The 285,130-nt window shown below is 45.9% G+C and overlaps 14 protein-coding genes and 1 non-coding gene across 33 annotated transcripts in view; 7 read left to right on the top strand and 8 right to left on the bottom strand.

Annotated features, from left to right (window-relative positions):
- rfc1 (replication factor C (activator 1) 1) overlaps positions 1-7,484 on the bottom strand; it is an 11,045-nt gene extending 3,561 nt beyond the window's left edge. Inside the window, exons 1-16 of the mRNA XM_036516875.1 lie at positions 7,396-7,484; positions 5,923-6,036; positions 5,491-5,557; positions 5,161-5,277; positions 4,280-4,581; positions 4,071-4,145; positions 3,872-3,949; positions 3,549-3,648; positions 2,881-3,215; positions 2,670-2,777; positions 2,104-2,283; positions 1,786-1,890; positions 1,232-1,670; positions 813-925; positions 468-582; positions 1-54 (exon numbers count right to left, since the gene is read on the bottom strand). The exon at positions 1-54 is cut by the window's left edge and continues 35 nt beyond it. Of these exons, the coding sequence (XP_036372768.1) occupies positions 1-54; positions 468-582; positions 813-925; positions 1,232-1,670; positions 1,786-1,890; positions 2,104-2,283; positions 2,670-2,777; positions 2,881-3,215; positions 3,549-3,648; positions 3,872-3,949; positions 4,071-4,145; positions 4,280-4,581; positions 5,161-5,277; positions 5,491-5,557; positions 5,923-6,036; positions 7,396-7,401 (2,308 nt within the window). The 5' untranslated portion in view covers positions 7,402-7,484. The remainder of the gene's footprint in view (positions 55-467; positions 583-812; positions 926-1,231; positions 1,671-1,785; positions 1,891-2,103; positions 2,284-2,669; positions 2,778-2,880; positions 3,216-3,548; positions 3,649-3,871; positions 3,950-4,070; positions 4,146-4,279; positions 4,582-5,160; positions 5,278-5,490; positions 5,558-5,922; positions 6,037-7,395) is intronic.
- A 1,183-nt stretch (positions 7,485-8,667) lies between these two features.
- On the bottom strand, positions 8,668-12,298 carry rpl9 (ribosomal protein L9). Of its 2 annotated transcripts, XM_036517143.1 has the most exons (7): positions 12,221-12,298; positions 11,975-12,090; positions 11,722-11,817; positions 11,451-11,583; positions 11,090-11,170; positions 9,470-9,587; positions 8,743-8,821 (listed from the first exon to the last, which is right to left on the bottom strand). In XM_036517143.1, the coding sequence occupies exons 1-6, from the start codon at positions 12,264-12,266 to the stop codon at positions 9,481-9,483; spliced, it is 579 nt and encodes a 192-aa protein (XP_036373036.1). In that variant the 5' UTR covers positions 12,267-12,298; the 3' UTR covers positions 8,743-8,821; positions 9,470-9,480. The 2 variants fall into 2 exon arrangements, with proteins under 2 accessions (XP_036373035.1, XP_036373036.1); XM_036517142.1 differs by lacking the exon at positions 9,470-9,587 and having other exon boundaries at positions 8,668-8,821.
- Positions 12,299-13,230: 932 nt separating this feature from the next.
- On the top strand, positions 13,231-19,980 carry lias (lipoic acid synthetase). The gene is made up of 11 exons (XM_036516824.1): positions 13,231-13,365; positions 13,768-13,940; positions 14,739-14,832; positions 15,093-15,173; positions 15,566-15,722; positions 16,014-16,071; positions 16,465-16,593; positions 17,653-17,798; positions 18,010-18,080; positions 18,272-18,383; positions 18,678-19,980. The coding sequence occupies exons 1-11, from the start codon at positions 13,276-13,278 to the stop codon at positions 18,728-18,730; spliced, it is 1,164 nt and encodes a 387-aa protein (XP_036372717.1). The 5' UTR covers positions 13,231-13,275; the 3' UTR covers positions 18,731-19,980.
- A 920-nt stretch (positions 19,981-20,900) lies between these two features.
- Positions 20,901-27,900, bottom strand: ugdh (UDP-glucose 6-dehydrogenase). Its single transcript, XM_036517079.1, has 12 exons — positions 27,540-27,900; positions 26,552-26,719; positions 25,945-26,046; positions 25,575-25,775; positions 24,784-24,981; positions 24,029-24,176; positions 23,777-23,871; positions 23,159-23,289; positions 22,578-22,717; positions 22,071-22,162; positions 21,452-21,562; positions 20,901-21,022 (listed from the first exon to the last, which is right to left on the bottom strand). Exons 2-12 carry the CDS (start codon positions 26,711-26,713, stop codon positions 20,912-20,914), a joined length of 1,491 nt encoding a protein of 496 aa, XP_036372972.1. The 5' UTR covers positions 26,714-26,719; positions 27,540-27,900; the 3' UTR covers positions 20,901-20,911.
- A 6,656-nt stretch (positions 27,901-34,556) lies between these two features.
- Positions 34,557-34,627, top strand: trnag-gcc. Its single transcript has one exon. It is a non-coding gene; the product is annotated as a tRNA-Gly (tRNA).
- A 1,364-nt stretch (positions 34,628-35,991) lies between these two features.
- smim14 (small integral membrane protein 14) lies at positions 35,992-46,038 on the bottom strand. Its single transcript, XM_036516421.1, has 5 exons — positions 45,814-46,038; positions 42,098-42,188; positions 39,466-39,514; positions 38,900-39,048; positions 35,992-38,581 (listed from the first exon to the last, which is right to left on the bottom strand). The coding sequence occupies exons 2-5, from the start codon at positions 42,170-42,172 to the stop codon at positions 38,543-38,545; spliced, it is 312 nt and encodes a 103-aa protein (XP_036372314.1). The 5' UTR covers positions 42,173-42,188; positions 45,814-46,038; the 3' UTR covers positions 35,992-38,542.
- Positions 46,039-48,975: 2,937 nt separating this feature from the next.
- Positions 48,976-58,161, top strand: ube2kb (ubiquitin-conjugating enzyme E2Kb (UBC1 homolog, yeast)). The gene is made up of 7 exons (XM_036517000.1): positions 48,976-49,164; positions 55,132-55,225; positions 55,519-55,577; positions 56,058-56,140; positions 57,477-57,576; positions 57,688-57,816; positions 57,906-58,161. The coding sequence occupies exons 1-7, from the start codon at positions 49,102-49,104 to the stop codon at positions 57,978-57,980; spliced, it is 603 nt and encodes a 200-aa protein (XP_036372893.1). The 5' UTR covers positions 48,976-49,101; the 3' UTR covers positions 57,981-58,161.
- A 4,393-nt stretch (positions 58,162-62,554) lies between these two features.
- pds5a (PDS5 cohesin associated factor A) lies at positions 62,555-86,619 on the bottom strand. Of its 2 annotated transcripts, none has more exons than XM_036516547.1 (33): positions 86,565-86,619; positions 83,987-84,140; positions 77,786-77,989; positions 77,219-77,305; positions 76,695-76,792; positions 76,327-76,453; positions 75,894-75,974; positions 75,663-75,803; positions 75,071-75,186; positions 74,594-74,688; positions 73,910-74,055; positions 73,472-73,623; positions 72,814-72,927; positions 72,587-72,668; positions 72,426-72,474; positions 72,103-72,242; positions 71,852-71,967; positions 71,054-71,159; positions 70,807-70,967; positions 70,388-70,511; positions 69,647-69,805; positions 68,923-68,991; positions 68,189-68,325; positions 67,950-68,073; positions 67,371-67,575; positions 66,951-67,065; positions 66,504-66,636; positions 66,266-66,385; positions 66,119-66,181; positions 65,626-65,771; positions 65,295-65,364; positions 64,686-65,035; positions 62,555-63,631 (listed from the first exon to the last, which is right to left on the bottom strand). In XM_036516547.1, the coding sequence occupies exons 2-33, from the start codon at positions 84,095-84,097 to the stop codon at positions 63,628-63,630; spliced, it is 3,945 nt and encodes a 1,314-aa protein (XP_036372440.1). In that variant the 5' UTR covers positions 84,098-84,140; positions 86,565-86,619; the 3' UTR covers positions 62,555-63,627. The 2 variants fall into 2 exon arrangements, with proteins under 2 accessions (XP_036372440.1, XP_036372439.1); XM_036516546.1 differs by lacking the exon at positions 86,565-86,619 and adding an exon at positions 85,040-85,127.
- Positions 86,208-100,117, top strand: n4bp2 (NEDD4 binding protein 2). Its single transcript, XM_036516545.1, has 16 exons — positions 86,208-86,592; positions 87,766-88,801; positions 88,931-89,055; positions 89,338-89,426; positions 90,000-90,076; positions 90,362-90,520; positions 91,069-93,716; positions 93,824-93,909; positions 94,353-94,398; positions 95,068-95,282; positions 95,673-95,797; positions 96,129-96,252; positions 96,337-96,585; positions 97,223-97,391; positions 98,698-98,821; positions 100,021-100,117. The coding sequence occupies exons 1-16, from the start codon at positions 86,316-86,318 to the stop codon at positions 100,064-100,066; spliced, it is 5,595 nt and encodes a 1,864-aa protein (XP_036372438.1). The 5' UTR covers positions 86,208-86,315; the 3' UTR covers positions 100,067-100,117.
- Positions 100,118-104,262: 4,145 nt separating this feature from the next.
- On the top strand, positions 104,263-109,006 carry rhoh (ras homolog family member H). The gene is made up of 2 exons (XM_036517269.1): positions 104,263-104,476; positions 108,078-109,006. The coding sequence occupies exon 2, from the start codon at positions 108,405-108,407 to the stop codon at positions 108,990-108,992; it is 588 nt and encodes a 195-aa protein (XP_036373162.1). The 5' UTR covers positions 104,263-104,476; positions 108,078-108,404; the 3' UTR covers positions 108,993-109,006.
- Positions 109,007-113,870: 4,864 nt separating this feature from the next.
- chrna9a (cholinergic receptor, nicotinic, alpha 9a) lies at positions 113,871-123,954 on the top strand. The gene is made up of 5 exons (XM_036516616.1): positions 113,871-114,000; positions 119,858-120,003; positions 121,560-121,714; positions 122,079-122,611; positions 123,308-123,954. The coding sequence occupies exons 1-5, from the start codon at positions 113,871-113,873 to the stop codon at positions 123,952-123,954; spliced, it is 1,611 nt and encodes a 536-aa protein (XP_036372509.1).
- A 7,760-nt stretch (positions 123,955-131,714) lies between these two features.
- Positions 131,715-168,662, bottom strand: LOC118769903 (RNA-binding protein 47-like). 5 transcript variants are annotated; one of them, XM_036517294.1, is made up of 6 exons: positions 168,567-168,662; positions 166,692-166,954; positions 135,640-136,838; positions 134,049-134,255; positions 132,519-132,697; positions 131,715-131,991 (listed from the first exon to the last, which is right to left on the bottom strand). In XM_036517294.1, the coding sequence occupies exons 2-6, from the start codon at positions 166,742-166,744 to the stop codon at positions 131,749-131,751; spliced, it is 1,881 nt and encodes a 626-aa protein (XP_036373187.1). In that variant the 5' UTR covers positions 166,745-166,954; positions 168,567-168,662; the 3' UTR covers positions 131,715-131,748. The 5 variants fall into 5 exon arrangements, with proteins under 5 accessions (XP_036373187.1, XP_036373186.1, XP_036373188.1 ...); XM_036517293.1 differs by lacking the exon at positions 168,567-168,662 and adding an exon at positions 167,091-167,436; XM_036517295.1 differs by lacking the exon at positions 168,567-168,662 and having other exon boundaries at positions 134,049-134,252; positions 166,692-167,436.
- An 8,300-nt stretch (positions 168,663-176,962) lies between these two features.
- LOC118769900 (cytosolic phospholipase A2 gamma-like) lies at positions 176,963-185,168 on the bottom strand. Its single transcript, XM_036517289.1, has 15 exons — positions 185,107-185,168; positions 184,573-184,625; positions 183,696-183,733; positions 182,884-182,992; positions 182,449-182,591; positions 181,992-182,190; positions 181,358-181,460; positions 180,661-180,801; positions 180,467-180,541; positions 180,225-180,245; positions 178,775-178,921; positions 178,286-178,369; positions 177,830-177,984; positions 177,533-177,704; positions 176,963-177,351 (listed from the first exon to the last, which is right to left on the bottom strand). Exons 3-15 carry the CDS (start codon positions 183,719-183,721, stop codon positions 177,179-177,181), a joined length of 1,548 nt encoding a protein of 515 aa, XP_036373182.1. The 5' UTR covers positions 183,722-183,733; positions 184,573-184,625; positions 185,107-185,168; the 3' UTR covers positions 176,963-177,178.
- A 7,711-nt stretch (positions 185,169-192,879) lies between these two features.
- Positions 192,880-228,155, top strand: LOC118769489 (putative methyltransferase NSUN7). The gene is made up of 12 exons (XM_036516615.1): positions 192,880-193,213; positions 197,464-197,522; positions 202,921-203,057; positions 203,617-203,769; positions 206,069-206,252; positions 208,487-208,700; positions 210,038-210,181; positions 210,689-210,790; positions 219,780-219,897; positions 221,776-221,899; positions 222,216-222,218; positions 227,334-228,155. The coding sequence occupies exons 1-12, from the start codon at positions 192,880-192,882 to the stop codon at positions 228,153-228,155; spliced, it is 2,394 nt and encodes a 797-aa protein (XP_036372508.1).
- Positions 228,156-232,809: 4,654 nt separating this feature from the next.
- The window catches only part of LOC118769413 (amyloid-beta A4 precursor protein-binding family B member 2-like), a 92,293-nt gene continuing 39,972 nt past the window's right edge, over positions 232,810-285,130 (bottom strand). For 5 of the 13 annotated variants that reach the window (XM_036516469.1, XM_036516471.1, XM_036516468.1 and 2 more), the window contains 15 exons: positions 275,134-275,360; positions 273,719-273,859; positions 271,741-271,815; positions 271,150-271,212; positions 270,451-270,536; positions 269,218-269,278; positions 260,595-260,741; positions 258,360-258,487; positions 244,617-244,622; positions 240,899-241,013; positions 238,676-238,763; positions 237,880-237,963; positions 235,781-235,896; positions 234,473-234,679; positions 232,810-233,867 (listed from right to left, as the gene is read on the bottom strand). In XM_036516469.1, the coding sequence (XP_036372362.1) occupies positions 233,697-233,867; positions 234,473-234,679; positions 235,781-235,896; positions 237,880-237,963; positions 238,676-238,763; positions 240,899-241,013; positions 244,617-244,622; positions 258,360-258,487; positions 260,595-260,741; positions 269,218-269,278; positions 270,451-270,536; positions 271,150-271,212; positions 271,741-271,815; positions 273,719-273,859; positions 275,134-275,360 (1,715 nt within the window). In that variant the 3' untranslated portion in view covers positions 232,810-233,696. Of the gene's footprint in view, positions 233,868-234,472; positions 234,680-235,780; positions 235,897-236,770; positions 237,371-237,879; positions 237,964-238,675; positions 238,764-240,898; positions 241,014-244,616; positions 244,623-253,066; positions 253,328-258,359; positions 258,488-260,594; positions 260,742-269,217; positions 269,279-270,450; positions 270,537-271,149; positions 271,213-271,740; positions 271,816-273,718; positions 273,860-275,133; positions 275,361-279,927; positions 280,269-285,130 lie in introns of those variants that run through there. The other 8 variants (XM_036516480.1, XM_036516472.1, XM_036516473.1 and 5 more) reach the window with 8 other exon arrangements.

Genomic DNA, 285,130 nt, shown 5'->3' with positions numbered 1-285,130 from the left:
CATCCACCTCATCCATAATGAGCACGTGCTTGCTGCTGACAGTCTGTGAAGCGCCTGCAGGGGGCGACAGAGAGCTCAGCAGGGGTACGGATTCCATACTGCTTCTTCAGACATCAAATACAGATTGACTTCATTTTCCAGTACAACTTATGTCATATGTACTTGACAGTGACTGAAGTGCATTTTCAGCCAATCAGTCATTGACAGTAGTGGTTATGACAACAGTAGGCAGTGATCAGGAGAGAGGTTTCATGAACTCCACCACAGGAGAATCTACGGCATACTTTTGATCACTGACACAATGATTAGCTGAAATCAGTCACTGCAATACATCTCAACGAATGATCCTCACCAAGACCAGAAAAGGCTCTGGTGAAGGGGTCTCTCATCATAAGCCCTTTCGATATTCGGGAGAGTCAAAGCTGAGCTCTGTCCCTCTGCAGGGAGGAACAGGGTAAGTATGATACCTGTGTAGAAGTTCTTGATGCTGGTGTTGTTCAGAGACTCTGCGATCACCTCCTTCAAACTGTTCTTACTCCGAGTGCAGCTAGCATTCATTTCCACATAGCTGTAGCCCAACTCCTGCAAACACACACATACACACATCAAACTTAAATTGCTGAATAAATAATTTGGTACAATAATGGGAGCTTCGAACTCCAAGTAGCTGTAACTCAGATCTCAGATCAGAAGGCATTACATGCTTAATTGATGATGACCAATGGCAATAAAGAATGAATAAACAGCAGTGTCGTTATAACATTGCAAACATGCTGTGAAGTCATAAAGTCACATAGTTGCACGGTGCTGACCTCACAGACTAATGCAGCAGTGGTGGTCTTGCCCACACCAGGGGGTCCCGACAACAGCGCCGCCTTGAACCCAGAGCCGTCGTCCTTCCCTCCGAACTTCCCAAACCTCGGAGCTGAGGAGAGCGAGGGAGGGTGGGAGACAGACACAGACAGACAGACAGACACAGACAGACAGACAGACACAGACAGACAGACAGACAGACAGACAGAGGCACTCAGTCACACACAGGCTCGTACTTCACCGATGAGCGCAAACGCTCCCACACTGCACACCCTGCGTAGCAAGGACTCTTCGCATGACACAGGAGCGCCACCATTTACTGAGGTGAAGCATTCACAGACTCGGGAACAATACTGACAGCACTAATACAGGAAAAAGAAACCTATTTAAGGTGCACAGGCACGCGGTAGGGGCATACCGGCAGGCTTTTTGTCGCCGGCGTGGTTCCGGTGCCAGTTCTGCAGCCAGCGGAGGAGCTTGTTGGAGCAGCTCTGGTCCCCCTGCTGGCCGATGAGTCCCTTCAGGGTTCGAGGCCGGTACTTGTCCACCCACAGCAGGCTGGCCTCTTCACCGCCGCTCACCGAGGAAGACTGTGACGGCAGTGAGGAAGAGGAGGAGGAGGCGGCGGCTTCGGTATCCCTCCCCCCGAAGGACAACTCCTTCCTGGCCTCCCTGCCCTCGCTCCTCCCGCCCCTCTGAGACAGCCTCCCAGGGGGCGTGGCCGTAGTGGGAGTCCTCTTCTTCCCCTTTGAAGAGGGTGTGGTTTTCTTGGAAGGGGTTTGCTTTTTGGGAGTGGACTTCTGAGGGGTGCGCCTGTTCTTGGAACGCTGTTGCTCAGGGGTCTTTGAGCTTTTGTTCTGAAAGGAAAAATAAAAGTAGGGAAATATGAAGAAATGTGCACTAACACTGTCCTCGGCCTGGGCTCCAGCAATGTTTCAGCTGTCATTTCCACGAGTGTCATCCGTTCCTAACCTCTGCCTCCGCAGCAATCTCGTACTTGGACTTCTTGCCTGGTTTGGTCCGTATGAGATCCAGCAACCCGTCTTCATCAATGATTTTGGTGCCAAATCCATGAGCCTGAGTAACACAGATTACATCAGGTATCTTAGGACAGACCAATCAGGAATCAGTCTGACCAGTAAGGTTGGACTAGAGGTGTGGAGAGACACAATGTCTTGAATAATTAAGGGCAGGGAGACAATGAGGGTGTGGGAGAGGAAAGAGTGGAGGAAAAGAGGAACAGTGGAAGGAAGGAATACACAGACAGGAAGAGGGGGGCGGCGCGCCCACCTTCTCGGTCTTGGAGGCCCCGCTGTCCCGGCCCAGCACCAGGTAGCTGGTTTTGCGGCTGACGTTGCCCGTCACCTTGCCCCCGTAACGCTCGATAAGGGACTTGGCGTCGTCCCTCTCCATGGACTCCAGGACGCCCGTGATGACGAAGGTCAGGCCCTCCAGGCAGTTCTCTGCACCCTGCATTACACACGCAAGACACGAGGCACTCAAATCGCACTCAGCACTGTGATCTGCATCATCTTAATGTCCGCGTCTCACTGTCAGAACTACACAAGCAGGGTGCCACTCAAATTACCGCTTTGGTTCCCAAGCAATAAAATATTTAGGTTCTCCTTTGCCGGATCTCCTTCTCTGACAATGCTGACAAATATTACAACTGGAAGGAGCGGCCAGATTCAGTCAAGGTAATACAGTATTAAACGGAGTACTGAAGTGCTCAGGTGGACCCGAATCCTCATGGAAAAGCCCTCCCAGAATTTGGGTGTTCCTGTCCTACGTGTGCAGGCAGTTCCTGTGCAGAGAGGTGATGAGATGCCCCACACACGTGCTATAATGTTCATTACCTGAGGGATTTCTTTGGACCCCAGCGCTCGAGGGCCCTCCCTGTTCAGGTAGCTGCGATATGCCTGAGAGTTTCCACGCTTCTTCTCCGAGTCCTCTGGGCTGCTGCTCTGCTCACATACAGACACAACAGACAACACCAGTCAGACTGACTGTGTGCTCCAGATCCAGACAAAGGAGAAAGCACAAAACATCCGCTGTCATATTTGTTACCTCTGCTTTCTTTGGAGAGATTTTCTCAGCCTTGGGTGTGGTCACCGTCTCGCTTTTGGGTGCAGCCAGGGGTTTTCCCGTTTTGGCACCCGGCCTCTCTGTGACAGAGGTGGACGAGGTCTCCTTTTTGGGTGAGATGACCATTTTGGACTTCTGGGAGAGGGGCTGTGCGGGCGTCTCCCTCTTCTTTCCGGCACTCTCTTCCTCGTCCCTCTTCTTCATCATGGCCAGTTTAGAGCTGGTCTTCACAGGTGAGGGCTTCTTCTTCGGGGACGGACCCTGGTCCTCCCGGCTGTGTGAGCTCTTCCCATTGGACCGTGCCTGAGAAACGGGGGCTGGAGTAGGAAACAACAACAAAGACAGCATCTGAGCCACATTCACTACTACCTCACCTTTAATAAAACTCCTCCTTAATACTACAAGTAATAACAACAATAACAAGTGTTTTCCTTTTAGGTAAAAATGCTCAAGAGCAAACAGGAAGATGATTTAAAAGAAATACATACATAAGGAACAGGAGTAAGAAATAAGAGAAACATGGAAAAAAAAGAAGGGGACATAGATGAATTAGAACCAGTAGAGGAGGAACCTGGGGAAACAGAGGCACAACGAAGGAACAGCCAGCCAGAGGAACGTGTTAGCGTAATGTGTGCTGGGGGAGGGCTCACATGTGTGCGAGAGGCCACTCCTCTGGGTCTGGGCCGGGACCGTGCTGCTCTTGGAGGGGGAGGTCGTAGAGCTGTGCCTCTCTCCTGAGTCCCTCCGTGCCTGCAGGAACAAGGCCACAGTCACTGGATGGGGGGAAAAGGAGCTGCCCTAATGGCTCTGACAGAGCTACATACACACTGTCAGTCACATAAACATACACTCACTCACTCTCACGCACATTCATACATTCTCTCTTACACATAAATGCATCTCTGAGGACTAGACTGAATAAGGGACATGGTGAAGAGGTGACAGATATACCCCAATGTTCCAGACCACTGACCTTTTTGGCCTGTGGGGCCTGGTCCAGCATGGCCAGGGTTCGAGCAAACTCTTCATCCTCATGCAACTGCCTCTCCAGCTGGGGAATCGAGAAAAGAGAGAGAGGCACACAGCCAGTGACATTAGGGACAGCTCGATATTGGGCCGATGTGATCATCGGATGGTGCTGCGCCGCAGTTAGCGCGACCGTGTGCGCTCACCTCCATGTCCTCATCCATCTGCAGCTGCATGGCGATGGCCTCGTCACTCAGGGAATCGTCATGGTCCTGCGTAACCTGGCAGAGAGCAGCAAAGCCGCACGTTTAACATTCTCATCTGGAGACTATGCACTGTGGTCTTTACTGAGAAGCGAACAGGCTTTTCCCAGTGTTAAGTGGTGTCCTGCAGGACTCTGAAACCAGACGCTCACCGTTTTCCTCTTGGTGCTGGCCACCAGCTTCTTGTCCGACCTCTGGACGCTGCTGCTGCCAAAGTAGTCCAGCACCGAGGTGGGCGTTTGCTTGGGCTGGGGCGGGGCCGGCGCAGCTTTAGGGGTGGTGGGCGAGACGGGGGACTTGACCACACCCTTTCCTGGGGCAGCCTGAGGCTTTGGGGGGGACTTAACAGCAGAGGACTTCTCCTTGCTCGATCCAGCCCCCTTTGACGCAAACAGCCCATTCTCTTTAGGTTTAGAGGGTTTCTTCAGGGACACAAAGGTGTCGCTGTCGGAATCTAAATACAGCAAGTCAAGACAGCCACCATAAACATCCTTATATCCTTATGCAGCTCATACATCCACAGTCTGTGTGAAATTTACTTAATACTTTCTGATCTACAGAATCGTCACAAGTTCAGTCAAAGCTTCGAATACAGCTGTACAGACATATCAGTCTGGATGTAGGCTGAATTAGAGGTTGACTTCCTGAAACTTAGAAACCACTCAATAACGCAAACCAAAGGTTTCAGAACCTCTGCCAACAGATAAATCAGAAATAGGACAAAACCACACCAGCAGCTGTAGAATGAGAAGTACACAAAGGCAGCTCAAATGGCAAAAAGGAAAGGCAAGTCTGGAAGAATGCGCTGCCATCTCCAAATGAAACAAAACAGAGGCTCAGTCCAGTTTAAAAGGGACATGATGACCTCCACATCCTGCTTATATCCATTATCAAGGCTGCAGTCCATTAAATGTCCAGAGGCTGAACACAGAAGAGCAGCACTGGGTCGTACTGATCTCACTGCTCACTCCAAATCACTGACGAACAGCATCACGCTCTCAGTACATTAGCATGCAGAGATCTTTAGTCCCACCTGTCTCAGAGATGTAATGGACTGGCTCATTCTTTACGGGGGGTGCGGGTTTGTGGGACTTCTCAGGCTCTTTGGGGGCCTTCTTGGGCTTCCTGTCAGTCTCTTCATCCTCTGAATCTGCAGGACAGGCGCACGGGTTTAGATACTCAGTTCTAAACATACCGGAGACCCACAGCGTTATGTGCTCCAATCCCAAAAATGCCTGTTTCAACCTAGAGCGGTCTGAATGATATTATAATGCGTATGCATCACTGTCATCATCATAATAAAGACGTCATCATGGACGAAGAACGAAGAGAACAGGCCCAGAGAACCCCAGAGGTGACCAACCTGAGTCTATGACAGCACGTTTCTTTCGCTTGGCTGATGGCTTCTCCTCAGACTTTGGGCTTTTACCCTGGGAAATAACAAGATACACACACAGATTCACAAATTACTTCCTGCTGACATTAAGACTAAAGCAGAAAGTGTCACAATTTTTCAAGATGATTCACTGTGGCAAATTTTCTGTTTATATCTCTCATATGCCAGCCACTATAAAAAATAACCTTAAACTGCAGAATACATTTAGTTTGTTTTGAGATGTTGCACACAGCCATTATCTTCAGCTGTAGGTATCAAATCTACAATGAGGAGATACAATGAGGCAATGTCTTAATGACATGTTGACAATTCCTGTCCTGTCTCGTCAGCTGCTGTATCTTCTTGAGGTTTTGGGGTGAACAGAGAGAAAAAAAGGCTGCCATCTTATTTCCCACTTGCCTTGGACCTAGTCTTCTTCTTCGCGGTCTTGAAGTCATCCTCGTCATTGAAAGTGCCATTCTGGGGAGGTTTCTGTGCTGCCGGTTTACAAGGTGCAAAAAATTTCCGGATGTCCTGAAGATACAGCAAAGCTTCACACACTGCACACCTTACACACTGATATTAGCTTTAATCGCACATACATGTTTACACATACTGTATATCGAAGATTGCATAAACTGTATATTAGTGCGAACTGCAGAGTCAACAGTATTTTGATCGAAACATTTGGAGTCCTTTGAAAGGTTCTATGATGTTTAGCAACATTAAGGGTCGCAGCTGCATGTTATAACACGAACAACCTTGGTGTATACCACCCATACAATGTAAAGGTTTGTTCATGTTCACACCAAACTTTGTTCTTGTTGACACCAAATTACCGTCCCATTACTACTCTATGTAAATATTACTTTACTTCTGCGTCAATGACATGTGGCTACATTACCTTGATGCCTTTTAAAGCTGTTAGCAGAGGTGGAAAACCCCGGCTTCAGAAAGTAAAAGTCCTACCATGTATTCGCTCTAGCCATTCACTAAACAAGGTGATTTCACTAATTAGCTCCTCTACCTGGCTGAAGAGTTGTGCTAATTAAATTCAGCTGGTGTAGTGCATGGGTGGAACAAATACGTGGCAGGACTTTTACTTTCTGAAGCCGAGGTTTTCCACCTCTGGCTGTTGGCGGCCAAAACACTACTACAATTCCAGTTACTATCTAACTTGTCGAAATTTCCTAACAACATACTGCACACGGTGCAGCTAGCACGTCAGCCCAAAAGCTGTTAATTACCGAGTGCACGGCTAAATACATTTCTAGACATTGCTCTCGCTAACCTGATTAATATGAAATTTAGCAATATTTCTTTTCAGATTCTGGATTTTCTTGCACTCCGCCAGCCAGCTGACAGGTGTAATGCTTCTAAGTTACATGCCTACTTAGCAAGCCAACAGTATGTCAATCCAAAAGTTATTCCATAAACAGCAGTTTATTGCTATCCCTATTCGATCAACCTACAATGCTGCATAATTTAAGAGGCCCTAATAACATCAGCTATTAGCTAAATTCTACGTAGGGAAAACATGCACCAGAAACTACGCGGCATCGCAACTCGCTAGCTAGCCCAAATCAATGTTTACTTCACTAACAGTAGGCCTGCCTAAAGTTATTTTTCTAGGATTATTGCAAAATATACCGAGAGATTTAGTGCAATATTTCCCAGACATATTGCGTACTCGAAAAATGTCAATCTAACCAGCGTGCTAAACCCGTCACTTATTCTACTTGCTATAGCTATAGCTCGTAATAGTTAGCTAGTTAGCAAACATATCTTTGCTCCAACCTTCACGTTTGATGCAGCTAGCTGTCGTGCATTATGAAAGCGGGGGTTTAAAGCTGGACTTTGATAGCCTATGCATTGCGACGATTAGCTACTCACCATCATAAACAAAATAAATCCAGTTTTTAATTACGGCCAGATTTAGATCACAATCCCTCCTTTTGCAAGCTTGCTTGGCGCCAAGTATGAATCTGCCAGGCGCTGTGAAATGACGCAAGTGCTTTCCCTCTCTTCTTGAACTCGTGAACGTGATCGCGAAAGTCAACGTAGGCTGTTGTCAAGGTAAGAAACTTAAGTTTTAACAAGCATCTAATGTATACCTGACCTTCCCGTCCTTCTTCTTAGATGCTGCTGAATGTTAACAGTGTTAAAACAACGTGCATCTAAAAGGGGTCATCCCACATAGCTATATGCATCACATGCAAGATAAGCATGATTTGGATTAAATGTACTGGAGTGCATCCCGGTGGTAAACTCCTATCTTTTTTAAAAAAAAAATAAATAAAGTCTGTTCATTGACAAGATGCACTTGACATGATGTGCTTGATGGTGAAATTGTGAGGGTTAGTTTTCCTCAGGCTGCTGATGCTGCACAACACCTCCACAGAAGTGAGCAGGAGACAGGGTGAAGACAGCTGGGGCCAGACCTTAAGCTGATGCTGGCTGGCTGTCTGCTTTCTGTGTCACTAAAGTGGAAATGAAGACAGTGCTGCAACCAAGAGGAAAAGTGTAGGTCACCTGACTTTTAAATACCTGTATCTGTGTGTGTACAGTTTAGGAAAATGAAGTGTCAATTCAGCACGTTTTTGATGCCAGCTATCACCTCCACTGAGATAATTATCATAAGTGTAGATTGATATATATTTGTTCTAATTCACCATAATTCAGTCCATCACAAGATTTCACCTTAAAATAAAAAAGGCATGGAACAGCTTATCAGCTGTCTTCAAGACAAAAATCTTTAATGCATTAATAGAGGGCAGACCCCCAGCATCTGTTTCTCATTTCTCTAGTCTTATTTCCTATTATAATATAACACTGATGTCAGCTTGCCATTTTAGTGACCAGGAACTGGCACTACATTTTTGGAGCACAGGGTTTATTCCAATATCCACTTGCCTGAATGAAACTATGCTACCCAGCCGCAACTGTAGCTACGTTCAGGTACTTGAAATGTAAGACCAAAGGAATGCAGTTTGTGGTGTTGCCAGTTTACTTTCTCTCACTTGCTTGTCCTGTAGAGTTATGAGCTGACTCCATCGCTTCCATTGCCACATGATTTAACTGTACCTACACAGAACAGGTTTCACTTAAAATCCAAGAGCACCTTTACCATGTACCACCACTAATCAGACACTACTGACCACCATGTTTGTATGGCTGAAAAAGTGACTTTATTGACAGTTGAGACAGATTTAAGCCTCCTGTTGTTCCAACACAGTAGTTTTCTCGCTGACGTAGATCCCGTCCAGGAACTTGCGGATATCCTTCTTCTTCACTGTCGTGGCTTGCTGGATCAGGGCAGCTAGAAAGGAAAAACGCGGTATGAGACCAGAGAACAGGCAGCATGCAACCGCAAGGAGGTCAGGGAGGGGAAAGGGGGTGTTCCCATTTTGTACAATAGGGGGTCTTGTAATGTTCCCTCCAAGTGTTTCAACAAGGGTTTCAATTATGGGATTCACATAAGTGCAGGACATGGGCTAAGTGTCAATTCTGCTTAAAATGATTAACCATGACCATTCTTTCCTTTATACAACAATTAAAATGACATCAAAATATCTGGGACCTAAGAGTAATCTTGTCAATAGTTTACATGCACAGACATTACAATATCTACCGGCTTTAAAGGAAGTTTTAACAGAGCAAATTTAAGACATGCAATCATAGATTCCAAAGAGGACACTGCTTCAAATATGCACAGCCGTTATCCTGCTCAAACTGGCTGAGCTCCATTTCCCTTCTCTTCCTGTAATGTAGAAATCTTGCACAATTAAAACCACCTTGCACTGACTGCATTCAAATATAGTAGATGTCAGTTATGATCCGGTGGACCTCAATACAATTAAATACACATCTGAAAAAAGCCGGACACGAGGAACAGACAGACACCATAATGACAAAAACAAAACAAAGGGATGGAAAGAGCCTCTGTGGCTCGAGGGCACACTCTAACCTCTACAGGGCTTATTGTTCCGGCTCCACTACCGTTCCCTTCTCGGACACGTAAATACCATCCAAGAACTTTCTGATATCCTTATTTTTGACTGTGGTTGCCTGCTGGATCAGAGCGGCTGGAAGAGAGAGGCTGGGGTGGTGAGAAGCGGCATGCAAAGAGGATCCCAGTCACCAATCACAGGGCACAGATTAAAGCAGGGAGGAGGGGGAAGAGAGGGGACAGACACCATCACAACAATCTGGATACAGTCAGCATGATTTAAGAGGTGTAAAGGCATCTGGGCTCATACTAGAGGGTGTAGGGAATTGGCTATATGGATACAACAGGAGTGGTGGTGGTGGTGAGGGGGGGGGGGGGTCTGCACTAAGGCATGTCTGATGCAAAGAGACATACTCCCCGACTGTATACACCTACTGAAAGGGGAACATGAGGATCGTTGCAGGGTATTGCAACCACCAGTAGCGTTTGCATGGCTTGTGGTTAAAACAAGTCACACGTCAAGGATATCAATGCGACAAGTCTCTTGGGATGTTTGTATTCATTAGTTAAACCTGACACATTGTTTCATTAATTTGTATGTTTTCACCTTTGAATTTCAACACCACCCAACAGGTGCTCATGAACATACAAGATGGGGTCTGAGACATGTCCAGAAAACATTCATTTCACTAGTAAGAGCCCAGGGAAATGGCATGTTCAAAACATCAGGCAATGCAGCACATAAGATTCAGAAAGTCCAAGAAATAGAGCACCCCAAAGGTCTTATTCACACAATGAGCTGCCCATCTTTGCAAGAAGCTGCTCATCTTTGCCAGTTCATGTTTAGTTAGATGGCATAGGTGTCCCACAAATAACACAGGACACCCATGTCAGCACTACAGGTATTTCATTCAGGTTGATCTCCAGACTTGGGTTTTGTGTGAATACAACCTCAGAACCAAGCTGAATTCCCTATTTTCCACATCAAAAGGAAAGAGACAGCCCACTGTGCAGTGAGACAGACCATGTCCCTTAAGCAGAAGGAATTGCAGGGAGAAAACAGGCAGGCTTGGGAAGGACTTTCTCCGTGTCTGCTGAACACATTATGCGTTCTCACCTCTGAACAATTAAATGTAGTAAGACTTAATACGGGCTTAAACCAGTGTCGCAGCAATCATGCCCTGAGGCAATAGGTCTGGGCTGTCATGCAATTCACTTTTAACTGACTGAATCTTAACTGAATGCTCACTGTCAAGGAAGCAATGTTAATGCACAGACTGTGTACATTTCTGCTGTGCATTTTCCCCTCTTAAACCATGTCATACAAGTCAGTCAAACCTTCCAAGGGTGAGACACTTAAGTAATCAATTAATGCATTTAACTGTGAGCGCAAAGAGACCACAGGGGCTCAGTGGCTAACTTGGTTAAATAACATTTCCTCAACTGTTCTTCAACTTTCCTCTGACACTTTCCATCACAACATATGCACAACCAAACGTGTCCTTTTATGCTGTTAGCTACTCCAGTGTGCCGGAATAGTGGGCATGTGCGGGAATGCCATTCTGAGGGGGCGGGGCCTGTCTCAGCATCACGATCCGCACACAGCTCCCTCACTGAGAGGACATGCCCGGGACTCACCCGAGTTGGACACCAGCTCGATGTCATTGCCCTCCAGCACCAGCTCGTCCTTCTGGGCAGCGGAGACAGTGCAGGACACACCTGGTGGGGAAGACAGGGTAGACACAATGAGACTCACCATAGAGACCAACTCCTAGACTGCCCCTTTCACCCCTTCATTGAAAGAGCCCTGAATGTGCATGTCTGACATCATTGAATGGGCCAGTGAGTCTGCTAACAGTATAGGGAAGGGGTACACACACAGCCCTTACTCAGCAGCTAGCAACAGTGGCATTCCGTGGCAGAAACGCACTGCTTCAGTTTCTGTGTTCAGCGGAGGGTCAGTGAATGGATTCTGAGAGAAGACGCCCAGCTCACTCACCTTGCCTCATGCGGACCCTGCGGATGTACTTCTCCCCCAGGAAGTTCCTGATCTCCACCAGCGTGCCGTTCTCCTGCATAACCACGTTGATGGGGAAATGGGCATACACCGATCGCATCTTGTAACGGAAGCCCTGAGGGGACATTCAGAGCCGTCAGCCTGGAGCTGTCCAACATCTGTCAGGTTAACTGCACATCCCCAGCCCTTCGAGGGGGGAGGACATCTTTGATAAGGACTGCATGTCCGAGGATGAGCCTCTTCAGCCACTTACCACTGTGACCCCCTTGATCATGTTCTGGACATGGCTGCAGATGGTACGCACTGTGGCCAGCTCCTTGCGGTTACCCCACCATTTGTCAACACGAAGCTAAGGAAACACCAGAAGATGTGAATGCACCACTTTTTCAAAGAAGCAGTTACAATCATTCCACTAAATGCTGCCAACCTAAACACCACTAATTTCACTGCTGACACCCTAGAAATGAAAATCAGAGCAGTCTAGCACATTCCAGTGACGGCCTTACCTTCTTCTGTTTCTTGCCCAACAGGCTGAGCTCCAGGTTGATGTGGTTGAACTCCCTGCGGAGGGTACCCCGTGGTCCTTTGACGATCACCGTTCTCCCTTTCAACGTCACATCGACTGTGACAGAGGAGACCAGGGAGGATTAAAATTTGTGGGACACGAAGTTTAATTAAGACTGCAGAAATTCAGACAAAACTGTGCTAACCACTACGATGTCTAACAGCAAGACTCGTTCTTCAAAACATACCGTTGTCGGGGATATCGACTGTCTGGTTGCTGAGAATGGTCTTCATTCTGAGGGTTAACACACACAGAACACGTTAACCGTTTAGCGATTTAGACGGCAACAAAAAAGTCTCGATGTTAGCAATTATGCTAACCGGTGATCGAAGTTTGAACCCAGCTTCACACGGTGAATACATATTCTAACAATTAAGGTTCTCAAACAAGATTAGCTTTTCAAATGTGTACAATCTAGCAACTAATACGTCCTGTTAGCTACTGCAGCTAGTTGGCTAGCTACTTGCGCTCGCCACGGAGTCAAGTGATGGGCGTCATGCGAACTGTTCACCGAACAACCGATGCTTAGCACCGTTTTGTTCTGACAAAATGAACAAAGCTGTTACTGCACCACTCGTTAAAACATGACTGTGTAAGTCTTGAAATGCTAACACTGACTATGAAAAATTCGACCATCTTGACACATGCAAAGTATGGCGCAGGGAAGGAGGCCGATAAACAGTCTCAGACCACAAGAGCAAAAACAGTTTTATGAAACTTAATCGGTGATTTATTTCATTAATACACGTAGCGTGACGACGATTGAGGTTCACTTGTCCTTATAATATGTGGTTTTAATATGCTGCAAAAGTATTAAAGTAAAGATTATAGTGGATTTTAATTCGTCTAGTCAATGGACTCCGTCTTCTTACCTCGCCGGGAGTTGAGGAAAGGAAGAAGGAAGGACGTCATTACGCAGTTGTAGTTTTCATTCCTGTTACGTCATCTTTTCTGGCCCATAATCCCCAGACATGGCCAAACAATGAAAGATCAAATTCAACGTAACGATGAATAATATATTTTTTTAAATAGACAACACGCTGCACTATTGTATGTCATTTGGTTTGTTTTGAAAATCACCCGAATGAAAAAGAGAGTTAACATGTTTAAAAACTAAATCTGGTTTATTCCACGCCACATTAAGTCAGTGGCGAAGTTGCATTAGCTACCAGCAGACCTGTGCAATCGATACGAGAATGTTTGAGTGTTGTCAATGACGGACGTAGTCAGCTAACCAAAGTCATGGCGTTGGTGAAGAACAGTTGTCTTGTTGCGGGTCGGTTCTCGTGTGGTCGCTTGTGGTTGCAATCCAGGCGACTCGAACTACCTCTTGTATGTGGATCTTTTGACTTTTGATTTTGATGGTTTGCCAACTTTGCAAAGCAGTTATATAGATAGCTTGCTGTATAACGTTAACTAAGGTGGCTCATTGACTTGGGCCTGTTTTTAACGTGTTACCTAATCAACTAACTAGTTTTAGTTAGCTAAGCTTGTTTAGATATGTGACATTATTTGTTTAAGTAGCTATATGTCTTGCATGTGTAGTTGGCAACCTACAGAGTGAATAATATAACTATTGCTAACCACGCGTATCATCATAGACGTCGCAGACTTGGAACAGTCGGTGCTCGTAGCGAAGACGTTACGCAAATTGGCTTTACAGGCGACTGTCGTCCACTTTGCGAGATTATACAATGATTCCGTGGGGTGTTTGTTTCTCTGTGCGTGCTATAGGTTTGTGCTAACGGTGTGACAACCGCGGCCAGATCGTCGCCGACGCTAAAGGAGAGAAAGAAGGAGCTGAGCGAGGACGGACCGGATTTGCAGGACTTCATCTCCGGGGAACTGTCAGAGAAGAGTCGCTGGGAAGAATACCGAGGCAATCTCAAGCGACAGAAGGGAGAGCGGTAAGGCACTACCAGATCAGAAAATAAACACCTTTCATGGCCGTTAATATGATATCTCAGGTGTAAATTTGCATGACCCAACGTACTTGCAATGGAGAATGCATCCTTTGATAAAGTCTGTATGGTATTTCTAACTATGGCATTATATGCTCATTTTTAAGGGTGGGCATTACTCGTTAAGTATTTCTCTGATACGTTACATTTTCTGATTCCGCTGAAACATTGCACGACGCTGTTTAGACGTAAGACTTTGGACTGTGGCTGTTACAATGGGTGAAGAGGTTCAGTGCTGATAAGATCCAGTCAGCAGCTGAGAAATTCAGCCAGAACTCATGAATACCCCTCTTAATTTCACGTTCAGGCAAGACACTCCCTAAAATTACAAATTTATTTACTAAATTAATATATTACCTAAATTGTCTTGAAAGAGTTTTGTATAGTCATAGAAAATTCGGAGAATTTTGTATGTCACAAAGAACTTGAACTTTGCGTCAACTTGAACTGCATTTGAACTCGTAACATAGCGTGTTTGAAAAAGGTTTTCAGGAAGAATAGATTTTTATGCTTTGGCCACTGTGAATGATCAGTTCTAATGTATCTCACTGTTGTTTGATATTTTGTAATTAATATTTCCCTTTCATGTCATATTCTTGTGCTTGTATTGGTGACTGTTTTCTACTTGTGAGGCATAAGGTTTTGTTTTGTGCTGTTCTGGTCTATTCTAGTATGCTATTCCACCTGTTCTCAGAGTCATCACTGTGCCGGGCCTCTGACAGGTGTGTGTGTTGGTCCTTTTAGACTGAGGCTGCCGCCCTGGCTGAAGACAGAGATTCCCATTGGCAAAAACTACAACAGGCTGAAAAACACCCTGCGGGACCTCAACCTGCACACAGTGAGTGTACTGCCGTGGCTCCGGTTTACCTCTGCATGCTCTTAACTGACGGAGCTTTACTGAGCTTTAGTCTCACTTTGGAATCTTGAGGGAGGGGGTTTGATTTTGGTTTGTGGTGTTCAATGTTTGGGTTGACCAGCAGTTGTGACTTCAATGACGAGAGTGAGGAAGCCGAGCTATTTGTATCCAATGTCTGAGCTTGTAGTGTTTCAGATCTGTGTTTTGTTTTCTGTTGTCTGTGTTTATGTGGTTTTTTGTAGGTATGCGAGGAGGCCAGGTGCCCCAATATCGGAGAGTGCTGGGGTGGAGGGGAGTACGCCACTGCCACCGCCACCATCATGGTAAAGCTCTCCGATCTCTGGCTGGGGTCTCCATGCAGCACTCCAGCACAGCGTTCCTTTAACTAGCTGAACACTGTTGTTCGAGGGGTGGTAAACCCGGTTCCACAAAGTGGTGATTGATTTATGTGTCTCGTCTCCGGTTTGAATAAGCGTTGTAATATCTGCTAATATTTTTCTTACCCTGATGGACCTGTAGTTGAACCAAATCAACAAAAATCAGTATGTGATGGCCGTGTCATAACAAGGGAGCTCCTGAGTGATTCCATTGGCTGTGGATTAGCAGTGGACCTGTTGTAGCAGGACTGAGGTTGTGGTGACATTTTGGCCTTGCTTCAGCTAAAGGTTTGGCTCTCCGAGTACACTAACTGTGTTTCCTTCCTCCCCTGCTGCAGCTGATGGGAGACACATGCACGAGGGGGTGTCGGTTCTGCTCGGTGAAGACGGCCCGAAAGCCACCCCCTCTGGACCCTAACGAGCCTGAGAACACGGCCAAGGCCATCGCGGCCTGGGGGCTGGACTACGTGGTGCTGACTTCGGTGGACAGAGACGGTGAGCATGACAGCAGTGACACTGAGCCTCGAACGCAAGGCCCTTCGTCTGAGATTGGATTACAGTCTACTGCACAGTGTGTGTGGGGGGGTGCTAACTCACCCCATTCACACCAGCAGCGTGTAGCAACACGTAGGGGATGCACACGTGCTAGATATCAGTGATGGTGGAGAGACAAGTGTCTGTGTGTATGTGTGTGTGTGAGAGCGTGAGTATGTGTGTGTGGGGATATTGACATGCAGATGCTCTGTTCATAAACCCTGTGGTGGTTGCGTTTTTCTTGTGTTACAGACCTTGCTGATGGAGGAGCAGAGCACTTTGCGAAGACAGTGTCTAACCTGAAGGAGAGGTGAGGAACTCGGGCAGTTCAGCCTCAGGGTTTAGGGACACCAATTCTCCCTGTGACTGAATTTAGCGCATCTCTGTATTCAAGAAACCCTCAGACACTCTTAAATGAGTTTGGCTTGATTATAGTTTTATAGTTATAGATTGATTATGCTCTCATATAATGTGATCCATTAAAGTTTTCCAAAATATACCATTGGCCTTTGAAAAAGAGAACCCTATATTTCAGAGGGTAGATTCAGAGAGCTAGTTCAGACAAATACTAAGAGTTAAGTGCATGACCATTGTTGCTCATCCCTTCCCCCCACCATTATGCCACTTAGATATTTCTAAACCCCATATCCTCTATGAAGCCACAGCACAGGCAGTAGAATGTTTTGGGATTTTTGTTGATCAGGAACCCCAAAATCCTGGTGGAGTGCCTGACCCCGGACTTCAGAGGGGACCTGGTGGCGGTGGAGAAGATCGCCCTATCGGGGCTGGATGTCTATGCCCACAACGTGGAGACAGTGCGGCAGCTGCAGAGGTACGGCCAGCCTCCTGTTCCTCCCCCGTCCTGTCCACCCAGCCCCCTCTCGCCCCCTCACGCTCCTTTGCCTTGCTCTTGAAACCTTTTTATCCGGTTCTTTTCTGCAGCATCGTAACGGTTACAGCTTTAGTGACACTGTGGAAGAGCGAAAGTAGCCCTGGAAGTGAGCAGAACTAAACCTAGCAAGGAAAGTAAGGAACATCGACAGAGTAACTCCTTATTACATTCAGACCAGCGGCAGTGCAGTCTTTTGTACAGTTCCACCATCGGTCCTCCTGAATGGCTTTGGATTGAATCTGATGGATACTGTTAGAGGTCAGAAATAACACTCATGTTAAAGTAACAGAGCCCATTGACCCCTGACAAATAGAATGGAGGTCATTCTGTTTGCAATTTATTTAAAAAAAAAAATTAAAAAGCAAACCCTCCACAAGAGGGCAGTAGCAGAGCAAGAAACTAAGGAAAATGTGGTCAAAGGTGAAAGTGAAACTTATGTGGAAAAAGGTGGAGGAAGGACAAACCGGAGATATGAAATGGAAAGACATCTGTCTGGCCAGTAGGTGGTGTCTCTGCCATGGAGATCTATTTAGAACATTAATGTAAAGTTAAGGTGTGAATGGAACTTGCTCACTCTAGAGCTTTTATTACCATGTACAAGCACTGAAATGAATTTTAGATGAACCAATTTGGCCACAAGCCTCAAAAAACCTCCACTTTTATTACAGTCTTAATGGGTCAGTTGGTGGTCAGCACTTTTCTGCTCATTAAAGATACCTTTTTTGAATTGGTTTTAATGTTTCTACTGAGTAGTTGAATTTTAGGAACAGAGTATGTTTCCCTACAATGATAGCAGTAACATATAACGGACAAAAAACACCAGGGGACACGCTCCTCCCCTCTTTTGTCTGGTGCCTGCAATACTAGATCCATCCAGCAGATGGCGCAAAGAGACAAATTGTTATTATTTTTGACTGCTGTGACGCTGAATGCTTGATCAGTGCAGAGCACGGACTGACTCAGTCCCACTATGTTTGTGGTGGCTATCTCTGACCACAGGCACGTGCGTGACCCGCGGGCCAACTTCGACCAATCACTGAGCGTCCTGCGTCACGCCAAGTCAGTGAACCCGTCCATCCTGACCAAAACCTCCATCATGCTGGGGCTGGGAGAGACTGATGCCCAGGTCCACGAGGCTATGACCGGTAATTACACACAGCTTTCTGAAGCAGTAACGGAGAGTGGGAGTCTTCACTAAGCTACCTTAGGTTCAGAAGTGGCAGTATTCCGCAGTTTGGGTGTCACATGATCTCTTTCCCCTTCGTGAGGTAAACATATGTACTTCCACACTGCCTTACAGTGTCATTTAGAATGTCAGCACATTAAATAAAGGTTAATTGTTGTGTGTCCATTCAGAGCTCAGGAAGTCAGGGGTAGACTGTCTAACCCTGGGACAGTACATGCAGCCCACAAAACGGCACCTGAAGGTAGGCCCTTGCTTCTCTTAGTAAGAACTCAATTTAAAGGAATTTGTTTGGGGTTCTTGGCTGGAATGTTGATGTGCAAGGTACTATGTGACTGCTAAATTGCTTTCGTCATATATCCTGTGTGTGTGTGTGTGTGTGTGTGTGTGTGTGTGTGTGTGTGTGTGTGTGTGTGTGTGTGTGTGTAAACGCAGGTGGAGGAGTATGTGACCCCTGAGAAGTTTGCGCACTGGGAGAAGGTTGGGCAGGAGATGGGCTTTGTTTACACAGCCAGTGGACCGCTTGTCCGCTCCTCCTACAAAGCAGGTGCATCTCCCTCCGAACTCTGTCACTCCCCTAAGCTCTCCCTGTTTCTGTTTCTGTCTTCCCTACACTACCCCTCTCCTCTATACTCTGTCTCTCTTTCCTCCCTCTGTCCAAAGTCTCCTGCGTCTCCATAGCAAGAATCTTAAAACAACCTCAGATGAGTTGAACAGAATTATATATGCCACTTTTCAAACAATGGTTACATTTTAAAAAGTGTTCATAGTCACGTAATGTGAGTATAGTCTTGTCTCCTGTTAGGATGATTACAGAGGGCTCTGTGACTGCATCCCACAGGTGAATTCTTCCTGAAGAATCTGATTGAGAAGAGAAAGGCTGCATCTGAATAAGATGGAGCCAACTGACCCCAGAACAGCCACATCTGCCCTTCCCTGCCCCCAACAGACGGAACCGCCTGACCCCAGTATAGCCACATCTGTCCTTCCCTGCCCCCAACTGAGAGGCACCTCCAAACGCACTAGGACTCCCCAACCTGTCCCCGTCTCACTCATTGGCTGTTCTGATCCTTACTTTTATTTACTCAATAGGACAGTATCTAGACAGACCAGAAATAAGTACTCATACATGTATACAACAGCCAGCATGCTTCTATAACAAGTACACAATAATACTGCTGTAACTGCACAACTTGGTCATAAGCGCACAAAGGCATTGGAGTAATGTGGGGAACCCATTAGAGTGTTTGTTTTCTGTGAACAGTAAAGGATCTTTGGCTGAGAGAGTGGGTGTGGTCTAGGCTCTATATATTTATTTGCGCCCTCCATGTCTTCTCTGTGGGGTTATCTGGGGATGCATGGTAACAGCTTCCACACAACAGTTGTGGCTCACTATATAATACCGCATCAAGTATTACATCCTATTGCGCAATTGCAACCTAAGAAGTTGTATCATTTGACAAGTGACTTGTGTCTCTGTTGGGAGTGACAGGGATAGGCTGGTTTCCATGGCGCACATAGGATAACATATCACCACACTCTCTTAAAGAGGTAAAATATCCTGTTCCACCAGAAGACTGAGCCCCACCTCACTTTAATATTGCTTATGAGGGAGTGATGTCACTGTGAAGGGCTTGTCTGAGCTCTCAGGCTGTGACAGGCTCCTCCTCACAGAACTTTCTCTTTCCGAATGGTAATCCATAGACAGGAAAAGTAACAATGTGATGAGAGAGCAAACCACCATGAAACTCAGGAATGGAGCTGTTGTGTGCTGTGGCTAACTCTATTTAAAACCAATCGAAAGTGTTTTCTCTGTTGTGGACACTTCTGATTGGATCACACCAGTGATTGACTGACAGCAGGTGGAACGATATCACACACACAGCAGCTGCACATTCATGTGAATGTCATTAAAGTTACCGCTTTGTTCTCTGGTCCTTCAGCTTTACTGGAGAAAACAGCTCAGGAAAACTGAACAAATCGAATACATTAACTTGTCAGAGACTAGACTACTAAAACACAAAGGCTACAGATTAACGCAGTAACCCTGCAAATTTGATATGGAACTGCAAATGTGTCAAGATATTCAGACTATATTTAGACAAGTATGTCCTTTTAAATGGCTTGAAATGTTTTGGTGACCATTTGGCACATTTGTAATCTTTTAGAATAACTAGATAAGTAATGTACATGAAATGAACTATTAAAAAAAGGAAATTATACTTTCATAATGCATTAGCTGTTTCTTTTGTTGCATTTAATTCATTTGTGAGTCAAGCCCATAGTGCCTAGCAGCATGTTAAAATGAGTGACGTTGAAATTGTGTTCTGCAGGAGATCCATGCTGGAAACTCATACAGGACGTGGCCGTAAAATGAAATAGTGGTTATACAGCATTGAGTAAGAGGGAGACACGTTCAAATGTATTGGTCCTTTTTATTTTTTCCTTCAGACTATTGGGTTATTGGCATTTTGTTTTAGCAAATTTGAAAATCCTGTACAACAGGAAGAAGATACGTTAAAAAACTATTCTGATAAAAAAAGAATTTGAATTCATGTACAAGTGTGGCTCACAGCTATCACATTCTAACAGGTTAAGAGAGCATTCTCGTGACGAATCATTCTGACATGATTGACAAATTGCACACTAACCGAGACAAATCAATACTGCACGGTCCAAACACTAATGATTCATTAACAGCAGTACTGAAAAATTTACAAAAATACACAGTGAATAAGTGCATGATTCTTGGAGGGTAATAGGAGAAGATACAGATGACACTACAAGGCAAAAGGGAATATTCTTGGACACGTTCACACTTCTCCAAGCAGGCAAGTGGACGAGGCAGCAGCAAAGGATGATGGGAAGGTGACATATGACAGAAGAGAACCTGCGACCAGCAGAGCCAGGGCTGCCTGCTCTTCCTGTTTGAATGTCTTTTATGACAGACTTGCAATTGAAAGGTAGAGGTAAGAAATGTGACTTTGAATCAGTCAGTAATGTTTGTGTGAAGTAATGGGAGCTGGGCTTTAGTGATCGGCCCCTGGGGAGGGAGATGGGGGGTTGGGGGGTGGTTCAGACTTTGGCCTTTTTGGTCGGGGGCTCGGTGAGGCTGATTCGGGGTACTCCAGCTGGGGGGGTGAAGGGGATGCGGGACGTCGTCACTTTCTTGCCGATGGTCTCAATCTGAGGGAGGGTCAAAGACGTGGATTACAATCATATAACACTGTAACAATGAAAATGATGCTCGTCATCACAATGGGTTTTTCCATTGTGTGCCCATATCATACTCCAGAAGCACGCATTAAAAAAAAAAATAAGCGACTGATTGAAATCCACCTCTACATATTACCCCCAGTCCATGTACCCACCAAGGTACGGATACCCCAGTTTGGGAATCAATGACCTAAAGTTCCTGCACATATCTCTCCCTTTCCTGCTGATTTTCCTGGTCCTGTAGGATTTGAGAAACTAACGACACTGGATTTATGAATTCAGCAGTTTTCCTCCACTAATCCAAAGGCCAGACATGCATATAGTATATGTAGTTATCGCTAGCATTATTAAAGGCACCGAATAAGCCATTCTGTGTTATTTCTGGGTTGGCTTACACACCTGGAAGCCTATGCTCTGCAGTCTGGGGTGGAGGTGGTCCAGCACTCGTCTGCCATCGAAGATGAAGGCAGGCTTCAGCATCTGGTAGTAGATCCTTTCATAGTCCAGCTCCTACATGGATCAAACAAATAATAAAGCAACATGCTACTGCCCATATACCACCAAAATGGCAACTTGTATTTTATACTTACACAGTCATTATACAGTATATCATTTGTCAAAGTAATACAGAATTTGTTCAAGATCCTTGCAACATGCAAGGGGTATGTAGAAAGGAATAGTAATACATTACACCTGCTGGCCTATGCTCAAAGAATGAAAACACAATTACTCTGCCATGTTCACATGGATGAATTCACACAATAATGTGTTTTTCACCGTGACAAATTGTTAATTTGAGAACGAACAGCTTTAACTGTGATTCATGAATACTCCATATAATACTACTCTCTGATAATTAACAGCAGTGATGTTATGGTGTTGTTTTACTGTTACTATAGGAGTTGGCATGCTGACAGGCCACAGGCAGAACAGCAGAGTGGCTGGCATTTCAGTGCCAGCTAGTGAGTAAGAGATGGAGAGGGGCGGGGTCGCGAGATGGAGAGGGGCGGGGTTGCACCTTGAACATGTCCCACTCCGTGCAGATGACGAGGGCGTGGGCCCCCTCACACGCCTCGTAAGGGTCCTTGGTGACCGTCACCAGCTCAGACACTGGGCACGGAAAGACAGCGTCAACACAGCATCAATTTACCTGCCCCCAGATAAACTGGGGGGGGTAAACTCAGCTCCTGCAGGTCTGTGTGTATGTGACACTGCAGTTCAGTTCTCCATGGCTTCACTGCTCAAGTTAGTTAACTATACATGCTACTTACATGTCCCAAAGCAAACTAAACTTTATTTCCTGAGCACAAGACACAAAGACAATCTTCAGCTGTGATTTAAGAAACTCCCCTCTTTCCGAATCCCGGTTGGGAGAGTGCTGCAGGGTTCAAACCGTCCCGTCCCAGCACCAAACCCCCGGAACCTGTTCAACAGCCCTTCCCCTGCTCCAATGTCAAGCAGCACTTCCCCAATTCTCAGCAGCACCCTGGTCGTCCCCCATGAGGCTTTCCCATTACACACGCACCTCTCTCTGGGTTGTCTTCTGAGATGCTGGGCTGAGATAGGTCCTGGATGATCTGTTCTTTTAGCACCTTGGGGTCATAGATGTGCAGCTTCGCCCCTTCATCCATCAGATACTTGGAGATGTAGATGCTGGATGACTCACTGGAGATGAAAGGCATCATGGGTATTCAGAAGAGTTGACTACATTTGGTTTGTGAAACAGTTTATGAAGACAGGTTATTCATTTCATTAACTCAGTCTGACTGCACCCAATACGGTCAGATAATACTGGGGCAGCCTGTTTTTTTAACCCAGCACAACCGAGTTAAATATATCCTGTAGTACATCCCCACTGAAGATAATACAAAACTGCCTTTAACAGTTTGTGGCTAAAAGGTGAAGTGCTGGGAGAGTAAGCAGGAGAAAGTTCAACTGGTAGCATAAAATTGCACAGTCACCATAACACCCAGAAAAAGTTTATCATTAACAGCAAAAGTACAGCAAGAGAGAGCTATCTTGTGTGTGTGTTTCTCTCTTGTGCGTGTAGAATGGAGGGGAGAGAGGAGGTTGACTCATGTCTTGGGTGAGAGATGGTGAGCGTACCGGGTGTCTCCTGTGTCCTTCTTGAAGGAGAAGCCCAGCAGGGCGATCTTCTTCCCCGTCACGGTGTTGAACAGGCAGTCGATGATCCGACAGGCAAAGCGCCGCCTCTGATACTCATTCATGTCGATGACCTGAGAGACAGACAGCAACAGACAGGACCTGCGGTCAGACTCTCTGCAGTCCACATCAAAACCCATCAAAGGAATCAATGGCAGTCTATTTAGCCTTGAACAGTTATAACAGAGAGTACGCCGGTACAGTGGAGGTCATATTGACATAATGACAGCAGACATTACAACGTGCATGGGAATGCCCATGACAATTTGCGTTTGATCACAATGTGCTCAAAACAAACACTCCAGAGTACAATTTGGCGCAAGGTGCAAATAAGCTGTTGTCTGGATGATGCTGCAGTTTTGAGACAGGAAGACAGAGGTGTGCACAGCAAAAGACACAAGACAAGAGCTGTGTGTGGTGCAGAAAGAGGACAGAGCTGTGTGTGGTGCAGAAAGAGGACAGAGCTGTGTGTGGTGCAGAAAGAGGACAGAGCTGTGTGTGGTGCAGAAAGAGGACAGAGCTGTGTGTGGTGCAGAAAGAGGACAGAGCTGTGCGCGGTACCTGCTGCCAATAGGAGGCCACCTCTGGGAGGTTGAGAGCCTCACACAGGTACACAAGGTTAAGCACGTCCTTCTGGAAACAGCTGCCGCCAAACCCTGGAGCAGAGACAGAGTGAACACAAGGCCCACAGACCAGATTAAAAATGCCACGAACTCGATGCCCCGAGTCCACCGCAACCCCTGCATCGCCGTAAGGCAGCCATGTTTTTTTTTGGTTGCAGCGCTTTGATCGGCGGCTCGATGCCGCACTCACCGACGCTGGCCTTGAGGAACTTGCTGCCGATGCGCTGGTCCATGCCGATGGCGCGGGCCACCTCCTCCACGTCCGCCCCCGTGGCCTCGCACAGGGCGCTGATGGAGTTAATACTGCTGATGCGCTGAGCCAGGAAGGCATTGGCCGCCTGCAACAGAAACGCACAGGGGTTACCAGAGGCATCACATCGGCAACGGCATGTCTGGCTCCCTGTCAGCAAGGTCGTAACAGCCAATAATTTAGAAGCAAAATGAGTTTTTCCTTATGACTGGCTGCAGATAAATGCTTATGGAGAACTGCCATTGCCAGAGCCCTGTAAGAGGAGACCGATAAAGAATTCAAAGCACATGCGCACGCACGCATAAAGGGTAACTCAAAATGCATAACACGGACAACAGTGTAAACACAATGTTGACCGTGGCCTGCGTTCAACCAACAAAACATCACAAAACATGTAGCAGAGGTGCCATTATGGGAGAGCAGACTTTGTTTAACCAGCCTGAAAATGTTAAGCCCTGTGCTTCCTATCTCCTATCCTCCTGTCTGCCCCTCGGATGCTCAGAGACACTCTGGCCACTGAACGCAGCCATGACGACAGGCCACAGCAGAGTGAAGGGAACACAGGAAGCGCAGTGCAGAGTGCACACCATAGTGAGTGTGAATGACTACCACGCTGAATGACTATGGCAAAGGAACTACAAATCCCAGAGAGGGAGGGCAGCACAAGCATGAGAGGGTGCTCCCGAGGGGCTGACCAGTTTGGAGAGCTCCGAGGACCAGGTGTTGGTGGTGATGATGCGCGCTTTGGGGACCCAGCGCTCGTAGACGGCGCTCAGGGCCTGGATGGCGCGCTGGCCCTCCGGCGTCTCGTCCCCACCAATCAGGACGCGGTCCGGCTCCTTCAGGTCCCGCACGGCCGTCCCCTCCGCGAGGAACTCTGGGTTGGACAGCACCTGGGGGGGCGGAGCAAAGAACCACCAGTGAAGCCGATGTCATGTCCATAGCCTCTGAGAAAAACACCTGCCCCTGCCAAACGGCTCCCTCTTTCTGATTACCACGCATTCACATGACAGGTAGGATTAAACGATATGTGATATACCAGCCTCTGACACACCCCCCCCACACTCGCCCATTCCTGTCCCCCTGCCTAACCGGTTTGGGCCGCGCCTACTGCTGGCATCGCATTGTCGCACCCTAACACTAATTTGCGCGAAGCCACGCCTCACCCCACCTCTACCTGTGAGCAGAGGCTCACCCACGCAATATTAGCAATGAAAACAGAAAACATTAACATACCACCTCAGCTCTTCATAGAGGGATTGGTGGTGAGAGAGGTGACTGACACACACAATGATGTCACTGACACACAATAATACTGTATGCTACCAACAGGTTCAACTTGGGCTTGCTGTTGATGTCACACATACACGCGCACACACACACGCACGTATGCACACACGTAGATCACCTGCACGTTAAGACTGGGCTTGGTGTTGATGTCTCTCTCTCACACACACACATACACACACACACACACGTACATTACCTGCAGGTTGAGACTGGGCTTGGTGTTGGCATCGAAGATTCTGCGGATGCTCTCTGCAGCCCTGACCGGCACGGTGCTCTTCTCTGTGACAATCTTGTAGCCGTCGGACACCTCCACGATTCGCCGCGCGCACGCCTCGATGAACTTCAGGTCTGCAGCTCGGCCTTTCCCCATCCCGTACGTCTTAGTGGGGGTGTTCACCTGCCGAAACAGGAACGAGATTAGGGCCTCCGTCTATTTTATTCTTGCTTTGTAATGTTTTAAATAAACAAGCACAAATCAGTTACAACATCTTTCTACAACATCTGTTGATTATTAATTCGTTCATCCACACATTACTTCATCCATTGACTGGTCGGCCAACACTCACAGAAATGAAGACAAGGTCTGCATCTTTAATTGCAGAGTCAATATCTGTGGAGAAGAAGAGGTTCCTTCCTCTGCAGGAATCCACCACCTCCTTCAGGCCAGGCTGGGGGAGGAAAGAGACACCATCACTTTCCACTGTTAAGACATCTGCTAACCACATTGTGCACAGTAATTCATTCTAACACAGGGGTGCAAATCTAGGCCCCTGGAGGTTTTTTAGGAAGTATGTTTATTTTTGTGTCAACCAACTATGCTGAGTTAATTTACTAATTAGGCAAATTCACCAACACTGGTGTATGAGTATGAGCAGCCTTGTTAAGTAATTCATGCATGTATCAAAAGTGTCAGATAAAGTTAATGACTGGACAAAACTTGGCACAAATTCCCAAAACAGATCAGCTCTCCTCATGCACACCTGTTCAAGAATATAATATTTGAAATGGGCATATCAGGGGCAACAAATACAAACTTGAAAATACATGGGGGATGAGGGGGACACAAATCTAGGAAAGTATGCAAAGGGGAGGAAAGCTCAAAAACACAGGTACACTGAAGGACTGCCTCAACTCTCAGAAAGGTAAAGAGTATTGTTCAAACGGTGACCGTACCTCATATATGGGCAGCGTGTCCGAGTTCCAGGCTTTTATTCTGGACTCGTTGACGTCTACTACTGTGACTCTGATCTCAGGACACATGTGGGCGATGACGCTGCATGTTGGGCCGCCCACGTAGCCAGCACCTATACAACAGATTCTCTTTATCTGGAACATCTGGAGCTGTGAAGGGAAGAAAAAATCATTGCACATACTTAGCTGGCATGAGTTAGCGAATTTGACTGGCTGACAGGGTGTGCGTTGTTATTAAAGGGTTGGTAATTAACATTAACTGAATTAACTACCATGTATAAAGGCAACAATAACTGGTAAAATGAAAAGTCTTTAAAGTCTAATGAAAGGGTCAGGGTTCTTACTTGATTGCAAGGAAAAAACATAATCCGAGATAACGAATCACTTACTTTATTGCATAACACAACGGAGGACAAGTATGCCCTTTTGCCGAGTCCAAATTTAGATTTTTAGAAATTTCGAAACCTACGTGAGCATATGAGCTGCTTATATGATTGCGTATGTTAGCAATTTTAAATCTGCAAAATGTGCGTGCCAGACATTATCTTTCAATAGCTATCAAACTAGCTAGTCCAGAAAAAAAGTTTGACATGCGAACAAACACGCATCAAGAGAAGAAAACCGCTACGTGAGTGTAATTCCATTGATTGGCTGCAGCAATGTCGTTGCATTCAAAGACAGCTGGGCTGGACAAAGACAGCTAGCTAGCAAACTCGACCTAAGTTGTTCAGCAACCTAGCTACGCTATCTGCAGCCAACTAGTATAGAACTAGCTAGCTAGATGGTTAACGCAAACTTGCTTCAATATGCAGTAAAAGCAACTCTTCTAGGTAGCTACGTAGCTACATTTTCACCCTTACAATTGGCTGCACATACCTACCAACTGTCGGTGTATGCGATGTGGTTCCCTAGCTATATACGTGGACTACCTGTACTACAAACTAATAATGAACATAAACTTGAAACTTACCGTCTTAAAAAAGCAAGATGCAGCCGCAAGTCAGATTCGCAATTCCTCCGTGGACAATGGATCGGCAAGCTTAGTGCTGTCTTCTTGTCGGGACTTGCTGCGAGGTCAGTTGTTCACGCCGCTTCTCGATTATGAGCAACCGATGGTGAAACGGGCTTTTAAGTGAAAACCGCTTTCTGTGGGAGTTGCTGTCATGCCGTGATGGAAGGAGTTTCTAGCTGGCGAAATTCTTCCGGGGGGCTGCGACCAAGCTTCATGACGGCTATGGATGACTATGACGTCAGGGTGACGACTACAAACCCTGATGACAGCTACACAAAGATATTCGCTCCACCTTGTAATCGAAGTTTCAACGAATAAAACTGCATGGTCTGAGCAGAAAATGTATGCACAACTGCTGTCATTTTAAAACAAACAAAACGAGTACTCATTCCACTCTTCATCTCTTTGAAACTGTACTCAGGCAGAAAATACAGAGGGTTGCGATTGCAATCCACGGGGGTGCACAAAAAGTCGTAAATACCATGTAGTCATCGGGATATAAAGAGACAATCGGGGATGCACCCCCATGGCGACTGGCCTGACTGTAGTTATGTGAACTAGCCTACGGGTGGAAGTGAGGGGAAGCAACAACCAGAAAACCCACAGAGGCTGTTATTAGGACGCCTGTTGGTCGCTGTGGGAAGCAGCCGCTGAAATCCTGACAGCTTCACTCTGCCTGTGCGCTGGATGCTAAGGTCAATCTATCTACTTTTGGTTAGCGAGCCACGGGTGGAAATATTTCATTATATGTAGTACGTTTTTTTGTTGTTGTTGCCATGATGACTTCTTTTGAAACGGTACGACCTAGTGAATAATCGGTTGCTGTTCTGAACGCAAGAAACAACCAGGCTGACGTTAACGAAATAGTATTTTCTTACTGGAACCGGGGAGACTTGGCTAACTTTCATTAAATCTGTAACTATACTTTTGTCCTATTTTTGAACAAACTGCGAAAATATTCTAATTAAGGCATCTTTGCTGACCTTGAGATCAAGTCCCTGGAGTGCAGATATGTTGGATTGTCTTTGAAAGATTTACGTTTCCTGTTTTTATTGAGGTTATTAAAGCTGTCAGACCTCAGTACGTTATTATGTTATCATTTTGATTTCCATTTGGGGCCAGATATATAGTTGTTTTTACAGGCTATTAAGATCATGTTTTGTTCAATAGATTTTGCATTCCAAGACTTCACCAAACTTTCAAAATTCTAATAAAATTCTTTTTATTACGTCTGGAACTGAATGTACATTTGTTGTTTATTTAGAGGTTAAACGGAACCCATCGCCGTTTCTGCTTGTTCCGCTTGAGACCTGATTGGCTAGCTGGCTGTCTTTCCTGGTTTTTCTGAAGCTCTGGCTGCAAATGAAGAGGAAGGAGAGGCATCCATATGCTGTCTTGGTCAGACAATGATTCACAAAAACACTGATCATGTCCTACTTACCCAGTGCTCAGCTGTATCTGCAAGAAACGGTCTGCAAGGAACCTGAGAAGCAAAATCATTGAAAGGGTTACAGGGAGACACCAAAACAGTGTAATGAACATGCCCATAGTATTCACCATGTATTGTGGCTAAATGTTACACACCGTAGAAAAGGTAGTGTTAATGCAAATCAAACAAGTGAAACAAGTCAACCTCTGCAACAACCCCAAAACCTTAGCAAATGCTTAACTTACAGGAATACACTCCTACTAGACAAAAGGTAAATGTAAAAGTTGCATGGGGAGTACCCATGTACTAGTACTGGATGGACTTTCTCACCAGGATCTGTTCGGAACGCCGCCTCTGAACTCCGGGAGTCACAGCAGCCTTCCTCGCCCACTCCCTACCAGCGGGTTCCCTGGAACATGGAGAGAATAGGGGCTTGAGTTATACAAAACAGAAAGCATCCGACTACCACCAAACAATTTGCAGGAGTTAGGAAATTACAACATGTTTGCCTAGCGTATGGCATGTTTGCCTAGCATATACACAGTTCTGCTTATCTTTGATCAATTGTTTGTATTTGTCATTGTAGTTGGTTTCCACTATACTCCTTTATGTAATTGCAAGCAAAATTACAATAACATTTAGAATATTAGCGTATTTATGACAAAGTGTCGTGACTGGTACTCACTGCTGTGGAGCGGGCTCATCGTACTGGCCCATCTTCTCTGTGTCGAGCCTCTTGCCACCATGATCACAATGATCTCCTGTCTCCGTGCCAAGCTTCTCCAGCAGCTTAATTTGCTCTAGACCACAAACAACCACAATTCAGACATAGGAATTTACAAATGAATGGGTGATAAGAAATACATAATGAGCGTAAAGTACCTTCCAGCTCCTCTCTATGCAGCTGTTCCGCCAGCAGCTGGTCCTCGTACTGGCGCTTCTCCTGATCAAAATTGGCCAGCATATTCTTCAGCTGCACCAGAAAATAATTACCTCATTATTAACTGCTAACTTCACAGTATCAGCACAGTGTGTTCTCCTACATCAGAAAGCCGTACAAACAACTGACCAATTCATTTTAATAATGATCCTGAAAAAAGTATGGCATCTGTAGGATGTGAAGGTATTGTCTATAACTGTGTGAAATGCAACTTTTAAATACTTTTTAGTCTGTTCAAAAATGGCACTGAATTAAAATTAATATCTACCCTTGGACAAAAAGAGGACAGAGTTTCAGATAAGCTCACCGTTTCTTCTTTCTCCATGTTCTTTTCCGCTTCTTTACGCCTCTGCTTGACCTGAGGATTGTGAACAATTGAGTGTTTGCAAAAATGAATGTGTCCATTGGTCGCAGTGCTATTCCCGAACATTTTAAGTGATTTTACAATCCAGACTTACCGATTTATCCAGGGCATGGGCAGATGCCACATTTCTGACATAAACATCTAGAAGGGAACAGACAACAATGTAGGATCAATATATTACAAAGATCTCAAGAGAAAATCAACTGAATGCAATATGACCAGGCCTACCAGTTAAGGCGTGTAATACAACACTACACTGGAAGGCAGTTTAACTGATAGTTGTGTGTAGTCGCCTCTCATACACTGGACATTAGAGAGGTAGTAAAATAAGCTGCATTTGAATTACTTTAAATATTCATCAAAAAAACTGAATTTCACCAACAAGGCAGAGACTATAGAACAGGAAGATTGCAGGGTAGGGGGTGAAGGGTATTCAGGGTATCATGTGACTGTAGCAGCAGGGTAAAAGCCACAGTTTGCAGGGGATCACCTCTCTCAACAGGCCTCTGCTTGCTGGGGCAGCCATGTTTGGTTTGCGTGAACCTCCCCTCAAATTTTTCCAGCCTGTCATGGACATGCGCTAGCCTGGGAATCAAAGAGAAAAAAATGGTTCAGCCAACCCCAATCGTAATATCAGCAAGTTTAGCCCAACAAACAGGATATAAACCATTATTAGAGGCGAGACCACTGAACTCACTGTCACTATCTTAGCTGAAAAAAAGCTACAAATTGACAGCCATTTAACAGTTGATACAGGTGATGGTTACCCATGGTGATACTCATCAATAACTTATATATAACTGGCCTTTGGTGCCTATTGAACTCACTTCTTACGAAGGGCAGCGGTATCTCTCCTGGCCTCAATCATCATCCTCTCAGCCTCACAGGCGGTTGGCTGGAGGAAAGAAATATCATGAGTCTTCATTAAAACATTACATTACAATACTACAAAACTGCCTTTATTGAATAATGACTATGTCCTTCTTACCCAGGTCTGCTGGGTCATTTTCTCCATCTCTGCAATCTGAGGAGAGACAGGTAACAGTTAGTACTGATTCACAGAACTCAGATGAACCCTACAAACACAAACCAGTGGTTTGAAGAGCTCATGTCCACTAGACACACCAAAACTAGTGTAGTGAATGTGTGGTAATCCTGCATATGAAGTACATAACAGTGCATTGTATGAATAAGAGTCGCCTAAAATTATTGATGTTTTTTAAAACATCTGGGGAAAACCAATACAAATCCTTTCTAAATGTTCCACTTACAGTAACATTACGGGATGCCATCGTACTGAAAGAATGTGGGTTTCGTAAGGGAGCGTGCTGTATTACTGCTGGGTGAGCTGACTCACTTTGGTCTTGAGGGCAGCCCCAGCCTTCCTGTTCTTTTCTTCAACTTCTTTGACCCTCTCGCCATAATCCGCAGTTTTGTCCTTTGGCCTGACGTAAACGGCCTCTTCTTGCCACTGTGCCTCCTCGTCAGCCAATTTTCTACAATACAGACAGCACAGGGTCTGCTACACAAGTCACTATTTTCAGATCCTGCGGTTTTCATGTGTTCTACTCCATCTACTCCACGAGAGAAAATGCAGCTCTCCGCCGCAGGTTAAAAGGTTAGAACGGTTTATGAAATTACAACAAGCGTGTGATCAACGCCAATTGCCCTGCTTGACAGTTAAGATTTTGTATTTCATAAAACAATCTTATACTTTCTTCTTAAACAAATTTGAGGTTCTCTGTCTAAATGATGTCAGTGTAACTAAAATATCATTAATGTAAAGCTCCTGTATTTTAATTCTCTGCCCATGTGCCATGTGTGTATACGCCATGTCTTTCCCCACGATAATTTCTGGATTGATGCTTACTGCTGCAAAGTGCTCCGTTTCAGCTGGCACATCGTCTTTGCCACCTGAAGCTCCATTTTCAGGCTCTCGATCTGGTTTGCGCGAGCTTCATGCTCGGCGTGCAGAGAGGCAGAGCCTCTCTGAAGGGTTTCCATTTGCTCTACAGCACAAACAGTGACAGTGGTGAAATTCAAGGAAATCTACATGTTGGTTGATGACAATAAGGACTCTCTGCGTAATGTACCATCCAGTGGCTGCCTCTGTCCATGGTTAGACTGCAGGTGATTCTCATAGCGGTCTCGCTCCCTCTCAATCACACAGAGAGTTGCCTGCATCTGTTTCAGAAAACACACGACTGAATCTCGCTGGTCACAACATACATTACACACATTTGGTATGAAAGTAGACAACAAATATCTTAACATGTATCAATAACTTAGACTGGAAAGGATAGAAAAAAGATAAATATCTTGTGAAGCATATGGAGGTATACAAATAGCTGTACAAACCAACCTTTTACAGTTAGAATTTGCTGGATAGCGCAATGTATTCAACCTTTAATTTTTTTTCTATTTGTGAAATTACAAAACACATTAGTGAATTAAATGAATGCGTCTACTGCTTGAGAAAAGGGACATCTTTACTGAAAAACTCACCATTTTGACTCTTTTCAACGACCTATGAGAGTCCTTAACAGATTCCTTCATGAAATATGAAATGGAAAAAAAAAAGTAAAATATTTGAGGTTGAGTGATTTACTATTTCTTCCAAGGACAAGACCATTCTGAGTATAATTCTAGAATTAAGATACACCTATATAAAAATGTTGGGGCCTTACTGACAGTGTTTTTAAAAGAAGACAGCTTATCCGTTCCATGCTAAATTTATGGTTTCATTTCAATTCAGCTGCATATTCAGTTTTCCCACTACACTCATTGTCATTTTCAGGGCGACTGCCCATTTCAGGTTCATACCTTCAGCTGCTCGTTCTCGCTTACAGCTGACCGCACCAGTGTTTCAGCTGCTGCCCGCTTCTCGTCCCGTTCGACGAGCTATAATGGGGAGGCCCCGGACATATGAGGATTAAAGGTGTTCCCAGGAGCCACCATTAGGAAAGAACTCTAACTTAGCTCGTAAGGAGAGAGTACTGTATTAGAGGATGGTTTGCTCACCTGGGTCTTGAAGGAGAGCTTGGTTTTCTTCTGCTCCTCCTTCGTGGTTTGAATTGCTCTTTTACAGGCCATGAATTCTTCCTTATATCTGGCCTCTCTCTCGCGGCACTGATTCTTACACAGAAACAGCTTCCTGCAGCACAGAGTGCGGAGGAGTTAGCCTTCCACTAATTCGCAAGTCATTATTGTCAGACCTGATTTTGAGTTTTGAAGTTATACAAGATGTACACCACTTCTCTGCCAATAATTTGAAAAGTAAGGACTTAACGCATTCATTGCATTGCTCGTCTGGTAGCTAATCTATCAGTGAAATTTATCAGTTAAGCTTTACACTTCACGTTGTCTTCTTTGTATTTTATGTCCACTGTTCTGTAGATTAAACTGTGGCTACATGGGCAGCAACATTGGCACCCTAAACCAACATCTGTGTCTCACTTCATCTGCAGACAGCACGATATTCACTCTGAGAGTATCTTGCTTCGTACTTACTGCCGCACAGCGTCCTGCTTCTCCCGCCGACTGCTGTTCGCGGCGTTCACTTTCCGCAGGATCCTGTGAGCGTCGACTCCCCCGCTCACCCTCACCGTCTCCACTTCATTCTTTAGGGTGTCCATTGTTTGCTTGGTGTTCTCAAATTTCACCCACAAGCCCTTTACAAGGTCCTTTTTGACATTTTAAACACACACAGCACAGTCTTAGTATTCCAGAACTCATGAACAAAACTAAAGATTGATAAGGGCCGGAGCTGATGTTGGTCCCTGGCCTTTAAAAGTGTACCCCATCTGGGGCTTCTTACCATATTCATAAACTTTCAAAAACTTGCTCTTGTTCTCGTACTCTATAAGCACTATCTTTAAGGCTGTAACTTGTAGTAGTGTTTTCGCAGTAGTGTGTGATAATGGATCCGGTAACGCAATATATGGACCTGCCAAGCATACGAATATTCTATCACGTCGTATACGCAGCATACGACGTCATAGAAGGCCGCAATGAGCGGCAAAACCCAGGCGCCCCTTCTTGAACTTGAACTTGACGAACTTAATCAGCCCGAATAACATAGGCTATGCATTTGGAAATATATAACTGAAGCATAAATTTACCATATTCTCCGGGAGAATACTTCAGTGCATTTGCCACCAACTCCCAAAACAAAAAAAAAAAAAAAACAAAAAACACTGAAAGAGTAAATCACAAACCTGTAATTGATGCCCATATATGGAAGCGCCAGTGGTGTAGTGGAATCATGCAAGATTGCCATTCTTGCGACCCGGGTTCGATTCCCGGCTGGCGCACTACGTTTTGTGGGGTCCATAGCCTATTTCAAAGATTTCATGTAGTTGGGGTAATTGGATGTCAAGTAGGACAGAAAGGCCGTTAATTCTACATAACTATATATTGTGAACCATTCAAAAATAAAGTTTTATGGATTCAACAATGTCATTCACCAAAGCCGTATTCACATATGAACACCGGAAAATGTCCGGAGAATCGGGTCCGGAACTTGGCCGGAATTGCCCTTTCACACATGTAGCACACAACAGGAGATTGTCCGTGACAGACGCGTTCTCACCTACAGGAAATACTCCGGTTTGGTTTAGGTGAGGGGCGGCGCCCGGGTAGAGCGTGCAGGAGGCAGGACATGACGCAAAAAGAACGTTATTGATCATCGTAAGAGACACGTTTTGGCAGTATAACTATAGCTAACTATCTCTTTAACGATCATTGGACTCAAAATAGCATGTATTTGGACATATCTGCAATGTCAACGAAACAATGGAACGCTATATACGGGCACGCAGAAAAGACTACGAGGCAGATGTTTGTATTCTTCCGGTTTCGCGCCAGTCGCATGACAGAAACGTCATCAACACGCCCACTCGCTCAGGGTGGATCCTCCGGCACGTTGCCTGCTCTGTTCACACATGGGCCGGTCCGACCGATTCGGACATTTGCGTTCTCACATACAGCTCCTCCGGCTGAGGGCCGGATACGTTCCGGCGTCCAGTGCATGTGTGAAAGGGGCTATAGAGAAGACTTTGCACGCAAGCCGGTTAAGTTCATGTCTGTAAGATATGACGACATGGTCCTGACGAGAGATGGCTGAAACAGTACAGGCTTTCTACAGCAACGTAGCAGTTTTACTTTCACGTGCTAAAATGAGATCGTCGACTACAACTGAATTGATATTGTTTCTTCTTTGTACTGAATGTCCTGTCCAGTTAATTTCTTTCATCCCTTGTACACAGGCAGTATGAAGTGCTTGCCAACATACAACCTGTGCAGGCTTTACCTTTGTAAGACAAAATAGATATTCCTTTTCAATTCAAATGTATTTTCGTATTCCACATTTGTGTCACCTCATGTAAATCACCCTGTAAAATATATGATCTATCATACTGATGTCATCATATGTTCATGCTCTTTCTGATGTCATGTATTGTTTCTCACCCTTTTAATCTTAGTTAATCTGATGGCTACTCCAAGAAGTTAAACTCAAGCAATCAACATCCACAAGTTGCATATACACAGAAAGTATATTTGCAAAATTCCAAGATAACCACTAACAGACACACAAACTGTAAGAAGACAAGCCAACACAAGTGTATTATTCCTATTTATTTGAAGTTAAGAAAAGTGCATAGTTGCAGCCCTTTATTTCATATCTTTATTACTCAGTACAGTGTTAAGGGACAGCTTAAATGGCACTAAATATAAATTCTACCGTGAAAGAAATCCACAAATTTGGCTGATTCGCACTCCACCCTTCCTTTAAGTGCAGGTATAGCAGAGAGAATAATGACTGCAGAAGGAGATCTTTCCTCAAAGAAAACCTTTGCCTGACAGGACTTCTGTTTTGCACCACAAATTTTAAACCAAATGTACTGGCTGAAACTGGCTGATATCATGGCCGGTGTTGCAGCACACCAACTGTGTTGTTTCAACGGGAATAAAAAAAAAAAAAAAAAAAACACTGTTTCATTCAAAAAAACCCTGTGTTAAATGCAGATTTATCTTCTCCCTTATTTCAATGGACCAAGTACAGACAGCAAAGTAAGAAATTGTCAGTAAACATCAATATTTGGTGGTACACCAACACACCACTACAGCATAAACAGTATAGTTACGTTCGTATTAGATCTGTTTAATCAGTACGGGTAAGAGATTGGGATCAACGTTACGTTACAGAATATTAGCAGTTAAACCTCAGGCTCTCCACAGCATGCCCCCTACATTCAAACTTACTGCACAATACAACCAGCCTACTAGCTCTGATCTCTGGCAAAAAAATGAATATAGAATAACCCAATACCATGTTTAAGAAAGAACTAGTATAGTACATATAAAATAAGGGGTAACTGTTACAAAGAGGAGCTGTGATAATCTATACATATTAATTAAAATGCAGTACATTTACAGAGTGAAAACGTATGAATTGCACAAGTATACAACAACGTTTTTTGTTACTCAGTAACATCACTGGGCATCACGAGCTGTTCTTTTGTCTTTGGGGTGGGGCGCTCTCACGGAACACGAAACTGATTATGCATTTGACACGCCTTCTCTGATCAGCAGTACGGTTGGGGATCTGATTTCATCGTGTTCAGCTTTAAAGAAGAGAAACTGCTCCACCCTCAAGACGGTTCCTTCAGAGTTTGAAATATGTTACGGACCAAGCTACAGCTTCGGCGTGACGTGGTCCTGCAGTCCGGAGATTGTGAAAGAATTCTAAAACGAAAATGATTTAGCCATGATGAGGATGGATGAATAGACATATATATATATCAATAACTCTTGAAACTCTGGCTTGGGAGCGCAGTGGGAACAGCAACGTGAACTGCAGCACAACTGGCACATGACAAGGCACTGAGTAAACACCTTGGATGCCCGGACACAGAGATCCTGTCCAGGAGTTACATCATCATGCCACTTTCCGTATGTCTACCCTCTCAATGTCTCCAGCGTAACCACCATCAATATCATAACCAGTCATTACCACTGTGAAAATCCTTTATCTGTATTTATATTACATGACAAAAAAGATTCAAAACAAGACAGAACTCTGAACAGGTACCTGTATTGTCCCATTCACAAGGAGCAAACCATCACTAGTTTCATGTTAATGTTGCGTTCCTCTTTGAGTACCTTTCAGCAACATATTTGACAGTATACAGACACATACACAGTTGTTTTTATACATAATGTTATTATCTGAAAAAGTGTACAAAACTTTAAGAGCTGCATGTCATAACAGTACACTTTTGGATGTGACTGTCTGCAGTTTGTTTGATTTATTGCACTTTAACGCTCAGCCTTTAACAATTACACCGTCCCTTTAATGCCAGCTACTCCATTAGCTTGTTATTTTAGCCTATGCTTGAGGATGGAGTTATCAAAAGCCCCATTCCATCCTCAAGCAGGGTGCTGTGTACCATAACCACACAAGGAAGAGGGCGTGGACCCTCCCCAAACTTCCCCACACAGAGAAAATACCAACAGTGTACTGCCCCTTGTTAAAAACCGAGCCCTGCAATAGAACCAAGCAAACGGACCTGTAACATAAAGCATTGCCTTTCTCAGTACAGGTGTCAGTAATAAGCAGGCTCAGTGAGCCGTCTCAGAATAGCACACATTCTGGATTGAATTTCCAGAAGGGGATTGTTTAGCCTTATTATTATTATTATTTTACAGGGATTTAAGAGATATTCACACACTCATTTTGCCTTTATTTTTTATCTTTAGGTTTATATCCTAGCCCCTTGTTCTTATATGCTACCCAGCAGCAGTCCATGGACACATTCGTTTTAAGGAGACAGCAGAAATAGAACACCTTCATGGAATGTGGAATGTAAGAGCCACCCATGCTGTGCAGTGGCTCACTCGGGTCTGCTGCCTCCCTCCCTTCCACCGCAACCAACCGCTGACACACCGACATTCTCAACCATCCAAATTCAACTGCAGAGGCAGGGAAGACCTGGAACCGACAGGCCAACTCCAAACGCGCCCTCCGAAAGCAGTGCACTACTGTAAGACCCACTTCAGCGGAGCGGCGAAGACCACGCCACTGAGGAAACAGAACCGTTACTATAAAGAAAGAAAATAAAACAGTAAGTCAAAGTAAATATTGTGAGAGTACATCCAGGTCACAGTAGCTGATTGGGTCATGTCAAATCCTTGGCCATTTGGAAGTGGGTCTTCCAGCACCAGGGCTAGTCCACGGGCGGGGCAGGTGGCTCTCTGTCATGACTCTGAGGAAACGGGAGAATCACAATTACTCCCAGGTTAGATGGCTTGAGCGCTGGGTCTAACACAAAGCTTGACCCATTTGTCATTGTTACACCCCACAACACCTTGACAGCATACTTTTCAAGTGAAGAACAAAGCCTCAATTGCAAAACAATATCGCAGTGGTATACTGCTTTGTGGGAAAGTGATGATGCAACTGCTGATTCATGACACCTGCCTCACATAACTATGTTTTAAGCAGTTCGGGGTGAGCCAGAAAAAATTCGCCTCTCCCTTTAGCCCTTCCCCTCCACCCTGAGAGCCTGTCCCCTGTAACTTACATTGTGCGGGCTGCCTGGTTTCCCTGCGGCCCCGGGGCCCCTCATGCTGGCGGGTCTGAGGAGGAAGAGGATGAGGGCCAGCACCACCCAGCCCAACATGATCATTGGCACGGTCAGGTCCCCGGCCTGCGAGGAACTGGGGCCTGGCACTGCGGGCAAACAAGGGTCACTGTTACGCCTCTTACACACACGCCTACTGATTATCTCAGCTGAGGTATGCGTCACTACTCAGCACCTTACAGCTAACACGTCAAGTTTATTATTATTTATTTCTGACTGGAGCATGGGAGTCGTCTGGAAAAAGTGAATGGGTGGGCTGTTTGAGTCAGACGTACCAAGCACACACCCAGTCCCAGCTCTGTTTGAAAACGTTTTTCAAGGAGTTAACTTCCTCATACAAAAAAAAACATGCTGCTGTCATTCTTATTTCTCTGCTTTTAGGAGAAACAGTTTACTTAAAAAGTTCACTAAAGGCAAATATATAAAGAGTTTGACAGCCTACACAGGTGAGAGACCGCGCAGCAGGGGGAGATGGGAAACAGCAAGTTCATGTTGTGAACACTTACTTTCCTGAAGGCACTCGGTGTCCGTGCAGTAAGACTGGGACTGTCTCAGCTGCCAGAAACAAGAGAGAGAGAGAGAGAGACAGGACATCGCTGAGCAGCCAAGCACTGTAATCATGAGCTACAAAAAAAAACATATTCAGCAGAATGGACAGGCAGTTTTCCCCATAACCACTCCACTTAACAACAGCTGCCATAGCCATTCATTTACGCATTCCACTTTCCTGGGCTCTGGTTCCCCCTGCTGGCAGGGAGGAGAAAACAGCTGTATGGCAATAGTACTGCAGCATCAAGTGTAGTGCAGTGTTATTTGTGAGTAGAAATCTTATTTTGAGCCCAACGATCCTAAATGTTTTCACTTACAGTGGGTGGAAGTCTTATGTCATGGTCATCAGATCATATTACATATGTACATGTGAGGACAAAAACACTCGCAGAAAGAGCTAGAATCAAATTTATTCAAAGTAAAGTGTGGAGCTATAACATTACTATGTTCCATTTCTGTGTGGAATATTGTGTCCCAAAAACACTCTGTTGAGCACTGAAATCATCAAAAGAATTTTAGGAGCAGGTACTGTTCTCATCACTATCTCTTTCCTTGTCATCGTGCTATCACTTTTCATACTACAGATGGAATGTGGTGAAACGGCCCAGAGCCTTCAGTATTTGCTTTGGCATATGTTTAATATAAATACACCACCCATAAAACACATTATCAGGCCAAAGTACAGGCACAGCCAACAGCAATGACCTTTCTGCGTTTCCTCACCCCTCCCTCGTAAGCTCAACTTTCCTTATGCTTCACAAAACACAGCAAAAAAAAAAAAAAAAAACGGGAAAAACCGGTGTCCCTCTAAAGAGAAACATTTAAGATATATTATCACACAAGCCACTTTGATATGTTCTGCCTACATCTGAGAAAAATATGCAACAGCTAGCTTCCTAGTTCAGCACATTATAGGTTTCATTTCTTAACTTGCACCAATGGTACTGCAAGTATTTTTCAACTGGTGAGGGAGACACTTTTCCTCGTGAACTTAGGGAGAGGTATTTCAATAATTCAGGTTTCAAAGGCAGAAACAGAAGTGGACCTGTACTCTATGTGTAAGTGTGCTTGGTTGGAAAGACAGCATGTCCAATTGTGCAATGCCACGCGAGGACTCCGGGCGGATCAGCGGAACTCAGCCCCGCCCCCTGCCTGCCAATCACACTTATACACACAGTCTCCTCCCTGCCCTTACAGCTGCATTCCAGCTGGGGCTGACACGTGAAAACCAGTCATGGTAAGGGCTCTGACACAGTTATGAGAGAAAGCTGAGGCATACAGTTATCACTTTTTCCCAATTCAATTGGTAAAAATAAGAGCCCACTGGTCCATCTTAAATTAATGCAGCAGCAGTTTTTCTCAGGGTTTTAAAATTATGCACTTACTTAACTAGAACCCCTTGTGCTATGGAACAAGTTCATACTGATACCTTTCTGTTGTACGATAACACAGGAGGTCTGAGAGACTCTGGGGAAGTGAAAGGCAAAGCGCCAGGAATGAGAGACAGTGCGATAAGAAACAAAAAGCAGCCCTATCTGAGATCTACCTGCTCCAGCTCTGCGCTACCTGTTTCTGCACATTTGGTAGGCAGGCATCGACAAACAAGTTATGTGAAATAACAGAATGATTCGAGAACCGACGCGTAACAGGAAAACCCACGCAGTGGACGACATCGCGGAGCCGAGGGCAAGACCGCGCTCTGGATCCGACCCTGCCCTTTCGCCGCGAGGCAACGCGGTGCTGTTTCGGAGCTCCGAGAGGGTCTATCCTGTTTCCTGTGCTGCATGTGTAGACAGTGGCAGGTGCCTGCGCAGTCTGTTGGAGCCTCTGAGGTAAAAGCACACAAACCGTGCAAAACCTGCCAGCTGCCCGGGCTCACTCAGTGTGATCAGCGCTCACGCTGACACCGCGAGCCTCTCTCCCCACCGCAGGGGTCTGGGAACAGCAGCGAGGCACGGCGGGGCGCAGGCGGCCCACGAGGGCAACGCCCACTGAGAGAGGAGTCCCCCGCTGCCTTGCACATCCTCTCTCCAACACCTTATTGTACAGAACGCAGTAGACTTCCAGACCAACTGCACATGAATATACCTGAGAGCGTACCTCACACACTACAACGCATGCTTTGGCTTTGGTGCCATAATGTCTTTCTTGCAACAAACAGCTGCTACGACATTACTGCTGAATGCTTACTTTCCATTGCTTGCCGTCAGTCCTTCGCGTAAAGCTTGGCTCAGGAAGCTCAGTGAACCTGACAGTGGTGAAAACTTCTGCTGTGCTATAAACCGATGCTTACATTTGTAGGAACTCATACGAACATTTTTGTTGTTTGCCAGCACTTGACAAACTCTTTCCTGATACATTTATCAAGGAAGTGATTTTTTTTTCCATTTACAAACTTTTTTTCTTTAAAAAAAAAAAGAAAAGGAGATTACTGAGAAGAGCTTCCTGTGGTACCACAACATGTCACTCAGTATTCTCAGGAGATGGGTCAGGAGATGGGAGTGTGAGAGATCAGTTCCATATTGACCTACAGTAATCTAAACAGGGGGCAGAGGGAGGGAAAGAACGAGAGAGAGAGAGAGCACTCACCAGATTGATCAGCCTCCTCATGGCGTGCTCATGGGAGCAGATGCACTCACACGGGTCGTAGCCTCCTTCTGCCATGGCTCACCTGTCTCACCTGACACCAGAACAGACCGGCACATCAGAGACAATCCAAGGTCATGGTTACATTACATTCAACAGCACGCAGTCTCTGTATTACACTGCTGAATAACACCTTCGCAAAAACAACTACCAGGTTAGGGGGACTAAGGTATATAAACCTGCCGCCTACTGGTTAAAGCCAAGTTCTCTAGCGACTACTCATTCTCACTTTGTATGGATGTTTGAGGCAAAAGAATGGATAACAGTTCAGTGAGGGGAAAAAAAACAGTTGAGAATAAGATGTGCAGTTAAGACTCCAACTGCGAGAACATGCAGTGTCATCTATGAGTCCAGCTAGTTCTGTTCACAGCTCAGCATTCTTGGCTGAACATTATTGCAACACCTCTACTCAAAGGACATTTACACAGGAAGAGAGGAAATGACCAAATACCACAATGCAACTCATTTTGACTCCAGCACACTGCTTTAGCCAGAATATGTAAATGACGCAAGAGTTGTAATTTATTGCTATCCTGTAACTTTAACACCAGTGAATTCCTACTCTTTCAATAAAAACAACAGGGGCACTGCTGCAAAGCTGAGCAAAGACAACTTAACCAATAAGAGCTCATAATATGGCAATTAATTAACGAACCCTCTCTATATCATTGTGGTGAAAACACAAGCTGTAAGCTTGTGGTCAGACACCACCCTGCATAAAAAGTAAAACTAAAACTAAAACTCCAAAGCTGCAACACTGGCATGCTGAAAACCACTTGGCCTTCCGCATTCTTCTGCATGTCAGCCTGCTGGCTTCACAGTCCCCTGTTACACGCCAGACGGACTTTCTGCTGCATGCATGCTAAAAAAAAAAAAAAAGAAAAAGACTACATGGGTTTCTGCTTATCACACAGTGAGCTGAACGAGCATCACCACGAGGAACCCACTGGCCAGTCTGTTTTAATTTATGCAAGCTTCCAAATGAGGAACAGATAATGCGATGACACGAAACGTCTGCCTTGTTTTTGAAGCTGCACATGGCTGTATACTTTTAATTCCAGGAGCTTTCCTTCTTGATGACACACAGCTGTAGAAGTAAACAGACCTTGGCAGCTCTGATTCTCATGACAGACGCCTCGGTAAAGCATTGCTGAGCCTGGACCGGACAGCCACCTTCCTGTTTCCCCATGCAGGTGTACTGCAAATCTCTGTTTGCAGACAGAGCTGGCATGCCAGCTGCAGTTTTAACACCCTGCTGCCGTGGAGCTATGAGAAGGCGAACGCCGTGAAGACCGTGAGCGCAAGTCCTTATGATAATGCCCGCTGGACTTTGAGGGTTTTGAAAGTGCAATAAAATACCTTGTAATTTTCCTTGTAAAATAATCAACTAACAAGGTTAATGTGAAGTAAAATAAAGCAGTGATTGTGTTTTTTGGAACAATCTGCCTTTTGTGCATTCAAAAAACACTGGGTTCTCCCCGAAATATGAAATGATAAAGGTGAGACGGTCCTGAGAACCTGATATAAAGGGTGGATGTACAAAGCAGGAAGCACTTCAGTGAGAGAATGGGAACAAAGAAAATCAGAGATAAAGAACAGTCTAAAAAACAGAATCTAGGGCTGGTATCCGTTCTCTCTCCAGCGAAAATGCTATGTATCTTTCTCAACATTTAATCAATAGTTTCTTGAACGCACTCTTAGTCATGTACAAGATCAGACAGACATTAAAACATACCGACATCAACCGCTACTATGAGTCTGGCTGTAAGAACATCAAGGCGGGTGTCATGGTCCCTAATTATTTCAAATCTTGAAAGGACTACAACGCCAATGTTAGTTTAGACTGGCTACTCTTGACATTTGTCTGTGGTGGTTTCTAAAAGTACAGTGAAGTAAACGTTGGAATTTTTCTGACAGAACACTATCATGGGATCTCACCTTCTCGAAAGAAACTTCAGTGATAAGACAGAGTCAGAGTGCAATGACACAATTGCAGGTTTATTATAAAGCTCTCAGGGGAAGTGTCATCCAACAACTCACACAGAGAAGTCACACCAACCTGCATTAGAGTACATCACACTTTTTAAGCGGTGACAGGATGGGCAACTCTCAGAATAGACTTATATGTCATTTCTAGTTATAACTGTGCTTTGAAACATTCTGTGGTTAGCAGCTGATAAAGAACAGAAAACTCTCTAAAAAATTCTCGTTAACTTCAGCCAGGTGAAACCATATCTGTTGCTGACCGGCCACAGCCTGCGTGCTCCTTAGACCCACACAAGCCAGAAACCAGTCAAGGCCACGTCCTTAACATTTCAGCAGAGTGCTTTGTGAAGAATATCATCTTTGTGTATAACTTTTATACATGCAGGTAGAAACAAAGACTACAAAATGATCAGGCAGAAGACACTCGGCTCACACGCACTCGGTTCAAAAGCAAGGAATTCTTCTTATAGTATTACATAACTGTAGCGGCTGCACATGAACCGCACTTACTGAAAGACTAAGGTGACTAAGGAGAGTATTAACAAGGTGAAGCTTAAAATATGATTTCAGACGGTCACCTAAGTATTTGAAACGGTCTTGGTAACAACATCAACCTTTAAAACAGATCGATAATTTGTAGTTAAATACATATCGGCCTTTGTTTGTACTAGGAGGCTGAAGACTTGGAAATGCAAACAAATTTGTTTACATTGAACCCAACTTCCGTTTACTTTAGTCGATGTCCTCTTACACCACTTTCTCAGTTATAAAACTGAAATAGTGACACAATGCTGCTAGTTTAAACTAGGAAATGTCTATAATAACGATGCTATCCAGGTGTTTTACAAAAACTGAAGCTGCACGACCTGGCATGGTTTCACTGGATGAAAAGGTGAACAACGTTAAGCTGCATTAAAAAATCGAACTAGCTAACTGGTATGACAAACTCTTTGAATTCACCACTTAAGTTAAAAGTTTGAGACTTCTTAAAACCAAGCTAGATCTGCACATCAGCTGACTAAGGTTATCTGTAAGTCATAATGTTAGGTAACGTTACGGCCAGTTAGACATTGATAAATGTAGACAAGATAGACAATTACACATTCACACTTACCTGTTAAGACACTCATTATGTTGTTGCACGATAATTAAATTAGCAACATTAGCCGAGTTAAACAGCTAGCCAAACATCATTTGCTCCTTTAATTTAACGGTACTTGTCAAGATAGTATGTAGTACAAATTGTACTAGTAGTAACTTTAGTCAACATTGGGTAGCAATAGAAGTTTTCCGTTGTTTTGTCTGAAAATTAATGTGTAACACATTAACCCCAAAATATCTTGCTTAGCCATGCATAAAAATAATTGGCTTGCTGACTTGTATTCGGTCCAAGAAAATGTCTGCTGAAGTAAAAGTCAGGCTTTCAGCTACACGGCATAGCTAGCCAGCCAACTATAATCCTGTTTAGCTAACGTTAGCTAGCTAGCGATGCAGATTTCGAATTAAGTCATGAAATAACTAGATTGGGAAAACCGGATTTAGCTCATCAAGGCAATCCCTGGTAAAACATCTACAAACATCTAGCTAATGTGAGATAACGTTAGCTTCCGTGAGAACACAAATCAGCGAGTCCACCAAGCAAAGCTTGCTGCCATGTAAGAGAAGCAACTTACTCGACGAATACGCGATGCAACTCCGGGTCTGCAGCTTTAAACCAAAGCCAGCTAAGTTAAACGCGTCCGGTGGAGTTTCGTTTAGTTCTTCAAAACACGGTTCTCGAGTGCAAAGCCTAATCGCCCGAGAAGAAAATCACACACCCGACATGAAACCATCCGTTTTGCAGGCTGTGGCTTAACCCGACCGCTGCGCCGTCTGTGTTTTGGTACACAAAAGCAGGAGCCACGTCACAGCCCTCACGCGAGAGATCCGGGTTTCAGAAGGAAGTACCCGGGACCCGCCTTCCCTTCGCGCAACACTCCGCGCACTGGCCTCTGATTGGCTCAAGCTCTCAAATTGGCTCCTCTAAACCAATCATAAAAGTGAGCGTTGAGTGCGATGAAAAAAAGGCCACTTGCACTTGACCACTTTTTATGCTCAGGTAAAACGGTTGTTCTTATAGTGCAATTGTACTGTTGCACTAGGGCCTCTAGGCCAATGGCAGAAATGTGTGTCTTCCGTTGAGCTGGGGTTGGGGTAGGGGTCTAGAGGTGGCCAGGCTTACATTTAGGTCTTACTTTCGTTTGGAATTATTTATTATACCATTATTAGCTACCATTTCATGGACATTTTAAAAACTGTAAATTATATTTGCTGTAAATAAACTTTTCACTTTGAATTTTGTACAGCACTCCTTTTGGCATACTCTGCTCTGTTATTTCATGAGGTCATGTATGGCAGGCTGGCAAAGAACATATAAAGACTTGCCTAGTAACTACATATTAATAATAATAAAGTTCCTGGATTGTCAGGGGAACTCTACCCATGAGATTCACAGCATTAAAATGTAAATTAAACATTCAGTCTTCATCACATCACATTCAAACTAGTGCCGATATTTTATAAAGAGCTACAAAAACCAGGTAGTTTACTTAAGAATTACATTTGGAGAGCCACAATGGGTCTTAAGTCTGTGGAAGAATATACAAGCAGCTCTGCTGTTCTCACCACTATGGGAGGATGGACTGGAACAGACAGCCAGACCAGGATATGCAAACAAACAGGATGAGGACAGCCAGGTGTCCTGAGGTTGTGGAGTGAAGTGCTGCTGTTGCTATGTAAATTTTAACGACTGCTTGTAGATATGGAGGAACTGTTCCCCTTCTTGCCCAGTAGGATAGCACCAGTGTTTTGAAACAGATGCAAGCCAGTACCAGTAGCCTATGGAAGGAGATCAGAAGGGGTAACACGTGGACATATTTTGGGAGGTTATAGACCAGCCTAGCTGCTTGTTGATGAGCTGCAGGGGTCTGATCGCATAAGCATGGAGACCAGCAGTGAGAGTAGTCCAGGTGAGAGAGGATCAGGACAGCAGGTGGCTCCATATTGGTTATGAAATAATCTTTCACATTATTTTAAAATATACTGCTAACCAGACTCCCTAGTGGTTCATCCAGTCAAACAGCCAGTTAGGCTCATTCCACTGTGGCAGGGTGGGTTTTTTTGGTCAGGGTATGCGCATCTCTCTGCTATGACACCCTCTAGTGGCATGTGGGGCATTTGTGAGTCGCCCGGATGATGTCAATGAAAATGTGTCTATCCTCCAGCTGTAATTCAGTTCTCTGTGGTGCACGGTGAAAAATTATTTGGTTGTGTGTGAGTGTATGGGACAATTGCATTAGTCTGACCTCAGCACTCCTGTATGAGCACAGAGGGTGTTGCAAAGAAATAAATCTGCTGTAGCTAAACTGCTAATTCCAAAATGGGCAAACAGAATTAAGACAAAATACTAAAATATACTGTGTGTGTGTATGTGTGTGTGTGTGTATGTGTGTTCCTCTTAGACTCAAATGAAACTCAGACTCAGCTAAAATATAACAGTAATAAAAGCTGCAAATAAGGTCTCTTCAATATCCTTGATTCTAAATATCTATATCTATCTATCTATATATATATATATATATCCTTGTCTCACTGTTTCACTCACTCACACTGTTTAAACTCTGTTAAAAACACTGTGGTTTAAGACCATTATGAAGAGAATGACCTCTGGACTGAAAAATCTGATGAAAGGCTGAGAGAATAAATGCCAGAAAGAAAGTATGTATTTATTTAAACAGGATGTTTTCTATCTTGTGTTCTGTAAAAGTGATCTGAACAACAGGCAAACTGATATTACATGTGAAACATTGGTGTCTGTTAAACCCTCTTTTAGGTTAACACCCCACATTGATTGGTTGATTTTCATTAAAATTTGTGAGAGTACATTATTAGTAAAACTAATAATCAGTAACAAAAAGATCTCAAAGTGTGTGGTTATGACTATAATCTATTACCAATTTTAACAAGATATACAAGCAAACTAATCCAAATAAAACTGTCAGTGTCAACACTTCTAGAGGAAACAAACCTACAATATACAGGTTTTTTTCATGATTTAAATAAATCCTTCCTGAAACACTTTCTAGCAGTGCTGCAAAAAAGCTGAGAAGATCTAGAAAATTAGTGTATGGCAGTCTTTTTATGCAGGACAAAAGGAAAAATCCTCTGCTTTCTTCACTGGTTTGCATGTATACTGATATCCAAGTTAGCCCTGTCACATGACAGCAATAACAAAAGCCTGTTTTACAATGGGAATTCTATCCTATAGTTACAGAGCCATGCACAGATAATAGGAAAAGTGAAACAAATAAAATGGAATGTACGACTGGTAAACCAGTAGCTACTAATGTAATACGGGGTTTGAATTTCGTAATCATGAATTATGATTATGAAAGGATTAAGAGTTGCAATACCAAAAAGTGAAAATGAGCTTCTGAATGAATTTTCTCAAGAAATGCACCAGTGACACATCATATGCCTAAGGTATAAAAGGTAACAACACATGTACCTTAATATTTACAGTAAAATTCGCAAATAAAAATAAATGGATTAATAAAGACTAATTGTGGAGTTCATACAAAGCACATGCCAACACGATGCATTATGGGCATGCATAAGTTTGATTGTTTCCAATCATAACGAGTTCTGCAAAAGAAAATAATACATTAATTGCTGTATTGGCTGGTGGCATATTCATCGAATAATCATTTTTCATGTAGCATGATCTGGACGCTCTGAAGGGCGCCATTTATATTGGAGGGGAGGAGGGGGGGCGGTTGTGTTTTTGTTGTAAAAAAAAAAAAGGTGAAAGAGAAGGAGAGAGCGAGAGTGCGTGCGGGATCCGAGTCTGAAGCTGCGCGGAGCTACTGCCGAGGCAGGCCTGATCCAGGAAACAGCGACAGACCGGGGGACGGCAAAAAACCATGGCCAACATCGCAGTCCAGAGGATCAAACGGGAGTTCAAAGAGGTTCTTAAAAGCGAAGAGGTTTGCCATTTTTGTTTCTACCTCAACACATCAGAAGCAGCGTTCACAATTTAGCATGATGTTGCCAACAAGCAGAAAGGCACTGGGGATTTCCAAATTATGTAGCAGGCTAGCCATAGCTAACGTTAATCCATAAACGATGAAGGCCCACGGTACGGGAAGGTAATGCCATGTCGACCAGGGGTTTAGGCCAGTTTCCTGTTCAACACGGAGATGGCCAGGGAAGGAGGCAAGAAATGCCGAGGATTTGGAAAGCAGTTAGGCCGGGGCACAGACCCGTGCATGCCTCCGCAGTGTCTCACAAACACAACTCGTTTCCCGTTGTTGGCAGTCAGATGCTAAGATGCTACATTTCTGAGATAGCTACTTTTTTGACTGGGGCTTGATCTACCTTTTGAGCCAGGGCGGTTTAACGATATGGTGACGAGCTAGCCGCACCGGTGTTCTGCTAGCTAACTACCATAGCGAGCTGCATGACTATTTTCAGGTGACTGGGCGACGTTTTTGCTGTTAGACTAGCTATTTAACGGACTGTTTAATGGCACATTATTGTGGTCATTTTTAAGGTCGGAAAGCTTCGTTTCGAAAAAGTGGATCACATTCAATGTACTGACCGCTGCAAAAGTATAGGTAACGCCAGCTAACGTTAAGTAAATTGGAGTTCGCTAGCTAAACGTGTCTGTCTACCCAGCTACTTGTTAGGTTAGCCGGCTAGCTAGGTAGCAAGCTAATATTACATTATCGCTTTTAGCTCAAGTTAGTCTGTTAGCCTTCAGGATAGCTAGTCTACTTACCAGTCAAAGAAAACATGTACATGTAAATGGGGTTGCATATAGCTTGTTATTGCGCTATTGCTAAGTTATTGCGACATTTCAAAATATCTAGAAGGAATCGAGGCAAGTTAGCTGTTCTCTGAATTAAAAAAAAAACATTAACAGCTTGCTACCGACTGGCAGTTTATAGCCAAATAACGTTATTTATGCGTAAGTGCCACTCTTATGCCAGCGGCTCCAAACTTCTAACATAAAATCAAGACTGCTAAATTAGCTGGTTAGCTGTCATTTTGTTTTGGCAAGCACCCTGTTCTTGGGTAGGTGGATTGCTGTGAGCCTTTGGCCTGTAACTAGTTTGGACCATTTTGATTATGAAAAAATGGTACACGTATGATGCTGACAATTTATATCTTTGCATATTGACTGTTCAGCTCGTTTTTTTCTCTGATACGGACCTAAACTGCTAAAGAAATGGGAAGCAAACAACTAGCAATACCCACAACTTGTGGATATTCTGCTGTTAAATTTTGTTCACCGTGGTCAGAAGAGAATACTTACTTTCCAGAATGTTCTTGTTAACGTGTGGGAATAGATGTTTTTAATCTGTATGCATGTGGATTATGAAGTCTTTACGACACATTCTCGTTTAAAACTTAACCGAACTGCAGACTTATGTAAAAGAGCAGAGACGCTACCATAGGTAGATTAGAGGTAATTTGGCAGTTCTAAGTGGTTGTTTACAAACTCTTTGTTGTCCTACTTTGTCGTTATACCTAACGCAGATTACATTATGTAGCTACTATATTTGCTGAAAAATCGGTAAAGCTGGCGAAGGTATTGGGTAGAAACGGAATACATTTTGTGAAAGCACATACGTAGCAGATGTTTTCCATTCCTTAGTTATTCATCCAGGTATTATCCTATTCTATCTTCACACAGCTACCGACCGCATAACGATGTGAACCACCAAAGATGTGATCCTATGACCAAATGGTGTCATATTCTAGGTGCCATTCACATGCGATGCGGGAGTTAATGTAGAACGCGGTGCCGCAGGTTTTAAACCATATCGATTTAAACTGTCGCTTAACGTGTGGCATTGAAGCAGACTTTCTTGAGATGTGGCCGGGGGATGTATTTACTTTTTACAGTTAAAATGTTTACTCTTACTGAACTGCTGCTGGAAATGTGCGAACAGTATCACAGTTCAGAAAGCAATTTAAGCATGAAGTCATACACACTACTACCGTGTGTTGTTTTATACCAAGGTTGCAGTATTTGTACTTGAATATGAGAATAGATAAAACTGGGGAAACTTTAATTCCTCTCAGTGAATCTTTTCAACATCTGGCTATGTAATCAATTCTTGGCTGCTGCCAGGGAACTAACATTTGCTGATTCTTGAACAAAATGTTTCATTTTCACAATAAGTTGATTCTGGGCTTCTCGACCTGTGACATCCTGTGCACAGCTAATTCAGTGCCAGATGCTGTATAATCCTGGATGGTGGTTGTTGCAAACACTAAGCCAAAATGTCCCCAAATGTTTTGTACAGATATGGATAAATTGGATAAAGTTATGCTCCGATTAAATCGGGTAATTAACTTTAATGGCAGGGAAAGACAAAGGTACATCTGCTGGAAAATTTGCAGCTTAGAAAGACAGAACAACTTCTTTTTGTAAGATTTTTATTATTTCGTTATAACATTCTCTGATTTGGTAGAATATTTTATGTCAGTTACACGGCTAGTTTGGTGTTGTGGAGGTAAGGGTTTCTGCTTACATTGGGAAGAAAAATGAGGCATCCCATCTCACTCACTCTTATTCTCCGAGTTGTGCCTCTGGTACAGTATTCATCCATCGAAAAAGAAATATTGGATTTGCTCCATCACAATAACTGGCAACAGCGAGAAAGCACCATAGACATTATGTTGGGATTCGAGTGTAAAGTGAGTCGAGAAATGATGTATTTAGCCTGTGAGCGTCAGTGATATATGCACCCCGCTCTAGGCAGGCTTCGAGTTACCGCATTTAGGCCAGCAGTGCTGACCGCATTCGCTCCTGCTGTTCCTCAAAAAATTGATCAGAAAAAATGTGGACTCTGTCCCTCAGCTTAGCCTTTCATTAGTAACTACAAACTGCGTCTGCATTTTTTTTTTGTGTTGTTTTTTTATTGCGAGAAACTGAATACACTCCTTGTAAATCCTGATAGGATTTAGAGCTCTGTGATGAGGAAGCAGTCGGGGCCATGGGTTTGTGTTTGAAGTTTGATTGGAATTACAGTGTTACTGTTCTGGCCTATGCAAATCTAGGTGTGGAACACGTCTAACTGCTCCACTCTTTGTCCTTAATATTGAATTTCTTATGCAACGTAATAATGCCTATATGAATTTATGAAAAAAAGTTTAGGAAAGGAAAAAAAGCTTTTGAATTAGTGGATTAATGTTAAAATGAATAGAGCATAGCACTCTGGTGGACTAGAAGCCTTGTGCCCATACATATCTGGTCAGATCAGGTACCAGGAACGTACAGTTCAGTGCCTGAGTCTCTTAATGAATTTTATGATGCTGACAGATTTCGTTGCAAATTATTTTGAGACAAAATATGGAGTGTACATGGGAAATGAATGTAATCCTTTAAAAATGTGGGACCCAGCGACTGGCAGAAGCCGTCCTTAGCCTGGCAGCACGTCATTGCTGGAGAGCGCTTGTGGAAACAGTGTAGGTGCACTGCTGTTGAGGTGAGCGCTGTAGTAGGCCTATTTGTAAATAAGGCATGTCCTGCTCCAGGATTTATTGAGGCGTTGTCTTGGTCCTAGTAGTGGTACAGTCTCCAAAAATGCTGTGGGGAAACAGGAAGAACGGGACCGTTGCGCTGTCATGGACAGGTTTTTCACCCCTCCCTCCTGCAGGCCCCCCTCCTAGCCTGGCTGGTCTGGGATAGAGCCCCATTGAGTGTTCATGGAAACGCTACTCATGTGCACCATTTTGTTGCCAGAATGCTTTATTTTAATGTGGGGAACGAATGTGGCTCGTCAAGCTGGCAGTGTTTTTCACACCTTCAGAGAAGTCAAGCATATTAAAATGCACAAAAGAATCAGGGGTTTTGCGCATAACGTGATTACAGCATCGTAAAACCGTCCCATTTATTTGGGAAAAAAAATGAATTTTTGCTGCGCGCACAGACAACAGCCAACGGATGTAAACCAAATTCCTGTAGCGTTCTGTGTGGCTGATGGTCTGCTTTAACCAATCAAAAGGAAGCATTTTCACAGAATTTTACTCTTAGTCCAGCAGTTTGGTGCTTAGAGTTGACATTTTACTCTCTCTTTGGGTTCATATTTCATTTTTATGCAAAAGGGAACTTTACAATAGAGACAGACTGAAAATGAATATGAGCCAGTAAAGACTGCAGATATATCTGAAGAGGACTGAGCTGGTGGCATCTGAATTACATTTTTGTCTGGTCTGTCTCACTGTTAAATCAGACTGCAGTGGTAGATCCACGTCTGCAGATTGGCAGTCAATGAGGGCGATTCAGCCTTATTCTGCGGTGCGGTGAATTTTTTTGCAGATTTTTCCCAAAACGTGAAAATTAATGGCCCGAATGTCTCATTTTCTCAGCTGCTACAAACAGCCTTCGATGAATATTAATGAACCGCTGATTAATATTGATGAAAGAGTGCATAGTAACAGCCCAAGCTCTTTTCCACATGTGGAGGGTGGTCCATGGGAGTGAACCCGTTTTCCCACAGAACGGATCCCCTGGCTTTTCTGTATGTTTTCGTTCACTCTTTCACCGAACGCTTTCAGTATGTGACATAGAGTGCGGCATGCGTCCACGCCCCATGTTAAAGTCAAGCATTTTGGCAGTTGAATTTACTCTTATCCAGGGGTTGTCCAAACTGGTACAGCAACCTGAGACAGCCTACAGGTGGACTGTCCTTGCCTCCACTCTTCAGAACTATTTGTAGTTGCAGGCAGTAGATGAAATGAGCCCATCAGGCAATAGCAGGGGCGCTCTGGATTTCTAGTTTATGCTGGAACTCAAGAGCAGCATGCTTTCTGTGTGTGTCATTGCATTTTAGGTAGTGCTCAGGTAAGCTCGGTACGACCTTTTTTTTTTCCCATGTTGCTGGTCACGGAGCGTATGTGGGTGACATGCCACTTGAGTGTATTTCTGTGTGATAAGCACATCATTATTTTTTGAAAGACCGCTCTTACTTTTATTTGGTGTTTATGTGATTTTTTTTTTTTTGCTTTGCTGCCGTAGTTGCACATTTTACGCGCAAGCCTTCGAAAGAGCGGCGTGAAAGGGTGACCTTGGTGTTGTCGTGAAGTTGTTTTCTTTGAGTGCGACTCTGTGACTGTGCAGCTTTGTGCCGGAGCATCGCGCTGAAACACCATCGCTGACAAAGCTCAGTGCGGACACTTCATCTTTAGGGCTCCCTCTGTTGGCGTGCAGTAACGTGTTAAGATTTGTAGCCTCACCCTGTACGCTGCGCGCCAGCTCCCCGCGCTCCATTTCCTTAGCTGTTTTACCCGCTCTGTCGTTCTCCTCTTCCTCTCTCACGCTCCGAGACTCTCCGGAGGTTTAAAATGTGCCGCTGTTGCGGCACCGCGCTGAAAATCGGGTGTATGTATGCAAGCAGTCAGCTCGCCTCCCAGAGGCTTTGCGTTAATTCTGCTGGAGCTGAATGTTGGCCTTTCTCAGGAAATCGAATGGACTGAGGAATTGATGCACTGGCATCACACTGGAGTCCGGTGTGAGGACGTCGGATGAGGAAGTAAAACGCGTTCGCCGGCACTTGCGTATCTGCATGTTAATTTCGAGAGCTCCCTGGGAGCTACATTCTCATAATCAGTGTCATACTCCGCACAGACTACAAAGGAGTATAAAATTCATATTTGCAAACTGCTGTTAACATTAAAGCAGCACCCTGTATGCTGCTAAAAAGCCAATAAACTTGCAATAAATAATGTTATCAAATTAGGATGTGGCACATACTCACCATACCGCTGATTGTTATCTGTCTGTCTATCATCTGTCTATGTCTACAAACAGACTAGAGGTTAACTGGGGTCATTAATACACGGTGACAGCTACAGTTTCTGCAAGCAAAACACCACTGTAACGTCACTGGAATGTTTTTGTTGGCCAGTGACTGTGATCTGCTCTTTCTCCCTTCTGACAGACGAGCAAAAACCAGATAAAGGTGGACCTGGTAGATGAGAACTTCACAGAGCTGAAGGGGGAGATTGCGGGGCCTCCCGACACGCCGTATGAAGGTGAGCGATGGCGGCAGACGCGGTGGCCGGGGGGGGGCATGTCTTCCAGAGAGCAGAACCGCGGTTTGCTGGCTGGGAAGATGAGTTAAGCGTGCTCTACTTGCAGCAGCAGAAAAGAAAACTCAGCAGAAACAAAATGTTTTGGGGAAAATGACATATCCGCGATTCCTGAAGAATAATGTCTGGATTTCAACAGGGATGCAACTGTTAAGCTCATGAATTGTAAGAGAAACAAGAGTAACTCTTTTCTCCTAACCTTGAATATATGCTTTACCTTATGCTTTTTTTTACAGGTGGTAGATATCAACTAGAAATTAAGATTCCTGAAACATATCCATTTAATCCGCCAAAGGTATGTGTCACAGAAAGATGGCTTTCCAAGTACTTTTTCTGGTTTTGGACTTGATGTGTTTCATGCATTGCACATATGTTATCAGCTAGCACAGGGGTTAAAAGAAATTGGGTTTGATAGCTTAAAGGCCAGAGCATTAGCCTGCTATGTCTGCCAGATCAACATTGGCTAACTTCATTTAATGCTGTGCAGATGAATTGCAGGGAGAATGCTGGGAGATTGTCATTGGTCACTGAGGACAGTGACCCCACAGTTTCAGTCCCAGCCATTTTATGTAAAATGAAGCTAATCATCAGAGATCAGTCATTTGAGAGAGAATGTAACTAAGTATGATAGTGTTTCTTTGACCACTACCAGGATTTGAAAGCATATCCCTCAGGTAGTAAATTCAGAGCCATACCCACTGCTGTACCATGCACCTCCAGGTCCAGGTGCCTGCATCACAGAGGTGACAGGCTCCAGTGTGTCTCTGTCTTTCAGGTGCGTTTTATCACTAAGATATGGCACCCAAACATCAGCTCAGTCACCGGGGCGATATGCTTGGACATTCTTAAAGATCAATGGTAAGTGGCAGAAAGCGCATCTTTCCTCAGACGGTCCTAACCCTTGTGGTGTCTGCATTAAATGATCGGCCCAGGACATCAGAACCAGGTACTGCGTGGCTGCAGGCCTGCGGGTTTTCCGGCTCCATTTAAATGATCTCACAACTGGGAAGACGGATCCATCTGACCCAGTAAATTCAGCGTTTGGTGGTCTCTGAGGGCTTACCCCTGCATCTGATATAGAGCAGCAGCAAGACTGAAAATCAGAGCAGCAGTGCGTTTGATGCTGAGGCTGATGTGTGAGAGATCGGGAGCAGTGAGATGGATGTGTGTGAGAGATCGGGAGCAGTGAGACGGATGTGTGTGAGAGATTGGGAGCAGTGAGATGGATGTGTGTGAGAGATCGGGAGCAGTGAGACGGATGTGTGTGAGAGGTCGGGAGCAGTGAGAGGTCGGGAGCAGTGAGAGGTCGGGAGCAGTGAGAGGTCGGGAGCAGTGAGAGGTTGGGAGCAGTGAGAGGTGGGAGCAGTGAGACGGGTGTGTGAGAGGTTGGGAGCAGTGAGAGGTTGGGAGCAGTGAGAGGTTGGGAGCAGTGAGAGGTTGGGAGCAGTGAGAGGTTGGGAGCAGTGAGAGGTCGGGAGCAGTGAGACGGATGTGTGTGAGAGGTTGGGAGCAGTGAGAGGTTGGGAGCAGTGAGAGGTTGGGAGCAGTGAGAGGTCGGGAGCAGTGAGACGGATGTGTGTGAGAGGTTGGGAGCAGTGAGAGGTCGGGAGCAGTGAGACGGATGTGTGTGAGAGGTTGGGAGCAGTGAGAGGTTGGGAGCAGTGAGAGGTCGGGAGCAGTGAGAGGTTGGGAGCAGTGAGAGGTCGGGAGCAGTGAGAGGTTGGGAGCAGTGAGAGGTCGGGAGCAGTGAGAGGTTGGGAGCAGTGAGAGGTCGGGAGCAGTGAGAGGTTGGGAGCAGTGAGAGGTCGGGAGCAGTGAGAGGTTGGGAGCAGTGAGAGGTTGGGAGCAGTGAGAGGTTGGGAGCAGTGAGAGGTTGGGAGCAGTGAGAGGTTGGGAGCAGTGAGACGGGTGTGTGAGAGGTTGGGAGCAGTGAGAGGTTGGGAGCAGTGAGACGGGTGTGTGAGAGGTTGGGAGCAGTGAGAGGTTGGGAGCAGTGAGAGGTTGGGAGCAGTGAGACGGGTGTGTGAGAGGTCGGGAGCAGTAAGGTTAATGCTGATGTGTGGGAAGGTAGGGGCAGTGTGGCTGATGTGTGAGAGGTCAGGAGCAGTGAAACCCTTGTTGATGTGCGAGAGGTTCAGAGCTGCAGGGTGACCCCCTCCGAGGCTGAGCCCGTTCCTCTCCCTCTGCCCCCCAGGGCGGCCGCCATGACGCTTCGCACGGTGCTATTATCACTACAGGCTTTGTTGGCGGCAGCAGAACCGGACGACCCTCAGGACGCAGTCGTGGCCAATCAGGTGAGAGGAGCCGCGTTTCGCTGCCGCGTCATGCCTGCGCGCGTGTCTGTGGGAGCGGGCGGGCTTGCGTTGCATTGACTTTGCATTGTGCCTGCTCTCTCTCCCCTCCAGTACAAGCAGAACCCAGAAATGTTCAAACAGACGGCCCGGCTGTGGGCCCACGTGTACGCCGGGGCGCCCGTCTCCAGTCCCGAATACACCCGCAAAATAGACAAACTCTGTGCAATGGGCTTCGACAAAGTGAGTGTGTGTGTGAGTGCGAGTAGGTAGGTGTGTGACAGGCTGCTGGTCTCCTCGTAACCCGCCTCTCCTCTTCTCCCCTCCAACAGAACGCAGTAATAGTGGCCTTGTCTTCAAAATCGTGGGATGTGGAGACGGCAACAGAGCTACTGCTCAGCAACTGAGGTCCCCCCCCCCCCGAAGGCTGCTTCACTAGGCTTGAACCTCCCCATCCCAGTCCACACCCACTCCAAAATCTATACCCCCCTCTCCACCCCTTCACCCCTTTCACCTCCAGTCTCTCTGACTTCTGCCAAACCCTAATTTTCATTACGGATTTCCCTCACCTTTGCCTATCTCACCCCCCCCCCCCCCCCCCTTCCCATACCCATCTCCCTGCCCCTCCACCCCCTACCAAAAACCCTGCCAAGTCCTTTGACCTCCAGCCATCCCCATTTTACCTCCTCTATTTTGGTTCATTGTTCTTAATTGTTTTTAAGAATATACTTTTTGTTCCCTTTTAAAAACTAAAGAAAATGAGAAACACATCACTGTTATCTGATAGTGCTGTCTAGCTGCAAATTGAGACTGGGGGAAAAAAAAAGGTAAAGAAAACACCCAACAACAAAAAAGTTAATCTGTAAATAATGCTATTAAAGTCTGTGTAAATTAAAGAAAACATGGGAAAATACTTTAATTTTTTTTCTTACTTAATATTGTAAAATCGCTTTAAATTTGAGCTGTGCTTATGATGATCAAAAAAAGGACATACCCTATAGTTTTATTTTTAACAATTGTATAAAAAGCAAATGTGATCAGTTCCTGCGAAAGGGTTTCTGAGGCTACTCTGTTTTTGCTTTCTGGAGCCATGGTGTCCATGCCTTGGGTTGAAGCAGCCGTGTATGGTGTGGGTCAGGGTGTCGGGTACAGAGGTCAGCAGTGCTGTCACCTAAACACCTGTTCAGCAGGTGCTGGTCCTACCGGTCCTGATGGAACAGGTTTACCCTCCCCTACCCCCACCACCCCCACCCCCACCCCCATTCCCTGCCCTCTGACCACATTTTCCGTGTTGAACACGCCAATATCCGTTACTATGTTCTTCTCCAAAACAACAGTAGTAAAAAACCACTTCACCTCTTTTCATGTTTCCACACACAAAAAACACTTCTAAAGAACCTTGGTGGCCAGATGATGTGGTGAAAGCAAAGGCCAGGTGTATTGATATAACATTTATATTGTGTACTGTTTTACAAAACACCCCACCCTTCCCCCACTGAACCTCTTTCAGTGCAGCTTTTCAAGTTGGAATGTACACTATTCTTTGAAATAGATAGTGGGGTTTCTTTTCTTCTGAAATTGAAGTATATTGTAAAATGAAGAGTGGAAGTCTACTGATCCCATTTTGTCCCCCCTCGATGCACCCCCCCAAACTGTGTTTACTTCCTTGTTTAGCGGTTGCCGTAGAAGTGCTGACTCCCTCACCTGTCACCTGATGAGGTGCGCGCTGTTTTTGTGGTCTAACTGCGAGAGGAGGCCAAGAGGACCATGTTGCTGTGATCAAATGCTGAGCAAAAAAAAGAAAGAAAAATCTCTGAAATAAATGATGTGCTCGCAGCACAAACTACAGCCCTGCTCTGCAGCTTCCTCTGTCCCCACAGTTCCTGTAGGTTTAGCCAATAAAAGAGTCTGAATTTATGCAGATTGGGTCACAGTCACTTACCCAACCTACCCACAACCCAGAGATTTTGGTGGATCTGCGAGCGGCCAGCCCCTCTAAACCTTTGTGCAGAAACCCGAGCAGTCCTACCCTGACCTCCAATGGCTTTTCTGTAATACCCTACTGTAGGAGGGGGGTGACATGTCACTTCCTGAGGTATTTGATGTGGCCATCTCTTTGCTGTTTGAAAAGCAATGCTGTGTCTTTGGCGTGGAGTTACGCCTCTCCTATTTAAGATACGACTGAACTGACAGACCCTCCATCAGTTTTTAGTGCCGTTGTTTCTCATCATAAAATGGCAATGTGTCAGAACATGGTTCCTTCTTAGCTTGCTTTTTTTTGAGAGGTGGTCTTTGCTCAGAGGTTTGCGGTTGTCATTTACAGGGAAGTGTGGACTTGTATTTAGGACTGTGGCTCAGATCTCTGGTCCTCCCTGCTCAGCGTCATCTACCATCAGCACAGGGAGATGTGGCACTAGCCTGTTCCTAAAGGATTCAAGTTAAGAAGCCACCATTTAATCGCACTGTAAATTCTGACATTATCGCAACAGTATGGGGTTGCCTTCTCATCTGATAGCTGTGTACTTTACTCTTTAAGTTTGAATAACAAATTTAAGTTTTTATAAAACATGAGCTCAGTAGTTACTGCCATTAATGGAAAATGTAACACATGCTTAAAATTTGTTACTCAAAATTAAGGACAAAACTTACCTTGCCAAGGTACAGAACAAAAGTAACTCCAGAGTACTAGCTGCAAGTTGATAATTTACTCAAGGTTGGTACTGACTACTGTAAACAATCTGTTCAAGACATTTTATTTTTTTCAAGTCTTGACTTAATAAATTTGCATGTATTTTCACTCTGATGGGGAAAAAAAAACATTACAAAGCTCAATCAACCTTTTAACTTGTTTTGGAAGACTGCAACTGGAGACTCCATTAGCCATCATTGTTCCTTCTCCCTGCAGTGATGTACAATGAAGGACTTGTAGGTTAGGTAAGAAGGTAAACTGTATTTGGTCATAAAACTTGAAGAAATATTTTCAAGATCATTGCTTTAAATTATTTGCCATTTGTTGTGTGCGTCAGATGAAACGGTAGATGTCATAATTCAGTGACTCTCCAACAGGTTTATTCACCGCATTGAGAGGGGAACATACTATTGTACAGTAATATGTATATTATGGTTTGTTAAAGACTGACTGAGAACCAAAACAAATGCTATGACATCAGAAGTCACGATGGTCGAGTGTCATAAACTGAAGCTGGACTGCTAACCTCGCAGGTTTCTGGCCTGGATTCACACCACCTTGCACAGCAGTTTGTCCTTCTCTTTGAATAATACATTTTAAGGGTTTTTCTTTGTTTGTTTGGTTTCATACACATTGTTTGTTAATGTCAGTAATGCTCATTCCCCAAAATGCAGTCAGGCTGAGTTCCAGCCTTAACCCCCCAGCATGTGTGGTTTTACCTGGTGCTTTTAACGCCCCTCTTTACCTGTCCCCCGTCCCTGCTGTGCTCCACCCACCCCCTCACTGCTGCACCTCCCACTCTGTGAATTCCATAGTGTTGATGCAGGACATCTTTTTATTTTTTTTTTTTGGGGGGTGGGATGTTAAAATTCAAATTCCCCCAATTCCCTCAGCCCCTCTTCTCTTGTACATACAGCTGTGTTCTTTTCGTATTAAAAAAAACTAACATCTTAGAATGCACCATTGATGGCTGAACTTTTGTTTAAAAAAGAAAAAAAAAGAAGAAAAAATGTTATTTTTCTTTGTCTTCCTGTTGTGTTTACTACGTTCAATATTGCACGAAAGAAACTAGGGTTGCCGTTCTGCCGTTTTTCACCCGGACTTCAGTTTGGATCTTACCACTCCTTTTCCTGCTCTCCTCTCCGTCATCGAATAAGCCGTACAGCATGGTTATTTATTGTCAAACTGTCATATTTCTTTTATTAAAAAAAACATGGAAATAAAAGAAAAAAAAATTAAAATGGATGTGGTTTTCTGTGTTCACAGTAGGGGAGACGACATTAGACCTGGACTTGTACTAAAGGTGGTGTGGAGCAGGGTTGGTTGCTTAATGGTTGCGGGTATACTTATGTGGGGCACTGCTGTAGTAACTTTCAAGCAAAGGTGCTTGACCCACATTGCTTCAGTAAATATCCAGCTTTAATAATGGATATGGAAATTGCTAGTCGCTCAGCATCAAGGTGTCTGTGAAACGCTTAAAATCACAAGTCTAATTTACTCTTGTTATACATTTATTTCTCTTGTCTCTCCAACTTCCTGTAAGTGTTCTTAACATATTAGCACTGTAAATTCTTGTTTGGACAGAAGTTATAATCACATTTCTTGAGTCTGGTTAAGTGCTGAAGCATTATGAGCAAAGCAACTTGCTCCAAGTACCTGTAGTGAGAGTGTCCCTGCTGGCATCCTCAACCAAACTTGCTAGAACTCCACACTGGCCATTCGCTTAAGGCTTCTGAATAGGCAGACATATCTGAACAGGTTCATAATAGTTACAGATAGGGAAAGCTGAGTGCTCATAAAAAAACCTTTTTTGTATGAACTTCAAGCCAGTCATTGAATTCCAACATTAAAGAAAATGGAAAGCGAAAATGAAGTGTTTGACAGGAAAGGAGAGACGCACTCAAGTGCATCTCCTCTCCATTAGAAAGGGTTATTTTTCTTTCCAAAAGGAGCTCCTGAGAGCATGCACACCAGGCTGACATTCAGCTGAGAAATTTTTTTAATAGCAGGATGAGGGTAGATGCTTCACCACAGTAAGTCATAAAAGCACACCTGCACGTCTAAAAGCATTTATTTTCTGCAAAAAAGGGGGAAAAAAATCATAAAAATTAAATATGGTCATGTGTAAAACACCCATACACATCTACATCAAAAAACCCAGCTGGAATCTTCATCAATGCAACATTAAGCATTTCGCTAAAATAAAACAAAATGAACCAGAAAACGGAGACAAACTGCAAATGTCTTAAAAAACACGTTCAATCCTTAAAAACACAATAAAACAGTTCTGAATTGTTTAACCTTTTCGTTCACGTAGATGCTTTAAATCCAAGTTAGCGTAATTGACAAGTTGACAGGTCATTTTCAACCTGCCCCCTTTAGGAAGGAGAGAAAGGGCGAATCTCCCTTTTTGCACACCCTCTTTTCATTACAAAAATGTAAAATTTGCACAAATAATAAAAGGCCTCTGAATAGGAACTGACGATTCCCTTCCAGAGTTGTTCTTTTTCCTCACTGGTTAAACCGTGGGTGAAGAGCTAACTGACGGACAGAGGGGAAGGTGACGGGACGGAGACACTGAAGCAATAACGAGCAACAGACGGGTCCGGGGAACAGCTGACAAGACAGCACACATCTGCAAGGCCGGGCGGTCTCCACTCTAAAGAACGCTCCCGGCGGCCGGCAGCAAAACACAGGGTATCGGTTTCAAACACACGCGACTGAAATGACACTTTTTCCATTGGTCAGGTAGGGCAGGGGCGTGTCAGCTGAGGAGGGCGTGGTGGGTGTCGGTGCTGAGTGACCAGCAGGAGCGGCTTTCCCTTCATCACTGTACTCGGATCAGTTATTCGGCTACATTAACGCAGGTGATTTGTGTGCTTGAGGTACTCATTTTAACACTCGTCCTGGCTTCCCCCACAGCCCTCCGCGTTGAAAAACACACAACGTTGTCTCAACGGCACTCAGACAGAGGAATGAAAAATGAAAAACGAAAAAAAAAAAAAAAAAACTTTCCGGGCTTTAATATACAACCCCAAACCTGATAAAAACTATAAAAGATTTTTTTTTTTTTTTTTTAAAAAAGAAAATGTTTCAATGGGGCCAAAAAAAAAAAAAACAACAAAAAAAGATTTAGACAAACTGGTCTGGAACTGCTTCCAAAAGTTTTTCCCTTTGCGCTTTGCTGTTGTTTTTTTCCCGCTGAGAAGGCTGGCTCCGCGGGAGCTCTGGTGAATGTGTTTGTGTCCATCTGGGGGATCAGAAGCGCTCTGCAGCCTGAGGGAGGCGCTGTGGTGCATCTGGAAAGGAGTCCTGGAACAGGCACACAGCCCTCTACCGTCTGGCTCTCTGCCGACATCTTCTTTTTACCTAAACGCCATCGGGGGGGGAGAGAGAGAAGCCTCAAGTCACACCCCCATACCGAAGGAGCAAATGGCATGAATGAGAGAACTCTGGACTATAACCAGCAATGACAAAGCACTGTATGGCTATTACATATTATCTGCGATGCGCAGTAAATATGACTGGAATCCTTAATGAGACATCCTTACACGCTCGCAGGGAATAAATTTTAACATGCATTTGCATTACGTTACATTCATTTAGCATATGCTGTAAACCAGAGTGACTTCCAGCACAAAAGAACAGAAGCGCACCATTCAAGTTAAATGAGCAACAGTGTAAGACCAGCGAGCGTGAGCATGACACTATTCAAACCCTTGTGCAACTTGTGCAAACCTGACTAGACAGTTACATAGTTACTGAGCCACGTGCATGTGGCCGGCTCGCTCTCTCTCTCTCTCTGTACCTGTGCAGCGTCTCCCTGCCTCCCTCTCTCTGTGTCTCTCTCACTCATTCATTCTCTTTCCCTGCCCCCCCCCCCCTCCCACTCTCCCTGCACCTGCACAGCGCCTCCCTGCCTCTCTCTGCCTGCACAGTTCTCCCGCTCCGGGCCGCCGGCGGGGCTCTTCAGGCTGCCGGCCGGGCTCTCCGGGCTGGACTCCAGCTCCCTCTCTGTGTCCCCGTCGCTGCCCAGGACGTGACAGCTGCTGCGGGAGGCAAACCGTCTGACGAGACACTCGCCGTTGCCACGGAGACGGCGGCGGCGCTCAGGGCACTCGAGTGCCTCGGAGCTGACTGCTACTGGCGCTGCGCCCTCGCGACCGACACCATCACTCTGCTGTGCTTAACACACACGTGACTGTATGGCCCTAATGAAGCTGTCTGAGATCAGCTTGCTCGATCACAAGCCCGAATCCAAACGGAACTGGACGGAAAAAAAACTGGAACAGATCCAGGGTCTGTGTCCCCGAGCTGAATCAACAGGCACTACATCGAATCAGGAATCGTATTTTTGACTGAAACTTCAGAGTCAGCCTCTTCCCCCTCCCAGATCCCCCCGGCTCCCCCCCCACCCTCTCACCTCTGTAGGTCCATCTGCCTTTGTGGCGCCGCCCTCTTGGTCTCGGAGTCCTTCTGCTGTTTTGGTATCTTTATGGTGATTGGCTCCACCAAGGGGGTGCTGGTGCTGTCCTGGGCTGGTGCCGCCCTCTTCCTGCCCCGCCCGGCTCCTCCCCCTTCCTTTTCTGCGCTGCCGGCCCCGCCCGCGCCAGCGGACAGAGACTTGGGGGGCCGCCCTCGCCGGGGCTTGTTCGGGACCGGGGGCGTCGCCGTCGTGCCCTCCGAGGCCCCGCCGTTCTCGCTGTCAGCAGCGGAGGCCGCACCCGCCCCCCGCTTCCTCACCCCGCCCTGCCCCGCCTCCGAGTTCACCTCCTGGGAGAGGGGCGCAGAGAACAGTCAGCCTCCAGAGGACAGGTCACCTCTTTCCACCTCAGAAGGGGCCACTTTCACAGCTTTTACACTCTCCACCTATACAGCTGGATGGCTACTGAGCTGCTTCAAGTATAGAGGCATAATAGAACGTTGTCTAATTTCTAATTGACCCACAATGTCACCCATCTGGCCCCAGTGTGGCCTGTGTGTAAACTCATCTCTCATGTGAAACCTCCTCGCAGCTCCAGCTGTGACCCACCTTCTTCCCCATGACTGGGTTCTCCTCGTTTTCACTCGCTCCTGTGCCCGACGACTCCATGCTCACATCCCTTCGCAAAGGAGAAGATCGATCATCACAGCTCCGATCACAGCTCAGATCCAACAGAAGCTCTATCGCTGGATCACTGTGTGTTGCTAGTTTCCTGCCCGGCCCATTGCCCCCTCATTAGTCCGGTTATTAACCAGTCATACACTCTTAAAATTCCCCACTGTATACAAGAGGAAACATCTGAGTGCAGGGTACTACAGCACCCTTCAGCAGTGATTCAGTGTGTCTGGGGAAAAAGCCGTGAGGCTAGCAGCCCCCTCACCTCCCTCTGTTCCCTGCGGGGGAGCTGGGCTCGGAGTTCCCGCTGACGTTGCTGCCCGTCTCCGAGCCTGGGGCCTTGGTGTAGGGCCTCCTGCCTGCCACAGAGAGGGGCTTGTTCACCGCCCCCAGCACTGCAGTGGGCTTGGGCTGGAACAGAGGCCATTATCATTATCATCATCACCGTCACCTTCATCTTTATCACCACCACCACTGCTGCCATCACTCCCGTTAACCTGCTCAAGCGATAATCAGTGCTCCTAACACTGCTTTTCAGGAAACAAACAAAAACACATGAACACAAAGTACAGGATAAAAAGGTGAGAGAATAAATCCTGTTCAGATGAGATTAGCGAGAGGGAGAGGGAGAGGGAGAGGGGGAAGTCTGCAGTGGAGGGAGAGGGGGGAAGAGGCAGGGAGGAGCACAGGGAAGTCTGCAGTGGAGTGTAAGCACTAGAATGATTAAAGACTGACGGGTAAGGGAGGAGCTGGCTTACCTTTCCCGTCAGCAGCACTGTCCTGGCTTCTGATGACAAGTACTCCTTATCATTTACAAAGTCCTGAAACACAGAGGAGGGTTAAGAACAAGCGTGCCGCGGAGCGCGCTGAGGAGCTCGACACAGGCAGAGCCGGGGCTCAGCTACCTTATCCGGAGGAGTGAAGAATTTAGTGGGCAGCACGGGATCTTTGGGGGACTCCAGGTGACAGGCTGTGCTCTTGTTGACGATCACGAACAGCGCCACGTCACAGACGGTGTACAGCTTCTGTTGTGCAAAGGACAGAGGGATTATCTGGAGGTGAACACACTCACGCACAGACTGCAGGAAGACCCTCGGGCCTCAGACAGGGCCGCGCGCTGCGGCGGCAGCCTCGGCTCGGCACCTCGTTGGCTTTGGGGTCGTCGGGCGCCTGCGCGTCCTTCGTCTGCTTGATGTTCTCCACCATCTTCCTCAGGAAGGCGTGGCTGTTGTTCTCGTTCTTGGTCATCAGCACTTCCAGCATGAACCACAGGCACCTGGGAGAGATGCAGAGAGAGAACGACAAGTCAACACCACAGCATCGACCGCACTGGACTAGACTTAGACAAAAGGAGGACCCCCCCCCCCCCAAGGTCACATAAATAAGTCTCAAGCATCTGAACTTCAGAGTCAGCGTAGCAGTTTGTTTTGTGCCAAGGTGCTATGAATGTGTGATATGTGACCGAGGAGCAGGATGCTGCTGCCTCTTCTAGGACCGGACTCCAGATCCCCGGAGGCTCCACCCCCAGCGTCACGGCTGTCACTCACTCGATGAGGCTCCGCCCCCCCGGCCCTGCCTGCTGCCACTCACTCTTTGATGTCACGCAGCTGCTCGCAGTCCTGCGGCTTGGTGAAGTCTGGGTCGTGCGCCAGCAGGTGAATCATGTAGGGGACCACGTACTCCGGCAGGAGGGACAGCAGCTTCTCTGCAGGGGGGGGAGGAGAGCGGAGGCAGTGAGTGACCGGAGATGAAGCAACACAGCCTGGGGGGGGGGGGGGGGGGGGGGGGGCGCTTAAGGAGCTGATCTGAGGAGGGGGCCTGAGGAGAAAGACTGAGGAAGGAGCGACTCTGAGGAGCAAATATGAGGAGAGGGACTGGGGAGTGAGTCTGAGGAGGGAGACGAAGGAGGGGGGCCTAATAAGCAAGCCTTCAGAGCGGGCCCGAGAAGCGGGCCTTCAGAGCGGGCTTAATAAGCAAGCCTTCAGAGCGGGCCTTCAGAGAGGTACTGACCGTGGGCCATGGGGTTCTGCTTGATGTACTCGCGCCGCACGCTGATGTTCTTGAGCAGGCACTGGCGGGCGTGGGCACGCCGCTCCTTCACCGGGTCCTTGGCGCACAGGGCGAACACGGCCAGGTACTCCAGCGGCAGCAGCAGCTTCACCAGCGCCAGGTGCAGCTTCAGCGCAAAGTTCTGCCGCACCTGGTAGCACTCGTCCTGCCGGCGGGTTCAGGAAAAAAGGGCACAGACGGAGAAGGGGATGGAAATGGGAACGAACGAGGCCATGAGAGTCAGGCGAGCGAAGGAACGAGCCAATTACTGGATTTCACATCATTACTCAAAGATACCTGCTCCAAGCCCAGACCCTGCAACCAGCCAGGTTAGGGCTCTCAGACACCATTAGCTCACTATGCTAAAAGCCTGGCGAGGACACCGAGCGCAGCACTTATTTTAAGCCCTGGGGGGGTGACCCTGCCTTTAATAGCACAGTCATATGCACAATGTGCTTTTTAATGGGGTCCGGGCTGGCGAATCGGAAAGGGATGACTCATGCTGCCGCTGCATTAGCGATTGGAGCGGACGGCACTCACGTTGATGACCAGGGCGCAGAGCTGGAACTGCTCGGGCGTGATGATGTCGTGGTAACAGGGCTCCTGCGCCAGCTTCATGATGGCGCTGCCGGCCGCCAGCCTCAGGCGGGACATGTCTGATTTACTGCGGGGGGGAGGAGGGAGGGGGGGCAGGCTTAGACAGAGGCCAGCGCTCTGGCTCCGGAGTGTGTGTGTGAATCGGTGCTGTATGTGCCGGCGTCGGCGCTGCCTGCAGGTACCTGATCTTCTTCTGCTCCGTCAGGTCCCCCTCGCTGACCAGCATGGCCGACAGGAGGCGCAGCGTGGAGTTGGCAGACTTGGACTGGTTGTTCTTCATGCCCAGTAACCAGCGCACCAGCAGCTTAATGGCCTGGACCTGACAGTAAGGGGGGATAACAGGAGGGTGAATGTGGGGGACAGAACGCGGAAACCAAAGCACTCGTAATCACAGTCCCTCCGACTGACTCCTCTGAACTGAGAGCAGCGCCGGAGACATGCTGAACACGCTAATTAAACACACCAGGGTTCAGCTAAGGAAAGAAAAAGGCTGAGCCATCACCTTTACGTTAGTCATTTAGCAGACACTCTTTATCCACAGTGACTTCCATAGTTTACAACGTTACGCGTTATCCATTTATACAGCTAAATATTCTTGGTTAAGTACCTTGCCCAACAACAGCAGTGCCCCTACTGGGAACTGAACCAGCAGCCTTTCAGTTATGAGCCCTGCTCCTTACCACTGTGCTACACAGTCACCGGAGAACAGCACCAGAGACATGCTCTACATATTCATTAAACACACCAGGGCTCAACTAAGGAAAGAGAAATACTGAGACGCACATCAGGAAAGAGATCTGGTGAAAACATGCTGCGATACGACTGGTCAATGACCAAAGTGTCATCCCCCCCCCCCCCCCCCCCCCCCACCCACCCCAGAACACTGTAACATCCCCACTCCCACAGCCGGTCTCACCTTCGCCAGCACCTCGGGGGACACCTCCTCGTCACAGGTCCACAGCTTCCCGTTCTTGTTGCCTACAGACTGGTGGGAAGGACACAGCCGGTCATTGCCGTGTCTTTCTGCGGCACGGAGGTGCTGCCAGCATATGCACCACACAGCTGCCACCCACCACCGTGACCGGCCCCCGGGCAGAGGCGTGAAATGTCACGCATGAGTCAAACACAAACGGATCCGTCACCTCGGCTCCGAACTCCCAAAGCTCACATCGTCAGTAGGATGTACTCTCACCCAGCTAATCAAGGATGAGTCAGACTTCTTCATTATTTGCTCAGCACACAGCCTCGTCCAGGGTGGCTTGTGTAACATGCATATTTGTATTTTACACACGCTCCCTTATCCAGCTGGGCATTTACTGCAGAAATTCAGGTCAAGTGCTGTGCTCAAGGGTACAGCCGTGGCCCATTCGGGACCTGACCCACTACATTACATCATTAATTTTACCCTCCACAGCTTACACATCACCCGTTTATAACGGTAGGATATTTAGTGAAGTTATGCCTCCACCCCCATCCCATCTCACAGGTGAGGTAACACAGCCCATGTATTAAGGGCTCAGAGTGAATGCTCGCCCAGCCACTTTCCCCACCCTTGTCCAATCCCCCCCATCCTCACCCTAACGCCCTCGCCCCGTCTCCCTGCCCCCCGCCCCGCTCTCGCCCCCTCTCCCCGCCCTCACCCTGTCGTTCATCAGCAGGTCCTTCACGATGAAGTTGGCCACGATGGACTTCATGGGCGAGGCGAACTGGTCGGGCGCCAGCATGGAGATGTGGCCCAGCGACACCAGCGGGGTGATGAGCTGCTCGGGGACGTCGGCGTTCAGGCTGCGGGACAGGGGCTGTGGGGCACAGCGGGGAGGAGGTCACTCACCAAAACCTCAGAGCTCGCAGCACACAGTGCGGGCTGCTGCAGTACTGCACTGTAGGGGAACTGCTACTGAGTAAATCTGGGGCTCCTTTAGTTACATGCTGGGATAGAGGAGGGATTGTGATCCATGCGGTAACACCAGTCTATACCTCGCTGTTGTCCAGCCCTGTTATTTCCTGAGTCAGCCATGTGGCTCACTAATGCCTATGATTAGTCTAGTTGCATTGGTCCACCAAAGGTAAGCTTTGGACCTGCAATATAATTCCACACACTGAAGCCTCCCCTGCTCTCAGACTTCTCCGTTATGTACGACTGTTGATCCAGGATCTCTCTCTCTCTCTCTCTCTCTCTCTCTCTCTCTCTCTCTCTCTCTCTCTCTCTCTCTCTCTCTCTCTCCCTCTCCCTCTCCCTCTCCCTCTCCCTCTCCCTCTCCCTCTCCCTCTCTCCCTCTCCCTCTCCCTCTCCCTCTCTCCCTCTCCCTCTCTCCCTCTCCCTCTCCCTCTCCCTCTCCCTCTCTCGGATCGTACAGAGTGCAGCAGAAAGGCTGCTTTACCTCGAAGATCTGCGCCAGCTGCACCTCCTTGTTGTGGAAGATGGCGTGGATGCAGTGCACGGCCTGCTTGGCCTGGTGCGGGGTGCCTCTCTTGGCCTTCTGATGCAGGATGGGGATCAGCGTCCTGCAGGGGGGAGGGGGAGAGAGGGGCTCAGACAGGGCCGAGGCGGCCCAATTCATCCAGAGATACTTCTCCAATTAATAAATTATAATGATTCAGATGCACCGTGGGAAGTTATGAGCTCCATGAACAGACTGGGCCTAACAAAGCTCTCAGACATGTACGTACCAGGCAAGAAAAATTTATTATTAATTATGAATGAATTTATTTTGTGAAGGCTGTGATAAAAGCGCTTCGGTGTGGTTCATGAAAAGAAAGTGAAGCAGCAGCACAGAGCGCTGCCCGAAGCGGGCCGTACGATCGGATCTGCGGCAGCTCCGTCTCGATCTTGTGGCCGGTGTTCCTGAAGATCTGGATGGCAGCCTCGGCCACCTTGTCGTCCTCCATCTTGAGACACTGCAGCAGGGACTCGTAGGTCTCGGCCGAGTGGAAGGAGGTGGGGTGGGTGAACGACAGCACCTGGGAGCGGAGGGGTTCGGAGGTTAGGGCTGCGATGTGCAGGGGACAGCCATGGATACGTGTGCGTTACAGGCGAGAGGACCCACCTTGAGCAGCTCCAGTCCATAGCGAATGGCATTGTCCCGCGTCACTCCTTCGTCCTCATCGTCCGCTGTGCCCTCTATTGATTTGTTCAACAGCTTCACCAGCGCACTGAAAACCCAAGGCACACCCGGTCAGGTTCACGCTAATACTGCACATATCCTTAAAGCAGAGTCCTATTCCCGGCCCTGAAGGGGGACAGTACAGATCCCAGCCCGCGGCTTGGGCACATCGTGTCTCTTTAGCGCCTTCACTGAGCTCTCCGAGCCTCTCCTCCCCTGTTTGAAATAGGCCCTCCAGGATGAAGACAGGGTTCCCGTCCCCTAAATTATTGTGCAAAAACAAGCCAACCCCGACTGATAAGGAAATTGGGACACCATCTAAAAACAGGAAAAAAGTCTTACTGTGATGCTCACAAATTCAGATTAGTAACACAAATCCACTGTGAGTAGGCACATTAGTGGTGTCAACATCACTTCCTCTGCGAGGGCTGCCGTAGCCGCAGTTACACGATCCCACCACCAGGTGTCTCAGTGAGATACAACAGCTTCATTCAGTGTCCTCTGACAATACTGCCCAGGTCGCTCCCCTACACCTCTTTTCAACCACATTCTTACTGTGCGGCATAGCCACAGTGAATGCCTCTTTACATAATCACTGCCTACTATGCTCTCCTTTATGTTACTCTGTATCTACCACTCATTACAGGAAGCAGAATGTGTTCTTACATAAATGTAATTATTTACACACGGATTTACACACTCTCCTGGGAATGGAAATGTCTGCAGGGCCGGGGCCGGTACCTGATGGCCTCGGAGTCGATGTGTACAGGTGCAATACGCTCCAGCAGGAACTTCACCATCTCCAGGAAGGGGTTGGTGGGCTGCTTGGGGAAGGTCAGCTTGCGGGTGATTTCTCTCTGAGAGAGGAGACACTTATTCACTCAAACAGGCAGTCCCATACATGAACTATGAAGAGGGAGCACACAGCGGAGCAGACAGCGGCGTGGAGGCGGGCAGGCGCGTGTCCCGGCCGCGGCGGGGGGGGCACTCACCACGCAGACCTCGGCCTGCTTGCAGGAGCACGTGGGGCTGATGAGCTGCTCCAGCTGGGCACGCAGCTTCTCGTCCTCTCCCAGCACCTGGTTGAACTTCTTCATGAAGTCCTGCGCCTTGCCCTGGTCTGGAAGATTCTCTGTGAGGGAGAGGGAGAGGTGCTTCCAATCAGCTCCCTGAATGTACCTCCCTGTACACCCCTCTACCTCCTCCCTCCCTCTCCCCCCTCATATACACCTCTGGACCTCCTCCCTCTCCCTTACACACTCCTCCACCTGCCCCCTCCCTTCCTGTACACCTCTCCGCCTCCCAAACAACTTACTGGCTATGGTCATCAGCTTCCCAAACATGGCTGTGCTGTTGGCTTCCGACTGCAAAAGGAGAAACACAACAAGCGTGTCAAAACTCCACTCACATTTCCCTCCCGTTCCTGAGTGTGGCATTGCTACAGGTCCCCGGGAACAGAGGGGGCACCGGACTCACCACGGGCACCTTGTGCAGGTCCAGCAGCTCTCGGACCAGACTCCTCAGCATGTTCTGACACTTCCACATCTCGTTCAGAGCTCTGAGGAGGAGTCCGTCCACGTGGGGAGGGAGGGGGAATGAAAACGAAGGGAAAAGAACAGGTCGTTCATATGCCACCGTTTTCTTTCCACTTGTGCCACAAACTGATGGTCAAGGTTAATGAGGGGTCAAAGGTCAGGACTCACTTGATGGCGTTGGGGTCCAGGCAGGCGTACAGGTAGTACAGACACTTCATCTTCTCCTCGGTTTCCAGGTTGTGAGGCACCATATACTGCGCAAAGATCTTCTCCACCAGCAGCCTGACACACACACACACACACACACACACACACACACACACACACACACACACACACACACACAACACACACACACACACACACACAACACACACACAACACACACACAACACACACACACACACACACACACACACACACAACACACACACAACACACACACACACACACACACACACACACACACACACACACACAACACACACACAACACACACACAACACACACACAACACACACACAAACACACAAACACACACCAAACACACCTAAAACACACACACAACACACAAACAACACACACACACACACACACACACACACACACACACACACACACACACACACACACAGAGCGAGGCACTTGATCAGTGCACAACAGAAGGGTTGGACAGCTCCTACACATGCTAATTACTGAGGGCTGTTTTTTGTTAATGTTAGTCACTGCCTCAGCGGACTAATGAAAGCCAGGCCTCCCTGGCTGCTACACGAGGTGGGGGTTGCTGCAGCTGGGTGGAGCGGTACAGCGTGCTGCTCAGACTCACTTGTCATCGATGCTGTTCTGGTAATAGATGTGGAGCAGCTTGTCCTTGATCCAGCTGATCTTCTGGGCTGACTCCTTGCCGGCCTCGTGGTGCAGACAGTACTTCTTATACAGCTGGGCCAGGCCCATCATGGCCTCCTTCCGAACACGCCACTGGATAAACACACACACACACACACACACACAGTCAAAAATCCTGCACAGTTCAAAAACACAACTACCGCCTTGAAGGACACAGACAGCTAAAGGCATGTCAATTGCAGATGATTATTGAGCTTTTGAACAGTTCAGTCAAACTCAGCTGGATCCAATCCCAGCACTCACAGGGCTGATCTAGAGCCAGGGCTGAGAAACACAGTGTTAAATGAGAGGAGCAAGTCCCTGTGTGAGTGCGCACGGCCTCTCTTGGACAGGGGAGCAGCGTGCTTTGCGGACTCACCCTCTTGTCCAAGGTCCTTTCCCTGACGAAGCCCAGCAGCTGGTCGTTCACCAGATTCAAGTCCTTCTTCCCAGCGTTTATGATGGTGACGATGACGTCATGACGAATGGCCTCCTCTGGGTCATGGGACCGCACCTTGAGGTACTCTGACAGGGTGGCAGACACACAGACAGACAAACATGAGTTTGTTAAACTGTCACTGCCACTTCTTATGAACCTGGGGCTGGTTGTAGTAGCTGACCTTATGCCTGGCTTACTGTCGCATCCTACAAAACAGAGCTTTAAGTCAGACACGACATGTATATCTGCAGCATCTGGATGAATGCCCTCTTATGCTTGGCTACGCCTAGCACGCACCAGGAAAAGGAGGTTAACACTCTTCTCCACGGCAATCTCAGGTCACATATCATTGGCACAACTTTATCTGCTCATAAAACAACACAGCAATGGCAAACCTCCAGCATTTCTGATTGGTACAACAAAGCAGGTCACACAGCCACATCCAGATTTTTTATGCCCAGCTGGTACAACCTGCCTCAGTGAAATGCAGTCAAGGGCATACCTGCTCTCCACAAGAATGTGCATTTCTGCAGGTGTGGCAAGCACATGCCAGCTGAGCCTGACTGAGGGAAATGAGGGCTTACAGTACTGGCTTTGGCTGAGATGAAAGCAGGCCCAGCTCACCTGTGAGGTCTTTGGCCAGGTCAGGATGGTTCATCAGGCAGTGACTGGCAAACTTCACACACTCCAGCCTGACTGGCACGTGGATGTCATTGAACCTGGGGAGCATGAACCAAATGCATTACATTACATCTCGTACATTAGAGGTCAAAAGGTTTACAGTTCTGATGTCAGTTAGAAACGACGCCCACTGAACTCAGTATCGATTTGCCTAAACATCCTCATTCATCATGTGCATTTGAGTTGGAATGACTACCTTACTTCCCCTCTCAAATCATCACAGAAAATAAGCACGTACCACACCGCTTCTTCCTCTTAATTTAAAAGGACTGGCTCAAGTGGTAGGGCCAATCTTGCTACTCTTAATCGTACATCTTGATTGACATGCACTGAGGGTGCCTCGGAGGCAGTGAGAGGGGGAAATGAATGAATCCCTGCAGGTACTGGGTGAGTGCGGTGAGAGGGGGCGTGGCCACACACCTTCCCAGGAAGCACTGCCAGAGCGGCCGGTTGTGGCTGGCCAGCTCTGAGGCCTTGGCTCCAAACAGCTTGGCCAGCAGCCGCACCACCGCCAGGCGCTCCTCACCGTCATTGCTCTGAGCGACAGGTAACACACACACAAACACACACACACACACACGCACACACATACATACACGCACATAAACACACACATAAACACAAACACAGCACAAATAGTTAGGTACATAGTGGAAAGTAAAATTAACTGGTGAGAACATGCAACATGGCACATGTTACCTTTCTCGAGTTACATAGCACACAGGCGGCTAAATGACATACGCACATAGGAAATGTCCACAGGGGAGAGAGGGGAGATAGGGTGTATGTGTGTTTGTGAAAAGAAGGAGAGAGGGTAATTGGTGTGTGTGAATAACGGGTGTGGTGGGGCGTGTGTGTGTGTGTGTGTGTGTGTGTGTGTGTGTGTGTGTGCGCGTGAGTGTGTAATAGAGGGAAGAGAGGGAAGTTGACGTGTGAGAGAGAGCGGAGAGAGCTGTATGCTGGGTTGTGTTGGGGCATGCAGTACAACGCCAGTCAGGAGGAGCTGCGTCACCTTGAGCTTAAACTCCAGCTGGGGCATGACTGACAGCAGCAGCAGGGGGTCGATGGCGAACAGCTCCTGGATGAGGTCAAAGACGTGCTCTGACAGGTCGCTCACCGACGACTTGCCCAACACCAGCACCTGGTTGAAAAACTAGGGGCAGAACACAGGAGCGGAGGATTCAGCCACTGACACCTGCACCAGCTGCACCATGTGAGGAAACAGGATATGCTCAGTACTTACATTGGCGATGCAAGTCTCAATGGTTTGAACCGTTCTCTTCAGAAGAATCTTAGCAAGGTCATAAGCCTGCTTATTCAAGTTCTGTAAAGGCAGGACAACAAAGGATTTTTGTAGAAAAATGCTATAGCCATATTAGACGACTTTGGGTCAATGCGTGGGTGAGCTCCTAATGACAATTACAACCTCAACAAGAACAGTTCTAAATAACCCCATCAATCAAACCAAACCAGATGAGATTCATGATATTTTATCAGATCAACAAATAAACACAAACTGAAAGTGAAAACTGCCTAATGACACTGGGCTGGTGTGTGGTTGACAGTGATTAATCACATTAGATAAATGTGCCAATACACCAGTACCTTGTGGGCCAGCATAAGACTGACAGTGACAGTGATTAATCAGACTGAAAAATGTTCTGATAGGCTGATACCTTGTGGGCGGGGATGAGGTTGATGAGGATGGAGTCCAGCAGCTCCTGTGTCACTCCGTCTCCTTCTGTGATGATGGAGCTCATCAGGTCCAGCATGTGCATCTGCACCTTCTGGTTGTGGCTGTTACTGATTCACAGAGAGGGGCATTATGGGTAAAATGTCATACAATTGTCACAGCTTCTATGTCTGTGCAACTCACTGAGACATGGGAATTTACATCTATTAGAGGTAACGGCACCCTTTTACACTGTCAAAGATGCTTATATTGACTGATTTCAATAACAACCAGAGATATTAGACTCCTTTCAGGCTGATGGCATCTAATTTTAACAAAGATCACTGGCAGTATGATGCAAAAGCAACTTACTTGATGACAGAGAAGAGGGTCTTAAAGAGCTGGATAAAGATCTCATTGCAGTCCTCCAGCTCAAAGCAGATGTTATAGGACTTCACCCAGGCCAGGTTCTACACAGATTAAATATTCATGTATAAAAGGAAGTCAGTAGGGAGGTATGTGTGTTCTGCAGGGACGCATTTGTGATCTTCAGGTAGCAGCAGGTGCTGCAATTAACAGGCAGTGTCAACATCCAAGTAGTAGTATGCAGAAATACAATAAACAGAAAAAAAAAGACTTCTTTTCTTTGCCCAGATTAAATGTTCTCAAGAGGCTTATTGCTTAAGAGGGTCTGAAATGTAAATTATACTGCTGTCAAGCCTTTCCACATGCTATTTTAGTCCATACTATACAGAGTAAGGCCTTTGTTTTGTTAGGCATCATTGATCTCAGATTCAGGCAGACTCCCCTGGTAATTTCCTGACTGCTCAGCAGGGTTCCTCAGTGGGTTTCAGTGTGCACAGCTGAGCCCCACTGAAGACGTAAACAACACTCACCTCCAGCAGGTAGAAGTATCTGTTAAACTGAGGGCTCTTGGTGTCCTCAAGACCCTTCAGCTGCCTGGTGATGAATAAGAAAATGTCCTGGGGGAAGAGAGGAGACAAAGCCGGGAAGAGGTGGTGCTTATAAACTCTACATTTACACTTACAGGCTTCGGCTTTAAATTAGGATGCACCCTCTCAAGAAGTGCATTTCCACTGGCTGAACCCACGAGCCCACCCAAAGTACAGAGTACTGGTAATCTATATAGCGGAGATGCACCTTTGGTTTGAAAGGGTGAGGAGACAGAGAGCAAACGTTTTCACTACAAGTTTACTTTTCAGTTCTGTGGGAGGGCAGTGATACTGGTTGCTTCTGGAGAAGGTGGCATGAAATTGCTGTGCAAGTACTACAGATTAAGGGATTAAGACAGAGGCTGTGTCTAGACGCTGACATTGTCAAAGGAAGCTGTACCTTGTCGTGGGAGGTTTACGGATTTGAAGTTTAGGTTTGGGGTGTCTGTACCCTATGCTTGTCGTGGGAGGTGTATGGGTTTTAAGGTTAGATCTGGGATTGTCTGGTACCTTCAGCTTGTCGTGGGAGGTGTAGGGCGCCTCGGGGGCGTAGATGCGGAAGATGTCGGCCAGGCAGCAGGCCACCAGCAGCCGCACGTCCTTGTTGGGGTTCCGCAGGAAGAACTCGGAGGCCAGGTGCAGCGCCAGCGCCAGGTACTGCTGCTTCTCATCCTCCGAGTCCTGGTCCATGTCCATGAAGGTCTTCACCACCATCTAATGCACAAAACATAGTCAGCCATCTCCACCGCTCAGAGGGACCAAAACACAGTCAGCCATCTCCACCGCTCAGAGGGACCAAAACACAGTCAGCCCAGCCATTTCCATTGCTCAGCAGGACTAAACACCTATCCCGCCACCTTCACTGTGGAGACCAAAATGAAGGCAGTCATCTGCACCAATCAGGACAGATACCAACTGATTAATGACAGGTCTGCTTAGAGTCAAAGGGGAGGTGTAGGCATGAAAATAAAAGCAATGCCTTGTCCGTGTTGGAGCACGTGAGTGGATCATTCTGCGGATCATCTCATTGCTCAACAGCCTCTATAACCCCTCCACATTTTGATTCAACTTCTCCACTCACATTCACACACAGTACTTCTGCTCCACAGAATCTCTCCATATTCCACTCCAAGGCTCTCTTTCCTTGGAAACTGGCTAAAATAAATTGCTTTTGAAGTGTACACAATAGCTGGAGTGTAACAAAAGAAAAGACAAATATTTACTATGTGTCTTTACAGGTTCTACTAGTCATTCAGAAAAAAAAAACTCATGACATAATTCAACATAAAATGACATGGTTTTATCTTACTCATGATCTTGTTGACCTCACCCATGAAACAGGCAGACCCTATAATCCTGTAAAATACCAGTCATATTTATACGGTTTGATCATGAAAACATAATTTACTTGCTCAACACCATATCAGACAAGACTGCCTAAAGTCTCTAAAATGTCAGCCTGTAGCCACAGCACAGGCCAGCCCATACTTGCAGAGACTGTAGACATTAGCCTTCAGCATTATTTAACACTGCTCTGTATGGCCAGGCTGCAGTGCCCTGTCATTTTCCTTGAGCACTCAGCTGTCAAATTTTTGACACAGTTTTGACTTACAGTTTTGAGTTTTGTCTTATTTCTGCCAATCACTGACATATTTCTTCATTTAAAAGGACCAGGTTCTTCTAGAAATACTGCATTTGAGGCTTATTCTCCAAAAATGAATGGCACTGCATCTCAACATAGCCATCCAAAGGTTACAAGGAATCACTGTGCTAATATTTATGAAAATTCCTGTATCGTAGCAGTCATCAGCGGCAGTGCCCTGATCTTGAAAGAATTCTTCAGTTGCTTTGTTACAGGACGCTGTGGACACAATGCACCATGCACTACCCCAGAGGCAGTCAGCAGGACTGTCATCTTGTGCTGTAATTACAGCAGCTACAGCTAAAACAGAAGTGAAGTGTTTTTCCCTAAGCTGCTAGCAAACAGAATCTGAAGCAGAATACTGCTCTGCCCCTCCCCCCAAAAAAATCTGCAGGAAAACCCATGAAGACGTTTGACGAACGGAAGCATACATTTCCTTTTATTTATGTATTAGACTGCGAAGTTTGAATTCTTTCCTGTAAATGCTATGGGTAAACAAGAGTGACTTTGTCCTGGTATTACAGCTATTTCTGAACTCAAATTTCTCCTGTCAGCTGCTGCCCTTTCTCAAATGGTAAACCCAGGCTAAGCTAAGAGGCATTAAGGCTGACGTCACGGGAAGAAACTTACATGCAACTTTTATCGATCGCAGCATAGTCGTACCTTGACTGCGTTATGTAACACGCCCTGCAACCAACTAGCAACTCAACCGCAACCAAGCTGCAAAGCTGACAGCAGTCCAGCTTCATGCTAATTTAGTTTGTGAAGGTTTGTGCAAGTGGTCAAATGGCAAATAATGTGTCAAACTGAGACATCCACTTTGTTGGAATTGTAAACTGTATTAGTTAAGTAGCTAGCTAAAATTATTTGCAAAGAAACTAGTTTTGCACTAAACCACTATTCAAATGAGATTTAAATTGCACTCCATGTCCAATCATATTCATATCTTGTGTAATTTCATTCAATACTGTGTTCATCAGGTAGGTAGCTGGCTTAGTTGTGAAGAAACCAGTTCAGTTTTGCTGCAAAACCATACCTTGTGAGTTAGCTGACTGTGTAGGGCTTGACATGATCCGTAGTCATTTATGTCACTAATTTTATATCAAGTTGAATTGATGATGATTATCTTATTGCATTATTGCAATATTGCACTAATCAAACATATGACATAAACATAAGATTACACACACTATTTATATATGCTTGCAGTTGTGTGCAGGTTGCTTTGTGTAGCAGCAGTCTTTGACACCAACAATTTTTAGCATTTAGTTTAATTATAAGGAATGAAACACAATTACATTCCACTGCAGGCAATGGTGTCCTGTACATCGTCCCACTGCCACCTGTATTTCCCCTCAGCTTGGTGTATTATCTGTCCAATTCTTTAGTGATTTCTACATTACCAGGGCAGGGATTCATTCCACAGACTCTCAAACCAACCAGTTGGCCACCATCTAAATCTCACGGGAGAGCAATGCTGGGATGGCAGCACAATGCATCAATTATGGCTATTATAAATGAATTATTGCAAGAAAATTTTGATTTGGGGGAGGCGCTTGGGTAAACACACAGGAAAACCAAACATGCTTTCGTTCAGTCACACACAGAAAATCAACTCCCAGGACTCAGCAAAACCAATACTTGGTTGAAAGAAGTGTTTAAAACCAATATTTGGGCCTCATATTTGATTGTTTGTTTTAGAAATTTGTACCACTGAGAAAGAGATTGCAATTTCTTGAGACTTGAGATTAGAGATAATGCGGAACCCTACTCTCTTTAGGACCCAGGAGAGCAGTGAGTGGAAAACACTACCAATGTGTCTACTAAGAATCTGTGAGGGATAGAGCAGGGATGCTGCCAGCCAATCAGCACGCAGGGAGGGGGATGGGCAGACAGCCCTAGGCTGTGGTGGAGCTCTCCCTCTCGCTTGTCTCGCTTCACACTGTTACAGGATACACAGCCACTAACTGCCTAATGCCTTCAAAACTACAGTGACCACAGAGGTCTGCAGTCAGCTACGACACAACCTACACTATCCTAAAGGATCATCCTAAATTCTATCCTGCTTAGGCACCATGCACCTTGTTCTTTCACTCAGAATTAAAAACGCATCAGAAACGCTTTAATTTGTTCTATTTTTCCCTTATTTCACTGCCAGAGTGTTAAGAATCCACCCAGGAAAAAAAAAAAAAAAAATCAATCATCACTATGTCACAGCACAGCCAGCGATGAGCAGAACTGAAGAGGCTTTTTCCTGAGTCTCAAGAGAAGCTAGGCAGCCCATGTCAGTTCATGATGCCTCTGAGAACGACAGCTCCTTTATAAAGAAGGTAACTTTTCACGTATCCGATCTCAACTCAAAACGGCACAGATGCGCTTGGCTTTTAAATGTAAACAAATGTTGCGCGTAATCAAAAACCAAGCAGTGAAGATATTCCTACAGCTCTCCTTTCGTCACTTCTTGCAAACGGCAGTTACTAATCTAACGATGGCATCTAAACAGACGTTCAACGCGACTGCAAGAGGTGTTCCTGCGGAAAAGATGACACGTACTTCAATTTCTACGCACACCCGAATGCAGATCACAGGCAGGTTAGAGTCTGGCCAAACACAAAAGCATGGTGAGGTTGTTCTGTTTAGCACAGCTGAGAAAAACATTAAAACAAGCAGAAAAGACACATCACACTAGTGACACTAAAGGCTGGATCTGAGGCAGTGGCAATTACAGCACAGGCCCCAGAATGGAACCAGTGTTAATGCAACCTGATTAATTTAATCTTAATCCACTGTAAACACCGGCCCCTGGTCAGCTCTGTTGACAGTACCTTATGGTTAAGACGAGGATTACACAGACAAAATCTGAGCCTTGAGCAGCGTATAGGAGCTCCAGCATGTGTAACATTTAAAAACTTGTAGGGGAGTCATGTATTGCATGAATTTAGAAACGTGATGGAATTACCTGAACCAGGAAACGTTTAATAATTTTATCACCAAGGCAGTATGACGAAAAGAAGAAGAATCAAGCAAGCCAGCAAGAAGTCTGACCACCTAAACATTAGACAAGCAGGAAAAACCCTGTGGCATGCTGGTGCAGTGTCAAGGGCACTGAACTGAGTGGACTGGGGTTCAAACTAAGCAGCCAAACCAAATGTCAATAACAGCCTCCACAAGGAAACGAGCAAATGTTTCTTTTTCAGGGAAGTCTGAAGGCTGTGTTGATTACATTTGCACAGTCGTTAATGAATGATCCGTAACTGCAAGGACACCACTGTACACAACTCCGCTTCTATTATATCAATTGGGGGCGACGACAAATGGCAACCATGCTCACACATATGGCAGTCAGTGACCCCTGAGGAGTCATATCATGTGATATTCTGTCCCACAAACCTGCAGGCTGCAGGGAAAACCTGCCACTAAGCAGCCCCACTGCACCTTCACAGCTGACCACACTCACTCAATGCTCAGCCCCTTCATGTCCTACTGTATGACACTCGTGTCCACCTCCACAGATAGGCAAGCGCTTGTGTGTCTTGCCCTAACTTTTTGGCCAAGGCTTTTTCATAAAAGGCAACTTGTCAAGTTTCCTCACAGATGATGACGACTCGACTAAAAGGCTAGGCCTGTAAAAACACAATATTAGGCTGAGCTTTGGTGCCACTTGAGACGTATTAAACCACACTTGCCTAGAGATCCTCCTCCAAGCAAATCCAGGCTTAATAAAGCACTTACATTCTGTTATGATTCATTAAAAGCATTTTCACCCAGCAAGTGGGCCCTCAACAATTTAACTGCAATCTGAACTGGGAGAGCATCCATAACAACTGTAACAGTCACATAAAGCAAACAAATCCATTTTTTTGTTCACAGGAGGCAGAGCTATCAACTATCATCAATGGAATAAATACACAGAAAATGCCTAAAAGACATAATGATTAACATCAGCTTCTACATATTCAATAATCATAATCATATTTCTGAAACCTGAAGAAAATTAATGCACATAAACTCTGAACACACACCAATAAGCCAGAAATATATCAGGGCATACCAAGAGCTTTAATATAATACCAAGATTGATTTTTATAAGATGCAGTAACAAACAGAATTTTAAAGGATACCAAGGTAGACTCAAAAAAGGTAAAAAAAAAAAGTAGCCATCTCAAGAATTATTCAGGATATGAATCAGACATTTAGTTCAGGCTGCAATTTCCATATGGCAAAGTTACATGCCAGTTTTCACAAAAAACTCGAGAAGATACTGTTACAACAGCTGGTCGCATTTCATATGGGACGACCCCATGATTGAGCCATGCCAGTTTCTCTCTGGACAAGGAAACAGAATTCAGCGCACATCCAAACCAGATGTGAACAGCAGTTCCCACAAGGAAATGAGGTGCGCAGGTGTGTGCTTTCCTCAGAGTCTCTACACTCACTTCTCCTCACAAACGGCTAAACAGCAGGTGACTGAGACAGCGTTCTAGCCCTGTTTTCATCTGTGCCACTACTTTACTCCCGGCTCATAACTAACCTCAGCATCACATCACGCCTGCTAGGCCTGACTTAAGCTCTAGAATGGATACTAATCAACCTCTGAGAAAAACGGGTGATGCAAATCCCATCTACACAGGTCACCCTCAAAAACAAGCTTTTGACCAATGAAAGGTCTGCAACATGAGCCACCACAAGGTTCTGAATATAGCACCACTTCACACAGAACCTTACCAACTACACTCACACAGACTTTAACCTAGTTTGCAACTGCTTTGGTTTATTCAAAATCAGCACCCTAAAAATACCGGTCACCACTACAAGTTTGAATTAGCGTTACAAATTCATACATCTCTTTCTAAGAGCACCACAAACCATTACATATCAACGATATTTTAAAAATTCTACACCGTTTTGGCCATCACAGATTAAAGATCGACAGTTACAGCAGCTCTAATGGACGTGTCAATCAATTTCACTGTGCAGATGAATGACACATATGGGGCAACTTGTCAATCACTGCGCACAAGACGAGCCAAAAGAGGCACGAAAATCAAGACATAAAACTGTTCTCATACCTTTAAACGTTTGACCACCTCATCGTTGCTGATCTTGTCCGTGATCTCCTTCACCCCCGGCGGATAAGTGATTTTACCGTCCGCTGGTTTCTGGTGCTGTGGGAACTCCATTCTCTTCAGCGTTGTTGTTGTACACACAGTCCTCTACTGGCCTCTATGGGTCGGAAAACAAAATCGCAAGACCATAAATCTACCGCACTTTTCTCCAATTCAATTTTAAATGTTCACTTCACGCCCGAATGTAAAGCTGTTAGCTCTCCGTCCGCATGAAAATAAACACGTGAATGACGTTAGAAGACTCTGGTTCAGGGTTTCCGAAAACTCCCCCCAAAAGCAGCTAAAACCCGCCCGTGCAAGCTACCATGCTAACATTAGCTAGCCACAGACGGTCCGGGTAGCGTTCGCATATTCTCTTTCATTCCCTCAATAAATGTCGTCCACGTTAAATTCGGTCGTTGCGTAATAAATGTGAGCAAAAAATCCCAATAACCGTTCCGTTACAGCAGCTAGTTAAAATGAAAAATTAAAAAAAATCAATGCATTCAAAAATAACAGTATGAAGTACTGCGAGGGGAGGTTAGTGGCTAGCTAGCTAACATTAGCTAGCTCCGGCCTAGCTTAGCTTTACGTTAGGCCTCAAACTATTACAGATAGCAACATATACATTAAAAATACAAGCAGACGGAAATCAAATGTGAACATTTTTACTGACGAGGGTCCATCTTCAGATAAAATAAAATTTTCACGCTGACCTTTCTGGAAGTACACTAACTTTACCCAAAGCCTAATAATTTACTTGTTTGTTTCTTCTAACTTAAGATTCTGTAGCACTAGCTAGCTGGCTAATATCACATTACAGTAAGTTAGCTAGCTAGCTACACTGCCCTCCCTACCACGAACTTGCCTCAGTATTTGGTAGCTGCATCCTTATTTTTAGGCATAAACAAGCAAGTATGCTTGACATACAACACTCGCCTAAGATATCTAGCCAACTAACTGGTTAAAGTTAGCACTATTCCACCATGCTTTAATAAACACCATTTCAATATTTACCTCATGAATGAGATGTTTTAGTGCATGAGTCAGGTTTAGGTGAGGTTTTTAGTTTCGGCACAAAGCTCCTTCTCATAGGCAGTGCAGTTCTCCCTAATGTCTCCTCAGAAAATAGAAGCACAGCGCCACCCTCGGTCTGAACAGAGTACGACAACGCAGCCCCAGCGAGGCGGGAGTCTGCAAACTACACAAAACTTATCAGGGAGAGGAGGGGGAGGTCGCTTTTACCGTAACCCTTACAAGAGTGGCGCATTTACATTTAAAGATGAACTTTGAAACGCGCAACAGTCACGTTTCCCATTACAAACGTATTTACGTCAACTGTAAGCTTTCTGAAGTAGCAGTTGTTCAGTGTACAATCTCTACCGTTCGCAAGAGATATTAGTAACGTGATTATATATGTATATGTGCTCATATATCTGAATATAAATATATATTTGTGAATATGTATTTGTGTATACATACAAATAATCACGTTAGCAATTTCTCCCTGACGAACTGTAGCAAGTTGTATTATTATTATTATTATTTTACCTCCAATAAGAACAGTACCACCAGCAACATAGTTGCAAATCATTGTGAGTGTTTTACTCCCATGCAAAAGTTTCATGTATTATGACAACATAATTTATGAAGCTGTCTATTTCCTGCAATAAAAATTAACCATTACCATTAACCACTGTAGGAGCTAGTGTGGGAAAGCAGCGTTGATGTTGTCTATTGATGTGGGGGAGTGCCCCGCCAACAATGTGACAGTATCGAACCAGAGATGCTGTATCCATGGGAACTAAGACACCGGGCGACCTATACGTTACCTTTAAATTTATGTCTCTGTAAATTAACTCAAAACATCTCATCACTGGAACTCCTTAGATTCCACTATTTAAATAGATACCAGATTTTTTTTAGCAGGACCAGTACAGAATGCAGCGTGTGTGTCTGTAACGTTAGTCTCCATAGCGATAAACACTCAATTATATTGCTTTCTTGACGCGAGATGCGATTGGTATTGGAGATGTGTATTTGCTAAAGTTAGCTATCGAGCGATAGTAATGTAAGTTAGATAACGTTTCTCTCCCCAAACTCTAACCATGGGGAATTGTAGGACTGCTGTTCAATTTCCAATCGCTTGGTGCGCTGCAACTTAAGTTTAGCTAGTTAGCTATGGTGCGCTTCTTGAGAGGTTGTTTGGTTGGTTTTAGCTGAAGTTAGTGTTCTCCGTCTGGTCACCTAAATTTGTCAACAGTGGACGAGTGCCCATGGGCTAACAAGAGAAATGCCACGGAAAAAGAAAAGTGGGCAGAGTCCCGCCCGAGTGCCCGGACTGGCAGCTGACCGCGGAGGCAGTCTGAATAATGTCGGGTCCATGACTGACCGAAATATGGCACGAAATGAAACAAAAAACGGCGATAATTGGGGAGCTGGCACGCCGCTGACTGCAAAGTCAAGTGATTCTTCTGGGAAAGAAGAAATCGTGAACAAGATGCGGGAAATGTTCTCTCACTTGGATCCCGAAGTTATTTACCTTGTGCTGGCCGAGTGCGATTTCCGAGGTAAAGTAGCCGGCTAACGTGGCTAACCTGTCTGAATTCCTAACTGACTAGCAACGCAGCTAGCTAACTGGCTACACTAGTTTGCCAACATTACACTGCATTGGCTGCGTCCCATAAATGGCGGTGATAGTGATGGGTTATCTAGCCGCGGCAGTCCCATGACACGATCCGAATACCGTGTAGCTACCTAGAGTACAAGATTAATGTCGAGCTAGACCAAAGCAGGGCCCCTATCTTGTTAGCATTCCCAACATTCCTGCACTAGGTTGCGTTAACCATGACAAACAACTTGCGCCCGTAAATCCCGACGATGACGAAGTTGCTTTGGAAAAGTTGGCTGAAGCATTTTGCACTTATCTGCTTGCTAACTAGTTTGCCTTCTTGTTTTGGTGACATGGCGGTCTTTCGACGTTGTGTCTAGCTAGTTGCTGAAGGGCTTCTAGCACGCAGGGAACATATTGCTACCGGTGTCATGTGTGTCGTTAGTTTCCTTTTTCCATACACTTTATGTATTTTAAAATGGATTATTAACCCATTACAACTTGGTGGTTGTGATCTAAACTAAACACTGGGAAACCTTGTTGAACTTGACACTACACTATAGATTGTAATCTTGCTAAATGCAACAGAGGCCTTGTTTAGCATTTAATGTGTAGCTGGCAACTGTGTTGAACATGATTTCCCCTAGCTTACCGTTATCGTAAAATTAGGGTTTTAGTGCAGCCAGTTGAAATGTAAGAAAACACCTGGAATCTGATACCGGACAGATATAGCATATAGATATAGTTGGTGTGTTTAGTGGGTACACAACATAATATTTATATATGACAGTAGAATTTCCGAGGTTAATGCATTTATTTGTTTCTGAGTATTAGGCTAATTTCTAACGGATTTGTTTGAACAAGTTGTAAATGTAGTATTTCAGCATTCCTAATGAATAGTTTGTAAGTGCCACATGAAGTGTCATATGAAATTGGAAATATTTGTCAAACAAAAAATATTGTTTATGAACCAGTAAAAAAGTGTATGGAATCACAGTTGAAAATACAAACATTCAGATAAGCGTTGGTATTTTTGTTTTAAATTTTATCAAATCGAAGGCACTGTGTAACTGAACATTGGGTGCTTTAGTGAGCAGGCCAGTTCACTTTCCTCCTCTTTCCTCCCACACAGTGGAGAATGCAATGGACTCCCTGCTGGAGCTATCTGTAGCGGCTGAGGGAGCCGCCCCACTGCCTGCTCCCGTTTCAGGGTTCGAGTTAGCGGCTTCCCTGCTGTATCCCAAACCCCAGCAGGGCAGCACTTCCGCGGCGGCTAACGGTCCACACGTGTTCCAGGAAAAGGGGGAGGACCGGGAGGACCAGGATGCGATCGGGACACACCTGACGGCAGAATTCGACACACTCATCGACAGAGAGCTGGAGACGCTGGAGACGCGCCCCCCGCCGTTCGGTGACCCCTTCTCCTCCGTCCCGCCTCTGGGGGAGCAGCGGGCGGCTCGCGAGGCTCTTCCTGAGCTGCTGCAGTCCAGCGTGGAGCAGAGCCCCAGGTCCGGGCGGGAGCAGCAGGCTCATCCTGATGGGGCCTGGGGGACCGTGCCACGGGACGGCTCCGGCACCCAGTCCCCTGTCAGTGGGCTGAGCTTCATCGGGTCCGGTTTCCACCCAGAGCAGGCGGGGCTGCTGGATTTTAGCCACCTGACAGCTGAGTCTTCCACAGGGACGAAGCCTGCTCTGGGGCTGGGGAACAGCGGCCGCCCCTCTGCTTTCCAGGCTTATAAGAAGAGCCCCGGTTCCGTCCCCAGCGCATCTGTGGGCGGCCGAGTCGCGGTGAGCAGCCGTGAGGAGGTGGCAGTGCCCGAGGCACGGGGCACCTCGGCCAGGGGTCAGAGTGCAGAGGCGAAGGACACTCTACCGGCCCCATCAACATTCTGGAACATCCAGGCCTCAGAGTTCCAGCCTCCCCAGCCGGCTTTTATCACCCCCGTAGCGCTGAACCCTACAGTTTGGAACTCGCAGCCAGTGGCACACTGGTTTGGTCATGGTCCCATGCAGCAAGCACCCCTGAAACCCGCAGCCACCATTCCTAAATCCTGGGCCCTACCGGCAGCACCCAGATCCCCATCTCAGTCCAGGAGCGCCCGTTTGGAGGGACGGGTGTTGGTGCTGCTGAGGGGGGCCCCAGGATCAGGCAAATCCACTTTGGCCAGGTATGGGTTGGGGTCCAGACCCAGATTATACTGATGTCAGCATACTGTCAGCACTGTGTATGAGTCCAGGTGTTTGGCTTGCAGTGCTTCTGAAAGCAGACTGATGTGTGCCGATGTCATTGTGTACAGGAGTATCTTAGGACAGAATCCCGGGGGTGTGGTGTTAAGCTCAGATGACTTCTTCAGTCGTGGCGGACATTACTGTTACAACCCGTCTCTACTGGGAGATGCGCACGAGTGGAATCAAAACCGAGGTGCAGTTAACCTGATGGTGAAATAGTTTTGTAATACCGTCTGGAGGGACGAGTGAATGGCTTGGTGCCCTGATCCTCATATAATATGTTTCCTGTAACTTAACGTTGCGTATCTAGTTATTGATACAGTTCTTTATTTGTGTCGATCTGTGGTTGTGGTATTAATATTACCAATCTGTGTATACCTGCAATCTCCATAAGCATCTTTGTTTTTTCGCATAAAAATGTGCAGGTGTTCAGGGTGTAATGATTGTTACTCTGTCTCTGCTTTTTCCTCGCCAGCCAAGGAGGCTTTTGAGAAGGGCGTGTCTCCCATCATCATAGACAACACCCACATGCAAGGCTGGGAAATGAAGCCGTACGTGGCTATGGTTAGTGTCGCATGCCGTTCATGCAGAGAGTCCCTTAATGTCACGCCGTCGCCCCCCTCCTCACACGCAACACTCAATTTAGGCCTCTCACTTTGCAAGGGGTAGAACATATATCAGCACAGCACATTGCTGGCATTACATGCAATGCGCAGCCTGGGCCCAAGCAACAGATACTGTTACAGTTTACCAGTCAGTGGTTTCCCCTGTACATACCATTCACACACAGCGCACACACTCCTGCTGTTTCATGTCTGTACCAGCTAATTTGTACCTTGTCTTTATTCATTTGGCAGTTGCTTTGGATAAAAGCGTCTGTCAAATGAATAAATGTAAATGTAAATATTCCTGTAGTATTTACAGTATTAACCCAAACAGGAATGTGCAGACTGCTTCTGTATGAGCATATTTACTGCCTTTTTTATCCAAAATATCATGCTTTACACCTCACAAAGCTGCAAGTCTTTGTATTTTGTTGAGCATTGCCTTATTATTTGGCAATGTGTATCAGTGTTTTTCAGTCTGTGTTTACATTTGAGTAATCCGTTTAAAAGAGGAAAACTGTTTTTTTTACAGGCTAAAGAACACAAGTACAATGTGATATTTCGTGAACCGGACACCTGGTGGAAATTCAAACCCAGGGAGCTGGAAAGGTATGTCACTCCAGTTTTTTTTCTATCCCAGGTCATAAGTTCTTAGCTTTATTGTAGATAAGCACCCAACCTTCATGTTTAACTGTAATTTTATTTGTATGGCTGACATGCTAGCTTTGTTACTGGTATTTCACAGACCTCATTCAGGCCTGTAGTAAACCATAAATTTACATTGTGAATTTGCAATTGACAGGTGTAGAGATGACTGACGAATTTGCTATTTTTAGCACAACAGTATTCGCTTCACAACCCCCCTTGGGGTAACCCCCCGTGCTGTCTCCCTAGACGCACCAAGCATGGGGTGCCGAAGGAGAAGATCAGGCGCATGCTGGAGCGCTACGAGCGCCATGTCTCAGTAGACACTGTCCTGTGTTCGTTCCACAAGCGGCCGGAGCTGAGCGACAGTGGCCTGACCCAGCCCCCACCAGAGGCCAGCCTATCACAGTGAGTCAGCCCCGCCCACTGAAACCCTTTCTGTCTGTCTGTCATTAGAGCCCGCCTGGGGCTGTCCTCTGAGAAAATGGCAGTTTACCACACTTGGCATATTTATTCAGTTGGAGTTTGAAATTGCTTCGAAATTGTTATTTCATTAAAAAATAAAATTATTTGAAAATGGATACCAACATGTCTGCAATTCGACATACCAAACAATAAGCTCTTGTAAAGGCTTTGGACATCTACTGTAGACAAGCACTTTTCCTGTATTTTCTTTATATGACAATGCTATGTACCTTTAATTAGAAAAAAACTGTTTGGCACACACATGGGAAAAATGTTCTAGGATACTAGTGTTTTCAGCAAAGTAAATACAAATAATTGCCAGTAGATGTTTTCAGGTCAGTGCTTGAGTGCTTTTTATTGTTGATGGTGTGGTGGTGGGATTATGGGTGGAGGAAGGGCTGACATTGTCTTACTCGAGGGGCATTGTAGAGGACGTCCTGTACAAATGAGCTATTTGACGCATGCTTCTTTTCGGGCTCCCATTCCCATAGGCCGTCGCCGTCCGAGGCGAAGCCAGATCTGGTGGAGGACCCCCACTTGAGCCTGGGCTCTTCTAAGGCCCATACCCAGCTCTTCTCTTCCCTGCCTGACGTGTCTTCGGTGGGGAGGGGCTCGGCCAGAGAGGAAGGCCTGGACACTGACAGTAGCAGGAGCAACAGCAGGACTGGCAGCCGCCATGGGTCCAGTGCGTCTCTGTCCGTACCAGGACAGAGTGTACAAACTGATGCGCCGCCAGAGCCAGACCTGAATGAAGCCGAGCTGCTGGATGCCAGCGCTTTGGACTGGGAGCTGGACACACGTTCAGCTGCTGAAGATGAGGGTCGGACTCTGGACGGCGAGAGAGCGGCAGAATTCAGCTGGGAGGAGCGTCTGAGCGAACAACCCGTGGCCTTCTCAGAGTCCATCGGCCAGCGGGTGAGGCGGGACAGAACCCGCACCAGGCAGGCTGACACCAGGAACGGAGATGGGGCCGGGCGGTCAGAGGGTAACGATGCCGTCCCGAGAAACGCCGGTCTGGAGGAGGGAGAAAGGGCAGGTGGCGGTGTTCGTGTGGCAGGCAGTGACTGTGTGAGGCCAGAGCTGTTGGAATTTTTGGGGGACTGGCCCACAGAGGGGCTGGAGCAGCGGGGGCAGAGGTTGAGAGAGGGGAGGGGGAAGGGGAGGCAGCAGGAGGGGAAGGCCGCAGCAGAACAGGACGGAAGCCACAGTTCCGAAATGGAGGAAGGCAGCAGCGACAACCAAGAAAAGACAGAGTTTCAGAAGTTACTGGATCTGTTACAAGTTGGCACCAGCTCCTCACAGAAACCAGCAACCTTTTCTGTGGGCTCTGGTGTGGCATCGCCTGCGGATTCCGCAGTACAGTCCAGCTCAGAAGACCTGAGTCAAGAGGCTGGATCTGTTTACAGGGGAACCAAGAGTCCCTCTCTGTCTGGTGGGGAGGGGGTGGATCAGAAGACAGGGAGGGACACCAGACCAGAGCTGCTGGACTTTGTGGCTGACTGGACATCTTCTGGTACTACACCCGTGAAGGATACTCCACTGAGCCCAGATGTGGAGGCCCTGATGACAGCATCCAATGCCAGGGAACAGGAGGATGACAAGCTGCTAATAGGCAGGGAAACCATCCTCTTCACCCCTGACACAATCACAGAACACCAAAGTGGAGGTTTTGAAGGGTCGAGAGGCTCCTCTGGGACCAGGAACGACCCAGGGACCACCTCTCAGAAGTCAGAGACTCCTGGGGCCATGGGTGGGGTGGAGGCGGAAGGAGGCCCCGTGACCACCGTTTCGGGGGGCAGCCAGGAGCGCAGGACGAGGCACAACCGGCGATCGGGGAAGCAGTGCAAGCTGGCGCTCACCTTCACCAACAACAGCCCCACCTCGCCCAGGCTGCAGCCGGAGTCCCCGCAGGCCTCCCCGCGTCTCAGCCTCCCCCCCGCGGGGCGGCCCGCGCCTCAGCGCAGAGCCGGCGCCTGCACCTCCACGCAGACCGACCCGCAGGACTTCGCCCTGCTCTGGAGGATGGATCGGCGGCAGCAGACCCGGGCCGATGCCGAGCGCGCGGAGGTGAGGGTGCTCAGCGCGGACTGCGCCCGCTTCCAGCCCAAGCCGACCGAGCCGGTGGAGCCCGGCAGCCCCCGTGAGGTGCCGTACCGGGTGCTGCACGACAAGGGCACCCAGGTGGAGGAGCAGGAGCTGGGGAGCGGCCTCGCCAGCAAGTCCCAGGACCTGCAGATCCTCAGCCGCCACTTCAAGCTGGTGTCCTTCGACACGCTGGAGGACCTGTACGACATGTGCCACCAGGACATGCAGTGGACCACCAACCTGCTGCTGGACTCCGGAGAGCAGCTGTTCAAGGACGACGATGACAACGAGGAAGAGCTAGCACCAGCAGGCCAGGACGGTCTTACCCGAGAGAGCGGACCTTATCCCGGTGTGCCAATGGATTTACCCAATGCCCACAGGGAAACAGAGGGTTTTGTTCTTCTCGATATGGAGCAGTCAGAAGCTCTTGGCCAGTATGTGGGAACCGAGGCAAGCTCTGGGGATCTGGAGGCGCACCCTAACAGCGAGCGGGGCTGCAGTGCTGGGGAGCATCAGGTGACCACCCAGGAGGGCGTGGCCAGGGAGGAGGACAGCAGTGCAGCTGAGGAACTTCCCCAAGCAGCAGCGGAAAGCTCTGTGAATGACCTCCGCGCACCAGGAGAGCTCTCTACAGGTCAGCCCAGGGGAGAAGGAGGTACCTCCCCACCGCTGTGGGACTCCAACGAACCAGAGGCTCCTGGGGAAACGGAAAGGAGACCGGAGACTGAGATGGCACCGCCCCCAGCCCTGGATTCAGACCAGCCCACATCCACAGCACCATTGCAGAGGGTAGGACAGGAAGGAGAGCAAAGCGAGGGGGCAGCTGACCTCCTCTCTGAGGATGATGTCACGAGGTCTCTGCTGGTTCAGCTGGAGGAGATGAACAAGCGGGAGAGGGAGGAGGCGCAGAGGGAGAGGGGCAGAGAGAGGGTGAGAGCCAGCCAGGCCAAGGGGGGCCGATCACCCCTGAAGATCCAGTCTTTGGAACTGAAGCTGCCCACTGAACTGGCCTTTCAGCTCACCGAGCTCTTTGGACCCGTAGGCATTGATCCAGGTATTTCACAGCAGAGCTACGCAGGGTTTTCAGCTGATAATGGGAAATACAAAGTTTCTGCTTTACCCCCTTGCTAATGTGATCATTATCTACCTTGTTATCTCCAGGTGCGTTGTCCACAGAGGACTGCTCAGTGCAGATTGACCTGAACCTCGCCAGGCTCCTGCACCAGAAATGGAAAGAAACCATTAAGGTGTGTAGAGGCCCACCTGTCTTTTTTGTCAGGTTAACACTGCACTGAACTTGACCATTTCTGTAAGTAACAAATGTGACTTTGGTGGCCTCACCCATTCACCGAATAAAGAGCCTATTCATATGACCCATTTTAACACTTTCCGTGCAAGAAATAGGACAACCAAAGAACAGAAAACTGGTCTGCTTATGCCATAAGCAGGAAAGATATAATATCTACTGACTTATCAACATAGCTGATTCTTTTACACCCCAGCACATATGGAAAATTGATTGGCAGATTCTTGAGCAGTGTTCATAAATACTCCAAATGTGTTGTTGCCTTAACGGAACTAATTTAATCACTCTCCCAGGTATATTTGTTCCAGATTGCTAGTTAGTCATTTTAGCTGGAAGACCAGTGGACTGTGGCCATGCTTGATGCATACACTGTTATCTCCATAGGAGCGGCAGAGGCTGGAAGTGCTCTCATACCACCTGCTCCAAGAAAGTGAGTGCGTTATACACTTGCATAAATGAAAAGACCTGCCTATGAAAAGATACCTCTGTGTGTTCTGTTAGCAAATTTAAATACAGGGTATTTGCTTGGACATTATACTAACAAATATGCCCGGTAATGCCTTTCAGAGAATTAAATCCAGACAACCAGAGATGCACCTATTGTAGTATTACAGCATACATGCTTATAAGTATTTCATTCTTCTGTTGGGAGAGTACCATGCATTTTAAGGTTCTTTGTCCTGGTCTGGGGTTTTATGATTCCTTTCCCTACTCAGGACCAGACCAAGGGCAGATAAGTCAACAAATACACACACACAGCAGGCAAGAGGGCAAATGGCGTACCACCATAGATACCCCTAAATCAGCGACCTCAGGTCACGTACCTACCTAAAATAAGCAGCCATTGCTTTAAGATTGCAATAAGTTACCTAAAACCCAGTCAGATACTTAAAGCCTCGAACTAATGATTGCCTGTTTGGATTCACATTTGATTTTGCCAGATAAAAGCGGAAGTAGGGCGTGGTATGCCAGCTTTGTTTATTGGTAATAATATATCTCTGTTTTGTTCCTGTTCCTGGTCATCTTTTCTAAACCCTTCTTCTTCTCTTCACCCCCCCTTTTTTTCCTCTCGCCTCATGACTCTTCATCTCATCTTTAGGCTCTGTCCACTGGGGAGAATCTCAGACGACCAAGCCAGCGGCCAAAGAAGGAGCTCCACATTTCCTGATCGGTACAGACGGCTTGGCATCTCTCAGCCAGTTGGAGGTGTCTGAGAGCTTCCCCTTCATGGATCACTGGAACGTGCCCCAGTACCACGTCTCTCTGCGGGATATCATGATGGAGGAGGAGGCCCTACAGGAACACCTGGAGAAGGTACCCCCACCAGGAGTGCTGAACCAACCATCTCTGCATGGTGGTTGAAACGCCAGTGTAGCACAGTAGTTTGAAAACTGGGCTGGAAGGTGCAGCTTGGAACTGTGGGTAGACTCCTCCTATTTTAGTATAATATCCAGGCATGTAAAAGGACACTGTGTAAAACTTAAACCATGTTGCCTCAAGTAAGGCCGTCAGTGAAGCAAATAACTGTAATCGAGTATTCGATCAAATTGAGTTAGATAGGAGGAGAAGAAGGCCATAATCGTTGCAGAGAGGTTGGATTGAATGTATAGGCAGCCCTGTTAGGGCCAGCATTCTCTGCTCTGTCAATGCGTGGAATAGGGCACTGTTGTTGGTAACACAAGGTAACCGTTATTGCTGTTACAGTCCAGAGTGGGCAGTGTGGACGGGGCTGGGAAGGACGGCGCCACCCTGCTGAAGGAGAAGCAACTGTACAGCTTGTACCCCACCATCGACCGCCACTTCCTCAGCGACATCTTCAAGGATCACAAGTGAGCATCCGGCAGAAGCCCGGGATTTTTCTGAGAGATGCTGCGATGCAGGAATAATGATGACTAATGGAGTGCTCGCAAAGACTGCTCCTGTGGTTCATGTGGTGCATTTGTTCTCTTTCTGAATGAGAAAATGAATGAATGAATGAATGAATGAGCCTGTGTTGGGCTTACAGAACACCATAACTAGGGTCAACATGTGCATGTCAAACAGCCAACGCGAAAGGATATTTCAGTTGAATGAGCCAGTTCAACAGAAGATACACTAAGTTTTAAAGGTAGTAGCCAGATTTGCTCTGAATGCCATATTTTTTTTCCCCCCACCCGGCAGCTACTCCCTGGAGCAGACGAAGCAGTACCTGAAATCCCTCCTGGACGAGGGGCCGGTCCGGACGGTGGTGGCCCAAGACACGGCCCAGCGCAGTGACGCCCAGAGGGCGAACAGCAACGAGCGGGTAGGGAGGCCCTGGCCCACTTAGCCCTCATTTCCCTCAAATCGCTGAGGAACTGCCTAACTGGCCCCCTCTTCCCCAACACAGCGGCACAAGGGCAAGGAGTCTCCCTCCACACAGAGACGGAAGGGCAAAGAGTCTCCCTCAACGCAGAGGCGCAGGAGCAAAGAGCGAGGGCCGGGCGGGGGAGAGTTCCAGGACACCGAGGACCCGGAGTACGAGGATTTCCGGACCGAGGCGGTCCTGCAGAGGCGGAAGCAGCAGGAGAGCTTCAGTAAGGCCGCAGAGGCTTACCGACAAGGCAGGAAGGATGTGGCCAGCTTCTACGCGCAACAGGTGGGCCACAGTAACAGTGAAGAGCCTGGATGCATCACATCACATTATTACATTATTGTCATTTAGGAGACGCTCTTATCCAGAGCTCCTTACACGCCGTAGGTTACAATTTTATCCATTTGTTCAGCTGAGGCAATTGTGGGATAAATACCTTGCTCCCTGTAGGACACACGTAGGTGCAGGTCATCAAGCCCCTTCATTAGGGCCGCCGGTACAACCAGAACAAGTGTGACCACAGAGCCACAGCATACTGTACTCATGTAGCTACTAAGGCTGTGTTCTGAAAATCGTTACCTTTCCTGTATTTTGGCAGGTAACTGGGTGTGTAACTGGGTTTTAAACTCATTTTTGGTTATTGAAGCAAGTATCTCAAAATGAGGCGAAAGGAAAGCAAATAATATATATTATTTGAGTATATATTGATATTTATACTCTGTAAGTGAGCAATTTCCGGCACAATAATTTCCTTTGGGATCAATAAAGTTTTATCTTATCTTATCTTATCTTATAATAACTAGCACACTCCAAATGATTGTGTCACCTGTGGCAGATTTTTTTGTTTTGTGATGAAAGAGCCCCGGATGCATGTGTTTGATTCTCTCCCCGGCTCCTCTTCCTGTGCGCCCGTCTCCCGCAGGGTCACCTCCACGGGCAGAAGATGAAGGAGGCCAATCACCGCGCGGCCGTGCAGATCTTCGAGCGCGTCAACGCCTCGCTGCTGCCGCAGAACGTTCTGGACCTCCACGGCCTGCACGTGGACGAAGCCCTGTACCACCTGCAGCGGGTCCTGGAGGAGAAGACTGCGGGTGAGAGGAAGCGCGCTCACCCCTCACGTCACTTCTGTGTACCGAGATGAGCTGGTAGACACAGGGCCAGAAGCCAAAGAGAGAGAAGAATCTACCGCTCCGACAGAGGGAGATAAGGCGGAGTGCTCGGCCTGATCTGCCTCTCTTGGCTGTGTTAGTTTCAGCACTCACTGTCTGAGGGGGAAATTTGTAACTGTGAAATCGAAACACGGCTGCATCTGGGTTCTGAAAATGTTCAGTGCTTCACGCTGAACAGATGCAAATGCAGTTTCAGTCAAAACAACTGTCTTGGCTCACTCCACAGGGGCTAAGCTAATTTTGACAGGTCAGCGCTAAGCAGCTGGGGGGGGGGGGGGTGATAAGGGTGAAGGTGACGAGGACAGAGTCAGGCAGGGCTGTTTGCTCCGGGTTCATTTACGCTGAACTGCAGAGGTCAGTCCACTGGAGGCATTTTAAAGCTTCTGAAAAGCGGCTGAGATGAAAAGTTCCGCTCAGTTCATATTCAGTCTCTTTTAATGTACGACGATTGTTTTTCATGATTTTGTGTGGTTGTGTTTTGCATGCTGCTAAGCCATTGAGCATTTTCTGGGGAAATGAAGTTGTTCTGCATTATTGCTACTTTGACTTTATCTCTTGTTTGGATGTGGCCAGTGCCAAGTCAGCACTGTCTGCGTATGTGTTTGTTATCAGAGCATATCTACCCACAATCCTTTACCGGCATCTGTGAACAGCTGAGGAGAAGGATGAAGACTGGTTGTGCGTGCATGCTTGCGTGTGCATGTGTATGTGTGTGTGATACAGCGGATCAGCTTCATGTTTTGTTAGACTAGAATTGAAGCTGAGTCTGATTCAGTTTCTGCAGGCCCTTAATAGTATAGCTAAACCGCAATAAACATGCAACAGCATGATAAAGAAGATGATTATGGGGAATCGGTCCGTTCTGTGAATCAGCTTCCTGTTGTGGGAAGGCTCTCGAGTGGGCCAGAGTGAGAGCCAGCTTGGCACATAGGAGGCTACATCTCTGCAACTGTGGTGCCCTGTCTGCTGTTAACCAGCCCTCATCTGTCTCATGCCTGGTGGGCATTTCCGTGTTTGTGCAACTGCACGCATCCGTTTCTAGACACCGTGCTATTGTGTACGGCCTGCGGTTTGCATCTGTGCTCCAGCGTGCACGGCGTCGTGATGAGCATTGTGTGTGCGCGTGCGCGTGTCTGTTGTGGTGGTTTTCTCGGCTGTGTTGTCGTTCTGAAGCTTGTCCCGGCGCCTCTCACCGGCTTCCTGTAATCCGCCCCCCCCCCCCCGACAGAGTGGCAGCAGGGTGGGTGCAGACCTCAACTGTCAGTCATCACCGGAAGGGGGAACCACAGCCAGGGGGGCGTGGCCCGCATCCGGCCCGCCGTCATCGACTACCTCACCAGCCACAACTACAGGTGAGGCCGAGACGGCTGACCCGTGACTCATGCCAGCTCACTCTCCATACCGCCTGCTGGGTGATGGATGTGGTTTTCAAATAAATGCCCAATCTCAAGGCCTAGAACACCTGAGGATGGCCCGACATGAACCCAGGAAACACATTCCGTTTTACATCACCATTCATACGCTTGGAATTTTCCCTCATACAGGATTATACTGTAACTTCCGTTTTTAAAAATCATCCATTTATACGGCTGAATATTTCACTTTATATGGCCAAATTCCTGCAGATGAATTTATATAGCTGAATATTAAATAAGCCTTATAAAGACCACTAATTTGTGTAGAGGATAACCAATTTTCAAATATTTAATTGAATTTTTTTTTCATCAAAATAATTTTCAGGTATTATGTAGAACAGCCTAAGGAGCCCTGAAAACAGAGTCAGCTGGTTTAAACTGCTCTGCAGTGTAGTGTCTGCTTAGAGCCCCACGTACCAGCTAACAGGCATTTACACTGCTGTTGCCTCTGTGCTGTGTACTGTGGTATTATGAGGGCAGTCTGGATGAATCAGTACCTCAGAGGTAAAAACATGTCAGGAAATGTAGAGGGTATAAATAACACAGATTAGAGTGAAAACGGCTGGTGTATGGTGTTTGCTCTCTCTCTCTGAGGGGAAAATGGAAGGGTTTGTATTGAGCAGGGAGGCCTGCTGTTCAGCAGCTCAGCCTGCTGCGTACACACTCACACAAGAGACAGAGGCCCCTGAAAAATCGTGTCAGTTTCGTAACCTGTGGTCCGAGGTATGAAACAGAATTCGACAGGATAGCGAGTGCCGCTTTATCTTACTGTCTGCTTTTTGAATGTTGAAAATACTTTGTCACTTGAAGTTTATTTTATGTGTTTTTGAAGAAAAAAGTTGTGTATTTAAGTTGGCAGTAAAATATTGTTATTCACAAATGTTGTGAATAACCTCCTTAATGCTAAAGTTTAAGAAACTAGGGTTAGTGCGATCAGTGTGTTTCAGTGATGTCAGGATTGCATGTGGCAGAAATGTTATCATTCATAACGGCCTCCTCTTTATCTCTTGTAAATTTCAGCTGAGCTAATCAGTAACCTAACCTTCATATATTGAGATAAGTAAAGTAGGGGTGTCCTGTGAATGACTTTACTCTCCCGCTCTCTCTGTCTCTCCCCCTCTCTGTCTGCTCTGCAGGTTCACTGAACCGAAGCTCGGCCTGGTGCTGGTCACACTGCACTGAGCCCACCAGCACTACAGGGCCGGATCACAGCACCCACTGTCAACATGTCTCCCCCCCCCCCCTTCCTCTCTTTCCCTTTGGCTCGTTCTCCCCCTCTCTCTCTGTCTCCCTCTCTCTGTTTTCTTCTGGCTCCTTCTCTCCCTCTTCCTCTCTCTCCCTCTCTCCTTCTCTCCCTCTCCCTCTCCCTCTCTCTCCTTCTCTCCCTCTCCCTCTCTCTCCTTCTCTCCCTCTCTCTCCTTCTCTCCCTCTCCCTCTCTCTCTGTCTCCCTCCCTTTCTTTCCCTTTGGCTCGTTCTCCCCCTCTCCCTCTCTCTCCTTCTCTCTCGGCGTCAGTCACCGTTTTTGTCTTTATTAGGTTTCTTTTCCCACCCTCCACTCTTCCTCTCTCATCTCTACAGCCTCCGTTATGTACAGCTGAGTTCAGATTCAGGGCTGTTTACTCGCGTGACACCAAAGTGCACCATTGCTAAAACAAGCAACAGAAAGAGGGAGACATTTCTGTTCTGTAAGTGACCAATCCACTTCACATCAGCAAGGTGAAAGCCTGTAAAAATGACAAAAACACTAAAGATAACATTAATTGTAACCATTAATAGTATGTTTAATCGACACTACACAGACCTCTCTTTTTCTCTCTTGCTCCCTCTTTCTACATGTAGATTTGTATATTTGTATAAATGTTCATACACAGAATCAGTCATTCAGTTTTATAATCTCTGATTTTAAAACTGTTTTTTTAAGGACGTACTATATTGAGTGTATATTTTTTTTGCTGATTTATGGCTAAGTATGAATGTTGAATGTATTTCCTCTGGGCGGAGTTTTAAAAGGGCAGCTATGGGTTCCTGTGGGTACAGTTTTAAACCGGCAGCTATAAGGCACATGTATATGGAGCCTTGATTGCTCCGTTGGGACACTGTGGAGAGCCTCTGGCATTGCTTATGTGTTAGGCTTTCAATCACAGCAGTAACGCATTTGGGTCTTAATTTCGATGGTTTTAAAGCAGAGCTCTTTGTGAAATTGTTTATGGTTTTTAAAGGGAATCCCTGATTTTGAGTAACCTACACAGCTGTACTTTTACATAATGACTTAAAGCAAAACACTAAACCCCAATGTATAATAATAATATGTATATTATTACAAATTATTATTGTTATAATGTGTAAAATGCTTAGTGTCCTGTTTTCACAAGCTCAGATGGTATACACTGAGATGCTGTTCATTTGTTTTGTTGACAGTATATGGTGACCATGATTATTTGCTTACATATTTCCACTGTTCATTGAGGGTCTTCATTCTGACACTAAACAAGCTGCCACCAGTGGGCTACATTGTTTTTACTGACCGTTTTGTTAAAATATTATTTCTATTTTTTATTTATTTGGAATACCAGGAATTTTTTTTTGACATGGTCAACTGTACCGACCTATGGAACCATTACCTGGACTGTGAGTTCAACCAGTTTCATTTAAATGTACGACGAACATTAGATATTTCCTAAGTGCTTGTGCGAATTTGACCTACTGTATAAGAAAAATTTTATATGACGTTCACAGCCTTCATATCAGAATTTTTCCTTTATGTACAGTGTATTGTTTAAAGAGACGTTGGAGATGTATTTTTTCAAATTCTGATTTTCTTTTTATACACTTGTTTAAAAATAAAAGTATAACATTATGAATTATTGATTCTGGTTTCAGTTCCAGCTGTGTGTGTTGTTTATAGGAAGTAAGTCTGTTTTTATTGTTGAAGAGACAGGATCTAATGGTAGAACGTGACTGATGTTGGTCAAGTGGTTGTCATTCCAGTTTCACATCCCTGTTGACAAGAACAGGCTCTGGAACACAAATATACCAACCATTTCATAGCTAATTATTTTCAGTGATGTGCAGCCTGTTTATAGTAAGTAGTGTGTTGGCAGTATTGGTGTTAGTCTGTCATTTCATTCATTTGTTCATTCATTCATTCATTCATTCATTTTTTTCTAACTCAAATCCTCTCAGTCTTTTAGAAGTTGGTTCAAAGGTAATAAACTGCCATAAAACTAAATCTGATGTTGAGAACAGGTGCAAAAAAGAATGGCACTGTCTTCTGAGAATGAGCAGCTTTCCAAGGAAGTGCCAGCTTAAATGACATTTCCTCTTTCCGCCTGGGAGGGGCGCCAGAGCAGTGCTTTCCTGTGCTGATGTGATTCTGTTAACATTTGTTTTAGCTGCGGTGTGCTTCCCTTCACCTCTTACTAATTAGGGGCCACTGTTGTTTAAGCCTGAAACTTGTCTTTTTTTCAGTATGAGCAGGAGACAGAGTAAGAAGGAGAGGATGCTGGTTTGTGCCTGTTAAGAATCCCTGCTTTGATAGCAAGTGCAGTAGTGCTTCCTCTTGGTTCTGCTGGCAATGGGATTACTGAAATGGATCCTATGATCTAAAGTAATTCTGTCAAAGATTTTTATGTGTGTATAGGCTACAATGTGAAATATGTATTCTATTATGGTATAGTATATTTGTGTACGTTTTTCCTCGTAAGTTTGTGTTTTTCTTTGGTGTAACTTTGAACGATATGATAGAAGATGTTCTGTATTATTGTGTTCTGGTCATTTCCTGCCCTAAACACTGTTTTTTTTTTCCACGCCTTGCTGGCCTTTCTTTTATGCTGAATCCTCTGCAGCTTGTATAGGATTCTGCCGCTTGCCTTGTCTTCTGCCTTGCTTCTCTCATGTGACCCTCTGCTCCTTGTCCCTAGGCTTCCTGTACTGTTCAGATCCACCCTGGAACCCCCAGATCTTGCCTCCTGCTGGGCTCCCTGCTGCTCTCTCTCCCGTCAGCACTGCCTCTCAACTGTTCATCACCATTTACAGGCACAGTCTCCCTTCCTTCACTCTTTCATCTTGAAACCTTCATCTTTCTCCTCTCGAGAGTCCCAGCGGTTTAAGCAAACTCCCAGCTGAGCATGTGTTAGAACTGAATGGACTCCAGTCGCCTCTCATTGTCTCCAGACAGCATGTTTTTAAACTTCCCCGATTGGTTCGGATTGCCTTGCCCGTTAGTTGCTCTCTTCATAATTAAAAAAATATTATTGATTTATACTGTATGCGACGCCTACTGGATTATTAGCTGTGGAAGTTCTCTGAAACTATTTGAGGTGTTGGGAAACTCCGCAGTCCTGACCTGTGCCTTTTTCTGCTGGTGTTCATGTTGCTTGGATCCACTTTGATGGTAATTATCTTTTTTGATGTTCATTATCTTTCTCACAGCGTAAGTACGTGGGGGAAACTTGTGAACAGAACTGAGGTTATTAATACAACTAAATATTCCCTGATACTGTTTGGACTAACCTACTGTTTACATTGTCACAAGTCGTGACTCATGGTGTTATGACTGCCAAAATCTTGGTGTTATATTTCAGGGTGTTCCTTTGTACTAGCTAAACAAACATTTGAAACAGTATCTAAATGGTTAACAACAATATATGGTCCCGATTTGGCCATATATTGTTGCATACATCTCGGGAGAATTTATGTGCCTTACTAAATTCCACCAATGGTGTCACGGCCCCCCTTACATAGTTGAAAGTGGCAGGCATGTGTTGTGGTTCAGGAGGTGAGCTTGTTGCTCTTAACATTACAAGCTCAGTTCTCAGGTGTGGCGTTGCTGTTGTACTCCTGTACAAGGCACTTAACCTTAAATCAACTGAAGGTTCAGTAAGTTATGTGGTCGTATAAAATGATGTATGCACAAATATATGATGTGCCTATTGTCGTGGATGTTTATTCATTGGTTATAAAGGCTTTATTGATGGCTTATCATCTCATGTTATTCTACAGCACTACCTGAAGATTCCCCTCGGAATATAATTAATCATTACCTTCATTCATGTGGTGTATAAATGCTACCTTTTAGCCCACACAGCACTACACCCGAAATGTCAGTGTTTCTTGCACGCCGAAGCGTGTGCGGTGTTCAAACGCGACTGCGTTACACGTCGAAAGCGGGGCAGAGAGACTTAAAAGAAGTGCGTCCACACCTCCACATAACTGAACGGATGCCACAGGATGATGCATGATTCACTGCTGTAGAGGAAGAACGAAGAAAAAGAAAGAAAAAAAAAACCTCTTCACTTCCCCTTGTAGTTCGTCAGTCTTCACAGCTGCGCTCGCCCGCCGCGCACTCTGAAATGGTGGTGAGAGCGTCGACGCTAGAACCTTCGCCGATGTGAGCGAACCGCTCGCTCTAACCTTGTTTAACCTTCTGCCTCTCAGGGATGGACGCACATGTGAATGTTCTTGCGCCCGGCATTTGACCGAAAAGGCCTTTGTTGTATGAGGCGTCACACTTTTTTCCTTCAGTAAGAAAAGTCTTCGACATTGTGTGTGGACCTGGCAGCATCAGTGCAACTCTACTAGCGGGTGGATTGGTAAGGTGAACCTTCTATTATTTCTCCTTGACTGATGAGAAAATGGAAAAATCTATTTTTAAATGAGAAATATTTTGAGGGGGAGTCTAATGAAACTCATTCTGTTTATTTTTTTGTTTCTAAACATTTTGTGTGACTGAGCGAACAGACATTCATCAAGATAAAATTAGGCAGAAATTACAAAATGACACCAGGCAAAGACTGTTTTGTAATTTGTCCATAAATTTTGAATTTTTGAATAGTGGAATATCAGTTTTAGAGCTCGGAATTGATACGTTAAAATTTAAGCCAAATATTTTATTCGAATTTACACATTTTTCAATGGATTAGCAAATCAAATGTGGGCCTACAAAATGATACCAACCCCCTTTCCTTTTTGTAAATGCAGTCTGTGTGTTAACACTTCCTTTAGCCAGATCTAAATGAAAACACCTGAAATTTCATTACTGTACAATTATTACAATTAAATATAATAATGTTTATCATAATCTCATATTTCCTTTGTGAAAGATGCTTTTTATGTTTTATTAGGGTGTGAACCTTTTTATGGGATTTATATACCCAGGTGTTTCAGAGTAAACAAAGGTAAAAAGAATTTGAAGACCAACCTAATGCAAAAAGGAAAGAATCTGAAATGGATCTTGGCCTACAGATGATAGTATCTCTGTGTAATCGTTGGCAAAGACTTTTTTAACTTTCCAAAACTCTTGAGATTGATGACCGGAAGAACACAGAAAAACTGGGGCTCAGACTGATTTTCACATATTCTGTATATACAGTTTTGGCAGCGGAATATGGAATAGTGTAAATATCCATCCAGGCCTTGTTTCTCGGAGCGATCACTGCCCAAACCAGTGTCATTCTGATGTCGCTGCCCCTACCTCCCTCCTCACCTTCTCAAAGGCAAAATCGGGAGCGTTATCTTCCTTTGGACTTTACAACGTCTATGGTGTCAAAGGAATGGCAGCAACGTGTTCAGACATGATGATTACACAACTGACAGCTTTCATTATAGGTGCGTTGCACAACAACTGACAGACCTGGACTGAGGTCTCGACCTGGTCCCAGGCTGGCTGCACCTGTCAGTCACATGTGAAGCTCAGTGATTATCAGGGTCCCTTTTATGTGAAGAAGAATAGCATGGTATCCAGATCGAGTTCGATATCACCTTAATAATGCGGGCAGCATTATTTCTTGGCTTTCAATTCCCATGTTCTTTGTAAGTTTCTCAGCCTATAGGGCAGACTGTGAATGTCGCCATCTTGGGCAAAAAAAAAAAAACTATTATTATTTTACCTAACAGTGTTCATTTGCATTAGTGTTATGCTTCAGGAAACTAAAATTAATTATCTATGAAAATTCTGTATTTATTTCTCCTTTGTTCTTTCATATTTTTGTTTGTGACAAACAGTTTCTGTCAGTTTTAAAATTCATTATCATCTGTTTTGATCCTCTGACTAAACCATATGAGTCCTCAGCTATAATGCTGCTAAAGACAAAACTCTGTTCCAAGTTTGTTATGGTGCATTATTAGTGAATTAAAATATTCATAAAAATATTATAGTGAAACTAATACCAGTGTATGATTGTTTATATTTATATTTATTTATTTCTACATATGCTAACCAAAAAAACAACATATAAACCTTGACCTCAGAAGTGAAACTTGAATCAGGGCCCAGTTAAAGTTTAGAGGCCCTGCCAATTGCATGTCTATTCCAGAGCTGATTAGGGTTGTCTTTATGAGTATGGAAAATTGCGTTTGCCTTCACACAGTATTTGAACATCGCAAAACGAAGCAACTGCCTTTCTTGTCGTACTTTCCAGACCACACTGCTGCTGTTCATGCTTGGTTGCACTTGTTGCCTCAACAACAGTTTTGCCGAACGCACCTTGAAGGGCGTTGTCTATTTCTGCGATTTACACTGCTTTATGGACAAATAAAAAAAGGGGGATTATGTTGATCTTGAATGTGAACGAGTGTTGTCACAGAGATTTCTGAACCCATAGAAAGCGAGATGCAAAAAAGGTGAAGTTGTTTAAATACGAGTCTCGGCTAATAGACCGCTGGTGTCACTGGAGTAATATTTGATGAAAAAGGTAAAATGTCAAATACGATAAAGTAATGATAGAGCAGAATTTGATGTTTGTTTGAGCAAATTTACCAAGTAGCATGCAGGAATTTTTAATGTCCTTTTGAATTGAAAGGCATAAAACAAGAAGAGCATCAGTATTAGAAGACAAAAAAGCCTTAAAGCTGAGGAAGCACATGGCAATGGCTGTGCTGTTTTACTTACAATAAAAATGAAGACATTTCAGACTATAATCCGGGAATTTATTCTGTCAGTGGTTTTTAAGGGTTCTTGTTATGGTCCAAGCTCCTCCTTGTTTTCATGTCTTAGTTGGAGATTGTCAGGCTGAAAGAAAGTTACAGCACATGAGAATGGAGTACAGTAATGACACTGAATGAGCTGCAATAATAAAATCCTTATTGTTCTAATGTCAATTTCTTTTTTTCCAATCTGTGAAAATGCTGTTTTCATATTCAGCAATGTCGGGATCATCACATGGTCAGTCCCACTTGAAAAGAATATCACTTGTCATACTGACTCCTTATGGTTTTTTTTTTTTTTGGCTTGTGTTGTACTCTACCTCACTTGTAAGTCGCTTCGGATGAAAGCGTCTGCCAAATGAATAAATGTAAATGTAAATGAACATGTACCATTTATTGCTAACACATATTACACTACGTAGCTGCCAGTGAATTAGAAATGGTTTATATGGCATTGAATGTTTTGGAGTAAATGAAGAAGTGAAAGTGGTATATAAATGTGTGTGTGTGTGTGTGTTTACTCTCAGGAAGTGACAAGAGAAGAACAGGATCTTCGAGCATAACGGTGGTCTCTTTATAACAGTCCCACTCATACCAAACTGATGGGCTGGGCAGTAGTTCTGCTAGCAGTAACAGATTACCAGCGCAAACCAGATCATTTTAATTACTCCAGAGGTTATTTATAGGCCTCTGACCAAACTGAGAGAGGAGGTTCCACCCAATATTCTACACGCCTGCAGTTGTGGACAGGACACACACGGATACCATACATGCTATAACTTTCAGCTGTTTTGACTGCATAACATTAGATCTAATAAACCTTTTCTGTACGTGGCAGCCTTGTTGCTGGGGAGTACCTGTACCCTGCAAGGATCGTCTCCGTATGGAGGATGCATATATGTGTGTTTCAGATCAACAGCGCTGACACAACCTCTTCACTTGTACTGTATCCATCAGGAAAGAGGCCTGTGAAATCACTATGAGTCATGTTAAATGATGAACATCTTACTGCTTCTGTGGGAAAGCACAGATAAAGCTGTTTGCATGAGACTTTGAATATTACACAGGCGTGATACATTATAGACATAGCAGTTTATTTTTTGTGCTCAACTGTCTTGTGCACAAGCCATGAAATGCTTGACAATGACAGTTCTAGCAACTGAGAGAGAAGGAAAGTCAGAGGAAAGTTTCGAAAACCGATACACGCCCATTGTAATGACACCCTCTCAGTCGTCTCTTCTCTGATTAGCCTTTATGTTCTCCTTACAGAAATACTTGGACACAAGCCATGAAGAAACAAGAGACCAGCTGTGAACTCTTGGGACTGCAGTGATTAAACGTGGCTGCATATTCATTTTGTGGGTGGGACTTCCTCCTAAAGGGAACAGAAAGCTTGCGAAACCCCTCCATCGCCCATGTTGACTAACTAACCAACTCATTCTGAGGATCGCAGCTTATCCTTCTACGGTCATCAAAAATTTTTTTAACCACCCAAAAAGGCTTCCTGAACCATGACCAGCGTCACTGGCCCCTGCCTTTGACATCAAGTGCTGCCGGATTTAACGTTAGAGAAGAGACCCTGCGCAGAGCCGAAAGATGAACGGGATGTCGGAGATGTCCATCAAGTGCGTGCTGGTGGGAGACACGTATGTGGGCAAGACAGCCCTGCTGGTACGCTTCACCTCGGAGACGTTCCCGGACTGCTACAAGCCCACGGTGTACGACAACACGGGCGTGGAGGTGTTCATGGACGGCGTGCAGATCAGCCTGGGCCTGTGGGACACGGCCGGCAACGACACCTTCCGGCAGATCCGGCCCATGTCCTACCAGCAGGCCGACATCGTGCTGCTCTGCTACTCGGTGGCCAAACCCACGTCCTACGCCAGCGTGCGGCACAAGTGGATCCACGAGGTGCGGGAGCACCTGCCCCAGACGCCGGTGCTGGTGGTGGCCATGCAGACGGACCAGCGCGAGATGGGCCCGCACCGGGGCCAGTGCCTCAGCTCCGCCGACGGCAAGCGCCTGGCGCAGGACATTCGGGCTAAGGGGTACCTGGAGTGCTCCTCGCTTAGCAACCGGGGCGTGCAGCAGGTGTTCGAGTGCGCCGTTCGGACGGCTGTCAACCAGGCCCGCAAGCGGACACGCCGGAGGATTTTCGACGTCAACCAGTGCAAAATATTTTGATCCGCTGTCTGCCGCCACCCCCCCAAAAAATGTGAAATGTTTTATTTTTGCATTTTTTTGTATATCTAATCTTGTAAGGATCATGCACATGGGCCTTGGGGATGAGTTTTCATGAGCTGAGAACCAAGTGGTTGTGATGGGCTTTGGGACAATAGAGGACATGTGGTGCGTACAGACTTTTGTCTTTTAATTTTATGTCTTTATTTATGATTCCAGTACCACAGTATGTCAGGAAGTCCTTGGCCGTTTTGTCGCTGATATGCAAATGAAGGGTTTGGTAGAGGATGTATGTTCTGCCATAACAGCGAAGGTGACTCCTACCTCTTTAATGACATATTTCTCTTATTTATTAAACATTTTTGGTGTCTCTGAGGCAGTCAATGATTCAGATGATCCTGAATTTATGCTGTATGTATCATAATCTACACAAAAAGATAAAATTTGTATAATCTTTTGTACAGTTGTATTATGTTCCCGGTGAAGAATTAATACAATGCTCAATGCCTAGTTTACAGTAAACCAATAATAACCATAAACGGATATGTAGTTTTTTTTTTACTCCATTGAAGCTGGTCATGAATCCAAAAATCATTTCCGCTTGATTTTCAAACTACATCTAATGTATAATTTCTGTTATTATTAATGCCTTTCTGGAGCAAACTAGTTGGCACTCCAGTACCTCAAAGTAGAATGGCGGGTTGCCTTGCTGTTATTGGACAGAACATGTTTCACGCTGGCGATGTGGTGTGGCATACTGTACCATGAAATGCTAAATGTCATCATGGATATCATTACTTTGTTCATATGTTAAAGGCAAAATTGTTGCAGAATTGTACAAGGAGACACCATCTTTTTAAATTAATTAATTTTAATCTGCTTGTATGACCAGAGTGAAGCAAACTTTTCATGTAATTTCAGTTTTGTACCAACAACTTGTAAAAATTAAGGAATAGCACTTGGATATAGGCTAAGACCTTATCCTTTTCCCTGATGTGTTCATAAGTTATGGAGTCACGGATTTTGGGAACCAAATTTTGATGTTGGGGAAATTTTTTTCTTGATGTAAGTATATGATCATTTGTACACCCTGTGGAAATGAACTATAGCTTTTTTCCATTATAGCTTTTGCTTATGGCTTGAAAAAGTGTGGCGAGACTGTGTAATATGGTTATGCCATAAGATAAACACAAAATATTGAATCTCTCCTGTATCATATTCTTATTGAAAAGGCTGTGGAAGAGCAGCTGTTGGGGTACATGATTTTATAATCACACCACAGATTCTACCGCCTGTCACTATAGATTCTTCCCAACCTGTTAACGTGGTGTATTAAACCACTGGCAGGTATCAGTACTGTGGATGCTTTGTGGATATTTCACAGACATGTTTAGAGTCAGTTATTTCTGAACGTCTGCATTGTGACGATGGAAAAGTAGTAGTTGCTTCTTTGTGTCAGTTGTGATTTTACAAAAAATGCACACAGCATTTTGGGCTCTGGTCTGTGTGTTGGTGAGAGAGCCACACGGTGACCCTGGAAACCCCTCAGCCACACACAGATGTGGCCTTGAATGTGGTCCTTTTATAGAGCTTACTGAAGCCTCTCAGCCTCCACCCGAAAGCCTATGGGCTGTGGCCTAGTTTTCAACACCAGTGCTTCAGCTTTACAGCGGTGTTCAGCTTTCAAACATTTCAACACTTTCTCACTGGGTGTTGAACGAACAAACTGGTTCTGCCAAAGTACTGGTAGTCTTTCAAGGACTTCTTCACTTCATTTTGACAATGTCTTCCCCTGTCACTTGTGCCCAATTAGCTCCAAGGAGATTTTTGTAAAAAAACAAAAACAAAAAAAAAAAACAACATTTGGGTAATCTCTCTTAAAAGGTTTAATTTATCTGATTCTGATATATTCTGGGATTCTATTGCAATTATCTCCATAATATCCCTTGCTTTGTACTTCTAATATTCTATGCTGTTACTATTTCCAAATTCCATACTGTTATGAGTTTTATTTACATGTCCTCATCCACCTTTTACAGAATGTTGGGGTAATCCATCGATTTTATAAAAGTTTCTTCTATGGAGTTGTGATGACTGTATTATTAGCCTCATGCTGTAAACCATTTTAAAATGTTGTACATAAAGACAGAAATGCAATGAGTCTGAGATGCTTTTTATCTGTTTCATCTTTTCTGCAGATTTAATTTAAAAAGTATGATAAAATGAAGATATAAATGAAGTTAGGAGAAGCATATTCACTTAAGAACATTACTGCAAAACCATACCAGACTGTTACTACCAGATAACAGATTTTTTTCTTGAGACACCCTCCTGAGACACTTCCCCACAAAATTACTGTTGCATTGTAAGTTGTGTTTATGCCATTAGACTTACTCATGCCTTGATCACAAACTGGAAAGTGAAGTTAGAAATATATTGCAGACCTCTAATGAAAAATATTGTTTCAATGCGTGCAACAAAATTCACATAACCAAAATCAAACAATTACGTTCACCTTTTATCGATGAGATCTCATCCCTGGTTTCTCGTATGTTCACAGAAACAATGGCAACATACATGTGGCCTCATTGGTGAGATAATGCGCATGTAGAGCTATTGTTTGATTACCCATGACATATGGAATCCAGGTAAATGAAAAAGTCTGAACATTGGCGATACATCTTGCTTTTTGTCACACAGGGTGGAAGTTTCTCAGCTTCACATTGGTGCCAGCAGATATCAGCCATCGAAGATTGCCTCATATTTGTTTTGCACTCGCCGCTTTAAACATTGTCTGTAGCTGAAAAGACAAAAAGGATGAACACCAACATTCGCTCAAACTTTGGATTATAGACGCAATTATGACTTGATATTCTCCAAGACAATTCTGACAGGAATGCGTATGCGTTTTTATTGTAATGGTAACACAATTCTATGAATGCGTTACAATTTTGTAAAACTTTTTTTTTAATTTCAAATGATAACTGGAGAAAGGAAAACTTTCACACAGAAATGCTGTGTGAGGAAGTTGAACGGAAATGATGCCACACTGTTGTTGTTCACTGAAAGACCAGATGACCTGGCGCAAACATGGTGTCCAACCATGCACCTTTCCTGGGGTTCACTCCCAAATACACACACTTTTTTTAGTGTGTATGAGCTACACTCATACACACTAAAAATCTATATGCAGTATGATGGTGATGATGTTTGCAGATAATGCTTAACATTGAAAAAATAAATAGTGACCTTGCTGTCTGGATGATAGAGCCATTGGTACTATTTGATAAATTTAAGTCCTGATTATTATATGTAACTGAAGGAGAAATATTGCCCTTTGTTAAACTGCCCACTGACTGTGTTTTTTTTTCTAATTGTATGTATGACATTAACTTTTCTTGATACATTTTGATGGAGAGAAAAAGCATTATTGTCAGGGAAACCCTCCCAAATGTAAGGTGAACTATTAACTGAAACTGCCCTATGTACCACCCAGACAAACCCATCTTATCTGTGGAGCTGGCCCTATCAGAAGGTTCAATTTCGGAATTAGTTATGGTCTGTGCTAACCATTGGAAAGTCCATTCTAAAAATGTACCATGATCTTAAAAGGTGCAAAGCAAAAGCAATAGTGTAAATTTTAATTTCCTTTAGCTCTGTTTCCTGTGTTCCACACTGCCGGCAGCTCCGTCAAAAACCATCGCATTCAATAATAAACACAGTGACCAGAAGCTGGAAATAACAAAGCCTACACACAGTTCGATTGAATTTTTTTTTTCTAGTTGTCACACAGGCAACGGCTGCCACTGTGTGACGCACCACTCTCTTCTGCGCTACGCGGGCAGGAAGTCGGAGAGTGACTCGTGTGTGACGTGGTGAGCCCAGGTGCCGGGGGGGGGGGGGGGACTTCTTGCTGCCCCCAGAGGTGGTTTGGTTAACCGCACAGCGCTGCGATCCCCATCGGCTTTCTCATGAACCCCCCCCTTCTGGTTCTGACGAGCACATGTAGGAGCACAAGGGGAGTACAAAATATGACATATTTGGCGGTTCTGGAAAAATACTAGCTTTATTGGAGGTCAAGGGTTCAGGCTTCAAAGAAAGTAAGAAAGAAAGAAAAAAAGAATGACTTTAATAGTAATTAGAACAGTGATTGGGTGAAGCATTCCATAATTTTGCTCCAATGTTGGCACTACACAGATGAAAAAAGGATTCTTTTTCTCAAAATCATATAAACTACAATGCGCCACAGGGGTGGCAGTGTAGCATAAAGAGCAGGACTCTTGACCAAAAGGTTGTCGGTTCGATTCTCTACTGAGGCGCTGCTATTAAGTGGTACTTAATAGCAGTGGTACTTAAGCAAGGTACTTAACCTCCAAGTGTGTCAGTAAATACCCAGCTGTGTAAATGGATAACATTGTAATCGATGTAAGTTGCTCTGGGTAAGAGTGTCTGCTAAATGTAATGTAATGTAAAATGACAGTGTGTTGATTTATCTTCCAGCTTTAAGGGAGACATAGGACATTTTTATGGATGCCTTAAAATTGTTTATAGTTTAACACAGAATTACCATTTTACATACACACACAGGTGGAGCTTTATATTTATTTTTAGTTTGCTGGAAAAAAATTGAGAAGTATCTGAACTCCAGGTAAACTATAAAGTTCAATGTACCAAGCACACATCAAATAAATTTAAATTTCCATTAGGCTGATTTGTAAACACCTGGCGCATCCAACCACTTTTCCTCGGCTGGAGTATCTAGAGGAACCAACCTAGTCTCTTTGAAATAAACACAGCAATACATCCCACTGAGCCTCTGCTCCTTTTGAGCCTTTTTTTTTTTTTTTTTTAAAAAAGAAGATCTGTGTGCGTGTACCCCACATGGTGGTGGGGAGCGGGGTGGCAGAGCTCTACTACCAGGAACGAATCCGCGAAGAACGCTCTCTCATGTGGCTTCTGGAGCAGTCGCGTCTCTGTTGTTTTGAGAACGAGCCGGTTGAAAAGCCGCACCGTAACGAGGCTGGTTGTTTGCAGCTCTGATCCAGCTCCCCTTCTCTCTGCCGTGCGCACATGAAAAAAGGCACACGCCTTTCATCTCTCTGGTCTCCACACCCGGTTTGCCAGCAACAGCCCCTTTTGGGTTCACGCGAACGCGTTAACCTGCGTTGCCCCCGGTTACACAACATTACGTTACATTACATTACATGTATGGATGATTCATCCAGAGCAACTTACAAGTGAGACAGAGTACAACACAAGCTACAGCCATACAAGGTGTATCAATAGTTGGCCAGACAAGGTTAAGCTAGCAAGGTACACAAGGTACACAAGCACTTTGTTCTTTACAGAGATTTTGCCTATCCTTTCACAATTGTTTGTAACTATGGCAAGAACAGGAGATTTAGTGTGCATCACGGTATTATTCTTGAACTGCTGTACCTCAGTGGTGTATTGTATGCAGAAACTTAATTTCAGTGATGAGATGGGGCCAACTGGGGTGCATGTATGATTAGTTGTGGTTAAAACAGGTGATTTCATTAAAGTTGTGAATTTAAATGGAACACATTAGGTGTTCAATGACATCTTTGTGGTTAGCTGGCCTTTAAAACAGGGAGGGCTTCTGAGAAGTGACTAAAAAATGAACAACGGCAGGAACCGACCGCAAAAACCGTGATTACGGTCAAACTGTGACAGTAATATCAAATACACCCAACCTTCTTTATATGCACGTTATGCATAAAAATCATCACAGCCAGTTTAGAGATTGAACCTTTTTATTGATCCCCCACAAATAGATTTTTCTGGATACTTTCTACCATTTTGAACCGCAAAGTGAATGGAAGTTACTGGCGAAGCCAAGTGAGATTCAGATTTCAAGGGTTAAACCACATGCTTTCTATTATGGCCAAATGCTAGAATGATTTGTATCTTAAATTCAAACACTCCTCATAAGTGGTTTCATCTCAGAATTCGAAGAGGCTCTTGTAAATGTATAGCATTTCCAGAGGACATGATTTTAAGATATATGTACACAATTAAAACTCCTGTTTTGCTTTGATCACTAAATAGTACCTTGGTTAACATGTCCAGTTTAGTTTGCTACTTGAAAGCATAAATTAGACTGTACAATTCCAAGTGACCTGCCTACTTAGCTAGCTAGCCACAAAGCCACAAAATTTACAAATGGATAGCTAATGGTACAGCTATGTAAGAAGTTGTCTGTGCAAAGCTATCTAGGCAATGGCTCAACCAGCAAATTACTGTTGCAGAAGTGCTCCCTGAGGCTAATGATGAATGGTGCCTGGAGCTAGGGCATCTACAGTAGTGGCACCTATGCTCATGGGGTGTGGCTACATCCCAGTGGCCTTTGACTGAGGGTGGCCCAGTGAAGGAAGAAAGAGATAGCCAGTGCATAAAGTTATCTGTATAGTACAGTTATCTGTTAGTACTTCTGTTTTCACTGTTTTTTTTTTAATTCTATTCAATGCAGCTGCCAATTTAGAAAACGCTGGATGACAAAACCTTCAATGTCTATGTAATTCAGTTTCTAGCATATTTTGTCCCCATGCCTTTCATGTATAAGATTGTGAACCTGATTTAAAAGTCAAACCTTTTTTGAAACCTTTATTCAAAAAATGCACACAACACCAACACTCAGCTCTGTGACTCTGAGCGAAAACCCCTGACCTTCGACTGTTACAGCCTACAAAGAGCATCTGGAGCTGTGGCTTCTCTTTGGCTGATGTTAATTAGGCCCACCGATGTTCTGGTTAATTTACACCTGAGGGCCGGGCGGTTCAGTTAGGATTTGTATCTCTGCAGCGGAGCACGTGAGCGTGCGTGAACAGCGGAGCTCACTGGCGGCTGCACCGCACGGCTCCGGGCTCCTCTGTACACAGGAAACACCTGTGATCAAACCGCAGCCTCAGAGCACTGAGCTTTGCCGCAGCGCTAGCTCTGAGACAGTTGAACTGGGGCGTCAAATACGCCTGTGAACACAGAAAGAGCATTAATTTTAAAATGCTGAGAATTACTGTTGTCCTGACCCGTGATTGTTGCCTTATTGTTGCTCCACGTGAGCTCTCTGTTTATTGATGATTTGTTAATGCTACATGGAGATGCTAATGCTAATTGAACAGGGAGGACTACATGTGTGCGGCCTTGTTTACTTTGTCGCTTTAAAAGCACAAAAATGCATTTAAAATATTTTTTGGCCAGTAAAGTTTTTTTTTTTTTTTATCAACTGTGAAAGTCTTCTGTCGATTAAATAAATTTTTATATTAAGGTGATATTGGCAGGAGTTCAACCACGGCCTTTTGCGAATCTGTTGTTTAGCTCTCTGTGATCTATGACCCAATTCCTTTTTCAAGGGCTTTTTATTAAGGTGAATATCATTAATTAATTGATTGATTTTACGGAGGACTGACGCTGACAAACAACACAGGGTACTGCATTAAGAAAAAGTGCACTTGTGGGAGCGTAGAGGACAAGACCCCCCCCCACCCCACCCCACCCCCACCCCCACCCCCCACCCCTCATAGAGTGAGAGTGAATTCTGTTGTCACCTTGGGCTAGAGAGCCATGCTAGCGTGACACAGAGGAAGTGCAGGAAGTGAACCTACAACACGTGTCTGACGGGGTGACAGGCTGCCTCATGCCGTTCGTTTACGCCATCAGTCTGATGTTACTGTCATGGAAGACTGCAGGGAGGTCAAGTCCCCCCCCCCACGCCGATGACCGCAATAATAATACTGACTGGGGAAAAAAAAGGACTATACTTTGCAAAACTGTCAGTGATTTACCTTACAATAATCATTTAACACGTGTATCTGATCTGAGATGAAATTTTTGAACAACCTCTGAGGAAAGTCAATATCAATACATGTTTCAAAACACCAGGGAAAGCCACTGTTTGGACATAATAAATGGATAGCTGCCGGGGAGCTTTGCAGGGGGTATGTCCAACCAAACCCTTTCCCGGGGTTTGCTTTTTCCCAGTGGAAAAAACCTGGATGCCCTTCAATGCAGTTCTGTTAGTACTTTGGGTTATTGCTACGCTGTGTATTATATGCAAGAAACCACCTGCGGATGTCAGTTATTGCAGGGGGTTGAGAATGTTATTTGTTTTATCAACGCAATTTCATTAATTCGCACTCATTTCAGAAGAAAACATTGTCTCCTGTATGCAATGGCTAATATAGACCACAGAGGCCTGTGAACATTCGCAGAGCCTTCTTGTGAAAATGATCACTGATAATGAAAGTGGTACAGAGGCCAAGAAGTGAGTTGTCTTTCGAAGTGATTGTGCAGTTCAAGCATATTTTCATCAGCAGTGTAGCGCAGTGCAGCCAGTACCCTCTATGGTCTATCTGCAGGCCAGGCTCAACAACAGCAGCCTCCGCCCAACCCTCAGCACTTACGGTGCAGCGTGCTGTTCGAGGCATCGTGGCCTTATTAAGGAACAGAAACCCAGCTATGGAGGAGTTCTGCTACTTGGATAAGGTGGGTGGGAACTCACGAGAAGGCTTTTTGAAGAGTAACTTCCTGTGTCACTCTGCTCCCTCCTCCTCAACTCCTCCAGATTGATATCATTTCCATCCTGTCTCTCAGCTGTTTCTCAGTGTGGGAGGGAAATGGGGAGTGTGGGGGACAGAACACCCCGTCAAGAACACCTACTTAGGTTGTTCTCTGAAAAACAAAGCAGCGTGTATTTGGCAGAGAAACATGTTTATCTGCCAACTTTGTGTGGGCCGTCTACTCCGTGCCTGCTTGGTGTGTCCCTCCAGCCAGTTTTCCTGGTTTTTGATTTTCAAAGACTTAGTGCATTTTCTGGAGAACGTTTAGTTTTAATTCCGAGCCTCAATGAGGGTCTGTCAGAGATCAGCTCTAAGCATGTCGTCCTTAACTGTAGTTCCACTTCCCTCCTGTTTCAGACAGACTCGTTCTTCAAAAAAAAAACACCTCTGACACAGACAACTCTGCGTGAAGTTAGAGGGTCATCCTCTCTCTCTCTCTCTCTCTCTCTCATTCTCTGTCTCCTGTGTGAGGCCTCCTTTCCTGATTCTAAGTCACGCTCTCTCCGATTGGCCAGCTGATAACAAACGCGCTCTTTCAAGCCTCCGGAACAATGCTGTGCTACGGCCTGAAAGTTCTTAGCTGCTGTGCAAGTGTCAAACGTGCACATGGAGAAATGGTGCCGTGATTCACGTGTGCAGCAGGAGTGACTATCAGCCACTCGCATGCTTTGTGTGGCGTTACATCTTCACAGATAGCTTATTCTAAATGGCTCTCAACTCCACCTTTCTGTGTCTGCAGTATCTGTTAACCACCTGGGCATGCCGATGCTAAGAGGAAATTTGATTTGAAAGACCAAAATGGATAAAGCTCAAACTGATTCCCAGTTGCCTGATATAGGTTTAGACAACATCTTCTCATATGGACCAATTCTTTATTTGTTGTATGAAGTAAAAAAACAAATTGCATTTGTTTTTAACCTGATAGAATGTATTGGGACAGATCAAGGTAGATCTGCCCTGGAAAACTGTGACGTTTCCACTGGGGGCACCTCTAAGTCTAAAGAATGCAAGAATCTGTGTGTTAAATGACTTTAATGTATGTCCTCTGGAGGCAACATTTTGCAGGCTGCAGCTGTGAACTTCGCAGATCATATCAGGGGATTGGTGGTGCCGTTTTCAGCCAAACAGCAACAGCGAGGCATGTGTGTAAACTGAACATCTCTGCACAATGACATCTCTAAATAACCACAGTTTTTTTTTTCTTTTTTGTCTGAGGAAACTACCTCACATGTGTTCTAATGAAGGATGTGGTGAATTCTCCCGCTGTAGCTTAAAACGTTCCTGCAGCTGAAAATGGAGACCCGGCCTTTCCCACTCCCGTCCATGTCTCTAGACGTGCCTCTTGCTCTGTACCCCTGTGAGCTCACCTGTCAGGTCTCTGACTGACAGCGTGCTGGATGAATGGCATGCTGCGAGCCCCGTGTGCCGCGATCGGTCCCGGGGCGTCCAGTTTCCACCGGTCTGCCTGCTACGTGATAGCCCAGGTCCTATTCCAGTGTCTCAGAATGAACGCGGCATGACCGTGGCGCCTTTACCTGTTCGGGGCTGAACGCCGAGCACTGGCCACAGGAGCGCGCTGGATACGCTGCAGTTTTTTCCAGCGCTTTCTCAGTCTGGTTTCTCTCTGGTTTGTTGGTTAGCCTCGTGGGAAATCGACAGGGGCTGATTCTGCGGGCCTATTTTAGCCTTTTTGCTCATTACTTTTGCTCATCTGCTTTTAGTTAATTTGGGCATTTTTATCTGGTTAAAATATGAAGACTGTGGTTTTTATGATAGGCTTGGGCATGTGGCTGAAAGGTAAGACCACTTCTTTATTCTTTCTTTTCTCTTCACTTGACTGTGTTAAGTGTTCTTCATCCAGAGTTCTTTCCTTGGAAAAAGGGATATTTTCCTTATGTAATTTTAGTTTTCAAGTCTAAATTTAATCAATTTTTACTTACATAAAGGGACAACATTTGGATCCCCTTCTATTCTCTTCTGGAGGGATACACTTCTGTTCTCTTGTCCTGGAATTCGCTCTGGATAAGAGCACCTGTTAAATGCATGTAATGTAATGTGTTGTACTGTAATGTAACATTTCTTTGTACAGAGACGATTTTTGGAGAGCTTAGATGCTCTCCATGTCTCTGCCTTGCATTACTATTTAACACAAAGGCAATGCAGTCCAGCTTGGCTGCTTGGCTGCTTGCTGTACAGCACAGCACAATGTGAAATGGATCTGAGTGAATTCGCTGCTGCAGCCGCAGTCACCTGGCCCCTCTGTCTCCACCTCACGCTGCTGCCGCCCTGCAGCGTCCCAGGCGGCCCAGGGGAAGTACGCCCAGAAGCTGCTGCACGACCTGATGGAGAACTACTCCAACGCCCTGCGGCCGGTGGAGGACACCGACAAGACCCTGAACGTCACCCTGCAGATCACCCTCTCCCAGATCAAAGACATGGTGAGCTCAGAGGCTTAAGGCCTGCAGCAGTCGCATTAGAAGTCTGAAGAGGAAATGCTGCCGGGGTGTTGGGTGGGGGGGGTGGGGGGGTGTTGGCGTGGGCTTCCTTTGTAACACATGTAGCATATTAATACACCGCAGGAAAAGGCCACACTGTATGTCACCAAGTGGTGTTGTCAGTTTGTCTCTCTCAGATGGCCGAGGTGTCCAAACCGCACATTGCAACCACCACTGCATGTGAAAAAAAAAAAACATATCTTTTTAAAGCCACCTGCCTAGTTCTGTGAGAACATTGAAGCTGGGGAAAACTACCAAGCATTTTTTAAAACAGCCCATGCCTGGGCCATGTGACAGAATGCTTTTACTAGGTACGGTCAAGCAAACGTTTTCCCTGGCATTGGTTTTCCCAAATGTTTGTCGCCTACTTGTACTATTACAGATAATACAGAATATATATAATAATAAGATAATACAGAACTACTGTAAGTGAATTGTAAAACATAAAAAGGCAAGAAACTCAGGTACAATAATGTGCACTCAAACAGCAACAACTGAGTAGCAAAATAAGAGTTACAAGTGACATGTTGTTTCTTTTCCATGGTTACAAAACCAGAAGACTCCTTAACCCCCCATCTGGGGACACAGGTGTTTGATTCTGTCCCCTACACCCCCCCTCATCTCATGACTCGAGGCCCACAGCTTTAAACGAATGGCGGACACGCATGTCTGGTCCTTAATCGCTTTTGTCAATCAAGGAGTGATGTCACCATTACACACACATTGCACATGTACACGGACAGGTAGGTACACACCTGTGTGTCCTGTTACCAGAAAACAAAACACTTCTGCTGCATCCTCCGGTGAAACTCAGTCCAGGACCTGTCCCGCCGCTGATACGAGCCTCACCTGCGTCAGGTATTCTACCTGATATCAACAGGTGTGTGATTTCAGCCAGTCTGTCTCAGCCATTGACTGTGAAAAGGTTATGCGGCCAATTATGCAGCCAGCTGAGAGTGAGTCACCCTCCCCAGGGTTCTAAATGTCTAGTCAAAGAGAGTGATGAGTCTCAGGTTTACCTCAATTGTAAGGACATTGTTACCAATACATTATGCATATTTGGATATTGTAGACTTTTCAGATGTATTAATGGCATGGAGATGCCCATTTCAGATTCAGTTTTTGTGATTTATTTGCAGCAGCTTGCCATGTTTTACTCTCTTCAGCAAATTGTTCTGCTCTCAGTAAAAAAAACCCTGCATGACCACAAGCAGCAGTAGGTTACAATTAGCAGTGTGATGTAGTATAGTGGTAAGTAGTACGGCTTGTAACCAAAACCTTGCCAGTCCAATTCTCTGGTAAGCCACTGCTTTTGTACCCTTTGGCAAGATACATAACCTGAATTGTCTCAGTAAATATCTACCTATACAGTATATAAATAGATAACATGTGAAGCCATATAAGTCACTCTGGACAAGAGTGTCTGCTGCACAACTATAATGTCATGTCATTTGATGTAACATCACCTTTTTTGGTATCTCTGGTGCCTCTACCTGCAGGATGAAAGGAACCAGGTGCTGACTGCATACCTGTGGATCAGACAGATCTGGCACGATGCGTACCTGAAGTGGGACAAAGACGAATACGATGGGCTGGAAGTCATCCGCATTCCCAGTGACCTGGTCTGGAGGCCAGACATCGTCCTGTATAACAAGTACATTCCCCTCAAAACAAATACCAGTACTGAAGTACTTCTCTTTTGCTCGCTTCCTCTTTGACAAAAATCTGTTGTGCAACACTGTACTTGATGTTGTCATGGAGACATACATAATGCTTTCCCAAACACTATATAAGACACTGTGCTAATATTCATAACCATTCACCAATAGCCATATCCACGGAAATCAAGTTGCGAACAGGATGCAATGGGACACATCACCATGTCATTCATTAGCGGCCATAAGTGACTGTGAACGCCTCTGTGAATAATTCTGAACGCTTTCATGTAGAGGGCTTATGAAGGTGTTGTCCATGTGTATGTTAGACCCCTAAAGCAGCATGCTTATTCCTTTCCTCAGAGCGGATGACGAATTCTCGGGCCCGGCGGACACCAACGTGGTCCTGCGCTACAACGGCGAGATCACCTGGGACTCACCGGCCATCACCAAGAGCTCGTGCGTGGTGGACGTCTCCTACTTCCCCTTCGACGACCAGCAGTGCAACCTCACCTTCGGCTCCTGGACCTACAACGGCAACCAGGTGGACATCACCATGGGCATGGACAGCGGCGACCTGTCGGACTTCGTGGAGAACGTGGAGTGGGAGTGCCACGGCATGCCGGCCGCCAAGAACGTCATCATGTACGGCTGCTGCTCGGACCCGTACCCGGACATCACCTACACCCTCCTGCTTAAGCGCCGTTCCTCCTTCTACGTCTTCAACCTGCTGCTGCCCTGCCTCATGATCTCCTTCCTGGCCCCGCTCGGCTTCTACCTGCCCGCTGACTCCGGAGAGAAGGTGTCCCTGGGCGTCACCGTGCTGCTGGCCCTCACCGTCTTCCAGCTCATGGTGGCTGAGAGCATGCCGCCCTCGGAGAGTGTGCCCATAATCGGTGAGGGGGTGGGGGGGGGTGAGTCAAGGGATGTTTCATTTTCAGGTACTCCTTCTCACTGTACTGTTTTAGCTATACTGTAATGGTACAGGTAGGGGAATTCATTCATTTTCCACTTTCTAAATAAACAGTATTTATCATTATTTATCACATTCAGAATAAAATATCATCATCACTTTCTGTTTCTCTTGTGTGGTAGATGACCAGTTTTGAGCAGGTAATTGCTTTTTGACTATTTTTTTAAACCTGGAAAAATTGAGGTTCACAGTCCATAACATTTGAGAAACCTAACAGGAATAACAGCACATGTCAACAAGAAGCATGGGTGATTATACTTCTACTCTGGTACTGGTACTCACAGAACCAGTGTTCCAGACATATAGGATAGTTGTATACAAGGGTTCAATAGTACACACAATTTTTGATATATTACTAGTATTTAAAAGAATGAAAAGTTTTATTTTGTTTTGCATGGTCAAAGAATAGCCCTGCCGTTCACCTCTAGTCTCTATCCCATTCTAACCTAGTGGTTCTTTATGAGCTTATTTATGTATTATCAAATATCAAAAATGCCATGAAAGCATTCTCATTTTTCTACTGTTCATGTTGTTGTTACTAAAGTGTCTAACTCTGCGATTTTTGTGTCATTTTTACTCTCTCTTTGTTTCTATCTCCATGTTATGTTTTTGAATGAAGGGAAGTATTACATCGCCACGATGATCATGATCACGGCCTCCACGGCCCTCACCATCTTCATCATGAACATCCACTTCTGCGGTGCGGAGGCCAAACCCGTCCCCCACTGGGCCAAGGTGCTCATCATTGACTACATGTCCAAGATCTTCTTCGTCTACGAGGTGGGCGAGAACTGCACCACCCCGCAGAATGAGAGGAACGCCTTCTACATGGATGAGCCACTGGCCAACGGCGACCTGTACAGCGGCCACCACAACCACCATCACCATCACCACGACAACGGCCACTACCATCACCACCAGCACAGCAACGGCGAGAATAAGGCTGGCGGCCAGAAGAAGTACCACCACATCAGCCGCAACGACGACGACTACGAGCTGAATGGCGGCCTGAACGGGGGGCTGAAGGGTGAGCTGTCCTGCCCGGAGAAGCCGGCCCCCTGCTCCCACACCTGCGTCTGCGGCCGCCACCAGAAGCTGGTCCGCAACATCGAGTACATCACCAGCTGCTTCCGGGAGCAGCGGGCCAACTGCGTCAAGGGTGCCGAGTGGAAGAAGGTGGCCAAGGTCATGGACCGCTTCTTCATGTGGATCTTCTTCGTCATGGTCTTCCTCATGAGCATCCTGGTCATCAGTAAAGCCACCTGACCTTTGGGCACTGGACATCACAGCCCATTTATGTCTGTATGTATTTATCTGTATTAGGTATGAAACACGCTCTTGGAGAGTAACCTGTGGTTTTCTTTGAGGCCTGTGGTGATTATATTTCTGCTCCTCAGTCACATCAAGGCTTCTTCTCTTTGTCGTCTCCTCAGCAATATCAATGGAGCATAAACTGGTGGATTTTTTTATTATTCCATTTTCACAGTAAAAGAAGGTTTTTATAAACACCGAGGGTTACTATCACCAGCCCTAGTTTTCAAAACCACGTCGAATGACTGAACACCATGACTACTGACTACATTTTTGCATTCGCGCTGGCCTTGGGTCCATTTCCAATGTGAGGCCTCATTTCATAGGGCCTGTCCACAATGCCAACATCCATATCGTGATGACAACGCCTTAAAAAAATGGAAGATTCAAGTCACTGCCGAAAGCTGTCTGCAGTAGCACCTGATAGGAACCAGCCTGCTCCGACACACACCCACGTCAGGGATTACCGGAACACTGAGACTGAAAGGAGACACCAGTTAATTATTAACTGTAATCTGTTTGTAAGGACAATCAAAACTTGGGGAAACGGATAGGCCGGTACATGAAAGACAAATGAAGATCCTCTCCTGTCAGCTGGACGTGTAAAGCCGTCAGCATTCTGTTCATCCCTGGCCTCCTTTACGTGTCCATTCCTGTTGTCAGTTTGAACGGCTACGCGGTGCACACTTGAAAATGTTACATATGCGTATTGAAAAGCATTTTAATTTCGAAAGCCAGCCTGTGAACTGTAAGTAAAAACTTGTCATTCTTTGTGCTTTTTTAAGTAACAGCAAGTTTTCTGTTTCCTGTTGATTCAATGTATAGTGTATCATATGTGTTCATAGCCCCCCGACCGCAGTGGCTCTACTTTTGAACAATTTGGAAAGCCCCACTTTTAAGTTATGCAAAATTGTAGAAAACCTCAGCTGGACCAGCTTAATATGTCCTTATTTTCGGTATTATAATTCATTTATAGACTTCACTTATTCACTCATTGTCCACAGATATGAGCCAAAAACACCACCTGTAAACATTTCCAATCGTCATCAAAAAACAAAAGCAAAGAAAGCATGTTCACCTGCCTTTTATAAACTAATAATGATAATAATAATAATTACATATTTACATCGCCTCTACAATTCTCCATGTGTAAGGATGTAGCTGAATAACACAAACTTCTTTTAGAGAGGTTAACACTTTGTCACCTCGGGATATCCCTTCCTGAGCTCTACGCTGTCTCTGCTGTGTTCATGGGCAGCTCGGTAGCTCAGGCCCTGATTAGCTCGACTGGGAGCCCATGCACCAGAGAGCACGGCTTGAGAACCACCGCCGTGCAAGTTGGTTTCGAAGGGTGATCTGTGAGCAAGCCCCGCTGATTGATTGCGTGCGCGTAAGGCGATCCTTGCTTTTTCCTATGCGCACTGACCCCGTCCTGTAAGTTCAGAGGGGAAAACATAACCGCGGATGGATATCCGCTTTGGCCCGCTGGAAACAGGATGCCGGCGCTGTGCTGCCCGTCCGTGCCTCTCTCCCGGGGGCTCAAAGCTCAAGAATATTTTCGGGTTGGAGTTGACGCCGTTGAATTGTTAATGGCCAGCTTTGTTTTCAAACAGGCACAAGATGTAAGACAATCCGCCCGTGGCGTGAATGGGCATCAATAATGTATTTTAATGCCCCTGGGCTTATGGTGCATGGCGGAGTCAGAGATGCACCGATGGGCCACCTTCTGCAGATAGCACTGTAAATGACAGCAACTGCTTGTGTGCTGGGGCATAGCAAATGGAGGCTAATGCTATTACATGGTTGGGGTTCATTGATGTGAATGAGTCTTTTCTTGACAGTCATTGAGAAATTAGGCAAGTGTTTACGAAGCCAAAGGATGACCTCACGTCTTTAAAAATCCAGGACCATTGCAGATGCATTACAACTGTGTGCCTATCTGCTACACATGCATGCTTGTGTAGACATGCTGAAAATTCTTTGAAAGCTTCTGTAACTTCACTCTGCTATTTCATTTCTCTGTAAGGCATGCTATGTGGAAAAAAAATCATGAATGAGTCTGTTGTAATGATCTGCTCTTTGAACTGTTAACTGTCATTTGAATAAAATGAGATTTTTAAAATAAATATTCAAAATCCTTTTTTCTTTTAACATGGATTTGTCAAGGTTTTTTAAATACACACTTTATGGAAAGTAGGCACTGGACATAATTACCTAAAGCAGTGGAGTGTTTCCCAGGAAGGCCTCCAATTTTTTTTGCTAGAAGACAGTTCTTTGGTCCAGCACAGTATTTCATATAAAAAATCTCCACCCAGAGTATGTATGTGGATAATCATATGACATTGCTATTGAACACAGCAAGTTATACAAGTTATACAAATCAGTTGCATTTTGCAGAGGGTGACTGGGTTGTCTGAGAAGTACTGTCTTTACAATTATACTTTTGCTTACTACTTATCATTCTTAGCATGCAAATCGATGGCAGGTGCTATAAATTCCCTCTAATAGGAGAAGTACTGCAGTGGCCAAAAAAGCTGTGTACTGAGCGCTGCGGTTTTCTCTGTAGGGAGTCACTGCAGTGTGCAGCAACCAAGCTGAAGGTGTACAGGGTGTGATGGGTAAGGAAGATGGCTCAGCGTTCAGCAGAGCTGGGAAGAAAGAAAGAGTGAGTTAAGTCTCCGCCTCAGAAGGTGACATCACCTCACAGAGCCAGTACAACCGTTTGACTCATTCGCCTGGCTCGGGACCCGGGTCCAACATTTCGTGCTGGGCAGGAAGGATGGCAAAAATCATGGTATCAAAAGCCACTGTAAACTTGTCACTGTAAACCAACTGTCACCAGGCAGTTGACCATTGTCTTTAACACACCATATTTTTACTGATTACAGTATCCTACAGAATTACTGCGTGACTGTTTACTGATTACAGTATCCTACAGAATTACTGCGTGACTGTTTACTGATTACTGTATCCTACAGAATTACTGTGTGACTGTTTACTGATTACAGTATCCTACAGAATTACTGCGTGACTGTTTACTGATTACAGTATCCTACAGAATTACTGTGTGACTTTTTACTGATTACAGTATCCTACAGAATTACTGTGTGACTGTTTACTGATTACAGTATCCTACAGAATTACTGCGTGGCTTTTTACTGATTACAGTATCCTACAGAATTACTGCGTGACTGTTTCCTGATTACAGTACCCCACAGAATTACTGCACGACTGTGGCTGTCATTATAGTCTCTGCATTCTCCTGTCTCTTCAGTTTTCAGCCTACAGGTGACCTCTCTTGTCTCCTGCTCCTCGGTCACTGTATTACTCTGCTCCTTGTCTCCCCGGAAAGCATTCCGGAACCAGTGTCACCGGAGGAACGACCGATGGCGGCCTGTGGGTGGGTGCTTACCAAGACCGCACTTCCTCTGCAGAGAGGATGCTCGCCACCTGAAGCCCTGAATTTTCCGTCCTAAGGCTTCATCAGTGCACGTCAGAGAAAATCAAGTCCTGCTGCCGATTGGTGGTGCTTCTAACAAGTCTAACAAGAAATAAGGTCAAAGTGCAGCACGGGCTTCAGGGAAGGTGAGGTGCTGACTGACTGCTTTGTGAAAGCTACTGAGGTCTAGAGCGTGCAACAGTGCCACCTGTTGGCAGTAAGCCCGCATAACATGATCCGCATGCTGGTGTTGGCCCCCCGCCCAGCACCTTGCCAACCAATGCTCAATGAATCTGGTTTCACCGCTAACATATATCATGTTGCAAGTTTAGTGTCCATTTGGGGCACTGCTGTTACACATTTGGGCACAGAGCGAACCATGAATTGCCTCAGTAATATATTCAACTGTGTAAATTGATGATATATAACATACAAGCCATGAAGTTTGCCCTGGGTAAAGATATTTGCTAAACAAATAAATCCTGAATAATGAATAATGAATGAGTCATGATAATAATGGTGTTATGAAGATGTCCTCATTCCATTCTCATAAACTACAGATTGTGTCCATTGCTAATTAACTACTCATAAACTTTTAATGTTCATATACATAAAAGCCTTGACTTGACCAATCCATTTGGCTGCAGGCTATCTAATATTATACAAAGTGCTATATCCACTGCCCACATTGTGTGAAAGAAGCTAGAAAGAATCTGTCTCATTTCACTTCATTGAGTGATGCACATGGACAAAGACAAAAATTAGATCTCAGTTTATTTTTGAAAATGCTTTATTTATCTATTGCGCTAGCACTTTAAAATAAACAGTCCTGAAGAAGCCTTGAAAAGCAACACAGTGATGCAATCGTAGAAAACAGTTAAAGACGTTAAAGGTGAAGTAATTCACGGTGAAAAGGCACGCTACAACTTGTTTTGCCTTTTTTAATGCTTCTTCAAATACCCACGCCTTGTTCATTTCAGTAGTTAAGGACTCACACTTCAAGTTGAAATACTACTGCTGTAGTGTTAGTGAAATGATACCGATGGTCTATTAAGGAGAGGCACTCCAGATTACTGCAACAGCACTCTGTTTAAATAAATCCATATACTATCTGTACAGGGAAATAGCGTCTCCTTTCCCCTTGCATATCAAATATTTGCATAACATATATTATCTGCTTGGTTTTAATGGTCAGAGAGTGCTGCACTGTCTGCTTTGGCAAAACAATTGTCATCATAGAGGTGGTACTTTTTTGTTTAAAACAAGAAAGACAGAAAACAAAGAAAAAGCATACACATTTTTCTTTTAAAATATATTACACTACGACGTCTCTCTTTTTAAAGCTTCACATACATCATGTGCACTGAATATACTCAATATATCTGGACTTTTGACATTGCAGAGGAGCATTTTTAGCACAGTCAACTCCATATTTCATACACCTTTATCGACGCCTTTAAACAGGCTATAAACAAACACTGTGTGAACCTCAGGGTTCTTCACTATAAGACACTAGAATACACTTGGGTGGTGCCATGGCAAATTTTGTGGTTTGTGTTGTTTATTCTAGCTCTTTTCCACTGGTTTGCTCAATATGCAGCCCAGTGTCTTGGTAGAGACAGCCTGCTCCCCACCCAAAAGAGATTAGCAGGTTACACACAGCTGTGGACGAAGACTAACAAAAACAGATGAGACCCACCATCAAATTGGAATTATTTCCCCTTCTGCAAAGGCATGCAATAACCACACTGTCTCCTCTCTCACTCTGATAGGGAGAAAGAGCAATCAAAATGCCAGCTTGAGTGTGACGATCCCAAACCTAAAAGCCGCTGTTGTCACTGAGTGACGCCTATTTTACGCCCCCTGTCCTGCTACTGTCTTGACGAAGGACCTGCTTGTGATGTCTCCACTGTGTTTTCATGTAAACACGTATGTATCTCAGACAGAGCACATTGGGTCTTGTGAGATAGGTTTGCCCGCCGGTGGTCAGGCATTTCTGTGTCAGTCCTACAGAGAAGCACAGCGCAGTCACGAGTACGGCTGGATGTGTTTTTTTTTTTTTCCAGGAGCGTGTCTTCTGTGTGCTGCAAAAATCTGCCCTTCCAAAGTGCTCATTGTTTGCTTTTGGGGATGCCATCACAGCTGCCTCTTCCACAACTTTCTGACAAACACAAGCTTACATGTAAAATGTCCACAGATACGACCCGATAACCGCCCGTAGCCACAAATACAGCAAACATTCCAATCGTCATCGAAAAACAAAAGCAAAGCAAGCGTATTCACCTGCCTTTTATGAACTCTAAACCAAGTGCACCTCGGTGAAACGCGTGTTAGCAGAGTTAAGAGAGAATGACGTAGGCACTACAGCAGCGCAAAGGAGTGTAAAGAGTAAGGCCTACCAAAGGATAAACAGACTGTGGTTATGGTGCGTATCAGTTGCCATGGTTACTGCCGTCCTTACACAGGGGATGTTTGCTCAGGTGAGGATCTCCAGTAGTAGCACCAGGACATGCTTCACGCGAAGTGGTTTGGCACAGCGATGCAATACAGCGCGGATGGACTGGAAAAAACACCTCTCACTGACTTGACCTTTGGAAAGCAAATGCATTGTTTGTCTATGTGAAGCCCTCAGTTCTCTTCAGTCTTCTTGTGGAACAGCTTGCTCAGTTGTGACTTTGGCTTGTTACGCCAATGTTTAACAATTTCTGTGAATAGTTAGAATAGTTAACAATTTATTTTGCTTGATGGGAAACACAATTTAAATTTTTAACTGCTACTTGGAGTGCAATGAGTAAAGTTATAACAAACTCACTTTCTAGTTTCAGTGAACATTCAGGCTGATGTGTGGTTTCATGTTTCAAATGAATGCATAAGTGTCTATCTGGCATTTGACTTAGGTCAGATATTTTACATACTCAACATACTTTAACATACTTTCCCCAAAAGGTGTTCATTCCTGGCATCTCAGCCAATCAGATGAGAGGAATTTGACATCAGTAGAATTGTCAAGTGTAATACAACACATGGAAGCAGCTCAATTATTTTTCACATTGTTATGATTGTTAGAAGTGTGTATAGACATAGGTCTGTGCCAATAGCACCCTCATTATCCACTGCAGGAGGTACTATATGCATGTAGAGAGTGGCTGTACCGCTCCTCTACCACCTGAATGAAAGCTTGGGGCCGTGTGGTCAGAGATATCTGACTCTGGCCAATAGGCATTTTCTCATTGTGGAATGGAGGTCTCAAGTCTATGGATAACAGTGTAACTGAGGACAGTTTGCACTGTCTACCATTTCTCTTCTACTGAGAAGCGTTCATACCAAATCCACAGTCATTTTGAGGGGCAAGGCCTTTTTTGGAAGGGGTGCTTGGTGCCAAATTTGGCGCATGTGTGCAGAAGCATATATTGTTGTAGTACAATATTTTCAATCTCAAATTGCCCCATATCTGGCATGTGGTGTGATGCACACAATCAGTGTGCGTTGATCATATCAGCATTAGTTGATATATCTTGTGTCGACTTAAACAATCATCGGCTCATTTTCTACCGTTCTCTTGTCATTCTAAGATGGAGCCTTTTGGATCCTGTTGCTTTCTGAGAATAACTTTATGCTTTTCAGAAAAGGTAAACATCTTTTTTTTTCTGGGTCTGGGGATTTGTGTGACGTGTGCTTTGTCTTAACTTGCTGTTAAATGTTTAGTTTTGAGATGAAGATGTCACATATTGCAAAGGCTAAACCTGAAACATTCATACCACAGTACTTTATAAAGAAAAAAAAAACAACTAAAAGGCTTATATTAATATGGATATCGGTAAAACAATAGCAATAACAATAATAAATGCATAGCTATAAACATCCTCATTCAAAGTGGCAGACATACAGTGTATGGACGGACAATACCAATGCCTAAAGGAAGGGTCTCTACAAGAATATTCTAGACTCATGTTAAAATTATGAAAAATTCTCAAAATATAAACTTTTCCAAAAAAAAAAAAAACTAAAAAAAAAACAAAAAAAAAAAAAACAAAACATTTTTCTTCAGTGGTTTTCTTTTTTCTGGCAAGGAATCCTTGTTCCGTCCTCTTTATCTTTTTTTTACTTTAAAAATGTAAAGTTTTTTTTCTTATCTCAAGTAATAAGCTTTATTTTCAGAAAAAAAAACAATAACAACAAAAAAAATATAAAGCAAACATAGATGAAATGAAACATTCAATATGGAATTCTTTCTTCATAAATACTAAAGTGTTCCTTCAGTGTTCTTGTTGCCCAGGCGACTGTGGGGGGGAGGGGTTGGGGGGGCTCCCTCAGTAGGTGGGGTACACGTCGTGAATGGGCATCTGGAAGGTGGCGGCTGGGAAGGCCTGAGGTACGTATCCGGGGTAGCCCCCGTAGGCGGCCGCCACCGCCGCGTTCTTCTGCAGGGCCGCCAGCGCGGCAGAGTTGGCGGGCGCAGCGATGGGCACGTAGCTCGCCCCGTAGAGGCCGGCGCCTGCCGGGATGCGCTGGACGCTATGGGCCATGGCATACACTGGGGTGATGGGGCGTCCCTGTGAGGGGGGGGGGGGGGGGGCAGTTGAGTGGAGGAAGGAAGATAGAAGAGGAAAGATGGTGTGAGGGCCAGAACAGGTGGGCTACAGTTCCATCTTAATCAACCTTTTTCCATAAAAAAATTTCAATCTATGGTTTCATGTATTTTTATCTCTACCAGCCAGCTTGTCCTTTGTCTGACTAGCTATTGAAACTTGGTCATGCTGTGCTTTTAATATTTTTGACTCCTTATTTGGCTTTTTGCTTTGTTGTACTCTGCCAAATGAATAAATGTAAATGTAAATGTAAATGTAACTAAGTAAGTAACGATTTAACATTTTTGATCAAATGTCCATTATGCATTAAAAAAATTCCAAGGCTTTTCAATCCTGAAGCACCACAATCTAGTAAGAAACTCTCTTTAAACTAGCGAAGCTCTCAGAACTAAAGCACAGATAAGGTTAAGAGGTAGAGAAGGAGAGACAGATAGAGAGAGAAAGAGAGTGTGAGAGGTGTGAGTGGGTGGTATGGAATGGTGTGGTTGTACCTGGAATGGGGGTGGGGTAGAGCCAGCAGGGATGACTGTAGGGGGAGCAGGGACCCCCGTGGGGTCGTGCTGAAGGGCCAGTGGGTTGATGAGGTGCTCCACTGTGTGGATCTTCCCGTCCTCCATGACTTTAGCAGTGGGGCAGGCAGGGAACATGGGGTACTGGGGAGGGAGAGGCACTGCACGGGCACAGAGACACAGCCATTAGAGCCCCCCGAAGGGAACACAGGAAATATGAGCTTCTATGAAGAGGTAACCCTCAGGGTACTTTTTTCCCTCTCTATTTTATTATATTTAATCTGTGTAAAAATCCACACATTTACATCTCAATGACGCTAGTCTCTAAAGCAACATCCCCTTTCATCTGCGCATAGAATAAAATGTTAACTCCAAAAATGTGGGATCAAGGTATGCACTGGTATTGCACATCTCCATTAGCACTAATCTGTGTCTTGCACATCCAATCAACGTATGAAGCCTCAGTGTGCTGCCATATTGGAGTAAGCGCAATTAGCCGTTTAGTCTGAAATGTTTTAGCTGTGCGGTGTGATCCAGCACATGGGGAGATTATGCGATTTGCATTAATCCTGTCTTGGGACATACGTGAAATATGTTCTCATTATGAAACACAGCAACCGTGTGTCTAGGCCTGCTGCTCACTGCGTCAGTACCAGAGGCAGTTACGCAACCTGGCCTCGGCTGCGGCTACATTAGCTCTGTATGACTCAGCTTAAGGGAACCTCTGCTGGAAGATTAGCATGTTTCACCAGCACACAGAGCCTGCCTTCACTCTAGCCATTGTTCGGCCGAACAAAAGGCCACTGAGTGGGGGTCAGGCCTATTACAGGATCGAATGGTTAAGGCATGAGGGCCGATTGTGGAATCAGGTTTTAATTAGGTTAATTTCAGCCTGGCCAACACACACAAAAATGAGGCTCAATCAAGTTCAGATGATTTGTTCAGAGGCGGTAATCAAAAAAAAAAAAAGCAAGAAATGGGTTTTGGCAGCAATGCCTTTCTGAAGCAGATTAGGCCTCTTTCTGCATGTGTTGGCAATCATTTTCTCATATTCAGCACTGCAGCACCCAGAGAACTTTAGATAATCATCTTTGTATACTTTACTCTTGGGCTGAGCACATTTTCATATCAGATTTAATATTAGCCTTCCAACAAAGGCCAACAAACCTCACCTAATGTACTACATGTTCCTTTGAAAGCACAAACTGTGTGAATAAAAGATACACATTAATCCTAACACCCTGTACTTCCTAACTGCCATCCAATTTGGTTGGGATTTTGGTAAAGTAAAAAAAAAAATCAAGAGAAACATGAAACAGCCATAATCAGTAACCCACATTACATGATGATGCCCCAGATCGGTGACACACAGTGTTATAGGAAGAAGACAGAGTAGGAGAGCAAGAAGAAACAGCCGAACACCACTGACAGCAGCTGTTCTGACAAAGAGGGGTAAGGGGGCGGGGCTGGGGGGCGGAGTGAGCGTGGAAGGGGGGGGAGTCTCACACTGACTTGTGCCAGGCTTGAGGCCCGCTTGGTTGACCGTGGTCAGCTCCAGGTTGGGGACCAGCTCGTAGGGCTTGTCCTGCTGTTTGGCCTTCCCATCGTGGTAGCGGCTGTAGATACCTCGGCCGGCCGAATAACCCCCTAGGTAGGAGCCCCGTGGGCCCGGCCCCCTATTCCCAGTGGCCGCGCGCCCTCGGCCTCTTACAGTACCTGCTTGAGATACAAACGAGAGACCCTCCTGTTCAGAAAGGGGCCGCTCTGCCCCACGTCTGGCTCAGATGTGAAGAACACTGACGCCTGAGAACCATGTGAGTTTTTCCACGGTTCTGGGCTGGGGACAGCTAGGGTCGGAGATTGATGTCATGTTTTCGGGGATGCCATATTGGTGTTTCACCTAGAATTTGTGATTTGTTTAATATGAATACTGCTCCCTGATAGCGTGTTTTAATTGTTTAAATTTTGGGGTCGTGTATATGATAAAGGATATCCCAGCTAAGGTTGAAACACATTAAAGTGTGCTCTTATGATACTCTTTCTTATGAGACTCCCTTTTTCCAACCTTTTTTGAAATCTCTGCAATATCTCTGCTGCTGGTTTGCATACGGTAATTTTGTGCAGAGTCTATTAAATGTGTATTAGTAGTGACCTGATCCTACATTAAACAAAATCTTCCGCTCTCTTGTGGGAAGCCGTCTCAAAAGGCAGCGTGGCCCTGGTTATTTCAGCTTACGGCTAAATCTCCCCATCAGTATGAAACCAGTGACGCTAATGTGAAACAGCCTGCATTCAAAGCGAGCTGTACAGTTGCACCCTGGGCTCAGTTTAAATCCCAGCATTATTCCCACTCTGTTCTCCTCCTCCTCTCATTGTCTTGTTTGACCTTGGATTGATATAAGAGGGAGAGCTGGAGAGTGGAGGGCTGTCTCAGGAGGTGTGGGCAAAACTCTGGGAAAACCAGAGGAGGCTGACTAGCACCACACAGTGCTCTTGGTTTCTACACTGGATTGAGCTGTGTAGTGGGAATGAAATGCTCCCAAACATAGTGTAAGCCACAAGGTGACCAGAGACGCAAGAATAAGCTAAACTTTCTGCACCCGCGGAGTGTGGTGAAATGGGTGGGTACTGAAACGGAAGGTACGGATGGCGGGAGAAGGTGTTAGACAGAAACTGCAGAGTCATCATGTGATGTCATGTCACGAGGAGATGTTTTCATTCAAGGAGCAAAGAATTAATCAAATGTATTTGAAATGAATTATTCAACCGATGAGGGATTAAAAAAAAACTGATTAAAGTGTACTGGGCCGACTTTAGAGAGGAAACAAATGATCTTAAATGTTTCACGAAAGATTTCCCCACTAACACCAAGAACACTGCCACACCAGGTCAGCCAACACTCAGACAGGAAAAATACTCCCTGGGTTAATCAATTTCACCTTTCAGGTGATTAACTGTGTGATTCTGTAACAGCTTATTGAACACAACAGCATCCTCAGAATGATCAGTGGTAGTTTCACGGTCTGTATTTTTAACACTGAAAACTTACATCACTTACAAAAAACACTGGGAAAGCTGTGTGAGAGAAGAGGCAAAGTCTAACCTTTTATGAAGTAGTCCCTGTTGGGTCCTATCAGTGTGCTGTAGGGGTATCCGTAGTAGGTTAGCGTGTAGGGGTCACACTGGTAAACGTAGCCGGACTGGGAGGCTTCTTGGGTGGCTACGGGTGCGGTGCCTTTGGAGGCCTTCTGGTAGCGGGTGTACTGCTCCTTGTCAACGGGCTTGGCCAGGGTGACCTCCACGCAGGATCCCTCCACCTCGGTGCCGTTGAGGTTGTCCATGGCGACGACGGCGTCCTCCCGGCTGGCGAAGTGCACGAAGGCGTAGTCGCGGATCTTCTTGACGCGCTCCACGCAGCCCGGGTTGAACTGGCTGAAGATCTGCCGCAGCATCTCCTCCGACGTCTCGATCATCAGGTTGCGCACGTAGAGGATCTTGACCGTCTCCATCACGTCCTCGTCCACGTCGATCTCGGGCTCGGCCCAGTCCACGGCGATCTGGTGGCCCCACAGCTGGATGCGGCCTGGCATCAGCTTGCGCCGGGCCATGGCGGCTGCCCGGTGGCTCTCGTACTCCACGAAGGCGAAGCCGCGGTTCTTCATCTTGTCGGCGGCACTGGCGTAGACGATGACGTCCAGCACACCCTCCGTCACCTTGGAGACCTCCTCCAGGATCTCCTCGCGCTTCTTGGTCTTGGGGATACCGCCGATGAACAGCCGGCAGTTGTCCACGCTGCTGCAGACGCCAAGCAGCCTGCCCGGGCGCACCTCGTAGTTGTTGAGCTCCCGCACGGCCCGCTTGGCCTCGTGCTTCTGTGTGTACATGACGAAGGCATAGCCCCGGTTCTTCCCGTCGAAGTCCATCATCAGGCGCATCTCGTAGATGCGGCCCACCAGCTCGAACACAGGCACCAGCTCGTCCTCGTAGACATCGCGCGGGATCTTGCCCACAAAGATCTCGCAGCCCCGCGGCGGGGCGGGGCCCTCCCAGCCTGGCGGGGGGCCGTATTTGCGCTGGCCGTTCTCCTGGACCATGCCGTAGCCCGTGCGCTCCATCAGAGCCACCAGGGCGCCCTCGTTGGGGGCTCCCGCCACGCCCTCGGGCACACCGACGGGGGTATGGTGGGCAGGATGGGTGTGGCCAGCGGGCTTGGAGCCGGAGGGGTTTGAGTTACTCATGGTGGGGGCAGAGGCGGAGTCTTCTGCTGTCATTCTGCTACAACCATCCAATCTCTTCTGGGGCCTGAGGAGAGGAGAGGAGGGGGAGAGTAAGAAGGACTTTTCTGCTTTAAGAATTCCAACTTATGCATGCAATGTTATCTGTCACTGCAGGCTACACAGACAGGAGAATTCAGGTTCAATGGATGAGCTATGAGGTTGTATTACGCTTCATACTGACTCGCTCTCTTAAATTGCCTTAGAAAATGGTAATGTGTAACATCATGTTTCCTGCCACAGTTTTTCCTGTCATTGATTAAGAATTTTTACAAAATTAGTGACTAACTTTATTAAAAAATCAGTCATGAATATGTCATAAAAATGTTAACAAAAATGCCATGCTGAAGTCTCCAGCTGTAAAAAAGTAAGCCTGACTGCATTGAAGATATTCTATAACAAAAAGTAAAGGGAGCCAATAATCCTTCTTACATGAAATATTACCAAATATCTCTACTTTTCATTGCTGGCAGGACATTTCAGTTGGGGATTAATTATTGTTTTAGATAACTTTATAGTGTTACCAGATATGTGATTTGAAAGCACCTGTGCTCCCCACATAAAATAGCAAAGAAAAATCTGGGAACTCACTCTGGTTGGGGGGGGGGGGGCTTATTAGATACACCAACATGCAAAAACAATGAAAATGGATGCTACAAAAAGCAATGCAAATTGGGACAACCAAAATCTATGCAAATCACCACAACAAAAACCTTTTTCATTTTGGCTGCTATCAGCCACAATAATTCCCACCCTCTCCACTAGGGAGCCATTTTGACTGGCCTTGCACCTCTGTATACTGCCGCCAGTGTTGAACTGAACCAAGTTAAGTGAAGGTCAGGCTTGAGAGTTTTAAAAAAAGCTAAATCCTCCTTGCTCACATTTTCCTTTCCACCTCTATGCTCTGTTGTTCATTTCTTCACACCTTATGTCTTTGCGTGTGAGGCTCGTAGGTCTATGACAAGATGTGAGGTGAACAGAACGCACTTGCGACACTCAGTAACAGTGCCATGTCAACAAGAACCAAGCTCGACCTGATATGCCACACGCCCACTACAGCACTAATCCCGTCTAAGTCAGGGATACAAGCTTCAGTACCTCCGCCACATCACCCTCTGAAACAGCGAGGAGCATGTCAGGGCCTGGGAGGGGAAGAGAAGACAGCCTCTGAAAGGCCAAACCAAGTGGTAACCTGGCACAGAGACAGCAACGGCGACAAAAGATCAACCTAGCATGGCTACTTCGACACACAGCATACTAAAAATGGAGATAGGAAAAAAGAAGAGAGGAAAAAGGAGAGACCAAAAGGGAAGCATTATCTAAAATTGGATAATGCCTATCTGCTTGAAATTCATGGTAAACTGAAGAGTGTTACCACGCTTAGTGTCACGGTGCCTATTTCTAAGAACACTACCACTAGGAAAGCTATTCAGTTACGCATTAAGGAGCACTGTATCTATAGTCCTCCCTTGACTTTCCACATGAAACGTTGGCACGCCCCTCTGTTATCGGCTTTATCACCTCAGTGCGATGACACAGCGCTGAAAAAATGCAAGAGGTAGGTTTTTCCAGTGCGTGACTGTGATTATGCTGTATAAGACTGGACACCCTGCCTTTCCATGGTCTAAAGGTTAGTAATAAGTAACCTTCATCATGGGATCGTGAATTCCTCCACACACTTTTTACCTTTGAAACATTTTCATTTAAATTTTCATTCAGTTTAAGCCTAACCCGTTGTCTTCCCTTTGTCTAAACACAATTGAAATGCATGTCCTTCAAATCTGAGAGCTTCTTTGTGGCTGTATGTTCACCACGGTACTATCCATATATATGCCTTACATGACTGTCAGGATAAGGTATGTTAAGTGCGTATCCCAGGAACAAGAAGACAGAGCTCAACAGGTACAGCCAGCAAATGAGTATCAATCTGGAAATCAATGCTAAAATCTGCCCTCAATTATTATTGTGTTACTATTCACACAATGCTTAGTTATCCAAGCAACACATGTACATCAGCCAAAGACTGGTACTTGAGAGCAAGAATAGCTTTCATCACAGTAAATACATCATAGTATCCTGGGAACCAACAAAGATGTGTGAGATATGTATATCAGGTGTCAGGTGCTAGGTTCAAGTTATTAGAACCAAGGTGAAGTCCAATTCTTTACACAGTGCTAGAAGATGGAGAGATTCCGCTGTTCTGACAGCTGCAGGTAGCTCGTTATACCACTAGGGGGCCAGTGAGACGAGAAGATGGGTTCAGGATGTGCCCCAATGAGCAGAGGAACTGCCAAATGCCTAGAGGTTGTCAGGCAGTTGTCATGCCGGGGGTAAGTACGGGAGATGATGGTGGGAGAGAAACTGCGTTGCTTGAACAACCAGACTGAACTTTCGTATCAGAGTGAACTTAAATTTCAGTCACTGCAGATATCATTGTTAAAATTATAACACTGATCTATGCCTGATTATTGATTTGACTCATGCTTTTGTCCAAAGCCACAACATAACAGAAATTACTTTATAACTGCTTGTCTTCTCCTGAAATAGGTCCATCCACCCAAATCAGCACTGGATTTGACCTCTTGACCCCTGATGAAAAGTTCACAACATCATCTATAGCTCGTCATTACAACTCAGAGAAAAACTTATTTTGCTCGTAGCTGGAGTTAAGATGCAATTCAGTCTCCTGCAGTCAATGTAACGGCTGGTAGATAGTAGTGGAGTATGCCATTAAGAGGGGAAAGGAAAACTCAGATTAGTGAGCAACAACAGAAAATGCAGAGAACGGTACAATTTACAGAGGCAGTGTATAAGTGCACCAGGGTACAACAGCAATGCCCCACCCAGAGTTCCAACAATCTTTGGATTACAAATCCAATTAATCCAACCACAAGTCCATGGCATTTAGCAGTTCAGCGAAGATTCTGAGGGAAACATACTACTATACCACATTAGCATTATCACTCATATTTACACTCTTTTCTTTACTCCGTGAGTACTCATTGTAATGTATTCCAGCAAAGAATGCATTGTGTATAGAAATCCTGTTGTTTCTATTTTACGTTTTTATTTGTTGAAGCTGCTGGCCTGTGGGGTTACATCAATTTCCCTTTACTATTTTGTACAGTACATTTATATTAGAGTGTTTCTGCAAAACATCTATTGTTCCCACTTTGCTCAAAAAAAAACATGCAAGATGATCAGATGATTCATAACTGTTCAGAACTCACGCCCAGACCCTGGAATAACTGCATGGAGCTTTTGCAACACTGTTGGACTGAACTCTGTGGTTGCCGATGTAGTTCCTGACTGATTGAAACCTTTGCAAAGTTGCATGTCATGTAGCATTCTGGGAAAAAGCACTGCATCATGTTCCCCTGTCTGGTGTTCAGGAACTGAGACTGTACAAGACCTGGAGATGGTTAGTGTGTGTGTGTGTGTGTGTGTGTGTGTGTGTGTGTGTGTGTGTGTGAGGGAACAGCATCCATGGCCACAACTCACAGCAAAGGTCTTCACAAGGCATTGATGAGAAAGTCAGACCCAGAGAGAGTATTGTCATGTCCAGTTTTGGTCATGATGCATAGTCAAATGATTTCAATCTTCAATTACATACATATCAACAGGAGGAGTGGAAGGTAACTCCATGAACAGCTCTGTACAGTAATTTGCTATTTAGGTAATATATCATTGTAACTCAAGTATATATTGAATATAACCTATTGAAATGTATACAGTTTGATGTGAAAATAAGGAATCTTAGCCAAGCAGACATTACAGTGCATCCGCGCTGTATCGCTCAGTCTCATGCTTGGAGCTGAAGCCGGAGGTTTTCAGGAAGTGAAACTCAGCGTGTCCATTTGGAGTTTACTGCGAGAAGTGTGACCTGCCAAGAAGCAGAACTGAGAACACCAGCAGCCACCGGCCCAGACATGAGGAAAGGACTGTGAGAGCGGCAGAAAAATATGTGAGACACAACAGAGAGAGAGAGAGAGAGAGTGTGTGTGTGTGCGTGCCTGTGTGTGTGTTTGTGAACGTGTGTGCGAGGTCTCTTGTGGAGACATTGCTGCTTCACTAATGTGCTGTGCTAGGCTTTAAAAACATTACCATGATTACATTACATTACATACATTTAGCAGACACTCTTATCCAGAGCAACTTCCAGCACAATAGAACATAAGCATATCCATTCAAGTTAAATGAGCAACAGATTAATGACTACATAGACTACATCTTTGTCCCTGACACTTTTTTAAGATAAAGAGTTAAAACACTTTCATGTTTGCCTAGGCCATAATGGATATTTGGAATCACTTCAAACGCCAATTCACTCAACTTTCAAAATGTATTTTCAGCCTTTCTGTTTATAAATATTCACGAATGAGGTGACAGATAACAGCCAGAGCCAGAACCCTTCAAGCAGAGGTCAGAAGTTTTTAACCTGGCACAGGAACTCTTTACGCCAGGACAGGAAATAAAGTAGAGTGCTGGATCTCACTGATGAGGAACTGTCTCTGAATAAAACCCGAGACAGAGCTGCTCCGGGGTACAATATCAATCTAATGAAATAGTTAGTGAGGGCCGGGGCAGCGAGAGAGAGGGCCATTGGTTATTGACTCACTGCCCTGTAGAGCAGAGCTCCTCTTCCTTCCTGCTCTGCAGGGCTGAACTCTACGGTCATGCGAGGCTAGGGCAGAGGTGACCTGAAGCAGCGGAGGGTGAATGATTAATCACAGGTAACATAAATCACAGCCTGTGAAAAAAGCCAATTTTTTACAAAATCCATCATCTTACAATAAGGGTGATTCATTTCTATTAGTTTTTCTCAGTATGAGATTTCTTTTTCTCGCGCTGCAAGGGCGGCTTCCGTTTTTGCTCCCCTTCTTTGTTTTTGAGGTCACAGAATCGTCACGCAAATAGTTCTCACTCCATCTCAGGGAGACTTTTTTGGGCGGTAGGGGGAGAAGAGGAGATGGAGAAACGTGTAGGCTTTTTCTGCTGGTTCCAAGGAAAAGGAACCTGTGACCTTCATCGTCACTCTGTGAAGTTAAAGTGTGCCTGTAGCATAGTGGTAAGGAGCAGGGCTCGTAACTGAAAGGTTCGATTCTCTGCTGGGGCGCTGCTGCTGTACCCTTGGGCAAGGATACTTAACCCACAACTGCCTCAGTAAAATGTCCAGCTGTATAAATGAATAACGTAAAAACTATAACCTATGTAAGTCACTCTGGATAGGAGTGTCTGCTAAATAACAATGATGTCATGTAAGGTGTGACTTTGTTTTGGCATGTATGCATGTTCAGTCAGTTTTCTATTACTTATGAGACTGATTTACCTGCCTATCTGATGTCTTCTTGTGTAAGGTCTAGTCAGAGTTTTTTTAATTCAAGGAGAGTGCAACACAAACTGAAAAGACCCACAGTGGCTCACTATATGATATGGATTTACCCACAGCATCCAAATGCTACTCCAAAGAAAGCTTTGTTAGATATTCTTATAGTAATTCAAGTAGACTGTATGTTCAAGTATTGTGTACTCGACAAGCTTCCATAGAATAACCAGTGATGGTGTCACGAACAACCACATTCCACTCACACACAGTTAAAACAGTATGTTGTTCATCAGAAACAAAAAAAAACTATCTTCTGCACAAAGAGGTAAGTATCTGTATTTATGAAACATAAACTTACAGTCTATTGTGGAACAATGGAAACTTTGCCCCCCTACTCCCAACAGATAAAATCGAGAGTTAGTGTGGAAAGCATTTAGTTTCTCTTTGTGATGAGCAAAGAAGCCAGGACAATGGGCTATTTTCAGGTCATGAGTCTTGATTGAACAGCCTGATAAGAGCAGAAAGTTTTCATTCATCATTCACACCTATGGACGTGGCCATTTTGTCAATGGGCAATACTGGCGATCAGTTGAAAGTCACCAACCCTCACCAACTAGATGGGTTAAAACCTGCAGTTTTTAAAGCATATGAACACATGTTAATATTGCAATATAATAAAATTGTATAAACATAGCTGCAAGAAAGAGTTGACTGACCCTTACAGTAGACTGGCGAAATTGATCCAAAAACCACACTACAACCTCCAACACATTAAAACACAGCAAATGCCAAGAGGAGGTGAAATCACCACAACACTACACCACTGACTCAGAACCAGTTACACAGCACTGACGTAACCATGCGCATGTGTGCCTGTGTGTGGTTGGTTCACCTCATTCAGACCGTACAGACACTGGCAGTTTGTCTAATGCGTCACTCACGTCAACTCAAAAGGTGTCAAGAGCAATCAGAAGTCCCGAGAGGACAATGTGAGTGGAGCTGAGCTGGGGGAAAATATCTGACCCCCAAAAGGCTCAGCAGTGAGTCTCTGCACCTTGGTCTGGCCCTCAGGCCACTATACAACAGTATAGTCAGTGGATCATCTCAACACCTGAAACCACAACACATCCCACGCTACTGAGAACAAAGCACCTGTTTCTTACTCAATTTGACCCCCACTGTTTTTAACATCACACACATTGCATAAACGTCAGGACTCATTCTACTTTTTTAAAAAGCACAAAAGCTCAGAAAAGACGATCACAATATAGTGAAGCAATTTTTGATGCCTTAAAGTATTTGCATTTAAATTGCAAAAAAGGCATCTAAACAATCTGAACAATCCACAAAAATAGTTAGATGCTAATTCTCTCAGACATAAAAAAAAAACACACACACACACACACACACACGTCAAACAAAGCATTTGTTATAAGCTGAATGACAGTTTAGAAGACTTAAAAGCTAAAGGCAAAACAATGGGCAGCACAGCATAAGAGTAGCCATGGACACAGTCGATAACACTTATAAGTTCCAGGTCTACCATGTTAGGCAGAGTAATGGACAGCAAGCCTACCTCCTCTGCCTGTCTGAGTTTCCCACAGCATGCGCTCAGGCCCTGAGCGGTGCAGGGCAGCAGAGAACAGAGAAAAACCTGAAACTTTAGTCCCAGTACTGTGAACGCACCCAGAGAGAGTGGAAGAGCAGCAGGTAAGGAGTGTGGACCTGGGAACGCTGATGGCTCTTCCTGGTGTCATCTGTTTCCACTGAAAACAGAACTCATTCATTGTGGTGGAGTGAGGGGTGTGTGTGTGTGTGTGTGTGTGTGTGTTGGGGGGGGGGGGGTGCGGTGGAGTGGACACACGGGAGCTGAAGGATAAGGTAGCAGGGGAAGGAAGGGGTGCACAGACGCCTGTTGTGTAAACCAACGAGTGCCTGGATCACTACGGCTCGTGTGACTAATGGATTTTTCAGAGGGCGGTATTGAAAGTAGTAGGGCTGACATTTCGGAGAGGTATGTGGGGTGGAGCAGGGTGGCAAGAGGGCCGGCTTGGCTCAGACACTGCCGAAGGTGAAGTCCTGTCTTTTTAGATGTATTTATAGTTTCATTTGTTCTGAATTCCCTCCCTTGAATTGTTATAATTCCCTCCCTTATTACTTCTTCAGAATGAATTCGTAATTAAGCACTCCCCGGTATGCGAGCATTGTGTAAGTGGGTGTGCAAGTGTCTACGTGCCAGTGAGCGTGTGTGTGTGTGTGTGTGTGTGTGTGTGTGTGTGTGTGCGCACATTCAGCTACACTGCCTCACAGTTTTTATGCTTTTGGCTGTTTGTCATGCGGCTTGTCCGGGTGTGTATCTCCACTGACAGCACCCGGACTGTGGCTGCCACAGTCCTCTGTGTCCGTAGCTCTCTCATTGTCAGAGAGCGTGGGGGCGGAGACACAACGCTGCAGTGGGGCAGTCCCCTGGTTGCATCAGTGGAGCAAAAGCGATGATGTGTGTACATAACAACGGTAAACAGCCTTCCTGGCACCGCTGAAGCTCCACAAACAGCACACCTTGCATTGGAGTGGCTAAGGGTGGGGATGGGCCAGCGGATTTATGGCCAAATGTGGAGCGAGGAGGGAGAGAGAGAGAGAGAACCCCCCCCCCCCAAAAGAGATGTGCTGCGTTTGAGTGGGAGAGAGAAAGCTGGGAGAGTGAAAAAGAGAGAGCCAGGGAAGCAGGCATAGGTGAAGGGTGTTTCCTTGTAAATGTGTAAGATCAGACGTGGGTATGCATTCTGACTGGTTTTGTTTTGCTGATGCGCGTGTTTTAGAAGTATATTGAAAGTATATTCCTTTCAAGCAATATTCTATGTTCTTTTGTGTATTGCACAGTTGGATCACCTGTCTGCATGATGCACACCATTTCAATGCAATTACCCTGACAGCAAGCATAAAAAATACAGAAGACCTGCAGTTTTCTGTTTTTGGGTTATGACGTGTGAGATCATATTACCATATAATATATTATCAACTCACATCATGTCATGTGCTGTAATGGTCTGCCTCTTATTTTTAAATGTTTTCTCAAGTAACCAAATCCATCACGGCATGGGTCTCTCCCTGACAAATTCAGCATTTTCTTGCACAAAAACATACTGCTTTGTATAGCTCAGCTCTGTAACAAAAAAAAGGCACGTTTAGAGCACTCAGTTACTAAAAGAGGCTGCGATCCATCACCCTGCAGCCGCCTAGGAATGAGCCGTCCTCCCCCAAAGACGAATCTGAAAAATAAAGTGCGGCCATGGCACTCCACAGTCCTCAGGCGCACTGGCCTGATACGCGAGGGAGCGGAGTTCACGCGAGGCTCCCCTTCAGACAGGCGAGAAAGGGGTAGTGCTGGCAGGAAACGGCTGAGGTGATAAAGAGATCTGGAGTGATCTGTTCCTCATCTCCGCCTCTCCCACACACACACGCTCCGGCCTCTCCCATAGGCTCTCCCCCGGCGAGAACAGGACGCGTTACCGACGCCCCCACTGTCTGGCTGAGCCTAACGTTTTTCTATTCGGGCTTCTCGTGTTTCTCCGCACACACGCACACTTTATCCGCTCTCGCCGTGATGGTCCTAAAGTTCACCCAGGGCTGTTTCCTGTAAAATCATCACGGCTTACATACGCTCGGAGATTAGAATATCTTTCCAGGATACGGTTTCTGGGAAAACAAAAAAAAAAACGTCATTAAGAGTTGACGATGAACCTTAAGGAGGGTGTTTGTTCAGATGTGCCAAGCAGCACCGCATCAATGACCCTTTCAGTGGCATGATATGTCCAACCAATCACTTTCCCCTGGTGTATTTTCCCATAGAACCACACTGGATGCTTGTTAAACATCACTGTGTGTTGAGAGATTGCCAGCATTTGTCTGTGACTGGTCCAAGACACTGTAAGCACACTGCAGACAGAGCCAACACATCTGCCACTCAGGGCCCAGAGATTAATTCTGAATTTAAAGCGGTTGATGTGCCTATATGCTCAATTCATGACACTGAGAAGTTCCACTCATTGCCTGTTACTCCTCAGTGAAGTCAAGTGTGAGATATTAACACAGGTGAAATTTGTGAATTGTGGCCCCAGTGTAAAGGAGAGCCTTCACCTGTCCCCTAGAAACTGAATATTTGTTAATTGTTAGTTTGTGTTAATTGTTAAGATGTTAAATGTTCAAGGGCCCCTTGTCTTCAATCCAATTCAAACCTACCAATAGGAGATTATTTTATCAAGTACATTCCAGGCCAAACTGTGTAACTATTTGCCATTGTCATTATGCGCGTGCATGTGAAGCCAGCCATTGGTTAATGAACCACACCTGCCTGATCAGAGCTACACTCTTGTGAGCAGCTTGTGGTGCTTGTGTAAAAGGCTGAGTTTCTTTGCTTTGTATTTAAAATAAGTTATTTGATTTTTTGCAAGTTTGATCCTTCTGTTCTTTTGTTTTGTGAGAAGTGTTGGCCAGCTTCCTCACACCCAGCAATAATCTCGATTTACAAGTCTATTCATCATCAGTATGAATAAAGAATATCAGTATCTCAAACTCAGCACATTTGTCTGTGGTAATGGACTTCACTGTCAAGAATTCATAAAGGGAGTTTTGGGTATCCACCATTGTTTAGACTGAATGTCATGCACAGTAGTGCATACAGCATCACTCTGAGTGGTCAATGCTGGAACTTTCCGCTGAATCCCCCTGCCCTCCCATTATAATAAGAACGGGTCAAAGATTAACTCACACTGACAGCCAGAGCAGACGAATCATCAGGTCTGTGGTGCAAGATTCACTGACCAGATTAAACTGGCAGAGGTCAGAGGGCATTGGTGGGCAGTCCTCCAACAAGACAGTTAATGATCGAACTGGGGAGAGACCCACACATGTGGTTCACTGCTCTTCCAGTGATAAACTGTAATAAGTGATTCTCCTGACTGCAGTGAAGGTTAAGTTGCACGCGGTGTAATGGTTAGTGTCCTGTATTCTGACTGTGAGGGTGAGTTGTTTATAACCATGGAGGGATGGTGCTGGTCTACCCCACCTGCTCCAATAAATCCAATACATTCTGCTCCAGGAAAGGGTTATGAAATGAGCAAGATGTAAGATTATGCGATTAATGGGGATGAGCGGGTCTGCTAAGTGAATGATGGTAATGACAGTAACACAAGTGTAAAGTCAGCTCCTGCTCTGAGAGATGATTGACTGGATCTGAATAATGTATTCTTCAGCACCAGACCAAATGGCACAACTTGTTCCCATCTGGTTTATTTTTTTGGCACTGCCTGTTCCTATCTGGTTTATTTCACAGGCAGGTCAACTTGCACACACCTGCATACCATCTACTGTTCCACGTGGTGGTTTCCCTCAGAAAGGCGAAGCTGCTACTGTTCAAATATTCGTTTCACTTTCATGGCAAGATTGACACTTGCAGATTGTTTTTGTCTTGACCTCCAGACTTTATACGTTCCTAAAGCACAGATGCACGTTGGTCTGGGTGTGCGTGTGTGTGTATGTGTGTGTGTGTGTGTGCGCGTGCATTTTGTCATAGGTCTGCCTGTATTCAGCCATAACAATCATTGATAACAATGCCCTCTTTCATTGAGCTAGAGGTCTGTCTGAGCTGAAGTGGAAGTGAGGAGAGCTGATGGTGATGCATCTCTGTCTCATCCTGTCATGCCTGTTGTGAGCATCGGTCCTCTCTCTGCGGCCGGCGTTGGTAAACCTGCTCAGTGCTCAAGCGTGTGGCGCAATCCAACACCTCTGCGTTATTGCGCTGGCAGAACGCTCATGCACACACAAGCGTGACTCAGCACTTTCTAAAAAGAACCCGTGTCCCTTCCTCCAGCGTTTCAAGGGTGCGACCATGACACAGCAGAACAGCTCTGTCCTAAAAAAGCAGACGTACACTTGTCTGAAAAGGCAAGGAAGGTCTCTCCGAGACTGAGAAAAGAAAACCCTCAGCTCGGTGGGACCGTAGCGCTGAAAGCGGACATGCTACGTGCTGTTCGGTGTTCAGCTTTCCCCAGGCTTCCCCAAGCACACTTTCATTTCCCAAACCATTCAGTTTCATTTCTGCGCGCACGCTTGCTGTGACCTGCTGCGTATCCTCTGCAGATGATTTTTTTTATCATTGAAAATTCATTTTAAAATGTCCACAGACCACAACACTTAAAAAATGTTTAACCTGCGGCGACCGGTCTGATTTGTCAGCTGCAGGCACTGTATTTAATTGTACCTCTGAAAGGGCCTTCAGTGACCTTATTTAAACTTAACAGAGGAAGTCAAAGGAAGGGGTTTTTCACATGACTGTTGAAGCCATGTGCTAGATTCAGCAATTTGACAAAAAAAAAAATCATTTTGGCTCTTGGAAAGAGATTCATGTGAAATTGCATCACATCCAGTGTACTGTTGCTGCACATTTGAACCCAGCATGACTTTCCACAACCCACTAGGGTCATCCTGAATTAGTGACCTGTCATTCATTTAGATCCCGATGTATTTAGTTTCATTTTTACTCAAAGCAATGAAAATATGTTAATTGAATCCAGGGGTAGGTATTTGAAAATTAACCCCAGGAAAAATGTTCAGCTGGATGTACTAGGCACATATGCTTGGCTAATTTAAAATAGTTTGAAATGTTCTACCGCCATAACATGTTGTTCATGTCATGTTGCTCTCGCATCTCAAATAAAATAAGATCAATGCAAGAGGAAGCTTGCAAGCAAGCACACAAAAGGCAGACTAAACATTACTGTCATTTAGCAGATGCTTTTATGTGGAGCAACTCACATATTTTACAATTTCCGCATGCTGTCCATTTATATACAGGTAGCTAGTTATTTGCTGAGGAAATTGTGGGTCAAGTACCTTGTCCAAGGTTACAGCAGCACTGTTCCAAAGGGGCATCGAACCAGCAACCGTTTGGTTACAAGACCTGCACCCCATCATTGCCCTGCCCCACAGGGAATGGATGTGGAGGCATACTTCAGCACAGTCTGATTCACAGCACTGGCTGAGCCTGCAGCTCCCCATACGTCACACCTCTCCTCTCCCTGGATCCCCCCCCCCCCCCCCCCATTCCCAGGGAGGTGCCAGACCGAGGGAGAACGCGCCCGCCGGGGGGATACTCCGCCCCGCAGCCCCGCTGGGTAAGGCAGTGAAACTGGGTAAGCCCCTTGCAGACGAGAGCCGTTACATCCCGCCCCACTTTTCCTTTGTTGCGCTTGTCAGGCTGGGCCCTCTTCCAGTTTCGTGACACGTTCGTGCCGTTTGAAAATAAAGGGCTCTCAGAGAACACCTGAGCTTTCCTACCTGCACAGCATGTTCTTCCCAGCTCACACATGCACTCATGCGTTCGTGAATATTTACAAAGAAGAAAGGCTGAAAATACATTTTGAAAGTTGAGAGAATTTGAAGTGATTCCAAAGATCCATCACGGCTGTACAAACATGAAACATATTTATCTTTAAAAATGTCAGGGGCAATGTTTTCTATGTATTAATCTCATCATGGTAATGTTTTTCAGCCGCAGCACAGATTGACATTAGTGAAGCAGCAATGTCTCCACAAGAGACCTCACACACACACACGTTTACACACACATACACACACACACACACACGCTCACACACACACATACATACACCGACACACACATATACACTCATATACACACGCACACACACACACACACACACACACACACACATACACACCAGGGTACCAAGATCCTTTCCTTTGACCTCTGTTTTGAGTGAATGGACAACTTAAGCTGCCATAGGACCCAGGTTCAGTGATAAAGAATCTCACCTTGAACCAAAGAATGGTCATTAACAAAAAGGACGTGGGGAAATTCTAACATTACGTAAGGATGAGAAAAAAGACAATCAGATAATTCCTTCAGGATTAAAACAGAGTAATTGTTGTGGCTTCAGACGCACTCTGCCCAGAACACTGCAGCTCCTCGAGATTCTGGGCCTCTGATTGTTTGTAGTTGATGCTGTCAGCCTGATAAACCCTTTCTCCCTTTGAGTGAAAAAGGAGGCGTGACCAAACAATCCTCCCCGTGCTAACAATGGTCTCAGGGGGCGTGCACCTGGAGTGACAGGCACACACATACACAAACACAGCCATCCCACCCCCCGACAATCCCAGCAAAGCTACTCAGTGTATTGTGTTGCAGTGGTTAACGCGCAGGACCTGAGTCTCAGGTAGAGGTGCCCTTGAGCAAGGAACTTTACCTCAACAGCCCAGGCGAGTGTCTCACCTTATAAATGTGTTACAGGGTGAGTGAAATTCTCCTCAGGTAAGGGTATTGGCTGAGCCTGTACGTCATTTCATTTAATCATTTAACAGAAAATAAGTTCCACCCTGGCTTTCTACTACTGAATACAGGTAACCTGCCTTAGGCCACTTTATGCATTCTCATGGTGCATCCACCACTGATGCAATTTGACCTTGCTGTCTTTGTGCGTTGGGTAGCACAAACTCTCCTGCACTTCCTGGACCAGCTTATGTCATGTGAGAAGCCCTTGACCAACTGACAGCTGCCCATACTTGAATGGGGCATGACGCTGAGATTCTACCACATTGTTGCCATTATATGGAGGAAAACAGAGAGAAATCTGATTAAGGAAGCGCACGTTGAAATGAATTGCTTTCACGCCCCCCCTTGTTATAAGTAATCCGTCATGTTTTCTGTCAGTTAAACATGTGTGTGCGCCCCGTTAGTAAATGTTTCACGCAGCACAAACAGAGGCCTGGGCCCGCCCTGACAGCAAACACACCGCAGAGAGAGAGAGCGCGGAGCTCAGAGAGCCGAGCGCTGACTCACCGTAAATCCAACGCCATCACATGTACACTCAGGCACATGCGACAGTCATAGCAGGAAACCACTCGGCTGCCTCATCCCAAACCGATAACACCTGACAGACACGCATGTTTGCCCCATTGTTAACAAAGTCATCCCCCTATGGCTGTTAAACATTCCAGTAAATTACGAGAAGGAAATAGCAGGCCCAGTAATGCTTCAATGTTATCTAGAACTGTTCTCTTAAAAAAATCATTAGTTTACCATGCAATCACTATATGATACGTAACAGGAGCACATCAACAACGGCAATAATAGGGATCATACGGATCATTCATAAATGCTTCATATATTAAACCCAGTGATCACACATTAAGTACTACGAGATGAATAGAGAGGACAAACAGCTCCAGTTGCTTTTCATGGTATAAAAAACCCTTGGAGAGACCCTTCAATAGCCTTTTTAAATGTCTGAAAGCATCTAAGGCCACGTTGTTCTGCAGGTTGCTCTGGTTCGATACCAATTTGATACTGCACCTCCAAACTGGTCTGGCGTGATCACCACACACCTACACAGCTCGGGAAATGCTCCTCAGCCCTGCATTCCGTACCTGTTACCACCTCTCTTTCCCAGAAATGTCTCCTGACTTTTTTTTTTCTCCTTGGCCTGGTACATACAGGTCAGACAAGGTGGGGAAGCAGATTGCTTTATCACTGTGAGAGTGTTTGGTCCCAATACGGTTGCCTACAGGCACCAAACACAGGGTCCTCCCAGCCCCCAAACTCTGCTGTGAAAAGAATGACACACTTTCCCACAGATACAGGGGTGGTCAAGGGGAAAAAATCCTCAACACTGCGCCATGCCACAAAGTGATCACCCTGCACAAAAGTCCAAACGCTCAGCAAACGCTCACCAACAGCGCCAGACTCCTTACATATAACAAACCACCAATAAATAAGTATAAGTATAAAAAAGAGCTGTCACCCTACCTGGCTCCTTGTGTGTGTGAGGACACTAGGCTGACACTGGGCTTGAACATACAGAGATGTGGTTAGTGGTGTCTCTCTCTCTCTCTCTCTGTCCCCTGCTTCCAATGTGCCCTCAGCCACTGTGGAACAAACCGTGTCACCAAGCCACACAGCTGAGAAGGTGCTAAAGGTAAGGGAGTGTTTACACAATGCTGTGGGAGGTGGGGCAGTTTCCTGAAGGTAACCCCCCCCCCACACACACACACACACCCACCCCCTCCCTCTTGGTGCCTCCCCCCTCCCTGATAGGGGAATAAAGGAACGAAGTTCCTGGGTTTAAGTTAGGTGATGGATATGGTACCGGGGAGGGGTGAGGTTGTTCATTGACAGTGGTGAACAAAATGTTAAGCATAATCTGTGCATGTGTGTTCATAAGAGTGTGAAATTATGTGTGTTTGTGTACTGTGTCTCTGTATGCATCTCTGCATGTGTGTTTGCTCTACTCTTTGTACGTTATAATGCTTCCCTCGGAAAATACGAAGTTCCAGTGTGATCATTTATTCAGGTTTATCCATTCATCTCAGACTTAAATTACCTTGTGACCTCTGTGGGTCCACCAGAAATAAAGTATATGTTTACACAGATCACTATACTATGCTGCAGTACTAGTCTTTCATGGAGACCACCAAAAGCAGCAAAAACAACAAAGCATAGTATGTCTTGGTTTTCGGGAGATGTGCGAGATTCCTTTCGATAAAGAACATTATGGGTGACATACACATACATATGACATACATAGGAGGGAACTTATCTCAGGTTGAAAAATAGCCAAGCGTATCGCTCAGAACGCGATTGCTTCATGCTCAGGCAAAACCCTGAGAATCATCATGGAAACAGTGGCCAGGTTATGAGAACATCAGTATAAGATTCCAAAATCAATATTTTTTTTTTCCTCAATGACAATTTCAATATCTTACTGGTCAAATGTATGTTTTTGCCTCACCCAGATTTACTAGAACTTATGTGGTAGAGCAAGGAAAGGCAGTTCCATTTCAGTTATCAGCTGATTTACATATGGAACACCAGGTGAGGTGAATTCCTATTCAAATAATTTTATTAATTAAGCAATTAATAGATGAGGAGAAAGAAAACCAGCAGAACTATAGCCATTGAGGGCTGAAGTTATCTATTCTGCTGTTGAGGAACAGTTCCTCTCTCTTCAGTGAACCATTCTTTGATGAAAGTGATTTCAAAATCCAACCCTAATATTTACTGTTCCAGTGTAACTCAGCTGTATCTTTAAAGGAAGAAGCCATGTTTGCACGCAGATTCACCCTTTTCACCTTAAGCAGCTGATCTGGGCTGAAAGCTCAAATCCATATCATTCATTCCCTAGCTATGATAGATGATAACTAATAATTTGAAAAAGACAGGACCCCATGTTTACAAGGCCGTGTAGGGGTATGACTGCCTACATTAGTGCACCACATACAGGGGGAGGATTACCCCTAACTCACCACCTTCTCATGATTCTGTCCTCACCTTACTTCCACATATGCCACCTGCTGTAAAACTATGTTTCCCCTGGTATCTCTAACCTTCCAAATGCCCCTGGTACACATGTGGTGACAGATTGGTTCACTACACACACACAACTTCAGCTACAAAGCAAAGAATTTCTGCAGGACTTCATTGCATATCGGCTTTATCTTGTGTTTGTTATGTTTCACGGATAATCTACTCGTGTCCAAATCCAAGAGTCAGCTGAAGTACCTTAAATTCCAGGCTGTCACATGGTGCAACATAATACTCTAAAACAGCCAATGAATAGTATCTTTCAGCCAGTCTCAATGAGTCACACACAGAAGCCCACGAAGACCAACATTTAATTAATTTTTTAATTTAATTTTTGCATTTTGATTATATAAAGAACAACAACCTAAACTTTTGAAGTGCTGTTGAAGTGAGTCAGAATTCCCCTTGTGTTTCCCAGCATTCTCTCAATAGTTCTGGAAATGCCATGTATTGCAAAATGTGTTGTCACAGCAATGTAGAGATGATGTCACATGTCAGAAGTCGTGCTCTATGACGCAACGTGCTGCTCCGCCCACCAGGAAAAGGGTGCAACACGTCTGAAATATTGTGGTGTAGGCCAATACCACAGTGCTCACACAGCACTGGCCAAAAAACATGCTGAGCCAAACAGCAGTGTTAAAACTGAATGTTCAGCTTTCATTCACACTGCTGCAGGACACCAAAGCTAACTAAATGACAACAGCTGCGGTGGTGGGATATTGTTCAGTAGCAGCTTATGTGTGGAACTGTTCAGGTGGAAATCCAGGTTTGATCACTTTGAAGACAATGCATAGAAATGTCCCGACTCTACCATCCTTTCTTCATGCTATGATTGTTCTTATTGACCCTACATATATCAAGGTTTACCCTGGTATCCTCAGCTGCTATTTTACACAAACCTATAAATTCAGAGTTCTCCTCGCCTGTCTCGGTGAGGAGGGTCCGGCACGGGCGTGGAATGAGGCCCCTTGGTGAGCGAGCAGGGTGTGAAACATTAACAGGCAAGCTGTTTAATGCCACACTCCAATTGCAGAACCCGGTTTCTCATCAGCCAGGGTCACGCCCCGGGCCAGCTGACCCCCTGGGCCTCTGCCAAGTTTCTTTAGGTAATGAAACGAGCCCCCGGGGTCAGCCGAGGTGGCGCTCACACCGATCCAGAGCTCACAGAGCGGGAGCTCCCCTAGCATTACAGAGTTTTAAAGACTTACACCATGAAGAACACAGCTCCTTTAAATTAGCTGGTCAAAGTTCAGGAAAAAAAGACTCTATGCACAGGGACTGAATGTCCCTCTAAAGCATATTTTAAGCACAGGGAGATGAGGAAAGACACATCATATCCTGCATTTTTCAAATGCTTGTGTTACTTTCACATTGAGAGTCTGATAAGCTGTCTCTCTCCCTAGTCTTTTTTTAATTTTATAACACATTCAAGTATTTTTTAAACAGCTTATTTAGTTGTTAACTTTTCAGGGAATAACATTGTCGTCTTTTTTGCATTTGAGTTTTAGACTGTGCTAAAGATAAGTCAATGATACTAGACTGTGTAAGAACTGAAATTCAGTGTAACAGCTTCCTTCCTGCAGGAGGTGTGAATTCTTGGAAGTGAATGGTTTTGTAGAATGCCTGTGTCTCGTGCCTCCTTGTGTCTTCTGTTATTTATTCAGTGGTTAAAAAAATACTAATCTCAGCTATTTTCTCTTCACAATTCAATGATCCAAGAATGCTAAAAAGTGTTTTTTTTTTCTTCTGTGGTTAAAAGTTTCAAGAAAAGGCTCAATGCTCAACAGGGTAAGAAAGCAATCCAGGTGATATCAACCATAGAAAACTGGTCCTAAATATGGGTTTCTCTTTTTTACGAAGAAAACCAATCAATCAATAAATCAATCAAATGAAAAGGTAGATTTTGGCGTATAACATGCATATGTTACTGTATGATAAGGACAACACATTGCAGTATGATTGAAACTAGACCCTAGAAGTGACCCTGGTTATCTTAATTCTCTGTCAGTTCCGACAGGAAGTCTTTGGGTAATTTATCATGTCCTTGCTTTTTACTAACCTTTTAGTAACCTGATAATCTCAATACATTTTTCACATTCCACTTGCTGCCGATCATATCACAAGCAACGCACATAATTTGTTATCTAATAGTGAAAGCTGTCCCGTGTGTTTTTGGGTTCCACTGTTTGGGTCATCGCATGCTCTTTCAGCCATTGCTTTAACACTGCTGTGGCTTTTTGCTCTTCTCCCACATCCCTCCAGCACCCTGTGCTCCTCCTACGTCCTGGAAACGGATGCGGGCATTTGCAGTGAAGCTCCACAAAGCCTGCCTGATGCTCTCCATGTCCACTGCCTCTCTGCCCTGTACTTTCCCACCAAGCTGTTTCCGTTCACACAGTCCGTGAGGGAGACGAGCGCTTTTTTGTGGAGCTGGCATTGTTGCGAGCGTAACCGAGGGACACAGGATGAGAGGGAACTTGTGACCTCTGGGAGGGGCTGCTTTGTGGAACGATTGTGTGACCGGAGGGGTGTGTCCGCTTACCCACTCTTTCACCCCCCCCAGTCTCTCCTTTTCTCTCTCATTCTCTCTGTCTCACACACTGCAAACCATGAATCTGACCCAACCCAGGCACACACACACACACACACACACACACACACACACACACACACACACACACACACACACACATACAAACACACACGCACACATATACCAAATATACACACACTTGACCTTTTTGAGAAGCTCCTCCTGTCCAGCTGACACAAACTGCTGAAGGACAGTGTTCCATGGGGAGGGGCTTTGCACCACCTGCAGAAAACCATGTGACTTCTTGTGCTATCAGGAATGACTCAAACCACAACTTTCTGCACAGCTGACCTGCTTCTGTGGTTATGAATGACAATCACAACAGCTTATACGGCCCAAGTCACAAGAGCTGCTCAATTCTGTTGGTGAGGAAGCCATTACAATTGGGAGTGATTAAATCAGCAAAGTAAATATTGTCATCAACTCACACTTGAAAAGAAGCCTCAGTAGATTTAAATGATCATGTGTTGGTGTGGGCACCGGTGTGACTGGTTCACAGGTAATCAGTTGAATCAGTGTGAAATGTTGCTGTATGCGCACTGTGAGACTGTTTGGTTTTCTCTGAGTAGTTAAAACACTGGACTTTTAACCTACTGGTAGGAGGCCTGAACTCTGGGTGGATGACTGCTGTAGGACTTTTAGGCATGTCGTGGAGTTGATCAAGTACAAAAAGTCCTCGGGGGCACATACACACATCTTCCTGGCAAGTAAATGAATGCAACGAAAGAATGAAAACGAAAGAAACGAGGGCTTCCATCACCCTGGAACTGGGTGAGGTAGAGTGTGTCAGTTTGAGCTGGTCTCATCCCCTGTCCTAATGGGAATAACCATAGCCCTTCCCAAACACCCCCACTGGCCCACTGGCTCTGTCCTTCTCAGTACAGTATTGTGAGGGAGACTCAGGGGAAGGAGGAAGTGAGCCCTGTGCTCGATATCTGACATTTTATCTGCTGAGGACCCATCCCGATTGGGGAGTTGATTCCTGAGATAACGTGATGCAGAGATAATGCAGACTGTGTGGGCCACTGACAGGTCGTAGGTCACACAGAGACACCCACGTGAAGACAAACCAGTTGCTGCTCCTAAAAAGGAACGCATAGGTCCCGAGTGAATCTAGTGCAGGTTTCTGCTGATGACAGTGAGACACTCGGGAGATGCCGGGTTTAGTGAGCTCCCCTGGAGGAAGTCCGGAAGGAGCACTTGTATTCGTTTGCGAAGATGTCGTGACAAAGTCACTGTAAAGCCATGAAGGACAACCATAAATCTAGATAGGTTACCCATGCCATATAAATCTAAAGTGTTATATAACCCCAGGCAGAGTGCAAAGTCCTTTTAGGGTCTGATTGTCACAATTGATGTCTCATTCTGATATACCATCTAAGTCTTTTCATCAGAGCCAGAGGGAAGCCGTGCGGGTTCAGTATTTGGCTTGTTTAGAATTGCTGATGTCGTTTTTATATGTTGGTGGGACATGACATTTGGCGCTGGCAGCCCGCTCCTCGATGGCGGCTATTAAGACAAAAATTGTGGCAATTCAGGCTCGCACGTCACAGATAGGCATCGCTTGTCAGTTGAGAGTTATGCAGGAACTGGAAATTCAGGTCCCTGTTTGACTCTAGTGTCAGGCGCACTGCTTGATAGCCCTGACCGCACAGGAAGTGAGAAAAAAAATCCTGAAAACCGCAATGGACCAAACACTGAAGGACTCAAAAGACCTTCAACGTGCACAAGGAAGTTACAGAAAAGTTGCACAGAAACTGGCTTGCTCACGTTGCTGTCTTGGCACGGTTCATTACAGAATAAGTCTATACCAACGACCTTCGCTTAGTGGTGCTACGTGTTACAAGGGCAGATATTTCAGACCTGCTCTTTTCCACCCTTTATCACCAGAATTCCTCAGCTGATAGCTGATAGTACTCATTGTGAGATTGAGATCTAGGTCAAAGCAGGCCTAAAGAAGCACAGAGTACACTGGCACCCACCCCAGCCCCGGCACTGTGAGGGATTAACAGAGTACTGAGTACCAACCTGGATGACTTGCAAGCACAAACCCCTGGATTAAATCAGCACTTGTCCTGAAACTTCAACTCGGAGTTAAATGCAAGCGTTACTGTTTTTCTTCACAGGTACAGTTTGTTAAGTTTAGCAATGACTGAATGAAAAAAAGTGTTTGTATTGAAAAAAACGGACACTTCCTTTATTTGTATCTCAAAATATTTTTCTTGTAAATCAGTATAAATGAAATGCCTTATACACATTGCCAGATGTACTGCATATTTTGAAGTAATTGATGTCAGTTTTAAATGTAGTTTCTTTCTGAAATGGTTTCCTAACAAGAACACAACAATAAAATATCGGGAAAGAGAATAAAATTCTACCATGTTTTATCTTGGGTGCTAAATTTAAGTGTTATGACTAATATTTCATTAATTGTAATTGTAAATATTTCAGTAATTGCTGGATTACCCAGTTGTAATTGGGCTCAGGTTTATAAGATTACCGCTATGCTGGGGAGGGGACACGTTGTCACCTGTGGTCATTTTTGCACTCAACAGAGATTTCTTCCACTTTAGTTAACATTTACTGTCCCACATTAGCATGTGACCAGGCTAATACATTCAGCCATGTGCTTGTTTGTCAAAAAAAATATCTGAAGTCCTAAGAGGATTAGGGTTTTCTGCTTCACAGTGGGAGAATCTATGTGCAAAGGCAAGCGTTGGGACTCAGTGGTGGAATCTGGCCCTCACGGCCTGTCTGCACAGAGGTCAGAGGTCAGACATTCCCAGACTGCAGCCCTGAGATGAAACCTGTGACAGACAGAAGTCCCGCAGCTCTTGTGGTGTTTTGCCGACGTAAAGGCCAAAATTAAATGGAAACAAGTCATTTTATGAAGCTTGTTTTTCAGGGATATATACCTTTGACACGTCTAAAAGAATCATTCTGGTAGCACAGTAGCACAGGTACATACATGTGTTCATCAGCCTCATAATACAAAGTACTTTGGATCTTTTTGAAAGCTCACCAGCCTCAGAGATATATGTAACAGTAATACAACTACAGCTGCACCAAACCTCCCCCAAAAACTGAATGCTGTGGAGTTACAAAGTAACAAAAGTGGTCTGAGGATAGACTCTGGATCCAGAAAACTGGGCTTGACTGAGAACACCATATGAAAGTCAGAGACAAAATACGCATTTATTGTGCATTTGCATATAGCATGCTTTATTCAACTAATAACATTTAAAACTTAAAAGCAAAAGCATGCGGTTGATGGATATGTATGCTGAATTTCAAGACGTGAACAAGACATTCTGGCTGTCAAGATGCACAAAAACACTCTCAAAATAACCTTGTCTGAAATACGCTGAACATGTAAAATATGAGTATTCCCTCTCATTCTGCCTGTTGCTAAGAAGCTGCCTGTCGCCTGGCTGCGATCCCCGCGAAGGGAGACATTCCTCAGTGTATTACACAGGGTACAGGAGTATGACAGGGATGAAGGGATTAGGGGGCGAGCTTAACTCTGGCACAGCCGGGGAGAATGCAACGCGGACCAGGCCGGCTCGAGGAGAAAGATGTGACAGGTTATTTGCTTTGCTACTCTGTCCCTTACATTACACTACATTACATGCATTTAGCAGGCATGCTTATCCAGAGCGACTTACAGCGCAACAGAACATAACTGTGTCCATTCAAGTCCGTTCGGTCCCTACTGGCATCCGGGACCCCATCCTCATTGGTGCGTTCTTTCTGCTACTCTGTGGTGCACTGCTACAGGCCTGACTTTCTACACTAGCAAAACCTTTCCATGAACCTGTAAGTGTTACAGTGCTCAGAGCATCTGAACCCCTGACCTTCGGCAGAGAGACAGAGTATCCGAAGAAGTTATGTTCGGTTATCAAAAGTCAGGGTAATTCACGCAACCGGCCGCTGCTTCCCCTTTGTCCCGGAATTGGTCGCCGTCAGTCAGCTGACGCTGAGACAGCGATCTGATTCACCAGCCTCCCACTGTCATGTGACCACATACAGTGGCTGCCTGCCAGCCAATGGGGACGCTTCAGCTCGTCTGATGTTTGGCTTCTCAACACCAGTTCAAGGTCAAGGTGGGAGAAGGAAAGAGAGGGGGCGAGCAATGTGCTCGGGATACATTATGTTACTGTGGGTGATACTGTAGCTGGATAACCCCGTCTTGCTGTTTGGAGTGATTATTAGGACTTTGAACAGACACATTTATCACCCGGTGGTAACCTTCTGCTGGGGGAGATGCCGCTTCACTTGGGTCTTTGAGAAAAATGTTTCTTTTCCCATAAAGGCTTTGCAGATATAGTAATAGGGAGGGCATTTTACAACCTAGTGTTACACCGCAGCGTCTTTCACACGCTCACAGGAATGAAAACTGCACCTCATTTGTTCAAGCATCTAATGTCATATAACTGCTTTGTGACCATTTACAGGGCCTGGTTCGCTGACACGGATATCACAGTGTCTGCTGACACCTACATGTACAGTTTCCATTTAGCCCTGAAAACGCTCCACACAAAAAAACAGGGAACACAATGGAAGTAAATACCTCACAGTCTGTTCTGAACAGTCCAGGAATGCAGTCTTATACAACCTATAAACCTATGAACATTGGGAAGGAACAATGCAATCTGTCCCAGCTGGCTTAACTTGGAGTAAATCTACCTGTTTAATCGCACCCCTTGACACAATAAGCTTTGAAAATGCCAATGTTCGGTTTAAATGTGAGTGAGTGTGTGTGTGTGTTTGTGTGTGTGTACGTGCGTGTGTGTGTGAGTGTGTGTATGTGTGTGTGCGTGCATGTACATGTGTGTGTGTGTGTGTACATGCATACATGTGTCTGTATGTGTATGCATGTGTTTATATGTGCACTGCTCTAGTTGTTCAAAAGAAGCATTGAAACCATTGGTATTCACTGTAGTGTGTCGGCTGTCTTTTGTTGTGACCCATCTACATTTTCAACAAGAGTGATGTATTTGATCTTCTTCTCTTATATTCCAGCATGACCACTGTCAATGTGAATTGCCTTCAGTCAGATGAATAGCTTGAAGTGTAAGTTAATTATATACAGTACTGAAGTCAGGCACGCTATAACCAATACTTCAGCTTTCTGTTTTCAAGGCAGCCATTCATATCTGGCATTAATTCAAAGCTCCATTGTCACGCTCCAGTGCTTTCCATCTTGTTGCAATACTAATATGGAGTAAGATTGAAATGGATCTCAGTCCCTCCTCATCCCGCGCTTAACTTGCGTGGGTGTTCGTTCGGGCTGTATTTGCTGCGTCACCCCTGAAACCTGTCCCCCCGCCACCCCCCGCCCAGTGTCAGTCTGGACAAGGACCCCATTGTGTGCAGGTATGCAGGGAGAGGTGGTGCCAGGGGCTCGGCAGGGGGCAGTCCGCAGCACGCCGTCTGTCTGCCGCCCTGAGCTGCGCGTACGCAGCGACGAGAGCTGCACTACGGTGCGTCATTAGACCAATATTACACCCTCCTCTCCTTTACACAGTCTACGTAAGGCTGGGTTAGGCTGGGTGTCCCCTCACACAATCATCAACAAATACATAACCACCTCACTGAGCCCCGTGGCATCACCAAATATATACCCCTCATCCCCCATGCTCCAACACCCACGTCCACTTCCTCTCTTAGAGTGAGGTATTTAGCAACCCTCTGTATTCCCTTCAGAAACAGACAATGACCGATGACACCTCAGTAAGAAAAAGAAAGAATGGAGGAAATGAAAAAAAGAATCGGTGCTGGGACACTTTATCAATGGGTGCTTGATACTTTATCAATGAGGGGGTTTGGAGGCTTTAACTGTGGGGGGGTTGGGATACTGTGTGAATGGGGATTTGCGTGCTGTATGAAGGACACAGGCTGAGAGGGCTTCAAGGTGTATGAATGAGTCTCTGTGTTGGGTGGGAGATGCAAGACTCCTCAGAGCTGCACCAGGTCTTTGCCGGACAGAGAGGCAAATGCGCTTTGGGCTTTAGTAGGCCATCCACGAAGTCGGAGAAGAGAGAGCACAGATCTGACTTCCAACCCACACCCAGTGGTGATACCAGCAAATCTGCTCACATAATTTCCTGTAAGACCTGACAGTATCAGTTTTTTCTCTGCCAATTTTTCTCCTCACGCACATACAGTACTTTGCCCTATGTGGCGTTAATATTGATTTATTATTAATTTGCAAAGGAGATGCCCTTATCTAGGGAAACGTACACAGCTATACATTTTACACACTATGTTTATTCAGCAGGATATTTACCCAAGCAATCCATGTATTCATAACTATTATGCCATACTTGTGTCTGACATCACATGATTATGGCTGCCTTCTCTTTACTTGCAGGTTGGACATAGATCTGCATACTTGACTGTGTTTTCTTTAGAAACTTTGAAAAGAACTACAAAGCCTGTTGAGGAATGCTGGAGGAATGACCCTGGTTATAAATAACGAAGAGAAGACAGGGTAGAAACAGTGACAGTCCTCTGTTAGACTTCCTGCTTGGAACCTGTAGGCGTTCAGTACTGTAGGTGCAGTGGTGCCACTCCTACCTCAGGCCTTTCACTGTTTTGCTGGGGCTGTTTGAATAGGACATGTTTGGTGAGCAGGGGCCGAGCCAGTTACAACACCGAACAGCAACCAGGAACTTCCTGGAACAGAAATATATTTCTTGTCTTTCTTAATTTATCTTAAGTGAGTCGCACAGTCTGATTCATGTTTCTAATACCCCACTGTCCACTGTAGAGCTGGAAGCATCTGGCTTGCTTGTTCTGGTTCGGTTTGGTTTTCCATTATCTTTTGTTTTTTGTCAAGCCAAATGAAAACTATGAATGTCAGCTGAGCCTCTGATATGGGTACCTCTATTGTCTGACTCAAAAATGTGTTGTGGACAGGATCAGCCTCCTCCTCCACCTGTGTATGGAGGATAACGTCAGCTTCCGATTGCAGACAAAGACCAGGCAGTTGGCTCAATCTGGGCACCAGGCAGTATTCATCAATTGTCAGAATCAACACTTTGCACCACACATGCTTAGTACTAAATCAGTGCACAGACAGCTGACTTGGGATTTTACAGAATTGTGGCACTGCCGAGAAAAAAAAAATTGCGCAACCTTCCAATGCATGTGACGTGTGCGTACAACTGCTCTGGTTGCGGGTCATGAAATGGAAAAGCAATCATACCATACAGGTTTGTTCATCTTTTACTCCAGCCTGAGCAACTCAGGTTTAAGAGGATGTCTGGTTCAGCCCAGATATGCAACTCCTCCCCCCGATTAGCAGAAAGATTTGTGGGTTTTTACCCTGTAAATATATGGCATCACAGAAAACACTTGGTAATTAACCTTAATTAAGATGAATAACTGATCTGATAATTATAGGCAATTGAGGTTTTGAGTAGAGCCAACATCAGAAAGCTTGCCAGCATCTAGGTTCCAGATCCCTGGTTTAACCAATCATCAATTTTTCTTTTAGTTCATCAGGTATGCCACACTGCAAGATAAGCAACCGTTCAGGTGCGACGAAACTGGGCCACACAATTCCCGACCCCCCCCCCCCCACTCTCTCCCTCCCTCCTTTCTCCTTTCTTTCACTCTCTTTTTATTTTCTCATGACTCCCACTCTTGAAACCGGGCAAGTGTTGACAGCGCCGATCTCTCTCACACTCCAGACCTTGCTCTGTGGGTTCAGAGGAGACATCAGCCAGCACTGTGCTGCAACACGCCAATGCAAATACACACCCCTTCAACCAGGAACATGACCTCCCAACCACCCCCTCGTTGAGACTGAAATGGGATCCCTGTCCGGGATGGAGGTTACAAAGAGACAGACGCGTGATAGAGAGAGGACCACTGTTGTGTGAAAACACCAGTATTACACATATCAGGAGCCTTCCTCTGGGTCACAGGGGTTTGGACCAATCTCACCATAGACAGACTGAGAAAAAAGTCTCCACCTCAATGGCCACTGAACATTGTTATAAGCATGATGTGTGTGTGCAAGCATGTCTGTGTGTGGTTCTGTGTCTGTCAGCTGCAGCACCACAAAAGGGTACAAAACAAGGAGTCCTAAATGATCCATTTTGCACTTCAGTGGATCATTGCACTGCACTGATTAGAGCTTTACTCTTACATTACATTGGCATTCAGCAGGCGCTCTTATCCAGAGCAACTTAGATAGGTTACATTTTTTTTTTTTACACATTACCCATTTATACAGCTGGATATTTACTGAGGCAATGCTGGATTAAGTACCTTGTCCAAGGGTACAACAGCAGTGCCCCAGTGGGGAATCGAACCAGCACCTTTATAGTTGTTAAGTCCTGCTCCTTACCATTATGCTACGCTGCCACCCTTCTTAACATTCCAATTTTATGTCATGTCTTTGAATCTACAGTATGGGTTCCCAGTCCAGGTCCTGCACAGCCTCAGTGCAGCTGGTTTTCCATCTGTCTTCAAATGACTGATGTAATGAAGTCAGCTCTGCTGCCAGTGTCAGACCTCGGCCCATGCTGCCCATTCACCACAACCATTAGCTGGCTGTGGTTAGCAAGCTGAGCTAAAGGCCTACATCTCCAGAGGGGGTGACATAGCCCTTTTGTGGTAGCCTCAAATGCTGTTTTGAGCTTTGCCACACTAAGGTCACAATTGGTTAAGGCAGAATTAATTAGTGGAACCTAAGCACTTAAGAAACCTCCTGAGGACTGGACCTCTTCCACAGATCATAGACCAGTAATGAAGCACATTCTTAAGTTTTTTCACTCAGTATACAAAAAATTATTTATTGAGAATGTACCGTAGAGAATATATATTTTTAGATCAGTATGTTGAAAATATGTAAATTGTTCCCATTTTGATGTATTTAAAATGTATGCACAATATATTCTTAGACGGAACAACACATTTCTCAAAATATATTGCAATATTTTTAGTTTTCATATGGGTCCACCCAGGTAGTTTGTGCCAATGCACAACTATATATTGTTACTGTAGTGATGCAAGACTAGAGACAAGCAAAAACGTACAACAACAGTATGCACCCAACCAACCTGTACACCGACCCAGAATACGGTGCTGGGTAAATTTTAGTCATGTGCAGTTTCCCCAGGTTCAGTATGTGCTGTAACTCCATTGCAAAACAGTTTGATTTGGGCCACGCGGTGTCACTGAATCTGCTGAGATCTGAAAAGCCATTGGGTCTTAAAGCCCTGTGGAATGTGATATAGAATGATTCCGAGACCCGATAAGGATCAAATTGACCGAAATGGTTGGTTATCAAACACCAGCTATCCAATCCATCTGTTTCTGTACCCTGATCCTTATCTGACTATTACCCTGACACGGTGAGTTTGGCCCATAGAATTATGAATGAAATTTCATACATTGAGAGCATATATGTTGTTATTTTACGCTTTTGAATTCAATGTGAATACAGAAATTGGGGTCACATACCCTAAAGCATTTCCAAATATTATATACGAGGGTCAAACAAGAATAAATAAGATTACTGGAAATCCTTAACGCAGAACACAATCAAACCAGAAATCCTTTCAAAGGTCTGTATTTCCCTTAACATGGATTTTTTTTTTTTGCTGAAGTCAAAAACACCTGTGGAGTGTGTGTGTCTCTGTGTATGTTAAGGGCAGTGTTGTCTAAACTATCCAATCCACATATTCCTGTTCCTGTTACGCTTCTGTGTTGGGTGTTCAAACACCTCTTCAGAATGCACACACACAACAGGGGGCCCTGCAGTGCCTTCTCTCCTTGGCTGTCACCCTCAGCCCCTGAAGCCAGAGTGCTGTTTACTGTAACCTCCTACCCCCACCACCTAAAACCGTACCCAGCGCCTCCCCCCCGTCTGCTCTGCCTCAGAGTGTGAGGGACTTCCTGGCAGGTGCGGGACGCTGCACCTGTTCCTCCCAGCCTGGAGTACCACATTCCATCAGTGCCCCAGGACGGAGGATCTCCCCACTCTACAGGTGTGACAGGGTTCATGTCACGCCCTGACACATTACACTGTACTCCCCTCCAAGCTACTACCAGGGCTTTGGGGGATACTCTTAGCTTGATGCCTCAGTACAAAAACAGCAGCACAGAGATGATGGGGAAATGGGTTTTTTTCTCCAGCAAACATAGTTGAAATCTGCTGGCTTGTAAATGCTCAGCCTGAGCTTTGTGAAAGAGCTTTGCTTCTTTGCTCATCGCTGTCTTTATGTCTTGACAGTTAAACAGAACAAGGAAACTCGACATTCTCCCGCAAAACACAAAATTGATGTTCCTGTATTTTGTCCTGCTGCCCAAAGCAGGTACTAATACTGGCCTGCATAGAATAAGGATGTGTTACTAAGCCAGTTTGCCCAGTACAGGTACACAAATGCCCTTTTGAACCTGATCACCAACATGGATATTAAAATTGATCACAATAGGAGTCAGCTGAGGCACAAAGGAAAGTTAAGTGTTTTTTTTTCCATTTCATTTGCCCTCAGTGCTGCAGCCCCAGCCCAGCTGTCACAGAGGCTGAGAGAGAGAGAAAGCAGTTAGGAGGCTCTAGGTGTCTTACCTGGCGGGTCGTTTCTGAAGTCTGCGCTGATTAGTCAGGTCTCGTGTCACCATTTAAAGAGCAACGTCCTAGGAGCGGAATTCAAAACAAACGCATCTTCCCTCTGTCCTTTGTCCCCGGGGCGTCTAGAGACTCCCTCGAACCTGCAACCTGTTGTGCGCAGGTCTTCTCCTCTTTTCTTCGTCCCGACCTGTCACTTCTGTTCCCTTCGGCCGTGGAGCCACAGCGCCGGACTCAGGGGGTAGAGACGACGCCCGCGAGGTCTTGAGGAGAGAGCGAGTAATTAGTACTAGCCGGAGCAAAATACCTGCCTCTCACTGCCATAAGCCCCACATTCCACTGTGCGGAGGAGGGGAAAAACTGCAAAAAAAAAAAGTTTCTTGAGGAAAACTGGCAGACCTGCACACGCTTAGAGACACACGGCTCAGATATGTACGCGGAATTATCCTCAACTCCAAACTCAAGACATCTCAGTGCTGACTCGGAGGGAAAAAAAAAGTAAAAAAAAACAAAAAAACACCGTGTATACAATATTCACATACAAATGAAAAAATAAAATCAACGAAAAAATTAATTTGAGACAATTAATTTCTCAAAGAAACAAAGTTGGGAGTGAGCAGAAGGTGGTCCTATTAACCTGTACTGAGAGAATGAGAAAGCGAGAGAGCTAGAGAGAGAGAGAGAGAGAGCACAGTGGCTTCACAGTGCCGGGAAGCGTTTAGTCTCAGTGGCTGGGCTGGTGCTCTTTGAATACTCCCTGTCCTGAAACTCACCAAACCAGAATTGGCCTCCCCATCGCCTGTGAATGGAAAGGCGATCCTCCCGTGTGATGAGCAGGGGCTGGCCCTGGGCCAGGCCTGCATTCCTCTGCTCCGGAGCCCGTCTTTCACACACCTTTCTACGCAGCATCAACTTCTCTCTCTCTCTTTTTTTTTTTTTGCTGACAGGTTTTTACTTTTGATTTATGATTTTGGGAGTTTATATGAGGATAAGACGGAGAAAGACTCTGAGCATAACAACAAAAATGTGTGCCATTAATTCCACAACTGCCATTATTAGCACATGTTATAAGACAGCGATGTGTCAACCATATCTCTGTTACTGTGCATTCACAGTGCAATAGTTGTAGAACTATAGTTGTACATATTCATAGCCTTCACGCTTTCTCTCATGCTTATTGTGCAATAGCAGTATAAAACACAGTGAGATAGTTTCTATATAGTTTCAATAGTTACTATTCTAGTAAAAAGGAATAATGTCACACAATGGTCTTGGACCAATCATGCTACAAAAAGCTCTAACTTCTGAAAAAAGGAAGATAAATTTGTTGGCAAGCAGGTGAAAAATAACTGTGTAAAGATTTAAGGTGGGGTTCAGTTATGTGTATTTTGAAATGCAAATGCTATTGTTAAATGCAAACCAGCTTAAACTGCCTCAGCACCCCCACCCCCACCCAAACCCATTTGCGTCTGACTGACACTGAGTCACAAGCCCACCCATTTCAAAACGGAATCAGTTCAGGCAAGAGAAACGTACCAAGGCGTGCAGTCTCAGCAAGTTACAAATGGTCAAATTGATTAATTACACCAAAGCCTAGTGTTATGACTCAAGTAAATTGCGAATGATGTGAAATGATTGCCCCTAATTTGCACTTAATTAACAGCTGTCTCTCTGTCTGCCCCCCCCCCTTTCTTTTTTCTTTCTCTCTCTCTCTCTCTTTTCCCTGAACTCCATCCACTGTTCAGTATAAGCTCAGCTGCCCTGAGGATTGAGGCTCATTTCCCCTTCAACAGAAATGTTCTCCAGAGCTCTGTGAGTGAACCAGGCGTGTAAAAAAGGTGAAAACCCCCATCATGCACCCTCTCCCTCTCATACCTGGAATGGCGTCCTGAAGGAGGAGGCTGTGAGGAGCTGCTGAAGGCACCTGATCTTTTCCCCCTCTCTCTCCTTCCAGCTGGAGCTCAGATGTCTCCTCGAGTTCTGCTCCACCTCCTTCTGTGGAGACCGCAGGGCCGCAGCTCTTCGGTCCCAGGAAGCCAAAGACTTCGTTTCAGAGGACAAACAACGCAACAAAAAGAGAAGTTAAAAACAAGAGTTCTGTTTCAATGGAACATTGAACTCGCACATCCACACACGCACGCGCGCGCGCACACACACACACACACATTCACATAGTACCCAGATACCATTAATTTGTACTACAGTACATAGATATAATTGCCAAAAACAAGATTTTCAAGACAGAACATTACTGTATACCTCTGCTCCTGTTGGGGGCCAAAAGAGGCCATAGACCCTCCCTCTTTCTCTTTTCTGTCTTTCTTTTGCTGTCTCTCTCTCTCTCTCTCTCTCTCTCTCTCTCTCTCTCTCTCTCTCTCTCTCTCTCTCTCTCTCTCTCTCTCTCTCTCTCTCTCTCTCACTCTCTCTCTCTCCGTCAAGTTCAGTTCAGTACTTCTGACTTCAGGGAAAACCTGGAACAGGAAGCTGAGTTTGAGTCAGATCTAAAAAAACACACTCACACACACACTCACGCATACACATGCAGACACACACACACACACACTTTTTTGTTCTGTGGTTTCATCATAAGACCAGATATTAACCCCTCAGACTCCATATTAATCACTAACTTCACTTGATCCATAAGCATGTATGCCCATGTTGTCTCAGAGGCAGTGAATTTGCCTGAGCCCACACAAGGAAAGCACAGATCATGAAATACAGTTGAAAATCAAGGCCATGCTTGCATCAAAGTCATTTGAGGCAGATTACTTTAAAAGTGAGAATCTTACCCATTTTGAATCTGACAGCTAACCATTAAACGTCGTGCTATTTGATGTCATTCTGCTGAGAGGTGTCCTGAGAAGAAGGCTTTATTAAAATGCGCCAAGTGTGTGTGTCCGTGGAGCAGAATGAGTATCAGCTGTATATATGGGCGTCACAGCCGTAGTCTGTGTCCTGGACAGGCTGCCTGTACAAGTGGAAGCTCACTGTATGTGGAGGGATGGGAGCTACGGCCTCCTGGGGTTAACATGAGTACATCACTACATGAGTCCTACCAGAGGCATGGACTGCCCTCCAAGGGCAGTGAAGGTCAGTTGCCACTCAGATTTACTGAGAGGGTCCTGATGAGTAAAATTCCCTCCCACAGGTGTCCCATGCTGGCTTTAAGACAGTGGGTAATGTCCTAGGGTTGCATTGGTCCAGTAATGACTGCATGTAATTGGGTGGGAGTGTAGCATAATGGTAGGGTGCAAGGCTTGTAACCAAAAGATTCCTGGTTTGATTACCTGCTGGGGCACTGCTGCTGCACCCTTTAGCAAGGTACTTAACTCAACATTACCTCAGTAAATATCCAGCTGCATAAGTGGATAACATGAAAAAACTGCTGTCCACCAAGATCAGGATTAGTCAACGCTGCTGTAACCCCTGTGATTGGGAGGTTTCTCCCCTGACTCCTCTAGGCCCATAAAGAATGAAAGGGAGGAGGCTGTATAAATGCTAATATTCTGGTACACATCTTAAAAAATGCCCCCACCAGCGCACAGCAGCTGTCCTGGTTTCTACACAGCCCACATAGACAAACTCACACACACACACACACACACACACACACACACACACACCTACACACAGACATTCCCAAACATACTGTACAATATGTGTACAGGGAGTAAAACTCAATAGTCAGAACAAAATCACCTCAGAGTATCTCAAGCAGCTTAACAAGTTATGTTTAACACAATAACAAATACATGGCTTGTAATAACGTGTACATTTTGATGTACAGCTTTACAGTGTTTTGGTCAAATTGTGAAACAGTAAAACTCACAAAGCAGGTTTCATGAAAAAATAAGTGTGGAAATGTCTTTCAAAGTCAAATATGATTTTGAAAATGAAAGCGTGGGGGTTGGATGAGGTGTGTTTCTGAGAACAGGTTTGCTCATGTCCCCTCAACCTCCTTGTTTGACAACAGTAATCTCTGCTGAAACGATCCCTGTAAATACTCTTTTGTTGTCAAGTGGTTGTCAAGTGCGTGATTGTGGAAGTCACGGACTAGATTTACTTGACATCCATTAGACACAGTCAATGTCAAAAAAGGGGTAGGTATTCAAAATGGTATCATCAACATGTGCTGGTTTCAGAATCATCGCTGGATTACTCACATTAATGAGGGCAGGAAAGGAGATGGACATTACCAATGACCAATTAAAGGTCATGACTAGAATCAGAGTTACAATACATACACTTAGGCAGAGTTACAGACAGTTCCTGCGCACCCACTCCACCTGCTGTGCCTTACCTCACACCCACCACGTGCCTCTCTGTGTTTTTATTACACACAGAAAACACAGCGGAGCACAAACAAAGCTTGGGCTATTTAAATGTAACCCTCTGCTGCTGCACGGAACATTGGACCTGGAGCCGATGAGGTTTTCGTGACAGTACAATATTTGGCTACATTACATTATTGGCATTTAGCAGACACTAAACGTCTGCTTTCACGTTATCTATTTATATACTGTAGGTGGATATTTACTGAGGCACTTCAGGGTTAAGTACCTTGCCCAGGGGTAAAGCAGCAGTGACCCAGTGGGGGAGTCGAACCAGCAACCTTTTGGTTATGAGTCCCGCTCCTTACCACTATACTACACTGCCGCAACATGCAATGCAGCTCATTCTAAAGAGCAGCCTTCAGGTCTGATTCTCGCACCACCCACCTGCAAGATCACGGTTTGAAGCCGCGGTCCGGTAGCAGGAAGCGTTAGCCTATCCTAAAGCGCTTCACTCAGGTGACCTATTCAGATACCTGGCTCTCCCATTACGCCTCAAAGTGTGGATTTGTACCTGGAAAGAACTCCTCATGCTAAACAGATTGAGGAAGAGAGAGAGAGAGAAAGAGGAGGCTTTTCAGAAGTAACAAAAGGGGACCTAAACAATACTTTTCTTCCTCCTCCTGGAACGACAAGACAAAAGAAAGGAGAGAAGCCAGACAGACTGGAAAGGGAGCAATTCGCTGGGACGTTTCTGTGGTTTTCAGATGGGTTGGAAGTAAAACCAAACACAGTAAGGGCTAGACCAAAGCTACACTCTAGAAATTAGTCTCATTATATCAGATCAATAAGGAAGTAAGACAGTTGTGTTTCGCTTTTTAATCTTTAAATTAATGGATGAAATTCATTTTTTCCTACCTTGAAAAGGTATAATGGAAAAAATGTATTGTGTTTGGGAGTGTCTCAGTTGGCTAAGGCGTTCATTCCAAGTGCGTGCCGAGTCCGATTCCAAACCTAGGGGTGAATAAGGGGGTAAAAAGCGCAAAAAAGGCAAACGGTATTGTGTGCGAAAGGACAAAGGTGACGCTGCCTTAAATTCCGATGAATTATGATGTGTCACTCTGCTTTGATGATACGCTTGAGCTAAATTCAGGCGTGAGCCACAAACGGAACCCGAGTTTCCAAGGTCCTCACAGCCTCTCTGTCTCCAGGAGAGCGGTGCAGACATGCAGATCAGGAGGCTGACACTTTGACCCCTCTATCCCACAATAACAGGGGCAGAGTAAGTAATCTCACCAGAGAATATACCTCTCTGTAGAGGACTAATAGCCTCCAAACTGATAGACGGAAGCTTAAAGGGAGCGGTGAAGTGTTCCATCGTGCGTGGTGTAGTGGTAAGGAGCAGGGCTTGTAACTGAAATGTTGCTGGTTCAATTCCCTGCTAGGGCACTGCTGCTGTACCCATGGGTAAAGTACTTAACCCAGAATTGCCTCAGTAAATGTCTAGTTGTATGAATGTGTAACATGTAAAAACTGTAACGTGTGTAAGTTGCTCTAGATAAGAACGTCTGCAAAAAACGACAATAATAACAATGATGTTCTGTCAGCAACTCATCTCTTTCTTTCTGAAATCTGAGGCAGCTCTGTGCTAATTGGCTCACCTTCGACAGCTTTGTCACACCTTCCTATTAGCTCATTAATTTTAGAGTCCTTTTCTGCCTGACATGGGGCAAGTGCCACGCCTTTTGCTTGGCCCAGTATCCCAGTGCGGCTCTGTGCCCACTCTCGTGTGTTCTTATTACACAGCCTAACTTAGTCTCTGCCATTTACATAAAGATTACGCAAATCCAAAGGCCCAGAATGTTCTCTCAGGCACATTCTTGGTCGAATGTCATGTTGTTGGGTAGTCTGATGTTTGGAAAGTAAGTTTCCATCTCACAGGATCTGGTGGAGAAGGGTGTGTGGGGGTGGGGTGGGGTGGGGTGGGGGGGGGGGTGCAAGAGGGGCAGAAAGAGGGGGGAGGGGAGCGGGTACTGGTACTAATGAGCACGTTCTTCGCTGGTCTTTTGTTCCTCTCCGTCCCGGTGGATTTACGGGATCTTGCTGTTAGAATGTTAATCTGTCTAAAGCCATTGAACTCAAGTGGAGATTAAAGCCAATCAGCTGGGCTTTGGGGATCACAGGGAAAACACAGTTTTTTAAAAAAAATCCCCCCCCCACTCCCCCTCTCCCCCCTACCTCCCCACCCTAAACCCCTGGTGTTTGGTGCCCTCAGAGCACAGAGCTTCTGCCAGCGTGTGATGACGGTTCCTCTGTAACAGGGCATTGCTGCCAGCCAACCCTGAACCCCGTCAGACACAGTCTGGGGCGTTAGCCCAGCACACTCTGTCCTTTGCTTTTATAGGCGTTGCTTTGAATGGAGGAATTAGGTCGAAAGCAGTAGTGTACCCAATTTCTGCACTAATGTACTGTACTCAGCAGTGCTGTGCTCTGAATTAATCCATACCCTCTGGATAATTGGCTTGTAAAAATGTTTCCATGAAACACTCAACCAGGTGCAAGCAAACATTTTGATTCTGTCTACAAATCAAACTCATGAGGCTGTGTTTTATGTTCACAATAAAACAAAAGAAAAACTTATGAAATGAATTCTAATAAAAAAAAAATGAAATTAATGAAATGATGCCACCAGCAAAAAAATTGGTTGGCACTGAGCCATCATACATGCGTTACAGTAGACAGAAAAATCTCCCAGCATACAATCACTACCAACAGAATATTTTTTCACGTCAGGGTTGCAGCGTTGTTTTCTTGGTTTTAAAATGTTTCCTGTGCCAGGCACCTTGTCCTTGAAAATACACGGCTCCACCCTGCCTCAGATAACAACTACTGAGAGGAATGAGCAGTTTGTCGTCTCACTCATATCTGAAGCAATAGTGTGACTTTGGACAGTGGCCATAAAAATGTGTGCTTACAGGTCAGCAATTAGGATGACATGGCATATGACAGTGTTATTTTTATTAAAATTTTTTTTTAAGATGTTGGTGAGCATTGGCTTATCAAATTAAGGTCGCAAACTCACTGGGGCCTTTTTAAAATGTTCTTTGCCGATGCTTTATTGCTCTTTATCAGAGAAGTTTGTGGCCCTTCGCCTTTGAAACTTAGACCTGGCTGGATCTGAGAATGGGGGAGGGAGGGTAGCTGTGGGGGGGGGGGGGGGGGGGGGGCACAGAGGGTTGGAGGCACGGGGAGACGGGTGGTCGGGGGGGTGGGCGAGGTTGGGGTAAAAGCGGGACACGCGCGCGACATCCCGCCGGTTGTCTGGTCGCCGTCAGGGGGAACAATAGCGGCCCTTACTCAGCAGCTTCCTGTAAAGATTAGAACTTTATTGCTAAAATTCCAGGTCGGCTTACGGCCCAGCAAGCTGAGCACTCCGGCAGCCGCGTCTTACACAAAACCTGTATTGTACAGTCACACAGCAACCCCCAGCAGAGAGAGAGCGTGCGCCCGGCAGGTATTCTCTCTCACTCACTCTCTGCTAGCAACACCTCCAACTACAAATATGGACAGCAGCCATTCTTAGTTATGCATATTGTTTCTTTGCTGAAAAGAACACTATATTGTCGGATCCATGAATGACCTATATATTACATTACCTTACATTATATTACATTAATTTATCTGACCGTCTAATCCAGAGTGACTTCCAGCACAAGAGAACATAAATGTATCCATTCAAGTTGAATGAGCGGTTTAATATAATTTGATATGCCTGTTTCCTCTATTTCATTCATGGCATTCAGGGTCAGCATAGCATAAGGTATCAAATAATCTCATTTGTCCCACGTATGGTATTTATATTTGATGAAATACAGAAGAATCCTGGAGCTGATCACAGTGGTAATGTGTATTTTTATTTCAAATATTATATGAGATCTGGGTGACTCAGGGGAGCACAGTGAGGTTTTTCCAGGTGAAGCAGCTTTGCCCTGGGTACAGCGCCCACTGCTGGTGGGAGCTGAGCTCTGCTCACCATCAAGGTCAGTCTACATCACAGGGAACATAGGAACCAATGGGAGTTTTTGTGCCTTATGGAAGAAGGTGGTCCTCATTAATGAGTTCTGACATTGTTGCATCATGGTCTTAGTGAGTGGCCGTCATGAATAAAACAGGCTAACAACTGTAAAAAAAAAAAAAAAAAAGCTATTAGCTATTAGCTTAAGAAAGTAATTTCTGTAACTTTTTCGAAGTATTTTCTGACACAGTTACTGTATTTCCAAGGTGGGGAATTCATTTCTTGTGATAATTAAAACTGAATATTTGACCCTTTTCTAACTGAAAGATTTTTCCCATTCTTATTCAAAGCACACAAAGATTACATGTTCATAACTGAAGGATGGCAGTTAGGCTGACGAAATGTTGTCACAGGTGTTTTCAAAGTTTGGTCAGACCTGCATTGTTTAGTGTTGACCACTGATAACTGCTGTCATTGAGCAAGCCAATGCATACAGATATTGCCATAGTAACAGAACTGAAAGAGCAGTTGAGGCTTGACTCTTGGCTCTTGACATCATCCCACCACCTCCCTCCCTGTTCCTGGAGTGGTGAAAGTGTCTCAGCTATTGAACTGGGTTTCAAAATCATCTCACCGGAGCTCCCAATCAATATCAGGTTTGTCAATTATTGAGATGAAGAGGCAGTCAAACACAAAGGTAATGGCACCTATATTCACATGACGAATATTCGTGCATATCTGAAAAATTGAGTCTATGTAAAGAATTTGATAAAATGTGAAATCCAAATTATTAGTAATGTATTACCGCCTGGAAATGGAGGTCAAATTCTGTCACTGACATCAATGACTCTTGTCATGTTAGAGAGCTGCAGTGTGTCCAGCCCCTGGCGGAGATGCGGGCACTTTGAGTAGGGGAGAGAGGGTGTGGATGAAAACGCAGGCAGCTGGCAGTGTGAGTCCGCAGAGGGACCGGGTGGGGGGGGGGGGAGGAGTGAGGAGGTGTATTTTGGGTTGGCGTCCCGGCAGTGAAAGTGACCTGGGCGGGCCCGTGGCCCTGTTTCCTCCCGCATTCCTCTCATTCCTGCAGCCCTAATCTCTGCCTCTCACTGCGGGCCAGGAGCACAGCAGTGCCCTCCACTGCCTGGATACCAGGCCCGGGAGAGGGAAAGACACCCATCCCCATGCTCTTATTCCAAAGGCTTCACCTGACGTCTGTGGACACCGCATTACATTGCATTACAATACATTACATTACATTCATTTAGCAGACACTCTTATCCGGAGCAACATCAAGCACAGTAGAACATGAGTGTGTCCATTCTAGTTGAATGAGCAACAGTGTCAGACCAGGCTAGCAACACTCCCAGACCAGTGAGTGTGAGCATAGCACTGTTCAAACTCTAGCATCCATATAGTAACCACAACTATAATAATAATTATCATCATCACAATTTTGTATTATTATGTTTATTTGGTGGTTGTGGTAGTAGTGCAGGAGTTATGCTATCATTTAGCAGATCCCCTTGTACAGAGCGACTTACATTGTATGAGATGATAACATTAAATACAACATTTAGCAAAAATTTAATTTGTTAAAATGTCAATTTAATATCAGAAATTCTGATCAAGTTTTTGAAATGTGATGTTTGGCCAGTAGAGGGCAACAGAAGCTAGTTTTGCCTATAATCAGGACTGACTTCCTGATAAATGACAGGCAAGAGCACAATTTAGTGGCTATGAAGAGGACTTTATTAATGTTTTCGGGACACGCCTGTTGCTTCGGCTTTTCCTGAGTGTGAAATGTTAATAACATTAATACTATAAGGCAACATTAAATACAAATGTACTCTACACTGAGCAAATGAAAAATAAGTTAAATACATTTAGAGACATAAATTATCACTAAAATTATCACTAAAATTCACTAAAAGCTTATACATGTGGACATATATGTCATTAATTACAGTTGTACTGTGGCAGTGCTTACTAGACCATACAGAATTTTTTAGACTTAATATGTCATTTCGTTGGCTACCATCAATGCTCAATATTGCCAATGCTCAAGATGCCAAAGTGGTTGCATGGATTATTGCTATTGTCGATTCACAATGTTGAAATGCTGTATTGACGTAATTATTTTTAAATGTGTAGAGGGCATCCTTTCAAGCAAACATCCCATAAAAATCTGAAGGTGGGTTTCAGTTTCTCTGCTGCCTGCGCCTAACGGCTTTCTCAATCTCGCTGAGGATGTTGGCCTTGTTGTTCCGGATATTCGTGGCTGCTTTTTCCAGGAGGTGTTTGGCTTCCCCCTCAGTGTACTCCCACCGGAAAGTGCTGTATTCTGCTCTCTCTCTTGATATGTCCTTTTTATCTGAAAGAGAAAAGACACAGCCTTACATTCTGAAGGAATTAGAAGAAGCCGTACAAATGGATGGCTCTCTAAGTGACATCACACTTTATGTACAAACTGCAAGAGTAATACAGATACACAAGGAGTTCTACGGACTGACAGAAGAGAGATGTACAGCGGACATCTACAGAGAGAGGGACACCTTTGCAGTTGTGGATGTTGAAGAGAGGCATGTGAATGACAGTGGGGGCTGACCCCGTGCCCTCAAACACGTAGAAGTCTGACGGGCTGTGCACGTCTTTGATCTTGCTCTCATCCACCACAGGGAAAGGCTTCTTCATTGCCTCAGAGTATTCCGCAGCCTTAGCCAATGTCTGCGGATAAAGCACAGCGATGAGCACGGACGGTGCTACTGTAGGCTCACAGCATTACCGGCTTCCACCCCTCTACAGATGAGACAGGACAGATAACAGCGCTTGTGTATATGCAGCGAATTTGCCTCAAAGGGGTTTCCTTCGCTGAAATCGAGGGACAGGATCAGGTCCACTTCCCTCTCCTGGCGTAGGACAGGGGGATACGAGGAGTTCATGAACAGCCCTGCGTCTATAAGGTTCATCTTCTCCTTGTCCTGCATGTCCACAGGAATCTCACTGTCTACACACACACGCACACACACACACACACACACACACACACGCACACACACACAACCATAAACACACACGTGCATACGACAAACACACACACAAAAAATATTCTTGTTACTGTCAGTCAACACAAATAATTATTTTATGACATATTTCATAATGATATAAGTTTCTACAAAATTAGTTCCATGAACAAACAGTGCAATTTTTTTTCCATTTGTGCAATAAACTTGATTATGATAGGAAAACTATTGTCCCCAATAAGCTTGACAGGAACATAAATGAGGACCAGAACAGCTCTCAATTACTTTGTAATTTGTGGAGAAAGTTTGACACGGTTCCCCATTCCCAGCAGCCAAACTTTTTAAAAATCTTCAGCATAACCTGCCAAACTGAAAAAAAAAAAGAACATGCTCTCAAATCACAACCTGTACATTCACGTGAGAGACTAGTCTTACATTATCAAAGAGTCATTTTTACAAATATATGTAAAAAATATAATATATAATATGTATAATAATATAAACTCATCTGTAGAATATATAAATTCATATATAAACATTCATCTATTTTTTAAATATATAATATTAAATGTATAAATTCATCTTAAAAAAGCTTTGACGCATGGCATCTTCTGAGACACTGCTCTCCACGATGGCAGCGGCTCTGTGCTGCCCAGCGTAGCCCCAGAGATGGCTGTGACCCTGTCCGATGCGTTCTTTTTATGGTGTCACCGTGTACGGTGTGCATGGCGGACACAATGGACAGTGACAGCACAAGGCGTGAGGGGAACTTACAGCTGCACATTGGTGTCCCTTCGTCCTGATGGTCAACCAGCCAGGTCCCTGCGGCGGAGCGGATCCTGTCCAAGAGCATCTCTCTGTCTTTCAGCCCGCCGTTCTTCCAGGTCTCCAGCCCCAAGGGCCAAACGCCATCCACTTTGTCTGGAAGAGAGGAAAGCTTGCGGTATTGGCCTCACACGTGTGTTATGGTGCGGTTATTACGTTTATTTTTGGATCCGCCGACTCTCACCATGTGATGTAATGTTTTAATTACTGTAATGACCTGAGGTTTGTGAGTTGGTCTTGATATCCACAAACGTGCTAGTCTAAAAGAGCTGATATTCATCTTGATATATGTGAGAAAGAGATGAATGAAAGTCTACTTCACTAATCACAGCCTTCACTGTTGCTATGCAAGCTGGCACAATAACAGATGATGATTAACTATTATGACTCTTCTTTCAGAAATAATTTCTATTTTGATTTTTTGTGGATGAAGGGTTGTGTTAATATAAATTTTTGGCTGTGATGTTTTGTAGATAAGCTTCATGAGTACTTTGCTCACAGCACATGCATCTCATAGCTACCTATTAACCATGTAATTTGCCATTTTACCATTTTTAAATGCACTTTATTCTTAGTAATGATAACAATTTAGCAGGCAGCTAATCTTGAATAAGCGCTTTCGAGCTTCACGTGATGGTGCCCTGTGGCCTCAGTGACACCTTCCCTTCATCCATCAGAACTAAGTTATGTTCGCTTTCTGGACACTGATCCAGGATCAGTTTGAGTGAGGCAGCAAGGTGTGAAATAATGGGCAGGGACAGAGTGCAGGTGCCTCTGTACAGTACTGTACCTCCCAGCTTTTCCTCCAGAATGCAGATGAGAGGGAGGCTAAGCTCATCATCCCAAATGCAACCCTTCAGGTCCACCACTAGCCTGATAACCTTACACGCACTACAGTTACACTGCACCACTTAACACATACATAAATGCACATGTGAACGTGTGTATGCGTACACACACACACACACACACACATGTACAAGCACATGCATAAAGACGCATGCACACACACAGAAACACACACACACATTTACTTTTTGAACTGAACAACTGAACAGACTACTATTTCAACAAGAGAGAAGAGAGTTTGGTGAAATACAATCCCAACACAAAATCAGAGAGGCTGTAACTTCAGTGAGGGATACTGTGAAATGTGAAGATCATGTAGCCTACTGTACCACAAACATTCTAGAATAAACTTATAGCGCAGCATACTGTAACACACCATTACAACATACAATCCAAAAAACAACTAATCTCACTACCACACTGTACAGTATTATGAAGTCACACAGAGGATTTCTTTGTCGAGTCAAAAGTACGCTGCCTCTGATCCACTTCAACATTACTAAGAATCAAGGTGAAATGTTGTAAGTATGAGTAGGAAAAGGCAGGTTACCTTCTGATGATAGGAACTGGTCTATAAAAGAAAGAAAATGTTTGTTCATAGTGAGCACACTGATGAATGAAAGCATTCCATTGCTGCATTTCACACAGTACCGTCTACTGCTGAGGGAATATTTTTAGCTTTTAACAAAGTAATAATAATCCACATCATTGTGTAGTGGCCTTGGTCAGATACCAAGCCGTTACTGTTGGCAGAGTATGCAAGTAAGAAAAGTGACAGGTCTGATAGATTACCTATCCAATACCAGAACATCTTCCACAGCTCTTTAGCTATCAGTTCTGGATCCCCTAAGAGGCTTCCGCACACACCTGCAGACATACATCATTGTGGGCGTGACCTAGGGTTTCACTCAAGGTGGGCAACATTTCAACCCCCCACCCCCGGAGCCTGATGAGGCCAATTCCCCCCCCAATTCTCTTCACCGTACCCTGCAGGCGTAACATGTCCATCTCCCCCACCTCCTTTTCCACCTGGCCTCCCCAGAACCTGCTCCTGAGGAGAGCGGTCGGCACAAAGGCACCCAGGTCAGAGTACCCCGCCTCGTGGGGCGTGAACTCGAACCAGGTGCCTAAAATAGAGAGAGGATCAGGTGTGCTGGTGCTACTGGACCACTGGGCACAAAATCAACAGCAAGAAAACTCGTCCTTTTTTTTAGAGCAATTCCTACAACTGCAATACCTTCTGTGTGTACTTGCCCCAACACACACAATTGGCATATTCTATAAAAGTGTTCTGCAGTTAACCTTTTGCTGTAAACCAGCCAGATACCCAAGCATTTTACAGACTGATTAACACAGTGCTATCATGTCAAAGTGGTAATGGAAAATGCAGGTGAGATGGCACTATGCAATAATGCAAAAGAAATCTAAACTGTCAGTTAGTGAGACTTATAACTGGACTATATAACATACCATAACAGCGCATAAAGTCCTATTTCACATGGTCACAGCCTAAATTTTAATGACCTTACTGACCAACCTAACTTTGAAAGATTACATAGATAATCATTTACTTCAGCTATGGACAATGTATGGACAATTCATGTGGCAAAAAAGGCTATTTAACCGGGTTACACGGTTACACATCCTTGCAATGACACTCCTGGTCCTGTGACAGTGACACACCTTTGCCTGGGTGCTTGTCGTAGTCCTTGTTAATTGTGCTGTAAATGGGATATGGGTTCGTTGGCCCCCTCGTTGCCTCTTCTGAAAGATGACGAGTGTCCATCTGAGATTAAATTAGACAGACGTGATTAGCTGTGAGGTGCACGAACAGGACACGGAGCCAGTATGATGCTCACCTAAAGAAAGCCAACAAATTCCTCTGAGCACAAGACTCAGTTGGCCGTTCAGTATAACTGCTATGGCACTTTTAAGCAAAGAATTTGATTCTTATTCACATTCTTAAACATTATCATTTTTTAGTTTCAATGATGAAATGTAAGACCCTGCTTAAATTTGCTTTTGCCTAAATGCATCAGTTAAGTGATACTGGAGTTATGGACCACAAGAAGCCATAGTGGTTAGCTGGAATACCCTTTTCTGTGCATTCATTCAGTCCACCACAAAAGGTCTAAAAAAACCTAGGCCAGTTGTCTGAGCTAAATGTATGAGCTTGTTTTGCTCAGAGGCCTGATAGAGAAAAATACATTGGTACTATTTTTTATTCTACAAGTGCAGGAGAGAATTTGACTAATGATTGCACGCCACAGAGACCCCCAGTGTCCCTGTAGTCTGTGCGTGAAAACACACCACTGACCTCTCTCATGGAGCGCGCCACCACGCCCGCCGCCCACACGTCTGTCAGGGAGAAATCCTCTTCCTCTGCCTCACTGCTCAGCCTGCGCCACACATCCTCCCACTTCATACGGCTATTCGTGAGCCTGTTAGTCATTTCTTTCACAGCTGCGGGCACTTTGGCAGCCCAGCCGGGGTCTTGGTACAGAGACGACATGCACCTGCACATGACCACAGGTCATCAGGCACGCCACGAGAACGTGTGTGAAAACTGCAGAAGGATATGTACCTATGTGCCCTCTTGGAAAAAGTCAACTATGTCAAACATAACACCAGAGAAAGTGTTTAGTTAGTCACCTGAGGCACACACCAAGTCAACAGCAATTCCAAGGCAATTTTACAAAGCCTTGGTATGTCTAACCAAACCTTTTCCCTGGGTTTGTTTTTCCTTCCAGAGTGGACCTGTGTGCATGTCTTACCAGGAAGAGCCGGAAACCCCGCACAGGTAGAGAGAGCAGTCCAGAAGGTTCTCTCGGTCCAGCTGGAGCAGAGACCCCAGCAGCCCTATCACAGCTCTCAGCCCTCCTCCAGAGCCCAGGATCGCAATGTGAGGGACCTCCTCCTGAGAGAGAGAAATTCACCATTTTCATTTTAGCATTTTTTTCCTGCCAATGCTGTCTTGAGTAAACATGGATTGTCTTCTGTTTAACTGCAAAAACACTCACCATTTTTTTTCTACTGCTGACTGGTAATAGTGCGTTTCTTTCTTCAGATTCAGAACAGAACAGTTCTGTATTACTTCTCTTAACTGAAATGTTGGTTTGACAAATCCAGTATTTCATTCCTGGATGGTGGTGGTTAAATCAAATTCAGAAGACAAACGATCAGAATAGTGGAAAGAGCTGTTCACATACCCTCTGACAGTGTATTCCATGATTCTTAAGGCAGTCTAAAATGGTCTCCTTCCTCTTCGCAACATACTCTCTTTCTCCCAAACTGATAGAGTGAGACACCCGCACTGTCCTACAGAGGAACACATAGGAACACACAGAGCAACATTTTGGTTTAGGCATCTTCCACTGCATTTTTTCCAAACCCAGAGAAGACCATGCCTATACGAACACTCCTTTACTGTTGTATTGTAAACATGCAGTGATGAGCGGCACTGTGAAAAGCAGATGACCAGCACCTGAAGGGTTAAAACTGCTGTGCCTTTGAAAGGCACCTTAGGCTGTTACACAAAAGTTACAGGGTTTAGCTGGATGCACCAAACAGGCTATTCCTTTGGAGGGTTACCGGCAAGTGCCCGGGGTTAGTCTTCTAATACCTCCTTGAGAAAACTTAATATTAATCTTGTGTTCCAATTATACGATACATGATCACTCAAAATTGCAAGGTCAACTGGTGGTAATTTGTGAGAGAAGAGCCCAAGGTGCCAATTAAATAATCACCACTCAGGGGGATACATCTCATTAAATAATCATCAATCATGGGGATGGGTTTCTGGAGAAAGCCCGTCTTTGTTCCGTGGCAAAGCTGTTTTCTTCACGCACACGCTATCCGCTTACGTCCCAGAATCAGATGCTTAACATTGTCCGTTAATGCAACCTTTAGTCTTATGCTTCCTGCATCTCCTTGGACCACATAAGAAAGCAAACAGTGAGACGGATGACATTGATGAACGGGTTGGTGAGGTGCCCAAGGTACCGAATGTTAAACGCATTACCTCTGGTCAAAGCTCTGCTCCTGCATTGTCGGCACAATCTGCCAAGGTAAGTGAATGAAAGAAATTAATGGTGGGTGTAGACGACAAAGCTGCAAGACATTACAATTAATCAACGTTCATATTCTTCAGGCCTGTCCCGCTGCACTTCATCACCTGCCTGTCTGAACACGGACACCCAGTTTTACAGTTCTCAGTGATTCTAACTCATAATGGTGACATTTCAGTTTCTTTGCCTCCGAATTCATTTCTTTTTTATGAAAGGAATTTACTGCATGTGAAGGAGTTAATGCCTTGATTTAAATGTAGTTTAAATACAACCTTGAGGACAAGGTTAGCAGTAATACCCCTGAAGCAGCTGCAGTAACTCAAATCAAGTTGAGAAGTACAGTACAGAAAAGTATGTATTACTTATAAAAGAAACCATATATAGACTTACTGGTAATTCAGCAGTGTAGTATTTTAAAATCAATAAATACTAATTACCAATAAACAGAAAAAGTATAGTACTATCTTAGAGATGTCCAATTTGGTATATTTTTCAAATTCTAGAGAATCCAATCCGATTTGACCCTTCAGTCAGGCAAGGTTGTTAGTTTGTGCTAGGTTGCCAGGCTCTTTGTGGGTGTAGTTTTTGTTTTTACAAAGAACCAGAGAATGTGACAATGGGTATAAGCTCCCATGTGTGAGAGAGGAGATATATAATATATATATTAGATTTGATCCCAGTAGATCTCAGTTATACTGATAAAAGGCAGAAATGCATAATAGCCACTCAGCTGCGCAGTCCCATGGCATGGTTCCTGCGACTAAACCATAGCCAACTGTGATGTCACATAAAATCTTTCATTAAACATTTAGTTTGACTGAAGCTACTGACCTTGGTGGCTGTGGTGTGTCAAAATGTCAGTTCAGCAGCAACTTGTGGTCTGCCTAAAAGTATGTATTCTGTTATTATACAAAAAAACTGCAAATTACATAATTACAAAAAACTGTAGTCACATGCTTTGTACAAAATGTGAAACTGAATAAAAATAATGAAAAGTCTTTATTATATACAGTGAGTATAATTTCCACAGTCACTTAAACTTTCAGACTGCATGGCTGAGGCTATATCCCCCTTTTATGAAGCAGAATGATGACCATATAGTTGGTATAACTTCAAAATGTTTCTTTTGGTATCCACATTATAAAATGTACAAAATCAGCCATCACAATATTTTTCTGAACACAAAAATGGCATAAATGATATAAAAAAAAACAACGTGAAACTTCATCACAAATTATCATTACAATAATCTATTTAAAACACATTGCTCAAATAATACAAAAAACAATATGAACGCTCGTAGTAATTTCTTGTTCTACGAACAATTCAAAATCAGACTTATAATTTCATTTTGTACAGACTCACCTGTGGTGCTCTCTAAGATGATAAGAAGTCTACAGCTGCTCTTCTGTGCAGATATTTATAAGTTAAAGAGGGAACTAAAAGCTGGAGAAAGAGGAGGAACAATTAGCAGAGGGGTTTCCGCTTTTAAAAAAAAAAACTGAGGCATTCTGAGGTGGAATGTTGTGAAATCATGTAAAGTTGAACAAACGCTTCCAATGTTAATTTAGCTGAATCGTGAATTATGTGTTCCACTGTATTGCCATGAAATATAGCGCTGTCAAACCTATCGCTGTCAAAAGTGTTTACATTTTTTTTATTTAAAGCAAAAGAGTAAAAAAGTTCAGTGTGAAGTGATGTTGCATAAGCAGAAGTGTAACCATGTCATGCTTTGAAAAGATCATAAGCCCTACAGCCCTGACAAGTATGAGGGCTGGTTTAGGAGTCACGGGTTACAGTGATGACCCTCACATTACACCTACTTTTCTGTAGAACATTTCTGTTCTTTTATGCTGGAAGTCACTTTGTGTGAGAACATCTGTTTAATGAATGTAATGTAATGTAATGTTCATTTAGAGTAACATCTACATTTAGTCAGTTGGCAGATGCTCTTATCTGGAGCAACCTAAAGTGAGGGTGCATATGTGCTGTAATAGCTAGCCTCGTTTACACATGTGCTATGGTAAATTTCATGCTACAGTAATACACATTTACATGTAGTCACTTGGAAGATGGTCTAACACTAGGCAATGTACAAAGTCAAGGTACAATTACCAGACTAATGGCATATACAGAAAATAACAATGACATGTGTCAATCTATCACACTAAGCTGTTTGTGTGATAAACCATTGAGAAGAAATGGTTGTCCTGTACAATTCAAAATGAACAAATACACTACATTAATACACAAAAAATGAAAGATTTAAGTTATTAGGAAGGCGAGCCAAAATGCAGTCTGACGTGTTTCAAGGCCCGAGCCAAGCTTTGCTGAGTTAGTTATGAGTTTAATCCGGTTTCAAGTTATCCAGAAAGTGATGTAAAGCAGACTCAGGTTCAAATCTTGTGTCAGAAGTCAACAGCTAAGCCTAGCAATCACTCGAAAGTTCTCTCCACAGTCGTGTAGTTTCTCCTTCTGGTGTCTTAACCCTTTTCAATTCTTCTTTCGCGCTGTAGCTGCTCTCCTGTCAGTGTTCTCCTCCCTCACTAATTGCTACCTATGAGGCTTTGATTAAAGGTTTAATTCACCGATATACACCCCCTCTCCAGTCAGGTCTCTAAGGCTCCATTTCATCCTGTTAAATCACTTAATCATTCTCTCTATGCTCACGTTAAATACGCCATAATCACAAGCTTAATTTAACGCTCAGATGCATAGCAGCTAAGCGTCGTGGTACTTTCATGTAAAAAAAAAAAGTCACATTATAAAAATGCATTGACAGTTCAAAATAACTTTCAGACAGAGAAAAAATTCAACACCTCAGCCTTTTTTTTTTTTAGTAATGGCATGCACACAAACTTGTTCACTCCAAAAAAATTGCCAATATTTAGAATCAAAACAGTGGAACAATGATTTGGAAAGCACCTTTTGGATAACATACTGTTCACATAACTGTTATAATTTTAGCAGATAAAAATGTTATGTACTTTAAAATGATTTGAATGGATCACATTACAAAAAGTATCTGTTGGCCAATTTTCAGAAATGTTTTGCCAGAGGAATCATCTAAACAGTTCAGCAAAATAATGAGGCTTACTCAGTTCCATTTAAAATCAATAGAGGGCAGGCTAATTTCATTTTACTCTTTCCGAGAAGAACTTGGTTTGTCAGTGAAATTATTAAGACACCTGTATTTTTATTTCTTTGGTTATAAACAATAAATAAATTCACATGAAATTTACTGTTTTTAATCTGTCTGAGTTCAATGTATGAAATTAATTCTAGAATCTCTCTTTTCTCAGTGAATCTTCAAAGAGGATCCTACAGTATAGTCCACAGATATTGTTCTATAGACAAAGTAAACATCATAAAATCTGAATGTAATCATGGTTTACTCTGCCATGCTCATAGATGTGTTGTAAACCTGCTCCACTACCACAAGGCAGACATTTCATTGGTTTCTCTATTCTTAACGCTGTATTCCTTTAATATATCAAAGGAAAGTGACAGTGTTGTGAATGCATTTTCATTTGTGCTCTATGGTTATGATAAGGATTTGACATAGTATGCATCATAAAGCAATGCTGACCTGTAGTTTATCAAAAAAACTGCCTCTATGGCTGTGAGATATAGATATAACTCCCTAATTAAATGATATTATTTCCCATTACCTGGTTCAAAATTTAAAGACTCGCTAAAAACATATATGAAATGATCATATCATTTTTCTGTGGGTGTAAAATCCATGCTCTATCATAAAGTCATATTTATCAAGATGGGCTGCAGCCTGTTGTTCCAATCTTGTGTGAGTGTGAGACTGGTTTATGAGAATGGTTTTCAAACAGATACCACTGAATTTCACAGGCAGAAGCTACTACTATTAGTTCTTTCTCTGACCCCTTCTCTAATTGCCTTGGAATGTGCTTGCTCTAAAATGAAATATCTTTGATGCTAAAATGTGTGTTGATTAAATCTCGAGTGGCAATGAACTCCTGAGCAGTTCATTCTCCAGTATATAACTCATTAGTCCTAAGACAGAGTACAACACTCATGGCTCTATCCAGCCTGCAATATCAGAGAAACGAGCATTCTCTGTGTGGTTGTAACACTTAACTCAGTATCAGCGCTCATTGTGCTAAAATGGCCTTTTGGTTGTAATAAACCTCCTTTGTTTAATGAAGTCTAACAAAAGACGCCACCCCTGATGTCCAATGAGCCGACACTTACTTGTCAATCAACAGTGATGGGGGAACCCTCAGCCATTGCACAGCCAATAATGAGTAAATGAATGAGTAAAACCATAAATGCAAAAGAGAGCAGTATATTGGTTCATAGCCATAATTTGGATTTGAAAGCACCCTGTGACCATTTGCAGTGAATCTTAATGTTATGGCTACATGAATAATTCCTGGCGTTCACGGCGAACGCCATAATTCTGGGATCAATCAGTTACCATGAGTTGCCTTTTCCAGTCGCTGCCCCCGAGTAGGGGGGACGGCTGTTATCTGAAATATTTCAGTATTTCAGGGCGTAGAGTGATTCTCTAAAGCAGTAAAGAGGATGGGGCTGTCTGCTTTTATTGCCGCATGGAATGAAATATCTTTTAAAATGATTTGCCCCAGTTTATTCAATTCCCCGAGGGATTAATACAGAGACCGCGCCTTCTCCCGTGCCACATTCGCTTCCAAACCCAATACGTTTACTGCGTTTCCTTTATTTGTTTTGCGCGGAGCCTCTTCGGGTATGCGTTTACCTGTTCATTAACAATGCCATTCAGGCGCCGCCTCATAATGAGGGGATCAAAGAGAAAGCGGGCCTCCCATTAATTCTGTATCTTCAGCCAGAAAACTGCAAATGCAGCGCGAAAAAAGAATAATTTGTCTCCTTCTCAGTCTTCATAACGGCGGTGTCTCGTGATGCCATGCGCAGGGGAAATAATCACCTAGGAACCTTTCTGTGGACTTGAATGCCAATTATTATCATGATCATTATTATACTAACAAATAATTTCCTACACAGAGCATGCATATTGCCTGTCCTTTGCTGGTCTCTGTAAAAACAGTCATTGTGTCACATCGGTCACGTTCAGGTTTTGCCGTCATAAAGATCCCGATCCTCCCATACAAGAATGTGATATCATGGAGTAGAGCAATTAATTGCCATTGGAACGATGTGCTCACCTTGTTGTGTTGGATTTGAGAGCTATGTTACTGGTGGTCAGCTGTGGCGCATTCACACAAGCGCTGACACAAACAGTCTTATTGCCACATTTGAGTTTATTTGGTGATATACAGTATAGTAGACTATGTTTGTATTACTTTGATCTGTCCGTATTTAAACTTGAAATTCAAGCTTCAGTTGGGGTTATGGCTTCCCTGAACCCCCCACCCCCTTTTCAGTGGAAAGCCCAGATGCTTTCCTTCCTTTGAGGCCTTTGACTGGAAACCCTGCCTTTAAAAAAGAGAGAGAAAAAGTCCCTGTTCGGGCTTTCGCACGCAGTTGCCGTCGCATCTGACATCTGTGCATGTGACCGCACAGTAACTCAAAGACCACAGGCTTACGTCACTGGAGCGGGTGACCTTCCTTAGGTTTGCGCACGGCGGAGCTGCACTCGGTCCGCACCGCAGGGCGACACAGCGGTCTAAGTCCGGACATACTCTGCCACCGGGGATTTCCTCGCTGCAACCCATTTAGTCTTCCACTAAAATAGCGCTGACACGAACTCGATGTGAAATTAATATTTCATCTCACCCAAATGTAGCTGTTTTTAATTAAACTTCACGGGGCACGGCAAGCAGTTTTAGTAAAAGTGTTTAACTTGTATTGTTTTCCCCCAAATGTGGGACAAATAAATTGCCTTGGTGTCTGGATGTCTGAGAGCAGGGCCGACTTCCAGCCCTCATTCTTTACTTGCAGTGTCTGAAAAAGAGGAAAAGATTTTATCGTGTTTATTTTAGAAAATCATCACCCTTTGGCATGGTATGCCTGTTAAATATTAATACACTCAAAGGTCTTACCATCGGAAATATTTTTAAAGTGATGCATCTTAAATAAGGGGGAAAAGAGAGGGATGAATGAATCAGACATAAAATTGATTAATGAAAAAGTCATTTTCCCACGACTCCTCAAAAACAGTTGTGCTTTAATGTATTCACCGTATTCATCGCAAGGAGAAAGGTGTGCGCTTGCTATCAATTTCCTGAATGAAAAAAAGACGTTTATTTCTTAGCAGTGAATATAGGGAAGACTTGACCAGAGGGTTGAAGAGCATTCAAAAGGTTGCCATGGTAAATCACTTCATTCACGCAGTAGGGAGGCACAAAGTTAACTAAAGCCATGGAAACACATTGGCTAAAGGAATCGCGTTGACAAAAATAGTGATTTAAAGGGGTTATTTTACTTTCGCGTATATCATACAATAATTTATGTGTCATCTCACATAGCCTATTCAAGTGTTACAGATCGGTGCCAAATATACTGTACACAGTCTACACAAAATGTAAACTTCGCAGACTGTTTCTTCCAGGAATGTATGCAGTGTTACCATTAAGTCTAATAATTGTAAATTCATCATAAACCTCCTTGGTCAATCGGAACCGTTGGATCCCTTGCCCCTGCTCGCTTCTTTCCTCTGTATGTCATACAGCTACCTAATTCAGAGATCAGATGTTAACATATGAAACGTTTGAACTCTTTCCAGCTATCTGAACATTGTTACCTGCGTCAACCTGATTGTAGACTCACATGCCTTCATAAATCACTGCAGAAAGCTACCACTGCGCCGCTGTTCCACTGCTGTATTACCATATTGTTACTATGGTAGCGTAAGCTTTACCCAAAGATTGTCTAGTGCTTAAAGATGTGTAACTCCACACGCTTTGCACTGAAAATTCTGTCGCTACCACTACTGAAAGTTAGATGGCCGAAAACTCCTTCGATCGGAACTTAACTTTTACTTTAACAGTCACCAGAACTCTTCAGCCGTACCAGGAAGAAACGTAGAGTACGTCATCTCCATATTGATTCTCCTCTTTAGTCTACCAACGTGAGGCGGCAAGGGTTCCACCCATCAAACAACAATCAGGTTGTTAGCTAGGTGTCGGCGCTTTGAAGTCTGTGTTGCATGAAATTGCGAGCTAGCTACAACAATGACGACGGAATTAACTATAAGTGCTACGAGTATGTTCCAGAAAGCAAAACAATTATTTGATTGTAATTTCATGCAACTGTCGTAAATAGCATTGATTTGGCAGGGAGAGGTGGTGCGCAAGAGTCGAAACTTCTGAAGACGTCTTTGGTAAGAACAGTTGTTGATGGGCTTTTTGCCTGTTTATCACCTAATAACCGCGGTCAATACTTTTCAGCTGGAAGTGATGTGATATTGACCACAATGCCAAAACAGATTTTTAAACAATGTCAAACAGTCCTATATTATCGACAAGTTGTTTGTGTTACTGATGTGATTCTTTTTTTCTGAAACACGATTACATGGACGTGTTCATTTTTTAACCGCTGTTTAAGATTGTTACTCGTGAGCGCCGTAGAGCTAACTTCTTTGATCCATTCTTAGCAAGCGCAATTTATTCAATTAAAACATTTTAAAACAACAAATTAAATGTCACTGAAAATACTCTTTAGTGTTAACAGAAATATTTAAAAGCATATCCTTAACATATGTGCTGTCAGTGTGTACTACAAATGTGGCCTATTCTGAGGGATTTTGGATAAAATAAAGCCTTGCTGTCAATATAATGCCATAAGTAACTGTAGCAATGTAATATGTAACCTGCTGCGTAGGGACAATGTTTTTGCAAGTTTTATTTTCTTTGAATTCTCAGCTGGAATGCTGCAAAGTCAGCAGAGGGATATGAAAGCAAACGAAGTTCTCATTTGAACCGATTCTACTTCAAATTCCAGCTGCCCTGTGTTCCGCAACATGCTTTGTTTGTACAAATCCGTAACGGCCAGGCAATGTATATCGTTTGTCAGAACCACAGAAAAGCAGCGTGAATGTACAGCTGGGTGCTACGCACCAGTGCTTGAATCCAGTTCTGATGCATAAAAATGTGGGTTAATGAATGGGGCCCTTTGTGTTTCGCCAGTCAGGTCATTATTTATTCAGAATGATGTATCTGAGTGTCACTCTAATTGCTACTCGGAGCAGCCAATTGCTCGCGGCGGAGCGCAGAAGCAGTTTCAGATGAGCAGACCCGAGACACTTTAAGGATTACGTTTCTTACGGATGCATTTTACTTAAGCTCCACTTGCTGTGTTGAGCCCTGTCTTAGAAGTGGCTTTAGCCGCGTAGTTGTAGCTTAATTATCATTCGTCTTGATCTATGCTCATTGAGCTATGTGAAATGGGAAATTGATAGGGTTTTATATTTTAGGTTAAGCTGTCCTGTTTTGAGCTGGTTCTCCCCTCTGGGACTAAAGACACTTATGTTTTCATTCCTTTTGCATGATTTAACCCCATATCCCTGTGTCGCCTTATTGCTATTGGGAGGCAAGACGAAGCCAAGGACACAGTACCTGTCATTCACACCCTTTGGTACTGTTTCAACTGGCATCCTGTTCCAGGACATTGTCTGAATTGGCTTCCTGTGTCTCATAGTAGTGACACAGTGTCGTCTTAACAACAACTGATTAAAATTTAAAGGCAAGGCTGTGATAGGGAAGTTATCAGAAAAAAGAAAAACTTTCAAGTGCTTAAAAATAAGGATGATCATCTCCTCTAGGCCACCTTCCGTCCCATTTCTTCTGCGTGAGCTGAATTATGTTAACGCTTGAAGTCTCTCGCAGTCTTTTAGTCCCTTTTTTTGCATTGTTTTGATTTGGTCAAGAAATGGAGTTTATAACCCAAAAACACAAGCCATGCAAGGACGTGTTACACTGTTGTTAGAACTGCTACAAATGTCACATGGTGTTACAAATGTTTTTTTGTGTTGTTGTTTCATGTTATTGGTTGCTTTTACCCATTGGTGCTTTATTTTAGTGCAGTAGACCAGCAAAGGTGAGGCTATTGCGTGCTCCACCTGAGCAACTAGTGGTCAGCGATCCTCATCTCAAGTGTCCCATTACTATGCGAGCGGGGGATTTGAGGCCTGGTGTTTGGTTTTGCCACAGCTTGCGTGACACGATGGTGAAGCACAGGGTGGAGGTGCAGAACACGGGCGCCAGCGCGGGCCAGGCCGGATGTCACATCCCCGGCTTCCAAGACCTGACCCTGCTGGATGGCGAGCAGGAGGAGGAGTCGCCCGAGGCGTTGCCCGCAGGGGAGCCCGCAGAACCCAGCAGCTTCCCCGACCGCGTCTATGTCCTCGCCGCCGCCATCTTCCAGAACGCTCACGTGGAGAAGCCCGCCGCCCACAGGCTGATCAGCTATGGGAAGAGAACCGACGAGCCCCTGCCCGAAGCCAGGGAAGAGGCCACGCAGCGGGCCGCTTATGAGCTAACCTTCAACGCCCTTAAATGTGAGTGGCTGAAAAGGGCTTTGTGTGTTCATCTCTGTCCACCTCTACCGAGCGTGGGGCGCCAAACCTCAGGGAGCAAATGGTGTAGGATAACCTTTTCTGAAAGGACCCCTCTAAGTGAGAACATGAAACAAGGATTATACTGTCTCGAAAATAATAGCTTTCTCAGTCCTCTGAGATGCAGCAAAAAAAAAAAAAAAATGTTTTATGCTACTGAAGTTAATGTAACACAACAGGGATGGACTCTGTTCGTAACCAAACATGCTTTTTTTATTTTGTTGTAAATATTTCTCTTTTGACTTTTCTTTCCCCATGAGGGCTTGATGGCTGGCTTTGAATTTTCATAGCACGTTAACGGTGGGCAGGGGAATTTCTTTGTGATGCTACAAATCAATTTGCCCATAATCTGTTATCTGTCTGACCAATGATGAGACTGGGTGGTTAAACTCACTCAGGCGTTACTGCCTTGGCGATAAGCGAGGATATGAGACGTCTTCACCGCGGGGCGAAAAATAAATAGATTTCAGTCACCCTCCGTGAGGGGTGCATCGTGGGATACGCTCGCTTGGAATGTGATTTCTCCTCCCACGGCATTTAAATCGGCACAACGTTTCCTGAAAAGATAACACCGTGCTCAAAATTCTACTGCCTCTGTCATAAAGCACAGTTTTGTCACCATCTTCCCAGTGAAAATGCACCAGGTAGGGAATGGCGCTGTCATGGACACGCTTCCTCCATTAGGAAGCCGTTCTCACTCTCCTGTCGCCATGGCCGCGCTAAAATACGTTCTGTTTTTGTGTGCGTGCGGCTTTCATCTGGAACATATGCGGCGAAAAAGCAACAAGCTGCCGAACAGATTAAACAGACTCACTTATGTATTCGGTCTGTTGTTCCAGCCAGAGTGTCTGTGCGCATATTGGAAATAAAACTGAACAGGCAGTAATTCTTCTTCGAGCGTAGCCACTGGTGCAGGCAGAATTGGTACACCTGTGCCAGTAGGCCAAGCTGGCAGCGGAAGGGGGCAATGAGATCCGGTGGCCATTACGGTTTAATTGCTCTTCCTTATTATGCTGCTAGCGTAGTCCTGTGCTTGGAAATGCGAAATGTGATATTCCTCAGCCAACAGTGGTGAAACTCAAGCGGAATAAATATACAATTAGCTTCAACCCCTGATAGCACTTCTGCTTAAGAAAGCGGACATTCTGTGGCTAATGGCCCAAGAGGACTGCAGAGAATTCTTATGAATATTTTACTGTGCTTATAGCTCTGTTATATGGTTTGCGGTGATGATGCGTGTCTGTAACACATTACGTCAGCCTCCGTGAGGGGAATCGTTAGACAAAGGAGAGTCAGTTGCCTGAAACCTATTGATAAAGGTGTGTTACAGATGGAAGACGTGCTCTTCCAGAGAGACATCGCATCTGGTGGGGTTTCAAACCATCAGTTGGAGAAATTCTCGCCTTTTCTACTTGAAGTTGTGTTGGTCGTAGAGTGTGTCGCATATAGTTTTTTTTCCTTCCAGATCAGCTTACTGTGATGATAAAAACATTAATGCAGTTGCTATATATAACCTTTCATTTTTCCCGAGCTAATGGTGGAGAAATTTCACCTTCAGTGCTCTTTCGAAATTCGTTCCCATGTGGACATGGGGGGCAATATCACACCTTGTGGGATATGAAGCGCCTTTACCTGATTATTTCTATATTTGCATTTTTGTGGGGTGGGTGAGTTGTACTTAGAATAACTGTCTGACATATTTGTCAGTCTCAGGTCATTTTGGCATAATTACCCTTTTGAACATTTCTGATGATTTGCATAGATATTAGGCTTTCTGTGAGAGTGTTTGGAAATGTATGTATGCTGAGGCTGAAGATGTTGCAGGGCAGAGGCCTCTGATTAGACACACATACGATGCTCGAAACCTTTTATGTTTTCAAGTTCACCTATTTCTCAGATTAATTTCCTTGTGGGAGCGCAGAAGCAGCAAAACAAATGAGGGAGCAGAAAAGAAAAAAAAAGGAAAACAAAGAGAGGAATGAAATTCAGTGTTTCTTTCTTTCATCCAGGGACTGCGCTGAGACCTGACCGAGCTCTGCGGTGTTCATCGGCCCTTATTTTCATGGCCCTTTCAAGAGAAGTTAGCGCTGCTTATGATGAAGGATTTATGGCGTCCGCTCTGCAGATATATCGGGGAATGTTGCGAGATTATATTGCAGTATCCGCCCTCACCATAAACCAAATCAATTTGCCTCATTGGTAGTCTCTTTTGATCATGGACTGCTTCCATTAGAGCAGGTTTATTCCTCCTTTGCCTGCTGTGGTTGTCGCATGTCCATTCTCTGTCATACTTTGCTTCAGGAGTTAAAAAGGGAAGAAGTGTGTATACTGTGTATTTGAATAGGCGTGTGTGTTTTTTATTTTTTGCTAATATTGAGTATCCATGTATTTATGGGGTGGAGAAGCAGTGGAGACTGAGAACAGCTGATACCAGTGAGTCTGCAGGGCTGGAGGTCAGAGGGAGCACCCACAGCTGTGAGCACAAGAAAGCATTTGATCACATTACATTATGGTCATTTAGCAGATGCTCTTATGCAGAGTGACCGACATAGGTTACATTTTGTACAGCAGCAGTGCCCCAGTGGGGAATTGAACCAGCTACCTTGTGGTTATTTACCACGTTCCTTATTAATGGAGTAGTTAAGATGAGATGCCTTGCTCGGTGTTGTGGTGGTAATCGCTGCCTTTTATTGCATTTTATTCACTTATTTTGTGAATAATGTTGTTAGAGTCAGACCTCTGCTCTTCAGAGTGTGTGTGATGATTCTGAGGTCTCTGTGTCTGGTCCAGGGGAGCTCAGTGTGCGGGAGTCATGTCGCTGAAGCTGTCTGAGACGCACGGGTGCGGTGACATGTTTCTGTCAAAGCCTGCCTTCGCAGTGACAGGCAGTCAGCAGGCTCTGGTCTGTCCCCACAGATTAGTCCTGAATCATATGAGAGCGGCTTCTGGACGTGTAGGAACATATGCACACGCTCACTCTCTCTCTCTCTCTCTCTCTCTCTCTCTCTCTCTCTCTCTCTCTCTCTCTCTCTCATGTCTCACACACACACACACACACACACAGACACGCACAGAATATTCTGTTTTCTGTATTGTCTACAGACACTGTTCTAGGCAGTTTAAAATGTCATAATAGACGCAACTCAGGCCTGTTTTCTTAATTAACTACAGACATTAAAATAATGTGCAGTTGTTAGAAATGTAATCAGTTTCAAAACTATAGTACTGAAGTTTGAAGTGATTCCAAGACCAGGTTGCAGAATAATGAAACCATCTTATACTGATACATACTGATTATATGTATACAGAACACACATATTGATTCATGATTAACTCTCGATTAAAGATTATCGATTTTCACATTTTGTTAAGAGAGAATTGTATACACCAGATCATTTCAGTGTTCTCTGTAATGGTCATTGTAATGTGAAAGGAATAGTTTTTTCTTTTAGTGAAAAGACCTATGTAAAAACTGACCCATCAGCCTAGAAGCCCACTTACAACTCATCAACCAGATTTCTGTTTCCTGTAGATTTCACAGGAATCATTTTTACTTCCGTCCTATGACTGATAGCCAGCATTGCTATTTTCTTTTGTGGTCTCTGTCACTATGAATTGTGAAGACAATATCAAGTGTCAGAGAGGATTTAATACCCTAGGGGCCCAAACGTTATTGTAGATGGACAGTTTGCCAATTTCATTAGTATTTAGTGTCCTATAAGAGGAAATCAAATTAAGCCATAGATGATGTTGACTCAAAGCTATCCATCCAAGTTTGGTAATAACAGAATATTGGCGACGGAGGGGATTCCAGCAGAAGCTGCTTTATAAATGTAATGAAGCTATTAATCCTTTCACATAGGTGCCCTGTGGTTAACAATACTGGTTTGTCTTTTGGTAATATCATTCAATTGTTTTACTCATAATGTATAAATATGATGTCTATAGTATGATTTATTTATTAATAATGATCTCTGTGGAAGCAAATTATTTATTTGTGTGTGTGTGTATTTATGCTGTATATACTTCATATTGAAACCCGTGTATAGTTTCTTCTTCCTGAATGTGTCATAGCTGTTTGTGTTGTAAAATGTAATCCAGTGATTGATTAATCCTTTATTTCATCTCGTATTCACTATTTTTTTCTCCCTTTCTTTTTGGTTTCTAACACATGCTTGTCTTACTCTTTGCAGACCAGGATCTTCTGGAAGACATCATGGTTGACAGCTGTTTTTATGTCTCTCAGTCACTGGTGAGTTCTCAAATATTCGCCGAACGGGGGACACAGTTTTGGGGCGCGCTGTTACATTCCTGTTATGGAAACGGAGGGCAGCCTCACACCCATGTCAGTACTTCCGTTGTGACCGCCGTTCCCTTGCCTCTCTGTAATGGCAGCCATTGACACGTTAGGCAGCGCTGGCTGTTCGTTCTTAGTGTCGGGGGGGCTGAGCGGCTGTTATGTGTCACGGCCTCGCTCCCTTTTCGTGAATAATCGCAGGATTAAGTCAAACCCTTTTGACCCAAAAAAAGGCGAATCGCAAAGCGCAGAGACGTCGCTATCTGCAGGTCCCCCCATTTCAAGCGGAGTCAAATGCCATCAAGTGAAACGGACTCTAACAGGGGGCAGATTTACCGCTCGTGTCGAGTGGGTGTCCCAGATACACTTTTGGGGGCAGAGGGAACTAATTGATTAAAGGTTAACCTGAACGTTCAAAGGCCAGACTTTTTTCTTTTTTAATTTCAGCCCCTTCTTTGAATTCAGCGCGATGCGTCACGCTCGGTAGCAAAGATCGAGAGGTGTTGCGCGCGAAGAATTGCGTGGGGGGCGTGCTGGGAGTGCGAAACGAGCTGTTTTTTTCTGTGTGGTCGATGTCTGCGTGCTTTCAGCTCCAGCCTGGCCGTGCGTACCGACACCAGCGAGGCTGAGCGTGTAGCGAGGGCAGGTATAAGGACTTGAAAAAGCCGGCGGATCTCATCTCTGAGCAGGAAAATACAGATTCGTCGCACGTTTCACTGTAGAACCTGTGGGAGAGAAACCATACAGAACCTCACACTCCTCTGTCAGCAAAAAAGCAAAAGCAACAGCCTTAATTGTTTCCCTCGTGTAAATGTTTGCGTTTTCCGGATTAAACGTAATGAATCCATATGGCAAGGAGAGGTGGGAGGGATGTTAATTGCACAATATATGCTACCCGTATGTAGCCCATTAAAGATGCCCTAGATGGGCATGCAGATTTATGGCCTGTGTCCGGACAGCTTTGATATGTGTCCGACTTTTAGACGGCTCACTGGTTTATGATTTAGCAGTCTTTGAACAGTGGTGCATGTAGGACGGGATGCATAACAGGTGCGGGGGGGCGTTGACTCGTCACGCAGTTCTGGCGTCGTGAAGGTAATCAGTGGGTAACAGATACTGTTATGACCTTGAGATGAGGCTCATTGAAGTGTGGTGGACAAATCTAATACCAGAAATAAACTGTAGATTTACCGGTACAGTGGAGTAGTTCAAACACGCATGTGCTGTATGCCTAATTCACTCGCATCAGAAATTGGTGGACCGTTAAAGTCGAACGTGGGTCAAATTTATTAAAATAACTTTGAGCCTTCAGGTAACAACAGACAGCTAAGGGCCCGGTTGTGTGCAGTGAAATCAGCGAAGTACAGATCAGCCACAGTTTCGTTTGTCGGACCATGAAGGGATTGGGGATGTACAGCAGCAGCACAGTACAGAGTGTCAGTAGCTGCTTCCTGACCAGTCATTGGTTTATAGTTCAAGATGTTGACGTCAGACTGAGGTGATGTGTTATCCCTGTGCTGTCAATTTTGATTAAATCAGAAACCTTCCCCAGCCTGTGATCCTCAGGTGCCTCGCTGTGTTTTGTATGGGGCAGGACTTGGACTCCCGTGGAGACATGCTGTCTCACCTCTGAGGAATGAGCTGTTGCTCTTGTGTAAGAACCCCTTCTAAGGCGTTTTTTTTTTTTTTTTTTTTTGTGTGGAGCCGCATTTTCAAAGAGACCCTGGGAGAAATGCTTTGCAGCAGAGCGGAGCTATATCTGTGAATGGAAACATCAGTGCTGCGAGGAGCACAGCAGTGTACCTGGCTCTGTGAGGGCCAAGTGAAGAAAGGAGAGAAAGCTGTTTTGCTGGGAGTGAGGCGGTGGCTGGTGTGTGTCTGCTTTCGCCCCCTGCCGTGCCAAGGAGGCGTGTCCCACCAACCGGAATGGCTTCATGATGCGCCTGCACATTGTCCTGTACGCGCGCACCCACACCTGTGTGAATTACGGCCCTGTTGAAAAATGAATAGAGCTCGCCGCGGCGGGCGACAGGCCGTTATTCTACATCCTGCAAATAGCACAATAACCCCGGACACAGCGAATCGCTCTGTAGAATTCGCTCTTGCTCTCACTGGGCCAGAACCTCGAATCACAGCCTGAGCAACATCACGGTGAGAGAGAAACCAAGAGAGAGAGATAAAGAGAGAGAAACAGAGAGGTGGGGGGAGAGAAGGGAGAGAGAGAGAGAAAGAAGAAAGAGAGAGAGGGAGAGAGGAGGAGGCAGAGACCACTCAGAGAGAGCCTCTGATTGTTAAATAAGGATCGTACATTGTTGTGCTGTAGTGCAGAAACCAGCTGAAATAAGAAAATGATAAAAAGAACCTGAATACAGACATGAATAGATGACAGAAGAATTCAGACAAAGACAGGTATGTGAATATGAGTGGCTCTACCACAGAGACTTAAGATAGAATGAAATCAAAATGGTGTGGGGGTTTTTTGTTACAAAAGAATGCAAGAAAGAAAATGTCAAAAATAGAGGGAAGAGCCATAGCACATTTTTCCAAATGTGAGAGTGCCAACCTCCCATCAAAACACACATGCATGTATGCACACACACACACACACACACACACGCTCACACATTTAGAAAGGTCTATGGACTATTGGGCCTGCCTCAGGAATTTCTTCAAGATCCAAGATTTATACTGATAGTTGACAGACGCGTTTCCCTGAAACTAAATGATACCTGACTCGAGGGAATTATGATAGATATGAGCCTAACTCTCCCTGGGTCCCCGCTGATCCTCACTCTCTTAGCTACACTGACCTTAACTGATGTCTTTGGAGGAAGACAGATCCATTTAAGTACACGTGTTTAAGGGCTTTGGGAAATGAGGAGGACAGCCGAGTGACCTCACAGGAAGGCTCTACATTAGATAAATGATTCCAGCGGTTTAAGAGAAATGAATTATAGTGGAATGAATGATGGATTCCGTCTGCTAAGCCACCGCATTCATGCCTTGCCTACAGAGGGCTTTTCATCAGCTCTGTAATAGGTGCACCTCCCTGTCCCTCAGTCTTTATACTCCAGGCCTCTGCAGCAAAGCCGATGACCATGTGAGTCATTTTTAAACTCTTCTTCGGCAGCTCGTTCCTCATTCACAGGTGCTTATCTGTAAAGAACAACTGATTCGTTTAGCGAGTGCTTTCGTCTCCTCACTGGGGTGTGTGTCGTAGCCATGAGGATACACTGCCTCTCTCAGGAGCTTAGCAACAGCCCTGTTCCTCCCGGGGACATTGTTGCCAAGCGACCGCAGGTAGTCAGCACGACAAGTCCCAGGCTGCGAGCTCAGCTCCATCTGGATTGGCTGTTGAGCGGGCCGCACCTGAGTACGTGATCTATAAGATTCTCAAGTGCAGAGCCTAACCTTAACCCAGACCTACACGGAGCACCTATTAAGACCCAACATAAACATAGAAATATTGTTGACTCCTTATGGCTTTTTGCTTGTTTTGTACTCTGCCTCACTTGTAAGTTGCTTTGGATAAAAGCTTCTGCTAAATGAATAAGTGTAAATGTAAATGTGCAAAAACACACGTGTATATAGCACTCTACGAGCCAGTGTTTGATGTTTGCTTTTTAACTAAGAGGGGAAGAATAGTTCTGCAACCCATCAGCTGCGATATAATGCACCAGCTGAATATATAATGCATGAGTTTATAATGCGTAATTATGTCATTACGATGCATCAAAGTTTTAGCTTGATTTCAGTCACTGAGAGGTGGGAATTATGGGTAGGCTGGTTCTGGGTAATTGCTGGCTGCTGCCCAGTTCTGAGTCCTCTGTGTCCTGCCTCCACTTCCGTTGGCCTGTGACCACTGCTCATTCAAGCAGCATAGACCTGAGAACCCCCCCCCCCCTAGCCCACACTGAAGTATTAATGAGTGAGAGCCTTAACTGGGGATTAATCTGCCTGCCGTCGTGCATTGGATCTGAAATGGCTGAGTCAGGCTGCCACATCTGCACTTTGGCACCTTGTTCTGGAATAGAGGCGGGTTCAGAGTGCTCCATGGTCTTAAACGGTGTGGCGAAAAGCCCACAGAGGGCCACCAAGACTGCATGAGTCTGGGAAGTGTACCGTTTTCCTGGAGAAAGGAACAATAAGAGTTTTTGCTGTGTGTGGAATATTGCAAATACTCATTATGTGCTGTTCATGTTCAGTCACTGTGGTTTTATATTAAAAAATTGCATGGCTTAATTGTGTTTCATCAAATATCCCTACTGCCTGTCATTTTAAAAGAGTTTAGAAGAATTGTTGGGATTTATTAATGCAAATGCAGAGGGAAATCTTAACTACGTTTTTATTTGAGAGCATGTTTTCGGTTATTATTACAGTTTTTCTTCTTTCATTACATTTCACGCAGCGATGTTCTTCATTATCAAAACGATTAACGCGAACATAGAAACAGAAACATTTCCTTCTGCGGAACCGCAAATTGAGTAATGTTGAATCATACTTGGCTGGCACCAGATCTCCTCTTCAGTCCCTTTGATACTTGTGCAGGTTTCGCTTCCCTTTTTTTTAACTTGGTTTATCTATTGCCCTGTTGCTACGCTAGCTGCACACCGCAGAGTGCGCACTCTATCCACTGACCTCGCTGCAGCCGGTGTTGTCACTTCTCACTACCTGGCATTAGCAGCAGAAATGTTTACTTGTCCTTGGCTGTAGGGCGAGTTTCATCTTTTAAATTTGTACGTGTATGTATGAAGTGACAGTAACTGCCTCGTATTTGTGCCTGTAAGGCAGCACGGGGAAAGCTCTTATTTCCTTCGCAAGGATTGAAGCCATTGCCTCGGCTGCAGGGCAAGGGCCATCTGCTGAGTCTGTGCCGTGTGCCGAGGGTGCCACCCCTGTCCTTTAGCCCTGAGACAGATATGACCGAAACGTTTCTCCGCCAACAGCAGCTCTCTCTTTAATTACACAGCAGTGTAATTAAAAACAATCACGCCCACTCGAAATGGGATGCCAAGACATGGGGTCACCCCAGAAAGACACACAGTGTGTGAGGAGTATCTGTCAAAGAAGACCCCAGAATCTTGCTTAGGGCTCCATAGCACTGACACAAGCATCCACTTAAAAATAGAGCATCACTTGGTATTTTTGTTGTCTTTCAGGTGTAGAACTAAATAATGTATGTGTGTAGTACAGAATACAGAGTACTTGTTTATTTGCCCAATTCATACAGTTCATTTATGGCCAGTTGTGTGTGCCTTACATGACTGTGTAGAAATGTATGTGACTGGGAAGGAACCTGTGGCGGAAAATGACCACAGCGATGATGCTGACATCATGATGCTTCACCCGCCAGCCCGAGGATCTGATGAGCCTGGCGGTGGTCATGCTGTACGACTTCATGGACAGGAAGTTTCTGCCGCGAGAGCGACCCGACGGCGAGGAAGAGGAGGACCTGAAGGACGTCAGGGAGGTGGAGAGCTGTCTGCTCAGGTGTGCAAAGGACCGTCCACGCCTTGGGCAACACCCGGGTAGTCTGGGCATCTCTGTTTGTATATCCATCAGAGGACTGCCTCAGTCTACACCACTGTAGTCTGCGCACCTGCGTTTGTATATCCATGAGAAGACTGCCCACACCTTGGTCTACACCCCTGTGATCTGAGAATCTTGGTGTGTCCATTTGTTGAGCGATTTATTATTCCTCATAGTCTTCATTTTTGCCTTCATGTCCACACTGATGCCACCCTCTCTCGAAGAGCTCTGTCGACATGGAGTTAAATGTATCCCGCAGCCACAGTAACCTGTATTTCGTTTGGTGCTGTTATAAGTCATTTAGACAAAGGTGTCTGTGCAGTAACTAAATCAGTGTCTGTGGGTGTGACACCCAGGCACCCACGCCAAGCTATTTCATCTGGTCTTGTGCTGTACTTTTGGCCAAAGCTGGTGTGTGTCATAAATCTGTTCTGTCTGTTTGTGTTTGTTTGTGTTTGTGGGTGGGAATGTGTGTGTGTGTGTGTGTGTGCGCGCATGGGTGGGTCTGTCCTCCGCACAGATTCAAGACCAAACTGGCGGCCTCTTTGGCGCGCTGCCGAATTAAGCACGACCTCCTCACGATAGACAACATCCTGCCGGCCTGCGTGCGCAAGAACAAGGAGAGAGCCGACAGCCTGTTCCTGTACGCCTGGGTCAACACGCTGAAGAACAGGTCCCAGCACACCTCTGCCTCTCTCTCACCCCACAGACCACACCAGCTCACAGTCAGCACACGCTGCACTGGGGTCAGTGCTGCAGCGAGCTGAAATGCATACAGTCGAAGAATTACAGTAGGGCAATATTTTCATGTCCGACACAGGGCTGGAAGAATGGATGTGAGGATACTAGTGTGGGTGCTGAAGGCTTGACTCGGAGGCTCTGCTCCCCTAAGTACCTGACAAACATAAAATGTCCACAATAACTCTTTTCTAAAAACAAAACTACTTTTTTCAGTGTATTTCCAATGTGAATCCATATTCTCAGGGGTAATCAGTGATTGTTGTAGACGGCAGCTGTCTCCTTAGCTCTCCAAAGGTGGGTACAAAGGGAAGTGTGTTTGAAAAGAGCAGTGGGAGGGGTGCGTCCTTCCCCCACACACCTGTCTGCTCGCATCATATGTGCTCTCACACACCTGTCACATGCAGCCCCCAGTACTGATTATATGGGCAAAGCTGTGAATTAGAAGAATACCCAGATTTCCGTTTTTGTCATTATAACTATGCTATGAGTATGTAATTTCTAATTCACAACTTGTCCAATTCATTTTGATTACGTCAATGTGACATAACATGACACGTTAACGTAACCTAATGTCATAGTAAGATAAAGACAGTATTGATGCCGATACTAAAAACATCAACTGAAATTGTGATTCACAGAAAGTGAGCACATTATCTGAATGCAGAGGGTTTTCTGTATTTTCAATGGCTTGCAGTTTGCCCCAAGTGAAAAGCTTTATACAGGCTATTGATGAGCTCTACCTCCTGTGACCCCAGAGTGAAGTCAGCCCAGGGTTCCTCTTCAGGCTTCACAAAGTCGTGGGCGTTTGTCTGCCGAGCCCTTCCGTGGAATAGGAGAATTAACATGTCCATGTCCCTCTTTCATGTCTGCGCTCTAAGCACAAGTCAGTGTAGTTGATAAATTCCTGTTTTAAATCACGATGGCCTTTAATTCTGAATGAGCGAAACACTGCCCTGGTAATTTACTTATCTGCTGAACAAACACATTTGCAGGAGATGTAGGATCGTGCTATTTACAAGTGGGGGGAAGAGCATTCCAGTCTCAGCCCGGTCATAATTACACATCCTGCTTAATTATGCAAAGTGCAAACTTGCTTAACCTTTGGGTTGCCAGCCATACCTATTAACGGTCATTTATTTGTCTAATACATTTTCTAAAAGCTATTGACCTTAGCGTTGCCAGGTCAGGAAAAAGAACAGTTACTAGTCTGAATACACGTTGAGAGGAATGGAAGCTTTTGTGGTTCACCTCAGAATTACCCCACATCTTGGCCGAATTCAACAGCCCACCTTTCCCTTGTGCAAATGATTCATTAAAGTTGTAACTAATTGCAAGATATGGCGCTCACTCAAACCACGTGGTTCCACTTCTTACAAACAAGTGATTCCAGCAGAAATGCCTCTCCCGGTGGGTGTTGTGGATTTGAAACCATTGTATTTAGTGTTCTAAAGTAACTTTGCTGTGACATTCTTATGCAAACACAGTTACTCTCGCGAACTCGAAAGTCTAACCCACTTGATAATGTATTTAAATCTGAATTTAAGCCAGCCAGTGAAGTGGGCAGCCTTTTAAATAAACCTCTTAAATAAACAGTCCTTACCCCTTTATCAGAGTCAGCTTAAACATGGCTAGCCCTAGAAGTGCTAATTGATATACTGAAAAGGCAGACTGCCCATTGGACCCAGTGTTTCAAGGGACTCACCTCTTCTCAGACATCAATATCATTGTTAGTACTTGTATTCCCTTAGCTACAGTACCAGTCAAAGGTTTGGACACACCTGATTATGATTATGGGAAACATGCATTCAAAGACATTATGATCTAAGGATGCGTGCTTAAATGCATGAAATTTGTTTCTTAGGCATCAGCTTCACAATTTATATTTGTCTATGTATGAATTTCTTTCCAAAAGTGCATAATTCCATTTGTGTTATTTAATAGTGTTGATGTCTTTACTATTATTCTAAAATGTAGAATATAGTAAAAATAAAGAAAAACCCCTCTGTGAGTAGGTATACACAAAGGTTTGACTGGTACTGTACAAATGATAACTTTTAATAACATTCTAATATTTAAATGGAATCAGTTTGTAATATTGTGGTCTATTTGTTCACTCACTCACTCCCTCACACCTTCAGCCGTGTTGTGTGCTGTGGGGTGTGCGCGGTCATTTGAGAAAGGAGCTGAAACGCGTAATTAAAGTCTGTCTGTGATTTATCCTCCCCCCCCAGCCTTCAGGATGTGTGCACTGCCCTGAAGAGAGAGGGATTCTCGCAGGTGAATTCAATCAGGCAGCTGGAGGGATTAGCCTTCTGTCAGGACCCGCACTGCCGCGATTTGTTGGCCTTCCCTCCCCGCCTCAAAGCCGACCTCGGCAGGACGGGCCTGCTGAGGGAGCACGGGCTCGTTATTCAGGTGGGTGCTGTCACGCCTTGCTGGCTTTTCATTAACGCTTGTTCAGGGCAAAGGAAATGGGAGTGGGGGGGGGGGGGTGGGGGGGTCTAGCGCCTGAGGAAGCCGAAGACGCACCGCGGGTCGGCTCTGAGAACGCCTCCTCCCCCCTGACACCCCCCCCCCCCTCTGTAACATCTATCACTGGCGCAAGAGTGCTCGTGGAGACAAATAGGTCAAACGAACTGTGGTTATATCTGTTGCTGCGAGCCGCACCTGTGAGCGTAGCCTTAATGGCGAATTCCCCTCCGCCGCCCCCCGGCACTAAGAGGCCTGTCTCCCAGCAGCAGTTTCCCAGAGTGATAGCCATTGATCCGAACGCTATTAATGCGGAGATAAGTGTTGTCAGGTGAGCCCTGTTTTGCGTCTGTCCGTCACTTCACACTGTATAATGTTACAGTATTGATTTGCTTGGGAGTGGCGCTTATCCAGGATGACTCAGAAAGCATAGAGCTTTATATCGTTCATCATCAGTCATTATAGGAAGCCTGTAATGTACATGTACAGTATATCACACGCATTCAGGGATGTGTGCACTTTTTTTTTGCTTTTATGCTGTTTTTTTAAGTTTTGAGCACTAAAAATGTCAACTGAGCTGGGAGGAATGCATTCGTACTGCATTTTATTGCATCTTGCACATATTCATCAATCCATTTTACATGGCTGAAGATCTACTGGGATTGTTGTGGTAAAGTATCTTCCTCAAAGGTGCAGCACCCAGGGGTTCAAACCCGTAACCCTCTGGGACTCCACATGCTGCCACTGTACACACAGCGTGAGGTTACTGTCTGTTCAATTAAGCACAGCTCACTTCCTCTCAGCTCGAGATAACAGGACTGACACACACATCTTTTCACTGTCTGTGGGATGCTCTCATTTGTCCTGAGCAGAGCTCAGATGCAGGCAGGTTTCAACAAGCTTCACGGTGAGCCTCTCCACTCTGAGTTTGTGTTACATTCTGATGGATTAAATTACACCTCAACGTTACCCTAATCCTTGACTCAACTTTAAACACAGTTTTCGCAGTTCATAATTTTCATTACAGTCTTCTCCCACTATTTGCACCAAGTTTTTGCCCAACAGAGGTTGTTCTACAAAGACAGCTGTGCCAAGCACATGCATGCGTGAAAAAACGCTTGAATTTGCCTTAGCTGTACGCTGAAAATCCAGACGCTTTGCTCAATTTCACTCTGAGTCACTCAGTCCAACCCAGATTCTTCCTCTAATTTCGGCTTTTTTCTTAGGGCCCCAGGTTGTGTTTCAGAGGCAACCACTCAGTCTGATTCAAGTCATTCTCAATTTCAAGGTCAAGTTCCAGATGAGAGTAATCATTAGTCTGGGCATGACTGTGAATGTGCTAAATTCTCACTCTGTTCACAGAGAACTCTCTGTTCTCTCTGTCCCTCTCTCTCTCTGTAATTTGGTTAGATATACTTCGCTACTTGGTAAATGGGTTAACAACATAGTTATAGACTATTAATAACCTCGTAATAAATGTTGATGAGAATTATCAGTGGCATGTAAGTTACTTATTTACGATTTTTGGCAGGACTATCAACTGTCCACTATCCAGCTGTTCTTTATGGTTTAATTGATACTGCCATCATTTATGGGAGAGAGAGAGAGAGAGAGAGAGAGAGAGAGAGAGAGAGAGAGAGAGAGACAACCAATGTACACGGTACCTACTTAAACTGCAAAATTAAACAAAACGTAACAAGTACTATAACTGAATATAACGATAACTGGAGGAGTATTGTTTAATGGACTGAAAACCAAACCCGAAAATCATTCGGAACCACATTATACGGTACTGAACTACTGTGCTGTAGGAAACCGGCTAGCAACTAGTGAGGCACCCATCGTACGCCTGAGCACACTCGCTATGCTTAGCGATCTCCCTGTGTTTATTTTAGGAACGAAGGGACAGTGGAGAAGCATCAGTTAGCTTCTCCACATCTGTCATTATCTATCATCATGATTATTCATGTAAATTTTTAATTAATATGAGTATGAATTGTCTAGTTGACTGTTAACGTTTCATATTTACCTTTTCTCTTTAAGCCTCTCCTTGGTGGTATGTTTGTCTTTGTGGTACAGCTGTCTTAAAGAGAAAGCTCAGTGCAAAGTTAAAGGGCAGTGTGTAACGACTTAAATTCTTCAATTTGATCAGATTCTCTTCTTCTTTACTCCATCCTCAGGACAAGTCTCGTAGCCTGGCCCCAAACTCAGTGCGCCCTCTACTGGCCCAGGACAGCGATGTGCTCATGGCCGGCTCCTTCTCGGGTCTCACCATCGCCCACATGGCTGCCCTCACGGCCCCCACCTCAGGGAGCGTCCTCGTCTGTGGAGACGACTGGTCCCCCGCCCAGAGGGAGGAGCTTCATGCGGTCTTATCGAGCATGGGGTGTAAAAGTATGTGGGAGTGGTCTCTACTTCTCTGGCTGGGAGAAGGAGGACTGTAGCTGTATTCCTGTTGTACCTTACAGAATGCTTTCTTCTATTGTCAGTGCTGGTTAGAAAAGTAAAGACTGACACTCTGTCTTCACATACGTAGTCTTGAAGCACGGGGTTATTGTTTTCTGTTTCTCTCAAGTGAATTCAACTGAAATTCTCATTCGCAATCACAAGTGATATCAGTCCCTAGTCTGTCCTTAATCCTATCTCTGCTTTTTTGATTTATCAAGCTTTCAGAGTATTTAAGTTGTGTTACATTACTGTTTAATGTCTAAAGTCCCTGCTCCTACATTAGTCCTACATTAAAGGTAGCTATAACTGTAACCAATGTAAGTTGCTCTGGATAAGGGCATCTGCTAAATGCCTGCAATGTAATGTATATAGATATATAGACATTAGATCCGTTCAGGTTCAGATTCGATGTCGATCCTGGTACAATGGGGGATCAGTAAGCCTATTTTGCGGGAACGTTGCTGAAATGAACCGGAATGCTGGGAAAAACGGCTCCGCAGTATTGCAGCGCTGCTCCGACCTCATCCAGGTTCATATAGCACATTTATATTTCGGTTTCGTGTCCATCGGGCTCAATCAGATGGAAACGGCTCTTTCAGCGGGCAGCGCTGTGGGAGGCGGCAGTGGCGGGATTAATAATACATGATTATATATTCATGCTGTGGACCTTTTTACCCAGTGCAATTTACAGGAACTGGAATCTGTGTCCATTCTCTCTCAGATGTACTCCCTAATGCCTGACGAAGCTGATGGAATTTAAACTCCTGACCCCACCAAGTCACATGGTGAAGTCTTTACCGGTGGCCCCTGGTCCGTGGGAAGTCAAATGCTCTGCAGTGCGGTGTGGGTCGTTTCAGCAGGCTCATTTGTTAATTGGTGGATGATTTATTTCATACTCATCCCCTTCCTGCTGGGGTGTGAATATCAGTAGTTCCCAAGTCAAATAGGAAATTCTTAGCCATCTTTTTTGAGCTATACAGCTTGAAAAGGCTTCTCTTTGCTTGTTGGTTTGTTTCTGAATTGTTACCTTATGGGTTTTGAGTCACTCATGCATTAAATTACATTACATTATTATCATTTAGCAGACACTCCTATCCAGAGCGACTTACATAGGTCATGATTTTAACATGTTATCCATTTATACAGCGGGATATTTATGGAGGCAATTCTGGGTGAAATATTTTGCCCAAGAGTACAGCATAAGTGCACCAGTGAGGAATCAAACCAGCAACCTTTTGGTCCTGCTCCTTACCGCTATGCCACGCTGCCTCCCCTCCCCCCAGATGTGAAGCTGCTTGCTGAGAGCTTCCTGGAGATGGACGAGTGGGACGCCCACATGCAGAAAGTCCGGGTGGTCCTGCTGATGCCCCAGTGCTCCGCCTCCGCTCTCAGCAACCCTGTGGAGTACATCCTCAGCGAGAACGGAAGTATGACCCCGCCCCTGGACCCGCCCCTATCCCCACCCCCACGGAACTCCATACAAGCTCCTCCTCTTTTCTTCTCTGTTTCTCTGTTCTGTTCCTGCCTGCAGTTTTGTGACATATAGAAATGGCACATTAAGCACATAGACATTGATGTCACACAGTCTGGTAAAAAGCCATGCAAGACTTAAATCAGAAAGAGCTTTATCATTGCACTTACTTTTTAGCTGAGCTGACTTCCTCATCTCTGATGACTTACATCGCCTAAGTTTTCTGCCTTGTGACCCCTTTTACACAGCTGTATATGCACTGAAGCAGAGGTCATGGTTAAGGCTGCCGTTGGTTTGCTTTAAATCAAACAGACGCAGGGGAGGGCGAAAGGGCACGTGAAGGAGCAAGAGAACAGCCGATATTCAGATGGTGGCGCTGGTAGTCCAGCCTCCCTAAGTTAGCCTGGATCGATAGGCTCTGTCTGTGCTGAGACAGCTGACACTCGTGATGAATGTGTTTCAGATGCTGACCTGCTGCGGGACCTGTCCCAGGGTTCGATAACGCCGGCTAAACTGGACGAGCTGGTGGCCAGCCAGACAAGGGACCTCACACATGCTCTGAAGTGTAAGCTGGGGGGGGGGTGTGGTGGGTGGCACATCTATGTTAAAGGAAAATGTCAGGCCAAAGAAGGAAGGTTTTCTCATATAAGGATAAATCAGAGCATGTTTTTTCCTGTTATTAAAGATGTCTTTGTATCTTCTGTAACGAAGCTCTTTATTTCCTGTCTGGCATGTGGCTTACACAAACATTTGCAAAGGAAGCCAAAAGCTTGTGCTGTGCAAGGTTTAAATGTACATTTGTAGTGCAATGTGCAGACAGCTGTCTCTGTTATACCTCTACAGTTTGGCCTGTGTGAATTCACCATCATGTCAGGATTTGGGGTTCAATATGCAGCTCTTTTTGTTAAGAGTAGAGCTGAATTGTCATTTCTGACGTGCTTAAAAAAGGAAAGTGTATTCAAAGCCAGCATACAGGCAAATCCAGCACTTTGAGTTTGTGATGAAGCTTTTTTTTTTTTTTTAATTCATTCCCCTCCAAAAGTCCCACGCCGTGCTTATTAAAAGAGAAGTGTGCTGTCTTATGCCGAGGCATTGTGAAGTGGGAAGCTGTTCTATACCAGGCACTGTCAGCTGGAAGCGCTTAGCAGCACAGTGACGCACCTGTGGTGCGTCTGCGGTGAGGATGCAGTTCGCAGGGACCTGTCCGCCCGGGGAACCCCAGAGGAACCGTGTAAGAGTACCGTGTGAGAACCCAGGATGCACGGCTTCCTAATTTGGCCGTGCGACTCTCCCGGCTCCGCGGCGGTGCTCTCTTTGCGTTTCCGCCGAGCCCCTCGGGCCGCTCGTTCTCGCTTGCATCCCCCCCCCCCAGCCCGGACCCAGGGTAACGGGGCCGACAGCCTGGAGATTTGCATGGATAATTGATGCCGCTCCTGTCAGACGGGCGGTAATGGGTTTTTTCTTCCCGGGAAAAAGGGGAGTCGTCCACTTCGATTCAGCCTTCCCCGCTCGCCTGTCAGAGCGTGTGAACATTGTGTTCAGAACGTGCAGTCCCTGCTTTCCTCAGCCCCGCCCCTCGCCCACTCCCCCCCCCCCCCCCCCCCCACCCCACTTTCTCTGCAGAGTAATAATCTTGAGTTTCTCCCCAGCTTTACGACTTCAGGGACGGATCTCCCGCACTGTGGAGGCTGTCTGCGTGAGAGCCGGCAGCCGCGGGGACAAGTCGGCTGATGGAGGGATGGGGCGGCCAGCTGGAGGGTGTAATTGGGTGCGAGCAGGACCCCCCCCAACCCTCCACCCCGCCGCCCTGTGCACTGGCGTGTCACTGAGGCAGCAGGGTGCCCTCAGCGGGCTGTCCACAAATTTAAACCCCTTAATCTGTGGGAAGGGAGGGGCGGGCGCCTGGAGGGGCTTTTCTCAAAGTGTCAGGCTGCTGCATTTACCCTGGTTGTGTGTTCCTGAAGACGGGAGTCTTCAGGCTCTGTGACAGTCAGAAAGAGGGCACTTTGAGAGTCTGATGTGCAGGCTGTGGATCTATGTCTGGATCTGCTACGTGAGGAACAGTGACGGTAGCTCTGAGTAGTAGTAGAAGGAGTAGAAGACTTTAATAGATTTATTTTCTGTTTGAAAGAACTGAGCATTGAGCCCCACGTTATTTGAAGCAGTCTGTGGGTATTCCTGTCTGCTAGAGGCAGTGAACACAAATCTCAGAAGGTAATTGGCCGTAAAAAGACACAAAGCACATGTTCAGAGACGCAGACGAATGCCACACCTGTTCCGAAAGGTAACGATAAGCCCTGTTATCTGTTTCAGTGAATAGTACAGGCAGGCTGTAACGGCCTTTAATGGTGATGGACTTGACATTGCATCACTATTGAGTCAGTCCCTGCACTTACCTGAGTAATAACGCTCACGTTAGACCGGTGAGCTGGTCCTCTTATCGATTCCCCGGCGCTCAATGCTGGTAGACCTGTTTTACATTAAACGCGTCCATTGGAAGGGGAAACGGCAATCAGTCTTGCATAGTAACAGTAGAGTGAGATGTATTGACAGTGTGATAAGGCAGCCTCCCGAAAGAGCTACTGGAGAAGGGGGGAGGGGGTACCTGCTAAACAGCAAGCTGATAAACTGTGTGTGTGTGTGTGTGTGTGTGTGTGTGAGAGAGAGTGTTTGTCTGCAGACTGTTTCTTTCTCTCTCTCTCTCTCTCTCTCTCTCTCTCCCTCTCGCCCTCTCTGTCTCTCTCTCTCCCCCTCTCTGTCTCTCTCTCTCTGTCTCTCTCTCTCTCCCCCCCCCCTCTCTGTCTCTCTCTCTCTCTGTCTCTCTCTCTCTCTCTCCCCTCTCTCTCTCTCTCCCCCCCTCTGTCTCTCTCTCTCTCTGTCTCTCTCTCTCTCTGTCTCTCTCTCTCTCTCTCCCCTCTCTCTGTCTCTCACCCCTGCTGTCTTATATCATTCTTTTGTCTCTCTGTACTCTCTGCCCAGATACAAAAGATGCAACGGCACGATGGCCGTTTTTTTTTTCCTCTTTCTCAAAAGGAGTCCCCCCGCTCTGTGCTGTGTTCTCACACGGGCAGCAGTATCTCACAGTGACCCATTTACAGCCTGGCTCTCTGATGGCGGGCTCTCCCTCTCTCCCAGCAGCTCGGAGTCGTTAGCCAAGCGCGGGCTGAAACCAGGCGGAAAAAAAAAAAACGGCAGAAAGTCCAGCGCCGGCAGCCAGGGACCGCTCATAAGTGGGGAGCACAATAGCCGTCCCCATCTGCTTTCCTTTGATCCGGTCTGGGCCGCTGATGGATGGATTGGTGCTGCCTGGCGCGCTATGTTTGCGGCGCTGTTTTAAGGTCACTTTTTCACTGCTTAGAGAGGGGCCCTTTTGTTAGGGTGGGTGGTTTTAGCGTCCGCGATTTGGGGCCTTATCAGGGCTGAGCAGGCGCCCGATCCCCCGCCAGTCACCGGCTGGGACGCGACCGCAGAGAGGCGGGAACGTTCGCCAGCGTATATCACATACGTGTATCGCTGTCCAGGGTTTACAGTGGCCATCAGTCTCATGTCCCATCACTCAAAACCGCGGCACTGTCATCCTGGCTCAGTCAGAGCAGAACAGAGGCACATCTCATGCTGGATTGCACGTTTGATAGAGGAGAGGGGGAAAAAAATGAGGGAAATGACTACATTTATCCGATAAAAGATATTTTAGATGAAGAAATATGTTCCCAAATGAGACGGCGGGTGACAGCCCCTCCTGCTCCCGATGCAGAAATGAAAAGCCATTAATTGCCTGCACCGGTGGCCGGACCCCCCCCATGCGCATTTGATTTAGGGGGAACCCAGCTGATTAAAATCAAACCTATTTTTTAATCTATTTGAATACATTAATTTCAGCGCGGTCGGCATTCTTATAATTATTCCTTTCCCCCCGCGATCCTCTCGATTCTCTCTGATTTTATTAAAAATGCTAATACTCACAAGAAGGGCCGAATAGCTGGAAACGTTACGAGGAAAATGGGGAAATGTTATTTATTGCAATGCCACATTTTGAAATGAGTTATAAAGAGTCTGTTAGGATGTTGGATACATCCCATAAACCATTGCTGTTTTCAATCGCACGCCTGGACATATTTCCATCCCATAAAATCGGGGCCGTGACAGACGGCTGGGTGTCTGATGGATGTCAGCCAGCGGGTTATTGCTAATCAGAAACCAATATGCATTGATCTGAAATGTTACTGCTGAAAACGCATTAATATCCACGTAATTAGAGGCAGGTGTGTATCGATCACAGCAAGTCGATGTACTGGAGCTTTACAATGCGCTTGCTTTGCAGCTGCGGTCCTTTGTCCGCTGAAATGCGCTGGGAGGTGGGAGTTGGCCATGCGTAAGGTGTAAGGTGTGGAGTATGACATAGTTGTGATTTCAAAGGGCATTTTGAATGCGTTCATCCATTCCACACTCGGCGCTATGAATGAGAAGTGTTGCCTTGGGTGAAGCATCACTAGCATTTCGGTAGGTTAGCCACAGAAGCATAACACGCTTTTCTCATTAGGGACCGGGTGTTTTTTTTAAGGACTAGCTCCAGTGGTGCTGTTTTGTCAAAGTGAAAAATCCCTCTCTCCCCGGTGCGGGTCATTCATTACCGTCAGGAAGGCGACTTCTCCGAGTGGAGTAATGACTTCCTCAGCTGCTGCTTGCGTGTAAATACCCAGAGAGAGACGCACAGCTCAAGCAGTGCTGACTGATGTTCGCATTAGCCTGCGCTGAGTGTCTCTCCTTGTCCTTGCAGGTTAGCGCCGAACAGCATTCTGGGTAGGTTTGTGGTGTGAGACACTGGTATTCTCATCGCAGCCAAACAGCAGATGCACTTATGTCACAACCTCTGTTCGTCCTTACATACATACATGTTTATGTGGAGGCGAATACAGCATGTGTGTGTGTGTGTGTGTGTGTGTGTGTGTGTGTGTGTGTGTGTGTGTGTGTGTGTGTGTTTGTGTGCGGGTGTGTGTGTGTGTGTGTGTGGGGGTGTATGTGTGTGTGTTTTTGTGCGGGTGTGTGTGTGTGTGTGTGTGTGTGTTTGCGTGCGGGTGTGTGTGTTTTTGTGCGGGTGTGTGTGTGTGTGTGTGTGTGTGTTTGCGTGCGGGTGTGTGTGTTTTTGTGCGGGTGTGTGTGTGTGTGTGTGTGTTTGCGTGCGGGTGTGTGTGTGTGTGTGTGTGTGTGTGTGTGCAGGTGTGTGTATGTGTGTGTGCAGGTGTGTATGTGTGTGTGTTTTTGTGCGGGTGTGTGTGTGTGTGTGTGTTTGCGTGCGGGTGTGTGGCTACATCTCAGACCCCACATAGTGCTCCTTTAGTGCAGCAGTCCGGTGTGTATTTCATAATGGATGAGAGGCAGAACGCTCGTGTCCGCTGGGTCGGGTGAAGCTGAGGCTTTCTCTCTCAGAGCTGCCCAGCAGAGCGCAGGGATACCGGCGCACTGCAGCCTGGGGCTGTCTGTCCTGTCAGGGGCGAGGGGGGCCTCTTGGCCAGACGGGGGCACCCACAGGTGCCTTTCCCCAGGCTGGCGGTCGTCCTTCATTCAGGCCTCCTGCAGAGAGCTGTGTGCACACCCCTGCTTTTAGCAAGTTATTCATAGCATCCCCCTGCAGTGGGTGCGCTTTAGTGGGGCCAGGACTCATTACGGATTCGGTTAACAATAGCATCATGGGAAAAGACGTGTACAATAACGCACCGGGAGGAAAAAGACTGCAGGTGTACTGGCAACGGCTTCGGACTCCTTGTGCTGTCTTTCACTGAAGTGAATCTGTGAACTGTTTGTTTGCCTGGAGAATGAGGGTGTAAGGACTCAGGCAGGGACTCAGTCGCAGACCAAGAGAGCTTCAGGTTGAGGCGGGGTTATTAATGACGGCAGGAACGTAGCGAAACCAAAAGCAGGCAGGGTCGAAAACCGGAAGGCAGTCCGTGGACAAAAGCAGGGTCAATAACAGAAGCAGGCAGGATCAGGAACCAGGCAGGCAAACAATCAGGCAAAGGGACAAAACGGCAGGCAGAAAACGAAGACGAAGGGCAGGCAGAGTCAGGCACGGAGAATACAGAAATCCAAAAAAAACTGCGGGAACGAAACAGGTACGAAAACGCTGAGACGAACTGGCAAACAAGACAGGAACAAGCAGGGTAGAAATAGGGCTGGGCTGATGAGGAGATGGGATGCAGGTGGGCAGGCAGGCAGGTGAAGGTAATGGGGCAATCAGGAGGGCGGGGACCAGGCGGGGAGCGGGGCGGGGCTGGAACACAAGGAAAAACAAAAAGCACATGGACAGGGAAAAAACAAAAACACCACGGCTAGGGGGGCGGAGCCCTGACAGTGGGTTATATCTGAAACCGATGCGCCGCAGGAAAGCAGAGTGCATCTTGTCTGCATGGTGGACAGTTAAAAAAAAATCCCTTAGTTTCTAGGCTGTCTGGACAGGTTGCACAAGCTAACTTATGGTAGGGCTTGAATAGTGTTGTGCTCACACTCACTGGTCTGGGAGTGTTGTTAGCCTGGTCTGACACTGTTGCTCGTTCAACTTGAATGGATGCAGTTCTGTTCTGCTGTGCTGGAAGTCACTCTGGATAACAGCATATGCTAAATGAGTGTAATGTAAATGAGAGATCCTGTGGATGTTTGTAGCTCTATGTTTGCTCACAGTCGTGGTAGCAGAATGCATGTTGAGGTATACTGTAGGGAATAGAAATGCGTTGAGGCGGGGTGGAGTCCCTGTGTTTAGAAAGGAGAAAAAAAATACCCAAGATGGAATTAATTTGCAGAGGTTGTGCATGATCTTAGGTGCACCATGTAGGTAATACAAACTTAATACAACAAATAAACCTTTCTCCCTCAGAGGTGACTTCCACTCCAAACAACTTCATGTGAAGGTTTGGAGTTTATCTCCATGAATCATAGAGCTGAGTTAGATAGCTGCGATAAGCTTTGGTGGATTGCACACAAGAAAAGTCAACAAACGCAGGAAATAAATCTACAGAGAACCTGGCATCAATGAGCACGGTTGTGTGTTCTGTCGGGTAGTGACAATGCAGCCCTTTCTAAAATATGTACTATATCTCCTGTGTTTGTCTTATCTTGGTGGTGCATGGTGATGGTCTATGGTATATGATATTTTTAAGGGTCACTACCATTCATAGTGACCATTCAATCATATCAGTATGTATTACGTGTGAAACAGGAACTCAGACAGGAACTCATAAGATGTTTACAGTGTCTGTCCTGTGCTGACTGAACGCATGGACTGTTATTCAGCTGAGACTCATATCGAGTTACATTATTTATCAGTGTGGCTGAATCCCTCATCCAGTTGGATTAACATAAATTTTTACGTATTATCCGGTTGTACAATTGGGTGCTTATTGAAGCAATTCAGGCTGAGTATCTTGTTCAAGGGTATGACAGCAGGACCCCGTGTGGGATTTGAACCTGCAACTCCCTGAACAAGTTGTGGTGAAAGGAGGTGTGGGGAGAGGTGGCCACACCCGGGGGTGGGGGAGGGGGGGGCCCTTGTTGCCACTCACGCAGTGCGTCTCACACAGGTACAAGTGTCACCTTCCTGATAACTGGATGATAAGGTGCGCTTACAGTTCCCGTCAGTGGCAAGTTGGGGCTTGAGCCCTTGGAAGAACAAATAAAAATAACGGAAGGAAATTGTCACAGGGTAGGCAGTGCTGTGACCACAGACTGATAAGGCCTCAAGGTGATAATGGTGACAGTGGAGAAGGTAGTGGGAAGGAACTGGGTTTGTTGTTCGACTCCCGGGCGGAACACAGCCGTTGGGAAAAGTATCTGATTTTCTTTGAAAAGGCATAGGTTTAGTCAAAGGCATAGAAAAATCTAGCTTTTTAAAAATGATTTTAGCATATGAATAATGTAATATATATAGTGTGCTACTTCAAGCTGGGATTTTAAAACTGAACTGCAGGGGAAGCCCATTGATGAAGCAGCAGACTGTATGTATGAGTCACATGTCCAACGCAGCCATGGCTTGGCCTCCTTTGTCCTTCACTCACATTTTACTACATGCAGAGCTGTTTAGTATAATTTGCATTTGACATTGCAGTAGCATGTAGTACATATCTGAATGGAGAAGAGGCATCTGAAAAGACATCTGGGCCCATCTCTGAAAGCAGAGTACATGTCTACCTCGCTGGTGTCATACAACATGTTGATTTGATTTGAAAATGAAAAATTATGGTTAATTTTATTCTGGAAAAGCAAAGAAAATGAGCACTGGGGGGGGGGGGGGGGGGAGTTCACTGAGATTCAGTTTTACCAATCGCACCCTAAGTAAAGTGCAGTGGAAGGGAGTCTGTCAGCTGGCTGATTTATGAATGCTTAGAATGCACAACTAAACACTTTCCCTTGGTTTTGTTGAGAATCTACTGCGGCGTGGTGAAGTGTGTGTGTCATTTCCCGGGTCTGAGTCTGCATGAGGCTGGGTTTGTCCTACAAGTCCTGCTGTGCTGTCTGAAGCAGACATGGCTTATAGCCCTGGAGACAGCAAGACTTAGAGCTATCGAGCACTAATGTAGAAACATTATGCATTATACTAAAGCACTTTGTATTATTATTGTTTTGATGAAATCAATAGAGGCACAGATTCACAAACAATAAAATGGTAATTAGTTATCCAGACAAGTGTATTACACATTTGATATGAATATAAACAGTTGTACTGCTCTGATGAGCGTGTTAGTTTTGTCTATATTAGAAGCATTCATTTTCGTGGAAATGGGACACAGGGGAATAGTTTGCATCCAGTTCCCCCCCCCCCTGTTGTCAGTCTTATTGATTTAGCATCACAGAAAACAAATGGAAAAAAAAATCAAATAAGCACTGTTTTTTGTAATTATTTGTCCTCGCAATAAATTATTTCTTTTATTTTGCAATAACCCTGCCTCCTCCATCTACTTTTCATTACTCCAGTTTGTTGAAATATGACAGCCAATCACAAGTTGGGAGTTTTATCGTGTGTCATGGGTCTGGGAAACCTGGAAACTTCTCACTCCTTAATATGTGCTAACTGTGGGCTGATGAAAGCGTAAATAAACATGAAGCAATTTGTATTCGTGTTTTTATCTGTTAACATCAATACCTGAGAATATGAATAAAACATTCCTTCCATTGTCCATGTCATTCCAACGAACGTGCTGATGGGAGAAGCTGAATTCAGTATCCCTGCTCAAGGCTGTGCCATCATTCATTTGCTTAGCAGATGTCCTTTTCTGAGGCAGCTTGCATATATTATCCATTTATACTGCTGGAAGTTTGCTGTAAAAGTCCAGACTGAGAACTTTAATTAAGGTAACATCCCCAGCCTGGATTTGATCCTGCTTCCCTCTGGTCGTAAGCTCAGTTGCTTATACACTGTTCAAATCTTCCGTTTTCCCTGTCATGGGATGTGGAACTCATATGGCTGTGCTACCTCCCGCCGCTTAGAACACTTGCTGTACCAGAGAGAATGTTCTGATTATGACATCAGTCAAGCCGCAATGTCATAAGTGTCGTTGTCTCCGCAGTCCCGAAGGTGCAGGCGGTGGTGTACTGCACGTGCTCCATCTACCGCGAGGAGAACGAGGACGTGGTGCTGAGGGCGCTGGAGAGAGGGGTGGAGGGACCCAAGCAACAGCCATACAGGTAACTGTTCCAGCCTCCCAGGTCAAGGGGCGCTCAGAAGAGCCGGCAATGCCCGTGAGGCCATTAGAGATTTCTCATACATCACTACAGGTGTAGACAATGAGTGGTTATATTGTGTGGTTTCCTTTCAGCAGAAGTAGCGAATGGCTCTGAGATTGCGGGTCCAAGATAAGATTGTCGCCGTCGTTATGGTTGTCATGGGAATGAAATGACCCCCCCACGTTGTGCTGAGATGGATGAAATGGCAAAGTCATATACCAGACACAAGGAGAGGATCTATTACCGCTGCTTACATGTACACTATTGGAAGAGGGACTATTGGAAGTAATTTAGTGAGACTCAGTTTATTATCCTTGTGATCCATACTAACATGTTCTCCACCGACTCTGAGCCCTCCCACAGGATATTACCAGTGCTGGCATCACAGAGCCTCTGGAGTTAGGTGCCCTGTAGATCTATGTGAGGATGTAGCATGAGGAGCGTAGCTCAATGTGCTGTGTCAGAATGGATTAGTTTGCATACTGTACGCACCGCATAAGGCATAAGGCCTTCCACTGCTTTCAGCAGGGGGAACAATGGAAAGACCCAGCTTGCCAGTGACACAAAAATCCCTGCTTAAAATGCCAAAGACAAAGAGCAAATGCAGGGATGCCAACTGGCTGCTGAAATGCCGCGTAGGTTTTTGTCTTAGGTTTTCTTTTTATGTTGAAAGTGCGTGCTACATGCTCCGAATTCAGGATCTGATCTCCACGGAGGAATGCCCTGTCAGAATGCGATAACAGCGGTCGCTTGACGAAGTTGCGGTGCGGGTCCCGGAGGTGATCCTCGGAGATGGGGAGACGCAGACCGAAGAGGACAGAAATCTGGATTAGGCGCCGATGCTGTTTCATGGCTGCTACCCCAATATCAACACCTCTCACTCAGCTGAGGCGCCGTCCTCTTTTCTCTCTATCTCCGTCTCACTCCGGGCCTGTCTTACCAAACTCCCTTAGTGATTGCTTCACAGCGCGGTGGTCCTGAAGTGCAATCTGTGTCTCAGGAAAAAAAAAAAAAGTTATTTCCCTCCTCTGAAAAAGAGCGCTGTGGCGCCGGGTTGCCAGACCGAGAACATAAAATCCCTCGTTGCCGGAGAAAAACAAGGAGGGAGGCCTTTGTACCAAAGGAGACCTATTTAAATGAATAAAGTTTGTTTAATTGAATCTGGCAGTGTTTCCCACAACATTGTCTGCGTATAATTTAGTAACGAATTGAAATAGAAAGAGACAGTGAGAATCAGGTCAGCTTGATGTTACAGATCAAGTCTCGCCTCCCTCTTTAAGCAGTTGTCATCTCTAGTTTTAGATAGTTAGATAACTTAATTTCATTAGCAATAGTTCATTGAGAAATGTAGAACATTTCTTCAAAATATGGCAAGGCAATTAAATCTGTCAGAAACATGACCAACATGTACGTTATTAATAATTGAAATTATTCATGTATTCTCTTTGCAGTTTATACACATCTTTTTGTACATGTATGGTGCTAACAGAAAAAAAGTCCATTATAGGGGAATATAATAAAGAAAGAGCACAACTTTGTTGTGAATACGACTTCATTATATTTGGTATTTTTGGTGTGTGTGAGACTGCACCACAGGAGGTGAAAACGCACTAGAATCAGAGCGAGAGTGGGATCAGTTTGAATGAGGCAGACTCCAGGCCTGTGCCGTACGCACGTAGTCTTTTTCGTCTAATGTAATTGTCTCTCAGGAGACGTCTAATTTCAGGGAGTCTTGGAGCCGTCTTTACCCCGTGTGGGGGCTGCCTGGCGCAGTCCCACAGGCCTGTGGTGCTTCTCATTAAGGCTGGTGGTGCTGTTCTGTTCTGACTGTCCACCCAGACTGAGCGTCCCGCCGCTGGCCTCAGGCGCGGTGCCCGAGGAGGGGAGCGCCAAGGAGAGGTTCTTCAAGATGGAGCCGTCCGAGCAGAGCGATGGCTGCTTCCTGGCTGTGCTGACCAGGGAGGTGGGTGGGAGGCACGCCGTCTTCCTCTTTCAGACATCCGTCCCGGCTTACATTCACATTACATTTATTCATCTGGCAGACACTTTTATCCAAAACGACTTACAAGCGAGGCAGAGTACAGCACAAGCAAAAGCCGTACGTGGAGTCACAGTATTAGACTTGCTGCATGAGCAGGTTTCAATAGTTGGCCAGACAAGGCGCAAGCTAGCTGGCAGAGGTGCAGGTGGAGAGATTCTGCATTGTCTCCAGATCCCCTTCCTCTTTTGCATCCTCACAGGGATCCGTCTTGACTGGCCTTACTCAGCACCGGACGGAGCCCGTGGGACACACTGCTTGGTGTCCGGGTGTAGATCAGTTTTGGGGCGTGTGACATTCCGCTTTGAAGCCGCGCGCTTGTCGTTGAGACCGCGCGGGACTTGCGTGTGATCGAGAAGTCACTTTCACAGCACGTTAGCCCTTTAATACGGCCTCTCTGTGATCTCAAAGGTTGTGTAGCAGTCTCAGTGGTTTGAGTGTCTTTTATTATTCATGTGTTGCTGCATTTTTCTCCTCAGTAAGGAGGCCAAGGCAGTGATCTTCAGAGAGCATTTAAAATACCTCCCCTGACTTAAGAAGCACAGTGGCTCCATACAGCAGCTCTCTCCACAACTGCAGATCTGATGGGAATACAGATATTAACATCAATTTACATCCAGAGAGGAGGTCTTTACCCCCTTTCTACACAGCTGTGTAATCTTTCAGCATTGGGCTGTCATTTCTCTGAAGCAAGCCATTACTCTGACCTGCGTAACACAAGCTAATACGCTAATTTCCTTATTTTCAAGCATATGAAAACTCATTCCAGACATAAACATGAAGAGTCAGAGTTGGCTCAGTGGGAAAGGCCTTTGCTTTGAAGAGCATGCTGAACCCAACAGCCTGGGCTGGAAACCAAGCCCCGTCGTTAGCAATGACAATGACTTGTATCCCACGGCAGCTGAACAGTTGGCTGTGTTCCGGCGGAATAGGTCAGCCAAGGTGCTCTTAGGGTTTTATCATACACCTGTGAGTTGCTCAAATGACATCGCCGGAATAAATCCTGCCCTCCAATGAGTGCCCACTCCACTGTAGTGCACTGTGTGACTGGCAATATGAGAAATAGCCATTTGATGTGTATGAGAGTATCGCAGGATTGCATTTGTCACCCTTCAGCGCTTATGTGTGAGCGCAGAGGTTACCACAGTGCGACAAGCCTTACGTTTAACTGCCGTTTCTGAAAGAGGGCTGCATTAAAAAAACTGATAACAAAAGCTATAAATATAAGAATGCCTTTAGTTATCAGAGTGTAAGGGGACCAACTTTCAAGGTACAGTACAGTAAACTGTGAGGGATAATGAAGAGATTCAGCTTTTCCCAACTCAGTAAAGCTGTTCCTTCCTCCCTCGCTGTGTGGGTGTTGTGAGGTTAATGGGGACTCTGCTGGCTCCTCTGCGTAAGGGACCAAGTGAACTAGAAACCTCTTTAGCCAAGTACATCAAATTCTCATGCAGGTAAAAAGGCATTTTAAAATCCTGGCATTACTAGGATTAGGATTTAGGATTTAGCGCAGAGCAAATCACTGTGTTTAAGGAGCTGTAAAAAAAAAAAAAAGCCTCCAAGGTGCCTCTGGGGCAGGAGGCCCCACAGAGTTACTCGGCATTGAACACACGTACAGGAACATTTAGACATAACTTTAATGATGAGAACAGGCCGTGCAGCACAGCTAGGCTCCTGATTCTGCCCGGCGATTGTATCTATCACTGTGTCAAGCCCTGGTATTGGGCTCACTAAAGTATCGCAAGCCTCTTTAGTCAGCTGAATGAGGGCGAGCTGTGGGCGCTGTAGGAGAAACCATCAGCAGTTCTTCCAGTGAGCTGTCCTTCTCTTTCTCCTGTCTGAAGCACGATGATGAAGAAAAGCTGTGATGATGATGATGATGATGATGATGCTGAGTCTGTTGCAAGAAGGACAAGCAGGCCTGCTGCAGTTCAGAGGTTCTCACCTCTTTTAAGATGATCCTGTTACGGGTGGGCTTTTTTTGCCTGCATTTCCTTTTCTGGTTTGCGTAATAATATGCAAATGCATTCGTATTGGGTACAGTCGTGTCTCAGCCTAGGGGAGCGGCCATGTTCAGAGTGCCCTCCGAGCTTCTCCAAGGTTTCTCCAGTCCAACTCAAGGCTGTCGAGATGTGTGCCAGCCTTTTTGGCTATAACTGTAATATCCTGTAATATGATTATGTGAAGGAGCCTTGAAGACTGGCTCAGTTGGCCTGATTATAGTAATTATGCATTTTAATAGCTGAAGAAGTAGATCGGTAGATTAAATTGGCCGTAATTTCTCATTGTTAATAACACGGCCAAAGAACAGATATTCCTCCTCATCAGTCTTATGGAATGAGAACCATTATAATTCAATATGAACTTTTATAGAGAATCGCATTATTCTTATCTCGAGCCACTGAAATGAATTATTCAACCGAAACAGAAAAGCACCCCTTTTAATGTTTTCCCCTCTAAAAAATTAATTAAAATATAATGTAAAAAAAAAGAATGTCCTTTTTTTTGCCTTACAATCTGTGTATAACAGTCATTTTCCAAAGCTCTTAACCCGGAGGGTCATGCGCAGGTGTATTTCAGATCTGAATTGCCGCGTTCCTGTAAAAGCTTTACGATGTTCTGTTTAACAGCACCAGTGGCCCATAAACACATTGAAGGATGCCGCGGAGGTGAGCTGAATGTAGTATATGGCTCTTTAATGCCCCCCGCCCCCCACCCTGTCCTGAGGGTGCCTGTAAAAGTGGGTGTTATTGCACTGGGGGGGGGGGGGGGGGTGAAGGAGCTTGGGGCGGTGGGAGCTAGGCTGAGCCAGCAGGTTCTGTGTATATTTGTGTCAGCCTCTAGCGAGCTGGTGAGATGGGTCTGTGTTTCTCTGCTCTCCTCTCCCTAATCGAGGGCACAGTCCCCCAAAATGGCGCCCTGTTGGGCACTGCTTGCGGGGCGCACAGATCCGGCAGCAATAAAGTCACGAATTTAATCAGACGAAGCTATGGTGTGGCGTAACTGTGGTTTTTTTTTTTTTTTTTAACTCAAACCCGACTTTTATGAGAGGAAAATTCATTATGGCTGTGTCAAAAATGATACATATGTCGGCCTCTTGCCCTCTGTAGATCTTTCCTGTCAGCGAAAAATGAAGTACTTGTTAATAGTTGAATTAAATTGTGAAAGACCACACTGTCACTGTCCAAAATAATGTTTCCATGGCTGTCGCAGCTGAAATATTTAACTATCAAAGGAACTGTTTGGAAGAGCTGACTACATCTCCAATCCCCCCAGTCATAAAACGCAAGTGAGAGCAATTTAAACACTGTTGCTTATCCTGCAATATATGTGCTGTGGTTACAGTAACTTAACAGCCCCCACATATCCTCCTGAGCTTGCTAACTGTCCCAGAATCCACTGCTCTGGGGAGGTCAAGTCCCCTGCTTGATTCAAATTCAGAAGCCTCACCTGCATCTCACTTGGTGTAATTGGATCTGATTGTACAAATTATCACCTAATTGGACGAATCAATTCCCCTGAATGAACTGCATCAAATTTAATTTGTTATTATAACATTTGAGATGCGTTTGAACTTTGCATGCCTGTCACTTTCTGTGAATCGCTCCAGTAATTACATTGCGAACCGTGTTGCTGCACCTCAACATTGCATGAATTTTGATCCTTTTTATTTATCAGTGAATTGACGGTGCTGAAATTTCAGAAATAATCACCGTCCTGTTGGAAGAGCCTGTAATTATACAAGCCATGGCGGCAGTGTAGCATAGTGGTAAAGGAGCAGAACTCGTAACCTAAAGGTTGCTGGTTCGATTCCCCGCTGGACCACGGCTGCACTCCTAGGCCAGGTACTTAACCCAGAATTTCGTCAGTAAATATCCAGCTGTATAAATGAATACAATGTAAAGACTGTAACCTGTGTAAGTCGCTCTGGAGAAAAGCGTTTGCTGTATGACAAAGAGTAATACAATGTAAACGAAACAACATGAGCAGCCTTTAAAAGAAAGAGAGCGCTATCCTGACACAGCGAAGCGTTCTCAGCGGCCTCCACCGCTGTCCTAAATACCGCCAGCGGCTCTGCCGGGCCCACTGAATAATGCAAGGCCGTGTCTGCAGGCATAACCATCAGCGAGATAACCTTAAAGACCTCCTCTCCTCCACCAAACACCCACCTTCTTCCATATTGTTTATCCAATCTGAATTATTCAGGCTCTGAAAGGGTTTTAGTCTGAGTGTGTGGGCTGCAGATCGGAGTGGGGGGGGGGGGGGGTCGTGCACAGTCCACACGAACCAGACCGCGCTCACGGAGTAGCTCCTGCGTATGGGGAACCCGAGACTTCTGTCTGATACGCCATCAGCAACGCGTCCTGCGGTGGGTCGCTCAGAATCGGACTCTAGCGGCAGCTGGAAGTCAGTGTCTTGTCAGGAAGGACTTTGATTTTGTCTGTAGTAGAACGGCCCTGAGTGCAGTCTGCTGACGTCACCACGCTGTGAGCGTCGACAGATGTGGCCAACAAATCAGTTTTGCATTTGCCAGGAAAGGAGGGCCCAGTGCACAATGGCAAAGACAGCGCAGGCTTCAGTTCAGGTCATAGCCACTGGATCTCAGCTTCCTGCTGTCCACTGATTTGCTTGTGTGGCACCCCCCAGGGTCCGGATGCAATCAACAACGTTTCTTCTACATCCTTTCACAGAGCACAGTAACTGAGAGAATTACCTTTGTACAGATTTACAGGGGTGGTTAGAAGAGTAAGGCCTGCGTTGAGGTGAGCGTACTCTGCTGTTAGAGCAGGTGCTGATTGTCGAGATTTATTTCTGCCCTTTTCCGGTAATAAGAAAGAATGGGAGTCATTTTAAAGCAAAGCGCTGGATATATGTGGGGTTTTTTCTTTCTTTTATTCCAAAGAATGAAAATAAATTGACCTTGAAATCGGAAGGAAGGAAAAAAAAAAACAGCGGTATGTCTCGCATACCTGTGGCTCTGATTCCTGCTGCTGGCTCTGAGTAATTGCCCTGATTGCCTCAAAGGCATTAGAGGCTCTCAAATCTCCATCATTTCAGCCCCCCCCCCCTCCCCCCGCCCAACAGCAGCTCATTTTCTGAGCTATTTAAATTAATGCTGCTGATGGTTACAATTTAATCAAAATTAGATAAGGTTTTTTTTTTTTTTTTTTTACAAGCCTTGGGTTATGAGAGAGACAGGTTGAGTTTTATGTGATTCAGCTGTGTGGTGTTCTGGCAGACACGTTAAATGTAGGAAATAAAAAAACAGCACTTTCTGTGCTTGTGTGAGTGCACCACCTGTGCTTTTATCATGCTGTTTGTCTGTCTGGGGTCTGAGAGACACTCCTTTTTTTGGCAGAACCCTGCAGAGGCGGAGACGGTCCAGAACATCCTGGCAAGGGCAGCCGCTAAGGGTCTACTGGATGGCATCGGTCCGAGCCGCCCGCCGAAGAAGGAAAGACGCCGGCGAAAGAAACAGACCACGCCCTCTCGACCCGCTGTACGCTCCCACGCGTCCTCCGGAAACCAGCTGCAGTCCCAAATCGAGGAGTTCCTGAGCCGGGAGGGCAAGCTGGTCAGCTCGGAGCCCACCGTGGCCCCGCAGCAGTCTGGGGGGGCCGCCAAGACACACAGCCCCCGCAGACGGCCCCTCGCCAAGGCCACCACCGCAAACGCTAACACCAGCCCCTCCCGCAAAAACGCTGGCAAGGTTACCAACACCACCAGGAAGCCTGCTTATCGGCGACCGGCCGCACCCAACCAGCCTGTTGCTAAAACTGGCCTGGCGGGCCCAGCTAACCCGCCTGTCCCCCCAGCCCCGCCCGGGTCCCGGCAGGAAGTGCTGAGGTCCATGGAGTCTAGACAGGAAGTGCTGAGGCCAGCGGAGTCCAGACAGGAAGTTCTGAGACCCATGGAGGCCAGACAGGAAGTTCTGAGGCTCGTGGAGGCCAGACAGGAAGTTCTGAGGCCCGTGGAGCTGGTCCTGCCCCCTGTCAGCTTCCCCAGCTCCAGCTCCCTGGGCAGTGGTAAGACAGGAAGCCCCCTGCCCCTACAGGCTCCCAGCCTTTTCTACCCCGGCTTCCGTGGCAGCTCCCAGGCCTCGCTGTCCCGCTCCAGCATCGGCAGCAGCGGCAGCAGGGACAGGGCGTCGGCCGTGTGGCACCCGCGGCCCTGGATGTGACCCGGGCCGCCGGTGTCTCTCCAGCGCGTCAGCCAGAGGGACACAGAGTCAGGGCCTGGCTGCCAGGGTCAGTCTGCCAGCGGCCAGCGCGGCGCGGTGAGGCTGCTGCATGTGGCGGGGATGAGAGTGACGATGCAATCTCACAGACTCAGAGCGGGCGGCGCGGACCGGGCGCGGGGCGGAGAGGTCTTCCAAATCATTAGAACTGCGAGGGAGATGCATCCACCTACCAGTCAATCGGGCTGCGTACCAACCCGGCCGTTGAGAGCTGGGCGGTGTTGAATCACAAAGCGTGTTGAGATCCAGTGTAGGTAAGACTGACCCGCTTCTCTTTACACAGAATAAGGACTTTCTTTTTATTGGTCCACATTCCTCATTTGACATGTCTGTACCAATCACATACAACTGTCTAAACAGAGGCAACATGCCCCTTTCCATCATGACATTGGCTTCCATGTGTACATTTCCCATTTGTCATTACCGCTCTTTTGAAAGCAATCAAGCAAATGACGTGGTTATCCAAACGATTTCGTATTATTTCCTGATTTGATGGCCTAGAAGTTAGAGTTGAGACTGTGGAAGCCATTTCCAAGCGACACATTTGTTGCTTTGGCTGTTCTTGTCCTTGTAATGCTGTAATACAAACACAATCAGGAGTGATGACCTCTACAGTCTTGATTATTTGAAATAATCATTTAAAAGATCAGTATTGGTGTTGATATTCGGAATAATAAATCCAATGTTAAAATACAATAATCAGTATTAATTTTACATCCCTGTACCTCTGACATTACATTTATTCATTGGGCAGATGCTCTTATCCAGAGTTACGAACGTGCATATGAGCAGGTAGAGACCATACCCAGCGATCACTGTTGCAGCCAATAGTAGGAGCCATTACAAAAACATGGAATAGAACACTAAATCAGGGAGATAAATAACCTCTCCTATGCCGCGTTCAGTCAGACATGCTGAGAATAATTTTATGTGATTTTTCAGTGGTGAGTACTTTTGTTTCAAATGCTTGAATCCACATGTTATACAACCTATACCTCACAGTGTTTTACCATGAATACTAGAGTAGGAAAATGAGAAATGTAGTACTTACAATGAAAGGGATTCTCTACGCAAGAGAGTATTAGCGGATAGTCCTAACATTGATTAATAATAATATACTGGACGGTGTCCACACCTAGGCCATCATCCTTTCTACATTTATGTAGCTCATAAAGTTTTCTATATTTGTTGTTATATTTTCAAAATTATTTAATAAGACACATTCCCTTCTTGTTTAAACTTCTGTTCATGTACAGTGCATGGAAACAAGTCTATAAAAAAACCACCACTGAAAAGGTAAATTTTGAAATGTCAGGTCTATCTACCTGTGTTACCTGAAGATCCCTTTGTGGCAAATAAATGCTTGTAAATGAAAGAGATTTTGATTTTTTTTTATTTTGATATTAATTCGTTTTGAGTATTTTTGCTCATGAAATCAAATTCAGTAAGCTAATGAGGGACTGGTATAGGCTGATATTACCCTCAGACTGCCCTTACCTGGAGGACCCTCTTCTGTTATCTGTATGCAAATCCTGGTGGCGAGGGCCTGTTCGCACACTGTCTGCCATCTTACTTCTGCTGCTGTACATTTCTCTTAGCACATGTCGCAGCCCGATTTCAGGCTTTAATATGCAGCGGCTCTCTGCTCTAACCGGAAAAACATCCCAGGCAGGGACTGTTTAAGCACCGTGACAGAGTTCAGTGCAGGACACGTTACCCAGGGTCTCCGTCACTGTTTCCAGGACTGGCTGTTACGACCCATCTGCTGGGAGCCCCGCTGTTTTACAAAGAGGGCATCGAGATGAATTCAAACGCAGGAGCCGGTGCTGTTCGGCTGGCATGAGAGCCGTCTGCTCTTTTTCTAAGGAGATTTACGGAATGGTCTGGACGTGCCTGGCATGAAATGGGCATGCGTGCAGATCACTGCCACTTGTACCGGTTTCCCCCCTGGGTGCTGGATGCTGGGGATGTTATTGGCAGGGGCACCAAAACTCATGCTACAGGCTGACCAATAATCACTCTCTCATACACTTTACTGTGGTGGCATTTTAAATACCTTTTCTGTGCACTCAGTTAAAACTAAATTCTCATTCAGTAAGTTAAAAACTACATTTTACCAGTCTAACTACTAAACCCTAACCTAAACATGCTCATTACCTCCAGACAAAAAGGGCATAATAAGAAAACCCACATGGAAGGTCTAATGCTCAATCTGGATGTCAACCTGAAGTCTAAATACTTTCAAGTCATGATTCACTACTGTTTCAAGATTCATGTGATCTTACAGGCTAAATGTGGAGAAAGTAAAGCCCTTTATGACTTCAGAGGGTAAATAAAATCATGATGATTTAATGTGGTCCATTATTTAAGAATGGTACTTACTGTACTGTATGTGTGAAGTTAATATACTTGGTGCTGGTCATAGGTTAATGGATATAGTAGCAGCAAGCGAGTTTATAAAAATTCTTTCAAGATACAAATTAGGCTCGGAGACAGTGTCATATTTCAATATGTAGTTTATTCTCACAACAGATTACATTTATATGGTGTAAAATTAGTGAACTGCGGAAGGATCCAGCTTTTTCCATTTGTTTTGGACATCAATCAACTGCATTAATTATTTGACGGGATTTGTTTTGTTTGTGCACTTTTACTGATACTACTTCTAGTTGAACAGAGAATTCAACAGGCATAACGTTGACAGGGGTGCTGATGGGATATGTAGTCCTGAAGATCTAGTAGCATAATGAAGTAGTGTAATCTTGTAAATGCTGAATGAGTGCACAGCCTCTAGACTACACTTCCCATCAGCCCCGCCATAAAATGCACAGCAGTCTGCCTGCTGAACTCACCCCTAGTGTTGGTCAGAAGAACGAGGCACAGATATTGATGTGACTATTCCCTGCAGGCAGTGAAACTAAGGTGCAGGTGTGGCTTCAGGCTGTGATGAACATGAACTGAGTTCAGGTTGGCTTTCTTCTTGCTCTTCGTGAAATGGAGAAAAACATAAAACGTATGATACATAAAAAAGAATCAGCAGTCAAGCTGAAAATACATCTCCGGGAGCCAAACCCCTCCATTTCATCTGGTTTTGTAGAACCTTATCAAAAAAAAGAAAAACCTGACAAAGAGCCCTCAGAGAATGAACTCACTCCAAATATGTCTGATAGGAAGTGAAGCTACAGTACGTATCAGGACTTCATTATTACTTGATCTATCTTCCTTCAGAGGGCCTGTACATCCACAGTTCTTGGGAAGGAGCTGGTGGCTCAATCATTTCTCTGACACACCCTGCCGCAATACTTGACTTGGCTGTGTGTGGGGTCCAGTGACCTGCCAATCGTCGGTGTAATTCAGTGACTTCCTATACAGTTGAATGAGAACAGCCTTGAGACACTGAGTAATTAATTAGTCCTAATACTCTGAGTGAGACCGAGCATAAGACGAAATGAGATTAACTGCCCAACATAATAAAACCAGTATACTCCAATATAAAATAGAATAAATAAAATAAAAATATTTCTGTTACAGTTCATATTTTCCTTAAATTGTCCCAGGACATGCAAGGCAAAGTGACATTTTTTTCCTGTCTGCTATTAAGAACTGCTAGATCAAAAAATGCATAGATAACGCTTGGTTAACATCTAGTTTACAACAACTAATTTGCCTAACAACAGTTCAAATAAAATCATATTAACAACTTCAGCATCCCTCTTCTTCACGTGATTTCTTTTCCATTTTTTTTTTTTTGCATATCTACAACACGTACATCGATACTTTACACTTTGGCCAGAATCAAGTGTTCCACAAAGATCTTTCAAGGCTTTTAAGAAGAGAAACTGAAACAGAAGAAACTGGAAAAAAAAACCCTGAAAATAAAAAATAGCTTATAAAGTGATAAATGTATGCAAAACATTATATATAAATATATACACAGGACTGTTTTCACATTGCTTCCATCTCTCAGCTTGGTGGGAAATAAAAGGCTTCATGGCTGGTTGAACAGTGGGAATCAGGAGGAGTGCAAGAACAGTGATGGCAAACCCGAGTCAGGGGTGATCTGATACGCGCTAAAAATTCTAGTGACAGAAACAAAGAGACGGCAGCCGAATCTAAGGCTCTCCTTAAATTCCTCTGTTCTCTCCTCCCCTTTTGATGTGCGTCCCGTGCTGAGCTCCTCAGCTCCTAGAGCGATTTCACTTCATTTCGTTCTTGAAGTGCGGAAGGAGACAACAGCGACCACTTGGCCCAAATCTGGCCCCCTCCTCCCACAGCTACAAACCGATGCGACTAGTCACAAGACTGAGTGTCACATGACTGGCCGTCACATGACCGACTGTCGCAGAAGTTATCTCTTGTCATGGAGTCCACAGAATTCATCTGTAGTAGTGACGTTTTTTTTTTTTTTAAAAAAAGAAAGCAAAAAATAAAAAGCATAAAAAGAAATATACATTTATAAAATCACATTCATCCTTCTATAAACCTACCCCTTCTTCGGTATTTCAGCTTTTCATCTTCTGGAAATGCGACTCAACGTAAATGTTGACAGAATGTGAACAGGTTTATTCCATAGCAGCAAGTGGGTGGTGGGGGGGCGGGGGGGGGGCGCTGTGCTTCTCAACAGGAGCCTGTGAGGGCCAAACTTTGTCCATTGTCCTTGTCAGTCCCGCCCATAGCCCCCTTCCTCTCACCAGCGAGGGACTCATGTTTGACTTCAGTAAAGGGTCTCTTGTGCTGTGAGGAAGGGGTGGTTTGCTAAGACATCCAGATGGCCCCAGAGCTCATTTGTGTCCACCTGAAAAGGGCCTCATCTTTTCATTTGTCTCTGTTTTGTCTTTTGTTTCTTTTTGGTGTGGGTTATGTCCTCATAACAGTTAAAAGCAAAATGGACTCAGGCTGGGGAGAGTGCAGGGGGGTAATAACAGCAGTATCAAGGAGATCCGGCTTCCAAGAGGCTTGGGTATGGCGCTCCAATATGACTTTCATCTGTCCAGTTCAGCCATAGTGAAGGCAGAGCCATGGAGCAGGAAACCTCAGGTGCTTTCTGTGCGGTTGGAAGGCCCTACTCGCTTTAATCTAACACCAGCATGGAACGAGGAACAGGGGCGTGAATCCAAGCTGGCCAAGCTGCCAAAATCCACCCAAAGCGGTCATGCACTTCCTCACTTCGTGACGTAATGGAGACTAGGCGTGGCCGGGTGAAGACGGGCATGCTGGAGGTGGCACACAAGACAGACAGACAGACAGACGTACAGACGGGGGTACTGGCGGACAAACGGAGGTGACGCAGCGTGTACATGTGGCGTGACAGCAAGTCCTTAACGTCGCCAGCTTCGCTTTTCAGCTTTAGTACATTTTTATTGTTTAGTTTTGCTTCGTTTTTTCTTCTTTTTTGCCGATAGTTTTGCGCTGTGATGTGATGCTATGGCGTTTATGTACATTATTAATAGTATCGCTGACTTGCTCATTATTATATTCGGGTCTCTACTGGGGCAGCTCGGGCACGGGCCTCTTCTGTTTCAAAGTGTCAATGAGGGACAGCACGCCCCGCTTCACGCTGGTGGACACCCGCCGGGTCACAGAGTCCGAGGGTGGCGATGCCGAGCAGGCCTTCTGAGACGGGGGCCGCGCCACCAAGCACTTCTGGTACCGCAGCTGCAGGGAGGACGAGGGGACAAAGCAGGGGGACGTCAAAAATGTTTTCACCCAACAAGCAAGCGTGCAGCTACAAAAGAATCTAAATTGGACAGAAATGATAATAAACAATAAAAGGCTTATCAAATACTTCTGTTGCCTCAGAATGTTAATTAACGGAAGAGTTATCTTTTTACTCTGTGTGCTCTTGAGCGTTTTTTCAGCGGCAAATGAGTGTAACAGCTGGGGGATGGTGGGGAGCGGACCTCTGTCCCGCTTATATGTTCTCAGCCCCGGCCTCTGAGAGAGACGTGATGTTGTCGGATCAATATCGCAGAGCGATGCAAGAGAGAGGCAATCGATATGCACAAAACGGCCATCAGGAGCACTGCACCTGTCTCGGAGCCGACAGAGATACCATTCGTCACTGCATCTCTGAGCTGTTTGCTCCCATTGGGGGGGGGGGCTGAGAACCACTGATTTCAGCTTCTTTTTGTTGCTCTAATTAAGAAGCGATTCAGAGGAGGATATGAGAGGAGGCGAGCTTCTGGACGGAGAAACGCCCTTCATCAGCTGTAGCCGGGGTTGGGCCGAGGGCCGAGAGAGGGGAGTGGGGGGCTGCTCACCATGCACGCGGCCTGCACCGCCTCCGACACGCTCCCGGCGTTGGGCTCACACCAGAAGACGTGGCACTCGAAGTGCTGGCTCCCCGAGTCCATGATGAAGGCGAAGGTGTGCACGTCCCGGCCGACGCCCATGAAGGACAGGAAGCGCACCCGGCACTCCACCAGCACCTCCTCCTCGTCCTCGTCCTCCCGCTGGCCCTCCTGCTCCTGCTGGCACGGCAGAGGGACAGGGCTACGCTCGTCACCGCGGCTCCACTGCTTTACCACAACGGCCATTTTCTTACAACATACGATCATTATTATTACTGCAGAATTATTTTCACAAACTTCATAATAATGAATTTTATTTATATAATGTTTTTCTCAAACTCAGCTGTTAAAGACATTTGTTTCAATGAGCATTCCTGTGATACTGTGGTGCTGTTCCATTCTGCCTCTCTGATTTATGACACAGGGCATTTTCTTACAGCACAAAATTATTATTAATAATGATTAAAAACCCAGGTAAGCCAGGTTTGACTGACCAGCTGGCTGAGTGATGAATCAGCAGGGTCTCTCAGCCTGCCGGCTCTATGGTACTGCACAGCTAGGCTCTGTGGTAGTAGGTCAATTCTCTTCAGGGGTTTTTGACATGTGCCATGTTCTAATTCTCATTACACATGAGGCAAATCATACGACAGTAATGTTTGACATTAATGACATTATTGTGGCATTTGACATTATAGTGACATTAATATTCATCAGTCACCAGTATCAGCAAATTACCACACACTACCCAGCCTCTGCACTTGGAGCAAAATATGCAATAACTTGAAATGACCGACTATAATAGCCCTGGTGGAATAATTACAAGGGCACCTTGGTGTCAGTTACCAATAAATGAACACCTCAAAACTATGGTTAAAGGGAAAATGTCAGGAGATAAATCTGAAAGAGCACAGATCACAGAATGCTCCCTGATGAAATTAAACCCAGGGAAAGTGTTGGTGTTGACTCTGTAGGTCTCCAATACAAGGATGATGTATGTCAAGTTTTGTAATGTAATGTTTGTCATTTAGCAAACACTCTTATCCAGAGCAACTCTCATCCAGAGCCATCTAAAAGTAGCATGAAAATTGCACAGACAGGACACTTGTAATCGCACATGAACAAGCACCAGTGCCAAACGTATAATTTATAAGTTACTAAATCACAAAGAATATCATATAAGAATGTCAGACTTTTGTGAATTTTACACCCCAAACTTCTAGTGATGGAATTCCTCTGAGTATGCTTAATGTATTGAGGCCCCTGTGTGTCAGAGCTTGCCTTCTCTTTGATGACGGTCACCGTGGCGTCAGCCACATTCAGCATGACGGGTGTCCAGTCTTCCTTTGTGGAGGACGACATGAGGCTGTCGATGGCTCCGTTGAGAATGTCCATTCCTATCGAGACAGACGGGGGTGAGCGAGGGAGCAGGCAGACCCTAAACTCACCTCAACACGCTGGGTACAAAGTGAGTGCAGCACGGCACCACAGATTGCCAGCTCGTTCCATCCTAAAATCCATCACGGCACAACAACACATACGGTCGGACGGCAGTTAGATTCCATGGCCATGGTTTAGAATGTCACAGCGTCATTCTAATTCCCATATGCCAATGAAAAACTGCTCAGGAACGCCCATACTTGTTAAACACAGCTGACAGGAAGTTCAGGGGGGAAGGTAATGGATGTAACACCGAGTGGGAGATGTCCAAAAGCACACTGACATACTGTGGAGCTCTCCATTCACTTCACTCCTGTTGAGAGGTGTTGACACAAAGCTTTTTTTCTGTTTTATTAAATGCAGCAGTTAAATTGGCAAAGCAGATTATTTTCGAAAACAGATGTACTTACATCAGCTCTGCACATCAATCGACATATTAAGACACTTTGTCATTCCTCACAATTTCTTTTCAGAAATAACGCACATCCACCACATTACAAGATGTGATGGACATAGCTGAATTTGATTCATGGCAGTTATTTCAAACACACAGTAAAACACTGCTCGAAGAAATTCTGTGAGCCTAACTTAACCTTTTTGGTTTCATTCGGTTTAATTTCATCAACTATGAACTTTGGGCCTTCTATGCCATTGATATATAGCTATTATTACAAACATCTATACGTTGTACATAAGTTGAATTTACACCCAGGTGACAATGTAACCCTTCAACTCAATATGGCTGAAGTGCCTCACTTTAGGTACATTACTCTTGGATAGAGCAGCAATGTTTCACAGCCATACTGTGTCTTCAAGTAGGGTGTAGTATATTACTGCCACTTGGCACATGCGCTTGATGCTTCTCAACTGTGATGTCACAGGTGACGATGATGTCACTGGCCATATGCAGGCACAGAGCTGAGGTAAACACTTGGCTAGGAGCTCACAAAAGCACACAAAGTTTTCCTGTCAGACTTCACCTGAGCTGTGGGGCAAGTGCGGTCTCACAGCCTTCCATGTCTTCGGATTTAAACCTCAGAGGAGGGAGTGAGCGGTCATATGTATGCTTGTGTGACAGCATTTACCAACTGTACCATTTTAATTGTCAGCCAATTCTTCATCTGAAACGAAGGCGGGTGATTGATTCTCGAATGGCCACTGCTCCACAGCGGACTACAGTTCTACAATAGGCTAGATGTTCACAGGCACGGTGCTGTATCACTGTGTCACACAGTCAGGATAAGAGCGGACAAAGGGGGGGAGGGAAATAGGCTTTGAACTTGGCATCTGCCCGGCTTTATGCATTAAAAATACATGTATGAGCTGGAGTGTTTCTGGCTCCCTGGCCCAGCCTGTCTGAGCTGGTCAGGAGGAGGCACTTACGGTATCTAGCTGCCAACTGAATTTTCTGGGAGTTGTTGCCCCCAGGTCCTTTCATTACAGGAGAGACAAGACACACACACATACACGTACTTCAGCTACACCAAAACTGGGACACGCCACGCACACACAGAGACTCCCCCACACTGTCAATCCCTCCCCCGTCCTTTGAACCAGGTCCTCACTGGAACGTTCCATTTGTCATTCTGAGATGAGGGGAGTGTCAGGCACCCTTCATCCCTTTGTACCCAAACACAGATACAAAAGAAAGATGCATGCAGAGCAGTTCCCCTCTCTTATCTAAAAGATTCCCCCATACCCAATTCTAAAAGGCATTTATTTATGTTCAACACAAGAGCATGTCAACATTACTAGCTAATGTTTCTCTTTGCAGAACACTCCTTATTCTCCCAACCCCAGAAACTGAAATTATTCCAAAAAGTGAAACACGATCTCCATAGTGAAACACAGAGATATTGTCCACGTGGACTGGCACAAAGGAAGCACCTGGCAGGAGGAGGCACCCCCCTTGTGTGCAGGAGTGGTAGAGTCTGGCTTACCTATTGGCCTGGCAACGGGCATCATGCCCAGATACTGCACACGGAATTTCTGCACCAGCTCTGTCTTTGGTGTGGGGAACTCTGCTGAAGAGGGACAGATCAGAGGTGTGCTTTACTGACAAACACACACACTCACACATGAATGAACACACACACACACACACAAACACGCACAAGCCCACATACATGCTTACTCTCACACATGAATGCACACACACAGGCACTCACATATACCTACACACATTTTGAGGCACACCTAGGCCTAGATTTTATATATACATGTTGTGTATGCGTTTGAGGTACACAAACATCACATCTCTATTGTGGCAGACTGAATACATTACACTACATTATTCTTCACAGGACAGGTGTCCTCATCCTGGGAGCAAGGTTATATCACATAATATATTAGGCTTTATTATGCACAGCTATAGTACTATATCCTAACATCATAGTTACAATACACGCCTCATTACCTTTAGCCTTCCAGTAAAGCAACCAAGTAATATATGACAGATGGTAATTGTGTAATTCTAATAAGTGATTGTTCCCATAACTGGAGGGTATGATTCAATCTTAAATGGCTGCTTTATTAATAATTAATGCGTGCATTTTCTTCCCATTTAAGATACCAAGCCAACTAGGAGCCTAACTGCAGCTTAGCGCTGAGAGAGCTGTCCTGGGGGAAGGCTCTAGCTATCGCAGGTTCTTAACAAAATATTTGGGAATGGGAGCCTTTTCCAGCAGGTTGCTGTTGGGGACTGCCTGGCAGCAGGGGGCGCTGTGGAGAGCCTACCTTGGAGGGGGACGTCCAAACCCGCCTGCATCCTGTCCTGCAGGGAGCTCCCGGCCGCGGCTTTGGCGTTCTTGCGTTCGGCCATGATCTGGAAGAACACCAATCACACTCATTTTCCCCTGATGTAACAGTGTCATGCCATCCAAACACTGTGATGGGGGGGGGGGCATGGCAAACGGGGCAGGGGAGGGGTATTGGACCTGTGCTGTGAGGTTTGGAAAAAGGCCACCTGAATCCGCAGAATCAGCACCGACCCCAGAAGAGAATTTCACCATGTGAGCTAGGGCTATAGGCCAGGGTGTGCCCCAATCCCGAAGCCTACAGAAGCAGCCACAGTAAGCCAGGAAAGGCCTTCAGTGTGTTCTGTGTTTGGTTTTTTAATGCAGCCATGATGTATGGAAATTGGGCTGGAGCTTTTACTACGGCCCCGTCTGGATGCTTCAGCCCTCCCACTTCGTGAGAGATGTGGGTTAAGCTCCCATCGGACTCCTCCGCCCAGTTCACCAGCAGTGTACTGTCACTCCCTCTATCAGGAGAGCGAAGGAACCAGGTCACATCGCTCTCTCTCTCTCTCTCATTCTCACTCTCTCTCTCCGGAGACCGGACGCTACTGAGAGAAGAAGGAAAAAAAAAAGGTTTCTGCAACAACTCACTTTAGCACATTTGCTGGTGAAAGCGGATGATAAATTATGAATGTCATTAATCAGAGCTTTTTGTTTGTCGCAGCGAATTTGCATCCCGCACCGCGAGAGGCTAAGAAACGCGAACGTGAAGGCTCAGGGAACGCAGCGACTGCACAGCTTGCAGAAAAAAAAAAGTGGCCGCGGAGCTTCTCGCTCCGTTCAGCACTTCCGAACTCGCCGCTTACGTGGGCCGAGACACCCAGCCCCCCCCCCCCCCCACCCCCCCGACCCTGCAAATCAAAGCTCTCGCCCGTTTAGCGCACGGCTAATCGATAATCGCACTTGAGAAAAAAACAGCGCAACCTTTTTATCTGCTCTGAGGCTCCCGCAATTCCGCGTATCTCAGTGACAGAGTGAGGGGGACCGCTTAATGAGCGCAGGGCAACAAAGGACGACAGGGGGATTTAAACGGGAGCGTATTCTTCTGCAGATGGTTCCAAGCGAGGTGACTCACCCCCGCGTGTGCCTGCGCCCCCCGGCCATCCCTGCTCTAATTCAGAGAAAAACCTCTTAGTGCCGCCTTAACACCCCCCCCCCCCCCCCCCACCCTCACCCACCACCCCCCCAAGGTGTGAAATTCCTACAGCTCTGAATCGCAGGGTTCTGGTGCTGCTGTGAACATTCACGGAAAACATGGCAGGACTACAATGCATTTAAAATGGCCTGGACTGAGAGGCGCTGCGGCCACAGGGTCAGGGGGCCGGCAGGGGGATGGAGGGGGTTGTGGGGGGTGTGAATAAGCACCCCGGGGGTGTGAGTCTCACAGCGAGCCAGACCTGTGGACATGAGGGACCCCTCTCTCCTCTCCCTCCCTGCCACACAGCTGCAGCTGCTGGGGGCCACGTGAAGGTCACTCCTGTACCCAAGTAAAAGCAGCGCTTTCATGAGGAGGTGCCTTTGGAGCTCGAGTGCTATGGGGGGGCTGCCGCTGCTGTCTTTGAAGCGTTTCACTTCACACGGCCCCTTCTCTTTCTCCCTCCAGCCGACCACAGGGGAATCAAAAGGAGTCTCGGATGAAAACGCGGTTCCGACCCGGAATCGCTGTCACACCGGCTCACTTTTCCATTAAGCCCGAAGGACACTGCTGATTCGCATTCCCCACTGTTGCAGTGATATTGAAATGATCCTTAACACAAAGGCAAAAGGGAAGCTTATTCTGAAAGATGACAGGAAAGCTGACCGGACTGAATTCTGCACACACAGTGGACTCCAAACGTATTCATACTCTTGATAAATTGCAACAAAAAAGATGGCGCAAATGACAAAATGCAACTGATTCTGACATTCTGAGGGCGGAATACATTCGATCCACGTGTCTTTTTTAAAATGAAAAACACTGTTTTCACTCTTGCTGTGTGAAGTTTAGGTTATATCAACATTTTTAAAATTTTTCATTTATTTGAGAAAAAAAAAGATTGCACACTTGCATTTATTGTTAGACCTTTCTGTTTCAGTTTACGGCTACAGAAAAAGAAGAGGCTGGACGTGAACGACGGGAAAGATCCTCCGTTTTGAGCTGAGAGCAGGCACAGTCACATACCTTGGAACAGATTTCGTGCAGGCTGGTCGCGATGGCTTTTGCAGGGGTGTCACATCGGAACACATGACATTTTAGTATCCGGGTGTCTTTGTCTCTGGCTACGTAGGCAAAATCCCTGAAAGGAAACAAACAGAAATATTACAAACCACAGCGACAGAGACTGGGAGCAAGCTCGCGTGGGCTCTGACTCCGCCCAGCTTGTCTGAGAAGACTAGCCTCTCTGATGCCGTAGCTCTGATGCCCCTAACCTTGACTGAATTTGTAAGAGCTTACAAGGCGGATGCCTCATGGTGTGGACATGTACACATTCGTGTAGACAATTTTCATTCACCACAAAACTATGTTACCCTATTTCATAAAAGGTATTTTTTACAGTGGTATACAGCAGGGCTCGTAACCAAAAGGATGCTGATTCGGTACACTGCTGTTGCAATGTTGGGCAAGGAACTTAACCCACTAATCCCTGGATAAGAGCGTCTACTAAATGATAATAATGTAACATAATATATTATCATGCACTCATATGCAATATGAATGCAAATATATCACAGAGGTGGGTTTAGTTCTTCAGCACATAATTCAGGGGTGTATAACCACAGAGTAGGGGCATGAGTGCTAGGAAGATGAAGGTGGGGTATTGAAGCTACTGTTCCCTCTGTCACAGAGGTAGTTTTAGTTCTCCAGTATGTAGTTCAGCAAGAGCTTATAACCGCATTAACAGGGGTGTGTGTGTGTGTGTGTGTGTGTGGTGGGGGGGTGCGCTGTTCCCCCTCTGTCAGTCTGGTGAGTGTTTGTCTGGCGCTGTCGCCCGCAGACACGCGAACCCACAGAGGATAGCACGCTGCACAGCACGACCCCGAGCCCTTCCATCAGTCTCCGGTCGCACTGCGCGGGTCCGGCTGCGCGGGACCTGCGCCGCACAGCGCCGATCGGCGACCGGCGCATCCCCGAGTAAACCCGGCGCATTTTAAAAAGGCCAAGGCGCGATCCGGAGAGAACGTAAACAAACACACGCCGCTGGTGCGAATAGATTAAAGAAGGGTACACAAAAACAGCACCCTCCCGCGCGACGCTGTGGGATGAGTTTGCAGAGGAGGTCTCCGGTGGGTTGGTGTAAAACTTTTCGGCAAACACACACACACGCACGCACACATGCTGGCGTGCGCGTCTTTCGCTTCGGTTCCTGAAGGGCTTTGATGTCACCGCGCAGTGTACGATTTTTCAGAGGCAGAGGCGTTTTCTCTGAGAAGTAAATAAATGAGTAAAACAGATCGTTGTGGATGCTCACTTTTTACGGCACCTCTCCTTCCCCCGCTCTGGTGTTCCTCTCGGTCACGGTAATTGAGTTTCCTTTTTTTAATCCACCGGCATAAATAAATGAATAAAAAGTACTAAATAAAATATCCACTTCCAACCAGACAGTGCCGGGGGCCACGCCGGTGTCTTGAATAAATTACACTGCACAGTAATAGTGGCGAGGAAAAGGGTGTGCCTGTTGACAAACCGCAAACAAGAAGTCACTTATAAGACTAATAAACCGCAAAGGAGACAAGCCTTGCTCTGCTAGCACCCACGTTATAAAGCACATTGAGAAACAAGGAAGCCTCTTTTATTAACACCACTCTGATCGGCTCAAAGCACTGCTCCCAGCTTGATGTGTAGGACGTTGTTCTCATAACGCTGTCAGAGATCCTGCGGAACGCAGCGCTTGGCATTCCGAATGACATCACTGCAGCGGAACTCTGTATCGGGGGTCTTTACAGAAGAGCCATGTCTGATCTGCCCTTTCAAACATATGTCCATCAGTGCTGGTCATCTGTATGTTGGCAGCATCTTAGGGTCCAGACAGCACGCTGTGACCTCTAGCTGTGGGTGCAAACAGAGGCCACCCCTACAGCTCTGTCCATATCTTTCAGTTTGCTGTTTAATAAGTGATATATTAATGTATGAACTGCAATGCATTGGTTTGTGAAGTTCATTGATAAGCACTCATCTTTGACACAGGCTCTTTCAAACCCCACAAAAAGGGCGACTCTAAGATCCTCACACACTGAAGAACAGCACAATTAAACTCTCATGGTCTATCAGATCCACTTGCTGGTTATCTCTTTCTGGTTAATTGTGCACAAAACGGATCAATATATTATCTTTTTTTTATTGTGTGGATATGTGTGTGGTATCTGTTTTCTGTTTGCGACGATGATCTGCAGAATCTGTTCCTCCTCAGTGAGTTGTTGTGGAAAACTCGCATTGATCATCACTCTAAAGCCAATGCTAATTTTGCCCATTTCATCCTTAAACATAAAAAGGAGAAATGACTGCATCAATATCACTTAATTTATCTACAGTGAATTACTTAACCAATTTGTCTTGGCATGTATAACTTGTACATCACACAAACACCACTTTGAGCAATCAAATATAACATTTGGCTGAAAAAATATTATCCTTGATGTTTTCTGTTTGATCTATAGAGTAAATTTAGATGCTGGTAATCCCCCTAACCATTGATTAAAACGGTGAATTCATACAGAGCTACAGAGGGAGAGAGAGAATTTATTAATATCTCTCTGGAAGCCTGTCTTCCCAAGTGGCCTGCCTCTCTGCAGACTGGAGCGTGTGTGTGATGGAGAGCCAGGGGGTGTTGCGTTCGAAACGGCAGGGATTCGGCTGGCCCCTGGGCTGCAGCCTCTTTCTCTCTCTTTTTCTGATCTGCTCTTTCTTTCTGATGCTCTCTCTGTTAGCTCTCACATGTTCTCTCTCTCTCTCCCCCTGTTCTACTCTCTCACCTGTTCTCTTTGTCTCCCTCTCTCTGTTGTACTCTCTCTTTTTCTCACTCTCTCTCTCTCTCACTCTCTCTGTTCCTCTCTCTCTCTCCCTCTCTCTGTTGTACTTTCTCTTTCTTTCTCTCTGTTGTACTCTCTCTTTCTCACTCTCTCTCTCTCTCTCACTCTCTCTGTTCCTCTCTCTCTCTCCCTCTCTCTGTTGTACTCTCTCTTTCACTCTCTCTCTCTCTCTGTTCCACTGTCTGCTGCTCTCCCTCTCCCTCTCTCCGCAGCTCTCTTTCTCTCTCTCTCTCCCTGTGGACCGCACCGGCAGACGCTCCGGTCTCCCTCGTCCACATTCTCGCGGAAGTGTAATGATGCGTCGGTGACGACGGCTAATAGGTGTCTCCCCGTGTGGCCTGTGAGCTCAGGAGAGCTGGGCTGGAGGTGGTAATTGGCTGTTTCTGTGTGGGCAGCCTTAAGTGGAGCCCAGCTCCTCGCTCTCACCTGTTTCCCATGAATACTAAATACCAGCTGCACTTCCCCCAAACAGCAACACAGCAGAGAACCTATCTCAGCCTCATCTCTGGCGGTTAGAGGGTTAACCGGCACATGATTTGGTGCGCCGACGTGGCGATAGGTCACACGCGACCCGAGACGCCACCATTAATTATTCCCCGCACATGTGCCGCGATGCCCTTGCGCCGGGAAATGGGGGAGCCAAGGTTAACGAGATTTCCGTCTCCCTTGCCCCTGCCCCCCCACCCCCGCCCCGCGTCTCGGCGCCCGGGTCACTGGAGCATGAGGCGGGGACGGCGGCGCGGCTTTGAAGAGCTGGAGAGAGTGCGGGATGTTGGGAAATAACACAGAGATGCACACAACACAGAAATGTTTCATCCAGGTGATGAAGGAGGAGAAGGAGAACAATAATCACAAAAAGGTTTTTTTTTTACCTCTCTCTGCATCCAGGAAAGCAGTGAGGAGAGAAAGAGAGGAGAGAGGAGTGAGTTAAATAAACACCATCAGCGGCGGCAACCCCCCCCCTCCCCCACACACACACACACACACACACACACACATACACCACCCCTCCTCCAAACACCAACCACCAACACACAAGAGACTTCAGACACCAGGGAGCCACAGAGAGGAGTGTGACTTTCAAAGCGGTTGGCTTCTCCTCTGAAAACAGGGATGGGGGGGGGTGAGACGCCACGTCTCTCTGAGCATCGCAGTCATTATGACAGGGGACACCATCAGGCGTTTGATCGGCTTCGATTCGTTCCGGCACAATACCGCTCTCTGTATGCAACGCATGGCGGGCCGTTCACCCCCCCCCCCATCGCTGGCAAGGAGACAGAGAGGAGAGGGAGCCGCTCAAGGTTAATAAGAGTCTCCGGCTCGTCCGCGAAGCACGCCGGAAAAAAATGAAAGCGGCAGGAAACACAGGGCCGAACCAGAGGAAGGGGATCAATTAAAAATCTCGCTGACTCTTAGCGTAACGCGTGTTCAGCGCATGATGGCTTTGATCCACTTATGAGAACAGAAGGAAGTGCGGAACAGGAGCCGGAGTGGGATACAAGAATGGAAATCAAACTCTTGTTATTATTAATTATCGTTTATTCTCTGCGGGGGGGGGGGGGCTTTCAGCTGCAGGCTCTCCTAATGTGCAGAACGAAGCACATCCTCCACTCCTTACAGTGCGCTAATAGTGGGCCAACAGTGAATAACTTCAAAGCTCTTTTTCTGGCAGGCTGGTCAGCAGTTCGGATTGGCTGTGAAATGAATGAGAGGGACTGTACAGTGGGACGTCCTACGACATCTGCATAATGGTACGTCCCTGTTTCCGAAGTTGGGGGAGGGAGGGAGGGAGGGAGGGGACTAAAGGCATGTTAGAGCCCACCCGCTTCTGTGTGGGGACACATAGCCCCACCCCTGCCGCCACCGCCACCACCACCACAACCCTATTCACTAGAACGCCACTGAAACAATCAAAACCTCTTCTGACTGTGTGTAGATTCAGGGTCTACACCAAAGTATTCATCAGGAAACATTTTCACACCCCTGTCATTTTGAATTTAAATGAACGGATTTAAATGAACAAGTTATTCTTGTCACAGACACAGAAAGGAGAACCATACAGGAAAACCACACCCTCAGAGCCACATCCAGTTAGTATAAACACAGGGATGAGCAGACCAACAGAAAAGAGACCCCCTCACATACACACACACACACACACACACACATGCACTCAGAGAAGTAGATCTGAGAACTGGACAGACTTCCATTTTACATCACATCCTAATAATAAGCCTGGAGCAGATAATTATAAGCCTCTCCCACAACATACATACAAATAATTAATCATCAAACAGACAACACTAACCATTGTGGGCGGTGCTGTTAAATATAAAACAGCCTTTGGAAAGTAGAGCAAACTCCTTGGGTCATGGTTTAAGAAGAGACACTGCTCTTCCAATTAAGAAACACTATGATTTAGGGAGACAAACTACCTGTCTGCCTGCTGTGCTGTTTCCCTATCCATGTTTATGCCCCACCCCTCTCCCTCTGCCCCCTATCACTGGCCCAGCCCCCCCCCCTCCCCCTCTCCCAGTGGGGACCAAGCCCTCAAACCCCCCCCCCATTCTATTTTCAACCCTGATTAAGATTCTACTGCTGGATGCGATCTACTCTAAAGGCCGACACCTTGACAGCCAATCAATCACCTGCCTGGAGGACACACAGTCACATGACATATAATGGCCGGGGGGTGGGGGGGGGGGGTGAGTAAGGAGCCTTACTGCTGCTGGTTCTTTTTTGATGTCCACCATCTTGTTACCCCAGTACAAAGGAAAACGTGTCCCAAAGGTCTCATAAAGGTTCCTCTCTATAACACTACAAATAATAAACATGATTGCAGGGTCAAAGCAATGTTCCTTTGGGCAACAGGTATATTTCATGCCCTCCTTCTTCTGGTTTTGAACTGATATTTTTCTGATCTTGAAATAATTTAATATATGGGACACAAACAACAAACACGGAGATGCATGCACACACACACACACACACATACACACACACACAAAAACACTCGAGACAGAGAAGGGAGCAGCGACAGGTCTCTAATTGAAGTCAGTGTTGCTTCCCAGAATGCACCAGGGGGAGCTGACCCTATCAAAGGTCCATTAGACACGATGTGGGGGGCCCTGTCTGCTGTTGGTCTACATCACACAGAGATCTCTGGACATGTGAAACGGGGCAGTTGTGAATTCATTTAGCCACAGTTATAATTACCTCCCCACAGCTCTCCACTGCCTCACTCTCTGTGCTAAGCACATTACACAAATGACAAAACCTTCCACACAGCATAGCTGACTTGCCATTCATCAGTATTACACCTGTAAATAAGGCATTCTCACTGACAGATACAGTGCTGAGGTAATTGCTGGCCTGAACGCTGTCACACTTGTGACAGGATTTAGTTGCGGATGTGGCAAGAGTTACTCCCACATGCCCACCTACACACACATACTCAGACACACAGAAACACACACACCCACACACGTACATACCCACCAACACACACAGACACACACACACAGAAACGCACCCAACTACACATAGACACACTGACACACACACACACCCACACACACGTACATACCCACCTACACACACAGACACACACACACACACACACACACACACACACACACACACACACACACACACGTACACATACACACACGCGTGCACACACACACACACACACACACACACAAACGCACCCAACTACACATAGACACACTGACACACACACACACACGTACACATAAACACACACACACACACACACACACACACACCCTGCCCCCAGGGAGTGGAATTTAGGAGGGGTGCTGGGGCACCATGTGTTCCAGCACTGACTGTTAATCAGAATCATAGCCCAGCTCCATTACCCTAATGCCTGCCTTTGTTTAATTACTGGCATTACTCTAAAACTGTTTACACCCATTCAGATCACGCCGTGCTTGGCAGCGCTGTGCATCGGAGTGTTCGCACACACAGAGCCTCAGACAGCCATTCCTCATCCCTACCAATACAAACCCACACAGCCAGCTCTGCAGGAGTATGATTACAGGAAAGGCGTAACGTATCCTTAATCACATCTATATAAGCCATGTCATACTATCCCAACGTAAGATCATCAATTCCACCTTAAATAAAAGTACAATGAGTACAACACTGTGCTTTTTTATTTTTTCTGTTTCTGAAAGGACCCAAGTTGTGTATTTAATTTCAGATGGGTATGTTGTGATCTGTATGGACAGACAGATCAGCTGTGCTACCAAGACAAAACACCTGTCACATTATCCTACAGCATTAAGCCAATGCTTTGACTTGTAATGAAATAAACAGATAAATATATATCAAATAAATATCACACTGCAACAGAGGTTAAGTAGTTTAAAGCACGAATACAATCTGGCACACGGTCAGATTGGCAGCTAGCGTATGATGATGATGTATATTGATAATTATTCTCAGATGGCCCGGATGACATGACTGAGGTCAGTATTACAGCTCATTACCACCGCAATACAAGGAGTCACTTTCAATTTACACAGGGAACAGGCACCGTGGTGCAAGGGAAGGCACTGTCTTATCATAATCTCACATACACACACACACACACACACACACACACACACACACACACACACACACACATACACACACAGGTGTGCAAGCATACACACACACACACACACACACACAGGTGTGCAAGCAAACACACACACACACACAGGTGTGCAAGCAAACACACACACACACACACACACAGGTGTGCAAGCAAACACACACACACACAGGTGTGCAAGCAAACACACACACACACAGGTGTGCAAGCATACACACACACACACACACACACAGGTGTGCAAGCAAACACACACACACACACACACATACACACACAGGTCTTTGCTGTGGATTTTTCTGGCTCTCAAAGAGCACAAAAAACAAAGGAAGGGCTGAAGTGAACAGCCCCGATCTATGAGCCCTAGTTCACACAGTAGTGTTAAGTGTGTGATACGAGTGGCTGAATCGATATGGCCGACCCAGCACAAATGCCACATCTGCATGTCACACACACGCACACAAACGGCAATCAATCAGTCCTTTCAGAGCACCGAAGAAGCCAGTCGTTAATGCCATCGTTTCTAATCCAACACCGCGAAACAGACACAGACTCATAATTTGAGGAGAGGTTCTCCAATCCTCCAAATCTCAGCACAATCACCCCACAAGGCTGGCGGGACGTGACTTAGTAACGCTAACAGCCACAAGCAGCGAGAGGGTACGCAATTCACCTCCTGACCCCGACGCCACCTTTCATTAGACTAACTCATGCAAACTCAGGCTATATTACACCTTGACACGGCTGCATGCAGAAACATCATTAAATATAATTTGATAAAAGTCAGCTTGAAAAAGGGCTCCTGTCTGGTGGCAGGGCCCCAGGGCTTGGCTGCCCTGCATATGTGAGTGAATGCATGTATGCAAGTGTGTGTGTGTGTGTGTGTGTGTGTGTGTGTTTTTGTGTGTATATCTGCTTGTGTATCTGTGTGTGTGTGTGTGTGTGTGTGTGTGAGTATGTGTGTGTGTGTGTGTAGTGCTGCTCTGCCCCAAGACTGTGGGCTCTGAAGCTGGGCAGGTGGTATGTTCCTTCCCAATAAGACCTTCAAGCCAAGCACGTCACCTCCTCCTCTCCTCCCAACCAGAAAGCCAAGTGCTTTATCCTAACCCAGAATCACATTTACAAATACTTTCCTATTAATAACAGTTATGCATCTGCAGCTTACTGTATACTGCTCAATGCCAACACCTACAGTATCATTAATACCATTTAACTTTTCATAAATATCATTTAAAAACATCAACATGGACAATTTTTGGAATAGAAGGTAATTTTATCTTTTTACAGCAGCGTATCTGCCTCGCTCTCCTCTCCACCTCCTCTCAGCGGCTTCACCTCCCTCCTTCACAGACACAAATCCCACACACGCCAGCTTTCAGCCACATCAAGAACAATCGTCTCTATTGCCTGCAATGTATCTGAAACGCATTCCCCTCTCAGCCCCGCCATTTGTGGTGACACGCGCTGGCGAGAACACGAACGACCGACACGTCTTGATGATATCCGAGAGAGAGAGAGAGAGAGAGAGAGAAAAAATCCTCATTTCTGCGCTGAGTCACAGAGGACCGCAGCGAGGCGTAATCCCAAAACGCTGGGAGTCGCTCAATGCAGTGTCGGGATAAACCTTCTGGTGGTTCTCATCGCTCAGGGAGACGGCCCGAATCCTCAGAGCTGCGGCTGATCACAGAAGCGCCGTCTCCAGGCGCACAGTGGCCCACATGCCCACCAATTAGCATGGCGTTAGCAGCGGTAACGCAGACCGGTCACACACGCAGAGGCCGGCAAACCTGCTCCCTCTGTGAACCGATGAGCGTAATTCATTTTGCTCTTCCACGGCGCCTCGAGAGGTTTATGGAATATTTAAAGGGAACAATTAAAGAATGTTAAACAGGGGTGGGACAGGATGATCTTTGAGCAGCAGAGGATTATTACAGATAACTTTAATTAGCCACTGACGAGGACAGCTCTGCATCCAAGGAGTGAGTCAGATTAAATCCCATACATAATTAACATATTACACATTACATTACATCAAATATACATAGATACACATACACATAGATTTTACATATATTTTAGAGAATATATTTTTAGTTCAATAAACACATTGAAAATACATGTTAATTTCTGCCATTTTTGGTATTTTGCAAAATATTTCTGCTTTGCATTAATATATTTTAACTGTACTTACAACATAATCTTGGGCTGAACAACATATTTTTCAATATATTACTATATATCATTTCCGCATGGGGTGAGAGAGACCTCAGACCTAATTCCTAAGGTGATGGAAGCCAGTAAGAATTGCATTTGCCCCTCCTCAACCCAGCACCTTGAGCTTTCCCCAGCCGTACACATGGATCATATATAAAGATGAAAGCTACATATATTTGCTGGGAGAAGTAGAACGAGGGAGATAGAGGGAGGGTGGGAGGGAAGGAGAGAGCAATAGAGGGACTGGGGGGAGGGAAGGAGAGAGAGATATAGGGGAAAAGAAGAGCGATAGGGGGAAGGAGAGAGAGATAGAAGGGAAAAGGAGAGAGAGAAGGAGGGAGGGAAGGACAGAGAGAGATAGAGAGAAGGAGGGAGGGAAGGACAGAGAGAGACAGAGCAAGAGCTCCCCGTGTCCGGCCATCAATCCCTCACGGCTTGCGGCGCGAGGTCCGCCTTCGGCGGTGCCCGCCGCGCCACCTGCTGTGCTGCCACTAAATCACCGGCACATTAATTAAAGGCACATCAGTGCTCAGCCAATGGGAGTGAGCCTGTCTGCCCAAGCAGGGAGGGGAGGGGCCAGCGTGGGGGATACTGATGACATCAACATTTCAGAGACAGAGCTAGGCATCATGTGTGTATATCTGGGCTGCCACTCAAAATACACAGAAGTACACAGAGAAATTTACAGACCCGCGTACAAGCATCATGTTAACAGCTTTTGGCAAGTTACAAACTTTACAAATGAGTGACCCGGATGTAAACTGGTAAAATCTCCTGGCACAGGAAGTGAAATTAGCAGGTTTCCCCCTATGTATAAATATATTTGTTCATAAGAAAGTGTTCACTCTACTGTGTTATAAAACACAACCACATGCTGAAGCTTTTACTGAACACACCGCACACAAAGGGCTGAAATTTTAGATAAAGATGTAAAGCCGATATGGATGGAGCAGCACCACCTTATCTCCACAGAACAGGGACAGTCTTCCACTGACACGGCGCGGGGGGGCATGTCTCTGTAGCCTTGGGGCACAGACGAGCTGGCCCCCCCTGCTCACGCTGAGAGGAAATAAAGAACAGGCAGGTGGGCCCGGCGTCCGAGGCGCGTACAGTATAATGCATACAATGCAGTCTCACACGCTAAGGCTCAACTGGGCAAGAGTATGGCCGGGGATGGCTGGAGGGGAGCGTAGCTGATAAAACATGTGAACTGATTAATTAAAAGGTTAACAATGAGGGATCACAAGCATAGCAGGGCATTAGCCGACACCCACCTTTCCCTGTGATTCCCTATACTTATTCATATATGCAGAAAAAAAAGATTCACTCACACATGAATTCATTCATTTAAATATTTCAATAAAAAGCCACTGAACCAAGCACAGGCGGGGATTAACGTGTCAATGGATGAGGATGGGCCCATGAGGCACACCTTAAGCCTGTGCAGCTGGTCAGGGGGACATTAGCATGTGCTTAATACTGCACGGATCCTGGTGCTTCACAAAAGTCAGTTTAAAGGACACCTCATCTCACATGAGCCCAAATGTTTGTTATCACAATTTCCTTTAAAGAAATACAATGGGAAAAAAATCTAATCTAATGTATATGCACGTATCTCTAATGTGGTACATACATCAAACATGACAGTAATGGTGATAAATTCTCATTACCCTGTAGATAGTAAGTCAATAAACTAAAATTCTAAATAAAGAAAATTAATTAATTAAATAAAATGTTTCACCCAAATAAAAACAAGGACATGCTGTACTGTACAAGACCACGTGTCAGATTTTTTTTTTTAAATACACAGTACTTTCAGAATTTGACACAATATTACCTATTTCAGAATGTGCTAAAAAGAAAAGTAAACTACCCCTAAAAGGCACAAGGGAGGGTTGCCAGATTGATTCAGGCTGGCTCTACATCTCTGAACCCACAGCACCACTCTCTCTCTCCCTCTGACATACTGCAGCCGGGTTCCTGTGAACTCACATACGCTGTTCACACTAACGTCGAGCGCTGTCAGAGAGGGATACCGACGTGCTACCTCCCACTATATCTGAACACCGGGAGCCCAATTGCAACGCTTCCCACCAAAAGACAGGCAGACACCCGACCCCTCCACAACTCACTGCCTGTCCTGCTGGGGAAAAAACGATCACCCTCGCTGCGCTCGCACAAATGACTTCTGCACCCCAGAGAGGGACCCCCTCTCCTTTGGCATTCACACAGCGGGCACCCAGCCAACGGAGCCGTCGCCGCCACGGAAACGGCACTGAAGCCAGGAGAGTAGAGAAAGGGAGAGAGAGAGAGTTAGAGAGAGAAAGACAGAGAGAGGGAGAAAGACAGGGAGAGGAAGAGCCAGGGAGAGGGAAAGAGAGAGAGGGAGAGAGAGGGAGAACCAGAAAGAGGGGGAAAGAGAGGGAGAAAGAGGGGGAAAGAGAAGGAAAGGGAGAGAGAAGGAAAAGGGTGAAGGGTACTCACTTCGGAGAGAACGCTCCGTCAGCGCTACGTTAGCATCACGGCGCTTCCCGGGTTGCTGGCTGCGCTGCCAGAGGAGAGCGCCTTTCCCGCCGCCCAGAGACAGAGAGAGAGAGAGAGCTCGTATTCTCCTCTTTCCCAAAGCCCCCTCCCCGCCTCGCTCTCCTCTCTTCTTTCCCCCCTTTCTCCTGCCGCTGCTCTGTGGATCTGCTGTTCCCAGCGAGCTCCGATCCCTCAATCCCAGTGATTCCCTCTCCCGTCTCAGCAAAGTCAGAGAGAGAGAGAGAGAGGGAGAGAGAGAGAGAGAGAGCGCTGTAGAGGAGCCAGGGATAGAGCAACCAATGGAAAAAAGTAAGGGGGGGAAACAGAGGAAGAGAGCGGGAAAGCAACGGCGACCCGGGGAGGGAGAGGGTGACAGAGTGAGATCGAGCAGTAGCAAGAGAGAGAGATACAGAGAGAGAGAAAGAGAAAGAGAGAGAGAGAGAGAGCGATACAGACAGAGAGAGAGAGAGAGAGCGAGCGATACAGAGAGAGAGAGAGAGAGAGAGAGAGAGAGAGAGAGAAATGGGGTAGGGAGGAGTGGGGTCTGTATGCAGAGCTTCCTCTCCCTCACACACACACACACACACACACACACACACACACACTCACATTGTGGCTCTCTGCAAGCGTTAGCGTACACCAGCCAATGCGGTGCACCCCCCGACACAGCCCTGCCATTTGAGTGACCTGTGTCAGAGACCCCTGGGGAGACGGGCACGCTCCGCCATTGGGCACAGAGAGGACAGCGAGCACTGAGCACGCTCAGTAGAACTGCTGTGGCTGTCAGCCACCTCTCAGCTCTGCTCTCTCCTCTTCACCCCCCCCCTCATTCCTCCCTCCCATTTCCTCCCCCAGACCCTACTCTACCTCCCCTCACCTCCTTTCACCTCCTCAGAGGTGCACCAGCTTTGGGCCTGGGGGGCCTTCCAGCACTGGAAGATGTGGCAGGGGAGATGAGTGGAAACCAGCATTAAGTATGACCACATAGTGCTCTGCAGTCCTACAGGCCAGCACAACCTCTCAATGTTTACATAAACGGTTCTCTCACAGTACACCACAAGACTGGGAGGCAGGCTTTAATAGCAGTGAAGGAGGAAGATTAATTTATAGTTACACCTGCTCATATTGTCACGTACTACCAGGGGCTGTGAGGTGACGAAAAGAGAGATTTTACGTGCGAGGCTGGTACTGTGATCTTCAGCGAGGCCATCACATTACCACGGTGATGTTCACTACCCGCGCAGCCCAATAACAGAAGCTGCGAAAAGGACTATGCAACACGGCGCACTTCATCCAAGCGGTGGGCAGAACGGGCAATAAAACAAAAAGTGATGAGACAGCAGCGCTTAATTTTTCCCATAATGCCCTTGGAGAAAGCGGAGAAGCATTAGGATCCACAGCTGTATAATCACAGCCTGCACAAACGTTCATTCAGTTACTAGAGGCTAATTATTTGTCATTATCGCGAGGTACTAATTCAGCAAAAAACACAGAACCGTACTGATTCTATGTCCTTCACAGACACTGAGGGGTCTGTGTTCCCCCGCTCTCTCCACATGCCTCTTCCTGAGGTATTTTCAGGAGTGTCTACCTGCCTGTACTGGCAAGACATCAGGGATTAGCAGGTTGAAATTCTGCCTGGACACTGAGCGGAAAACACCCACAATTCACCTCTCACAACGCTGTCAAAATGTCAAGACATTTAAAATGGACCGTTTCACTCCAGCAGGGATGGGGATGCAGCCGGGCCTATTAAAGCATTCATTACACATTTATTTAAATCCCATCTCATTGAGATTCCTTCCATTTACCTAATGCTGAATTCTGCAATTCTTCAAACAAGTTAATTCTGACACATTTTAAAAGAACTTTTACAATCAGCTCAACAGCAAGCCCGCCTGACCGGAATAAGAAATTCGGATCAGAAGTCCCCACGGTCAATAATTCAGAGGTTTTAAATATGTAACTCCCGTTATTAAGAGCAGTGAGAGTAAAATATCAGGGAGGAAACTTCAAGCACTTTTACGTTTTATACATTTTAATTAAAGCTATTTTTTCCACACACAATAACTTCCACCTTTGGTGAAGTGCATTCCCCCCTAAATGACACCCTGCCCTGGACAGACCCATGCAAAGCCTGATCTGATTCCGGCAGGAAGAGAGCTGACCCTGGTGCTCCCCCTTGTGTTCACAGCTCAGTACTGCGCAGGAGCGCCGATGTCCAGCGATGATTCACACACAGAGAGGAGCAGGCGGCCCCTGCACTGCGCCCTTTTTCCCCGTGGGCTTCAGACCAGTTCTGGGGCTCTGCAGCCACAAGTCAGGGCTCGGTATTTCACATCAGGAGCGCCTCTGTGATCGATAAAGAGCTTTTTTTTTTTATATCGCCCTGCATCAGCAAGTATGTGGTTTACACACACACACACACAAACTCACAGAAGCATTTGAAGTGTTTGTGAGTACATGTGTGTGTGTGTGTGTGTGTGTGTGTGTGAGTACACACATATAAGTATATATATAGATATATATATATACCCCCCACCCCTCACTGGCATATTACAGGATTAAACTTTCATCACCACGTATCTTTATTTCATCAATCATTCATTCCCGCCCCCTTTTAGAAAGGGAAAAAAAATTGAACACTCAGGAATCATTAGTGTGACCTTTTGTCATGTGCAAGAATGCCTTCTAATGCATTCCACGCATGCATTCACAGGGTTGGCATAAATTACAACCCAAAGAAGAAAAAAAAAACAGCAAAGAAAAAAGAAAGAGGATGACGTAATGACTGCTTGCCTCGGCCAGCGCCATCAGCCCTGCCTTTAACATGCTTTTCCCATTACTGCAGGGACCGGGGACCTGAAACTTTTATAAGCTGCAGAGAGGAAGCAGGAGTGAGGGAAAGTAGAAGGGACAAACGGGACCCTGGCAAATCTCAAACTTTAGACGACTCCATCTCCCCGTCAGTCTGTCTGCCTGCAAACCTGCTCACTGTCTTCCTTCTACCGAGGGAGAAGGTCCTGTCCACGCTCCCCTACTGCAGAACAACTTCGATAAATGCTGGTTACTGTTTATCTATTTGTACATCCATGTCTTGTTTAGTCAGAAATTAAAAAAAAAAACAAAAAAAACAGTACATATAAAAAGACTAGTTCAGTTTCTCTGCGTTACACATCCTGAAGATAGCCAACACTTATCAGTTAAATTGAGATAAACATTGCTTTGGAAAAACAACACTCACCAGAAAATGAAACTTGGACTAAACAAAACTCTTCACAGAGGTAAACCCAGAGCAAACAACCCAGAGTTAAAGTTGGGATGACCTATACTCATATGTACCGCTGAAGTAAACCCAGTTTCTGTAAACTGAAGGCATTTACCGTCTTTGTGACAGAGACTATATGCAGTAAACTCAAAATCAAAACCTAGAACAAGGGTACCTCAATGACTCATAATCGTACTACTGAAACTGTCAACCTGTATAAAGCTTATTAACTGGATCAAAACTTTGGCACTCGCTAATGGAGAAAAGCAGACATGCTCTCCTGTGCCCCTATGTGATTGCATCCTTCTCCTTAGGAAAGAAGTCCTCCATCGAACCCTGGCCTGAAATTGGAGCTAGTGGCACAGCCAATCCCATACATAAAGAGATAAAGGAGGTGCTTCCACATGAGTCAGACGGAACAATGACTCCCGCAGGTGGTGTCGGATTGGACGGTCTGAGGTGAGCGGCGGGTGAATCCTCGCCACCCCGACGGGGCCCCGATGAGGCGCAGAGGCAGCGGACAGGAAGCTGCGGGTGACGGCGCCGCTCTTCCGTCGACCGGCGGAGGAAACGAAAACCGGTAGCCATTACAGCAGTACTCTGCTGAGAGCAGCCCGCCGGGCTACAGGCTGCATCAGCACAAAAGCCCCCAGACAAAGGCGGGACTGAGAGCCGAGCGCCGAGCCGCTAATCAACACCCTAACGTGTTCATTCTATCTGCTGAATTTATCTACATGCTTAATGCATACACGCCATCTTAGCCTTGTGAGTCACGCCTGCTAAGAGAGGCTGCCACATAAATCAATGGGTAAACACACAGAACGCAGGGCGCAAAGCGCTCTCCGAGGATGCAGACAGAATGTGTGACATCACCAGGACGCTTCTCAAGGAGTACACGGAATTATTTGTCACTATCAGAATGCTTCTCCTAGAGTGTACAGAATATCTGACATCATCAAGATGCTTCCCGCACAGTACATAGATTGTTACACCAGAAATACATGTTCATCATGACACGCACCTTCAAAGGCACTAAATGAAAAAAAAACTATCAATCAACCGATAAATGTGCTGCGCTGCAATTCATGAGCTTCTCAAATAGAACATTAGCTCATTAGCTAATAAACAATGATATTTGTCTCGCAGAAAGCAATTTAAAACCTAAAATTCAACAGCGAACAATTCCCACCTCTGAGTCCATCAGGCTAAAATAAATAAGGGTCATAATTTTCACAACTAAGGTCAAAAACGTGAGCGCCCACATGTGTAATTACCGCGCTTTAAACGACAGGGCCCTTCAGGAAATGGGTACGGCACACGTTTTAAGCGAGAGAGAGAAAAAAGGAAAAGCTTGGTAACCATGCCATTAGTATCAGCTCCAAAAAGACTTCTCCCCTGAGACCCTTCTGAGCCGGGAGGGAGAAGACCTCTGTGACTCTAATTAGACCAGCTCTCTCTGAAGCAGGATTAAAAAAAAAAACGGCAAGAGGCAATTTGTTAAATGCCAGATCGATGGCGGGCCGATGAGGGGGGACTTTAGAGAAAGCTAACACGCTGCTCCGGCTGCACTGAAACCTCCGCACCTCACACAGAGAGACAGGGCCTAACAGGGGTGCTTTCTGCGGTTCACAGGGGCGCAGGCCGGAGACCCTTTTAAGAGGCTATTGAAAAACCTTTTTACCAAGCCGTGACACAAAAGCACAACCACACAAATAAATGAGAGAAACTGCCGAACAACACCGGCCCCGCAGGAATCTCCGCAATATCAAGAATCAACAAATGGCCATATTTCATCCCCCCTCTGTGCGGCATTCACGTTTCTCCTCCGTAAGGGGTTACATGCCACAAGCAACACAGTCAAACAAAGGCCCAGAGTCGCGGCACATTCACAAATACTCTCCAGCGTCTCAAACACCGTGCAGGAACAGAGAGAGTCAAACCGCCATGTAAGACCGACGCTGTTAAAGCCTCTGTTGGCGGACTGACCTGCCGTTGTCGCGGCCCACACCCCAGACGCGGATGCTGACAATGGGCTGAGAGTGGAGCACACTGCGGCCCATGGGGTCCACCAGGTTCAGCATGTTGTTCTCCAGGATCAGGTACATGTCCTTGCCCTGGGGTGGGGGGCACAAAATGGGGGGGGGGGGGGGTTTAGAGAGGTACACTCAAACTGCTTTCAGCTTTCAGTCACACAGAACGAAACTACTAAACTAAAACTGAGTTCTGAGGGGCGTCACAGTACAATGTGCAAAGTACAATACACTCATGGGTAAAGAGGTAGCAGAAGCGTTTACATACTCATAACATTTTCCATTACTTGACATGCTAACACCTTCCTGTTCCTTGCATATTTACTCCACATGTTACTGAGAAGGCAAAATGCTCGTTGGCTGTATGTCTTAATTAAATTGTGTGTTAAACTGAGTGCCTGAGCCACCTGTTCTCCCACTAACCAGCAGAGCGCAAGGCTCAGCCTTCTGCAGTAAGCGCGTCATGCTGACAGGAACCGAAAAGGAACAGGAATTAATCTTTTAAAAATGAAACAAAAGGAGACAATTACTTATGACAAGAGTCTGAGGCATGAAAGAAGCACCAGCTGTAGTATCAGTGTTAATACTACATCTGTTGAAGGGAAGTGGGGGGGTTAAATACTGAGCTCTGTGACAGAGGTATAATCTGTGGATGTGGAAGATTTCATTACAGTGATCCTTGCTGCGGTAAAATAGCTGTGTAGCACGGCGGTAAAGAGTAGGGCTTGTAACTGAAAGGCTGGTTCAGTTCCCTGAGGTTTTGCTGTACCCCTGGGCATGATACTTAAAACTCCCTCAGTAAATATCCAACTGTATAAATGGATAACATATAAAACTGTAACCTATGGAAGGCTCTCTGGATAAGAGCATCTGCTAAGTGACAATAATGTAATGCAATGTAAGGTGCTGTATGGGTGCGCAGCTGATGAGGACTGTACCCCTATAACAGTAGCTAACTGCAGCCTCTACACTCCTTTTCCCGAGGTGAACTAATGAACGACAGACAGAGGCAGGAGAAGAATGAAAAGGTAATGAGGAGGGGAGGAGGGGATCCTCCCGTCCCCTGTCCTGTCATGTCACATTAAACACCGGGCTGTCGGGACCCAGACAGACGCAGAGAGAGAGAGAGACAGAGAGCGAAAAAGGCAGACAGTGAACGGAGGCAGGGCAGACAGCACTGGGTATTCTTATTATTATCCCAAGAACTTTCTCCCTTGTCCCTCTCTCTCTGTTCTAAAAGCGTAGTTAATGCCCCGGACCTCAGGTAACACTGCCAGGCCACTGAAAAGACTAGAGGGCATTCTCACACACTCTGTTTCTGTACAGCCAGCTTTAGCAAGCCACTGCTGTACACAGCACCCTGTTTACAATAAGCACATTGCAACAGGGTTGATTTACTGTCTTGAATTTACTAATCAACTTACATCAACTGCTTATCATTCAGGGTGCAACTCTATCAAACAAGTGACATAAGACCAGAGGTGAGTTTCAGGCAGATTCACTGCCTTGGTCTTCATTTGATCTAACCTGTTTAGTCTTTCAAGGAAAGTTGTAGAAAGCTGTCTCTTCAAAAGCCATTACCCTGAGAGTTAACGACGACAGAGCGGCAGCCCCGTTCACCGCTCAGTCCTTTCCCTCTCGCTGTAGGCTATCTGTGGCATTCTGCACTCTGTCTCCACACTGGGAGCAAAGCTTAATTAGGCTCAATATCCAGAGCCATGTCCTCCCTCTCCTCCCTTGCCCTCCGCATGAGCCTGAAAGTCTCCAGCGTCTCTGGTTCTGAAGCTCTGCATGTTCTACAGGTCAGTGGCCGCTTTTCCTCCTGGAGTCGACTTCAGAGGCAGAGAACAGTGTTAAGCTCTCTGAAAACGGGTGTGGATCCAATTTAACGCTGAGGATGTTGACCTCTTAGATTCTCTGAGAGAAGTTTTATGCTAGTGTATTTGTGTGTCCTCTATGAGTGATTAATGTACTAGAAACAATGCACATTCAAAGATCTCGCCTGTGTTTTTATTCCATATATGTACCTCCTTGCTGCTTCTGGCAGCCTCTGAAACCCTCACTGTGACCCCCAGAAACCCTTGTCCTGATCCATCCCGAATTTATGCACCCCCTCCCTCCGCTGCCACCCCCACCCTCATCACCGGCAGCTCCCCCTCCCCTTTGCCCGCCCTCAGCAGGTCGCCCTCACCTCTCCCCAGATCCCCACAGTGTCTCTGATGTCGTTCTTGCAGTAGGACAGCTGGCGGATGCAGTTGTTAACGGCAACGCTGCTTTTCCCGGGAGCCAGGTCCTCCTCAGCCATCTCCACCCAGCCCAGAGAGCGCACCGCGAAACACTAAGGGACACAGAGAAAGAGAGGGGGGTGGTGAAGGTGAGAGGGTGAGACCAGATCACATGCAACACTCATCCCAGGGAAGCCAGCTGCAGCTTCTGTTGCGGAGTTCATGGTCACCGCAACTCTGAGTAGCGCTGGGTCAAGGTCAAGGCCGGACTCACGCTCTCCACGTCTTCACTAATGTCTCACTATGCCCCGATCACACATTTGAGGGTCAATCTGGCAGCACCCAAACATCAGCCAGTCAGCCCGTTACAACCATGAGACTGTAGCAGAGTTTTAACCGCGTCATTACCCCCCCTGCTGCTGAATGCTGTTGAATTCCAGGTCATGAAATGTCCATTTTTCGGTTGAAATCCAAAGGTTTCAACATTCTTTCATTAGCTGCCTTTTAGAATGTACATTCAAAACAAAATGTCATAGATATATGCACACAAGCACACTCATAAGCATTCATGCAAATACACAGGCAGACACACACACGCACGCACACACCCACACACACACACACACACACACACGCACACACGCACGCACGCACGCATGCACGCACACACACACACACACACACACAGTTTTTTCTGCACTCGGTGAGGTGAGAAGGAATAAAGCCTGCATCACACAGCGGGCTCAGATGCACATAAATCTCATTTTACGAGCCAGGAAGGACTAGAGCCGCATAGCAGAGCCTCTGCCATCTCTGCCGCTGCTCCTCTGGGACCTACATCCTGCCGCTCAACTCCCTCAACAGCTGCCTGCTTAGCACCAAACCTTCAGGTCATATAGCTCGTTATTCTGAGCTCACACTGTGTACACACTTAGGTAACCCTTGTGAAGTTGGCTCTCATGCACACATCTGTGCACATGTCTATGGGAGCATCCCGGCACCTGGATCTCTTTGGTGCCACTCACAAAGAAATATGACTCGGGCAGCCAATCAGCCCCCACCTGGGCGTGGTCACAGCAAGAATGCTGTGATGTCACAGTCTGAGCAGTACACCATTACTGATGCGTAATGGCAATGTAGCATGGCTGAGTATATCTAATTGGAGATACAGGTGGATGACACTCATAGACATCTTTGCTTCTAGACTTTCTTCTAGATAACAATATACGTATCTCAATAACTTCAATATTTCCTTGCAGGTCAAAATTTTTTTGTGCCATGGGAATGAAGTGGAGCTGTAGATGAAGACATGAGGTATGACATAAAAAATGAAAATTACACAAAAAAACAAACCTGCAAAGTGTCACACCAGACCATAAGAGCAAAACACGTACAAAAAGACTAACATATTCCCATCTACATATTTTTTTATCTATTAAAGAAGACTTCACCCACGTGCAACATCCCTACACCCACTGCTGGTTTCTAGCATATGGAGCCGCTACCCTCACAACAGAGTGAGTCAGAAACCGCTGCCTGTGTACCTGAGGATTCTGCTTTAATACAGGCGCCGTTCGCTAAGAAGCACATCTGTCACATTCGGCTGGGCCATCTCCATTTCAGCGCTATAAAGAGGCTTTTTTTGTTTCATTGTTTTGATACCGCGGCTTAATGCAGTTTGCAGAGGTATTGCATGGAGGTCATCTGCCGTAGGAGCATACGCTTTCAGTGAAGCTGCTTCTTTGAAAAGTGGCAAATATATCTCGGTCTCTGAGGCTTCAGCCATGGCCTGAAATGTACTCTGCTTCTACAATGCTATCAGGATGTGATTGGCAGTCAGCTTTGAGGACTAGCCCTGCCCTCCATTATCCATTTGCTTAACATTTACATTTACATTTATTTATTTAGCAGACGCTTTTATCCAAAGCGACTTACAAAAGTGCATACAGCAAGTATGCCCTTATTCTTGCCCTTATTCTTAGCACACATTTGACATGCAGGTGGAGCAATTATTGAAGCACTGCATTTTGGGAAACCTGGCTGAGGGCACAACGTCAGTGCCTCGGGCTGTGGATTTCAACCCGCTGGTTACGAGCCCAGGTGCTTAATCACCCGGCTCCCTGTTGACACCTGTCAGTCTCTCTGCAGCTGGACGACATCCACACCAATCCGAAACGCAGCTCTGAAGAAGCGGTGCCTGCACTCCCCGCCCACCTCCAACCTTCCGCACCTCCGTCCTTTTCACCGAGGGGGTCAGCCTATCAGTGCGCCGCAGAGCCAGAGGGCGGAGCTGAAAGGAGAGCGCTCCGACCACAGGCAGAACCTCCGCGGCCGCCGCCGGAGCCCGTGCGCGGTCGCAGCCGTTCCTCCCGAGCGCGGCCTCCGCAGCACGCACGATTAAGAGATGGGGTGTGCCGTGCTAACAGAGGGGGAACCAGGACAAGAGAGGCGGGAGCGCCACCTCCGAGAGGTCAGGCGAAAACCAGGCGCTAATGAAGCTGCAGAGGCTGCCACGGAGCCAGCCTGAAGCACAAGCATGCACGAGATGAACAAAGCCTCATACTGGGATCAACCTGGGACACAGAATACGCACTAAAGGCGAACAGGCTATGACGCAGCCACAGGCCCCAGCTCCTTACACATACATATTCATACTCCTTCCTACACAGGAACAAAGAACATGTCCTACTGTGCATATCAAAACTGTGCATTTTGGATTCTGTACACATTAAGAATGCTAGGATGCTAATCTCAACAGCACCAGACAGCTGAAATTCAGATGAATTCGGAAGAATAATGAACTTTAATCCAGAGAGCTCTCTGAAGTGCCTCGACTGACGGATGCTCCTCGGAAGCCCCCCTTTATCTTCCAGCCTGTATGGCGTCCGTGTCCTCAACAAAGCCAGGATGAAAAGTAACAGGGCTGGGAGGAGCGAAAATCTCTCATACATTAAGATTTGTAGTTCTGACAGCGCATTAAATATGAATGGGACGGGTGTCACTTGAAGCATGTGTTTAGAGACCTGGGTCCTGGAGCAGAGCCTGTAGCAGCAGCTCCCAGAGGCTCCTGGGAGGTCCTATAATAAGTATTGAGTTGTGCAGAAAGACGGCGCCTTGCTACAGCCTGACTATTTATTCTTCCCTTTTTCCATGCATGACCTTTCATGACTGTCCCCCCTGCCAAAGGCCCCGTAAACTTGCACATGATATTTAACCGTGTGACGTTTGAATGACTCCGGAGACCTTTCACAGCAAAAGCACCCGGAATGACTGCCATTCAAGCGTCTCCTGGATACCTAACCCAGTGTACACTGAACATCCCTTTGGCTAGGGGAGGTCAAAATAAATCAGTCTTTTGAGAGAAAGACCCACACTGCCAACCACGGGACACCAACTGAGGAAATACTGATGCGCAATGGAACAAATCTTTGACTGGCTTTTGTACACTGAGGGAAGAGAAAGAGATGCGCACACCCTTTCCACTAGCGCTGGACGTGAGCCCTGAAGTCAGCTGGCTGTGTTTCAGGACTCGCACTCATTAAAGAAGACAAATTGGACAGCAGACACCTTATGACTGGCCTATACTGCACACAAACAGTTACCTACATTCAAAGCCATGTCCAAGTACTATCTACAGGAAGTCTAATTATGCAAGTGCAATGAGTATTGCCTTTATTTAGTACAAGGTCATTTGAGTCATGAGTTTATACAGTAGGAGAGAACCTAAATAATGCATCTTAATTTAAATAAAGCAGATCAGCTTTGTCTCAATCAGCGTTTACTGACCTCCTCTGCCCTTGCCACAGAAAGCAAAGGAAACAGGTCGTGTGTATAATACGTGGCTGATTACAACAGAAATCGCAATACATGACTTGGATATAATGTATGATTGCACAACTTAGTGTTACAACATTCCTGTCAAAGTTCTAAAGGTGAGGCAGGTGAATTTTCAAATGCAGCTGTTTCTTTACACTCTTCCTCAGCCTCCGTTGGGTATTCATGTGGGCTTTCCACGGCCTTCTCTGCACTCAGCTGCCTGACAGTGTCTTTGAGTCTCATCAAACAGACGCTGATGTCATCTCAGAATGCACCGGGACAGAACTTCACAGAAACTGAAGACTACAGCGTAGCATGTTCATGCACTTTGGAAACAACATTTCCAGTCTTTACGTAAAAAACATCACAAACTACTATTTACTTCACATGTAAGTTGACCTTATTTATGCTAAATAAATAAATCAAAATGAGTAACAATATAAGACCACCTCCACACACACCACCCAGTGAGAACACTCCATCCATTTTCTTCTTCCTTTTTCTGATCGTTACTCAGTTAGCAAGATCCTGCTGTCCCAGGACATCACTGTCTGCATGGCAACACATCCATTTTTCATTGGCTCATTAAACATGGCACACTTTAAAGAAGGAGGAACAGAAGCACTTCGGCTAAAATCCCCGGGTAAGCACAACCCCGTCCCCTCCAAAGGGAATTCAGACTAACGGAGGGGAGGAGTGATGAATAATTAGAGGGCCAGCCACAGTTCACTTGGCCTTAAAACTCCTCTAGAAATTTCCAGGCTTTCAATGCCTCGGAATGTCGCTGCCATTGTTTCCCAGCAAGTTTCCCATCACCACCCAGCTGACGGACACGCTGACCAATAACAAAACAGCTAGAACCAACAGAGGAGTCGTCATGGGAACTGAGAACATCACATAGATTACATCAGAGCTAGGCCCCTTTATGTTCAGGAGTTCCAAATTCTAAATTCCACTGGCCCTTAACTGGCCCTTAGTTCCAAAGTGATATCACTGTTGAACCGCAGTCTTGGTACGTCAGAGAGTCTAATGCTTGTCCTGGCCACTGAAGGTGCCCTATTCAGCTAGCGCAGGTGTGAGATTTACACTGCCTCTGATCAGGGCTCTGCAGGAACTCTGTTATTCACTGTAATTACCGCCCCCCCCCCCCCCCCCCCCCCCCCCCCACACACTCCCCCCTCCCACGGCCTTTGCAAGGCCAGCTCAGAATGACAGCTCTCTGGTGACCGCCCCAGGGAAGGCGCAGACAGAGCAGAAATTAAGCGCGGGGCAGAGGCAACGTTAACACTTCCTGCAGACCTCAGACAGGGTCCTACCTCAGCTGCAGCCGTAATGAGGAATGGGTTATTTATGAAGCCTGACTGCGGCCACCCTGTGCTGCTGCTAGTGGATATGGGCCAAGGCCTACTATACCTGCACTGTATCTCACACACACACACACACACACACACACATGCATAGACACACACACATAGAAACTTAGGCAACCACACACAGGCACTCACACCATACATGCACACACACACACACACACACACACCCACACATACACAGACCAATGGGCAGGTGAATAAACTGGATCACAGAAATATTACATCCCACCTTCCCTCTTAACCACCATTAAATTTCAATGACTCCTAACACTGCCCTACCTTGGACATGCAGCAACCACAACTGGACTATGTACAGTAGTAACCTAGACCATGTGTTGCAGCAAACAGAACTTCAGACCACATACAGAAACGGGTGGAAATGTGGACTGCATACAGCACTGAAAGGAGCTCTGGGCCATGTGTGCTACTGAGCAGTATGATGTAGCGTAGCGGTAAGGAGCAACTCGTAACCAAAAGGTTGCTTGTGCGATTCCCCACTGGAGCACTGCTGTTGCACCGCTTGGGCAAGGTACATAACCCACAACTGCCTCAGTAAAAATCCAGCTGTATAAATGGGTAAAACGTCAAAAAACTGTAACCTATGTAAGTCGCTCTGGATAAGAGCGTCTGCTACGTGGCAATAATGTAATGTAATGTTAGATGTATGCCAGAGAGAGTCAGCTGTGGGTCCTCTTATTGCGCACCACCATGGTAAAGAGCTGCCGCACCGTTGCCACCACACCTGACTGCCTGTCACGCCGCGGTTATTGCATGCCGATAACTGAGCCTGCCCTCCCGCACGGCATTCTTTGCACCGCTGTTAGGACGGGACATCTGGACGCGTGAGGCTGTCTGCCAAGCCAAGCGGATAAATCAGACCCCGCACAGGCGCATCGGCGCGTGTTTGCCGCCCGACGCACGCCGCAGGGATTAGAATGGATTCTACCGCAGCCTGCGGCGGGAGCCAGCGACGGCAGACAGCTACGGCAGCGAGGCTAACGGCCGCACACTGACGTGATGACAGCTACAACCACTACAGATTACTGTGATAACAGGGGATGTGGCTGTGAGGTGCCGATACAGACCACCCGATCACTCGCAAACAGGTGCGGCCATCTTGAGTCTTAATATGCCCACAGCGCCAGTCAAAAGTTTGGACACACCAACTTTTTTATTTTTACTGTTTTCCACATTTGAAAATAATAGTTGCGACTATTCAAAGCTATGAAATAACACAAACTGAATTATGCAGTGACCATAAAGTGTTGAACAAATCAAAACTATTTCGTATTTTAGATTCTTCAAGGTATCTAATTAAAAAAATGGAAAAAAAATTCATACACAGGCATCAACTTCACTCCATATTTGTTTAAGAAACAATTTTAAGAAACAAGCATTTAGGCATAATCCTTTAGATCAAAATGTCTTTGAATGCATGTTTCCCCATTATTTTCATTATCTTAATCAGGTGTGTCCAAACTTTTGACCGTTACTGTACATCACAATCCTTCCCTTCCATTTCTATGCTATTAACACAAATATACCCATAAGCAGATGCATGCCCTAGCCATGAATCTCACACTCAACATATAGATTAGTTATACTCTGCAATTTTAAAAGTAATGACCTGAGCAGAAAGGCACCTCATTTAGAAAAGAAGGCTAGTGGTACATAAATAGAACTTGCTCCACACTTAGATCATTGGCGATGTAGCTGTTTTTACATTCTACAGACCCTGTCTCAGGTGGATTTATGGTGTTCCACCTCCACTCTGCAAGGCTAATTACTGGTATGCCTTCTGGCCACCAGGGGGAGCACTGGCAGCAAGGAGAGCGAGTTGGTGGGGGGGGGTGGGGGTGGCATTTCTGCACCATCTCTCCCGGAATGTGTTCAATATTTCAGTGAGAGTCTCTCGGCAATATGAGCAGGCGGTCCGCAGAAGTGAGTCACAGGAGTGGGAGTTGGTATTGAAATATTTAACACACAAAGAGCAGTTCTATTTTGCTTCTAGTCAGCTGATATATGCAGGAAATTAGAGCAGTCCTTTTCTAGCTTGTCAACAATGAACATGAGACAGGGTAGGGCACACATTTACCAGGTGCACAACAAACATTTTATCCTAACTGTGAGAACATTTAAACACTGTAATAATGTTTTACAATGACAAATGCAGTATCTTCAATTTCTTTCTATCCCCTTAAGACATGTAAGTGTTTCAAAGCCTAGATCGATAGCTGCGACCATGCACCAATTTTTATGCTATCATGTTATCATATGTTTTCTCTGTGCCCGTCCAGTTATGCTCACCTCACGAAACTGGCATGCAGTTTTGAGGGTATTTAACAGTTCTTATTACAGTGCATTTCCAGCTGGTGGCAGCACTATGACAAAAAGGCTGTGTGTCAGTGTTCTGGTGTTCTAGAATGTACTGGATTTAGTGACCAGTCCCTTCCAATGACACCAGAGGACATTATACCACAGATGAAAAATATAAAAGCAATAAATCTATCCTGCAACCCTTCCAATTTATGTTTTCCTGTAATCCCTTCCTGGTAATTCCAGAAGGTAATGACTCCACAGAGCCAGAGAGAGCCTCTTATCTCTTCCTGTCATCTTTCCCTGTCTGCTGCGGATGGCTATCTCGTGAAAGCAGTGGAAGCCCCCTTTGCTCTGTACTCCCCTGAGCACGACTGACCTCTGGTCAGTTCTCAGAAAGCCAGCAGATCAGAGGCTGCCACCTTCACAAGCCGAGTCCTGATCAGAAATCAGTGGAACGGAAGGCAGTAAGGAGTAAGGGAGTACCTCCAAGTGGAATTTTATTCTTGAGTCCCTAGGGTACAGCAGTAGTCGGAGTATACAGTATACAGTATAGACTATGCACCATTTGACGGTTTGTAGCAGTGTCCATCAACATATGCTTAAAATAATATGTCTGTCAACAGTAACAGTACGCACATCCCATCAACAAGCGCAATAAAGCGTTTTGCCAGGAAACAGGAAGCGTGAGGGACGTAGAGTAAAAACCTGGAAATCTCTGGAAAGCGGGAAATAAACGGAAAGTAGTGCAGTTCTCAATCCGAACACTAGGTGGCAGTTGTTGCAAGCTTTTCCAGGCAAACGCACCAAATGCACCTTCTAGAAGCAGAACGAAAATGCTCCTAAAGATTGTACAGAGGATGATAAGACAATAGCAGTAAACAGATACATGGGTGGAGGAGGAAAGACAAGCAAATGCTAAAATATTATCTGATCTGGAAGAAAGGTTGCCTGTGCCCGATCTCCTGCTCACACCCATGCCGCCCATATAAATTTCGGCTGTGTTCTGGTCATTTTCAGGGGCTCACTTGTTCCTGATTTTCGGGGGGTTGGACCTCAGCCGAGGTGCAGTGTTTGTTCTTACCTTGGCCTCTGGGTCGCTGTTGATTCCTCCTGCGTCCTCCTCTTCTGGCTGGGTTGGGTTTCTGGAATGGAAACCGGGATCCGAATCAAAGCCAGCGCCAGATCTTCCCCTCACACACCTCCCCTCCACCCACCCCTAACACTTTCACACACACACCCCTTCCTGCAGACACTCTGTATGGAGGACACCCCCCCCCCCCCCACTGATAGATCACAAGCAAACCCAGCTCTTTCAGAAAGGCAGGGCGTTTCCAGAGGGAGAACTGATGACCAGCAGCCAGGGGTGACGAGACTGTATCTTTATATTAATGCTGGCAATATATTCCCTCAGAAAATCAGCAACCACACGCTTAGCCACGAAATCTTGCATCACAGTCAGTCAGCTCATCAACCACTCTGAAAACACATTAATACATTCCAGTGATTAGAATAATAGGAACGCATGATGTTTCTCTCATTGTCTCACGAGGTCGGCAACCTTACTCGGTGCCTCTTGTTTTGTGGTTGCAGTTCCAGTGCACCTCATGTTTGGAATATCTGTGCCGTTTCAGCTTCGCCATGGGTTGTTAATCTGCTCCGGTCAGAGGCTGAAAGCCAGACTCAGGGAGAGGGGTCTGTTTCTGTACTCAGAGGTACTACGGAGATCTGTGTGCAAGCTGCTTCTCAGACTGGGTGACAAAAATGCCTGGAACTGGGCATTCTTGTTGTGACAAGTCTAACCAAAGTTAGCATTTCACAATGGGGTTTACACTGTCAGTTAACCCCCAAGCAACATGCCTGTTTTCATGTTTTACACACAAGGTAGTAAAATGGCAACAAAGTGCAATTTTAAATAAATATTGAAATATTTAATTGATATTTAATTGATGTGACCAGCTTCAATGCTGGTACAGGCCACTGAAGTACACAAGTAAAGAGAATGGTGACAAACACACAGTGGCAATCATTTGTCATCGTCACTGTCAAGCGATGATCACTTAATCACCACTGTGGCTACGTTCGGATTGCTGGAAGACGTACTTTCAGCCATATTCAGCAGGGAAAAAGAAAGCCTAGAAATGATTATAAAAACACATACTGCTTGAATTAAGAGGCCCTCGGTTATGCAAGAAACTGGAAATGAAGTGAAAAAAAAAAAAAAAAAACGAGAAGAAGAAAGCCGCAATTATGAAGCAGAACAGATCGGTCCTTATTAGTCAGAGCTGTGAGTGTGAGTGTGCTGGGCCTGGCTCACCGCAGCTTGAGAGAGGCGTATCGCAGGGTGGCACCCTCAAACTCCTTCAGGCTGGGGTCAGGGTTCACTGTGGCTGCCTGCAGGTCCTGCAGAGAGAGGGGGTACTCGATCAGTGCTGTACAACTCCCCCCATCCCCCCACCACCACCACACACACACACACACACAAAAACATATACAAAACACATTCGTGGATGGGGGGGCTCCTTTAGCCTCCCCGAACACATTCAGACCCCGTCTCCAGCTTCTGCATACCCGCATGCATTGGTAAGGAAGCCAAAGGCCTGCTCCAGTGAAGCATATTACATGATAGTGTAACGACATGCCCAGCAAAAAGGAAACCAAATCTGTAAAGAAGAACAAACCGAAGACACGAGGTAAAAGCAAAAAGTAAAAAAAAAAAAAAAACCCAAATACATCATGAGTATTAACAATGCAGAGTAGAAATTATTCAGAGGCGGAAGGAGAAAACTCGCAATTAAAAACAAAGAAGCCTGCTGAGTGCTCTATTTCAGCCATTTTGGAACGGATGGTAAATTAAAAGGCGGACAGGGACGTGAATTAAAAGTGGAGGTGAGTGGAGGTGAGTCTGGGGCCGGATGAGAGAGCGGCAGCACATGCTTGCGCTTTACGCAGTGGGCTGTGCGTGGTGAGTATGTAAGCACACTGCTACCGTATACACATACGCATATATACTTGCCTTCCATATCTCACTATCAATTTTTCCCCCACTCAGCACAGCAAAATCACTCCACGGCTGTTTCTACGCACAGTTATTCGCGGGGGGGGGGGATGAAGGGAACACACGACCAGGAAAGGGGAGAGAGACAAGACAAGGCTGTTAGCACACTCCTTCTGACGTCTCTGTGGTCTAGTGATCGGGGTTAGCGGGCTCGTTGGGCTCCTCTGTGGAACCTTCAGGGCAATCGTTTTTTTTGAGCACACAGGATTTCAAAAGTGGGCAAACACACGTGTGAGACAGAACAACATTTAACATTTAGCAAAGTCATGTGGTATGGAACGGGTTCGGGGCTAGGAGTGAGGGAGAACGGGGTTAGTTTAAAAAAAAAACTGAATTAACACATCAAAAAGTGCATTCATGTCGCACACTGTGGCAACCGAGAGCTGAAAACATCTTTCAGCAATCCACATTTTAGTTTGAAAACGGAACAAAAACCAGAGGTGCAGTGGACCTGACAGGACAGGAAGCAGTGGGGCATAGCCTGGGTGGGTGTGTGTGTGTGTCTGTGTGTGTGTGTGTGTGTGTGTGTTGGGGGGGGGGGGGTCCTACCTTCTCATCCTCCTCTTGGTGCAGCTCTGCGTGATTCGCCTGCTCTGCCATGACCTTTAGTGATGATGGGCGGGGCTACAGAGAGGTGGAGAGCTCAGTACATCAGACACGCCCGACGGAAAAGTCAGCACAGCACAGCACAGCATGACAGAGCACACCACAGGACAGCATGACATAGCCCAGCCCAGCATCACCACGGGGACACAATGATCTCTCAGCGCAAGATCGCCGTCTGAGTCATCCGTCAGCGTTTCACTGCTCGCTGCCGTTCTGGGTCGTCTGTACGCCGATGTGCGCATTTGCATATTTCCAAGCCATCCGTCAACCTGTCAATATAGAGGTCAACGCTTCTATTCATTCTTAAGTTCCCTCCATCCACTCCGCTGATTCACCCATCAGCGTCGGGGACTCGCGCGCATCCCTCTGAATATATCGACAGCCTGCCCATCGATCTGAGTCGGCTGGGGAACGGATGCCCCTGACGGTCCCCGCCGCAGTGACCGGTGACCCCCGCTCCTCTCTGAGAGCGCCCGGCAGGTCCGCTCATGTTCATCCATCAGGCCGAACGTCGCCCTCCGCCAATCCATTAACCCGGGTGGTTCAGACGCCCCCCCCTCTCGGGTTTATCGACACCCCCGGACACTGAGCGCAAAGACGGATGATACGAATCCGCAGTGGAGAGGACAAACAAAGGCACGAATAAATGAGTGAGGTGAGAGGATTAGTCATGAGACAAACAAAGGAACAAAGCCCTGAAAAAGCCCTGAAGACACAGAATGGGTGAATGAATGGACGAAATGGGTGACTGGAAGAATGAATGAACTGATCTTGTATATTAGTGGAGACAAATATGGACAGAACAGACCAGATGAGTAGATGACAGATGGACGGAGATATGGATTTACAGAGGAAAAGGCAGAGGGTTGGGTGGATAATGAGTAAACGGACAGAGGTACTAAGGAGGGATAGGCTATTCGATTATTCAACAAACAGCTCTCTAACATTTTCCAATAGCCCTTACGATCCCTGCTGTCAGATTTAGGGTCAGATATAGCGCACTCTCATAGGGACCACTGGGAGTTTGCTTGAAGTTTTTCCTCAAACTAAACATCGGAATGAAAACACTATAGCCTTGAACATACAGTATTTCTGCTTTTTCCCCATCCTGAAAAATACTTAAGCCGTTCTTTTCCATTTCATTTCATGCTCCAAATAAATACAAATGCTAAATGATAACTGTAAACTGTAAACTGCAGCAAATTTTTAAAAGAAGAGCTCCGGGTGGTCCTTGAGGCCTACTCAAAGAGGGCACCAGTGTCTGCCACAGACAGGAATGTTCCAGTGTTTCAGAGGCAGCAGACTGGCAGTGAAATCTGAACAGATGACCACAGACGGGACACAGAACTGCAGTTAACAGGCCGCCCCATCTCTCTGTTTTTGGTAGATAACTAGACTACAGAACCAACAATTACGAACTTCCTTCATTCCACAGCCAATAGTAGCAGCAAGCACAGCTCAGGGTAGGAAGAACCTTTGCACACAGCACGTCCACTCTGCCCACGATCAGCCCAAACCCGACCACATCTACACTAGCGACAAACTCACGATTATGGCCACTCTTTATCGGATTAGAGGCCTCTGTTGAATTTAATTTCATTTTTATTTCCGTTCTGAATTAAAATTCCCCAATTAAATGTAAGAGCACTCAATTTATCTTCATTTCCTCTTTATTATGTGTTCCTTCTGAATGTGCACGTCTGCCTGTGTTCATACTGAGAGCGCAGACGATCGCACGGGGAAATGCGAGGAAAGTCGCACAGGGAATCGCGCAGCCCTGAGTTTAGGACTGAACGGGGCTGTGTGAGTGCTGCTCGCTGTGTCTCTGACAGGGACAGCTCTGGAGGTGAGCAGGAGCAGTACTGGCCGCAGTACCAGCGTTTAATGCAGCACTGCGGTCGGCACTGGGGCGGGGACGTACAAAGTAGCAGCTGTTGACGAATCCGCAGGAGGGCACGGAGGTGTCGGAGGAGGACAGGGGCAGGGGCTCCACCGAGCTTTCCGAGGTGGTGCTGCCCGAGCGCTGGGACGCCCCGAAGAACACCTCGGCGTGGGCAGAAGCCTGGAGGGCAGCAAGACAGACAGAAAGGGAGGGAGGAGGACAGAGAGGGGAACAGAGAATGAGAAAAATATAAAACACTGAATGGACAGGTGGCTCACATCCACAGATGGGATGCTTCAACTGCCCCAAAACTTCCTGAACAACTAAACGCTGCCGTTATCAGACAAAAAATTCTGCTGACGCTCCTAATAGTGGCGTTCAGTGCTTATCATCTCCTATCCCCAAACAGAGTGCATTATGTTACATCACTGGCATTTAGCAGGTGATCTTATCCAGAGTAATTTACAGAGGTTCCAATTTTCACATTACCCATTTGCACAGCTGGATATATGCTGACGCAATTCTTCGTTAAGTACCTTGCCCAAGGGTACAGCAGCAGGAGTCCTGCTCCTTACCACTGTGCTACACTGCTGCCCCGGAGTATCCCCTGCCCTATGAAATATATACAGTCCTGTGGGTCCTCTCCTTCCTGTGAGCAGTCAGAAGAGCAGGAGCAGACAAAGAGAAAGAGGAGGCAATCCCTATCAGAAGCGGAAGGGTCTGTGATTAACCGCACACAACCATCAGTCCCTTTCACAAGCGTCTCTACAGCCTCTCCATCCTCCTTCCACTGCTGATCTGATCAGAGACTTCCACAGTCAGGGCAGGACAGGACAGAACAGAGAGCGTCAGCAGGTCCTTTCGAGTCCTGCGGTCTTAACCACCGTTATAACCAAATGCCTCCTCTTCTCACTTTATGGAATGCAATTTACTTTAATCTAATTAAATTTAATTTAATTTAATTTAAATTCTTCAAGTGCCCAGCTGTGCCTTTGGAAATACGGAATGACTTTATTTCGGACACGACAGCAGTCCAGATTCTGCCCTCACTGCAGTATTGTAAAAGTTCCTTTTAATTATCCTTTTAATTACCCTCAGAAAACCTCTGTGTTTGCACAAATCCCCCCTTTGACCAGGTAACGTGCAGCGCGCCGTGTTCTGTGATACGCGCGCTGCTAACTGTGAACACAGCATGTTTCATTTAATTGACTGCATAATCACCTGCTTTCAGCGACAGTCTCAGTAAACTGGCTGCCGTGCCTCTCGCTGACTGGGCGCACAGCGCGTTTACGTCACGCCTGCCTCTGGGGTAAACGCAGGCCCCCGATGTCACATGTTCCTGTCTGCATGTCAAATCGTGACCCTTGAAATAACGTCTTCCTGGGACCCGTGGTGCTACATTCAGTCATGCATACATTCACTCCTCTGTGCGGGGTCTGAGCTCGTGCCCTCACCTCGTTCTCCGGGGTGGGCGAGGGGGTGAGGGAGCCCAGGGACGGCTTGCGGGCGTCCCGCAGGGCGGGGGGCGCGGGTTCGGGGGCGCCGGGGCGGGCTGCCGGCCGCTCCCACTGCGTGGTGCCCGTTGGGATGTGCCAGTAGTAGATGCCCGCCATGTCGGTGATCTTCTTCCATCCTGGCGGCAGGTCGGGGTCTGTCTGGAAGGACTGGTCGCTCCAGATATCTGTTCCCACACACAGGAGACAGGCGCCTTGTTACCAACTTGTTGTGCTGCAGTAAAATACATGTACGGACAGAGGTGAAACCACAACAATCCTGCTTTACTGGTACCCAGATGACTAAGCGAAAGTGATGTTTTGTTCTCAATCTATCCAAAGAGTGAAATAACACCTTGGTGTTGAAGATATTATTATGAATCCTCATACAGTAATTACACTTAGCTGACAGCCATATCCGGGGCAATCTAAATAATTACAATAAACACAACACCTCAAATATTCTGAGCAAGAACATCAAGGATACATTAGACATGTTAAAATAAGAATGCTAAGAAGGAATATGATACAATGCAGAACACAAGCTATGCAAACAGCCAATAGAGCGACTGTGTTGCTAACGAAACGTCTGATGGCAGTGAATGTGCTGAGTCATGGCCAACATGAGCAGAACATCTGTGAGCTCCGGCAGGTCCCACTCTTCACTGAGTGGGTGAGAGAGCTTGTCCTCAGTGACAGAGACACGTCACCTGTCTCTCACAACTGCCATGTGTCACCTGTCTTGTGCCAGTGATGTGTGACATGGCAGCTCACCTCACATAGGGTTTTTATATTATCTTGTGCCTGTTGCTTCATGTTTTTTTGTTCTTGGTTTTATGACAACACCAAAACCAACACAACACCAACACCAAAGACAATACACAACGATACACTGCACCAGTTCAACCAAAACACAATGCCAAAAGACACCATTACATCACATTCTTGCCATTTAGCAGACATCCAGAGTGACTACCATAGGTTACACTTCCAATTGTACAGCTGGATATTTTACTGTGGCAATTATGGGTAAGGTACCTTGTCCAAGGGTACTACAGCAGTGCCCCTGCAGGGAATTGAACCAGCAACCTTTCAGTTAGGAGCCCTGCCCTACACTGTTACCCCATAAAACCCAATGCAGCATCAACACATCAAATCAACAAGCAAACGATTCTAGTGAAATTCCACAGGTGCAAGTGCTTTTCTCTGGTCATGTCCCTGACTATACCGACCAGCTCCGCTGAAAGACCTCACACAACTTCTGCGCCTCCTCTAAAGAAAGTCATTACCCATAGCTCCTTTTGCTTTCCCATCTCGAGACGTTACTGACAAAATAAATGGGTGGAAGCACTCATAAACAACACAAGTCTGGTCTCAAGCACATGGAGAGCCAGGTTCCTGTTTCTGCTCTCTCCACACTGCTCTCTGGGCATCGTGCAGCGGAGGAAGTGAAAGCCTCCAGGCCAGGATGCTGTGATCGCCCATTAAATCTCTTCCTGCCGTGGCGGGAGACGGCGCAGGCAGGATGTGATGAAATGGCCGTTCACCCCGACGCTGCTTCTCCTCAGCGGCGGCCATGTCGTGACAAACACCAGTGAGCGACCCTCTCCCGGGGTACGTGGGTATTCCCTGACTTCCCCGGAGTCGCACGGCCCGATCTGGTCACACCCCCACGCAGACATTGAGACAGCAGCAGCTAACTGCAGCCCCCCATAAGGAGACACTGCATCGGCAAAAAAAAAACACATTCTTTCCCAGAAACGCGGTATTCCCTGTTGATATATACATACAGAGGCTGAATCATTCAGGGCCAAAATACGTTCCAGGCCTGTCGCCTCATGAATATTCAAGAGAGCCTCAGTCGCCGGAAGAGAACACTGAGTAGCAGCAGTAATTCTTCAAGCAGGGCGGTGGGGAACAGGGGGTGTGGAGTCCTGTGGGTCATTAATAGCGTCTGATAAGACCACGCAGGTGGAGCGTGCAGCGCTCTGAAGGACAGAGCGGGTGTGCAGTGTGCAACGCCGCTGGCAACACACGGGCATAGTCTAACATCACACGAACTGAACTTGTGGAATCTCGCCGTTGACTCCTTCCAGATTGCTGCGCTGGTAGGGGACACGCGTAGCTAAGCGATACCAGCATGGCAGGAAAAGCCGACAGATGTTTCACAACCGTAACCCTGGACATCGCTACGCCCCGGCAAGCAGGACATCTGTCCATAGGCGTTCCACTTCACCACAGTAACATGAGTAAATATTAAAATATTACTAGAAATGCAACTATTCCAGCTGCAATTATGATCTGACAATTAAGTATTTCATATTTACTCCCACGAAAAGTGTTTAGCTTGACAGAGCAAGTTATGGGACAAGGCTAATTTATGAATGCTTGGCATGGCCAACCAAGAAGTTCCCTTGAGTTTTATTTTCCCAACGAACAAGGAAAGGTTTATACAGGAGGATATAAACTCAGTTAGATGATAATCTCTCTTATTTGGATCGGCTGACACAGCTGCAGCTCTGAAAAACAGGAGGTACATATTTCATGTTTAAGCACTCAAATTCAATTAAGACTGTGGGCTGAGGAAAAGAGGGGTGATTGATGGCATTGGCTATGGCGTATTTCAGGGCCCTGCCTGCACCGCCCCTCTACAGGTGGCATAAAAGAACCAGACTCCGCAGAGTGTGAGGGGATCCAGAAAATCTGGCAACCGTTCCTCCAAACTCTGCACCAAAGGCCGGATGTTTCAGCAGTGGTGAGTAAATGACAAATCTGGCAGGATGTGGTGAAGGCTGCAGGGACTGGGACTGCTGACCAGGCCAGAAAACCACAGCCAAGGAGCTCAGTCCTCTACAGCCACCCATATTTCACACGCCCTCCTCGAGGGAAAGAGAGAAAGAGAGAGAGAGAGAGAGAGAGAGAGAGAGAGAGAGAGAGAGAGAGAGAGAGGAAACCGGGCAGCTGATAAAAGAGACATAACCCCAGGGGGGCCAGGACCACAGAATTCTGCAGGGGTGCGTGATTCAATCAGGCAATGCTTTGCAGATGCACCACTCAGAGATCCGGGGGATACAAGCACACAGACACGCACGGTATGAACAAACAGACACATTCACTCGCCCAGGTACAGCCTGTGGTGTTTATCAGTGCCTGCAGGTGATCGTGATATTCCCACTGCTGCCACAGCCCAGGGAACGGGGCTGCCCACACCCTGCTTCTGTAACTGATACACCCTTCCTGACCATCTCTCTCACATCTCCCATATTTAACAGTGAGCACTTTTTACAGAGCTGTTAAATTTAACGATCAATAAAAACAGCATATGGCTTATGTCACACACCATTCTTCTTTCAATCCGAAGCAGACAACCCAACAATTTTGTCAAGCTCAAAATTACTTTGCAGTCCTTTTTCTTCCAGGCTCAGACAACTAAGAGGCCAAACCCTGACATTGCTGTCTCATGGACACATGTGCATAGCACTCTACCAGAGGGAAAAGGGGCCATGACAGCTAAGGCCTTCACCTTCACCTCCCTGAGGATGTATTCCCTACAGGGGGAGGGACAGAGGAGGATGCTGGGAAAGCAGGGAGCTGAGAGGGGAGGAGAGAGAGAGAGTGGAAATGGGTCACAGTAGGAAAGCACTGGGTTTCTTTTTTTTTGAGGCTGCTGTATTCTCCTGCTGCCTGCCTATTTCCAGGCCTCGACCTACAAGCCCGGACTGAGCAGCAGTTTGCAGAGGATGCTGTGGGGTGGGGGTGTCATCAGGGAAACGCTACAGCTCACTCAGGAGAGCTGCTATCAGACAACACCCGCAGATCTGAGGGGAATGGCGGGGGTGCTGATGAGGAGTAATGTAAAAACTAATGAACAATTGCTCACACAAACACACACACATATACACACACAAACACACACACACGACGTCCAGGCAAGAAGACACATTTACACACAGTGCAGTGTACACTGTGATAAGCACTGACACACACACACACTGACACACACACACTGACACACACACACACACACACTGACACACACACACTGACACACACACACACACACACTGACACACACGCACACACACTGACAGAAAGACACACACACACACACACTGACACACACACGCACACACACACACTGACACACACACACTGACACACACACACTGACACACACACGCACACACACACACTGACACACACGCACACACACTGACAGACACACACACACACACACACACTGACACACACACGCACACACACACACTGACACACACACTGACACACACACGCACACACACACGCACACACACAGCCCTGCTTGCAGCCGCGGAGCGAGTGAGCTGTATGATTTAGCGCGGCACCTGCCTCCCTCTGTGCCGTGAGTGCAGTAAATCTCCATTACGTCTCTGTATTTGCAGCCGGTTTGTATGCTGTGCTCGTGTCCCGCTCTCCCAGCCTCGGCACCGCGCTCCTCTTCTCCGCAGACCATAAAGCATGTGGGGGTGGGGGGCTGGGGGAGGGAAGGGGGCCGTAAAGCTGTCTCCCCGCCGGAGCTCCGACCGAAGGGGGTTCCATCCCCCACCCGGCCCCAGGGTCCCTCCGCTACTCGCTAAACTTTCCTCCCAGCCCCCCACCAACACACACACCCCCCTCCGTCGCCCTGCAAAGCTGCGCTCTCATCGGCGTCACTGTGCATGCACACCGCAAAGGCGACGACGGCAGCAGCAGCGGCGGCAGCCGCACGGTACCTACCCTCGTAATTGACAATAACAATCGCCAGCATGTAGTCTTTTCCCAGCATCATGACCGAAGCGGGCAGCGGGCCGGCGGCGTCGGCCGAAACGCGGGCGGACAGGGCCGAGCGTGCCCGCGGGATCGCCGCCCCCCCCCTTCCCCCCCCACTGTCCTCGCCCTGCTAAACTCCTGCCGGCGCGGCGACGAGGCAGACTTCCCGTCTGGGTCACGCAGAACTCGCCTCCTCCGCCTGGCCGGGGAGCAGTGCCGAGCCGAACGCGGAGTCGGTCATTCGGAACCGTCCTTCCCTCCGAGCACGTTCTGTTGTCGTAGCAACCTGAAGATCATCTTTCCTGCGGTATCACCCAGCACAGAGTCATGTGACCTCCGCCGGAGAGGGAGAGTGAGAAAGAGAGAGCGGGAGGGAGGGAGAGAGAGAGAGAGAGAGAGGGATAGAGAGAGGGAGAGATTGAGAGCAGGAGGGAGAGAGAGAGAGGAAGAGCGAGAAAGAGGGTGAAAGAGAAAAAGAGCCAAGTCTGCACTTCATACAACAGAAAAATTAGGACACTCGCGCACTCACACACACACACACACACACACACACAGCAGCAGCAGCAGACAAGGACAAAAACATCAAACATATGTAACAGACAGGCACGAAAACACAGCACGATAGAGACAAGCAGTAAACAAACACTCAAACACAAACAGGGACGTGACTGTGACTGTGATTGTGAGGGTGGCAGGGGACCCGCAGAAGCATCCGGATCTCTGTCAGTGCATCCGAGCATGAGAGCACGCTCACACACGGGGTGGCGAACCAGGGACCCGTCCTGTAAGCTCCACCTGCAGTGCACGTGACAAACTCGAACTCCTCACGCGCCCGCGAGCGGCCATTTTGGCTCTGGTTCAGCATTTAACCAGGGGAGGTCTGAGGGTCCTAACCAGAGAGTGTGAAACCCGGCTCACGGTTTCACAACAGACTGCTAACCTACCTGAGCCAGAACACTTGAGTCAGGAATGACTTCACACAAACACAGAGACACAGCACTGCCTCAGAATCCTCCAGAATCCCCTCCACTGCCTTCAGACCGAGTCTCAGAGAGGTCAACCAGCTGGCAACCAGCATCACACTACATACCACTGATTAAAGTGCGCTAGGGAAGCTCCATTATATATTTAGAATATGACCATTCGTTTTCTTGTTGGACATCCCTACCCAGGACCTATTTCAGGATAAATGCCTTGCTAATGAGGGGGACGTAAGTGTCCCTCTCAGGGCGCAGACCAGCGGCTGCCTGGTCACCGATCCAGCTAGCAGAACCCCCCTCCGCTCCCCCACAGCACACGTTCCTTCCTGTACTTATCGAGTGAAATCTGAGCGCAGGACGGCTTCATCATATTGCAGCTCGGCCGCCTCCGGGGGATTATTTCACCTTATCTAAAATTAGAACGCGCCGTCATCCTTCTGATTGCGGCCGGCGCTTATGGGTAAACACGTCCGGAGAAGAGGGTGCCACGTGAACTCGTTTATCGCCAAACTCCAGACGTCCAGGAGCGTGCCCTCTCCAGCCTCCAGGCAGGGTCTGCAGAGGCTGGTGGAGGTGCTTCAGGATTACTGCCTTCAAGCAGCTGTGAAACTGTTAATTAGCCTCTAGGCAGAGAATGAAGCATTCGGCCTGCCCACAAGAGCTGGGTGATTAGCATCCTGCTCCATTCTTAATTGTGTTGGCCGTTTTTTTCCCTTTTAAACTCGGGGAAGGAAAGCAGAACTATCACAGGCCGTGGAGTAAACGCTTAATGAGTTTGGCTGGGAGGCTTCCATTCCACACATTGGCTGCTTCTGGGATTTCACCCCTAAGTGTCTGTCACTGTCTTAAACCCGCCTGCCTGTGGTCACGCCCGCCTCTGAGCACTGCTGCATGGGGGATTCCAGCCAGAAGACGCTAACCACCAGAGCCACTCCGGGGGACTGAGGGAGAGAGACGTCTCAGCATAATGGGAAGCAAACATCTACAAAGCTTGTCACTTTCAGAACAAGGAGACTCAAATGGATAAAGAGTTATATTCAGCTGATCTGCCTTCATGAAAAGATGACAGCTCATGTGCGTCATGTGAAGACAGACTAGACTTAAAGTCCTGCCTACCTCCTTCCCTTGGTTTAGCTGATGTCCATACAGTCCACTCTGCAACAGATAGGGCAGACCTTGATCTGCCTGTGTGTGTGTGAGTGTGTGTGTGTGTGTGTGTGTGTGCTTTCATGCACATGTGTGAGTGGCTGCTCTTCAACTGTCTGTGATCCACTGCAATTCATTAACCTGGCCTTCTGGCCCCACCCCTTCGAGGATCAGGAGGCAATGCTTCAATGATTGACAGCTGACAGTTGACCACTATACACAGAGACAGAAGGTGCAGCTTCCTTGTGACCATACACAACTAGAGAAAGCTCTATCTGCCTCCACCACTGATCTTTGCATCTTCTCTCCTTCGGCTGACAAGGACTTTTCAAGCGGATGCTGGAGACCTGACACTCCACCAGATATCGACCCCAGAAGAACAATGAGCTTCCTTCTGCTGTATCCGCTTTTGTGTACAGTCTGCATTCATTAATACACGAATTTGTGTTGTCCCTGGCGTTGTATGCCCGGGTTCTATGCAAGTATAAATTACGCATGTACCCAGAACAAATTAATTCACAATTTTCTAACTGCAATCATTTGCAGGAGCAAAACTCTGAGAAGAGACCCAGAATACCTGACCACACAAGAGGGAAGGAAGCAGAAGCAACACTCCCAGAAACAATCACAATTCACTTTGTTTCTTCAGAACGAAGAATATCTGCAGGAACTGCTGAGAATGAACTTTTTCAGCACGATCGCCATATCAGCAGGGTTAGCTGTGAGGTGAGAAAATACACAGAGAGCTGAGCTCACAGCGGGCATGTCAGAGTCGGGGCCGGGGGAGGCTATCAGCACACCCCGGGACACTCACACTGTTCACTTCACACATGTGATCTCCATTTACATATACTCACACACACACACACACACACACACACACACACACACACACATAGCGCAGCACGTTAAGGAAAGACAGCATCAACAGAAACAAGAAAGAATCTGACCCGCAAACACCCTCTCCAATCCCTGCCCTGAACAGCGTACAGCAGAGCTCAGCCTGACACACCCAGCCAACAGGTGAGATCCTATTTAAAGTGCAGCAGAGTCCCAAGACATTTTCACCCGCTCCATGCACACAAACATGCACACATACACATGCACAAACGAGCACAACCACCTACGCGGACATGCACGCACACACACGAGAGTCAGGACTTCAGGAGATTTCTTTAAAAAAAAAAAAGGCACAATATAGCAACCCCAAAAAAACACATTTTATCATTAGTCACTAGCATGGGAAGCAGTCCAACAGACAGCACCAGTCAGTCTATACAGCAAAGCACACTGCTTATCCAACACAAGGCCCCTAACCTCTCACAGACTGCATCGAAGCAGGCAGCACATCACTCCCCTGTCCCACAGCTTCCTGGAAGCACAAAACTCAACACAACAGTGAGGATCAAAACCCCACCTTCAACATCCCAAGGCAACCGCCTGGGTCGCCCTCTAGGCTTCTAGGTCCACACAGCTTAAATATAATAGCCAATAATAAAATAAGTTAACCTGACTCATAAACCTCTCACCCCAGCTGCACCCAGCAGTGCGGGACAGAGCCACGCTGCCCCCCCCCCCCCCAGTACTCACACAGTGTGCCCCCTCCTCCCCTCGGGCGTCTCTTCAGCAGCATCTTTCCTCCTGCCTCGACCCCGCTCCCCCAGAGTCCCGGTCCCCTCCGCCACACACTGACTGATACATCCCAAACAGACCACGCATTACCTTAATTACCCCCCTGCAGCACTGCCCGACCAGGAAAATACGACAAACCCCCACCCCGCCAACACACGCACCCACTCCCCCCACCCTCACCGGAGACCGAGTCTCCACCCCCTCCTCCGCCACCCAACCGCCTTAAAATACTGCATATCGACCAGGCAGACAAATGCCTTTCCCAATATGCCTGGCACGGGACGCCCATAAACAAATCACAGAATGAGCATGTGTGAGTGTGTTTGTGTGTGTCTGTGTGTGTGCAAGTGAGTGAGTGTGCCTGTGTGTGTCTGAGTGCTTGTCTGTACACATATGTATGTCCCTGTTTGTGCGTATTTGCCTGTTTGTGTGTGTGTCTGGGTGCTTGTCTGTACACATATGTATGTCCCTGTTTGTGCGTATTTGCCTGTTTGTGTGTGTGTGTGTGTGTGTGTGTGTCTGAGTGCTTGTACACAGTACGTCCCTGTATGTGTGCGCTCACATGTTTGTGTGCTTGGGAGTGCTGTGCTGAACTTCAGTATGTTAATGTATTCAGTGAAACTCATTCCGCTTCGCTGTGCGGTGCTCAGGATGTGTCCGTGACGCTGAACAAATCGAGAAGAAGTTTCCCCCCTCTTCGGGGAGGCTAAAACTTTAATCTGAGAAATTGCTGGATAATTATTTTTCAGGGCGTAGCTGACAGCTCTCCTGGCTCCTTGCCTGTCATTGTAAATATTTATGTGCTGGTCCGTCCCCCCCCCCACACCACACAGGCCTGTTCCTCTCTGCCGGTGCATTGCAGTGAGAGAGAGGGCAGGCATTGATCCAGCAGACTGTGGTTTTAATCAGAATGATTATTTCCACGCCCCTGTCTCGGAGATCCGTATGCTCCTGGCGCACCCCAAACTCCCTGCACCTGCAGCACGCCCTTGCTGGCCAGATAACGGCTAATGTCAAAGCTGTGCTGATTAAAAAGGCACAAATTAACAAGACATGTTCAAGAAATACCTTTGCTGTAATCGACTGATTAGCACAAACACACCTCTGCCTACACAGTCCTACCACAAAGGACTTACATTACATTAAATTATTGGCATTTAGCAGACGCTCTCATGTAGAGCAACTTATATAGGTAGCAATTTTTTACGTTTCCCAGTTATATGGATATTTACTGCGGCAATTCTGGGTTAAGCACCTTGCCCAAGGGTAGAACAGCAGTGCCTCAGCGAGGAACTGAACCAGCAACCTGTCGGTTACGAGTTCGGCTCCTTACCATCATGCTACACTTACAGACAACTACCAAAAGATCGCACAACTGAACAACATTCGATGAACAACCCATCAACCCTGAT

This window comes from Megalops cyprinoides, chromosome 22, assembly GCF_013368585.1.
Source record: "Megalops cyprinoides isolate fMegCyp1 chromosome 22, fMegCyp1.pri, whole genome shotgun sequence".
Taxonomy (NCBI): Eukaryota; Metazoa; Chordata; class Actinopteri; order Elopiformes; family Megalopidae; genus Megalops; species Megalops cyprinoides.
This window is presented reverse-complemented; position numbering and strand designations above follow the sequence as displayed.

Excerpts from the sequence above, each read along its gene's own strand:
- rpl9 (XM_036517142.1), bottom strand. The coding sequence starts at position 12,266 with ATGAAGACCATTCTCAGCAACCAGACAGTCGATATCCCCGACAACG. Across the intron at positions 11,171-11,450 it reads CAGGGTCCGCATGAGGCAAG|GTGTGTCCTGCACTGTCTCC; the intron begins GTGAGTGAGCTG and ends CTTCCCCACCAG. Across the intron at positions 8,822-11,089 it reads CGAGCTGGTGTCCAACTCGG|CTGCCCTGATCCAGCAAGCC; the intron begins GTGAGTCCCGGG and ends TTTCCTTTCTAG.
- lias (XM_036516824.1), top strand. The coding sequence starts at position 13,276 with ATGGCGTTGGTGAAGAACAGTTGTCTTGTTGCGGGTCGGTTCTCGTGT. Across the intron at positions 13,941-14,738 it reads AAGCGACAGAAGGGAGAGCG|ACTGAGGCTGCCGCCCTGGC; the intron begins GTAAGGCACTAC and ends TGGTCCTTTTAG. Across the intron at positions 16,594-17,652 it reads ACAGTGCGGCAGCTGCAGAG|GCACGTGCGTGACCCGCGGG; the intron begins GTACGGCCAGCC and ends CTCTGACCACAG.
- ugdh (XM_036517079.1), bottom strand. The coding sequence starts at position 26,713 with ATGTTCCAGATAAAGAGAATCTGTTGTATAGGTGCTGGCTACGTGGGC. Across the intron at positions 25,776-25,944 it reads CAGACCTTGTCTTCATTTCT|GTGAACACCCCCACTAAGAC; the intron begins GTGAGTGTTGGC and ends CTGTTTCGGCAG. Across the intron at positions 23,872-24,028 it reads GTTCCTCAAGGCCAGCGTCG|GGTTTGGCGGCAGCTGTTTC; the intron begins GTGAGTGCGGCA and ends TCTCTGCTCCAG.
- smim14 (XM_036516421.1), bottom strand. The coding sequence starts at position 42,172 with ATGGCAGAAGGAGGCTACGACCCGTGTGAGTGCATCTGCTCCCATGAG. Across the intron at positions 39,049-39,465 it reads CACCGAGTGCCTTCAGGAAA|TGCCAGGCCCCAGTTCCTCG; the intron begins GTAAGTGTTCAC and ends GTTTGCCCGCAG. Across the intron at positions 38,582-38,899 it reads AACCAGGCAGCCCGCACAAT|AGTCATGACAGAGAGCCACC; the intron begins GTAAGTTACAGG and ends CCGTTTCCTCAG.
- ube2kb (XM_036517000.1), top strand. The coding sequence starts at position 49,102 with ATGGCCAACATCGCAGTCCAGAGGATCAAACGGGAGTTCAAAGAGGTT. Across the intron at positions 55,226-55,518 it reads TCCCGACACGCCGTATGAAG|GTGGTAGATATCAACTAGAA; the intron begins GTGAGCGATGGC and ends TTTTTTTTACAG. Across the intron at positions 55,578-56,057 it reads ATCCATTTAATCCGCCAAAG|GTGCGTTTTATCACTAAGAT; the intron begins GTATGTGTCACA and ends TCTGTCTTTCAG.
- pds5a (XM_036516547.1), bottom strand. The coding sequence starts at position 84,097 with ATGGAGTTCCCACAGCACCAGAAACCAGCGGACGGTAAAATCACTTAT. Across the intron at positions 77,990-83,986 it reads AGGTGGTCAAACGTTTAAAG|ATGGTGGTGAAGACCTTCAT; the intron begins GTATGAGAACAG and ends TTTGTGCATTAG. Across the intron at positions 65,036-65,294 it reads ACCCAGTCATGGGGAAGAAG|GAGGTGAACTCGGAGGCGGG; the intron begins GTGGGTCACAGC and ends CCCCTCTCCCAG.
- n4bp2 (XM_036516545.1), top strand. The coding sequence starts at position 86,316 with ATGCCACGGAAAAAGAAAAGTGGGCAGAGTCCCGCCCGAGTGCCCGGA. Across the intron at positions 86,593-87,765 it reads GGCCGAGTGCGATTTCCGAG|TGGAGAATGCAATGGACTCC; the intron begins GTAAAGTAGCCG and ends CCTCCCACACAG. Across the intron at positions 96,253-96,336 it reads GGGCGAACAGCAACGAGCGG|CGGCACAAGGGCAAGGAGTC; the intron begins GTAGGGAGGCCC and ends TCCCCAACACAG.
- rhoh (XM_036517269.1), top strand. The coding sequence starts at position 108,405 with ATGAACGGGATGTCGGAGATGTCCATCAAGTGCGTGCTGGTGGGAGAC.
- chrna9a (XM_036516616.1), top strand. The coding sequence starts at position 113,871 with ATGGTGGTGGGGAGCGGGGTGGCAGAGCTCTACTACCAGGAACGAATC. Across the intron at positions 120,004-121,559 it reads TCTCCCAGATCAAAGACATG|GATGAAAGGAACCAGGTGCT; the intron begins GTGAGCTCAGAG and ends CTCTACCTGCAG. Across the intron at positions 121,715-122,078 it reads GACATCGTCCTGTATAACAA|AGCGGATGACGAATTCTCGG; the intron begins GTACATTCCCCT and ends TCCTTTCCTCAG.
- LOC118769903 (XM_036517294.1), bottom strand. The coding sequence starts at position 166,744 with ATGGTGACACGAGACCTGACTAATCAGCGCAGACTTCAGAAACGACCC. Across the intron at positions 136,839-166,691 it reads CTTCAGAAACGACCCGCCAG|GCCCCAGAAGAGATTGGATG; the intron begins GTAAGACACCTA and ends TCCTCTCCTCAG. Across the intron at positions 132,698-134,048 it reads GGGCCTCAAGCCTGGCACAA|TGCCTCTCCCTCCCCAGTAC; the intron begins GTCAGTGTGAGA and ends GTGCCCGTGCAG.
- LOC118769900 (XM_036517289.1), bottom strand. The coding sequence starts at position 183,721 with ATGCAGGAGCAGAGCTTTGACCAGAG. Across the intron at positions 177,705-177,829 it reads GCGAAGGAAACCCCTTTGAG|ACATTGGCTAAGGCTGCGGA; the intron begins GCAAATTCGCTG and ends CTTTATCCGCAG. Across the intron at positions 177,352-177,532 it reads CAACATCCACAACTGCAAAG|ATAAAAAGGACATATCAAGA; the intron begins GTGTCCCTCTCT and ends TTTCTCTTTCAG.
- LOC118769489 (XM_036516615.1), top strand. The coding sequence starts at position 192,880 with ATGGTGAAGCACAGGGTGGAGGTGCAGAACACGGGCGCCAGCGCGGGC. Across the intron at positions 203,058-203,616 it reads GTGGAGAGCTGTCTGCTCAG|ATTCAAGACCAAACTGGCGG; the intron begins GTGTGCAAAGGA and ends TCCTCCGCACAG. Across the intron at positions 219,898-221,775 it reads CCCAAGCAACAGCCATACAG|ACTGAGCGTCCCGCCGCTGG; the intron begins GTAACTGTTCCA and ends CTGTCCACCCAG.